This window comes from Molossus molossus, unplaced genomic scaffold (genome assembly GCF_014108415.1).
Source record: "Molossus molossus isolate mMolMol1 unplaced genomic scaffold, mMolMol1.p scaffold_m16_p_4, whole genome shotgun sequence".
In the NCBI taxonomy this organism is placed as follows: domain Eukaryota; kingdom Metazoa; phylum Chordata; class Mammalia; order Chiroptera; family Molossidae; genus Molossus; species Molossus molossus.
In genome coordinates, this window is record NW_023425377.1 from 4,748,605 (window position 1) to 5,033,333 (window position 284,729).

At 54.6% G+C, this 284,729-nt stretch overlaps 1 protein-coding gene across 1 annotated transcript; it reads right to left on the reverse strand.

Annotated features, from left to right (window-relative positions):
* Positions 1-66,573: 66,573 nt before the first annotated feature.
* MSX2 (msh homeobox 2) lies at positions 66,574-71,674 on the reverse strand. The gene is made up of 2 exons (XM_036241290.1): positions 71,241-71,674; positions 66,574-67,287 (listed from the first exon to the last, which is right to left on the reverse strand). The coding sequence occupies exons 1-2, from the start codon at positions 71,617-71,619 to the stop codon at positions 66,863-66,865; spliced, it is 804 nt and encodes a 267-aa protein (XP_036097183.1). The 5' UTR covers positions 71,620-71,674; the 3' UTR covers positions 66,574-66,862.
* Between the last annotated feature and the right edge of the window lie 213,055 nt (positions 71,675-284,729).

The window sequence follows — 284,729 nt, forward strand, 5'->3', positions numbered from 1 at the left end:
GCGGGTCTGCCCCCACCCTCCAGCTCTGCTCTGGGCTCCTGAGGGCTGGGCCTCTGGAAGCCTCTGGAAGTGCAGGAGAAACAGCCCTGTGGTTGTCCCAGGTGTAGATGATCAGTTCAACCCGGGTCCTGCTGATGCGAGAAAGGGGGAACAGGGCGTGAGACCGAGGGGGTGCGGGCCGGTGGGGAGTCCCCGTGAGACCGAGGGGGTGCAGGCCGGTGGGGAGTCCCCGTGAGACCGAGGGGGTGCAGGCCGGTGGGGAGTCCCCGTGAGACCGAGGGGGTGCAGGCCGGTGGGGAGTCCCCGTGAGACCGAGGGGGTGCAGGCCGGTGGGGAGTCCCCGTGAGACCGAGGGGGTGCAGGCCGGTGGGGAGTCCCCGTGAGACCGAGGGGGTGCGGGCCGGTGGGGAGTCCCCGTGAGACCGAGGGGGTGCGGGCCGGTGGGGAGTCCCCGTGAGACCGAGGGGGTGCGGGCCGGTGGGGAGTCCCTGTGAGACCGAGGGGGTGGGGGCCGGTGGGGAGTCCCCGTGAGACCGAGGGGGTGGGGGCAGGTGGGGAGTCCCCGTGAGACCGAGGGGGTGCGGGCCGGTGGGGAGTCCCCGTGAGACCGAGGGGGTGGGGGCCGGTGGGGAGTCCCCGTGAGACCGAGGGGGTGGGGGCAGGTGGGGAGTCCCCGCGGGACCGGGGGTGCGGGCAGGTGGGGAGTCCCCGCGGGACCGGGGGTGCGGGCAGGTGGGGAGTCCCCGCGGGACTGGGGGTGCGGGCAGGTGGGGAGTCCCCCCAGGACTGGGGGTGCGGGCAGGTGGGGAGTCCCCCCAGGACTGGGGGTGCGGGCAGGTGGGGAGTCCCGTGGGAGGCAGGCTGCACTTGAGGAGCATTGCAGTGGGCGGTGGCAGAGCCTCAGCCCTCCCAGGTGACAATGTGTCACTCCCGCCTCAGGTCCCGCGGACCCGTGAACCCTGACAGCCGGGCTTGCCCAGCCTCATCAGCCAAGTTACTTAGAAGCAAATTAGCTATTACTAAGCCTTGACACGGTGACAATGTTAAGTATTCATGAAGGAAGCGCTGTAAGCAAGTTTCCATTCTGTTTCAGAGCTTTTTTCCGGCAAACCAACCAACGTAGTGTTCAACGGCTGTAGGATTTATCGTTTTGAAGAGTTTCCTCCTGGCGCTTTGATGCCCCATAGAACACGCAGTGCAACTGCAAAACAAACACAGGCAGACTATTTAGCAGCACGGATCATCAGTGAGATAGGACTAAAAACATGGAGTTACCATCTTACTGCATTAAATTAACCCCAAAGCATTGATTGCTAAGTGGTGGCCCATGCTGGTGACTTTGAGGTGAAACCAGGAACTGGGACACTGTAACCGTGCAGATGCAGAGCAAACAATGTTTCTATCCTTGCACTGGGCGGGAAAAATCGAAGAGGGGAACAGGGTCTGAACAAAACAAAAAGCAAAAACAGATAAGTGCTACGCATTTAAGGATGCTGATGACAGTATAATAATAATAATAAAGACACACTTGAAACTAGTAGCAATAGCCAACTGTAGTGGCTTAGTGAAAAGTATCAGGTAAGAACAGTTTATATGTCGTCAATGGTAAACATGGTAACTGTGAAGGAGCTATAACAACAGGAAAGTCCACGTGTAACAAATGTTAGCGAACATGGGGCGCCACGTGGACCGTTCGCTACAAGCCCACGATGTGTACTTTCACCCAGAAGGGAGCCCCCAGTGAAGACAGTGGTGTCAGCACTGGGCGAGACTTTGAAGACAAATATCCAAATTGCCCTTCAAATGGTTATACTGTGTTTACAAGGAAAATAGAAGAAACTGTTGAACTTGTGCATAGTAACGCTGAGATGGTTTTCATTTTCGTCGTCCTGGTGAAGTGTCTTCTGTGGCTGGCATCCTCAGCCCCCACCCCCTCCGGGAGCAGTTAAATTAAGCCTTTCAGCCTGTGTTATTCTTCTGTCGACCTAAGTGTCCTGGGATAAAAACACCAGCCTTTCAACTCAGCGCCATGGGGGGCAGGGCTTGTACCAGTTAGTTTAGCAAAACTCGGTGGCATACTGACTCATCCTCGCCCTAAATCAAAGTGGTTTTTCTAAGTGAGGGATGTAAACCTAATCCCTGCCTTTTGATCCTAGCCAGGCTGGGGGCAGGAGAGACGGGCTTTAAGAAATAAAACGAATGATTCAGTAAGGATTATGCGCTTACTGTGCAGTCCTGGCTCTGTTAGACCATTTAGTGCAGGGACTAAACCTGAGTCCACGAACCTGGGTTTGACTTCAGGTCGGCCTGCCGCTCGCTGTGTGGCCGTGGATAAGTTACTCAAGCACTCTGGGCCTCAGTCTTCTGTGCATTCACTCAGTTCCTATTACTTATGAGGCCCTGTGGTGGGCGCTCAGGATGCTGTGGGGGAGGGGACAAGGCCCCTGCCCTCCGGAGCCTCCCGGTCACTTAGTGTACAGACACGAACGGCCGGTGATGAGCTCCACGGAGGACATCAGTGGGGCTGGATAGAAGGCGTTCTTGCTTTGGATAGGGTGTTCTGGAAGGTTCCCTTCAAGGAGGTGTCTTTTAAGTTAAGATCTGAAGAGGGGGAAGGATCAAGTCTTAGAATAGCCCGGGAAAGAAGGTTCTAGGCACGAGGAGAGAAGTTGGGATTATAAAGGCCCCTCTGGTGGGTGTGCGGGGACGGTCCCAGGGCTGAGGCGAGGTGCCTTGCGTAGGGCCCCTCAGAAACAGCAGCCACCCGCGGCCACCGCTGTGGCGACCTGTCTGTGATGTCAAGGGAGGGCCATGCCCGGAGCAGAAGAGCCGTCCGAGTCCTGCGTGTGCTGTTCACCGGCAGTTGCAGCAGACCACCCTCCTCTGAGCCTCGGTTTCCCTCCCCCAGAGGGGGCCACGTGTGCAGGGCGTGGCACGCGTGCTCCATACGTCCCGTTGTGATGGTAGTGACAGCGATGATTCCAGCTGCCTGGCCTTGACCACCTCCGAAGCCCCCGTTTCTATGGTCTGAAAATGCGGGCGATGGGTGGACCGAGTGCCCACTGAGCCCCCGGGCCAGCTCCGGCGGCACTGAGGCGGGGCCGTGGGCACAGGGCAGGGGCTGCTGGCGCCCAGCAGGGCCGATGCTGGAAGGCTGCAGTGTCCAGCCCAGAAGCGCGACCTGCCCTTAGGGCCACCGGGAGGGTCTCCCGACCGGGCGGTGTGATGGAGCTCGGGCTTCAGTGAGGTCCTCAGCACCAGGGTGGAGGAAGGATGGGGAGGCACGAAGCAAACTGAGACAGGATGGTGACAGGTCAGGGGCAGGACCAGAGTGAGGGGCTCTGTCTGGACTCCTGGGCCCTGCCTGAGGCCGGGCCCCCCCTCTCCCCACCCTTGGCCTGGCCCCAGTTAACTGTGGGGAGCAGCCTATAGCTGCTGATGCCCTGTTTTCCAAAGGTAAGAGCCTTGGGGGTAGCGTGCTGGTTAGTACTGATTTTTTCTCTCAAGTACTTAGGGTAAGGCGGGGACACGGGTTCAAATCCTGCCTCCCATTCTCCAGTCTTTCATAGCCTCTCTGTGGTGGCCTCGGATATAACAGACCAAAGGCCTCTGAGCCCAGGGGATACTCCAGTTAGAGGAGGCGGAAGGCAGGGCCTGGGCCGCAGGGAACACCCCTCAGCCACCCTCTGTCTTTGCCACTCGGTCTGTTTCTTTGGAAAGACCTCTGCAGGCCAGTGGCTTCTCTTTCTTGGTCCACGGAACTGATTTCATAGCCTGCAGCTCCTACTATCCCCGCCCCCCAGGGTTTGCTTCAGCTGTCTTATTAAATATGGAAAACATCTGTGCTCAGGTTTTTAGCAAAAATCCACACATCTGGAAAATATTGGTCAAGAGTCTAATTAAGAATGTCAATGACAAATTGTTCTCACAGGAAGTATTTAGGACGAGCAGATAATTGGGATTTAATGCCCTTGGCCTCTGTCCTCGCTTCCTGTTTACTTATCCCAGCAGAGGTGGGGGGCGGGCTTCCCCCCTCGCCCAGCCCCCCTGCTTCTGCCACAGGAGAGCCGGGCCCTCAGGTGGGGAGCCTGGCGGACACTGTATTTGAAGCTCCACCTTGGAAGCCACACGATGTCCCCCTCACTGGAATCGCTGTCCACTCCACTGGGGGCTGACGCTCTGTCAGGCCCACGTGCTGCTTGAAGATAAGGCTCAGAGGAGAATATTTCGTGTCTCTTTCTTGGGCTTTTCCCTTTCATCCTTCACAGAGGACACAGAGGCCGGACCCTCCCCCCGTGGGACTGTCCCAACTTCTGAGATGATGACACTGTGCCTTCAACACTGCCTCTCGTGGGAGGGAGCTTCTCACTCACGCAGGGCTTTGAGGAGGCCCGCCCCCCACCCGATCCTGCAGGAACGCCCCGCGTCCCCTCCCCCCACCTCCCTCGGCCCCCGAAGACATGCTGACCCAGGGTCCGCCACAGTGAGACATTCGTGTTTAAAGGCACATCTGGGCCAGGGGCACGAGAGAGCCTGCCTTCGGGCGCCTCTCCCCTCCACCAGCAGGTCCCCGCCGGCTGTCAGAACTGTCCCCACATCGCCCGCCCCCTCCCACCTCCACGTGCTCGACCTGGTCTTTGCTGTCCTCTCCTCCTGATGGCCTCCTGCGTGGTTCCCGCCCTGGGCCCCACTGTCCACTGCCCTCTAGTCCCCTGCTCAGCTGAGGGCCTGCCCCATCTGGAACGATGTCTTTGGACAAAAGCGTCCGTGGATCCCACACTCCACAGGGCCTCCCGGAGGGAAGGGCCCGAGGGCCATCTGACTCAAGCTGAAGCCTCCAATTAGACCTGTGACACTGTCACCCAGAGAGTTTCTCCACAGACTTGGGAAAACATGTGTGTGTTAAAAACATCGATGTGTTGCAGAAACAAACAAAAGCCCAGCTACGGGGATGGTACATGTGACTTGGGTTCTGAGTCAGTTGCATTCATTTCCACCAGCAGAGCGGGGGCTGCGCCTCTGCTCCCTCAGGCCCTACCGATGGCCCCCCAGGTTGCCCCATGCACGTGGGATTCCCTGGCAAAGCAGTGGTCCCCTGGCCCAGGGGTCTGCCCCCTGTCTGCAGCTCCCCATGCAAGACTCTGGTGCTGCTGGTGCCCTCTAGTGGGCAGTACCAGCACCAGTCTGGATTTCCCTAGTGACTCCCATTGGGCCAGGCTGAGAGCGGACCTCCTTGGTCCCTTCCTGTGGCGCCCCTGGCACGCAGGGAGCCTCGGGCGTGGCCATGCCGTGTCGCCGTTGGCGGTCGATGATCCCGTGGTCCTCTGTGGATGCTGCTGGCACTTTTCACCACGTGGCTTCACGTCCCGTGCGGCGGTCACAGCAGCAAAGACCCCCCAACCTTCTCCAGCGCCACAGACCCCACTGCTAATCTTAGGAACAAGGCGGGTGTTATCTGAGGGCCCATGACGTGCCACATGGTGGGATCATCACAACATCAGGGAGTTGTCACCCCCAGGGGGACAGAGGGGGACAAATCGACTATTGAGGTCACACAACGAGGACCTCAGGGTGGCGTGTTAGAGGAAAGAGAAGGAAAGCACTGGGCACCAGCACGGGCACCGGGCACTTGCACACGTGCCGGTGGGGATGAGGCCTGGGTGCCGCCCAGCCGCCGGCCTAAGGCAGAGGTGGAGGGTGTGGAGGAGGACCAGGGACGAGGTACCCATGCCAAGGGACTGCTCCTTGAGGCTGGTGGCTTGCCAAGCAGGATGCTCCGCGCGCTGCGTTATTTCATTTTCACAACCCCCTTGGGGAGGTACCGTGACGCTGCCTCGTGGCACAGAGGAGGAGCTGGAGGATGGAGGGGTAAAATGACGTTCCCAGGAACATACGGCTTGTTTGCAGAGAAGCCAAAATTCCAGTTCCAGTCTTACAGGCTGCAGAACCGCTGCTCTTCGCCCCGGGCTTGGGCCTCCACCAGTGGCCACGGGCGCTTCGACCTGGTTCTGACGATCTTTGCAGCGTCCAAGGACCTGGGGTCAAGAGAGGCGATCAGACTTGGTTTTGTGAGGATGGATTGGAGACACGAGCAGCAGGAAGCAGGTTGCAATGGTCCCGACCGAAGAGCAGGGGCGGGGACCACATGGGGCGTGCTGAGCCGGGAGGGCCGATGGGACCCAGGGGGCAGACGGGCCAGGCTGCTGGGCGTGGGCAGGGCGCAGGAAAGAGGCGAGGCCGGGAATAAAGATCCGGGAGTCGTCAGAATGCGAATTCAAGCTAAGAGGGTGGGTACGATGACTCCAGGAGATTGGGGATGAGGGCCGGGGAGGAAGACAGCGTTGATGGGGGCTCGCGGCCAGAGACGCAGGCGCTGCAGAGACTCGAGCTTCCAGAAGGAGGCAGTAGGGAGCGAACACACCAGGGGGGTCAGGACACACGGGGACCGGACATGCCCACGCTCCTCGCTGACCCTGCGTCTAAGGGAGAGGGGAGGTCAGGGCGCAGGGAACTTGTACTCGGTTCCCCGCGACTCACCCCCCATGAACTCCCCAGTCCTCTCCATCTGGAACGCAGAAAATGATTTGCGGTCCTCGGCCTGTTACAAAGGCCTCGGGTTTGCCCAGTCACATTATTTGACAGAAATGGGCCGTGAAATGCCTGCTAATTGCTACAAGGTTTAACGGGAGCGGAGGGCCTGAGAACGGGGCGCCCGGCAGACTTTCATGTGGGCGCCCCGGGAGCCCGCGATCACAGCCCATAATGGGCCGGCTCCTCCGGGCTCCAAATTGCCAGGATCGCTTCATCCCGGTGAAAGGAGGATGAAGCTCTTTAAAATGGGCAATTATGACATATTTATTTCATTGTTGTCAAGAAAGCTAAACCCCAATTATCCCGGCTATTTTGGAGGGGTTGTTAAAGGCGCTCATGCCGTGGCTGAGCTCCTCAGTCTGCCGGTCTCAGTGCGAAGTAATCCTGCTTGATCCCTTCCCTCGTCCCTGACAAGTCTTTGCAGAGTTCCTGCCACAGGTCCTGTCCCCGCCCTGGAGCGGGACAGGGCCCTCCGCCAATCACAGGAGGCCCCGTCCCAGTCACCACAGTGCCTCTGCTGGGTCCCCCCCCACCCGTGCTGGACCCAGGCGGTGCACCCTCCCTCCTCTGTCCCATCTGCAGCAAGACCTCGAATCGCATCACCCGCATCTCAAACCTTCCACCGTGCCCACCGCCAAGTAAAAGGCCATTTCCTGTAGAACGTGACCCTAGAACTTCTAATCCAGTCTCATCGTCCTCCCTTTCACTCAGCACGCAGATACTGAGGGAGTCGCAGGTGCGGGGCCAGCCCGGGCTGGAGGAGGGGAGCCAGGCGAGGATGGAGGACTTGGGGACACAGAGCGCGCACCTCGGCCTGGGCGGGCAGGGTGACAGCCAGGCTGTGCTGGGGGGGGGAAGGGCACACTACTAAAGGCACTGTAGGTGGCAGAGTCTACAGGATGAGTCCCGCGGGACAAGGGGTGAGGACGATGCCAGCCCTGTGGCGTGGGCACCAGGGTGGAGGTGCACCAGGGCCAGCAGGCGCCCCGAGGAGCCAGTGGGCAGCCAGCCAGGGGTGCCCAGCGGGCAGCTGTGTCTGGAAGTCCGGAGTCCAGGCTGGGAAGAAAGAGACATGGGGATGGTCACGTCAGAGGTGGACGCTGGAGCCCTGGGTTTGAATGGACCGCGTGGGGATGGGTCTGGACGAGGAACCTGGGCAGGCCAGCCGCTAAGGGGCCACGTGGAGGAAGACCTGACCGCAGAGGAAAAGTCAGCTCACGATGAGCCCTGGGCACCGAAGGCTCATGCCTGTGCCTTTCCCCTGGGGACAGACCGGTGACCCTGCTGACAGGTCGGCCTCGTAAAACGGGGTGTGACTTGAGCAACAGTAGCAGTCACTCCCGTGGTGCTACTTCGCCTGTCCTGGTTCCGAGTGTGGCTGCCCTGGTCCCGTCCCCGGGAGGCAGCCTCTAAATACCTGGGGTTTCCCGAGTGACAGGAGTCTCTGACCCACAGGGGCCCTCGGGCCACACCTGAGCTCCTGCTCACCAGGTGATTCACCCAGGGCCCTGAAGAGTTTCTGCGAGTCGGAGGAGTCCCGGGCGGGCTGACCTTGCCGGAGACCGGCCCTGGGATGCGAGAGGAGGGGCCTCGGGGTGGGTCCAGCGTGGCCTCGGGGAGACAGGGAAGGAGGCCAGTGAGTCGGGCGCTGTGCCCGTGTGATGAACCCCAAGGAAAACGTAGGTCCGGGGCTCCCCTGGCTGGCAGTCCCTGAGTACTGCCGCGTGCTGGCGCCCTGGGGGATAACGTGCCCCGACTCCCCTGGAGAGGACACGGGAGTGTCAGGTGTGAACCCTCCCGGACCTCGCCGTCCGTGTTCCTCCCTGTGACTGGTTCTGAGTCATAGCACTTGCAATTAAACTGTAACATCCATGTAGCACTCTTCTGTGAGTCACCTTCGTGAGCCATCAAACGGAGGGAGGAGTGGGAACCCCCAAATGTGTAGCCAGCTGGTCAGAGGTGCAGTGAAGGGCTGGGAACCCCCCGAAATTGGTGGCTGGTTCCCGAAGGGAGGACAGTGCCTTTGGCCTCGAAGTCTGACCCAGCCCAGGAGGTTGGGGTCCGCGGTCACGGTGTCCTCGCTCTCAGAGGTGGGAGGCAGCAAGGACAGACACCGCCTCGCCGGTCCTCCTCCTCCTCCTCTTCTTCGTTTTAAATATTTTTTCCTGAGTTGATTTTAGAGAGAGGGAGAAACATCATGAGAGAGAACATCGATGGGCCGCCTCCTGCATGCCCCCCACTGGGGATCGGGCCCACAACTCGGGCATGTGTCCTGACCGGGAATCGAACCGGCGGCCTCTTGGTGCAGGGGTCGACGCTCCACCACTGAGCCACACCGGCCGGGCCACCAGTCCTTCTTTTGCACTGGGCACCTCATGTGACGTGCTCAGCGTTACCGTCGCATGTTACAATGATGGAGCAGAGTCCCAAGGCTACGATCCTGCCCAGGTCATGTGCCAGGTAGTGGGGAAGCCAGAATCAAACCCAGGCCGACTGCCCGTGTGTGCCGGGCACGGTGAGATCACGGGTGAGTAGAACCGTGTTCTCTGCTTCATGGAGCGAAGAGTCCTGTGTGTGTGTGTGTGTGGTGTTTGTGTGTGGTGTGTGTGTGTGATGTGTGTGTGACGTGTGTGTGGTGTGTGTGTGATGTGTGTGGTGGTTGTACGTGTGATGTGTGTGTGATGTGTGTGGTGGTGTGTGTGTGGTGGCTGTGTGTATGGTGTGTGTGTGTGATGTGTGTGTGGTGTGTGTGGTGTGTGTGGTGTGTGTGTGGTGTGTGTGGTGTGTGTGATGTGTGTGTGGTGTATGTGTGGTGTGTGTGTGGTATGTGTGTGGTGTGTGTGTGTGTGGTGTGTGTGTGTGGTGTGTGTGTGTGGTGTGGTGGTGTGTGTGGGTTTGGTGTGTGGTGTGTGGTGTGTGTGTGTGTGTGTGTGTGTGGTGTGTGTGGTGTGTGTGTGTGGTGTGTGGGTGTGTGTGTGTGGTGTGTGTGTGGTGTGTGTGTGTGGTGTGGTGTGTGTGTGTGTGATGTGTGGTGTGTGTGGTTGTGTGTGGTGTGTGTGGTGTGTGTGTGTGTGATGTGTGGTGTGTGTGGTGTGTGTGGTGTGTGTGTGATGTGTGGTGTGTGTGATGTGTGTGGTGTGTGTGTGATGTGTGTGGTGTGTGTGTGGTGTGTGTGTGGTGTGTGTGTGATGTGTGGTGTGTGTGATGTGTGTGGTGTGTGTGTGTGATGTGTGTGGTGTGTGTGTGGTGTGTGTGTGGTGTGTGTGGTGTGTGTGGTGTGTGTGGTGTGTGTGTGTGGTGTGTGTGTGGTGTGTGTGTGTGTGTTGGGGGTGTGGTAAGGACTTCGCCGTATACCAGTAATGACATGGAAGCTACTGCATCGTTTTGTCTAACTTGTGTTGCGAAAGGTCCATTACCACTCTGGCTGCTGTGTTGAGCACAGGCTTGTGGGAGCAAAATCAAAGAAACTACAAGGTCATCCAGGTCAGAGATGGGGGTGACTCGGACAAGAGTGGGAAGAGTGGAAGGGGTCAAATTCTGGAAAACTGTCGAGGCAGAAGCAGATGAGCAGACAGACCGCACTGGGACAGGTCAGGAAGAAAGGGGTGGAGGATGACCTCATGATTTGGGGATGGGGCAGCCGGGAGGTTGAAGTTGCTGTCGACTGAGACGGGAGGGCTGATGGGGGGACAGTTTGGGGCAGAGTGGAGAGCAGATGTTCACTGTAGACGTTGAATTTGCGACGCTTCTCAGACACGCAAGAGGAGATGTCCCGCGAGTGGCGGACGTAGGTGGCTGGGGTCCGGGAGAGAAGTCTGAGTGGAGACAGAAAAGTGAGTCATCAGAAAGCAAATGAGAGAATCATCAAGGAAATAAAGACAGAAGAGAAACAGATCAAAGACACAGCCTGGAGCAGCTTGACCCCAGAGAGGTCGGGGAGGAGAGAAGGAGGGTAAGTGAGGCTGTGGAGGAGGACGGCCAGGGGCAGAGCCCGGCAGTCAGGGGGGGACCCCTGCTGGGGCACAGGAGCCTGCCCAGGCTGCTGAGAAGCCAGGACGGCTGAGCACTGAGCACTGACCATCGGCCCTCGCCGCCAGGAGGGCGTGGGCGCCCTTGGCAGGGGCAGTTCCGCGGCGCCAGAAGGCGGGCCTGGGGGAGCTGCGTCTGGGGCGCACGGGGGCACTCCGAGAGCCGGAACGACGTTTTCAGGGGTTCTGCTGCCAAGGGGCAAAGAAATGGGGCCACAGCCCTCAGGGAAAGCAGTGAGCGAAGTGGTCTTTGTGTTTATTTGCTTTTTAAAACGGCGAGATGGAGGAAGTAATGAAGGCCAGAGGCCGAATCGCTGGCTGGCTGGAAAGCCAGGACAGAGAAGGGTGATTCTCCACCAAACCACAGGTTGCGCCAGTCCGGGAGCTTATCACATACCCAAGCAGCCTCGGGGACTTGGGTCTAAATGACCGAGAGAGAATGTTATTCTAAGGTTCGTCTACGGTCCACAAGTTGAAACGCCTCCTTCGAGAAGCGTTGCTCCGTTCCAAGTCCATGACGGCGTGCCGAGTCGTGCCCACCTGGGGCAGAAAGGGCACGAGGGCCCGTGTCCTGGGGCCTGGGCCGGGGGCCCTCAGAGCAATGCGATGAGATTGGACGTGGGTCCGACAGTGGCGGGTGCCCTCCCATCCTCTGGTTCTCTCTCCGGCTTCAGGAGCAGCTCTGGCCGCTGGAGCTGAGAAGCCAGGGGCGTCTTGAATTCACCAGCACAATTGAGTCCCCAAATTCTAGGACCCCTTCAAAACTTCCAAAGAGTTCTGGAAACAACCCTTTAGCACCCACGTGTCCTCCTGAAGCTCCCAGTGCTGCCACCGCGCTCAGGGGGACCCTGCGCAGACCCCCGCCCCTTCTGATGTCCGTTTCCTTGTCAGCGTCGCAGCGGGACTGCGTGGGGATTTAGCGTGCGGGGGTGTCCGGTACAGAGTGTGCAAACAGTAGGTGCTCAAACAATGCTGCTCGCGTCGGAAACCAGGTGAGTTAGAACCTTGGGTTGTCAGGGATCCCTGCTGTGTGCTGGGCAGGGACCCGAAGCACAGAGAGCCAGCTGAGGTTCTGTGGAGGCTCAGAAGGTGGGCTGACTGTGCCTGAGCAGCCTGGGGGGCAGATGGGGGAGGAAGGCACGAGGAGGGGCCTCCAGCCAGAGGAAGTCTCCACTGGGGTCCGCGAGCTTAGGCAAGTCCACAGGGAATCGTTTTCCCTCCTCCTCCCAGCATGCTCCACTGTGGCTCTCCCGTGTCCTGCGGGGCAAGACGCTCGGTTTGACCATCACCTTTCTGGAGAGGTTCTCCCTCCATCACCCATGCCGATTCCACCCTCTGCTCCCCCCCCCCCACCATCAGCCTGCTTTCTTTCTCCACATCACTTAGCACAATTTGCCACTATACAGTCATCTGTTTGCTTGAGAGGGTCGACTGTGGTATGGAACCACGTGGAGAACATCCCAACTCTCCCTCCAAGTAGGTGCCATCTCAGGGACGTCAGTGTACCTCTCTGGGCATGAGCTTCCTCTTCTTCAAACTGGGGCAAAAATGACACCTGCTTCATCAGGTTCTTCTGAGACGAGCCGTCTTTGGACAGACTCCTCTAGTGGGCGTTGAGCTCCGTGAAGGCAGCGACCTTGTCTGACACGTAGGCACTTGACGTGGGCAGAAGGAACACATTTGTGCCCAAAGCTCGGCTGACCCAAACCAGTCCCCCAAAAAGACTTCTGCTTTGACATAAATGGGCTCGCCTTTGCCGTCTCCAAACTGTTCCTGTTTCGATCCACGGTCTCCTGTTTCTCCGGTCCTATCTCCTGGGCAAGCCAGGCCTCTTGACTCAACAGTGTGACATGGGACACCAGAGAGCACTTCCGCCGAGCCTCGGGCCGCTGACATCTGCCCTTATTTTTTGAGTGTCATTCTCGGTGACACATTAGAGCGGCGGAACAGCAGCCGCCGGAGCTTGGCCAAGCTCATCTTGAAGACATGGCCCCTGGAGTCAGTGACCCACATCTCGTGCGGAGTCTCGGCCAGATGAGCTTTTCTTCAGAAACAGCAGCATACTTTGGGCCCAAGGCACTGTCGCTGCAACACACTAGGGGCCAAGGGGTCTAACTGTCTCATTGAACTGATGAGACCAAGTCTGTGAGGGGAGAAGCACTTGTCCAAGGTCATGTCATGACTCCGGGCTCAGAAACGCACGGTGAAACAGCACAGGATCAGATGGACTCAAAGAAGGGAGACTTGTACCTGCTTCTCACGGCCAAGACGGGGGACAGGTCCTCCCGTGCCCCTACTTACTGTTCATTAATCTTACATTCTACAAGTCATACATGATGATTGCTTCCCTTGGAAAAATTTTAAATCACAGATAAAGCCAATGTCCCTTCTGACCACCAGGCTTAAACCATCCCCCCAAAAGTATCCGCTGCCATCAATGCCATGTGCCTGTTACCCCAAAACTCCTCTGTATCAGTTCACACGATGTGTGAGAACGCGTACAAATAACTTAGTGCCGTTGAGTGTGATGTTTCTGCCAAGTCGCCGGCTACTCCCTGTGTGATTCTGAAGGTTGGTTTTCTGCCTTTACAGCATGACTGTGAGCCCTTCATGAGACGGCATGTAGCCCCGCGTGGGTCTTTCCGTCCGCAGTGCGGACCCTGTGCTGTGATCCACGCCCCTGTCGGACGAGATTCGGGCCACTCCAAATTCTTTCTGTGACAAACAATGCCACCATCAAGATCCTCGGGTCTGCCACGGACAAGTGCTGGTCACGGGGTGGGCACGTTTTTGGCTTTACTGGGTGGCGCCCAGTTGTTCTCTAGAGAAGCTGTTTGGATACACACGTCCAAGCGTGTCTCAGGAGGACCCGTTTCTCCGCACTCACCGACCCTCGGAGGGCCGGGCGCCCACGCTGAGGACCGTCAAGGCCGCAGAGGCTGGGCGTCGGGTCACGAAGCTCAGGTGTATCTCCTCGTGTGTGAAGGGCTCGTTAATGCCCTTTGCACATTTTTCTGTAGAGCTATTTACCTTTTCTCCCAGCCCTGGTTAAAAAGAAACGAAGGCACGTCAGCCCTGCTGAGATGTGACATGAGTCAGAGCTTAGACATCCCAGGCTCCGTGGGAGAAGGGTTCGAAATGTTGTTTTTGAAGGGTGGGGCGAGGTGGGTGACAGGCAGGTCCCAGATGAAAAGAGGCCCCATGGAAACTGGGTGCAGGACGCGGAGGGTGTGGACGGCTGGAGTCAAATCCCTCCGCTGATAACCGAACGCAAGTGCTGGGCCGCAGGGCCGCAGGGCCGGGGCGTGCCGGCCTGGGGAGGCCCTCGTACGCAAAACCGATGGGGAATGATCCACTCAGAATTTTTACCTCCATGACAGCTGGGAATAATGATATGTTGGGTGTATTACGTTAAGTAAAATATATTACTAAAGGTTATTTTAACTGTTCTCCCACAGAGCATGGCCAGAACAGGGAGGGAGCAAACATGTGTTAACAGATGATACGACACAACACACAGCCCGAGACCCGCACACACACAGTGGGCGAGCCCATTCGGGTCACAGCAGAGCAAACTTTTGCTCTCCGGATCCCTAGATGTTCTTCAAAATGAAGACTCCAAGGAGATTCTGTTTGTGTGCGTTACATCCACCAATATTTAGAAATTAACACCAAGGCGTGTTTTAAATATGTATCGATTCACTTAGCAGTAACAATTGAAACCGATTATGTGCACACACGACATACTGTTATTAAAAATACCTGGTATTTTCCCAAAGCCAGCAAACATTTCGCAACAAGAGTGGCGTGGTTCTACAGTTCTGCAGATGTCTTTACACCAAAGGTTGGGTTCATGATAAAGCTGGGTTCTCGGACCCGCTCCTGCATTGGGTGTGCTCCGATGGATTGGGGGTGGGGGGGAGGAGATCCGGCCTACAGGGGTGTGCAGCTGGAAACAGGTGGAGTGGGGTGTCTTTCCACAGCCTTCTCGAACGATTCAGACACTCTGGACACTACATCAGAAGTGTACAAGTAACAGCGTCTTCAAGGTTACCTACAAAGTGGCTCGTGAAAGCATATCATTTCTTCTTCTTGCTCACGAGTCCACAGGTGGACGGGGGTCCTGCTCACCTCACCTGGACTCAAGGAACGTTTGGTCTGTTGTATGAGATCCATCGGCCCACCCAGCACTTCCAGTGGATCTTTTACGGATGCACGAGTCTGCGTTGGTTCACTGAGTCCTGCAGAACTTCCAGACCGTGGACACGGTTCATCCTGCGGTGTCAGGAGACGGCATTCTCGGACATGGCTGCCGGGCTGGCTCGTCGGGGCTTTAGTGCTGGATCGATGCCAAAGTCACAGTGACAGACGCACGCCAAGTTCCCAAGATTTTAATTTTTGTTTTAAAGCTTAAATGTCAGCGTTGGCCCCAAATACTGCCTGTTGTTTTCCTTGAAGGGACAGTCACTTGATTCATTTTTTGAGACACTGTTGGCCAAAGTCTAAGTCTGGAGGACCGTGGCTTGCCGGCCAGTCATTCTTTCAAATAATCGTGGCTCTATGAAAAAGATGTAGTTCGGGGCAAACATCGCACTCTGCACGCCGCAGAAATGCTTCGTGGCCACTCCCCATCGTCACAGAATGTTGACAAGATGTGGACACAGGGGTTGAGGTTTAATAAAATTGACCTTTTGCCTTGGCTGGTTTGGCTCAGTGATTAGAGCATCTGCCCATAGACCAGAGAGACCCCAGTTCGGTTCCTGTTGGGAGCACGTACCTCGGTTGCGGTTTGTCCCCAGCCCGGTTGGGGTCGTGTGGGTGGCAACCAGTTGATGTGTCTTTCTCCCATCGATGTTTCTCTCTCTTCCTCCCTCTCTCCCTCCCGCTCTATCTGAAGATAAATGAAAAAAAAAAAAAAGTCCTCGGGTGAGGATGATAGAAAAGAAATAAAAAATAAAAATAGCCCTGGCCGGTTTGGCTCAGCGGTTAGAGCGTCGGCCTGTGGTCCGGAGAGACCCGGGTTCGGTTCCCGCTAAGGGCACGTACCTCGGTTGCAGTTTGTCCCCAGCCCTGGTTGGTCGTGCGGGTGGCAGCCACTCGATGTGTCCCTTCACGTCGATGTTTCTCTCTCTCTCTCCCTTCCTCTCTCTCCCTCCCACTCTATCTGTACAAAAAATGGAAAAATGTCCTCGGGTGAGGATAAAAAAAAATAAAAAAATAAAAAATAAAAAATAAAAAATAAAAATAAAATTGACCTTTTTTCCCTGCTTCGTGAAGGACACTCTTCAGTGAAGCCGGCATGTTACTTTCACGTTGAGCGTTGGCGCAAACGACTCACGCTCCATCACGCGGTGTGTGCGGGGCCTGGATTTGCACAGGTGGTTGTACCCATGGACTGTCAGGGTTCTCCAGAAAAACAAAACCAACACGATCTGTATCTTGTAGAGAGATTGTCAACGAGGAGTCACAGAGGCTGGCAAGCCCGAACCGACAGGGCGGGTGGCAGGCGGGGGACCCGGATGAGCCAGTGTCCCGGTTCACATCTGAGGGCCATCTGCCGAAGAATTCTCCCTTGCTCTGGGCCCTTGGGCCCTTTCGGTCTAGTCGGGCCTTCACCTGATTAGGCGAGCCCCACCCATACATGGCCAGCAACCTGCTGTACTCAAAGTCCACCAATTTCAGAGTTCATCTAATCTAAAATACTCTCCCAGAAACATCCAGACTAACATTTGACCAAATACCTGGGCACCCCATGGCCCAGCCAAGAGGCCACATTGAAGTAACCATCACACTCCCATTCCGTCTGTACCGCGAGTGCAGGTACCAACAGGGAGAAAGGACAAATCATGTTCAGTATCACTGCGAAGACAGTCTCGACCCTGTGGGGCCCTGGCTGAGCCTCCATGACTCTCAGGGGTTCACAGTAGACACTTGGAGAAGCCTGCTCGACCGTCAAATCCACGTCAGCTCACACCAGAGCCTCCTCAGCCCCTCGGGGCAGCTCCCAGCCGAGTGACTGAGCGCCTGAGGGGTGAAAACTACTGGGCAGGAGAGCAAATCAAGAACAAGAAGGAAGGGAAGGGAGTGGACAGGGAAGAGGGAAAAGATGGAGGTGGAGGAGAGAGAAGAAGAAGACGCAGGAAGAGGAGGAAGGGAGAGAAGGGAGGAAAGAAAGAAGAAACAGAGAAGACAAGATTCAATGCCGGGGCGGGAAAATAAACGTTCAGCATTCTAGGATGGGAAAAGGTGTTGCATTTGTGAAATAAAATGGGGCGGCGTTCATTACAAAGATGGAAAATTGAGAGAAAACCCCTGTAATTAAAAATACGATAGAAGAAAAATTTAAATTCACTAGAATGGTTATAGGACACATTTGGGGGAGGAAAAAAACCCAGAAAATAGAATGGAAAGATAAATAGTTCAAAAATTGCAGGGAAATTATAGGAAAATTAGAGAATTAGTCCAAGAGGCCTAAAATCCAAATCATAGTAATTTTGCAAAAGGGGAATGAAAATGGGAGGGGAGCATATTATTAACAAAATTATTCAAACTTCTCACAGTGAAAGGAAATGTGTCCGTAGTCTATACTGAAAGTGTCCAGCAGTGTCCAGGAGATGTAATTGAGAAAGAACCACACCAAAGACACCTCATTGAGAGCTTGGAAAATCAGAGCCTAATAGTGCCCAGAGAGCCAGAAAGAGTGACGGCGAGACATCTCATCAGAATAATCCGGCTTGACAGTGACGTCAGCCTCCTCACCAGCACAGGAAACTACTCGTGAAACACGGGGGCCTTGAAGGCTTGAAGGAAAATGTGCTTTCTTTTCGATACAATTCAGACTGGTTAAGACGTAGCACTCGGTGCGAAGTATAATACAATGGACAATGCAGCACCTTCCAACTTCATAAAGAGCCTGTTGCGGAGACAGCTGAAACCCCCTGGCTGTCCTCCCCATCTCGCGTCATCTCCTGCCTCCCAGAGGCAAAGACTGTCATTGTCGTCATGGGTGGTGTCCGATGCCTCATTTTTATTCATACTTTGCTACGTACATGCCTACGTAGGAAAGTATGAAGAAATGGTAAGCAGTGTTATTATTTTGCATGTTAAAAATGCAGGTAGAATTATAATGCCTATGAGATATATAATCATATATGTGTAATATACATACGTTTCCCATGACGTTCTGTTTGTAAGACTCCTCCCTGGTAACGGGTATTGCCCTGGTTCATGGTCACTACTGCATGGGACTCGTGGAAATATCATACTTGGGTGGTTGCAGTGCACGGATATATTGTCACTTACCTAGTCTTTTATTTATAGATACTGCCGTTGTTTGCAATATTTTGCTACTAAAAAATAGAAATGAGCTGCTAACTTGGATGCTTCTTCTGAGGCAGCAGGAAACAAGGGTCATCAGGAGCCACATGAGCACAGAATTTACCAGAATTCATACGCAGAATTGACCACCCCCCCCAAAATCCCAAACCAGTCTCGTCACTCCTGAGTCCCTCGCCCACTCTGATAACATAAAAACGTTAGGAGAGTGGAGGTTGGGGAGAGAGCAGGACTTACTGAGGAGGTTTACTTTGAAGAGAGCTGCTGTGACCATGGAAGTCTTACCACCCCCTCGGGGGTAGGCGAAGGACCTCGGTGTCTCACCTCAAGCCTTGAGAGACATCTCAACAGGGGTGCTTGGGATCCTCAAAGTTTAGGGGCCACAGTGAACAGACTCTGGCCCCAGAAGCCCAGGAGCTGCCCGGACAGCACTGGTGTCAGTCAAGGAGGTGGACCGCTGCCCGGGACAGCCCCGCCTCCCTGGGCAGGGGCGGAGGACGCTGGATGTTTCTCATGAAACAAAGGTGGGCCCTTGGGACAGAGAGAGGTCTGCAATCACTTCGAATTTCGTCCAAGGAAACCTGTGGAAGAGGTGACCTCTCAGAGAAGCCAAAGGCACCCCGAGTCACCCCCTCCCCCATCTCTTCCACTGCAAGGCAAGCCCAGCCACCAGCCAGTCCTGGAGGGTGTGGATCGAAAAGTTGCTTTTGTTTTGGACTGAACATTTTAATGTCTTAATTATGACTTTATCCTATGATTTAAAGTAACTGTGGAACGCTCTGGTCTCTAACAGGGAGCAAAAAATGTTTGGGGCCTGCTCGCGTTTCGAGTCCAAGGCCCACTGGTGTTGACAGGACGGTGGCAGACAGAATGGGTGCCTGAGACGGGATCCCGCGCGTCATGCTGAGTCACTGCCCTGCTCTCCCGGGACGTTCTGCTCGCGCTTGTTTACGTGCGGTCGCCTGTATGTGCGAAGTCATCCCCGGGGCTCCGCTTGGGAGTGGAATTTCTGGAGAAAAGGAAATGCACTTTTTCACCTTACTGCACAGTGCCAAGCTCTTCCCCTAAGAAAAAGTACATTTCCAACCTGAGATTCTCTTTGCAGTCAGACTGTCTGTCAAGGATAAGGATGAAGATAAGGCAGCCGCTCGAAAAATAATCTTCCCATTGGCCCTTTAGCAAATGAGCAGAGCAAGGGAGTGAGCTGAAAGATGAAGGTGCAATCCGGGAAACAGGTGCTCCAGCAAAGGAGAGACAGGAAGGGGGTGTTCTGGATGGTGACGACCACGGAGCTACAGCATCCCCAGGGGCAGAGCCGGGAGCGCAGAGACATCTCCAGGAGAAACAGGGCAGAACGGGCCGTCCAATAGACACGTCGGACACTAGGAATAGGAGCTTATGGAAAATGTGGAAAGATCCCATCTGAGCCTCACGGAAAATTAAGCAAAATGTTTAAAAAGGGAGGCAAGTAGCCCTGGCTGGGTGACTTGGAGTGTCATTCCATGCTCCATCAGGTTACAGGTTCAATTCCAGATCAAGGCACATACCTAGGTTTCGGAGTCCATCCTCCGTCAGGTGTGTACAGGAGGCAACCCATCGATGTTTCTCTCTGTCTCTCTCTCCCTTCCTTTCTCTTTAAAAATCAATAAAAACATATCCTCAGGTGAGGATTAAAAAATAATTTTGTAAAAAGTGAGGCAAGTAATAACTCTAGGAAAAACGGAAGTGGGAATGTAATGATACTCAAAATTTGACTGAGCAGTATACAACTATAATCATTGAAACTGTATTTAACCAAAAATTACGATACGCAGTTTAGGATGATGGGGAAAGGGGGAAACTTGAGAGCAAATATCCTGCCATCTCATAATAGGAAGTCAATAAAAATGGCTAAAAACAGCAAATCAAGGGATAGCTGAATAAGCATGTTTTAGTAAATATCCTTTTATAATGAGAAGAAACAGCTTTAAAAGATTAAAGTACTTGCTTCTGGGGAGCAGATCATGTGGAGAAAGAAACCGCTGACTGTGGTCTGAGCAATATTTCTTTTTAAAATACAATGTGTGCCCTGGCCGGTTTGGCTCAGCAGTAGAGCGTTGGTGCAGAGAGACCCGGGTTCGGTTCCCGCTAAGGGCACGTACCTTGGTTGCAGTTTGTCCCCGGCCCTGGTTGGGTTGTGCGGGAGGCAGCCACTCGATGTGTCCCGTTCACATTGATGTTTCTCTCTCTCTCTCCCTCCCACTCTATCTGAACAAAAAATGGAAAAATGTCCTCGGGTGAGGATAAAATAAAATACAATGTGCATGTATTTCTGTGGAAAGTAATTAAAACTTAACTTAAAAAACAACACTCTAACAAGTGATTACAGCAAGATCACTGGATACAGGTTAATACACACAACTCAGTTGCTTTTCTATACATTTACAATGAACAAGTGGAATTCATTAAAAGTCTAATACCGTTTACATTAATACCCTAAAAAACTGAATGTTTAGGTATAAGTCAGACAGGATACATACTAGATTTAGACAAGGAAAACTGCAAACCTTTGATGAACAAAGTCAAAGGGGCACTAAATAAATGGAGAGACATCCCATGTTCATGGATAGGAAGGCCCAATATTGTCAAGATAGCAGCTCTTCCCAGATTGATCTGTAGATCCAGCATCATCCCAGTCAAAGTCCCAGCCAGACACCAGACCCCACACCAGCCAGCACCTTCATCTTGGACTTGTCAGTCTCCAGAACGTGACGCCTACCTTTCTGTGGTTGAAAAGCCACCCAGCTCTGAGTAGTTGGCTGACGGGTACTGGGTGACGTCAAGATGGCTCCCTCTGCCTTTGAGGATAACAAAGCCGGAGAAATCTCTTTCTCTTTGCTCTCAGGGGAAAGGTGATTTCAACCTGTTTCTGTGCCTGGAACAGAACGGCAGAGAGGGTGAGTTCCAACGCTGACGTCCCGGGAGGCGCTGGCTGGCGGCCCCGGATGCAAAGTGTCGTGGAGAGAAGGGGGGTGGGTATAAAATCAGCTAACGGCAGCTCACAGGGGCAAGGGTTCTGGTGAGCGTGTCGTGAGCTGGGGAGGAAATGACCGACGAGCTCGCCATGGCGACATGTGACGGGCCTGAGCCCATCTGTGTGGAGGGGGTTTAAACCCAGTCTGGGGGTCAGTGTCACGAAAGGGAGGTTGATGTGGCCCCTGCCACAGGCCGACCTGGGCTACCAAACAGCAAATGTCATGCTCGCGACAGTGTTCTGAGGAAGGTAACATCGCCAACTTCACTTTCCCGAAGAGTCTGTCTTCTGCCACTTGCCAGGTGGGCCACTCGGGAGTTTGAGATTTGGGGCCAAAATACATGTTTTAGGACTATGAATTATCTATTGGTGCGAATTGCCATGCATCAAGGAGCTCGAGAGGTCCTGTGTTTGTTATCTTACAGTGTCTGTAGGTCAGGGATCTGGGCACAACTCAGCTGGGCCCTCCGCCGTCTCTGGGTGTCACACTGGGCTGCATGATCGAGGTGACCAGGGCTGGGGACATCTCAAGGCTCAGCTGGGGTGGATTTGCTTTCAGGCTTTTGAGTGGCTGTTAGGCGGGGGGCTCCCCAGCGCTGGCCTCTGGGGCCCTGCACGTGACCGCCGGCTTCAACAGAGCACAGCGGGGCAGGCGGGAAGGGTGTCCGTGACACACGAGGCCCGCCTCTGATAACCGCTCTCGGAAGTGACGTCCTCGTCTTTGCTGCATTCTGTTGGCAAGAAGCAAGTCACTAAGGCCAGCTCGCACTCAGGGGACAGTCATTCACAGGCTGTAAGCACTCGGAGGCCGTCATCGCTGGGGGTCATCTGAGAAGGCTTCCGGCCACACTTGGGACAACTGAGAGGACCCTGACCTCAGCCACCAAGAGATCAGTCTGTCCTCTTCTTCAATTCACAAGGGGGAAAACGTGTGTATGCATATACACGTGTGTATACATGTGCATGCATGCACATGCATGTACTGTGTTCATGTGTGTAATGTGTGCATGTGGGTGTACATATATATATACACACCTGTGTGTACGTGTATATATACACCTGTAGACATATGTGTACATGTGTGGTATATGTGCGTGTGTGTGCATAATAATTTTCTACAGAATGTATTTGGAAGGAATACCAAGTTATAGCCTGGACCTGAAGGAAGGAAGTGTCAGTATAACGGGAGATGATCAGAACCATATTCTAGGACGTCGCACCCGAACAGTGCCCTGAACAGATTGCTTTCCTAGGTCAGTTTCCAGGGGGTGACGGGGAGGGAGGCGGGGAGGGCTGCAAGTTGAGCTGAGGGGAGTGGGCGGGAGAGGCGGGGGAGCAAGCTCGCGGTGCTGGAAATTCCTTCCAGACTTAATAATCCCGGGCATCATTAGTAAGCAAAGCAAGACTCCAGAACATATGTTTCGTGTTGACAGCGGACCCTTAATTAAAACAGCCCTGGTGAAGAACAGCCTGATTCAAAGAAAAGTGGTGCTTAGAGGACGATTTGACTGTCGACTGACGGCTTGGCAGAGGGCGGTGCGTTCCCTGCGGCCCAGCGGGCCGGCCCCTCCCGAGCCGGGCGGCCTGCGTCCCAGGCTCCTCGAATCGGACGTTTCCACCTTAGGACCAGAGAACAGCCCAGAGGAGCGGTGCTTGGGAGGCGCACGTCGGGGCTTCCGAGGCCTCGCTTTCGCGCGCGCTCCATCCTGGTCTTCTACTGAACCAGAAGGTCTTGTCACTTATGAAAACCACGTGCCTCCCCACGCGCGCCTCCTCGGACGGCCAGCGGTTGCATGAGCTCCGAGGTGCCCGCGGGCACAGTGGCCTAACGCCCCGTGTCACCCGTGGCCTGGGACACCCCCTTGCCGGCGTGTGTAGGAAGTGACAGCCGGGGTGTTGGGACAGAGAACAAGGAAGGGCTGTTCCGTGAGACAGCCGAAATCATTTTTGGATTTGATGAACCGTTTCCTGGGCAAATGAAGACCTTTTCTGTGGAAGTGAGGTTGTCTCAGGAAACAAATTCAGTCTAAATGCGTGTTGGGTGGAGGTTTCAGGCAGAGTGGAGAATCGGACCCCCCATGGGATGCTGCGGGGGCTTCACTTTTAGGGTCCCCCAGAAACACATGCATACTCAGGAGACCGGGACCCCAACTAGACACTCGACTCTCTTTTCCGTAACACTAGCACCCTCCGTTGATTGAGGGCTAACCCGTGGCAGGCACTTGGCCTCCCAGAATCCTGAGAGGACACCGTTATTAGCTTCACTTAAATGTTACCCTTTATTAGCCCTTTTATGAGAAAGATACATTTTAACTTCTGTGCAATAGGAATTTATTATCCTAAACGAACAACTTTCATAGGTGAAGTCAAAGCCACAGTTAGAATTTGAGAGCCCATCTGGCATCTGTGGATAGTTGGAGCTGTCTGCTCATCACTCTCTAGAAGAGTCCTCTCTGGTCTGGCCGGTGTGGCTCAGTGGTTGAGCATTAACCCCAGCACCAAGAGGTCACCGGTTCGAGTCCTGGTCAGGACACATGCCTGGTTTGTGGGCCAGATCCCCAGTGGGGAGCATGCAAGAGGCGGCCAATCGATGTTCTCTCTCATGGATGTTTTTATCTCTCGCTCTCACTTCCTCTCTCTCTGAAATCAATAAAGGAAGAAAAAAAAAAAGGAAAAGTTCTCTCTGCCATGGCAAATTTGACAGCCTTCTTGTGAATACCCTGTGACTTTCCACTTCTACCCTGCTTGTTCCTGATGGGTTCCAGCAGGGTCACCTGACCCAGCTGGGCCAATGAATGCCTGCCCTGGGATTTCAGCTTGGGATGAGAAAACATGCCACTTAGTATCTGGGGACCGAAATAGTGGCATTAAAAACTCAGACCTGCCCAGCTGGTGTGGCTCAGTGGATTGAGCATCCTCCAATGGATCGAGAGGTCTCAGTTCGATTCCCAGTTGGGGCACATACCAGGTTGCAGGCTTAATCCCAGTAGGGGGCGTGCAGGAGGAAGCTGATGGATGTTTCTCCCTATATCAATGTTTCTATCTCTCTAAAAATAAAAATCAATAAAAGCATATTAAAAACAAAAACAAAAAACTCAGACCATGTTACCATGCATTGTACCTCAGGAGAGATGACAGTCAGTCTATAGAGAAAAGCCAAGAAATGAGGGAGAAACATTCATGTTCTGGAACATTCCATGCCCTGATTCTGATTGTTCCTGGGTCCAAATGAGGAACTTCCCTTTCTGAGGCTCAGTCCTCTGGCCCTTCCTTAAAGTCGCGTGCCAGTAAAGTCCTCTTTCTACTTAATTGTTGTGTCTCTGACCTTGCAACCAAAAATTCTAACTGATACATCTTTAAGAGGGGTTTTCTTTGGGGGCGAAAGATTGGGTGCTCCTATGGGGAGAGAAAGAGTTTCTGTGGCTTCAGCAGCACCTCAGCATGTGTGTGACCATGTGGGGACCAACTCAGGGTTACGGACAGAGAGCAAGAACCATCAGACTGAGCTGACTTTGCAATGACCATGTGCCGGCCAGGAAGACGATGCTATGATCTAGTTCATTCAGGTGTGGTAGAGCACCCAAAATCCACGAAGTAGGTCAGTCTCTCAGGGAAAACCTGAGCTACTCAGTGACAAAGCCAAACCATTTTATCCCCTGATTTACTTACGAAGCCAAAGGGACTGATCCATTCGATTAATGAGGGAGATCCAGCCCAGCGGTGGGGTGCTGACAGCGAGGAACACAGGCGTTCAGCTGGTTGCGGGGAAGCCTGAGTCTGACTGTCCACCTATGAAGTGGAAGCAATAAGGACCCCTGTTTGGTGAGTGGATCCCATGAACAGATCTGCACTGCACATAGGACATTGCACAGATCTCAAATGTTTCTATGGAGCAGCCCTTGCAGATACTTCTAGAAACAAGCATGCCACCATCCATCATAGAGTGAGCTTATAAAGCGCTGCACACCTTGGCCCCCTTGGCAAGGTACATGCACATTAGCATATTAAAGGCTCTGAGAAGGCCTGCAGCCGAAACCTGTTTCATCTGTGTTTTAACTGGTGTTTCCCCAATTTATTTGACCACAAAACCTTTTTCTTCCCTTCTTTCCCCATACATTACACTTTAACAATGTCCTAAGGATACAATATCTCATCTGAACTCATTCTGTCCCAGGACAAAAACAGGTAATTTTACCAACAAGCCAGCTGTGCAAGTCCCTCCTTACTCTTAGATGCTGCACCAGCTTGGTTTCTTTTCTTTCTCGCTAGCTCCTGGGACATACTCAGCATACATATTTATAAAACAATTAGCAACGTATATATCTGCCATGATTTACTAAAAGGGAAAAATTAAGTTGCCTTGGTTTGGGGAAATTTCTACCCTAAGTCACCATGCTAGGAATCCAAACAGTTTTGTTGTTGTTGTTGTTTAAATCTGCACCAGTTACTAAGGAGCTGAATGTTTAGAAAAATTAACGTATAGTAAAATTACCCCAAAGTGATCTGCACTTGGTAGCACACTCAGGACAAATGCACAGCCTGGGGCAGGTAGGCAGGTGAGGCATGATTACAGAACAAAGAACAAGATTCTAGATTCCAGCTCTGGCTGTAGGGCTGTGACCTTGGGCCAATCCTATCACCTTTATTGGCCTTGGTTGTTTCTTCTGATCTTTGGGAATACTATCTCGCCTCTGCTGCGGCGCTGTGATGATCAGGTGAGACCGCGGCTGTGGCAACGTTTGGTCCGCAGACAACCCCTGTAACCTGCTGTCCCAATTATAATACATTTGATCTGTGCCATGTCAAAAATAGCACAGCCCAGTGGAAGTTTTGTGGGCTGTGTGTATGTAACAGGGATGGGTAACTTTTTCCCGTAAAGGCCTACAGAGTGAACATTTTAGGCTCTGCAGGCCATATGCTCTCTGTCACAACTACTCAGCTCTGCTGCTGTAGAGCAAAAACAGCCACAGACAGTTATGCTAATGAATGGCAGTGGCCGTGTGCCAATAAAACTTTATTTATAAAAACAGGCAGCTGGCCAGATTTGGCCCACGAGCCGCAGTTTGCCAACCCCCTGGAATGTAAGATCCACACGTAACCCATAAAACAATAAAAGCCGAAGTATGCGAGGAATATGAGATGTTTGTGGCACTTAAAAAATTAATTTTTCTTTCATATTATAATGCTCGTTTTACAATGAGGATAATGGGCATCTTTTATAAACGAACCATGTTCTAATGAGATTCTGAGAATCGTCATGGGACTTCGGCACGAAGCAGAACTGTGGATCCCGGGAACAGCTTTCCATTCCCACTTCCTTTGCTTCAAATTCCAGCCCCGTAGGGGTCCTGGGGACCTTTCCCACATCACAGCGGGCTGTTTCGTGGGAGGAGGGGCCTACATGCCAGCCCGGGACCTCCGATTACAGTTCTGCAGCCTGGACGCGCCCTTCTGTCTGCCCTAACTCGACGCTCTCACAGAAAAGCTCACTATCGCTGCTCCTGCAGGGGACGTTTGTCAATGTCACAGATGAGGTTTGCCCTGGCACCGAGTAGGCAGACAGCAGGGATGCTAATAAGCACCCTACCATGCCCCGGACAGTCTCCACCTCAACAAAGAACCATCTGGTCCAAAAGAGCGGTGGTGCTGAGGTGGGGAACCCCGCTCCACAGTAATAAACTCTATGGCTATTATAATCAATAAGATAATTATATAGTTATTACCGAATGCTGTGATTTCTAAAAATTACTATTATTTGTTAAATGTTCAGATCAAATAACCCTTTGTTTTTTTCCTTCACATTTTGTGTCCCTCTTTGTTATAAAAAGGAGTTTTTTTAATATTTTTTCTGGATGCTCTTTTTAAGTCTCGGGTGGGTTCGAGGCCGCCCTCAAGGAAGTGGCTTAGTCAGCGTTGATGCACTTTTTATATCATGAACTTAAATGTGAGTTACATGGCATAGGTACCTCCACTTCTCCTGGGTCCGGGTTAGGTTAGGGGCACATAAGTGCCCGAGGACCTGAAAATGATTTATTTGTAGGAATGTGTGATAATTTTTTTTTTTTCTCTCCTCTCTCCCTTACTGACTTTTACAGAAAATATTAAAGGTAATATTAGCAGTGAAGGATGGGAAGAGGGAACAGGGAGTGTGTCCTGGAGTCTTTCTGTAATATGAAGGCCACTGGTGACATGCATAGTAATTAATAAAATAATAATAAAACGAATGGCTAACACTTCGAGACATTCTGTGTTCCAAGACAACTGTGAATGTTGTCTCACGGAGCCTCGCAGCAGCCCGGAGGTCAACACTGCCGTCATTTAGAAAAGTTAATGACTTGCCCAAAGTCACGCAGTCCCCGAGCGGTGACAGGAGACGTAATTTAGACAGTCTGGCTCCGATCGTTAACTCTTAACCCCATCTTTGTAGTTATTATCTGTCTCCACGTGCCCCCAGCCCCGCCCCACGAGCCTGTAAGTTCTTGTTTATAGTCTCTGAAGGGCCCGGGACCGAGCCTCACTCCAGACAGACTCGCTAAGCCCCTGACTTAATCGAATGGAATCAAAACCAGATTTTGCCTCCGCTGAAGGTGAGCTTCTAGGCGGTGGCCGCGCGGGGGCGTGCTGGAGCCAGCCGCTGGGAACGCGAGAAGGAGGCTCCCAGAGCTGGGCCAGAAGGAACCCCGCAGCCCAGCTGAAAGGAAACCTCGCGAGGGGAGGGGTCCTCCCCACCGCCGCCTTACTCAACACATTATCGCATGTTTTTCTGCATTGCAAAAACACAAATATTATTCCGTCGGGGAGATGGCTTAATTAAGTAACCATTTAATTTAGTCAATCTTGTTGAAACAGAGTGGTGACTTCAGTAATTGGCCGTTTAAACAGCATGGAAGTCTGTGGTCCTCAGGCCCAGACACTGGCCTGGCTTCTGCCGTCTTTCCTGCTGTCTCCTGTGCTGGGAATGACACCAAGGGCTGGTCTGAATTTGGGGGTGGGGGGGAGGGGAGGTTCTGCATGCTCGCCTGTCCATTTCCTTCCAGAGAGGTCTTTCCCCTTCAGAAGGACCCTGCTCACAGGTTCCCATGCTGTCTGCGGACCAGTTCTCCCTGCCTGGGGCCGTGGGCACCCGCAAATCTTACATTGCGATCCGGACACTTTTGAGAGCGAGAGGGCCCCGTTGATAAGGAGGCCAGGATAGCATACGTGGACCGGCGGTCTGCGTGTTCCCTTCCTGTTTCCCTTTTCCAGTGACGCTCTCTCGGGTCTCGTCCCCATTCTGGGGATGGTCACCACTCAGCAGGGGCAAGGCTGAGGTGCTTGCTCTGTGCTCTTGACTCCTGTGTCCCCGACCTGGGCCCAGCAGGCCAGACCCCTCAGTGATTCACAGCTGAACGCAAGCTAGTTCGTGAACTTTATCCTTGACTTTGTTTTTGGTTTTTTTATTGGTTGTTAGCGAGAGAGAGAGAGGGAGAGAAACATCAATGTGAGAGCCAAACATTGATCAGTGGCCTCCTGCACGCCCTTTCCTGGGGACTGAGCACCCAACCATCCAGGTGGCCTGACTGGGAATTGAACCAGCAACCTTTCCGTGCCCCGGACGATGCCCAACCAACTGCGCCACACTCACCAGGGTGATCCTTGACTTTAAAAGAGTTCCAGTGCAGTTCTAAGATGTTCTAAGGGAGATACCTTTTGAATGAGTGTAAACATGTCCCAGGCTTTCCTTGCAGCCCCTCACTTCTATCTTTGCTTTTACTTTCCTCCAAGCCATCTGTCGTTATCTTACACACTGTACAGATGTTGGATGGGGTGATGTCCCAGTAAACCCATTCATCGTAAATTGAAAACACCATACGGCGAAAATGCGTTGAATACCCTAACCTACTGAACACCGTCGCTCAGCTTGGCCTGCCTTACACGTGCCCAGAACGCCCAATTAGCCGACATTAGGGCGATCACCATGTTTTGCCTCAGTCATTGTCTTCCTCCTCCTCTTCTTCTCACCAGAAGCAGGACCCAGGTGGGCGTGGTACAGACATGGTGGGATGTGAAGACACAGACGCAATGATTCAAAACACGCCGGCAGCACAGTGCACCATGGACCGGCATTTTTCAACCGGTGTGCTGCGAGAATGTATAAAGCAGGAAATACCTATTTCATCAGGGACACTGACCTCTTTTCCCTTAGATGGTCAAATAAAAAAACAGTCAACACAATAATAGCCACTGGTGTAAATGAATAAAATTATGCCTTTTTTTGGGGGGGGGTCAATTGGCATAAATAGGATGCATATATTGGTGTGCTGCAGAATTTTAATAGTTTATGGGTGCCAGGAGAGGAAAAAGGTGGACAGTCGCTGCTGTAGAGTGTCCGTTGTTTACCCCGTGATCACGTGGCTGACCCGGAATGCCAGCATCTGGAGAGAGCATCGCACGGTACATCACTGCGCACATCACGAGCCCAGGGAAAAGAGCCAAGTTCAGAATGCAAAGGACGGCTTCTGCTGAACGTGCATCGCTTTCGTGCTGTTGTGAAGTCGGAATGTTATAAGTTGAGCCACAGTAAGTCAGGAATCGGCTGTACTCATTTGTCTGTTTGCTGTCTGCTTGCTCGTGGCCATATCTCCAGCATCTAGAACTGTTCCCTAAACTGTGCTCCGTTGGTCCCTTCTCCATCCCTGTGGGCTCAGCATAAGTGAAGGCCTCACAGCACGCCCAGCGTTATCCTCCGGTACAGTCAGCCTGGCCTCTCCCTCACGCACGAGTCCCCGGGCCATCCTGGGACGCTCTGGCCCTGCAGGGTTCGAATGAGGGCTGTTTTCACAGCATCCCTGGACTTCTCCACCGCGAGCGTGGAAAACCCCGCCCTGGCCACAGCCTCAGTCCCGAGGTCCACCCCTCCAACCCCCTTCCCCTGCAAGCTGCCTCCAGCCAGTCACCTTCCAGCCCCTCCTCCAGGCCTCCTCCACTCAGGATGCCGTCACCATCTTCTCAAAGCAGAGTGCTGTCCCTGTCACCTTCCCGCGGAACCGCTCGGCAGCTCCTCCGCGGCTGGCCAAGCGAGGCTCTGAGGATGATGGTCGCGGGCATGACCGCTGAAGCCGGTCACGACCTGGGTGAAAGTGTCGAGCTCCGGGGCCTTGGGCAGCAAGCTACACTCTAAATCAGTAAACCAGTAGACTGTGGGTAAGAATAGCTCCTCCCAGGATTAGCTCAGGGCTTCTCAGCCTCAGCACTGTTGACACTGTGGGCAGTGTCCCCTGTGGGGCCTGTCCTCTGCTTTATGGATGGACCCCGGTTGTTACCCCGGATGCTGGTAGCATTCCCCTCCCCTGTCATGACAGCCAAACCCCTGGGGGCCAGCGCTGCCTCCCCGTCGAGGAGCCCTGGATTATCCGAAGGATTACATAAGGAAATGGTCAGAACGTCTTTAGCCGCTTTCTTGAACATCCCTCCAGTTCCCTGATGCATTGTGGGAATCACAGAGCGGGCACTCTGGCCGCCCAGGGCAGAAAGGGTCTCACTCTAGACACTGGGCTTTGGGGAAATTTCAGACAAAGAAGTTTTGATCATTATATATGGGCCCCGATAGAACAAAGTCAAGAGGCCAAAATGGTCGGTGGTAGAGGACCTACTTCCCAACAGACTGAAAATGCAGTCATGGGAACAGTCATTGATCACGGGACACGTCTGGGACGCTCTCCACCGTGTGCACGGAGGAGCTGCAGACCTTAGGATTGTGTCGCCCTGCAGGACGGAAGCCCATGTTGTCTTTAACTTAGCAAATTTTTCTCAGCGTGTCTGTCCCGGGGACTGTGTACATCCTGTCTCCACCACCTTGCTGGTTTCCTCGCGGAGGAGTTAAATAAAGCTTAGGCATGGGCTCGCTATAATATTTGAATGAGCGTCGTGATTTTAACTCTTTTCAAAGTACTTTTGGACAGTTACTCCCTGTTTCAAACCCCTAGTGGTCTGTGGGGTTCTCAGAATGACATCCAAAGCTCCAGCAGGAGCCTGGGAGGTCTGCCCCCCTACACCCCTTCCCCCTGGTCACTCACTCCGCCTGCACCACTTTACATTCCTGGGTGTGCTCTAGGCGGCCTGGGGCCTCCGCCAGGAAGCTCCTCTCCCGAGTTGTCCCAGACGCCCACCTTCTTATCACTCAGGTCTCAGCTCACAGTCACCTCCTCCGAGGGACAGTCTCCAGCCTGGAGACTGTATCTACCCCGCCGGCTCCCACCCCGGCCTGCCCCTGCCGGTCTCTGTCACCTCACCCTTCTCCTGCGGAGAGCTGAGTCATTTCTGATACAATCTTGTTCGTTTATTTGCCTATTTAAACTGTCAACTGTGGGAGCCCCAAAAAACTACCAGAAAAACCTGTCGAACGAGCAAAACTACGTTTATTAGAAGTTCTGCCATCGGGGAGGTTGCAGCCTCGGCAGAGGCTCAGGAGTATCTGGAAACGGGAATTCAGAGGAAGGTATTTAGGGTTTTAGGTCCTCGGTGGATGATTCGAAGGCCGGTCTCACCAGGTTGAGGACTGGTTGACCTGGGGCAGCGTCTGTGTCATGAGCCCTCCACTGGGGCCGGGACAGGCAGGGGTCCTGAAGCAACTCTTGAGTGACCTGTTCTTTTTGTTTTTTCAAATGGAGATAAAATTGACCCATAACATCATGTTTGCTTTGTGTGTGCAACACGATGTGATATATGTGTGAAGTGATCGCCACTGTGATAGGGTTTACCTAACATCCATCACCTCACGCAGTCTCAAAAAACTTTTCTTACCATGGGAACTTTTAAGATTTACTCTCTTAGCAACTTTCAAACATACAATGTAGCGTCATTAACCGTTGTCACCGGGCTGTACAAGTCACCGGGCTGTACAAGACATCCCCAGACTTACGTAGCTGGTAACTGGGAGTTTGTGCCTTTGAACCGCTTCACCCATCCCCTCCCCCACCCCCTCAGCAGCCAGCAATCTGTTCTCTGTCTCTGAGCTCGGGGCTTTGGGGTTGGTTTCCCTGCATGATCGAGATGTTATGGTATTTGTCTTTCTCTGCCTGGCTTAACTTCCTTACTGTAATGCCCCCCAGCTTCATCCGTCTTGTCCTAAAAGACAGAATTTCCTTCCTTTCATGGCTAATGCCCCATCGTATACACATAACACGTCTGCCTCCACTTACCCACCGACGGACATTGAGGTTGTGGCCCTATCTCGACTGGTGTCGATAACAGTGCCGTGAACACGGGTGCGGGGCTCTTCCTGAGACAGCGCTTTCTTGTCCTTCAGATAAGTAGTCGGGACCGGAATGGCTGGCTCTGTTAGTTGTCATCACAGGCGGATTCGTTCACTGTCTCCGCTTCTAGAACATTCTGGAGCGTGCCGCTGAGTGAGCCTTGCGGGGTCCCGGCATTGTTTAAGGAATTATGCTGTTTTGGAGTCTCTTCCCACACCTGGACTGCAAGCTTCTTGAGAGCAGAGACTCGATCCACCTTGTTTGTTCCCATGTGCTTTTGCACACCCAGACTTCACACAGGGCCTGCGTAGTAGGTGTTTAATAAATATTGATGGATTGAATTAGCAGATTATGACTTTGTCATTGAAAGCTGGTTGTATGCCCTGGCTGGTTTGACTCAGTAGTATTCGCCCATGGACTCAAGGGTCTTGGGTTTGATTCCTGGTTAAGGGCATGTACCTGGGTTGCAGGTTTGATCCCTGGCTCCGGCTGGGGTGCGTGCAAGAGGCAACCAATTGATGTGTCTCTCTCACACTGATGTTTCTCTCTCTCTCTCCCCCCCTCCCCACTCCCTTCCACTCTCTCTAAATATCAATGGAAAAAATATCTTCAGGGGAGGATTAACAACAATAAACAAATAAACAAATGCTGGTTGTGATCCTGAGCAAGACAGTACAGTTCTGCAAGATAAAGAGAGACAAAGATGAATAAATGTGTTGAGTAGCTGCCTTTTGCCAGACACCTTCCTAAGTGCCAGAGCCGGGTGACCACACCAGCTCGCCCTCGGGGGCAGAGAGTGTGAGGTCAGGCAGCACGCTAACGGAGGAGCAACGTCATCTCGGACTGCGAAAGCCCGCAAGTGTGCACTTTCTGGTTGAGAAGCCAGATACGTTGGTTCCTTTTCTTTCTTTCTTTTTTTTTTTTGAGAATGAGTCTGGAGAAAAGCTCAACAAAAGAGTTTTCTTAAATTATATGTCATTATTCTTATTACAAAAGCAGTAAGTGCTTGTTGCAACAGTGAATTAATTTTTTGAAGTATTCAAAGAAAAAGTTAATAAGCCTCCCTGGCCCATTTGTCTCAGTGGTTAGAGCGTCAGCCCTCGGACCAAAGTGTTGTGGGTTCGATCCCCAGCCCCAGTCGGGGTCATGCGGGAGACAATCAGTCAATGTGTCTCTCTCACATCGATGTTTCTCTCTCTCTCTCTCCCTCCCTCCCTTCTACTCTATCTAAAAAAAATCAATGGAAAAATATCTTTGGGTAAAGATTAACAGAAAGAAAGAAAGAAAGAAAGAAAGAAAGAAAGAAAGAAAGAAAGAAAGAAAGAAAGAAAGAAAGAAAGAAAGAAAAGAAAGAAAGGAAAGAAAGAAAGAAAGAAAGAAAGAAAGAAAGAAAGAAAGAAAGAAAGAAAGAAGAAAGAAAGAGAAAGGAGGGAGGGAGGGAAGGAAAGGAAGGAAGGAAGGAAGGAAGGAAGGAAGGAAGGAAGGGAGGAAGGAAGGAAGGAAGGAAGGAAATTAAGAAAAAATTAGTTAATCCCACTACCAACACCTCTGGGCATCTGCCAGGTAGGAGCCCTTCCACATATTTTTCCAGGATTATACGAATACATGTGTACATACCAACTTACAGCATCATGTAAAGTATGAGTGTGTCTGTGTGTGTGTGTATATATATATGTATACACACATATACAGTCCTCATACCCATGAGTTTGCACCCACCAATTCAACCAAGCACGGATGAAACATACTGTCTTTCAAGTTACACTGTTGCCGGCGTGTATTATGCGATTAGGCCCACGATGGCTGCATCTGTACTGAACATGTACAGATGTTTTCTTGTCATTATTCTCTAAACAATACAGCAGGACCACTGCTTACACAGCATTTACATTGCATTAGGTATAATAAATAATTTCAAAATTAAAGTGCACGGGAGGACTACGTGGGTCATATGCAGATACTGTGTTGTCTTATGTAAGGGACTTGAGCATTGGGGGTTTCAGTATCCGTGGGGCAGGGGCGGGGTGTCCTGGAGTCATTCCCCCTGCGATCCCAGAGCCGGTTACAGTCGGTGCCTGAGGCCATGGGTGGTCCCAAACCCTACAGATACTCTGTCATTTCCTACACTTACCTACCTGTGCTAAAGGCCACAGTTTCTCTTTGGCGTCTCTGAATTGCCGGCATCACCATTCCTGCATTTGAGGGACGTTATTAAGCAAAAGAAGGGTGACTTCAGCCCACCCTCAGCCACTGCAACAGTCACTCTGATGACCGACATGACGCTGCAGTCGTCTGCAGAGGGGACAGAGGGGTGACTCACGTTCCGGGCGGGACCGAGCGGGATGGTGCCAGAGTCCATCACGCTACTCAGGCGGACGTGCCATTTAAAACTTGCCAATTGTTTATTTCTTGAATTTTCCATTTACTGTTTCCGGACTGGGGTTGACCCCAGGCAGCTGAAATCCCAGAAAGCAACAGTGCAGATCTGGGGGACCACCGTACAGCCGGTCTTGTTCTGTTCTGGACTCGAGAAGTATGAGTTTATGTGTATAGACGGAGGCGTAGACATGGACGACTGGTCCTGCTGTGCTCTCGGTAACGCACACGGTACACGTGCCGCTAGACGGGGGAGTCATCCAGAAACGCCACGACGTCGCCCGGTCAGCAACCTCTCCCTCCCCTCTGACAGCCAGCTAGAGGATGGCCCGAAGGCTGTGAGCGGCCCACCCCCCCCACACCCCCCCGGTCCAGCCAGTCTCTGCCCAGTGGGGGATGTTCAAGGCACAGGAAGAATGCCCAGCGCCACACGTCTGCGTCCATGACAGTGTCTTGCCTGCTTTGAAACCAGAAAGACACATGTGCCTTCTCAGGTGTTAGCGACAAGCCCTCTGACAGGAAGAGAAAGCCCCGAGGCCAACCCGGGATCACAACCCTTCATCGTTTAAATTCTCTCTTCCTTTGCCTTCGGTTCGAGCTTTAAGGGGAAAGTCAGCACGAGCATGAGGCTCCTATGATCCTGTATGTACGTTTATGGTTGTGATCTGCGTCTGACACGTCCCTCGGAAATCTGGCCGTTTTCAATATCTGTAAGGGGTTCACCTTCCGTATTGAACGGGGAATCGGGGAAATACTTGCAAATGGATAGAAATAAAGGAGATTTTTGTTCTGGGCTTCTGAAATTCAGATAGCGGTGTGGGTGTGATCATGAAGAAGGGATGCTTTTGTTTGTTCTGTTTAAGAAGATTCTGACCAAACGCTCGTCTTTCTCAGTGACCTATAATACTCATTTTTTTTCCCGCTAGACCCTTGTTTAAATGTTTAATTTTTTTAAACTAAGGAAAAAAATGTACCCACTTCCCCAGCCTCTGGCAACCACGAGTTTGTCCTCAGTATCCAGGGCTTGTTTGTATTCGTTTTTGATTCTACACGTGAGATCAAATGGTATTTGTCTTTGTCCGACTCTTAGCATAACGTCCTCAAGGTCCATTCATGTTGTCACAAATATCATGATTTCCTTTTTTATGGCTGAATAATATTTCATCATATAGATACACCACATTTTTGTTATCCATTCATCTGTCAATGGACACTGTGTTTGTTTCCATGTCTTCACTACTGTCAACAATGCTGCAAATGCCCTGGCTGGGTAGTTAGTTGGTTAGAGCGCCATCTCCATACGCCAAGGTTGCGGGTGTGATCCCTGGTCAGGGCACACACCAGCATCAACCAGTGAATGCATAAAGAAGTGGAGCAACAAACTGATGTCTCTCTCTCTCCCTCCCTCCCTTTCAAAAATCAATCAATTAATCAATGTTTTTTAAAATAATGCTGCAATGAACATGAGGTTACCGATATCTTTTTGAAATTGATTTTATTTTCCTCTGATAAATACCCAGAAATGAAGTTGCTGGATCATTTGGTCATTTTATGTTTAATCAGTTGAGGGCTGGGCCCCTCTCTGCATGTCCTCAGAGCACAGCGCACCTGATTCCCGGGCCAGCGGCCCTGATGCTGGCTGAGGAGGGCCTGCCGTCCCGCCGGGGTCCTGGCGACGCCCCTCAGCGGCAAGCAGTGCAGGACACAGCGGTGTCGCGGCCCCTGAGCCGGCCTGAGATGAGCAGCTGTCCTTGCGCACAGAGCAGTGTGACCGCCAGAGCGCACATCCTTAGGGGAAAGATGTGCACGCACCAAAGAGAGCAGACGGTGGGCAGGAGCCCAGCAGGCCCTGGAAGCTCAGCACAGGCCGTGGAGGGAGCCACGTCAGCGGCCCGGGAGCTGGAGCAGGACTGCAGGACGGAGGCACTGGGGGGCAGGCACGGCGTCCCCCACTGCAGCCCGATGATGAGAAGATGTGGAGGGGGAGGACACAGAGCAGGGCAGGGAGGGGTCCTGAGAGCGAGGACCTGCCGGAAGGTGGTAGAAGGTGGTAGAAGGTGATGGAAGGTGATGGAAGGTGATGGAAGGTGATGGAAGGTGGTAGAAGGTGGGAGGGCCGCTTCCGTGAGGACCGGTTTTGTCTCCTTTCTAATCATGGGACAGAGCTGTCCCGTCTCCTAGCCACGCTGACCCCAGGGCTGAGCCATGATGCCGGACCCCAGAGAAACCCTGAAGGCAACCGTGAGGCCCCGTCCCAGCTTCGCAGCCCGCTGGGCAGGGTGCGGCCGGCTCCCCCCAGACCTTTGCTACGGTTCCCCCCACACCCCACGGCCAGGGCAGGTCCCCCCACACCCCATGGGCAGGGCAGGTCCCCCACACCCCACGGCCAGGGCAGGTCCCCCACACCCCACGGCCAGGGCAGGTCCCCCCACACCCCACGGCCAGGGCAGGTTCCCCCCCACCCCCCGGCCAGGGCAGGTCCCCCACACCCCATGGCCAGGGCAGGTCCCCCCACACCCCACGGCCAGGGCAGGTCCCCCACACCCCACGGCCAGGGCAGGTCCCCCCGCACCCCACGGCCAGGGCAGGTCCCCCCACACCCCACGGCCAGGGCAGGTCCCCCACACCCCACGGGCAGGCTGTTTCCACTCACACAGCTGAGGAGGGAATCAGGCTCTCTGCTCCGAGGCCGGGTGGGACGTAAGCGTGGTTTACACACCATAAACTTTTGTGGGTTTCATTCACCTCAGTGGTCTGATATTAAACAGGCCCACGGGGGAGCCGGGTGACTTCCCTGGGCAGCCAGCACGGGGTGTGCAAGGGGCCGGAGCAGAGGGAGCGGAGGGCTCCCAGCTCCCGGTGGTCCACCCTCCACCCCGAGCCTAACTGCTGGCCCCAGACCCGCTGCCCGCACTTCCGGGTGGGCCGACACCTTCCCAAGAGCAAAGTGAGCCCGGCCGGTGCGGCTCAGTGGCTGAGCGTCCACCCAGGCACCAAGAGGTCGCTGGTTCGATTCCTGATCAGGGCTCATGCCCAGGATGTGGGCCAAATACCCAGTGGGGGGCGTGCAGGAAGGGGCCATTCGACACTCTCTCTCATCAATGTTTCTATCTCTCCCTCTCCCTTCCTTTCTCTCTAAATCAATAAAGGAAAAAGGAATTAAAAAAAAAAAAAAAGAACAAAATGGGGGACCAACGCAGGAGGAGAGGGGCTGATGGGGATGCACACTCAGCGCGCATCCCTGGGGGGCTCCCGGAGAAAAGGGACTTGATGCTGCCTTGCTGTCCGTGGGCCCTTCCTGGCACAGAGCAGGCTGGGAACCCCCCAACCCCGAGACCCAGTGCACCAGCCTGCACCAGCCTCGGTCCAGATGCCTCCCCCAGGGCCCCGGCTCTCTGCCTGCCGTTCCGGGCCTTCCAGCGCTGCCCTGGCCGGTCCTCCATCAGCACAGAAACAGTTGCTTCTCTGGGACCCGTGACCATGCCACTGGACACAGCTGACTGAGCTCGGCAGCCTCCCCCAAATCCAGCTGTGCACCTCTCTCCGCCGCCGTGTTCCTCTCCCTCCCCACCAGCAGGGACTCCGCGGGCTCTCGGAGGTGTGGGGCCCCTGACCCCAAATCCGTGTGCCCAAAGCCAACCAAGTCCCGGTCTTACCCTCAGGCCCAACATGGAGGGTGACGTCCCGGATGCAAAGGTGGCTAGGAGTACACGCAAGAAGAAACGTCTCGTTGTTAAGGAGTCTGCGCCCAGCCCCGAGAGGGCAGAATCGCACGCAAAGGAGATAAAGCAGCCAAGCCCGTCCTGAGATTCACCCAGAGCAAGTCTCGTGTTTACTTGACAAGTCACTCAGACCCTCGGTGGCGTGAAGTCATAATCACGTTTCTCCTCGTTTCTATGGGCCAGAGTCGTGTGAGCAGCTCAGCTGGCAGCTGGGGCCTGGGGGCGGGGTGTCTCTCCCGAGAGTGCAGGCAGACGCCAGTCGGGGTGACCATCATCTGAAGGTTTGACCGGGGCCGGTGGATCCATCTGTGCTCGCGGCTGTGGGTCGGAGGCCTCAGCTGCCGTCCGTGCAGACAACTCCAAACAGCACGGCAGGGGGCTTCCTCCAGGGCAAGTGCCACGTCCTCGTGGGACCTCGCCTCACAGGTCACGCACCTCATTGCCACCATATTCTACCGGTCACACAGACCAACTCCAGTTTAACATCAGAGATGGCAGAAGGGTTGAGTGGCAGAGGACAGGGGTCCCTGGGGGAGCGGGACCGTCTCGGAAGCTGGTTTCCATGGCCTGCTTGCAACCTACCCCAGTCCCTTTCCTGCCTGTTGGTTCCCTGTCTGTCCCTGGCTTCCCCTCCACCCGTCCAGTTGTGTAGCTGCATCCACTTGTTCCTGGAGTTCTTGACAATTCCTCTCTTTTACTTTCGTGATTTAAGGTTCATCTCGTCCTTCCCCCGACAGTTAAAAATAAATTATACACTTGGTAACAGTAAAACGGGGACTTCACACCCACCTCCGGATAACCGTTGTGCAATAAATCTGTGCAGAACGCCGGGGGCAGCACCTGGCTCATATTAGGCATGTAATAAATGCTAATGGCTCCTCTTATTATTGTTATTATTATTAACTCCATCACTATCAATACAATCATGCCATTATAAACGGCCCGTGGAAAGTCTGGCCCGGAACCTCAGCCCGGTGCCGAGCACAGAGAGGCAGGGTGGGTGAAACCGGCGTTTCCTCTCTCCCCACCTGGGGCCTGTCCGCGCCGAGTCGCTGGATCTGTTACCGGGCTCCCCAGGCCTTGCAGAGTCACCCCCGCGCTCCCTGAGGCCGCGGAGAGGGAGCAGGGAGACCGGGCTTCCACGTGGGAGCCACGGCTTCTAAACCTCTTCGGACGACCCCTCCCCCGCCCCGCAGCTGCTCCCCAAACCCTCTCCTGTCTCCTGCCCAACCCCACCTTGCCTGAGAACCCAAGAGGAGTGTAAAAATACTTTCAGCCACTTACCACGTCTGTGGCATCCACGTGCACCGTGGGAATCACTTTCCTGGAAATTCATTCTGTGTTGCATCTTATAGACACATTGGTCCATGATCGATGATAGACGAGAAATGAAAAACCAAAAGCAGAGCAAGCCGATCCTTCATCACCAATGACTGGAGGCACCCTGGGGCTCCCCGGAAACACCTGAGCTCCACGTCAACCCATGTCTCTGCTCCCCTGGTGTCTGACTACCACACACCTGTTTCCAGGGGACAGGGGCAGAGCCCTGAACCTGGGTGTGAGCTCGGGCTCCACCGGACCAGCCGGGGGGCCTTTTCCAAAGCTGCCCTTGAGTCTTGATTTCCTTACCAACAAAGGGGTCACAGTGCCCACCTCCTGGTTAGCTGGGGATAGGGCAGAGGGCTGATGGGGCACCGCACGGGCCTGGCACTGGGAACTCAGCAAATAGCTCTTACTGTCTCCGGTTGTGTTTCATCGGCTCTCGGTGAGAAGTGACCGGACTGAGTGGCTTCGGTTCCTGAGCTGTATCCAGGGGAGCGGCCCCGTGTATAGAGAGAGCTCAGGGCGCATCTGAAGGAGAAAACATTCAGAGAGAAATAAAGAGGGGAGGTGACCTTGGGGGGTGGGTCTGGCTTCATGTCTTGGACAGTCACGTCCATTCCCAGCCTGTCAGTGTCTTAATCTGTCCCGAGGTGACCATAACAGCACCTGCCTTACAGAGGGGTGGAGGATTCAGTTGGCATCAGTTACTCTTGTTTATACCATCAAACTGCCGTCTTAGGGACAGAAACACAGACGCTCTCCCTCTGAACTCCCACAGAGCCCTGTAGCCACACGGGGTGGGAACCCCCGCGTTCCCAGTTTATTACCAGGGACCCTCTGCTGTGAGCTCCCAGAGGGAAGCGTGGCCCACGGGACACGGAAAGAGCCACCGTGAACTGGCTGCTCAGACGTGACTTCCCGTGGAACACAAGCTCCCTCGGTGGCCAGAGGGTGGTTTCTGCTCACTGTCCTCTGTGTGCACCCAGCCCCACAAAGCTAAGCAGACACAGGGCTGCAGGAGTTCAGCGAGGCCTGGGCTCCGCTTCCCACTCAGCACGGCTGTAACCAGCGGGTTGGCCGGGGTTTGAACAGCTTACAGTGGGCGGAAAGGTCTTTCTAAAGATCAATGCTTCAAAAGAGAATCACTGTGAATAGCAACCGATTGTCAGGGATGCTCAGGAAAACAGGTGGAATCCTCCAATATGTCTACGCAGAGGCTCCTGAGGACGCGCGGCGGAAGGCCTCGGGGGTGTCATAGCGTCACTCTTCGGGGCCGAGGCTGTGCTGAGCGGCAGTCCCGTCTGTACTTTGTTGAATGTAAGATTAAGATCCGCAGCCACTCTTTCATTTTGTTTTTCCAGATGACATCCCCGTCCCACTCTGTTTCACTAAATTTGCTGTAAAATTCCTACAAGGCCATCTTCGTAAGTGGACTTCTGCTGCATCTTGTCTGGAAAAACGAGCATCTCGTTTTCCTTATGCCGGCTTCTGACGTGCTGTTTCCTCTCCTGCCTTCGCCCCTCAGCCCCCAGCGCCCGTGTGGCTCACTTCTTTAGGTCTTTGTCAAAGTTCTGCTTCTCAGGGTCATCTTCCTGCCTGGACCTCCCGATCTAACCACAAACACGCCCCCACACATGCACACACATACACACCCCACACACTACCCTCTCCCATACACATAGTCCTCTCTAGCCTCTTACCCATCTTTATTTTTTTCTCTATAACATTGATCACACCGCGGCATGATAATACATTTATTTGCCTACTACCTGCCAAAACATCGGGGACTTGATGTATTTTGTTCACTGTTTTGTCTCCGGGGATGAGCACGGAAGAGGCCCTGCCTACTGGGGTGGGTGGGTGGGTGGGTGCCAGCAATGCAGGCATCTTGGTGAATGCAGCTCAATCCCCTGTCTTCCCTCCAGTCTGAGGATGCCCTGGGGCAGGGTCTCTGACTTCCTTGTCCTTGTTAACCAGTTTTCCCGGGAGTGGGCACTAAGGCTTCCCACACACTCCTCCTGGGCTGGGAGAATCCTCCGTGATCCCACCTTCCCAGTGTCTTCAAAGCCCCAGTCCTGTCCACAGAGGGTGCGGGCCCAGGACCCAGGGGCTTTGCCATGAGTTTCTCTGGTTTGTAAAAGCCAAACTGAGGAACACAAACACTACGGACACTGCAAAATGAACTTGCGGGGGCCATGCAGGCCAGAGGGTGTGGGCAGGAGTCAGCCCAGAGGCTGCAGGAGGGGCCCCCCAGCTGACCTGTGATGCCAGGAGCTGGGCCTGGAGCACAAAGTCCGCAGTGTTGGAGCTCGGCTTCGATTTATTAGAAATGCCACTCTCGTGAGCCTGCGGGGCCAGCCCACGAAGCCGTGTGCTGCGTGGAGCAGGCGTGCCTCCTTGCCGGGGCTCGGAATGGTCAGCCCATGCCCTCCCCACAGCTGCTCCTCCTTTGGGCCCATGTGCTCATCACCAGGACAGTGGCAATTTCTCCAAGTGGGCTGGTGACCCACCTGCTTACTTGGTCTGCACGCACAGATTGTTCTGACCCCCTCCCTCCCCACGAGGCCCAGGGAAGCTGGCCTGGCCTCCCCTCTGAACACAAGCCCTGCTCAGCTCAGAGGAGCACCTACTCCCGTAAGGTTCTTCCCAGGTGTCCTCAGGAGTCCCACAGCAAGCCCATTATTGTTGTGTCATCATCCCTGTCCCCGAGCAGAGGGAACGGAGCACAGAAAGCTGAAGGGTCTCGCCAACACCCATCCCTTCCACTTATTCCCACCATGACCCACACCAGAAGAATCAGGATCAAACTTGTGACTTGAGTAATAAGTAAGGGCCCTTTCTCTCCCTAGGGGTTACTAAGATAATAGCATGGACACCTGGAGCCATTGCTAGCCAGTTTATCACCACAGGCGTGCCTGACAAAGAGGACAAAGCAAAGGGAATCCAGGCTGAGCATTGAAAAAGTAACATCCTGATGGCAGGACATAAGCACCTAGATCAAGCCATGCCTGAAGCTGTCCACTGTAAATTTTTTATTTCTGTTCAACACATTTCTTTTCTGTTTAGTAGAAGTTGGGTTTCTACTATTTGCAAACAAAATAGTCTTAATAAAATCCCCTCCTGATGTTCTTGCCTCTGACCTCCCCAGCTTAGCCCTGCAGGGTCCACTTTGTCCCCAATGTTTACACGCCTGAGTCCACTGCAGTTCCTTCTGGAAGGGAAATGTCTCAAATCTCTCACCACTCATCCTCCACCATCACCACCCAGTGGAGCCACTTGCAAACCTGGGGTCCTGGAGAAGCCCCCAAGGCTGTCACTGTTCTTGAGTTCAATTCAGGCTCCTGGACGTGCTGTCTTATAGCCAGATGTCTAGTCTTGAGTCCAGTTCTGCACCCATGTTCGCAGTCCCTGGTACCAGGACTCCTCTCTGTTAGCCCAGGTCTGAGTGCACCCTGCAGGCTACTCCCCCAGCCAATCACTTCCTGGCTCTTTATCCCAGGGCGGAGCGTCCACATACTGGTGTCTTTCAGCTTAGTCATGGCCTGACTAGTATCACATTTTTTACACCGTTTCCATATCTGGCAAAGAAATGGCTTGGAAAGTCAGACTTGGGGTAGACTATTAAACTGAAAATAAATTCCTTATGGGGATCATTTAAACCTAAGCCATTACAAATCCCTGCTATACGAAGAAGGAGGGCTAAGACTTTCTAATGCCCTGACAGTTAAAGTCGTCATTAAAATCCAGCCTGATTCTCAAAGCCATGACTTTAGAGTTCTATCGGGAAAACTCACAAGGGAGGGAAAAATTGGGTTTAGGCAGTCGGGGGACAATCACAGGAGCCATGAGAGGAAAGAGAGGGAGTTTTCTGCTCCTCCCAGCTTCACGGAGGCCTGTTTGCTGCAGCCTACGAGGGCTGCAAGCCTGCAGCGGAGAGCTGACTGGTTCCAGGTGTGTGCACGCCTGGCTCAGAACAGCTGAGGGTGAAGAGAGAGAGGGGCAGAGCTCAGAGGCTAACGGCTACAACAGCGACGAGCCTGTCTCCCTGTGCACTGCCTTGGAGAAAGCCCACCTGATAAGGAAGGAACCAGCCCCCGAGAAACTCCCTGACTGGACATTCGAATGGGCGTAAATGGCAAGGGCCATCACCTGCGGAGTGCTTACCCGGTGCCGGGCACTGTTACTAACCCTCGCGACAACCCTATGCGGCCAGTCTTAGCCCGTCTCACACATGAGGCTTTGAAAGGTCCAATTCCTGGGCTCGTTATCTACCGTTGTGTTAAAAATGACCCCGCCCCCACCCCGACTTAGTGCCCTGGACCACTTGGGTTGATTATCTCCGGTTTCTGTGGGTCAGGGGTTTGGAAACAGCTCAGCTCGGTGGTTCTGGACTGGGATCTCTGCAAGGGTTGTAGTCGAGATTTTGTCCAGGGTGGAAAGACAATGACACCGCACTGCCCTTTATGGTCTGGTCCCCAGGGCTCAGCATCATCTGCACCTTCCGTAGTCATTGGAAACAACGCTGTTTGCAACACTGAGTCCAGCTGGCAAGCAAAGCAAGAGTCTGACTTCCCAGAGGCAGGATCCTGGGAGCCGTCTTGGAGGCTGGTTACCAGTATGTGCGTGTGTGTGTGCATGTGCGTGTGTGTGTGCGTGTGTGTGTGTGTGATATAGGCAAATCTGTAGATGCAAAATGCTGAAGTATATGAAAAAGTTGTATCTTCTTATCAAAAGTGCTCACTCTATTATGCTTAAAATCATTAGTTAGCTAATTTTGCTGTGTTACTGAGCTTGGCATCCAATTAGGGGGGAAATGCACGAAGCACTAATAACGTGACAAAAATCAAATGACTTAAATTGGCGAGGGGTGGGGGACGATCTAAACCCCCCACCCGGGTGGGATTGTTTACATAAGTTAAGCCTCGGTCCAATGGTAGACTACTGGACCGCCACTAAAATCGTCCTGTGGTCAAAGAATATATGGTACCCGGGAAAGATGCTCCTAATAAAGTCTTCAGTCAAAGACTGTGAGCCCATCATCAGAATTTATATAAGAAGGATGCTGTGTGGACACAAGTAACATTTCCTGAGCACTTACTCTGTACCAGGCCTCGCTGTGTAACCCTCGCGACTGCCCTCGCTTCCCGGTGAGGACATGGACGCGCAGCTAGGGTCAGAATCTGCCCAACAGTGGGAAGGATCTGTTCAAATCACATATCTGCTATGGGCCTAGTGTCCAGAATATATAGAGAACTCTTACCCTTAACAACACCACCAAACTCCCACGTTTTTTAAAGGGTAAAGAACTCGAGCAGACATTCCTCCGAAAAGGAGGTGCAGATGGCCAGAGAGCGCAGGGAAAGACGCCCACCGTCACCCATCATTAGGGGAGATGCAAACCAAAACCACTGTGAGACACCACTTGGCACTCACGAGGGTGGCGATCATAACCCATTTTTCACTTTTAAAAATTAATGAAAACCAGGAAATAACAAGTGTGGGTGAGAATGTGGAGACATGGGAACTCCCCAATATTGCTGGCGGGAACATGACGCGTGCAGCTGGTGCGGAGAACAGGTAGGCGTTCTCTCAAAGTTAAACACACAACTGCATATGACCCAGCAATTCCACTCCTAAGCAGAGACCCCAAAGAATGAAAGTCAGGTGTTCACATGAAAATGTATACAAGAACGTTCGTAGCAGCACTATACGCAATAGCCAATCAGTGGAAACCCAAATGTCCCTCAGGTGGTAAATGGATAAACTAAATGCATATCCATACCATGGAATATTATCCGGCCACAAAAAGCAATGACATTCTGACACGTTGTATACTATAGATGAACCCTGAAGGTATTATGCTGAGTGAAAGAAGCCAGGCGCAAAGATCACATATTATATGGCTCCGTTTATAGAAATATCCGGAATAGGTAAATCCACAGAGACGGCAGAGTAGTGGTTGCCAGGGGCTGTGGGGTGGGGGTGGGGATGGAGAGTGAAAGCTAAATGGGGACAGAGCTTCCTTCTCGCATGATAGAAACGCTTGGGAACTAGACAGTGGCAGTGGGTGCACAACGCCGTGGTTGTACGAAATGCCACTGAATTGGACACTTTAATATGGTCAGTTGTAGCCTTGTATCTTTTTGTGAATTTCACCTCCATTTTAAAAAGAAAAGGAAAAAGAACCTTCCCAAGGTCACACAGCTCATATGTATCAGGATTTGGACCCAAGTGTCTGGGCTCCAGAGCCCGCCCTCTCCCAGACCAGCAGGCAAACAGCGGACTGTTAACAGAAGCTTCCTGGTGATCGGAGGGAGACAGCACCTGCTTTTAAATCCGACTTTTCAGGAATGGGGCCGGGCTGCCATATCATAGAGAAGTTCCCTACATGTTTCTAATGAGCCCTCCTGCCTCCTCCATTTGCCACACACACGCACCCCAAAAAGCACAGGCTCTGGTCCTGCCACACCCGGGATACCCTTGAGCTGGGTAATTAACATCTGGGACCCTCGGTTTCTTAATCTGTTAAGTGGGGAGAAGAGGGATGAGGAAAAACATCCATCTGAGAGGATTTTGTGAGGGTCAGGTGACAGAAAGTGGGTGATAGTTTCAGCCCTGCTCGAGGTGGATCAAGAGGAGGCGGCGGCATGATGGGGAAGGACTTGGAAGTCATCCCATTGGGGTTCAAATCCACCCCCCGTTTATTGAATGTGGTTTTCAGCGAGATCCTGTACCTCCTTCAGCGGATAGTGCCTACGTCCTGGGGGGGTGTGAGAATGCAAAGACAGCCCATGCCAGGGGGTGCCCGTGCAAAGCTGGGAGGCGCTTGTCCCAAGGTCACCTTGACTCTTGAGATACTCTCCCCAAGTGAGGTTACGAGAAAGGACGTGTGGGGTTCCTCACCCAGTGTCAAACCTGGGTCCCATGGCTGAGCTGGCACCTGGGTGCACAATGAAACGTATATATTTTCCGCAACCCTGCAATCTTCTTGGAATTCCAACGCCTCGTGCTAGTATTTTTTAACAAAACACCACAAGTTACTTTTTCTAAAACAGGTTGTCGACGCCAATATTTTAAACGTAGTGGCGTAAATCAGACTTGGTCTTGACATTTCTTCTCCTGTTGTTTTCATTACTGGGGGAGCCCCCCAAGCTGGGTGTGGCCAGGCCCCTCCAGGTGCCCTGAGCCGCACAGCTGCACGCGCGGCCTGTGGTCCTGGGATTGGGCCGGGTCTCCTGGCGAGCAGCGGGGACGCCCGGCCTGGGCACCTGACAGGCCGGCACCGGCCGGGGGAGCGTAACGAAAGGCGCGGTGAAAGGCGGCGAGAGCAGGGGCGGCAGGAGCCCCCGGAGGATGGGAAACGCGCCCTCCAGGCAGCCGGGCCCGCCGCCCTTGTCCCCGGAGTGAACTCTCCCGCTCCGCGCCCAGCTCATGGCGGGGCGCGCGGCCGCGGCCCCTCTTCTCCGTCCCTTTAAAGAGAAGGGCGCGATTGTGTGGATTTCACAGTCTGAGCGCCGCTGAAAGGGAGAGAATTAAGTCTCCCTCACGCCTCTTTTCAAGGGGGCCGAGGCTGCGATTCGCCTTCATTCAGAATATATGAAGCCTTTGTGCGCGGGGCCCGGCGGGCGCGGCGCCCCGCTCCCGGCCGACTCTCTTTACAGTGGGAACGTACAGTAATTAACGCGGCCGCTCCCGCCCGCGCCTGGGAACCCGAGCCCCGACCCGCGTTTGTCCACCTGAGAAGCCGCGCGCATTTGTCACCGCGGCCTGCCGCCCGCCCGGGAGCCATCCATTTGGGCGGGGAGCTGCCGGGCTGCCGGGGTGCGCGGTGGCCTCCGCATGTGTTACCAATAAAAGCCCAGCCCGCGCCTCCGCCCCGCGAGCTCGCGGCAGGGGACACCGCCTGGGCGGGGGAGGAAGCCCAGGGGCCAGCGGTGACCCTCCTGGGCTTCTCCAGCCCTGATTGCGGGGAGCCTGTGGTTCCCAGGGGCCAGGAGGGGGGCAGGAAGGATGTAGACAAAATACTCCCGCCTTCCTCCCTCCATGGGAATTGTCACCGCGAGATGAAAATTTAATTTATTTTATTTGGGTCTGAAGGAGATGGAGTCTGCAATCCGGCCCCGCTGGCCGAGGCCTGCCGATATTTTGGCTGTGCCTAGTGTGTCCTTTAACCAGCAATGCAGCCCGGTACAACCCCCTTCAAACGTGTCCCTGGAAGAGCCAGGAGAACGTGTTCCTGCAGACTCCCATGTGTGTTCTCCGGGAGGCCGGCTGAAGAAATGGGGCTCTGGAAACAACACAAAGTGGAGGGAGGGGGCGTATCTGACAGCGGATGAACCCCCTCACTGCCCCCGGCCCCTTCCTTCCCTGTCTCTCCTCCTGGGGTTACAATTTGAGGCTTAACACCAAGTTTCGAATGCAAAGTTCATTCTTAAAAACCACCCTTCTGCCAGAGGGTTGGCCGGTTCTCATTCTGAGCCCTGTGAGGCCAGCCGCTGCTGCTGGCGCAGGGCGTGGGGAGCAAGGCCCCGAAGCTGGCAGGTGTCCAGAATGGAGGGAGCTCAGCGGGCTCCTCGGAGGTGGCTCCCCTGCGTCCCTGCACCTGCAGCAGGTACTTCGGTCTCTGGGCAGGTCTACCTTCCTTTCAGCAAGGTGGGAGCCACCGCCAGGCCCCAGGGCCGACACGGCAGGTCCCTGCCAGGCCCCGACCAGGCCCCAGGGCCGACACGGCAGGTCCCTGCCAGGCCCCGACCAGGCCCCAGGGCTGACACGGCAGGTCCCTGCCAGGCAACACTCCTCAAAGGCAGCTGAGCAGGTGCTTCACTCAGCCCAGGGGCTCTGTCCCGGTTCAGATGCTGGTGCTACTACTACTCTGCGGCCCAAGACGCAGGCCTTCACTTACTGTGTCTCGGTTTCCTCCTCTATAACATGGGGATACAGATACACAGACATTTCAACTTGTCACGACTATCAGGTGACAGATTAGCTATTGGTTCATTATTTTTAATAATACCTACAATTTACTGAGCGTGCACTCTGTGTTACATGCCTTATCTGTATCACCTCATTCCATCATCAGTGGATGTCATTATCCCCATTTCACCGATAAGGAAACTGAGGCTCAGAGAGAAACAAAGAGGTGCAGGAATTTGCCATGATGCAATTTCAAGACTTCCTGGGAGCAGGGAACAGGGAGCTACTGGCCAAGACTGAGGTGAGAGAGTAAGGGTAAGACTTGCAGCTGGTAGAGAAGGGATTTAACCCTTCTAAAAAGGGCCTTAAAACCTACATATGAAAACACTGGGTGGCAGAACACAGGGGAGCGGTTAGGAGGCTTAGCTCTGGCATCCGAAGTGCTGGGTTCAAATCCCATCGCCACTAATTACTAACTGGGTCACCTTGAGCAAGTTTCTTTATCTCACTTACGCCTCAGACTCTCCATCTCTTAAATGGGCATAACTCTAGTTCATGCTTCAGGTGGTGTTGTGAAGATTAAGTCAGACAATGTCTATCTGATTAGTGATTTCTGTTAGGGAACAAAGTCATTCCACCCTGATTTGAAAGGTGCCAAAGTTTGGCCCGCTCTTAAAGACCCTTCCCCGCAGGCGGGGTGTTTTGAATTCCACCGATAGAGATTTTTTTGTCTAGCTGTTACACCTTTCACTGCCTGCCTCCCCGAATCCTCCCTCCAAGGGCTCAGCCTCTAGTTACAGGCAAAGTAGGAAGCGTTTCTCCTCTGGTCCGGATCCTCTCTCCGGAAATCTCTCCTGAGTTCTCACCCCACCTGGGTCCTGCCATAGCTCTGACATGAGACCCTGACTGTGCCCCCCCTGCACTCACCACCACCCCCATTATGTCTTTTGAGTCTGATTAGGGAGCCATGGAGACAGGCACCCGCCCAATCTTGTTCATGTCCCCCTGAGCTCGGTGCTTAGCAATGAACTCCTCCAGGGCCCAGGCTGTCGCCTTGAAGTCCATTCCCCACTAAAAGAGACTGGCACTCTGGGAGAAATGGCGGATCCCATGTCTGAGGCAGGAAATGTACAAAATGAACCTGGATCATCTTTTATCAGAAGGTAAGAAGGCTCTCAAAGATCATTGAAGTGATACTGACAAAAAGACAGGAGACAACTTAAAAATCAAAAGCTCATGCTGGCCAGAGAGGGTCCACCATGTGCACCAAGAAGGTAACTGGGATGGATCGAAACACATACAATAGGTTCCAAGGCTGATCCCACTGACCTTTGGAGAAGGCGGGATGACCAACTCCTTCTTCTGAAAAGTGATAACTAAAGAGAAAGGCTCAAATGTGCCTCCTGCCTTTTACATACGGACTGCACCTCGGGGCGACCGCGGAGCTGATGGGAGAAGTCGCTCTTTATGGAGGTATTATGGCTAATAAACAAGTAGGGAATGATAGAATTAGGATGTCGCTATGTCACAACCCAAAATGAAGGAATGGGTCTAGGAGTTGACCATCAACTTGAAATATCAGCCAGGGACCAGCAGCTAGATAGGGCCCTGTGGACGCACAGCGTGCTGTCTGTAGCCCTGTCTTTCCAACAGCAGAACTTAATCAGATTAAGCCTCTAGATCTAACCAACAATTTGTAAGAATGACAGGGGACAGAGGACCCTGTTAAACGAGACTGGGGAGATGCAAACGGTGGGAAAACATACAGACAAAAGGCCTGATTTCCACCAAAAACATTGGAAGAAGAAAAGGAGAGGAGAAGAGAGGGAAACCGGTACATTAAAAGAAACTCGGAGAGACACAGCGACAGATTGCAATGGGCAGCCGTGTTTCCACATTAATTTCAATCCATGGTAATTTTTTTAAATGATGAGACAAAGAGGTAGAAACACTGCCAGGGTATTTATTGAGGAGTGATAGTCCATTTTTAGGTGGGAGCGTGACATTGTGCTTATGCTTTTTAAAAACAATAGTTTTTTATCCTTCCGAGAGACATGATAACATGTTTATAGGTTAGATACTACCATGTCTGAGATTTGCTTCAAAATAGTCCTGAGGAATAGGTGGGAAAGATTAGACATAACAAAATGGATAATTGCTGAGGCAATGATTCCAAGTGGAGTTCTTCAAACTACTCTCTTTTTGTACATGTTTGAGAATCTCTATAATAAAAAGAAAAAACGCCATTGCAGATGTTAGCCTGTCAGTGAGAACAGGTTTTGGGAGTCACGGGACTCTACCCACGGGGATGCCCACACTCCCCATGTCACCCACGGCTGTCTTCGCGGAATGAAAGGAAGTGTCTGTCTGTTTACCGCCCGTTGCGTCTGCGAGACCGGGAGCCCCACAGAGCGATCTCTGCTTTGCCCGCTGGTTGTCCTTCCTTGTGCCTGGCACCCGGTGAGGGATCTGTAATTCTCCTTCAATGAATGCCCCTCAGGCAGAAGGCCAGGACTAGCCCCATTTCACAGGCGAGAACACTGAGGCACACAGAGCTAATAGTCTTGCCCAGGGTCACATGGCTGGTGCGTGGCAGGGCAGGGCCCCCAGCTCCAGACTCTGTGAGGCTCCCCATTTTCTACCTTTTGGTCAGGGCAGCTCAGCCTGGTGCAGGACGCTGAAATGAGGTGCTTTTGTAAGTACGTAGGGGTTGCCTTCCGTAGCTCTTCTGTAGGGCAAAGCGTGGGGGAGGTGGGGACAGAAGTCACAGCTCACGTCTGTTAGGGCTGCACCCCGTGACGAGGACTTCACCACAGTGAGCTCATTCGATGCCTCCAACAGCCCCAGGTGATCTATTACCCCGAGCGTGCACACCTTCTGACCCCCAGAACCCAAACGCTCAATCCCGACGTCAGACCCATAACCCCTTTGTTAAAGCCCATGGAAAATAAAACCACACTGTCGAGCTTGACCAGGGGCTGGTGCTCCTGCTGAAGGCAGTAGCCAGTGGATGACGGGTTAACAGGTTAACATGTGCTGACTAACTAGGGCCGCACGGTGCTCGGTTATAGTTCTCTTAGTGCAGTAAGTCCCTCCTGGGCCATCAACTCCCTATAGGGCCCTTCCCTCTGCGGGCCTCAGTTTCCCCGTATTTCAAACCAGGAGAGTTGGACTAGACAGACGTTCCCAAGAGACACTGCACGCCTGGGCGCCCTTTCCATCGCTGAAACCCCGTGACCTTGCTGAGGGGGCTGTGGCCGGTCCGGGACGGCCCCCGTCAAGCAGGGAGGCTCATTTTGAACCCCTCCGAGAGGTCTCTTGCAAATTACCCAGGGTCATGGATTAGTTTAGATACAAACGAGTGATTTCCTCTGCTTGGCTACTGTCAGAAGGCATGATCAAGTCGAGGGGCACACACAGGTGGCCGGAGACAGAATGCTGGGATGAAGGGGGCCGCTCCCCAGCGGACCCCCAGTTTGGAAATCTCTGGGGCCTGTGGTTTACGGCCACCCGAGGCAGGCCGAGCCCTGGACGTTTTGAGCCCTGAAAGGCGGGGAGAAGAAAGGAGCCGGAGGCCAGGGAGGGTGAAGGCAGAGTGTGTCCTCGGCTAAATACACGTTTCCGTGGCAGCGTGGTGGGTCGAGGGGATGAATGGCCATGATCTAGTTCCCTTTTGGATGGATGGTTTTACGTGCACGTTGGAAACGCTTTCGTGAGGCTGACTTCTAAAGCTGAGGCACAGCCCTGGCCGGTTTGGCTCAGCGGTTAGAGCGTCGGCCTGCGGTCCAGAGAGACCCGGGTTCGATTCCCGCTAAGGGCATGTACCTCGGTTGTGTGGGTGGCAGCCACTTGATGTGTCCCTTTCACATCAATGTTTCTCTCTCTCTCCCTCCCACTCTATCTGAAAAAAATATCAAAAAATGTCCTTGGGTGAGGATAAAAAAAAAGAATAAATAAATAAATAAATAAATAAATAAATAAATAAATAAAGCCGAGGCAGAGTGGAAGGCTCTGGTCAGGGAGCCACGCCGGTCTTTCAGAGGCTTTTGTGTGTGTGTGGGGGGGGGGGGGGGGGGGGAGATACGTGTCCTAGTGGGAACCGAACCCGGGACTCTCTGGTCCGCAGGCCGACGCTCAACCGCTGAGCCAAAATGGCCAGGGCTTTCAGAGGCTCTTGAAGCCCAGGGCTGGAGATTCCTGGCGCAGGAATTTGTTCCCATGCTGTCTGCTGGCCCTGCCGCCACAGCACCTCCTGCTGGCAGCAGACACGCATCACGGGAGGAGAAAAGTGCAGGCCGATGCCGTGTCTAGGATTCCTCCATCCCCGCGACGGTGACTCGGGGTTTCTGTGTGTCCCGCACTATCTGGGCTGCAAGGGGGGAGGACGGTGCCAGATAACTTGTTAAAACTATCACCCTGGCCAGTGTGGCTCAGCAGTTAGAGGGTCGGCCTTCGGACCCGTGAGTCTTAGGTTCGATTCCAGCCAAGGGCACGCACCTCCATTGCGGTTCATCCCGGCCCTGATCGGGGCCGGTCAATGTGTCTCTCACCTCGATGTCTCGCCCCCTCTCCTCCTCCCACTCTATCTAAAAGATAAATGGAAAAAATATCCTCGGGTGAGGATAAAAAAACTATGACTCTGCCTGACTGCTTCTGCAAAGTGGTCGGCTTTGGAAGTCTTGCTGGGTCCCACCCGCGTGCCTGAGAGGCTGCATCCTCTCCCGTAGTATCCACAGTGGCTCCAGGGAAACAGGCTCGCCCTCTGTCTGCACCCCGGTCTCCTGCAGCGAGACCCCACCAGGCCCTGCCACCACCTGCTTGAAAACCTCTAGTGGTTACTTAGTGCCCGAGATAGGACCAGAAACCTTACCTGGAGGTAGGCACCAGGTTCTCCACCAACCCCTGAGGGCTTCCTCCAGGTCAGGCGGCACGAGGAGCATTTTGCATGTGTTATCTCATTTTATCCTCACGACACCGTCCAAGGTGAGGGCTGCGGTCATCCACCTGCTGCAGCGAAGAAATCAAGTTCCAGAGAGGTGCAGTGTCTCACCCGAGGCCAGTGCAGCAAGGATTTGCGCCCGGGAGCACTGACCTCGAGTCCACAGACTTCTACACGCCTCTCAGGGGCCCACGTGTTCCTCCCGGGCGTCTAACCACCTGCCCAGCTCTGTCCATCTGCTTCCATTTGTCTGGTGCCCTTCCTCCCCACCTCCCTGTACCTGGACAATAGTGCGACCCCTTCACGACATGGTTAGAAGCTCACCATCTGCAGCCCTGGCATCTTGGTTTCTCCTTTCTCCCACTCCTTGGAGCTTCCTGAGTGACCGCACCTCTGGGCAGTAATGGTGGGACTCCCTGGCTCGTTCCCCAACCAAACAGGAAGCTTCTTGAAGACAAGACCCCAAAGGGCTCGCACAGCCTGAAGGAGGACACAGACATGAATCTCCAAATTAACATACACTTAAAAAACAACCGAAAAGCAGAAGCTCAGGTATTTGCACACCAATGTTCATAACAGCATCAGTCCCAAGAGGCAGAAGGTGGAAGCGACCCAAATGTCCATCAGCAGGGGAATAGATAAACAAAATGTGCTCTATCCATACAACGGAATATTATTCAGCCATGAAAAAGAAGAAGGTTCTGACACCTGCTATAACATGGATGAACCTTGAGGACATTACACCAAGCGAATGAGCCAGTCACAAAAGGACAAAAAATGTACGGTTCCACTTACATGCGGTCCATAGAATAGTCAAAGCCATACAGACAGGGGTAGAACGGTGAGTGGGGGAGGGGAGAGGGAGTCCATGTTTAATGGGGACAGAGTCCAGCTGAGGATGCTGAGAGAAGTTCAGGGATGGACGAGGGAGCTGCTGCACAACATTATGAATGTGCCTAATGCCACTGAACTGGGCCCTTAAAGTGGCTGAATATGTGTATTTAACACAATCAAAACAAGAACAAAAGAGAGAGCTCATAAGGAAAAAAGCTGAGGTCGGTAAGAAAGACGAACAGTAGAAACACTCTTTTCTACCCATCCCTCTTGTCTTCATAGCGCGCAACAGAAAAGAAATCTCAGTGGAGCAACAGGCAGCCCCCAAGTGCGGGGGAGCGTGTCCCCACTTTATCGGACCTGCTGCTTTGCCGGGGGTGGACAAAGTCGGCGGGCACACAGGAAGCCGGTCTTGGCAGAGCAGCCATTACCGCCAGCGCCCAGCCCACCCACCTGCCAGCATCAGCCCCCAGAGGCTGCGCAGATGTCACCACCTTATCTGGGCCCTGCCCATCTCCTCCGAGAGTCTTGCTCAGCCTCTAACTCCTCTGAAAGAGGAATTGCGTGTCTTGTAGCTTTCATTCTCAGTTTGGGGCAAAATTCTCAACGCTCCTGAAATCTAGAGACCCTTTCTCCATCTGTGAGCCTGTCTCCCTTCTCCATGGAATGCTACCTGCCTGGGAGAAATAATGTAGGGAGGGGACAGACCTCTGCACAGTGAGGCGGTGCCTGAATGTCGCTCCTGGCTCGGGGGTGCTGGAGTGGGCTCCGGCCAGCTTTGCAGAAAGTACTGTCATGCCTGTCTCTGTTCAGAGTGGATGGGGTTACCTGGCTTCCTGAAATCCTCTAAATGCCCAAATAAATGAACCAACACAATCAGACTGAGCCCTCGATATCACAAAGTGCTCTTTGTCCACTTATTTTACGTGAGTCATTTCGTTTTAATTTATGATCATATTTCATAACCTACCAGCAAATGGGCTGCAGTGTATTTGTGAAAAGTGATGAGGTCCCAGTAACCTGAAACCTCATTCAGGCCCTGAGTTTAGAAATCTGGGCTCTGATAAGTGTGGGGAGACCGTCAGACTTCGGGGAAGAGTTTTACAGTCTATGAATTAGTAATGCGTGAAACGGTCGTGTTTCTGCATAGACCTCAAAATCAAGATCAATTTAACGAAGTCTGACTGCGCCCCAGCTTTGGGCCCTGCGACCTGCATTATTACATCCTCAAGAACGTCATGGGCTCCCCCGAGCCTTAAAGAGACTTTGAGTTGAGCAGTGCAGTCTGGTAGACATGACACTTTTTACTCTAAAATGACTACGTTTTAATTTCCCACCTGATTCCTAGGAGCGCTCTTTTGCTTTAAACTTGCACAGTGTTAATGATGCCTTAAGTATCCCTCTGAAAAATACATCTGAGGGCCACAGAAGCAGAGACCAAAAGTCCCATATCACAGAAGAGAAAACTGAGGCTCTAACTACAATAAAAGGCATTCTTCCGGGGCTTCTCTCCTTCCAAAGCAGCCTCGGGTCAGAGCCAGACTCCGCCCCTCGTACTCCTAGACCCCGCCCCTCCATTTCTAGACTCCGCCCCTCTCGCACTCCAGTTCTAATTAACCTCTGGACCACACTCCAGAGCAAACTCTAAAGAAAGTGTCCTGCGTCCACCTAGACAATTTTATAACTCAGGAGGGTTTCATTTAATGCAATGTTTTAAACGTTTTCTTGCCCGTGAAATATAAGGGCAAGTCGAACTGGCTCTGGGGAGTCTGGCTAATGTACCGGTCAGGGTCGTGAAAGCTTCTTTAATACCCAGCTGTGCCCAGTTATCAGAGACGTGAAGGAACCACGAATTTTTTATAACTGCCTTGATAGCACTACCTGGCCCATCTTGAAAAATGCAAATCGCTTTTATTATCTTGGGAACTGAACCAACTTTTTCAAAGTCTGAACTCATGGCAAACCCACACATTTGAGAAAAATGTTAAAATCAGCAAAACCCAGAGCTCCCAAATGTTCCCGGAACTGTTCTGTCATTTGGTGAAACCTTCGCCTTCATTCAGTCAATAAGCACTGTGCTTACTGAGCTGTGCTCGGGCCGGGCGCTGTCCTAAGCCATAGAGAAACAGTGGAGAACTGGACTGGAAAAAATTGCCCACGTGGCCTTCTCTCTCTCACCCCACTGCTAATTCCTGCCTCAGTTTGCCGGGAGTCACGGCGGCTAGTTTGGACTTGGACTGGGTAACTTGGGTATCTCACTTGCTGGTATGTGGAAGAAGCACAAAATATCAATGAAAGTGGGGGCATAAGCCCTGCCAGTGTGATTCAGTGGGTGGAGCTCCACCCACGCACCAAGAGGCGGCCGGTTCCATTCCCAGTCAGGGCACATGCCCTGGTTGTGGGCAGATCCCCAGTAGGGGGCGTGCAGGAGGCGGCCAATGGATGTTCTCTCTCGTGGATGTTTCTATCTCTCTCCCTCTTCCTTCCTCTCTCTCTAAAATCAATAAAAAAAATATTTTTTTAAAAAGGAGGGGCATAACCAGAGCGATTTGTTTGGAAGAGAGTACGATGGAGTTGGGGACGTGCCTGGGTACCCAGCAAGCCTACTATTTTTTCTAAGAGGGCATGTTACGAGATGAATAAAAATAGCCAAGTTTTCCAAAAAAACAAACAAACAAAATACCCCAACTTTTACTTCCACTTTCTCTAAGCCTGGGAAAATATTTGATCAGATCAAATACTTTGCACATATGTTTTAAATTTGGAGTGGCTGTGGGGGATGGAGATGGATGTATATCATTGGGGACCGGCACCCCTCCCCCATCCTCGTGTCCTTGACAACTACCTCTCTTGGTGAGTTACTAACATTTAAGGTATGGGTCACCTGGATTTCAGGTTGCTCAGATATCAAATTCCCAAGGCCTATTTGAGCTCAGATCAGCTACTCTTAACTAGAGATGTAACTTTAAAAAATATAATGTTCTACCCCTGTGTGACTTTGGGCAAGTCACCTCCACTCTGAACCTCTTGTATGATAGGTGTGAACACACCCTTTATCTTAAGATTCTATAGTGTGGTGGTTCATTATTATTCTAGCCCCAGCTCAAGATATTAGCCTGAAATGTCATTGTGTTTCAGGTGACAAATTCTTATTTTAAATCAGTTCAGAAACCTAGAACCATCTCTTCATCCTGGTCTCTACTTTTGGGACACAATCCTAAAATTCTTTCTGAAACAGCGAATGCTCCCTGGAGTCCATCTGTCCAAATCCCAGGTCTGCCATGCACCAGCTGTGAGACTAGAAAGTGACCCTCTCTCTCTCAGGGTCTGGGTTTCTTCATCTGTAAAATGCAGATGAAACATGACTGTTGCTACTCGGATTAAAACGAAATTAGGTCAAGGACTCGATCCACTGCCTGGAACATAGGAAGTGCTCATTTAATTCCGGTATTATGTAAAGAGATGGGCAGCAGCATTTTTTCTTCTGAGTTGCAGTGAATTTGAATACTTCTATTTGGAGAATTGCAGGGACATCCGGGGCCATGATAGGATCAATGTTCAGCATCGCTGCTGTATGCTGAGACCCAGCACAAAAATTCTGAACTAGCTGCCGATTTAAGGAGAAGGAAAGGTTAGTTTACATGTTGTCGATATTGTAATTTTGAACCAAAGAGTCATCACACATTCATTTCACTTACCTTGTTCTAAAAAGCACACGGTTTTTGCTTTCTAGCCCCAGACTTAGCAGGGATTGCCTGAGGAGGAAATTTGGGGCATTATTGCCCCTGAAGAGACATTTGAGTCCTGCTCAGCTTTCATCAGTCCCAGACTCAGGGAAATCTGCCTGCCCTCTAATTGCGTCTTTCCTTCTAAAACCTCACTTCCTCCCCCTCGCTTGTTTCTTGCAGGGGACAAATCAGTTTCTTCTCATCAAATTGGACTGTGGCTTAGTGGTATCACGGCAGGGCAGAGATATCCCTAACCCTAGGAATAATTTAGACCTGCACGTCTTTTCCCAAAGGTGGGACCACCTCCCACTGCCCTGTGCCAGCAGCCTTGGGGAAGGGGGGCATTGACGTGGCCACAAGATGCCCCGCCCCGAGCCCCCACCCACTGGGATGACTTCATCGCACAGTTGCATTCCGGGAATTTTCAAGTCCGAGATCATATTCCCCACACCCACCCCTGGGATTTTTTACGTTGTCTTTTTGGCTCCTCTCTGTTCCCATCGCAAAACAAAGGGAAATCCAACCGGAAAGACTAGACGGGGTGGGCGGCTGATGTGGTGGGAAGGAGGAGGAGGTGAACACTTTGCAGCCCTCAGACTTTCCCTAAATTGGCCAATTTCACATCAATAAGTGCCTCATCCATCACCACCACCTTTCAGGTGATTTTCTGTGATGGGATTTCGGGAGGCACTTAGCGTCTTATATACAATTTCTTTACAAAGTCAGTTTTTCCATCATCGGGCGTTCTCAGCACTGAAATAAAAATAGGCAGAGCTTTGCTGCTAAAATAGCTCTTTTTATATCAGGCCCCTCAATCCAGAAACCCCCTTTAGAGGCCTGTATGCTTTCTGAGTCCACCAGGAGAAGGAGAGAGAGAGAGAGCGAGAGAGAGAGAGAGAGAGAGAGCGAGCGCTAGACAGACAAATGTGTAATCCAGCGAGGACTTAACCTCACCCTGGCTTTGCTTCCTTGCTGTGTGGCCTTGGGGAAGTCACCTCACCTTTCTGAGCACCCCTTGTTTTCTTTTTATCCTCACACAAGGACATTTTTCCATTTTTTGTTCAGATAGAGTGGGAGGGAGAGAGAGGGAGAGAGAGAGAGAGAGAGAGAGAGAGAGAGAGAGAAACATCGATGTGAAAGGAACCCATCGAGTGGCTGCCTCCTGCAGGACCAACCAGGGCCGGGGACAAACTGCAACCGAGGTACGTGCCCTTAGCGGAAGCCAAACCCGGGTCTCTCTGGACCGCAAGCTGACGCTCTAACCGCCGAGCCAAACCAGCCAGGGCTCACCCTTTGTTTTCTATGACATGGGGACAATTATAATACCTACATATTGCCTGGGGGGGGGGGGGGCAAACGACGATGAAAGTATTTTGGACACTGGAATATATTTTATAAACAAAGATAAGGGATTAAGAGAGGGCATAGAATAAAGGCAGTCAAAGACCAACTTTAGATGACTCTCATCCCTTTCATCTTGTTTTTTTTTTTTTTTTTAATTTAGAAGAGCTCTTAATAATAAGAGCTGATAATAACTATAACAAAATTCTAGGGAAATAAGCATTACATCATAATTGGCAATGTTTTCTTTTTAGTGGAATATAAAATGCATATTATAATTGATGGTATCTGCAATGAGATGAAATACATTACATATATATATGTATGTATGTGTGTGTGTGTGTGTGTATATATATATATACATAAAATCACTGACTATTCTAGGTATGCATGTTGTATCCGGCTTTTTTTCACTTCACGTTTAATGTCAATATTATTGCAAACTGACTTAAGCCATTTGGCTTCATGCAGTAAGAAGTCAGTGTCACCCTCTTCATCGATGTTCAGATGTACAAGTATTACCTCCCCATGAATGGTAAACTACAAAAGGTATAGACAGGACGGGCTCTTTTTAAATTATTTTTTCCTTTACTGATTTTAGAGAGAGAGGAAGTGAGAAGGAGAGAGAGAGAGAAACATGAAGTGGCGCCCCTCTGCATGCCCTCACTGGGGATCGGGCCCACAACCTAGACACGTGCCCTGACCTGGAAGCAAACCGGCGACCTCCTGGTGCATGGGGTTGATGCTCAACCTCTGAGTCACACCGGCGGGACCAGAATGTGCTCTTTGTAAGGCAGAAGCTCTGGGTAAGAGCAGGCTAGTGTACTGGGCACGGCTGCAACTGACCGGGCTTCTGGGCGCTGAGCTCACCAGTTGCGGTGTCCCTCTCTGGGCGGTGTGCTCTGAGGGTTACTCTCCTGAGGTGTAAGAGGGAACCCCCAGTTCCTGACTCTCAGGGCTGCCCTGAAGGCAAAGAGTGAGAATGGGGGTGAAGGCCGGCTCTCCGGGGGAGACAGGCCAGGGCCTCAGTGAAGAGCAGCTGCCGCTAACTCACATCAGGGCTTCGGCCCCAGTGTCCTCGTCTGGAAAACGGGGATGAAACGGGGATACTTGGCAGACTTGGCGCCGGGAATCAGTAATCCCATGAGAAGTCCGTGGCTGAAGGTGCTGGCCGCACACCTTGGAGCCGGGCCCCAGGTCCGTGTGCAGCCTCTGGGAGGCACTATTGCCCTGTGCTCTCACCCTTGGCCTGTGGGATTACCGGGTCGCAAGGTCACTTCCCAGCTGGGCCACTGCCTACATTTGCCACCTCGGACAAATCTTGGAGAAACCGCCATCGGTTCCCTTAACTCCAATGGAGCCGGTGACACCATCTCCGACTGGTGGTGAGACTCCCAGGAGCTGAGGAGTGTAAATCGCCGAGCGCCAGGCTGGCATGAGGGAAGCGCCCTGGAAAAGGGGACTGTTATTATCTGCTGGGCTTGCTCCTCCGGGCGGCAAGGTGTAAGTTTAACGACGGGGGGCGGGGCGGGGGGGCCGCGGGCGCCTGGCCGGCGGAGCTCCCTGGGCCCGCGGAGCGGCCGGTGTCAGCGCGCACTTATTGACGGCTGGTATTTGGGGAGTAATTGAGCGCGGCGGCCGGCCCGGGGCGAGAGTGGGCCTCCACGAGCAATTAAATGTGATTAGGCCGAGACCTTCGAGATCCAGCTGCGTGATTGATAACCCGGCCGCATTCCTGCCGGGCCCGCGACATCAAACGGGCTGCCGGCGGCGGGCGGGGCCAGAGGCCGCGCGGGGACTCGGCCCTGCCCGGCCTGGGGCTGCCCTTCTCGCCCGCGACGCCCACGGCTCCAGGGAGGGACCCGGGGACGGCCGCTTCCTGCTCGGGGGTCTCTCCCGGGCTCGCCCGCCAGGTGCAGAGGGGCGGGCAGGGCGGCGAAGCGACGTGGCGGCGACGGGCCCCTGCGCCCGGGCGCGGCGCGCGGGGCTCCCGGAACCCGGCGCGAAATCGCTGGAACCGGGCAGAGGGTGGGATCGGAGACGGGACGGGGGACGGTGACAGCGCCCACGAGAAGGAACGGAAAGCCGAACAGGATGAGGAGACGCACAGGGGGAGCAGAGCGACAGGAGAGGAGAGAGGAGAGAGGAGGAGGGGACCGGCCTGGACCGTCAGAGGCTGGAAAAGAAGAAGGTTAAAAAGATATAAAGAGGGATAGACGTGGGAAAGAATGAAAGGAGGGAAGAAGGAAATCACGGAGAAAAGGAAAAAGGAATAAGAACGAGGAGGCAAGAGAGTAGGAAACTAAAGATGAGAGCGGGAAACGGGACAAAAGAATGTGGAAATAGAGGAGAAAGAAGGAAGAAAACAGAGCAGACAGAGCTGGCCTGGGTCCCGGGGTCACTTTTCCAGCCCGCCCCCACCCCCCGCCCCCTGCCAGTCCCTGCTTGTCTCCAGCAATGTCGTGCCCTGAGCCTGGTGCCCGGGACCGCTGGCGTTTGCCCCCCAAAGCCTGACTCCAGCCCAACCTCAGCCCCAGGCCAGCTCCTTCCCCTCCAGGCTGCAAGAGGGGCATCCCTCCCCGGAGCCCTGAGTGAGCGGTGGGCTCCCTGCATCTCAAGCCTGGGTCCCCCAAGCTTTAAATCACAAGTTGGAGGTACTGGGGGTTCCCGGGCCTGTGCCGGGGGTTCCCTGGAGTCTCTGGAGCCAGGGAACAGTTTCTGTCTGTGCTGACTCCACAGACAGGATCAAAACAGCATGAAAGAAATCAGGGAGACCGTCGGCAGGAGCCGGACTTCTAAACCCCTTCCGCCCCCATAGGCTTCAATATTAAAACCCCTAGGAGCCTCAGACACTGTATTAATTAGTGCAACCACCCATGAAAAGTTGGGTTTGGAGCGGCATTCTTTGCCCTGTGTGAAAAACCAAGTCTAATAAACAATTGTTAAGTTGGCCTGTTGCCGCTGGTAAATTACATAGCATTAAAAAAATAATGCTTTTCATATTAGGCACTAATTAAAGGTTGGGACAGCTTTAAAACAAGAGAGGGAGGGGGGAAATCAAAGAAAATATAAAAATGTTCTTTCAAGAGTTATGGGAGGTTAATAAAGTATGTCTGTTAGAGTGAGTCTACTTTGCCCCTAGCTACAGCCAGGCTGGAGCCGCCACAATTGGGTCTCAATAAGATAATGATATTCCTTTCTCTGCTATTAAAAGCCTCCCAGTGCAAACTTAAAATGATTTATTTAATTTAGGAAATTATGAGGTGTAACTTCAAAGCCCGAGCCGTTAGTAATGGAAAATACCAGGTTGTTTAAAATTATAATAATAATTGTTTGGGACATCAAAGTGTTTTCATCAACAAATGCAGAGGGGTCCGGAGGAGGTTGGACAGAGTCAGAGGAGGTAGATGGGGTTTGGATTTGATTATTATGAACCTTATCAGGGCAGGGTTCAGGGTTCCCGCAGCCTGGTCCCCTGTTCTGCTTTGAAGCAGGGCTATTTTGGAAAGTAATTTTCCTGCTTTTTATTTAGTTCCTAGCAGGGAGGAGGTGAGAGGGGTTTGGGGGTGGGAGAGGGGTAGCGGCATCCAGGACTTGACAGCCAGGCGACTTTTCCCCACTGATCCCCGACCAACTTCATTAAAGATGCCTGCAGCATCACCAACCTGGAAAAATGGTTTTACTTAACATTGACGGGGGGACTGGCGCACTCAGCCTGTGATTTCGGGGAGGGTGTATGTGACATGGCTTCTTTTATACATGAGGTTTATGTTTATTCCGCACCCAGCGGAGAAGAGGGAGTGGGGGTGGGGGGATGGCCTCTCCAACCCGTGGCAAATGCGCGGCTTTTATAGTAAAGAATGGCCGTGGGAGTTTTCATCGGACAGACAAGGTTCTGCTCAAAGGCAGGCTCCTCTTTTCAGCGGGCGCAGGCAGCCGGTCCGCTGCGCTCTGAGCTGGGCCTCTGCCTACCTGCGGCCCTGCCCGCGTCGCCTCCCGGGGCTCCCACCCTGAGGCAGATGGTTAGGCTGAGCCCCAGGTCCCAGGAGAGACAGAAGTTGGGTCCTGGGTGGGAAGCCCTCCCCCCACAGCAATACGGGGTGGCAAAAGGGATCCAGAGAGAGGCCCTAGACCTGGGCTCTCGTGGTTTCAGGGTCTGGACAGCTCTGCAGGCCCTGCATCAGGTCTGAGAAGGCCCCTGCATTGCCGCCTCTTGGCCAGTCCTCATGCCCACCACGGGCTGAATTCAGGGGCTGCCACACACCAAGCCCTGTGCCCTCAGTGAGCCTCGGTTTCCTGAGCTATAAAATGTCAGGGATAACACCTCCCGCCGGGGATGCAATAACTACATGAGATGGATGAGAAAATGTCTAGTTCCACACTTAGCAGGAGCTCAGAAAATACGCTTTCTGCCCCCTTCCCTCCCCTTTTCTGAAGGCGAGCTGAGCTTCTGGAAGGGTTGGAGGAAAGCGGTGCGAGTCCGCGGGCGAGCGGCTGTGCGCCAGGCCCCTGGTCGCCCGGGCAGGAGGGCCAAAGCCCGGGCAGGAGGGCCAAAGCCCGCACGCGGGCAGCTTGAACTCCCCAGGCCCGGCTCCTGGTCCCGGTGAGGCAGGGTCCTCCTGCCGCCGCAGGCTGTTAGTCTGGTCTCTGAAGGCACACCAGGCCTCCCCTAAGCGGGACCGCGGTGACAGCGGGCGAACCCAGCTCTCGGCAGGAGGTGGAGGGGATACCGAGCCAGGAGCACCGCCAGGCCGGCGGATCTCTCCCCACGGCTGGTGCACCGCAACCGGCTCGGCCCTCAGCTCGGGAACCCCGTCCCCCTGGTAGCGCTGCGTATGTTTGAACCTGAGCAACTCTTCCCTTCTCCAGACTTGTTTTCCTTTGGGGTTGGGGGCTTTGGGGTAATGCGCAGTTGCTCAGGCGGCTCCCAGTTCACCCCCCTGGCCACGCGGGACGCAGCCGCGTTTCTCCGAATGGCACTCTGGTTAAGGACCCCTTCTTCCCGGGGGCAAGCCCAGTCTTAGCCCGAGCACCGGACATCTCCAGATCCCCGACCTGCACTCAGCTCGCCAGGGGCGTTGGGGTCCCAGCGGCACCGGGAAGCTTGGTGGACGGGCTAATTGGGGATCCAACTTTTGGCCTTTGACAAACGCATCCCTTAAATGAGGAAGGCTGGATTCGGATCTGGGGCTTGAAGGCCCATCCAGATGGCAAAGGCACACACTTGGGGAGGCTTGGGACACAGTGGGCTTAGCTTGGGAATGGAGCTGCCCAGCGGGAAGAAATCGCCCCCCTCAGCAGTTCTCGGGTTTGGATCACTCATCGCTGGGGCCCGGAGACCTGAGACTCATGGCCCGACCCCTGGGAGCCACTGCCAGGCCTCCACACTGGGTGTCCTCAAAATAAAAAGCGTGACAAAAATGCTAGTTGTTGTTTGTGCCAGGGGTCCACCTCCCCACAAGCTCTTGGTTCCCTTTGGCCCCCATTTCCAGGGTTAATGATGCCTCTCCTACTGGTGCAACAGAAAACAGAATTAAGATGCTTCTCGGCCTCCCCTACCCATTACCAATTTACTTTAATAGTGGTGCCTCCAAGCCCAGGCCCGGCCTCTTCTGTATCCCGTGGAAAGGGGCTGGAAAGCAAAAGGGACTTGAGCCACTGTCCCCCTTCAAACCACCCAAAATAGTATGTGTTCAGGGGCCCCCTCAGGAAGAAGCTGGGAGGGTAAAGGGGGCCAATGTGACGCCCGGGAAAGAGCATCTAGTTACCATCCACATTTGCAAAGAGCCCTAGGTTCCTTTTCATCAGTTCGGAGTTTGTTGTTTAAATAGATGGGCAATTTCAAGTTCAAGATTTTCCCTTGATCATCCACAAAGCACTGGGACGCCGCCGGCCCTCCCTCCGCCCCAGGCCTCCCCAGCTCCTCTTTCTCGGGGGTTTAAAAACCTCCACTTCTTTTCCAAGAGTAACCCAAGCTGCAGAGGAAGTATTTCCAAGTATTTTGCTATTTTCAATGGACTACCCCCCACCCCAGGCTGAATCTGGCTGTAACTCTTGATGGATTCACATTAAAATAATAATAAAAATCACCAGCCCCCCGCCGCATTTGGGTGGCATTTATAAGCTAAGCCCAACTAAGAACAGAGTAAGAACGCCTCTTAAAAAAAAAAAATTTGAATTTGGACAAACTTTACTGCAATAAAACAAATGTTTAATTTAATTCAGAATAAGAGATAAGAAATAACTCTTCAATAAAATATATAAAATTATACAAGTCACCCTTTCAAAGGGATAAAGTAGACTGGTTGGGAGGGTGGGGTAGGGAGAGGCGGGTAGGAAGACGAAATACGGGAGCTGAAAGGGCTGTGTGACACCATTTTTAGCAAGTCAAAACATGGCTTTACCCTCTGCCCCCAGCATGTTAAAAAGTATATAAATTTCCCTAATACGTTTAGCACATACAATAGGTACACACACAGAGAAAGCATGATTTTTTTTTCCCCTTTCTGGATCTATTAATTGTTCAAGAATATTTAGCATATAGGTAATGGTTACAAGACTTTTTTTTTTTTTTAAGCAGAGAATTAACTACACCCCCTCCCCCTAAATCACTTTTGCAGTGTGAGGATCGACGTACCTAGTATTTCACAGAAACCATCAATTCCTCCCGACATGCTTTTGCTTTTTACTCTCCAATGATCTGAACTGGAGTTCAGCAAGTCTTGAGAGGAATTAGGAAGTACTTCCTTTTTCCACCTTACCCCAGCTAGTCTTCTCATGCCCCTTTTACTGATCTTCCAAAAAAAAAAAAAAAAAGTAAAACTTTAACTGGGTAATAATCTGCGTAACAATGTAGCAATGTGGATGGGGGGAAATGGGGCCCAATAGGGTAGCATCTAATTAGTTTGTAGGTAGCATCTAATTAGTTTGTAAGGCACGAAGACTGCAAACGGGGGTGTCCCTGGCAGGCAGGAACCTCTCCATACCCACTGTCTAGGCACCGTGTCCAATTCTAATCATTGTTCTCCTGAAGCCAAAGCCAATCATCCCCCCAAAATACCACATTTAGAAAATAATTTGTCTCCCCCTCTAAGATAAAAACAAATGAACGTAAGCAGTCTCTCTTAGGTGATATATATAAAAAAGTATATATGCATATAAATTTTGCCTTTCGAAGTAATTTGAATTTTTATGTCTGCTGTATAAAAATGTATCCTATTTTCCTATATATATTTATATATAAAACCGTCAGAGCCAATCTTTGTGAGAAGGGGCGCCTGGAAGATAACACCAAGAAAACGGGGCTTGGTGTCTCCAGCCTAAAGAACCAATGTGCACAGTGTCTGTGGCCCTGTCAGCCTGGCTGCTTAGGATGGCGCAGGCCGGGTCTGCAGAGCAGGGCTGCTGGCTTGGCGTGGCTTCCTGGAGAGGGAGGGGAGCCCACTGAAACAAGCATCCCTCTTGGAGTCTGTTGAGCAGTCTTCCTTAGGATAGATGGTACATGCCATATCCGACTGGAGTCGCATAGAGTCCGACGGGCGGGATGGGGAGCACAGGTCTATGGAAAGGGTAGGACGCTCCGTATATGGATGCTGCTTGCAGGGGCGAGTTGATGGGGAAAGGGAGGCTGAAGCCGGAGGGCAGCATAGGTTTGGCAGCCATTTTCAGCTTTTCCAGTTCTGCCTCCTGCAGTCTTTTCGCCTTGGCCCTGCGGTTCTGGAACCAGATTTTGACCTGGGTCTCTGTGAGGTTCAGAGAGCTGGAGAACTCGGCGCGCTCTGCGATGGAGAGGTACTGTTTCTGCCGGAACTTGCGCTCCAGAGCCAGGAGCTGGGACGTGGTGAAGGGCGTGCGTGGTTTCCGGTTGGTCTTGTGCTTCCGCAGGGTGCAGGTGGTGGGGCTCATGTGTCCTGCAGGGCAGAGAGGGAGGGAGTTAGCACCGCAAGTGGCCTTGCCTCCAGGTGTGTGCGTGCCAGGGCCTCCCTCCTCATCGTTCAGAAATACCTCTGTCAAAACCAGGTGTGGGGTTCTGGGGGGTGAGCAGTAGGATGGAGAAGGACCATATTTAAATGGATAAATTGCTTTATTTAAAAAAAAAATTGAGGCTTTTAACAAAATGCTTGGGGATTTCATGGTGTAATAGAACTTTCTATATGGGAAACCAACAGCCTTAAAGTAATGGAAATAGAACACCTAGGAACAGATGCTGGGTAAGTCAAGGGAGCTGAGTGGTCTCTGAGAGCAAAACCCCATCGCTTCTGGGCTTAATTTCTCTGGTCTTTAAAATGGGGGGGCCTGAGGCCCTGGCCGGGTAGCTCAGCTGGTTACTGTGTTGTCCAAAAAGCCAAGGTTGCAGGTTCAATCCCTGGTCAGGGCACATACAAGATCAATCAATGAATGCATAAATAAGTGGAACGACAAATCGATGTTTCTCTCTCTAAAAAGAAAAAAGTAATCAGTAAAATGGGGGGTTTGGAATAATCCTTACTTCCCTCGGATGCTGACATAATCACACATGAGAAAGAAAATGAAAAGGGTCTTATAAAAAACAGGGGTGGGTCCCCTCTCTGCATCAGGACCAGTTGGCCTGCACCAGTGGTGCATCCATGAAGGATAATCGCGCAAACAAGGCCTGTGGTGAATGAACAGCATCTTGGGATGGAGAGGCCCCACACAGTAAACCACCACAGCTGTCATTCCATCCAGACTACAGATTATAAAACCTGAACATCATTTTACAGATGTGGGATCAGCTTTTTTGGCCGGGTGCTTCTGTAATATAAACTTTACTAAGAAGGAGAGAAAAATTAGCTCGCCCATAAATGTAAATGTCAGGGGGATCACGCTGCCTCTGAGTTGAGAGCATGTGATGACATCTTAGTCATCTCTACCCATCTATGGTTTAGAGCCAATGTGTAAATCATTAGTTTGCGACCAGGATTTAGAAAGAGGGAATAACAAAATAAAGGTACGCCAACAGCATCCAGACTCCATATTTAAACTGGATTCAATTATAGGAAGTCACAGGACAGGGCGCCCTTGTGGGTCCATAGCCATCTGCTCACTTGGGGCTTCTTTTCCTCAAGGGGAGGGGTGTGGAGCTGGAGGACAGATTGCTAAACAATTAATTTGCTGTATTTGGCTTTTATGAGCTATGCTAATTTTCCAAATGTAGCCACAAGGACTCAAGGGGAGAATGTCACATTTCTTGTTTTGTTACTTTGGTGGCCCAAGAAAGAGTTTACACTTCTTACTTGAGGGTGACACAGCACAAGTCCCAACCCAGCCTCCATCTCCAACAAGAAACGTATCCGTCCTCGTGTGATAGGACTAACCATCACTAAGTGACTAAAAAGAAAGAGACAGTGGGTTCTGCCATCAATCAGAAAACCAGCAATCTGGGAGATGGGTGGGTAAGAAACCACCACAGAAGGGTACCTTTTGCATATGCTAATCCCTAAGTAAACCAGGGCACCTGCTCTTTAATTTACAAATAAACTAACCACACCATCTGAGACTCCAGGACCTGGGAAATCCGCAGCCCTCCCAACCTGGCCTGGCTCTGGAGGACCAAGCTGTGTGGGCTCAGATACCAAGCTCTCGGCGTCTGCTTGTTCCTGTTCTGAGGCTGGGAGCAACTCCGGCTCCCGCCTGGTCCTTCTGGCCGCTCCCGGGGGCTGCGTTGGAATTATGAAATCCAGAAGACGGGGATCGCACACGTGCATCAAAGCCATCAAGTTAGGAGGCTTCCTCCAGGCCCACCACTCCTCCCCCCACCCCCCATTTTAAACCAGCCAGAGGAAGGATGCGATTATACAAAGCAAAACAGCATTTATCCTACTTCCTCTGAATAACAAAACCAGGCCCAGGCGGGTGGCTCCCTCCCGCCGCAGGCTCCCTAGCCAGGAGCTCCCAGGTCGGCTCCTGCCTCAGTGTTCCCTGGGCCATCTCCAGGCCCCAGGCACCGATAACCCACTATTTGTTTTAAAATTAAATCCTTTCTCAGAATCTCCAGTTTTTCTCCTGGGAAGGTCACATCCAGGGCCCAAGACTGATTTATTCAGTAGGGAAGCTGGATTACACTTTGTGGTGGGGATGTTTACAGAGTCAACGGGGAATTGCTATCCCCAAACCCAGAGGCCTAAGGAAGTGGGATTTCTGACCTCTGGACACCACCCCCTGGAAGGCCTGAACCCTTAATGTGCTGCAGGGCATTGACCCGGGCCTCGGAATACGTGGGCACTCATTATTTGTCGACATACGAACTCCTTTCAAGTTCCTGAGCCTCTATTTCCCCACCAATAAAATGGGTAAATAGTACTGATCACGTTGTGAGGTTCGGAGTTAAGAGATTTTAGAGTGTCCAGAGCCCTGTCGCTCAACGTTTGCCAATTTCTTTTGGTCAAGCCCAAACTCGGTGTGTGAGATTCCTCTGAAATCTGCTGAAACGTCCTCCTGTTACTAGGAGGCCAGCGGCCGCCACAGATCAGATAAGATAATACGGTTTAAAGTGCTGTAAAGCACTGAGCAAACTTGTGTTTAAATTCTTTGAGTCCTTAATCTCCACACCCTTTGAATCTTTTAGAGTTTTGATCAGGGTGGAGATGCCAGAGGGGACAGCCACCGGCGCCTGGGTATATGGCCTTGTTTTATTCCCAAATGCTGTGGGCTGACGATGGAAATGGGGAAGAGGTGGTTCTCCTCGCTCTGGGAAAAGTCCCTCCACAAGCCCCCTCTCGCCCACCTTTCCTAGAGGAACAGTGCGGGTGGAGAACTCTTAAAGACCAGGACACAGAAGTAAAAGGAGCTCCGGGGAATGACTTCTCCAAATGACAAAGGATCCAGAGCCCCAAAATGGATGCTAAAGTTGGAGGAGACATTAGCTCTCCCGGGCCTGACTCTCCGTCCTGCCTCATCGGCAGGAAGCGGGGTGCAGATGTGCAGACCTCTGCTGGGTCTCTCTGGGGAGAAGGGTCCAAGGAGGCTGGGGGCAGCTACAGAGCTGCAGGGCTAGGTCACCGGGGCCCCAGCCCAATTCAGCCATTGTTGGTGACCGGCAAGTCAGTCCCCTTAAAATCCAGTCTGGGTGTCTGCGGAAGGGGATCACCATAGGTCCCTCGCCTCTGCCTGCACTTCGGGGTCCCAGTAATGACTGGGATCTGGGGAACTAATGAGCATCACTGTGAACTCTCACGCGCGGCTGGAATGCTGTTAATTATTACTCTGAGCCAAGCGGCGCTCTCTGCGTTTCAAGCCCCAGCCCGCTCCCAGCGAAGCTCAGGACCTCACCAGTGAGGTGCTGGCTGCGGGGACGGTCTTTCCACCCCGCATCGGTCTCTGCCACCTTCCCTTCGCGGGATCCTGCTTCGACGCCCGCAGGACCCGTGGAAGATAATGATTTCCAGCCAATATCGGGTTAGATTTCAGTTAGCTCATCTTTAAACTCCAGGAGGGCACACCTCGCAGGGCTGTGAACTTTACACCCAACTTCACTCCCCAGGCAAGAGACCCCGGTGGGCAGTGGGGGGAAAAAAAGGCCAAGTGGCCGAAGTGCAGGGCTGGGGGCTAGAGAAACCGGTAAGCGAGTGACCCCGCAAACCCAGCGAGGGTCCGTGCCCTCCACAGGCCAGCGAGTCCGCAACTGTGTGCGACACTTTGCACGGCGAGGGGACCCGGATCACGCGCTGTGCCCACGGGGTGTCCTGGATGCAGCCGGCGCGCGGAACTCTGGGGTAACAAGGGGCCCCAAACAGCTGTGCCTGCTCTCCGGGGAGCACAGTGCAGAGGGGTCTCCGCACCCCGGGCCTGGAATCCAGCCCGGCTCCCTCCAGTCCCCCTCGTCCCCGCCCGCGCGCGCACTCACTCGGCGGCGGCGAGTATCTGCCGGGCTCCTGCATCCACGCCGCTCCGTCTTCCGAGTTTTCCGACTTGACCGAGGCGGTCTCGAAGGGCTTGACCAGCGACCCGGGGCTTTGCGCTTCCCGGGCGCCGTGTCCCGGCAGCAGCAGCGGCCGCAGGGGGGCTCCGGCGGAGGCGCTCTCGGCTGGCCGTGGGGACGCCTCCTTGGGCGGCTTCTTGTCCGACATGAGCGCCTCCACGCTGAAGGGCAGGCTGGAGACCTTGACGCGGCGCTCCTCCGCAGCCCCCTCGGCGCTCCCGGGCCCGGGGCCCGGCCCGGCCACCATCGCCGGGCCCTCCTCATCAGACGAAAACAGGTCATTGCCTTTGGACGGAGAAGCCATGACTTCTCTGCCCCACGTAGCTCCCGGTGCGCGACTCGGCTGGCAGCCCGGCAGCGGCGACTCAAACTTTTTGGGGGGGAGACGGGAGGGGCGCGCCGGCAGCCGAGCCTTTCCTTGGAGGGGAAGTGGGAGACTCGGATCAGCCAATCCGTGCCGACCCTGACGCTGACGTCACGAACGCTCGCCTACCATTGGCTCTTCCGGCTGAGGCTGGGGCCTTCCCCCCCTCCCCCCTGTTTGAAATAAATTAGGAGTTAATTACAGGAGCAGTCAGCAGAGTTGTTATTAGGCGATCCCTCAAGGGTTATAATCACGCCAAAACTGAAAAGTCCAAGGCGTAATTAAGGCCGATTATTTAAAGAGGAAGTTCTCCGAGTCCCATTTCTTCTCTGTTTTGACCCCTCTTTTGAAAAGGTACCCCGCGTCAGTATCATCCCTCCCCGCCGCCAGAATGCGTTTTAAGTCTGCAGCCGACATTGCAAAAGCATGTAGGAAGCGCCTACTGTGCGCCGAAGCTGGGCTGACTTTCCAACTAGGGGAGTCAGCACTGAACCGAGCCAGCCTCCCTTGCTAAAGGGAATAACACACGCAGGGCACTTAGACCAGCATTTCGCTCTTAGGAAGAAGGGCTCAAGGGCGTCCGCTATTACCCTAAGTCCCCTGGAAGAGGAGAGGCCGTGTCCAGCCCGAGAAGGGGTCAGGGGTTGCCCTCTCCCTAACAGTTCCGACTGGACAAATTAAACCAGGGGTCCCCATGTCTTCCAGGCGAAAAGAAAACCAGTGTCCTGAGAAACTTGGAGCCTGCGTGTTCTCTTTTCCCCGAACCTCCTTTCTGGCGGAATCCTAGCCGACCTTTTTCGCCAGCCGGCATGCATTGTGGGTTTGTCTGAGCCTATGTTTGTTATGTGTGTATGGGTGCCAGGGTTTGCCCTCGAGGGGAAGGAGAAGGGAAGAAAAGGCACGATCCTATCTAATGCCTCCCTCCCTCTTGCAAATCTCAGAAATACAGGGTTCTAAGTTTGCACACCCCAGGCCTGTGAACCTTTTGGGGAAGCACAATTTTATTCATTTATTCATTGCACCTAGTTTTAAAAAGAAAGAAAGAGAGAAAGAAAAAGAAAGAAATCTCTACTCCGCTCCAAATTATACCCTGGTAATTACACCTCAAACCTTATTGATGACTGTCTCAGTCCCCGGACGGGGAAAGCGAGCTTCAAGGGCACAGAGGCCTGGGACCTCTGCAGGCCGCTGGCCCAAGACCCATGGACTCAGAGGACTCTTCCCAGGCTGCAGCTGCTTTTCCCTATATCGGAACCATTTTGCTGTGAGTGAGGAGGTAAATAGAAGTCTCCCAGCTCGGGGCCTTGCATGCAGCCGGTGCTTGCTCAACAGTTCCCAGAGCCTTGGAAGGAAGGGACATGTCCACACTGAAATGAGGAAGGCTTGGGGGCTCCCTCTCACTTTGAGTCTTAGAAACTTGACCCCAGACCCACTTGCCAGAGCACCTCTCTGGTGCCCCGTTTCCTTCACTCCAAACCTCTGCCTGGAGTGAAACTATACTGGGTCAGGATAACCAAACAGGCATTATCTGAATCTTGGAGGATGAAAACAGTCTGCACCGGTCACCTAATTCAGTATGATTAGAAATGGTCCAGAAAAGGTAAAAAGTAAAGAAGTCCTAACCATGGCCTTCTAAACCCTCTGGGTCCCTCGCCCACCACTAGAAACAAGCACTTTTTTTCCTTCTTCTACAAAGTAGAAAATCGGAGAAAGTTCAACAACAACAGCTATGAAAGCTATCTGGAGATGTGTGCACTGTACTTTTGAGTCATACCTGATGATGACTGGCTTGATATCCATCTCCAATGCAGTACAGGTAAATCCAGATTACTTCCCATGCCTTCTAGAGGTACCCAGCAAGGTGCAGGCTCTATATTTTGGAAGCAGAGTTGGAATTCGTTTCGCCCTCAGGTGCCACAGTGTACAAAAGAGTTCAGCGGTCAGTTGGGCTGTCCCCAGCCACCATTTTATAACTGTTCCTGCAAACTCCTTGTTAATAGCTGTCAATTTAGGGGCGCGCAGGCTCGTTCCTGGGGAATTAGAATAAAAATCAACGCTGCTAGAGAACCTTTATTTTGATGAACTTTTCAGGAAAAGAAGCCAGGTTCTCACTACTCTAGGATCCTGATGTCCAGACAGAGAAAGAAATTTATGAAGCCAGAAATAGGAAAATGGTAGAGATGAAAACAAAACAAACAAACAAACAACAAACACCCAGTGCTCAAAGCCAGGGTGCCAAGCTCTAGCTGTGAGGAGGATTGATGCCCAAGGGGCAACTAGCCTGTACAACTCCTCTGCTCCCCAGCTCCCTGCTGGGGTGGAGACAATTCAAGAAAGGGACTCACTTCTGCTGAGAAGGTGGGACCCCAACCCTTTCTGGAGGTCCCCATCTGTGCATTCGCTCCTGCGATGGCAGCGTTTTCAGAACATTTTATTCACTGCCTCCTGGCCCCGGACCTCGGGCACCTTACCTTGCTTTTCTCCACCTGCTTTTTAATCCCTAAAGTGAGAGAAAATAACCCCTACCTGAGACGGTTCTCATGGTGATTAAATTCAATAGGCTACATGAAGTAACTAGAAGGTGCAGGGGAATTAATAAAAAAATATATTATGTATCAAAAAACTAACAATTTATCCATTGCTTTCTCTCTGCCGACATCCAAAATGAGGCGCACCGCCAGCCTTGGCGGAGTTCACGGTGGGTTCTTTGTAAAGTCTCCGGGGCTGAGAATTTGGCCTGTGTGGTCCCTTAACGGAGTAGGTGTAGCCCCTTAGCGGAGGGCTGGCTTTGGCGCTTAGGGGGGCATTCAATAAAGCTAGTTCCCGGTGACATATTTGTGGGCAGAAAAGTGGGGTTCCAGTGGGAACTCAGTCACTACTAACGTCAACTGTTCAGGACGCTTTGGTGCCTGGACCCGTCCTGCAGGGTTTCATTTGTTCTTCTAACACGCCAATCTGGGCGGAGATTATTGTCTCCATTTCACAGATGAAAAGCCCGAGGCTAAGATGCGTTCAGTCTGCTGCCCCGGGTCATGCAGGTAAGCAGTGGGGGAGCCCGGGATCGCCCGGCGCGGCCCCGGCCCCTGCGCGCCGCCCCGCAGCCTTCCACGTTCCCGCGCTCCCCGGGCAGTGCGCACACGCTGCGGCCCCGCGTGGAGCAGCGGCGCGCTCGCACCCAAGTCCCGGGCGGAAACCCTCCCTGCCGGCCCTGGAGGACGGCACGCGGTCCGCAGCGCTAGCGATCCCCAGGACCGAGCGCTGGATCCCGGCGGCCAGGAGGAGGCGGGGGAGGGGCGGAGGAGGGGGCTCTAGACGGGCCAGGGCTGCGGGCAGGCGCCAGGCGCGGGGAGATGAAAGGCGGGCTCCGGGGGAAGGGGCTGCGCCGGGTGACCGGCTCCAGCCGCGCCGGGCGCCCCGCCCCCGCCCCGCCCCGCTCCGGCTGCCCCGGGCAGAGGCGGCTGCCCGCGCCGGAGCCGCGTTAATTGCTCTCGGCCCGGCACTCAGCCTGCACGGAGCCGGGACAACCTCGCTCCAGGAGGAATGACAATTCGCCCTAATGGGACAACCTCGGTCCCAGAGGAGTGACAATTCCTCCTAATGGGCCGCTCGTTAGCGGCCTATCCTCTCGAACCCGGGTATCAGAAGCGGGCAGACAAGCGGGCGCCAAGGTCCGCCTGGAATTCCACAACACCGCTACCCCTGCCCCCAAACCCATCCATTCGCTGTGTGACCTCGGGCTAAAGGCTGCCCCTCTCTGAGCTCATTTTTCTTACCTGTGCAGTGAGGACGCGGACTGGGGAAGACCAGACCTCGCGGCACGGGCCTAGTTCCAGGCATTAGATGGCTTTCCGAGTTACACAGCAGGAAGGGGGAGTCAACGGGCATTCAGGGTCACTGCTTGGGGTTCTTTGGGGGAAGAGTCCCTTGCTCGTGGAGTTCTGGACGATCAAACTGACTTTCTAGGGCCCCCGCTGGCCCACAGAGGTCAGGACGGGCCGCAGCCAGGACTGGAGAGGGCCTTTGTCAAAGCGCACAGGTTAGTTACATGGGCTGCCCAAAGCCTGGGCTCTCATTGGCTCCCATTTTACAGATGAACTAATCTAGGCACAGGCCCTAGAGAGGCTGGCCTGCGAGCTTCTGTGGTGCCCGGGGAGAAGCCTGGACAAGGACATCCTGGAGCAGTGGGGAGAGGAGATGGCGCAAACACAGTGCCTTGCTGCCAGCCTGAAGCTTGGCGAGAAGAGGGACGACAGGGACCGGTCTGGGAGGCTTCCCTAGTTCTGGCCCTGCAGGGCCGCGGGAGGGAGAGTGCCTAGCGATGCTCCTTCTGTAGCTCTGTATTCAAATCCAGCCCGCTTCTTTCCCTTTGCTACCATCCAGCACTGGGGCTGGCAGTAACTAACCCTTTCCAGGAAATGGGCACACGCATGCCCAGTTGTGCCATGTGGCTGCAGCGGGTGCCCACCCTCAGAAGTGGCTGTCACAGTTCTGCAGGCTTGAGACAGGATTCCAGACAAGTCACTCCACCCATCTGCACCCCGGTTTCCTTATCGGGAATGTTGGGGTGTCTAGCAGTCAGTAAATGTTGCATAGTATTATCATTTCTTAAATCATTATTGATATTACTTTTACCTCTCTTTTCAGTAGATCTGCCTGGCATCATGCATGTCTGGGGCCCAGTGACCCAATGTTCTGTGATTTGTGGCAACAGACTGTAACTTCTCTAAGCCTTTTTTTTTTTTTTTTTTAAATTCTGTGAAGTGGGAATAACTACCTACCTCGTGAGAAGGAGCAGATTGGCAGCTCTGTGCAGTGAGGGGTGGGGACTCAGGAAGAAAACATGGTTTAGAGGTAGACAAACAGCACGAAGTATCTGCTGTCTCCCAGCCCCCCCCGCACAGCTAGCTGGCACCTCCACAGCCCTGCCCGCACTGGAGGCAAGTTCCCTGGAGCAGGGCCCAGGCTCTGATTTGTCTAGCTGGGTGGCTGCAGTCCTGCTGAAGCAGGGCAGCACCTAGGAGATCTTGCCCTGCCCATCACAGGTCTCTGCCCCACGCCCCTCCCCCCACCCCTCCTCAGGTTGCCCACCTGTAGAACCAGGAAAACCGCCACACTGAGCTCGGCTGACAGGAGGTGGGAATCAGGGCCAGCTCCCACTTATTCCTCAAGCAGCCCTGTGCTGCAGGGGCCCCGATTTCTCCTTGAGGAGGAGAAAAAGAGAAGCTTTGGACTTGCTAAGAGTTTCTCACAACTAGTAAATACCCAGCAGAAATTCCAATCAAGGTTTGACTGATTCTAAAATGTATGTATTTTGCCTGAGGCTGCAGTTGTAAAGGTGGGAGGGAAGGCATCTGGAACCGCTCACGGCGGCGGAGGCTCTCCTGCTTCCCTGTTCTCCCACTTGACAGATGGGACTGTCCAGTCTGGGATGGGCTCGGCGGCCAGCGAGGGCCCCCAGGGATCGGGCCCTGGGACAGGAATCTGAAATCTCTCTCATTCAGTGGCCTCCAAATTGTTTCCTCTTCAAAACACAGCCCACTGGGCATGAGGGAGGAGGAAGAAAGGACTTTTGGGGAGCTACTTAATAGACATGATTATATTTTTTAATTAAGGAAAACAGAATCTCTTCCAACTGCCCCACCCCCCGCTGCCTGGTGAGGAATGAGCCAGGTTCACTTTACCTGGAGGATGAAGACAATTAGAAGCAATTATTCTGAATTTTGTTAGTCGTTTCTGGGGGAGAGGTTGGGGCCCTGGAGCTGGGGCCAGGCGCCTGCCAGCCTTGGGAGGGAGCCTGGGGTCCCCACGGGCATGAAGACCCCTCCCCGCGGTGACATGCACCCTGGGGCTCTCGGGCTGGATCTCGCTGGGGGTGGAGATTCCTGTTCTCTCCCACTCCCTTCCTCTGCCCCTTCTTGGCCATCACCCCGTTTCACCGAAGAGGTGCCTTCTGCTCCGAAAGGCAGGGCCCGATGTCACAAAGGGAGTCAGCCGGGGTGAGCGAGGTGGTTCTGCCCAGCCTGGGCGACCCTCTGATACAGAGACCTGGCCTTCCAGGGCCTGGACCCAGGGAGGGCTGATTTCGGGGGTCCCTGAGATTTGTCATGTGCCCACAGAACCGTGTCTGGTGCCCATAAGGGCCCGGCACAGTGAGGGCTCAGTAAATATTGGCTGAGTAAAGGAATACACCCCGAATGGGGGCAGTGTGGAGACTATGGGGCCGCCCACGGGGCTCCGAAGGTCACCTTCCCCAGGGACTTGGAATGAACCTTGACTTGGGAGGGGGTGGTCTCTGGGTCTTAACAATCATGCTGGATTCTTTTTTTTTTTCTTTCTTTTTTTCCTTTTATCCTCACCCAAGGACATTTTTCCATTTTTTGTTCAGACAGAGCAGGAGGGAGAGAGAGAGAGAGAAACATCGACGTGAAAGGGACACATCGAGTGGTTGCCACCCGCATGACCCAACCAGGGCCGGGGACAAACTGCAACCGAGGCACGTGCCCTTAGCAGGAACCAAACCCCGGTCTCTCTGGACCGCAGGCTGACGCTCTAACTGCTGAGTCAAACCAGCCAGGGCCATGCTGGATTCCTGAGGGGAGGGGACACATTTTAAAATTGTCCACAAGGAAAAACAGCACTCATTTTGCCCCAAACTCTTACCTCACTGGACTTTCGATTAAACGTCACACTCCCCCATAAATAATGACTCATTTCACAGATAGAGATAGAGTCGGGGACGTTGTCATCTGCCCCAGGTCATGCAGCAACTAAGTGACCCAGTTAGCATTTGACCCCAGCTGGTTTGCCTGGTCTCCCCACATCTCCACAGGGCTTTCTCCTGTCTGGCTCCAGCCCACCGGAGGAGCTCAGAGAAGCTGTTCTCTTCACCCTCTCGCCTCAGCACTTATGTGATATCTTGGTTTTGCTGCATTTCTGAGATTTCTGTGTTCACGCAATAGAAAAAAAAATGACCTAAATGTATTTAGAAAATATAAACAGATTGTTTGAGGTTCTCCTCTCCTTCGTAATAGTCATTGATGCTGTTGAGCACTTGTCTGCCCTTGTCCTCAGTCCATGGCAGATGCTGACTCATTCAGTCCTGGTGACACCTCTGCTTGGTAGGGACCACTGTCACCCTCATGTTACTGAAGGGGAATCTGATTCTCAGACATGGAAAATCTAGAGAAATATTGTTTCTCTTTTTTTCTTTTCTTTATTGATGTTGAGGAAGAGGAAGGAGGAAGGAGAAACAGAAACATCAATGAGAGAGAACATTGACTGGCCGCCTCCTGCATGCCGCCCCCTGGGGATTTGGCCCAGAACCTGGGCATGTGGTCTGACCGGGAATCGAACCGGTGACCTCTGAGCCGTACCGGCTGGGCTACTGTTCCTCTTTTAAATTGTGTATGTTCTCCTCGAAGCCTCTACCCACCCTCCAACCCTAGAAAATAGGAGTCACCTGGAACAGGAGGACGAATTCGACTAGACCCACAAGTGAGGCCTTCCTTCCTCACGATGACAGTACTGGTCGACTTTGTAGCCCACCGAATTATGGCTTTGGGGTCTTTGGGGGGAGTGAAGAGAAAGGACCTGGGCCGCAGCTGAGAAGCAAGTGTCTGATCCCACATGTCACTCGCTTGCTGGGTGATTCTAAGTGGGCCCTTCCCCTCTCGGGGTCCCTTCTTTCCCTCACTGGCAAGATTGGGGGTGGGGGTCCTCGCATTTCATGTCTCTCCTGGTTCTGTGGTTCCCTGACAAAGGAGTGAGTGACAAATCCAGTCTGTTCCTGATCCTGTCCACACCAGGCCGACCGAGGTGTCCCGGAAGGCAGAGCGTGGGAAGATCGCAGGAGATGGGGTGGGGGATCAGAACCCCAGTCTGATCCTATACCAGGTGTGCATCCTGGGGCCAGGGATCCCGCTTCTCCCCACCTGAAAATGGGATTAACTGAGATTGTGGCTATAAAATGTGATGGGTCATTAGTCCCCGCCTGTCCCCTGGTGCTGGGTCACAGAGGAAAGTCTGACTCAGCAGATGCAAGGCCTGGGAGGCAGCCTTGTGGATAATTGTTAATGGGGCAATTAGAGCTAACACGTCCGGGTGGACCACTGCAAAGAGGCTTAGGGACATTGTGCTTGCTGAGAATCCTGGGGCCTTTGGGCAGCAGGGAAGTTGCCCAGGTGGCAGCACACGCCTGCTCTGAGAAGCCACGGTGGAGTCCTGGACTGGGCACGAGGTAACAGCGAGGCACGTGACCAGAAAGCCATTCCATTCTCAGCGATCGGTTAATCCTCCCATTATACTCAGGAGTCTGTCTTGGTACAACTTTAACGCCTGGACAATGATGGCTAAAGTCCCAGGGACAAAGCACCCGGCAGGCTTCGGAGGCAGCCGCATGGAGCCCGCAGACCACAGCCCGACGGATCCTGCCTCCCTCCGCTTCCTCTCCGGGTTCACCCGTCTATGCTCGACAAATAATACTCTGACGGGAGCGTTTGTTTTAAAACGAGAGAGAGTCTCTTTGAAGTTAAACATTAGTTATTAATACCGCTGATGTTACTTGGATAAGGCCCACAATCGGCAGGATTGTTCTTCCACGAGGGAACAATCGTGTGGGCGGATGCTGGGATTCGGTGAGCACTGATTTACCCGGGAGAACAGTGCGCTCCCAGCAGCCCGGATTCGGGTCGGAAGCCTGCGCCACCGCCTCCTGGCTGGTCCTCTGAGCAAAGTTACTTCCCCTCTCTGGACCTTGGACTCCTTATCGGTAAAGCTGGGGCATAGTGATCATTCCAGACTTCCAGGTTCGCAAGAATGTGCTATAATAGATGGAGGATGCACCACGTTGGATGGGTGGGTTGTTATTATTATTAGTAAACAGTGAGTGGGAGAATTTAGTCAAAACGCCGGCTTGTTTACCCCAGACCTGGCTCCCTGCTAGCTGAGTAGCCATCGCAGAAGAGGGGAAAAACTCTGCAAGCTGAGTTCTGTTTAAGCCACTAATCTGGGTTTACCCAGCTCATCTTCAGTCTGATATGCACGTGGTCCTTTCCCCGGAAGACACGGTCAGGATGTTCGCAGACCATCACTGGACTCTGTCAGCAAGGTTGAGATGCCCGGACGTTGCAAATAAGGCAGAAAGTGTTTTCCTTTGTGCTCTTCAGAAGTGATCACACGCATTGCGCGATCTGTCCTGTCTTCCTTTCACCTTCCCGCTTGGCCTCCCTCCGTTCCTGCCTCTTCGCCCCGCCGCTGCGTGCTGGCTGGTGGTCCTGCCTCAGACTCTAGTGGGAAGACACCTCTCAGTACCCGGTGACCCCAACAGGTGTCCAAAGCTCTGGCCCAAAGTCAGGTTCATCTTGCAGAATCCTGTTCTTTCAGACCCACAGTGTTGGCCGGAAGACAGTTTATCACACATCTGAATAAGTTGCCCACATTTAAAAAAATCAGGAGACTTTCGAAAGCTGGCTTCTGGCTTCTTCAGGGCAGCCGGCAGGTGAGCGGCCCTCCGTGTCTTCTCTTCCATCCTCCTTGGGACTTTCAGAAGCAGTGGGCGTTCACCATCGCCAGTGAGCCAAAGCAAAGGCGAGCCTCATCTTCCTCGTTCTGGTTCTGTTTGCATCGACAGAACCGGGATTCACAAACATAACTGGGGTCCACAACCTCTTGTGTGTCCTTGGGCACTCCTAATTATGCAGACGCAGAGCAGCCTATATAAATGTAGCAAAGCGGACATCGATGGTGTCTGAGTGTGTGTGCGTGACTCTATGTATCTGTCTGTCTATATAACTTGCCCCCTTGTCTAGTTCACATTGTAGATACGGCATCATGTCACTGGATATAAATCTAATCCACTCTTCTTATTTTCCACAGTTGGGATATATTACAATTCATTGAACCCTTTCCTTATTGCCTGACATCATCCGCCCCTCCACCCCCCATTTTACTACCACCGACGATTCTTGAAAACAAAATCCTTGTGCACTTTCATGCTCACCCTCTACGTTTATTTTTATCCTCACCCGAGGACATTTTTCCATTTTTTTGTTCAGATAGAGTGGGAGGGATAGAGAGAGAGAGAGAGAGAAACATCGACGTGAAAGGGACACATCGAGTGGCTGCCACCCACACGACCCAACCAGGGCCGGGGACAAACTGCAACCGAGGTACGTGCCCTCAGCGGAAACTGAACCCGGGTCTCTCTGGACCGCAGGCCGACGCTCTAACCACTGAACCAAACCGGCCAGGGCTCACCCTCTACTTTTTAAGGTTTCATTCATGAAACAGATTTTTGGAAATAAGCCTGGGTCTTTCGTGTGACTGGCGCTGCTGGGACTGCAGAACCCTGTCCCGGGGAGCCCTCCGACCAGCTCGGCACTCCCCGCCCCAGCTCTGCCGGCCTGGAAAGCCGGGGAGGAGCAGAGCTCCGTGCCCACTGGGGAACTCCCTGGGGCCGTGTGATGGCGCGTGGGGAGGGGACAAAATTCTGGAGGCAACAGAACAGGGAGGAAGCTGTTCTGAGGAGCAGCACTGGGAATGGAGGGGCGGGGAGGGAGTGGGCGGTGGGCCTGGGGGTAGTAGAGGGGCTGGGAACACACCCTGGGGCTCCAGGGGAGCCCTGCTGGCCTCTCAGGTCTGTCTGCACCCCAAGAAGATGGAGAATGGCCTAGCCTCATGCCACTTCCTGCTGTGTACCCTGCTCCTAGTGACGAGATGCCCCCGACCTCCTGTTCCCCAAGCTCTGTTTCAACAGCTGGGCATGTCAGAACCCTGGGCCAAGGCAGCAGGCTGCTTAGAAGAGAGGGGCCATCTGCCTGCATCTGCTGGGGCCTGGGTGAGGGGTAGGCAGGACAGGGAGGGGACAGACACCTTCCACCTAGGGCAAGGCTTGGAGCCAGCCTCGTGGATGAAATCACTGGCGACTTCACAATGTAACTTGATAATTAGTAGCACTGTCCCATCTAATCCTCACTGATTTGCATTTTCACCTGTGCAGCATCTGGCGGCAGGTGTGCTCAGAGGCTCGGCTGTCTAGAGAAGGGCCAGGCAGGCCCAGGCTGCTGGGGCTGGGTGGGGTTGTTGCTAGTGCTCCTGGGATGCCCTGGGGAGTTTTTGTCCAGCCCCCTCTGCTCCCCTCTCTGCTGCGCTGTTCTCTCTGTCGCTCGTTGTTTCTCTGACTGAACAGGGCACCTCTTCTCTTGCGGGCCCCGTGGTGGTGCCTGTGAGACCTGGGAAGCCCCAGAGTCCAGGGATGGGCCACCTTGTCCTAAAGGGTTTCCCCAAGCCTGCGGCGGCAGGGGCAGCACTCCAGGGCCCGGGAGAACCGGAGATTGTCATCAGTACAGGACGGCCCAGCCTGTTTGCTCAGCCCTTACATGGTCCAAGAGTGTGGTCAGTTTCCCTTCACAATGGGTCCATCTGACTTTATAATCAGCCCCATTCTCCACGGAGGAGAATGTGGGCCAGCTCGGCCTGGTCGCTGAGATTTTGACCCTTACCTGACCTCCTCAGCGATTTCTGAGCAGTCACGTGGATGTCCAAGCTCAAGGGCATCAAATAGAAGTGCTTAGCAATCCTGGGTGTGGATTCAAATGTGGGGGGTGGGGTGGAAACTGGCTACCCATTCTGGCTTGGACAGCAGTTCCTCAAACCTACACCCAGTTTCTCTTGACAGAAGCAGGTCTCGCCTTCCAGGTCCTCAGCCCCGAGCAGGACACCGTTGCACGGTGTGGGGGTCGAGTATGGGCTTTAGGGTCACTCAGACGGAAACGTGGGGCTCTGTGACCTTGGGCAAGTCATTCAACCTCTGTGCACCTCAGTTTCCTCATCTGTAGAATGGGGTGGTAAGCACACCGACCTCAGAGAGTGGTTGGGAGCATTCGTGATGGAGAGCAAGCCGGTCACAGTTCTCGGCACAGAATAATACACGGAGGTGACAGTTTTTGCAAACCTTTGACTGAGTGACTGACAGAGACCAGCTGACTCTTTGAGGAGGAGGAGGAGTGCTGGGCATTGTTTTCCAGCACCCACCCCACTCCGCCTCTGTGGCTGGCTAGTGGTTGCCTAGGCGATGCCACGCCGGAGGGGGTGGGGTTCTAGCGCAGGGCTAGAACACGCGCAGCGGCAGAGGCTCGGGCGCATGCGCGACGCAGAAAGGGCCAAACTTGGCAGGTTGCTGAGGTCCCCGTGTCAGCCCCGGCAACTGTCAGAGGCTGCTGGGACAAGGGGCTTAACTTCCATGGTGCAAGGGAGCTCAAAACCAACGGATGTCACTTTCAAACAGAAATTAAAATGTAAAATAAAGTTAAAAACAACAACAAGGAGAACCCCAAACCAGTCGGCGTCAAGGGGAAGGGAGGGCCTCCGTGGTGTGTAAGCGGTAAAAGGAGTGTGTGAACGCAGGGGACAGCTCTGAGGGGTTGGGGCTGACCTCCCGTTTTCCCTGGAGCACGGTTCCCATTACCGGGGCAATGCAGGCCACACATGGGCAGGAAGAAAATATGCAGACGGGAGAATAATTAGGGGTGTCGGGGTCGTGGGATATTCTGTGAGTTTGTTTTCCAAGTCTTCTTGAATGTCCCTTTACTTTTACAATTTCAAAAAACGTTGCAAAAATCAACTCAGCGTTGGATTTAGCTGGAAGTAACTTATTCTGTGGTGTGAATTTCCCTAGACACATAGTTTCATTTGCTCTCGGAAAGGACCCTAGCGGTTTTTATTTTTATCCCTCTGTTTCCCTGACATCCATTTCCTATCTGTTTTGCAGGATCAGGCCTGGTTAGAATCCGGGTACCCACCTCAGAGCTATCGGCTTCCTGCCAGCCAGTTGATGGTAAGGCTCCGAGGTCAGGAGGTCACATGCCACTGTCTCACCACCTTGACTTTATCCTCCCCATTTACAGGTGGGGAAACTGAGACTAAGAGGGAGCACCCCATGTGCCCCAGCTTAATCAGCTGTTATCAGGATAAAGTAGAATTTCAGTCTCCTGAGTTTAAGGCATGTTCTCTCGTAGCCCAAATAATTCCCTTTCCTAGAAGGTGTTTCCTTGCAGAGTCTCCCTGGCAATATGAGGTTGAGGACAGTGGTGTTCACGCCCCCGTCTCTTCTGGGAGTCTGCGGGGCCCCCCAGCAGCTGGCGAAGGGGGTAACGTAGAGGAATCTCTGCCTCTCCATCTCACCCTCTTAGTCAGCCATTTCATTGTTGAGAAAATGATTTGAATAGAAAACAAATAAAGATCTGGTTTGGGAAGGAAAGCCAAAATTCCTGATTATCAACAACACTGCTTCTTTAGATAAATATTTACCTAATCCGGTTCTTCTCCCTTTTTTCTTTCTTCCTCGGACAAGAATGTTCCCCACGCCGACAGCCGCAGTGGCCCCCTGGAACAGACAGCGTGCAGTTTCGGTCATGAGGCGTGTTTTTCTGGGGTTTATTACTCAGTTGTAAAAATGTGCTCCGGGCTAAAACTTGGCATATTAAGTCTCATCTCAGAGGTAATTGGGAGGGGATTTTTTTTTTTTTTAAACCTTTTTTCTTTTTACAATCTTGGAAAGGGAAACAGAAAGGTCAAGAATTTACTGTTGGAAACTGTGGGTTTCGCCCCCACGGGTTTTCCTCTTCGGTTTGTTCTGTATTATTTTTGATCTCTTCTAACCAGATATTTGGGGGCAAAGTTATAGCGGCTGTAATCTCAGGCCTGTATTTATTCTTCCTTCAACAAGTATTTACCGAGAGCCCGTCCTGGGCTCTGGAGAGCCGGCGGCAGGCAGAGGATCCGCGTGGCCGAGGTTCCCCACGCTCGCTCAGCCCCGCGTGGGCCGGACCGAGACCCCCGTCTGAGCAGGGGTGCGGCCTCTGCTCTCACTTCACATCGCTGGCCCGGGAGGGCCCCCGGGAGCCCCCCTTGGCTCCGGGACTCGGAGGCTAACAGAGCCTGGAGTCCGGAGGAAGGGAAGCGAGGAAGAGGAGAGCCAGCCGAGGGCTGGAGGGAGCATGGCTGCGACTCCAGACTGCACCCAAGGGGGTGTGCTGGGAGGTATCTGGCACCCACTGGGGGCACAGGCAGGTCCTGAAGAGGGACTCGCTGCTATCCTGAGGGCCAGGGGGAGCCGTGGGGATGTCGGCGGGGCAGGAAGTGATGTGACCATTTCTGGGAGATCCTCTGGCCTGGGCGAGGAGGGCGGGCAGGAAGGGGCACCCTGGACGCAAGAACCACGCGGGGGGGCTGCAGCTGCCCAGAAGTGACTCTCGGTGGGCTGGTCAGAGATGGAGGGAAGGGTGTAGATTTGAGGGTGTCTGAGGGAGAACCGGACAGGGCCTGCGGTGGGTGGGGCCAGGGAAGCAGGGTGAGCCGGGGTGGGGTGCCATGGCCCGAGGGGAGGAGGGACAGGAGAGAAGGCAGGGAGCGGGCTGAGAAGGTGACCTGGCCGCTGTGGTCACCAGCCTGGGTCCCGCCCCAGCTTGGCCACCCAGGGCGAGTTCCTCACTGTGCCTCAGTTTCCTCCTCTCAGAAATAATAGCACCTGCTTGTGGGGTTGCCGTGAGGGTCCCCTGAGCTGTCTGTGTTTAGAGCAGCACTGTCCCTGCTGTTGGGGTGGTGGGCACCCCATTCAGCAAGCCCTCTGGCCGCCTGCCCTCAGGGGACCCGTTCCGCAGACAGATGCGCGACGACATCCTTGGCAAGTGCTTCTGGGGAAAGGGGCAGGGATGACAGGACAGTCAGGGAAAGGAACTCGAGGGCAGTCGCGGCCAGAGGGCACCCCTGGTGCGGTCAGGCAGCTCGGCAGACTTCGGCCAGGAGAACCGTTGTGATGGCGAACCGTGGAGAACCGTGGTCACTGTGGCTCTCGGGACCGTAGGAGGCCCTGAAGCGGAACAGGCTAGTTCTCCACAAGGTGACGGGGGCTGGAATGAGGGTGGTGACCGTGAGGTGGACAGAAGTGGACGTGCCTGAGGAAAAGTTTGAAGGCAAACCTGGCCGGTGTGGCTCAGGGGGTGAGCGTCGACCCATGTACGGAGAGGTCACTGGTTTGATTACCGATCAGGGCACATGCCCAGGATGTGGGCCAGATCCCCAGTGGGGGGCACGCAGGAGGCGGCCAGTCAATGTTCTCTCTCACCGATGTTTCTCTCTCTCTCTCCCTCTCCCTTCCTCTGTCTCTAAAATCAATAAAGAAAAAAAAAATTTTAAAAAGAGAAAAGTTTGAAGGCGAACCAATTTCTTCTCCACAAGGTGACTGCCGGAATTCACTGAAAATGCAAGTTGGATTAGTTGCTCCCCTGCTCAAATCCGGCACTGGCTCCAAAGTGTCGCAGCATGATGCCCAGCTGCCTGGCCAGCCCTGTCTCCCTGTAATGCCCGGCACTCCTCGGCCCTTGCATCTGTGCCCAGGACTTCCCTCGGCTCTCAGAATGCCTGGTCCTTCCTCTCTGGGCCCCGCCCCAGCTCATCCCTCCTCCCACCCCCCCGGAAACTCAGCTCTGCCCCACCTCTTTCAGCTGTCAGTCTAGTCCCCTCCCTGTGGCTGGGTGTCTGGATGTGCCCGCTGCAGTTATAACAGCACAACTGTGCATCGGGCCTTCAGGTGCCCAGCTGCTGGGTCAGGAAACTCCTGTTCATACACCAGCCGGGAAACCCGCCAGCCCTCTGCGGTCAGTTCCCCTTCTCCCAGCTTCTGCTGCGGGTCATTCTCTCTGGGCTGGGAGCGAGGGGCACTGGCATTTGATCGAGGACACACTCAAGGATCCTGTGCTTCAGCCACTGAATCTTGTCTCATTGTCACAACAGCCTTCAAGGGAGACATGGCAGATGAGGACGCTGGAGCTCTGCGAGGTGAAACTGAGTCACCCGAGTCGCTCAGTGCCCCTGAACCTCAGCCCCAAACTCGGGCTGCCACCGGCCCCTGTCTCTCCAGCCCTCCGGATCCACCCTCAGCTTGGACGCAAGCCCTGGCTGAGTCCCTCTGACCCTGTAGCTCGCGGCCTTTGAGAGGCTTGGCCCTCCCCCCGCCCCAGCTCGGCGGGGACCTGGGCCTGGCCTTGTGTCCCTGAGGGCACAGCGCTGTGCAGGGGCGTGACTGGTCCCCTCACCTGGAGGGACAGCCCATCCCCAACCTGAGTGGTAGACTTTACAAGTCTGTCTTTTTGAGAGCTTCCTGAGAAGTGCCTTTTAAAATCTGTTTAAAACCACCCAGCTGGTGTGGCTCAGTGGATTGAGCATCATCCCATGGACTGAGAGGTCCTGGTTCGATTCCCGGTCAGGGCACACGCCTGGGCTTCGGGCTGGATCCCCAGTTGAGGGTGTGCAGGAGGCAGCCGATCGATATATCTCTTTCACATCAATGTTTCTATCTCTCGCTCTCTCTAAAAAAAATAAATAAAATCTGTCCAAAACCAGAGGCCATCATGGAAAGATTGAGAACCTAGTTATATCTAAATGGAAAATCACGTAAAAGAAGAAAAAAGTCAAAACACCAACCACCACACTGCAAAGACCATTGGCAACGTAACTGCCACAAGGACATTTGCATTTGCTTAGAGAGCCTGAACGAAATAAAAGCAGGAAACAGGAAAAGGACAGGATCAGCAATTGACAGAAATGGAAACATAGTCAAAACCTCTGAACGAATGTTCATTTCTTTTCTGATTAAAGAAATGTGACAGGTGTTTGAGGCCCAAGCTGGGCATTTCCACTGGGAGGCTGCGGCCATCAAATCCTTGTTCTGTCCCTGCACGGAACCGCGGGGTTTACAAAGCAGTACCCGGGCTTCATCTCATCTGTCCCCGCGATGACCTGCTGGGCAGGAGTGCGGAGGGAGCTGACCCCATTCTACAGAAGAAGTAGAGGCTTAGAGAGGAGGGAGGAAGTAGCCCATATTCTTCAAAAGCAAGAGTAATAGCATCTATCTAACGACATATGGCTTAGACAATGCTGTCTGACGTTGGATGACCCCAGCTCTGGGAGGTAAGCAGGCCTGGTGTTATTACTGTTATTAATAGTGGTAGCAAACTGAGGTTCAGAGAAGTTAAGAAAGAAGATGAAAAATGAACGTTTATATGTCAGACGCAGAGCGAGTACCATAGCTGTGTATCTCGCTGGGTCCTTCTCATAGGCCTCTGGAAAATCTTTGCAAAGGCTTTTCATTCATCCATCCATCCATCCATCCATTCAACAAATGCTCACAGAGCCTGCTGTGGGCCTGGTACATTTTTGGGCACAGGGAACACAGCAATGAACAAAAGACAATCCTTGCCTTCACAGAGCATATATTCTTTTGGGGGCGGTTGGAACAGAGTATAGATAAACAAGTAAACATACACTATACCAGGTGGTACTCGGTGCAGAAAAGGAAAATAGAGCAGTATAAGGCAGCAGAGAGGTGGGTGGTGGGAGCTGGCATCCGTGCTCAGGGGTGACGGTCTGACATGGTGACAGTGGGTAGAGATCCGCACAAAGCGAGTGGCCAGAGGTTTCCGGTGGGTCTGGACGGGTAAGAGCCGCAGTGCTTTCGTGGGACGCAGAGGAGCAAGCCCGGTGCCCTAACAGCCCCAGAGGGAGCCGCTTCTATATCTCAAGGGTTTAGCATCTGCCCAGAAATTTCAAATGTTCCTTCAGCAAATCCTTATTACCAGAGCAAGTGGGTGTTGGGGAAATGGAGGCTGAAAGGTTGAGTGGCCAGTTGGCAGACTCGTTGCTAATAAGCTGCAGATGAAAGACTAGAACCTGCCCTGGCCTGGCAGCGGGCTGGCACTCCTGACCATCCCCTGTCCTTGGTGCGAAGGTGGGGGAGGAGCACTCCGAGACAGCCCTGCAGCCAGGCTGAGGTGGCAAGGGAGGGGTGACAAGTGCAGTTGGCCCGGTGGAGAGGACCCGACCCTTCAGGGCCTTGAAGGCCAGGCTAAGAACGAGGGCTTCCAGCACTAGGTGTGGGGAACCCACAGGGGCTTTTAAGTAAGAGCAAGACAGCAACAGGCTTGTGTTTCATTTCCAGCAAGCTCAGCCTGGAGAGGGGGAGGGGGAAGATCTGGGGGACGCCGCAAAGCTGGAGGGATGGGGGTGCCATTTACTGAGATGGGGGGGCAGGGGAGCTTCCTCTCTGCCACACCGCCTGTTAAAGAAACCCCATCTAACATTAAAGTTCTCAAACTGGGGTTCATGGACCACTTGGGGGCAAGGAGGGGAAGAATGTCTGTGAACCTGGATGAGAAAACACTGCATCTTTATTTTTGCTGGCTCCTAACCGAAATGTATCATTTCCTTTCCTTATAAATGTAGCCAACAACTCAGAACAGAGCTCTGCCAGTAACCGATTCTGTAACCAGCAGACATGCACGTGCCCTTGCACAGATATCCTGAAACTTTGCTGCCGCCGCTCACTGCTTCTCCCGCGGCATTAACAAAGAAGCAGCTGTGTGAGCACACGGCAACATTTCGATAACTGTATTTCAATAAAATTGGGTGCTTTTGTGATTTGATTTCATGCATTTAAAAACATTATTCCGAGAAGTCCACAGGCTTCGGCAGCTGCCTGCGGGGTCCAGGGGCGCAGAAAAGGCTTCGCGCTGCGGAAGGGCCAGCTGTGCCCTCCTTCCTCTCTACCTTTCCTGGTCTACTTGGCTCCCTTCTCCAGGAGCAGCAGGGACTGGCTGGGGGGCTCTGGTCTTGTGCATCTCTTTAGGCTCCAGGCTCATGGATAGAGCTCGGGAAATGTTATTTTAATTTGGATTTGATGTTGGCATTTAAAAACCAAGGGTTTTCGCACACATCTGGCCTCCTGGCTTCCCTTACAGAATCAGAAGGTCAGGCCTCCTGGGCCGTCCCTCTTCCCGGGTACAATGGCTCGAGTTAAGTAGCAGCCACCCCTGCGGACAGAGTGCCACCCTCCAGCTTGCCACAGCTCCCGGGCACCCTGCTGATGGTGTACATTCCCCAGGGACTCCCAAGGCATTTGGGGTTTTGATGCCCAGGTGGGGGACCTGTTTGGGGGGCACAAACGTAACAGAGAGTGGCGGTTCCCTCTCGTCCCAGCTGAACCACTTAAGAAGCAAACATCTGGACATGGAAGCTTAGACCGAGCCCCAGGGCGAGGTGAGAAGGCAGGTGAATTCGAGGCCACCCACAGCTCCAGGTCTCCCTGGCCCCACTCCCGCGTCTCCACTGCACCCCTACTGAGAACCGAGCAGTGGCTTCTCGTTGCTTCCAGAAGGAAATCCAGGCATGGAGAGTGTGCTGAGCTCCCGGCCCCTCGGCCCCTGCCAGCTCCCCCATGCTCCCCTCCTCGGCATCCAGGAGAAATGTCACCTCCCGGGAGGGGGAACCAAAGCTGTGTTCCTTCCCCTACCCGAACACTTTCTTTCTTGCTATCCTGCTGTCTTTTTATCAAAGCTCTTACCTCCATCCAGAAATCATGTCCCTGACTGACTTGTTTGCTGTCGGCCTCCCTACCGGGACGTAGACACGATGGCAGAGCCCCCCCTTCCGGCCCGAGTGCTGCGGGCCCATCGCCAGGTTGCGGTAAACACCACGGGATGAACACGGGGCGGGTGGCCTATTGTCCTGCACCTGTCTGTCTCCTCTCTCCATCCCTCCCCCAGGGGTCAGTCAGGAATAAGGACCCATGAAGATGACCACTTGGCAACTTTTAAAAAGCTGCCTTTTAAACCTTTGTCAAAATATTCTGGCAGCAAAAGGTTGTGGGTCCTGGAGAAAACCCCGTAACTGTCCCTGGTACAAGTGCCAGGGGTCGGTAGCCTGGCGCATAGTAGGTGCTTGACTAGCCGGCTGAGCGCCTCACCCTGCCCCCCCCCCCTCAGTCCGAGCTGGAAGAAAGCGCGTCAATCACCCGGTAATTTATGCAGCATGATATGCCTTTATTATTCCACGCTGAGTCGGGCCCCTACTGTCCAATGAAGGTCAAAAGGAGATATGGCTTTTATCTCTCCAGCAGCTCTGGAAACACAAGGGGGAGGGCGCAGGCTCCCAGAGGCTTCCTCCTGAAAACAAACAGACCCTCTCCCCTGCCCTGAATAGCCTTCCTCAATCAAAGCTGCAACCCCCGGCGAGCAGCGGGGCTCCGCCCTGGGACTGGCCGGAGCTAATAAAGCGTTGAATGGAGAGAGTGACCCCGAACTGGCCGAGGGGGTCCCCGCTGCGCCCGGGCCCGCGCCTGCTGCCTCGTGGAGAATCCAGAGGTCACGTGTCATTAGTCAGTGTCTGATGGCCACCTTTTCAAAATCATCGATAAAGGGGAAGGAGACCCTTTCTGTTTCCAATCCCAAACCGATTTTCTCTCGCTCTTCTCTGTTTCCAGCGGAGAAGCGGCGCAGTGTAACGTCCTCTCCGGCTTCTCTTTCAGAGGCCAGGGAGCCGGGCTGAAATCAGGAGTTTCATGCTCTGGGAGAAATAAAGGTCAGGACCGGATTCTTTTCTTTTTGAGGCCGTTTCTCCGGGAAGCCCCGGCGCTGAGAAGTCACGGGAGTCGGGTTCCCATGAAGATTTGTCTGTCTTAATACCCTTCTCCGGAGCTCGAAGGGTTCCCGAGACCTGGCCTCCCTTCTGACCCAGTTTGGCCAAAGGCCTGGGACCTCTGTGAAGATGCCGGGAGGGAGTGTGGGGCTCGGCAGCTGCGGGCCTCCAGCAAGCTTCCTTCCCCTGTGACTCAGTTTCCTCGCAGGTACAGGACGGGCAGCGCCCTGGCCTTGAGGGAGGTGACGCGAGTGACCTCATTAGGGTCCGAGGAGCACTTTGAAGAGATCATCGGCCCTTCCTCCGATGGGAAGAATCACCTTATTTCCTTTATTATTTGCTCAGCCCCCGCATTTTACAGCTGAGGCCAACATGTGGTTGCGGACGTGTTAATCTTTACTCCATTAACCGGGGATCGATTCGATGACATTCCTGGGTTTATAGGGAGTTGTTACATTGCCTTTTATTTGTTGCACATTTTGTGAAGTAATTAAGGACCACATCATACCTCATCTGAAAATGCCAATCACAAAGGCAGATCTGGATGCCCGTGTGTGTGCGCGCGCGTGAGTTTGTGCACGCGCGAGTGTGTGCATGTGTATGCACACGTGTGTGCATGTGCCTGTGTGTGCACATGTGTCTGTGTATGATCACGCATATGTGTGTGTGTGCGCACGTGTAAGTGTGCGTGTTGGTGCGTGTGCCTGTGCGTACACAAGTGTCTGTGAGTGCTTACACGTGTGTGTGTGTGCGCTCACACATGCGTGAGGAGTGTGTGTGTTCCATTCTGCATTTAGCAGAGAAAGTCAGAATCTCCTGGTGTCAAAATGACTCTGGACTATTCCTGAATTCATGCACGAAGCACTGTGTATGTGGTTATGTGTGTTTATGGTAATAAACACGCACGGGCTTAATGAAAACATAATGCCCAGCATAGGATCAAATTCCTATTGCTTTGGACATCGGGGAAGCACTTGGCTGGTGTTTAGGACCAGGTTATGCAAGTATTTGAGATCTTCAAACACTGGAATCTTGCTCCTGGGGCAAGATGTTCAGAGGTACTCCACCCTGTTTATTTCATGTATTTATTTTTGAGCCAAGTGGAGCGATTTTATTGGGATCCGGTTTGATTCATCATATGTCAGAGAATCTCTGTGATGCGTTTGCAGTTCTTTAAACAAATGTTCTTGAATTTATGGGGATGACATGGGTTAACAAAATTATATATGTTTCAAGTGTACAAGTCTATAATACATCATCTGTATATTGTACTGTGTGTTCACCATCCCGAGTCAAGTCTCCTTCCATCACCATTTACCCGCCCCCACCGTACCCTCTTCTCCCTCCCCCCACCGCCCTTTCCCTCTGGCAATCACCATGCTGTTGTCTGACTGGGAGGGTTTTTAAAAATATTTTTATTGATTTTTAGATAGAGAGGAAGGGAGAGAGACAGAAACATAGATGAGAGACATCTCATATTGGCTGCCTCCTGAACGCCCCCTACTGGGGATTGAGCCCCAAACCTGGGCATGTGCCCTGACCAGGAATTGAACTGGGACCTCTCAGTCCATAGGACAACGCTCAGTCCACTGAGCCACACTGGCCAGGCTGAGTTTTTTTTCCTTTGCTCAATCCCTTCACCCTTTTTGCTCAGCACCTCCAAGCCCCCTCTGACAGCTGTCTGTCTGTTCTCTGAATCTGTGAGTCTGTTTCTATTTTGTTCGTTAGCTTATTTTGTTTGAGCCCACATATAAGTGAAATTATATGGTACTTCTACTTCTGAGAATATATCCAAAGAAACCCAAAACACCAATTTGAAAGAATATATGTACCCCTATGTTCATAGCAGCACTGTTTACAATAGCCAAGATTTGGAAGCAGCCTAAGTGCCCATCATTAAATGAGTCGATAAAAAAGCCACGGTAGACCTGGCCAGTGTGGCTCAGTGGTTGAGCGTTGACCCATGCACCAAGAGGTCGCCAGTTCGATTCCCTCCTGGTCAGGACACATGCCCAGGTTGTGGGCCAAATCCCCAGTGAGGGGCATGCAGGAGGCAGCCAATCAATGCTCCCTCTCATCGATGTTTCTCTCTCTCTCCCTCTCCCTTCCTCTCTCTCTAAAATCAATAGAGAAAATAAATAAATAAATAGCCATGGTACATTTACAGAGTGAAATACTACTCGGCTGTAAAAAATAGCAGGAAATCTGCCCTGGCCGGTTTGGCTCAGCAGTTAGACGTCGGCCCTTGGACCAGAGAGTCCCAAGTTTGGTTCCCCCAAAGGGCACGTACCTCGGTTGCAGTTTGTCCCCGGCCCCAGTTGGGGTCGTGTGGGTGGCAGCCAGTCGATGTGTCTCTCTCACATCGATGTTTCTCTCTCTCTCTTTCCCCCTCTCTCCCTCCCGCTCTAGCTGAAGATAAATGCAAAAAATGTCCTCGGATGAGGATACAAATAGACAAAGAAGGAAATCTTGCCTTTTTTGACAGCATGGATGGACCTGGAGAGCAGTATGCTGAGTGTAATAATCTAGTTCGAGAGAGACTCCGGCTCATTTAAGCCTCTCCTGTTCAAAGCAAATCTGAGTGAGTGACATGCCTTTGCCGCGTGACCACCACACTCACTGTTCTCCCACACGCTGTCACGAAGCATCTTGTTTTAGCTCCATGTGCAGGGCATCCCCACATCTCGTTTGTCTCACTGGAGGGGACAGCTAGGCCGTGGGTTTACATAGCAGGGAGGGTGACACTGACCAGCGCCAGCGGGTGGGAGGGGAGTCCTAGCCTGGTAGAAGGTCAAGGCAGGACCTGCAGGGCCACGCCCTCCCTCCGGTGGGAGAATTCCTGGAGCGGGGACAGGGCTGCACCATTGCTGTGCCCGGGCCACCTCGGGCCAGCATCTAGCACAGAGCAGGAGAGTATGAGAAGGAGCCTGGCCAGAAGTTTAGAAACAGAGGGGAGGGGCTTGGGGGGCAAGCGGGGGATAAGGAGGGGGGATGAGCAGGAAGACAAGGAAGAGATGGGACTGTGAAGGGCCAGGCAGTTCTGCTACCGAGACAGCTGAGGTCAGAATGTGTGTGCCCCCGGGGTTCCTGACCTGAGACTGTCCTCTGGCTCCTTCCCTGCACTTGGCTTCCTCCCCTGCTCTTCACCCCTGCTGGAGGCTGCAGCCTCCCAGCCGCTGCCTGGTCTGCACAGGAGGCCGCAGGCTCCTCCGGGGGAGGGGAAGGACAGCCCTGGACCCCAGTTTCTCCAGCCGGCCAGGGCCTGGCCAGAGCAGCAGCCAGCCTCTCCGTGCTTGGTAGGCACCGTCTCAGTCCCACGGGGCAGTGACTGGACTTCCCGCTCCCAGGCATTGAAGAGCCCAGCCGAGGTGCTGGCTGGCCCGAGTCAGGGCCCTCCCGTGTTCTCGGTCCCCCCGGAGAATGCCCACACCAGGGTCCCCGCCGAGCGCAGGGACTCGGTCTCCGTCCTGCCCTTCCAAGACTCCTCCCAGCCTGAGCAGTGGGTTTGTCCTGCTGACAAACAAGACCCTGGCTTCTTGATGCCTCAGCCTCCCCATCTGTGAAATGGGGCTTTGCGAGACTCCCTGCCTCCCCGAGCGGTTTTCAGAAGTACACGGAGGAGCGCGAGGGAAGCGCGTGGACGGGGGGCTGGCCCGGAATCCACCGCGTGTTACCGCGGATTGTAGGCTATTTTTAATTATTGTTTTGTTTTTCCTCAGTACAGCTCGTTATTTTTATTTTAGTCATGTTTATCGTTTCATTTCTTATAATAATGTATATGCTGTAGGTATTGGTGTTGATGCTGTGTCTTATCTTTATTACTGATAATTAGGTATTGTGAGGATTTCATCGTCACCTGGATCACTTACTGCCACACAAGGGTAGGGTATGCAGCCCTGGTCGATGGGGCTCAGTGGCTGAGTGTGAACCCATGCACTGGAAGTCACTGGTTCCTGTCCCCTCAGGGCACAGGCCGGGGGGGCGGGTTCCATCCCCTGGTTGGGGTGTGTATGGGAGGCAACGGATCAATGTGTCTCTCTCACAAAGATCCTTCCTCTCTCTCTAAAATCAATAAAAACATATTTTTAAAGAAGAGTATGATACCCAGGAGTATGGCTATTTGCTGACCCTGACAATGTAGGTGTCAACCTCAGATGATCCCAATGTACACGGAACTTAAATCTCTTCTCTCTCTCCTTAGGCGTCTGTGCTGGAGAAGTTACACATTCATTCATTCCTTGATCTGAACATGTTTAAAATCACAAAAAAAAGGCCGTCAAAATCGTCTCCTCTGGCTCCCCTTAGACGTGTTAAGAGGGCACAGGGGGATGGCGTGCGTCACCTGCCCTGCGCCCGGCTTCGCCCCTGGGGAACGTGGATCGTGACAGCACTTCCTTCAGGGGCCTGTTATGAGGCATAGACAGGACACTGTAGCTCTGAGTACAAAGTAGTTCACTAATGTCAGTCATCATGAGATAAGGAGACCAGTCTTGGGGCCTCAGTTTCTTCCTTAATGAAATGGGGGTGCAGACATGCTCTGCCTGGATCCTGTGAGGATTTGGGGCTCCCCAGTGGTGGGGAGAGTGTCCTCAGTGCTGCATCTCTCCCGAGGCCGCTCGCCTTCCCACTGGTCACCCTGGACTCCCAGGAGGCCCTGTCAAAGGGGAAATCCAGTCTGGCCTTGCCCAAGGCAGAGGCTCTTCCCGAGGGAGCCCGTAGGGCCTGGGCGGCAGAGCAGTGAAGTGGGGAGCCAGGGGGGTGCCGTCCTCTGCGGGCAGAGGCGGGCAGAGGCAGGCGGCAGACGCAGGGCCCTTTTAAGTTTCCCCTTGGGGATTGATGTTTTATTAGCACAGAGATAAGTAATGCCAGATAAGAGGCCTCTGGTTTTACATCTGGGCCGGAGGACGTTGCCTGGGAGAGACGTTTCTTGCTGGGCGAATCCCAGGGAGGAGGGAGGCAGGGACCAGCGGGTGTGCCCTGGGGCGGCTTCCCTGCTCGGTGGGAAGCAAGTTTTGACAACAGCAATGCTAATTGATTAAATGTTCTCCTCAGAGATTACAGTGCAGAGGGTGATCACATTTTCTGACAGGAGGGGAGGGCCTCTCCTTCCTTTCATGGCTCCGTTGATCCCCTTTTACACCCCAAAGCACGGAGGCCCGGTGAGGCGTTCCTGGATGCTGAGGCCCAGTCGCTCTTTGTTCATCTTAAATAACATGTTTGCTACAAACTGTCTTGGGCAGTTGCCTTTGCTTCTCTGGGTTTGATTAGAATTTGAATCTGCAGCGGAACCGAGCACTGGACTTCGGAGCTGTTTGAATCCAAGACACACGATTCTTTTTGGGTCACAGATACATGTTAGATGTATGGGTTTGCTAAGCAGGACAGAGAACAGTGCTTTGCTGGATATAAGACAAGCAAAGCTAAGCCTAACAGTCACTTCTTGACTATGGAGACATGTAGAGAGGCATGTGCCTGACTCTTCCTGGAAGGCTCAAAACAGGTGTCACAGAGGAGGGCCCAGGGGAGTTGGGTCTTGAAGGATGAATAGGAGTTTTCTAGCCAGAGACTAGAGGAAGGGCATTTCAAATAGATGGAATGCCTGAGTAATGGTGAGTCAACGGGCACGGCTGAAATCGAGAGAAGTGACTAAACCAGGCTGGAAGGACAGGCTGGGCCAGGTTGTGAAAGTGCTCAGATGTTAAGGAGATCTGGGTTTTAGATTTGGGTTTTACCCTGAGGGCAACAAGGAGCCATGGAAGGTTTCAGGAGGGAAAGTGACACAGTCAGATTTGCACTGTAGCGATGATCATATGGACAGCCAGTTGCCTGGACAGAGGAAGTTGGGAAGCAAGAAGGCAGATTACGCCGAGGCAAAGAACACTGGGAATTTGGTTTCCTTTGTTGCTTGGTTCTCCGGGTCCTTGCTATGGGAGCTGGGACCCCACCAATGACCGACTCGGAGCCATTTCTTTCACAACCAAGTTCCCGTGTGAGATACGGGCCCCCGTGTGCCGTGCGGTGTTGCCTATATTTGATGGAACCACACGAAATAGAGTGTTTTGGGGTTTTGTTGCAGGTTAAAAATGGTCAAATATTGATGATTTTGTTTGGTTCAATGTAACACTAACCAAAGATTGACCACGACCTCGATGCCGGCCACCAGGAAGGTGTGGCGGCCCGAACATGGATGCGATGCTTCCCTGCCGTGTGGGCTGCAGGGTTCTCTGCAAGGCACAGCGAGGGCTTGTTGTTTCTTTCTTTTTTTTGGTACCTGCCCCTAGCAGGAACCGAACCCGGGACTCTCTGGTCCGCAGGCCGACGCTCCAACCGCTGAGCCAAACCGGCCAGGGCTGCTTGTTGTTTCTTAAGGGTGTGATCATTGTATTGTGTGTGTACTTTAAAAAGAATGTGTATCTCCGAGATATACAACTTGAACTGTTAACTGTTAAAATATGTTTGATGTTTGCTTCAAAACAGGCGGGACAGGGCGGGGTAGGTGGGAGGTGAGTGGAGGGTTCGAATAAACAAGACCAGCCCAGGGAGATGTTCAGAACGGACTGATGGACGCAGAGGGGGGGTCTCAGTCCTAGTCTGTCTACCTTTATCTGGGTTTGGCAAGTTCCTATAATAACGTGCTTTTGAAAATGTGAGAGACAGAAGAGTGGGCCGTTGAGAGCAAGGTGGGGGCAGGTGTGTGCACGTACACACCACTGTATGCTGGGGTAGGAATACGATGTTTCTGGAAGGAAGGTCTGGAACCAGAGGGAGCTGTGCTGTTTTATGCTTTTAAAAACGCCCCTGTCCAGCCCGGCCGGTGTGGCTCAGTGGTTGAGCGTCGACCCATGCACCAAGAGGTCACTGGTTTGAGCCCTGGCCAGTTTGGCTCAGCGGTTAGAGCGTCGACCTGCGGTCCTGAGAGACCCGGGTTCGGTTCCCGCTAAGGGCGCGTACCTCGGTTGCAGTTTGTCCCCGGCCCTGGTCGGTTGTGCGGGTGGCAGCCACTCGATGTGTTCCTTTCACATCGATGTTTCTCTCTCTCTCTCTGTTCCTCTCTCTCCCTCCCACTCTACCTGAACAAAAAAATGGGAAAATGTCCTCAGGTGAGGATAAAAAAAAAAAAAAAAAAAGTCACTGGTTTGATTCCTGGTCAGGGCACATGCCCAGGTTGTGGGCCTGATCCCTAATAGGGGATGTGCAGGAAGCAGCCAGTTGATGGTCTCTCTCATCGATGTTTCTCTCTCTCTCTCCCTCTCCTTTCTTTTCTCTCTAAAATCAATAGCGGGAGGGAGCCCTTGTCCACGTATGATTTTCAAAGAGTTTTTTAAAACAGCACGCAGTGTAAAAACACCAAAACGTAGACCTGCATTCTTTCAGCAGTGTGTTGGCCTCGGTTTCCCGCCCCTCCTGGCCCGCGTGGCTGGATGGGGCTGGGACCAGCGCGTGCGCCGTGCCTGGCGTGGGGCCCGGGACAGGGACGGCTGCCGGTAATAGTGGGAGCCCTGGTGAGTGTACACCGTGAAACTGGACACGGGAAAGAGTCCTACGGGGACCTGGGACCCAACACCTCGGGCGACGTCCAGGTGTGACGTCCGGCGCAGACTCCCGCGTCCCCGCTGCCGGATTCCTGCCCCGCTGTCCACATTAATCAGACTCACCAGATAATTGCCCCGTTCCAACCATCGCTTCCTGTGTGTGCACTGCCCTCAAATCCCCGGCCCCTTCCTCCAGGGATGGCCCCGAAAGCTGACTCCGTCGCTTTCAGTGAGTTAATTTCTGGGGTGAGCTGGAGGCAGACCTCGGCGAGGGCAAGAGCGCACTGCGCGGGCTCACGTTTCATACAACTTCCCGGCGCCATTTGGGCCGCCCGGGCAGCCCGCCCCGCGTGACGTGGGCCTGGAGGCTGCGTTACCCCGGCTCGCTCTGGGCGGTCCTGGCTGGGACATGCGCACCCCACCTTCCCTCCTCAGCTCCCGAGGTGTGTGCGGGCCCAGGGGTGCGGGACCACGTGCTCCCACTCGGAGCTGCGCCTCGGGAGGCCACAGCCAGGGTACCCCAGGCAGCCCTAGTGACAGACGATTGCCCCATTTTATTTATTTTTTATGAGACAGCGTTTTCTTTCCCTCCATCACTAACCACATGGATTTTACTGGGGACCCCCCCTCCCGGGTGAAAAGGGGAATTTGGAAGGCGTGCCTGCAGGGGAGTCTCACCAGGGAAAGGAAATGGTCTTGGGGGCTCGCCGGGAGCAGAACTTTCCAAGGCAGCCAAGGTGAGGACGGTGACGGGCACCTGAGTCCCGCAGCTCAGTGGGAGGAACATACGCGAGGAGCTGCTGGGTTCGGGGCACTCAAGAAGGTGGGAGCTGGCTCACTCCACCGGCCTTGACCCAACACCACTGTGACCTGTTAGGAAGAACAGCTTTGGGGCGCAGGGCTTGGATTCTGGCCCCTGATCATTATATACCGATAATATATCAATACCTTATATATTATATAGACTTATAATGAGTGCCGACATATGCCGAGTGTTTACAGTGTGATAGACGCGTTTTCTGTGTGTTTATGCACTTGACCCTCACAACAACCTTTGAAGGAGGCGCTATTTTATTCTCATTTTACTGCTGGAATGGGGTACGTGGACCAAGAGGTTGTCGCGCAGGGTTATGCTGCTGATGAGTAAAGGTTCTGAAGCAGGGCAAGGTGGTCCCCAGGAGGGCAGTGGATGGGAAGGAGAGAGACTGGAGGCCAAGCCGAGGGAAGCTAAGGCAGCTGCAGGAGTGGGGAAGAGGAGGGGTCTCTTCGGGACCTTTCCCAGGCCCCCAGGCACCCAGGGACCACTGGGGCGGGGGAGGGAGAGAAGGAGGCAGGCAACAGAGATCTGAGAGATCCCTAAGCCACACCAGAAAATACCTCCCAAGTGGGGAGCTCACCCGCTGCCTAGACCTTGGAGGCAGCGTGGCCGGATTCTGGGCCTCTGCGCCCAAATCCGATCCCAAGCAGGCGGGGAGGGTGCGGTGGGTTTTCCTCTGTGGTTCCCTCTCGGGGAGGAGCCCCCCAGGACACCCTGGACTAGCGTTCCTGGCTCCATTCAATGGAACACTTCACTTCCAGCCCCCTCCGCCAAGTCCGTTTATTTTGATCACTCTCATACCCTTGTCAAAAATGGTGCCAAGGTGTATAAACAGACCAATTTCTGGGATTGTTTCAATCTAATCATATTAAATTATTTGCTCTCTTGGCCTTGAGGGGATTCCAAGGGAAAACGATTGAAGTCAGGTCCAAAAACAGCTACCTTTGATTTCCAGTCCTGGTGCTAACATGGGTGAACTTCTCAGAGCTTCTGCTGCTGACGTCAGCGCCCGGATGGTCTGAGTCAGGGGCTGGGAGGGGTGAGAGGTGCAGCCTCTGCTTCGTTTCTCCCAAAGCCCAGGCGAGGAGACGCATGTCAGGGACGGCTTTTAGCAGCGATGGCTCCCAGTGTCCGCTGCCCCCCGGAGGGAGCATAAACCACCGGCACGATCACGTGTTGATCGGGAAGAGGCTGCGACGGAGTCTAGTAGGGGAGGGAGGCCAGAGAGGAGAAATAATGTCTGAAAGCTGACATGCTTTGATCACAGACCCCAGAGGCGAAGAAACCTCGGACAGAAGAAAGCCGGTGGGAAGAAGGGTCGGGGGGCAGAATGCCCGGGCTTCGGAGAAAGGCCCACGTGGATTCCAACCCTGGCAGCTTCCTATCTGTGTGACCTTCAGTGCGTTTCTGAACCTTCCCAAGGCTCAGCGTGTCTGGAGCACGTGGACGACGGGAATTGTGCAGGGTCCGTAGAGCGCCTAGCTCTGGGGACAGCGTGCAGAAGGCCGGCGTCGCGAACGTGTCCCCACTCTGGGTTCGCGAGTCACACGTGGTAGGTGTTCATCGAAGGTTTGCAGACTGATCAGAGGGCAGTCCCCAGCTCCTCCTATGTTGACACCGTTCTGGTTGGCGGAATGTCAATCAAGGGCAGACATGGTCCCCTCAACATTGGTTCTGTAAGGAGTCGCGAGAGCTGCACTGAGTTAAGTACACTGCAGTAGAGGAGATACTCGTTGGTGGGGTCCGGTGGACGTCGCCACGCGGATACCCGAGCCTGGAAGCGCCATCCTGGTGGTCCAGTGTTCGGCCTGTCCCCCCCAGCTCGGGAAGAAGAGGGAGTGTCAGTCATACTCCTACCTGGCCGCCCTCGGGTTCCAGAGAGACGAGAAAGAAAGACCGTGTCACCCACCACCGTGGATTCAAAGGCACGTGTGTTCAGTTCCGATCTCTCTTCTAACTCCTCCAGCTGCTCCCTGGTCATCTCCAGCTGGTGAGCTCGTCGTCCTCTGGCTCTGGTACCCCATCTCCACAACTGCCACCACCATCCCCGTGGTCACCCGGGACGGAATCGTTCGTGAAACCGACAGGTGCCTGCTTCTGGGTGTTGGGGCTATGGCAGAGCGAGGACTGGGCCTCCTGGGACTCACATTCCAGGAGGAGGGACACGGAGAGTCTCCCCACTTCTCCTCTTTATTCTGCCTCCTAAAGAGCTTTGTAATCATTCCCTTCTCTCCATGTCTAGTGCTGCAGCCGAGTTCTGCTTTCATTATCTGGTCTGCTGTAGTAGCTTTTTATCTGGCCTTCAGACTCCTCTTCAACCCACCCTTTCTGTCTCTCCTGCACTTTGCTTTAGAGTGATCTTCCTGGTCCCCAAATCCGATCACGTCACTGCCCTGTTTGAATGGCGGAGGGCCTCAGGGCCCCGCCACGAGGCCTCTACGTGAACAGAGAGGTTGCACACGGGTGGCGTCAGGCTGTGCCTTCCATCAGACAGATTTTGTCCGACACGCACAATGGTGACCTACAAGGTGTTTGAGATGTGAATCGGTTACCACTACTTACCTATCGGGAGGTGTCAAAGTTCAGATGTCTAGCTTCTCTTGGAAAATTCTAGGATCTGGCAACGTTGGGCCAGCATTTCTGCAGGGTAGCAACTCACTGGAGCCGGTCGGTCACTACATTCTTTGAATGGTCCATGCTCTCTCCTCGTCCCCAAAGCTCCCCACTATTCACTGACATTGAGAGGGAGGAGGTGCTATTTATCACTCGACACCTGGTCCCCTTTATTCATGTATGTTACCCATCTGGGTCCTGGTCAGCATTGGCATTTCTGACCCTCCACTAACCCAATTTCAACTTGTCTTCGCAGCATCGTCTCACTCAGTTCATTGTCTACATCCTAGTCTCACTGAACCACTAAATGCCTGTTCTCACGCTGCTCCCTCTGCCCCTCCTTCCCCAGCCCCAGGCTCGCCTCGCTCCTGGAAGGTTACCCACACCCCTCCTCTGTACACCTGTCTCCCACACCACTTACTCCCTCCCACTACAGTATAAGAATTTGTTTGACTTTTCTCCTAGACCATGAACCCTTTGGGGGCAGGAATTATGCTTTTCATTCATTCCACAAATATGTACCTATGACGTGTAAGTCCAAGGATGTGTCTACATTTTTCTTGATGCCATGGAAGTATCAAAAGATCAGAGTGTACAGTCAAACAGAAAGGTCTTTGAAAAGATTAAGCATGTGACTAATGGATCCCCTCGACCATCGCAGCAGAAGCCAGGAATAAAGATGGAATTATCCCGAAGAGTCTTTGGTGAGGCCTCTTGTCTAATGGAGTGAATTCCCATCACATACATAGGAGACCCACAATGTTCTTGAACTTTTTATATCAGCAGAAACACTGTTAGCTTAGACTGGCAGTCCCCGGTTAAAATGAAAGAAGACAATTAGACTCCCAACAGTCTACAGGTAAACAACAAACAAACAAGAACAGTCTAACATAACTAGTCATAAATATTTGCTCCCCTTCAAGGAAAAGGAAGAATAATTCTGAAAGCATTAACTGCAAGTACAGAGGGCAGAACCGTGAACCATGGTGATTATTCCCAGGCCTTGAAACCTAACAGATCACTAGCTGGATTTAAAAATTGCTTGTTGCCCTGGCCGGTTTGGCTCAGCAGTTAGAGCATCCGCCTGCGGTCCGGAGACACCCGGGTTCGGTTCCCGCTAAGGGCATGTGCCTCAGTTGCAGTTTGTCCCCGGCCCTGGTTGGTCGTGCGGGTGGCAGCCACTCGATGTGTCCCTTTCACATCGATGTTTCCCTCTCTCTCTCCCTTCCTCTCTCTCCCTCCCACTCTGTCTGTACAAAAAATGGAAAAATGTCCTTGGGTGAGGATAAAAAAAAAAAAATTGCTTGGGACTGGGGACTCCTCTTTCTCTTCCATCTCTCCCATTGAGAACAGGAGTGTCTGTAGTGGTACCCTAGGCCGGTCCCATCACTGCGTTTTGAGAACAGATAACTTGTTTTCTAGTTTCACAGTCCCAGAAATGGAGAGAAATTTTTGTCCCAGGATAGATCACATCCAGAGTCTTACCCACACCGGATTTAGATGATAACATTTGATACTTTTGAGTTGATAGAATTTAGATAAGATTTTGAATGTTGAGTTGGTTCCACAATGAGCTGAGCCACTTGGGGATGTTGGGATGGGTTGAATGAATGCATTAGTGGTGGAGATGAATCTCAGGGGTCCAGAGGATGGAAATAAAGTGCAGGTACTGCTAGTACATCTATAGACTGTTGCATATATTCATCATTGAAGAGAGTAAATTTTCAGTTAAAGGTTTATGAAAATAATGATGTAATTTTTTCCAAACCACTTCATAAACCATCATTTTAAGAATCCCTGTCTAGGGGGAGGTGGTCCCTCAGAGACACCAAGTTCTTTATGTTACCCCATCCTCAGTGAATAGGCCAAGTTTTCCCTCATGCTACAATATGGCTGCTGCAACTCCAAGCATCACATTATTATCCCCCAGCCTCTCAAACTGCAAAGAAAGAAGGAAAGAGGGAGGGGAATAGGGTGTAAAGGACTTTTCCCCATGGGCTGCTTTTATCTGCTGTCCGGAGTGAGGTGAAATTTTACCTGGAAGTACCCAGCTGACCTCCTCTCCCATCTCTTGGTCAAGGGCCACCCTGGTCTATGACCACTGGCAAAAGAGAATGAAGTTACTGATTGGCTTAGAGCAGAGGTCGGAAAAGCTCTTGGTAAAGGGCTGGATAGTAAATAGCTTAGGCTCTGTGGGCCACGTGTCTGTGTGGAGACTGCGCAAGTCCACTGTCGTAGCAGGGAAGCAGCCACAGACAATACACAGAAAACAGGTGTGGTGGAGACACAGGTTCGCAAACAGACAGAGGCTGCTCCACTCAATTTTAACTTCACACGAACAACACATGCTTTTCAGTCTAAGTATGTCCGATGCTATAGCTGAGACGTATTTATATGAAAAGAAGTGTCGGTGTATATCTGAGATTCAGATGTTATACACCCTGTATTTTACTGGCAGCCAGAGGGTGGCTGTCGTGGTGAGCAGCTCATGTTGGCTATCAGGAAGCTTCCCTGTTTTGAGCACCATGTGTCCAGATCTCAGGGAACGCTCCTAGTCCCTGGCAAACAGGGACAGCTGGTCACCCGACTTTTGCCATTTGAATCTTGTCTAATTTTCACCTTTTCTTCCAAGCATTTCAAAATATTAAAGAAGAACAGTTTCCGTTCACAGGCTATAGAAATACCGGCCGTGGGCCAGACTGGCCTGTGGTCAGTAGTTTGCTGAGCCCTGGCTTAGATCGTTTGTGATGCTTCCCCTGGAGACTGACGTACTGCTCTTCAAACAGAACAAGGGTTCTGATCACAAGGAAGGCAGAGGATGGCCGTTGGGCGGGGGAGTAACTAAGGGTGTCTGCCCGTGGCCAGACGTCCGTCCCCTTTCCGAAGACCTGTGGATTTTTCCTGCCACCTCTCCAGTGCGTGTGTCTTCTTTAGGGACTTTTCCAACAAACTAGGGCTGTTCTAGGCCCGGAGAAGAAGGATCCTGCCCCTTTCCTTCTGTGTGAATTGTGATCTTGAGTGAGCCCTTTCCCTCTCTGGGTTTGTAGTTCTCTGAGCTCCCGTGGCGCAACCTGACCCAGTGAGACAGGATAAGACCTCCCTGGTCTCGAAGGGTTTTCACAGGTCAGATGGCACACGTTTATGGAGAGGATCTCACTGACTCGCCGGAGGACCGTGTCGCCGAGGAATATCTCCGCCCCTGGAGGAGACCACTGAGACTCCAGCGGTTTCTTTCTTTGTCCCCTGACTCCCGTCTGCCCCACTTCACTTCTGATCACCCCCCGGGAGGACCCAGGGAGAAGAAAGTGACGCGTTCCAAAGCAGTGTGGATCCCACTGACCCTGCTCATCAACTCCCCAAAGAGCAGGGCTCCAGATGGTGCCTGTTTATCTGTGGTTCTAACCCAATTAGGACAAATTATCATTTCTTTGGTTGGATGTGTCTCCTGGGCATCCTTAAACAGTTAACAAAAACCACACGGAGTTTGTATTGTCTCGGCTTTTCCATCAGCCACTTTTATGATCAGAGTTAGAAATGGGTTGTGAAAAACTGGCTTCAGACCCCAGCTTGGCAATACCAGAGAATTTAGTTCTTTCCTGTCCAGAATTTAGAAGAATTCCCCCCCAGGCGGTCTAACGAGAGAAAGAGAGTGAGCGGGATGCTGACTGGCTTGGCCTTGAAAAGGCCCCTTTTCTTCTCAACGAGGATGCGGTCATGCCGGGTGCCGAGAGGGGCCAACACACGGCAGGAGGAAAAGCGAAGGCAGTCCTCAGCGGCTGCCCTTCCCGTCTCTCTGCGTGTTCCGACCAACGGTCCCACATTTGCAGAGTTGAAATCCTGAGAAGAAAGGCGTGTATGGTTATGTCGAGCAAGGTCGAGCGTGTCTTATCCTTTTCGGGAGCAACTACAGGCGGGCTTTATTATTATTATTATTTTCTTTATTGACTTTAGGGAGAGAGGAAGGGAGAGAGAGAAATATTGATGAGAGAACATCGATTGGCCACTTCCTGCATGCCCCCCACTGGGGTCAGGCCCACAACCTGGGCATGTGCCCTGACCGGGAGGGAATCGAACCGGCGACCTCCTGGCGCATGGGTGGCCGCTCGACCACTGGGCCACACCGGCCGGGCTGCAGGTGGGCTTTGAGAAAATGCCATCACGTGGAAACTCGTGATGCCTGCCCACCGGTGGCTGCCTACGTCTCTCCTGCTCACTCATTTCCAGTCATCTTGTCGGTTGTTTTGTGTCTTTCGCTGGGTCTTGGTGAGGGGAGCAGTCTGGGTGACCGTGAGGGACACGTCCCCATTCACGCTTCCGGAGCCTCTGAGCATTGGCGGTGACGGGGGTTCATTCCTGCTGACGCATCCCTCCTCCCCAGGGCGTACTTCCAGGGAAACAAAAGGAGGGTCCTGGGAGGTGTCAGGTTACGACTTGTTGGGTGCCCAAAGAGATCTGACTTCGCCGACAATTACCGCATCATCATAAACACTCAGGAGAGACATGATGTAAAAATGAAATTACCGAAAACATTTTTGGATTACCACTTGGCTTTATATAAACTCACAGACAATCCTATAAGGCACTCAAGCAGATTATGGGTTTGAGCAAAGCTGGAAAATTGCTGCCATTATATTGTTATTATTAACACCTTGTAATTAGCCCTAAGGAATCCCAAAGTTCTCTTTCTCGATTTGGCTTTAATGAAGGAAAATTGCTACCTTTGCAAGTTGGATGGCGCCCGTTCTGATTAACCTTAAGTATATAGGACTATTATTTTGAAAATGTTTGCTGTCATGTGAATATTAGCATTACATACAACCGGGAAGGGCTGGGGGCAGGGGAGGTGGTGAGGAGGAGGTCCTTTCTTCTCTTCCCCTCCACCCAAGGCAGGGGGATCAGGGGCTTTCTTCAGCTGCGGCCCTTGCTTGGGAGATCAAACCTGGGAGCCCTGTGAAGGCCATGACCGCAGTCCCTTGGCCTCTGCCAAGCTCTACTGGCAAGACTGTTGACTGTCCCTTTTCAACCTGTTGATGGCGCAGGCTGGTGGGGTGATCACACGGGTGGCTTTACTGTTACCTCGAGAGTGACCCTATGGGGTGCGAGCCCACGGGGGTGGAGCACCTTGCACAGGAAAGCAGGTTCTCTGCGACGCCCTGCACGCTCCCCAGTTCTCTTCCAGCTCCGCGTCTCCAAGGACGCGCCGCCCACGTTCATAAAAGCTCCTGTAGCCTCCCTGGGCTCCCGCCCACAGGCTGTGCCCGGCTCCCAGGGCCTCCTCTGGGAAAACCATACATTAGAGAGAACGCGTTTGATCTTATCTATAATTAATTTGTATTTTGATAATATAGAGGAGGAATTTTTACCTGTGATGACTTACCTGTTCATTATTTTTCTCTTTTGAACTCCTGTGACCGCTTAATAACTCAAACTGAAGCAGGGTGGATTATGACATGTTCCCCGCCCACCTTTCAGGAAGGGCGAGGTGTTGCCTCTCATGCGGAGACAAATTGCTTTAAATAACGACTTTGTGCGAAATTAGTCATACATAATTGAAAAATTCTATAGATGAATACCGAAGGAAGTTGAGACGATCGGTTTATATAGGCGCTGGAGGCAGGTCTTCCCGCCGGGAGCTGCTCACACGCACCCAGGGGATCGGCAGGCCCCGTCCCCTTCCCCCGTGAGAAGGTGGGAACGCTCACTTGCAGGGAGAAGGTGGGAACGCTTACTTGCAGGGAGAAGGTGGGAACGCTCACTTGCAGGGAGAAGGTGGGAACGCTTACTTGCAGGGAGGCGAGGCGCGAAGATCGTCCTGCAGAAGCACAGTCGTCGTCATCACAACGTTGCAGTCATAGCAGCAGCAGCAGCAGCGCGTTGACCCTCACGGAAGGGTCGCCATTTCTGCAGCGTGCTGGGAAGGCAGGGTGTCCCCAAGCCAGCACCCTCCTTCCGCTGAGCCTCCTCCAGCTCACCGAGAGCCATGACACATTCCGTTTGCTTCCAAGGACCAGGGTCCAGCAGCCGCCTTGCCGAGTGGGCATCTCGTGCACCTCCCCAGGCGGGCGTGCCCCACGTGAAACACATCGCGGTCCGTGTCACCTCTTTGGGGGAGACAGAGTTGGCTCCTGTGTGCTCGACACACCAGCTTGAGAGTGAGCTGCCTGGCACCTGGGGACAGACCGGGGGGTCGCGTCCCGATGTTGTGTCTCTCCGGGTGGGCCATTTGGGGCACATTGCTGACGTAGCTCCCGGGTTTTTGTGAATCTAAAATGGGATGTGAAAACGATGAAACGTTAAGCCATGTGAGCCAGCGCCTGGCACAGAGTGGGTGCCTCACCCCCCTCCCGCCCCCCAGGGTCACCGAGCCGGACAAAGTCAGGGACACCTTAGGTGCTGCCTCTCACTCCCTCGGGCCCTTCATGACGGATCTCAGTTTCTCTGGGTCTAATGGGATAATTCGTCCTCGGGCAAGCAGAAGATTTACGAGCCGGTGTTTACAAAGGGCTTCGCCATCGCCTTCTGAAGTCTCTCAGAGGCGTTTCATTGGCCCGTTAAGACTTCTATCATCTGTGGGGAAAACTCCAAACAGGACAACACAGTCATAACTCCAAGGGCTAATGAGGATATTATGAGTGTCAATTCGCGCCCGGATTGCTTGTTTCCGGAGCAGTTTCGGAGGCGGAGGGCGCGCCGGATGTGTGCCGTGCTGCCGGCGGGGCTGTCTGCGTGGAGCTGGCCCGGAGGACGTGCTCAGGGAAAGGCTAGACGGTCACGTCTCACGTGGCCTCGCTCCATCGTCCGCGGTTAAGTGATGACGAAGGTACACACTGCTTCCCCGAGTCAGGAGCGCGCCCCTCCGACAGCGTGCGAGGCCGGGGTAGGCCTGGTGGGGTCGAAGGTTCATACCGCCGGAGCGCAGTGTTGCTTAACCTTCGATGCTTTATTGTCCCCTGAGGAGACGTTTAGATATTTTTTCCTAATGTCCAGTCCTCCCCTCCACCCTCATGCAACTCGAATGGCACAGACCTACTCTGCATCTGTTTCATGTACTGGAAGTCTATTTGTGTTTATACATTCAAAGAATAAGAGTTTTTCACTCCCCTTGACTCCCAGAGTCAACGTTCGCCCCCCTGGAGGCGACGTCAGCCCCCTGAGAAGGTGCGCTTTAGCCTGAAATGGGATGACAGGAGTCTCCTTTGCCAACAGGAGCCAAAGCCCTAGCGCCTCCACCTTTTTGGCATGCTCGCCTCCCCAAATCGGTGCCGTGCATCCTGAGCAAAGCTGGGAAGAGCCTGACAATCCAGTCAGGGGTCAGTTCAATAACTTACGGTGTGTGCATAAAGTGAGACACCTTAGGGCCAGCACACGAGTGTGACAGACGTGCCAGGGTGCACAGAGACCGGTTCAGAGGGTGGCTGTGGGGGGAGCCAGCAGCCCAGCCTGTGTGCAATGTGTGGACACGCTGAGGAAGGCCTGCGGCGCACCTGCTGTCGTTGCTGGGGTGGGGGATTCGAAGAGTCTTCTTTCCTTCCTCCCTCCCTCCCTCTCTTTCTTTCTTTTTCTTTCAGTTGAACCTGTGCTTTCATGTTTTCCTATTTCAAATATACCTAATTGCCTATTTAAAATAGGAAAATTAGCCCAGCCAGTGTGGCTCAGTGTTTGAGCGTCGACCCATGCACCAAGATGTCGCCGGTTCGATTCCCGGTCAGGGCACATGCCCAGGTTGTGGGCCCGATCCCCAGGGGGGGGCATGTAGGAGGAGGCCAGCCGATGTTCTCTCTCATCGATGTTTCTGTCTCTCTCTCACTCTCTCTAAAATCAATTTAAAAAATTAGGCCCTGGCTGGTTTGGCTCAGCGGTTGGAACATTGGCCTGCGGACCAGAGAGTCCTGGATTCATTTCCTGCTAGGGGCATGTACCCCCCCCCAAAATTAAATAGGGCCAGGCCCTCCTTCCAGGGAGGGCCTCAGGAGCCCCCAAGTCCCCCCGAGGTTGACAGCCCTGGGCCCACTCTCCCAGCTGTTCAATCATTGGGATCCCCGTGAGAAAATAGCTCAGGATCCCCCAACCCAGCCCTTGGTCCAAGAAGAGCAATCTCAGACCAGCTGCTGGCCGGGTTCTCTGAAAGGTCTGCAAAAGCAAAGCCCAAGGTCAGCCAGAGGGTTTGGGTCCACCCCTGGACTCTCTGGGGTCTCTGTTTGGACTGAGCGAGGCCACTGGAGGCCAAGGCCTGGGCACAGCTCGGCTTGGCCCTGAAGAGCTGGGGTTCTTGTTTCTCCTCGACCCCGAGTCTGGACTCCGTCGATGTCGAATAGCTGCTGCCTGGGTCTTGTCGTATCTGCTGAGCGCTCGGGGCAGCGCTGGGCGCGTAGGAAACGTGGCTGTTTTCTAACTGAAGACACAGGGCCTCGGGTTGGTCAGAAACTGCAGGAGGCTCAGCGGGCCCAGCCCAGCGTGGCCCCAGCGTTCGTCCTGAATACAAACACGCTTCTTGGAGAATTAACAGTGAAAAATGTTTTGCTCAAATGTTATCCTTCTGACTACCAGAGAGGGAGAATGATGAGCCCATCCCCCATTCCCTCTTCCTGTTCAGAGCTTTCGTGCTGGGGATTCGTTTCTGGGAACCCCCTCCTGAGCCTCCCCACAGGTCAGGCCCCTGTCACCTCTTTTCAGAACTCACCGTGTCCCTCTGCCACCCCTCCCATGGCACTTACCACAGCTGAAATGATATAGTTAGATACGCAATTACCTAATGCTATTAATAGCCAGCATTTAATGAGTACTTACCCGGCAGTTGGCACTGTGCTAAATGCTTGCCTCCTGAGTTGATCATTTAATCCTCACGACAGCACGGTGAAGTACTGTTATTATTGTCTTTTACAGAAGAGAAAACTGAGTCTCAGAGCTGTTGCCCAGTTAGCCCAAAGTTGCACAGCCTTCGTCACAAGGACCCCACAGAGTGGTGGAGGGGACTGTGTGATGATGGTCAGGCAGCTCTGGCTGCAGAAGCCAACCTTAGCAGGGGGCTGATGGGAAATGATATGCACAAGAGGCCTGCGTAAAGATTCACATGCACCCACACGCACACCCACATGCACACACAGCAACAAACATACACAGACACGCACACATACACACATGCACACAAATGAACACGCACACACATGCACACCCACATGTGCACACAGCAACAAACAGACACAGACACGCACACATACACACATGTACACAAACGAACACGCACACACATGCACACACATGCATGAACACACGGGCAAACACACATACACATACATGCACATGCATACAGTATGCATGTACACACATGCAGACACACAAAGTTCAGGCACACACATGTATATTCGCATGCCCGCGCACACATGCATGCACACATGCACACATATGCATACCCCTTCCTCCTGCCACCCTGACAAGTCAGTGGTGGAAGTAGGGTTCAGGTGGACTGGCGTGAAGCCTTCCTCCTCCAACTTGCCCTGTGACTGGTCGAGCCCCTTCAGCAGCTCAGAGGCTCAGTCCTCACCCACAGCCGGAAGCCAGGAGCCCCACCGCGCACCTGCGGAGCAGCTTGGACAAGCAAACATTTAAACGGCAGCTCGTACAACTCCCCGGGGCTGGCGGGCGCAGACTTGTTGGTTCCCCTCCTTCTCCCACCTCAGCTTAACAAAAACAACACCATTGGCTCCTCAGGGAGATGAAGCTTCGGGTGCAGCCTCCATCAGTGAGTGACCGGGGCCCGGAAGACACGGGCTGGTTAGTTCCACATTGACTTTCACCTGACGGCTGGCGGTCAGGTGGTTCACCTCGAAGGATGTTGACTGTCCTGGGCCGGGCCGCGCCTGAGAATGCTCGGCAGAGGCTCCAGTGAACGTCTGGCTACCTTGGGAATTTGAAAACCGGTCACATAGCTGTCTTATTTCCGCAAGGAAGGACATGGACGTCCCTTGTCACTGAAGGGAGAGAACTCCCCACCCCCGGGCGGTACCAGCCCCTGCGGAAGGAGCCATCCTGAAGGCAGAGGTCCACGCGCCCTGGTGGAGAGCCCCAAGGTTACCTGGACTAAGTGTGGACGCGCGGGCAGGGCGTGGGGTGACCTTGGGGTGGAGGCACTACCTTGCTTTGGGCTCACTGAGCTGGGGAGCCAGTTACAGGAGGCGGCTGAGTGACTGTCACCTGTTGGTGGCGGGTAGAACTACTCAGCGAGGACAGCTGTTCCCTCAAAGACGCTGTTGAGACTGCTGGGCCAGAGGGTCTGCCCTGGCACGCCCGAGACCCTGTCTCCTCGGAGCCCTCTCCCTGGGACCACGTGGCCCAGCTCTCTCCTGCGGATGCCCCTTCTGCAGAGAAAGAGACTTTGTGTCAGGAAGATGGCCAGCCGGGGAAGGAGGCCACATTTTCAGAGGTCTGCGGAAAGCGCAGGCTGTGGGCTCTTCTCCCTTGGGTCACCTGTCCCTCAGCCCTTCCCCATTCACGCTTCAAGCTCCATGACCTGGAGTCCCCGCCTGCTCCTTCACATGTGCCACATGGATCGACCTGTCTGCACACCTCTTGTCTTCTGTTCCCCTCGAGCTCTGCGCCCCAGGGCTCTAGCCGGCACCTCCCCCGTGGGGGCCCTGCCTGCCTCCCTGCCTCCAGGTCCCTGCCTGACCTCCCTGCCTCCAGCGCCCTGCCTGGCCCCCTGTCTCCAGCGCCCTGCCTGGCCCCCTGTCTCCAGGTCCCTGCCTGGCCCCCTGCCTCCAGCGCCCTGCCTGGCCCCCTGCCTCCAGCGCCCTGCCTGACCCCCTGTCTCCAGGTCCCTGCCTGGCCCCCTGTCTCCAGCGCCCTGCCTGGCCCCCTGCCTCCAGCACCCTGCCTGGCCCCCTGCCTCCAGCGCCCTGCCTGGCCCCCTGCCTCCAGCGCCCTGCCTGGCCCCCTCTCTCCAGCGCCCTGCCTGGCCCCCCGCCTCCAGCGCCCTGCCTGGCCCCCCGCCTCCAGCGCCCTGCCTGGCCCCCCGTCTCCAGCGCCCTGCCTGGCCCCCCGCCTCCAGCGCCCTGCCTGGCCCCCCGTCTCCAGCGCCCTGCCTGGCCCCCCGTCTCCAGCGCCCTGCCTGGCCCCCCGCCTCCAGCGCCCTGCCTGGCCCCCTGCCTCCAGCCTCAGCTACGTGGGCACATCTCTGAAGAGCTTCCAGAAACTGCTAACTCATGGCCCTTTGCTTTTATACCATGTATTTTTAAAGCTGTCTGCTCTCTTTTGGCTTCTGTGAAGTACAGAACAAACGAGATGCTGGCTATGGGCTCCTTATAGAAGAAGGTCAGAAAGTCCCGTCGTAATTAGGGTGAAACGGTTTCATTGTTTCGTTTCCTCCACGGGAGCCTCTCTCCTAGTCCACTGTCTTTGGTGTTGGGTATTCTCAACCACATTTTCTCTCTGCCTGTACGTCCACACAAACACCTGTCATTTGGGGGTCCTAGAAACAGAAGTGGGATCATAGCTTGCTGTTTCCCGCGAACCATATCCTTTGGGTCTTCCCATGTCCGCACACAGGCTTCCCCCGTGCTTTCCACAGCCCCTCGTACCCCGCAGTGTTGCACAGGGAGATTTATTGGCAGTGCCGGAGGGGACCCTCAGGTTGTTGATGAATGTTGGCGGTTTCCCCGGTGAGCATCCTGCGCGTATCTCTGCGCATACGTCCTTGCTGGGGTGACTCGGTGAGTGGCACGCTGGGCTCGGCACAGCTCTCTGATGGGGTCCGGCTTCCTCACTCAGTCTGACCCAGCCTGTCCTGCAGACAGCGCCCGGGCCCCGGCCGAGCCAGACTGGTCTACGTTATCTCAGCCCTCTGAGTTCTTCCAGGCTACACAGAAGTGTCCTCCTGCTCCTCCTGGCCTGCCTGGCTCCCACGTATAATTAAGACCAGAGTCACATGTCATTGTCTTGGAATCGTCTTAAAACATCCAGCCTGCGTGCTCCCAGCACTCTGCCCACAAGCCTTCACCGTGGCGTGGGGCATGGTGTGTCCCCGCTGTTTCCCGAGGATGTCCCCTCAGCCCCGAGCAACTCAAGGGCAAGGCCTCGTCTCATTCCCATCTGCGTCCGGAGCCGACCCTGAGCCTGGCTAAGTGAGTGCCGAGCAGAGGATCGCTGAGACGGGTGGGCCACAGGTGCTCTGTGCTCCTGGAGTCCCGGGCACGAGGGATGCCTGCTCCTGGCTCGGTTCCCAGGGCAGCAGTGGGCATTGGTGTGCTCTGTTTCCACGGCGTGTGGCGAGGTGGAATGAACAATACCTCCGGCCCCGCCTCCGGACACCCACCTCCCAGTCCCTGGAAGCTCTGCCTGTGCCGAGGTATAGGTTTTCGGTGTGGTTTTTCTGTTTAAGTTTTTATTGCAGTAAAGTCGGAACACGCACCGCCCGTGGGGTGCTACCGTCTGAACGAATGCAGTAAGCCATCTCTGAGGCTGCGGTGACCTGAGGTTCAGTCTGTCCCTTCACCAGGTGAAATCCATTCTTACATGATCGCGGAGCCCTGGCTATGAACTGGAAATGTCGCGCTCTGATGAAGCTCGCTCCGGGGTCATCACGGGACGCACAGGTCGCTGACTGTGCCCGTAACACAAAGGTACCCACGTGTTGAAGGGTTGCCATGCCTCACACATTCACACACACACACACACACACATACACCTGAACAAAACTCACACAGCCGACACAGAGAATCTGGATTCCCGTCACTGTTTTGAAGCGTCTCCTTGATGTCTTAAGACGACTCTCTCCAAACCTGGGCATGATGTCATTTCAAGTCACCAATTTTGTTTTTATTTACATCAGAAAGTTATGGCTAGAGTGCCAATGCCGGGTCTGCCTGCCACGGCCAAAGGGACCTCACCGATGTGATTATATTGCACATCTCACGACGGGAGATCACCCTGGATCATCTGGATGGGCCCTACGTGCCGTCACAGATGTCCTTTCGAGATTGAGGCAGGGGAGACTGGACACAGAGGAGAAGGTGGCGGGACCCCGTGGGCAGAGATGGGAGACGGGCCAAGGCATGCCGGCAGCCGCAGAAGCAGGAAGAGGCTCGGGGGAGGCTCCGAATCAGCCTAGCGGAACCGATTCCCGACTTCTGGCCCCCAGAACCACGAGAGGGTACGTTGCTGATGTGTTAAGCCACCAACTCGGCTCATTTGTTCCGGTGGCCACAGGACGCGAATGCCTGTAGCCAGTGTTTCTAGTGGCTGAGATGACGCCAGATTCTGTGGGGACGCGTCACAGATTAGGGACATGGCTCGTCCTTCCAAGGTTTCTGTGTCCCCCTAGGGAGACAAGTTCAACCAGAGTGAGACATTGTGAGAACAGTGCAGATGAATGTTTAGGGTTCGCTCAGGAACTTAAGCTGTAGCCGTGAGACCGGGCGGTACCCCCACACGGAGGGCAAGTGGGCTGTGGGAAACCCAGTGAGAATTAGGGGTGCGGCGAGGTGACCTGTACGTGGTGGTCTCTGGTTGTCCACCCTTGGCTGGGGGATCATGTCACGCTCGACTCTTCCATATTTGGGCTTGTTGGACTGGGTTGTCTTAATGCCTAAGCTATGTCTTGGCAGTGAACTTGGTAAATTTGGGAGCAGCATTGACTTACTGGCCTTTTTTTTTTTTTTTTTGCTGCTATTATTATTATTCTAACATTCACTGGTCCCACAGTGGTAATTTCAAGAGTTAATGTAGCTTTTCCAGAAGTTCTTAACCTATTTTTAGCCCTAGAGGAATTTGGCCCAATGCAATCACAGGGCTGTCATTTCTGAGTGTGACCTGCTCTTCTTGCACAACTGTTGCATCCACAGTAACATCGGAAATGAGCCACATTTCCACCACCCACAGCCCGTACCCCCGTCCTGTCTGTCCATGTGGAGGGAGATTCTCTTACTGTCTTGATCGTAGCTTAGATGCCATTTTTTTCCATTGGGCATTCTAGCAAAAGCATTTCCTACGATGCCGCATAGAAGAGTTTTTTGTTTTTTAAGACGGTGTCGAAGTCTTCTGAATGAATGCCCTGCAACTCACACCACAATGACTCCATTGTCGAGTGTTTTGATGGCCTCCGATTTTTTTCATGGCTGTAGCTACGCAGCATAGCCTGGTCCTCATTTTAGATTATTTACTTAGAAAAGTTTCCAAGCCTGGCATTATGAGGTCAAACCCCATGAAAATGTGTGTGATGTTTGAAATGCGTTGCCAAATTGTTTTTCAACAAGGCCGAACCAATCAAATCCGCCCAACTGCTATGCCGACGAGTTGAGCTTCCCCCACACCGGCGTGAGATGCTACCAGGGTTCGCCGCTGGATGTATTTTTTGACGTTAAACAGCAAATTCCTGATGTTTCCACTTGCATTTCTTCGTGTCGGCTCAAAGGTCGACTAGCTTTTCATGTGTGTCCTTAAGTAGTATGCATCATCTTGTCCTTAGCTCACTCATATCTTAGGGTCTGGGTTTCTTTTTCTTCTTCTCATCGTGTTGAATGCACTTTCTATGTCCAAATAGGTATTCATTTTGTCTGACCTATTTATTACAATTTTAAAAACTTTTCAAATCCCTTCTTTCTCATGTTGTTCCAGATGCGGGGTAGCCTAGGGAGCGGTCGCTCGTGGACTGAAGTGAAACAGACACAGACTCAAGTCCTAACCAACCAGCCCTCGGGCTCGGGCAAGTTACTTAATGTTCCCGAGCCTCAGTTTTCCAACCTGCAAAATGGAGACAACAGTGTCTTCTGCGCTCGGGGCTGGTGTTCTTTTCCAGTCTCCCTTCTGCTTTTCACGTCAGTTGGATCCCCCCCCTCGTTTTACATGTTTACATAGTTGACGCTGTCTGTCTTTCCTGGTGTTTCTTTAAAGTTCCCAGTGAACTGTCTCTGGTGCGTGTTCTCAGGATCACAGACGATTACGGCCCTTTGGTGCCCAAATGCGTTCCAGATGGGGGACACTCGCCTGGTGGCTTCGGCGTGGGGCCGCCTCTCAGCACGTGGGGTGCCCGGGCTCGGAAGCAGAGACTTTCCAGTGCAGAGGAGAAATGGAGGGGTTACTGGAACCCTGGTGGAATTGCCCAGCGACGCCCCCCCACGAAAGTTAATATTGTTCCAGCCACGGGCAAGAATGCCAAGAATGCTTTGTAAAGGTTTATCTCTTTGCAACTCTCCGTTCTAATTATTGTCAGGAGGTGACCTACATGCTCGCCAGGGAACTTTCACCCCTCCATGTGGGCGAGTGCCCCAAGCCCCGGGGACGCCCCTCCTCTGCGCCTCTGCCGTCCCTCTGCCGGCTGCCCGGTGGCCCGAGAGCTGGCTGTCCGCGCAGCCGCGCCGGAGTCCCCACCACCCTGGAGTGACGGCCAAGTCGCTCGGCCCTCGGGGCCTCAGTTTGCTCACCTATAAAATGGGGATGATGGGCCCTGGCCGGTTTGGCTCAGCGGTTAGAGCATCGGCCTGCGGTCCGGAGAGACCCGGGTTCGGTTCCCGCTAAGGGCATGTACCTCGGTTGCAGTTTGTCCCCGGCCCTGGTTGGTCGTGCGGGTGGCAGCCACTCAATGTGTCCCTTTCACATCGATGTTTCTCTCTCGCTGTCTCTTCCTCTCTCTCCCTCCCACTCTATCTGTACAAAAAATGGAAAAATGTCCTCGGGTGAGGATAAAAAAAAAACAAATAAATAAAATGGGAATGATGGTACCGACCGCAGCGGGCTGGTCAACGTGTTTACATGAGATTGTGGACGAGGCTAAGGGCCGAGATGTTCAGTTCATGTACATTTGATCGTGACCCGCACTCCAATGGCTCCATCCAGGGTGCCCTGCAGACATGCCCTGGGTGGCAGAGTCCCTCGGCCACAAGCTCTGCGAGACAAAGCATTTAGGGCCAGCGTGGCTGGCGGAGGTGGCGGGCGCTGTGAACCTCGGGACGGCCCGCCCAGCGACGCAACGCCATTAGCCGGTCGCTTTCCGCCTCGTCCTGCAGGGCACAGACATGGGCAGGAAAGCTGCGGACAGACGGGGGTGGCAGGGCCATCGGCGGCACCTCTTCCCCTGGAGGAGCCCGAGGCCTGGCCTCTTGTCCTGACCCCTCCCCGGGTGGCCCTCTGTGGCACCATGCCCCACAGGCCAAAGCTGAGCCAACCCCGGAGGGGCATTTCCGAGTGGCTGGTTTCTAATCTACTAGTTCGGACATTGCGACTCAAAGGAAAATCCCTGAGATGTAGGAAAAGGAGGGCGAGCTGGCACTTAAGGAGCACCAACTGTGTGCCGGCGCCATCACCCTGGTCGTCCCCATCCTCCTTCAAGTGTCCGCCATCCTCCGCCTGGGGCCACCTGCCCTGGGGAGGTCAGAACCAGGTCGATTTTCCTCCCCAGAGGAAGCACCACCAGAGACAGAGACACGGACTCGGGGGACCCCTGGCTCTCGGCCCCTCATCTAGTTCAGATGATGAATTCGAGGTGCACACAGGCCCCAGGTGGCCCCACACCCGCTCAGGCCCAGCCGCTGTTGAAGGGGCTCCTGAGCTGTCCCATCACCTCACGAGCTCTGCTCGCCGTGGGGAGATGCTCCCCAGCGCTGGGCTGCTCTGTCCCCAACCTGCTGGGACTGTCATCTCTCACTGGTGAGCTTCCCCAAAGAGAAGAGTTTCTTTTCTCTGCGACAGTTAAAATACTGTTTGTGTTATCATCGAGAGGAAAATGGTGACATGCTCCTTGCACCGGTAACCCCAGGAACGAACACCAGCCGCAGTCGGCTTGGTGCCCTGCAGCCCAGCTGCAGATTCTCTCCATTCTGCACCGTCCGCCCCTGGGGACCGGCGAGTGGGGTGCACCTGCGTCCCGGACCCCGTGGTCAGCATGGCACCAGACCCAGGGGCTGTGCGATGCACACTGTGCAAGAGACCGAGAGACAGGACAGTGAGGGAGGGACCAGATAGAGTCCCCGGGGAATGACTTCCATGACAGCTGGTGCCCAGGCGTCCTGTCCTGACTCCTGGCCCAGCCTGTGTCACACCCCACAGCCCTGCCTGGCCCTGGGGGGCCCCCTTTCTATAGGCACATCCTATTAGGCCATTGAGTCCCCCCAGATTCCCGTGCACCTCTGAGCTGATTTCCCAGTGGGGTAAGGGATGGTTCTGGCCCAACCAAACTAGCCCCCTGAGAAGTCTTCCTTCTTTCTCTCTTCTCCTTTCATTTAGTTGTAACATTCTCCATGACAGCTCACATGGACAAACTAAGATGAAATGGGTATAAATGAAAACACTCTGCGTAGCTTCGCGTGTGACCGTCAAGACCTCCTAATGCAGACAAATCAATCGCTAGATTCAGAAACTGAAGCTACACCCTGGAAACGCCTGTTGTATTGGAAGAAGAAAAGGCTTTAGCGTGAGCAAAGATTTTACTATACACCTAGTATCAGCTCTCCCCTCTTAGCAGGTCATGTTCTCAGGGAGGGAGAGGCTTGGGAACACCCCGTGTTCTCTGAGACCTACTGTGTGTCGGGCTGACTGCGCGTCTCCTCGAGTGGCGGCCACAAAGGCCCAGATGCAGGAAACCAGGCGGCTCTGAGCTCAAATTCAGCCTCTGCCACTTCCCAGCCTGGCAGCCTGGGCTGATGACCTCATCCCCCCGAACCTCAGAGCGCATTTCCGTCGATGGGGACGACCATCCTGACCGGGTCCGGCGGCTGTCGGGAAGATGAATTACAATCAGGTCTGTCATGGGGCCAGTGCACACATATTCAAAGCAAAATAAACAGTGGCCATTCCTAAGGAATAGTAGTATAAATCCTCGGCTGATGCGGCTGAAAAACTATCTGGCCACAGTACCTTTGAACGAATGAGCAAGGGGGGCAGGACAATTCGGGAGAAAGCGGAGCGGCTCACAGGACAACCCGGTCGGAACAAAAGCTTCGGTTGGAAGCCATCCTCTCCGCTCGTTAGCATCTGCGACAGGGGTTGCGGACGCCGCGTCCCCGTGCTGCAGGCCTGCACGCAGGGCCTCGGACCTCCTGTTTTCCTTCTCCTTTGTGCCAGTCACTTCGCTCTTCGTGGTAAGGGGGAAAGTTGGGACACCATAAATATTCATTACGGGAGAACAACCTAAGTGGCCAGGAAAAGAGGAAATAGTTAAGATGACCTCTTCCATGAAGGTGATTTAAATGAATTATGGAATGTTGCAGAAGGGTACGTATGGCATGAGCTCATTTTTGCAGAAAAATACTGTGTCTGTGTAAAAGGCCACGGCTGCGCCTGAACCAGGGGCGGGAGGAGGTGGGGAGGGGGCGGACATTGGGGCGCCTTCTGCTTTGATTTTGCCCATATACGTATATATTACTTATTTTACGATTTCTGAGATGAGAATCGATTACATTTATACGAAGAAAGAAACCAAAGGAAGAAGCTCAAAACATTTTCCGGTCTTTTAATACAAAATTGTAAGGTGTTATCTCATTTGCTTCAGGCCAGTTCCGCCAGGAGGACGCATTGGCACCGACGCAGGGGTGAGAAGGATCAGGGGAGATGCTCTGTGTGAGCCTCTTGCCCGGTCCTGGCACGTAGTAGGTCCTCAGGAAGCAGTGATGAGCGGTGTCTTCCTGTGGACTTCAGGCGTGTTCTCCCATCTCCGTCGCTGCACATTTGGTTCTGCTGGTCCCTTCTGCCTAGAGAGTGCCCGGCGGACTCCTCTCGGCGGACAGGGAGGGTGTTCGACCGTCACCCGTACTTGCAAGACTGTGCTATGGTTCTAGCTGGCCTCTGCCCTCCACCCCAGGCGACCTCGAGTCGCTGAGAGGGAGCCCGGCCCCGTGCTTTCCATCACTTCCCAAACAGCCTGCTCTTCCTGCCTCCGATCTTTGCTCCACAGTCCTTTGTCCTGTGGGACTTCAATGGAACACCCCCTCCATGAAGCCCCCCCTGATCGTCACAGACCAGTCAGCCCCTCTCCCCCGGGACCCTGCAGGGCATGGGCACACCTCCCTGGGAGCACTTCCATCCTTGGATTGGATGCTTGTCTGTCGCCTCCACTCTCGCCCCAGCAGGCTTGGGGGGTCCCTGAACACAGGGACCTGGCTTCTCTGATTCTGTACACCCAGAGCCCAGCACGGGGCCTAAGTGTGCAGAATAAATAAACGCCGCCGAGTGGGGCCGAGCCCAGCAGACCCGGGGGCCAGCCCTGTGCTGTCGTGGACTGACCGGTCATCCCCTCGGCCCCTTGGGCCTCATGTCAGCGCCCGGAGGAGGAGAGGGGAGGACACAGCAGCAATGCCGGCCCACACAGGCCCTCCGCGAATGCCGTTGCTTATGGGCATATCACTTAAATAAAACACGTTTTTTCCTCTCTCTCAAATCCAGTCCTCAGCAAAGAGAGAGCCGGCTTTGTGCTGAGCTCTTACAAAGTGTCTCATTTGATGGGGAACCTCTCTTAGTGGCTTTCTTTTCAACAACAAAGACATGTTTGGGGACGTCCATTAGCCTAAAACCACCTCAAACAACAGGGCTTTAGAATTCTTAAAGCGCTAATCTGACAGAATCCGCAAGAAAAGGAGGCAGAGACGGGTTACACAGATTTAGCGACTCTTCCCCGGGGGTGACCTCCAGCTACAAGCGCTGGATGTCAAGGCGAATAAGCCTCGTCCCGGGCGGTTCTGGGCGGAGGGCACACACAGACACCCCCGCGGGCGCCAAACCGGCCAGTGCGCCTGTCGCCAGTGGGGACCGCCGGCCTGCACGCGGGACCAGGAGGCCCCGCATCTCAGGGCCGCGAGGCCCAAGGGAGGAGAAGGTTCTGGAACACGGGCTGGAGGCAGACGCCGGCGGCGGAGGGGCCAGCAGCGGGGTCGAGCGGGTCCCCGTGGATGAGGAAAACGTTTCTAGAAAACCCTTACTATGAAACGATCATTCATTTCCTGTTTATTTTTAAATGGCGTGACTGAAGAAGTCGAAATAAGTGGACGTTTGCCTATTTTATCTCCATCCCTAAAGGTGGATGTGCTGGGCGGGGTCCAACCAGAGTTTCTGGAAGGAAGGCGGGAGGGGCTGCGTGGCTCCCTGCGCAGAGGGGACAGCGGGGGCTTTTCAACCCAGAGAGAATTTCCAGGAGGCAAGGTGCTTAGGGACCCGGCTTTAAGATTTGTTCTTTCTCTCTCCTGGGATTTGTCTTTATATTTGAGAAAGGTACGGAAGGACCCCGAGAAACTGCCCTCCCGAGGGAGGAAGAGGAGAGGGGATCCCCAGTGGACTATATGAAGGACACTCAGGGAACAGACCCCCCTCTTACTTCCCGTGAGAAGCGTCGTCATGGCTGCCGGTTTGGGGATACTCACCATGAGACAGCGTCATCCCAACCACGTTACCTAAATTACTGTGCTTTCCCCTCCTCCTCCTCCTTGCAGAAAGTAGGTGTTATCATTTCCCCCGCTTCTCAGATGAGGACACTGTTGGAGAACTTGCCCCGAGTCCCACAGTGAGGCCTGGGAGCTGGGCTGGAAATCTAGACGTGACCTCTTCACCACGGCCCTGTCCCAGCCCTTATAAACACTTCCTGCTGCCGCACGGAGCGATCGTATCGGAACGGCAGGTCGGTGTTTCAGCGAGACCCTGAAACTTAATTCCCCTGGTCGCTGCTCGCTCCGCAGGCTTCCTGCGCTCCCTGCGTGGTCCCTGAATGCAGAGCTCAGCCTGGAGAGGCCGCGACTGTCCCAGGGAAGACGGGGCCCGGGCCGCCCTCCGGGAGGGGCGGGGGTCGTGAAAAAGCAGAGATCCTACGCTTGTCCCAAGGGGGCGGAACAAAGACCACTAAAACCACGGCCCCGCGGTGACCAGATCTTCAGATACTTGCAGAAGCCGGAGAACCAGATTTTGGGGGCAGTCTATCTTTAAGAGCTGATCACCAGCTCCAGCGAGGTTTCCAAAAGCTCTGCAGTGACGAACAAAGCACACCTGGGAGCTAGGGCGGCTGCTGGGCCGCTGCACTGACACCTGGCCGGTTTGGCTCAGCGGTTGGAGCGTCAGCCCCGGGACCCAAGAGACCCGGGTTCGGTTCCCACTAAGGGCACGTACCTCGGTTGCGGTTCGTCCCTGGCTCCGGTTGTGTTGTGTGGGAGGCAACCAATCGATGTGTTTCTCTTACATTGATGTTTATCTCCCTCTCTCCCTCCCACTCTACCTGAAGATAAATGGGAGAATATCCTCAGGTGAGGATTGAAAAAAAAAAAAAGAAACCTCTGCCTGGGAACCCGAGGCCGCCCGGCAAGCCCGGCAGGCGTTGGCTTTGGCATCCTACACACACCTTCGCACCCCAGCACTGCCCCTTCCTAGCTGGGCAGCTTCCCCAGGCCTCAGTGTTCCTGTCTGCCAAATGGGAAACACGCATCACCCTCCCCTGACGGGTTTGTTGAGAAGAACACGGACCCACTGCGATGTCCGACTTCACAAATCAAATGCACCCAACACCCAGCTCCTGCGGCCTGTGCTGGTCCCGCTGCCCCGTCAGGACGCAGTACCCTGCTGCTCCCTCTGAAATCTCTCTCTTCTGGCCCCGTTGTAAACAAAGGCCCTGCTGCCAGAACCTTCCACTGGCCGGCTCCCTCTTGTCATTCAGGCCCCAGATCACATGTCACCTCCTCAGAGACACCTTCCCTATCCAGCCTCCGTGTCAGGCCCCCATCACTGTGCTCTCAGCAATCTCGTTGCGACCCCCCGGATGCAGCCGCTTCAGAGTTTCCGCCCGGCGGCCCCCGGAGCAGGACCTCACTGTCTGCGTCGCGGGCACCTCGAACGGGCTCGGGGAGCAGGACCTCACTGTCTGCGTCGCGGGCACCTCGAACGGGCTCGGCGCGCAGTGGGCTCCCAACCGCACGTCAGTCGAACGAAAGAATGCGTGAACACGGCACGCTGCAGGGGACCGCGAGCCGCAGGTTCGGGGGAGCTGGTCGCCCCGAGAGCAAGAGTGGGCAGAGGGAGGCTGATATCTGCACCTGGAAAGGGCTCAGGTCGGCTCTCGGTCCTGCTGTGAATCGCCCCAGGTCCGGCCCATTCCTGCTCTTTCACCCAGTGAACGTTATTGTTTGAGAAGCTATTAGTGAGATAGAGACAGAGGCTCCGGGAGCGCAGATGGAGTCAGATACGGGAATTCCCTCTCCTCACAGAAGCAGGCAGGCTGGTCGGGGAGGGGCGAGAGGTGGGGTGCAGGAAGGTGGAGGGGAGAAGGGCGCCCTCAAGATGGCCAGGGCCCCAATGTAGTCAGAAGGGGTCAGACCCCCCCCCCCATTCCCCTCCTTCTCCTCCTTCTCAGCGAGTCCCCGTGCTTCCGACGGTGGCCTGCTGGGTGTGGGGAGCCCCTTCTCGGGGTCCTGTTGCTGCTTGCTGCCGGGGAGTCTCGGGTGTTGCTGGCACAGTGCGCAGCCTCTGAAATTTGCTGACGTAGCTCCTGGGCTCGGAGTCCGCTGGGCCGGAGCACCCAGTGAGGCTTAAACACCCACTGGCCCGTGACCACAGGCAGATTCCACCTCCGCTAGTAGTAAACAGTTTCCTTTTGGAATACGTGCCCTTTCGTTTTAGGTAGTGGTTGTTGTTTTTTTAAGGAAGGGGTTTTTCCTACAGAAAAATATGTAGTGAATACTCGTGCAAATGGTATGTGGGTGTGACAACCTGATGTCGGTGACGGCGCGTGAATGACCGTGAGTGGCCTGGGCAGGCAGTTCCCGAGAAGTGGACAGCCACGCCGGGTCTGGGCCCATCGCCCCCGCCCTGTGCCCTGGGCAAGCCTCCCCACCCCCTGCGTCCTCATCTGGGAAACAGGGCTCCCGGAGCTTAAGCGAGATAAAGAAAATGCAGTGTTACCACCGGGCTTGGCGCACAGTAGGTCCTCTCATCCCCGCCCTCGGCTTGCATCATGCCCTCGTGCAAGGACTGTTTGGTTTATCACCGGCCCACCAGCGGGCCGTCCTTGGGCAATTTACTCCTGAAACCTCAGTTTCCTAATCTGTGAAACGGGGCTGATAATCTGCGAACCCCCAAGGCTTGTTTTGAGGGTTAAGGGGATAGTGGGCCACTCTGAGAAACTAAGTTCCTGGCATAAAACATGCAGACTTAGGAGAGGGGCCTCTGTGTGGCCCCCGCCAACTCCGCCCCATCCAGCCTCTCGGTCCCCTGGCGGTTCCCCCTTCCTGTTTGCAGCCAAACAGACGCTTCGGATCCCACAGTCACACCAGGTAGGACGCGGCGGGGCTAGAGAGAGATTATGCGGCACGCACCACACTTAGTGCTGCTGAGTTCTGAGCCTGGGACAAAGACGTGGAAAATGTGAGTTACATGTAGAATCCAGCTGAAGATCTCTTCAAAGTCTTTTTTAAAAAAAGTTTTCTCTAAATGTTATCAAGATAACCAGCTGCTCCTCAGCTGGGGAGAGTCCAGGGGGAGCGAAGGGAGGCGTGTTCGGTTCGAGCCCCCCCACACCCTTTCGGCACCCCCAGGGCCGCGGACCCCAGGGTGCAGGAGGGTCTCCGCTGGCCCCAGTCTCAGCGGAGAGGACCCCGGGGAGGCAGGCACGGAGGCCGCAGGTGGTGGACACGCGTGGGAGGAGGGGTGTGATGGAGAGACAGGAAGGGGACAGGTCCGGGCAGTTCCAGAAAAGGCACAGCCAAGGCCCCCGAGGAAGAAAGCGGGCGCTCCTGGTCCGGTCCCCAGAGGCTGGCAGAGGGGCGTCATCGGGCGCTTGTTCTCGGCAGAGAAGGGATATGTTAGGAGGAGGTGGAGCAGCTCACAGAGGGACAGGAAGCGCGACTTGGAAAATGACAGAAACTGTGTTTGCGTTGGGGTCCTTGCAGCCAGAGCTCGTGGACAGTCTCGCCTCACCCGCAGTGCCTCCCAAACTGTTCCTTTCTCTGTGTCACTTGGCCAGAGAGAACTTGGCTGTCCTAGCTGAGATCTCGTGCGTGCCTGGCCTATGAGGCGAGGGGCCCTGTGGGGACAGCCACACCACGGCCACACCCAGAGGGGGACGGGGCTTCCCCAAGTCGAAATGAAAGTGAATCCGTGTCATCATCCACACTGTGAGCGGCAGAAGGTTACGGGGAATGACGCCCCAATCCCTCGCAGTCACGGGCATGGAGTCCGCGCCGGGCCCTGCGTTAGGCTCTAGGAGAAGCGGACAGACGGGTTCGGAGGGCCCTGGACCTGTGTTGCTGTGAACGTAGGTTCATTGCCTCCAAATTCCTGCCTCTAGGAGTGAATGGTCTGGGGGGGGGGGCAGGAGAGCAGGGACAGCTGGATGGACAGGGGGACCCTCGGGTGCGCCGAGGGGGCACAGGGAATGCGTCCTCCCTGTGTTGGCTGAAGGCCTGGAGGTCAGAGCTGCGGGACCAGGAAAGCCTCGCTCAGCACCTGAAACCGCCTCTCCTCCCCAAGCCGTGCTCCCCGCGCCCCGCCTCTCAAGCTTGCTCAGCCAAGACCTCTCCGGAGCCAGAACATCCAAGCGCAGAGCACTGGGCCTGGGCTTGGACAAACCAGGCACAGGAGGCACGACCCAGAGCCCCTCCTGCGGTTGGTCACAGGGCAGGTGGTCTCTCTCTCCTTTCCTGGAAGCCTCCTGTCCGGAGCCACCTGTCCCGGGGGTGGGTAGCCTGGCACACGGTCGGTGTTCAGTAAATGGTTATGGAAGGGCGGAGGAGACAAGAGGTCAGAAAGAATGCGCAAAACAGGGACAACGAACCTACAAGTGAACCAGCAATGCCCTGGCTGGGTGGTTCAGTGGGTTGGGTATTGTCCCGGGCCTCAGGAGGTTGCTGGTTTGATTCCTAGTCGGGGCACATGCCCAGGTTTCAGGCTCGATCCTGGGTGGAGGGCGTGCAGGGGGTAGCGATTGGTGTTCTCTCTTTCTCTGATGTCTCTCTCGCTCCCTCTCTCCCTTCCCCTCTCTCTAAAAATCAATTTGAAAAAATCAGTCATGGAAAAATTGAAAACTGAATAAGTAAATTAATGAATTCTACAGGGACGGGGAGAATGGAAGCGTGAATTCAGACTCTCCCCTTTACTAGCTGGGGGAGCTCAGGCCAGTTCCTCCACCGCTCGGGGTGTCAGTTTCCTCGTGTGTAAAAAGGGGCGATTTGGGTACCTCTCCCAGAGAGGCGCTGGGCTGAGCCTGGCGGCTGTTGGAACCCACGGGGAGGGCGGGAGGGGATGCATGAAGGGAGGGAACGAAGAACAGGAGGGGGCGAGGAGGAGAAGGCGGCGGAGGGGCTTCTTGTGTCTTCTCCCCGTCCTCTGGTGGTCAGCGAGGGCTGGGGACTGTCTGCCTCGCAGACACAGTGACTCTCTCCCTCCCCGTGCAGGCTCAGCCTGTTTGATTTCGGGAGGAAGATAAGATGCCTAAGCTGCTTTTTCATCTGCGTGTCTCCAGGCCCTCCCCCAGCTCGCTGCCCCCTTGGCGATTGGGGCCCTTCAAAGTCCCTGCTGGCTTCAGATCTGCAGATAATCCTTTACTGTAACCCTACCCAGGAAAGGCGCTGATAAAGTCCAGATGGAGCAGGTCTTCAAACTCACTTTCTCTGCCCAGATAAGAGGGGGCCTCTCGGGAGAACCCTTTCTCTTGGGGAGAGTCGAAGAGGCCCGAGTTCACCGCGCGCACAGACCCAGGGACGGACCCTCGGTGACTAGGGAAGCTCCTGGCTTTCTGGGGGCGGGGAGCACTGGATTGGGAGTCAGCCTGGAGTCCAGTTCTAGCCCTACACTTCGCTACAATGGTGGCAGGCGTCCCGTGTTCAGGGTGCCGTGAGTGGTCAGGGATCTACTGGGTGTGGAAAGACCTGGCCCGGGGGACGGTCAGGCCCCACCCGGGCGAGACGACCCCACATGGCCCAGGAAGCCTCCCCCAGTATGTTAGCCCCACGCTGCAGACCAGCTGGGTCCTGGACCTGCCCTCAGGACGGGGCCCTAGGGCCGTGCCAGGGAGGCAGACAGGCCTGGGTTTGAATCCAGGCCTCCTGTCACTGCTGTGTGACCTGTGGCAGGTTACCGAACTTCTCTGGGCTTCAGCTTCCTCCTCTGGAGGTGCCGTGATACCTCCCCCCATCCCTGGTTGCAAAGGGTCGGGTGAAACGGCACACGAGAACGCGCATGGTGATGAGAGAGGTCTGGAGAAGCCAGAGGTGGACTCCTGCACTTGTCCACCGGGGCCTGTGCTCCCTCCCACAGGAGGGGACCCTGGGGAGGTGTACCCTACCACCGCATTCAGGGGGCTTGATGCGGGACCCTGTGACCCATTTACTCAGCACAAAGTGTTCTGGCCACACAGCACCCGTCGACCAACCTGCTCTCTGACCTCTGGGGCCTAAGGAGGCCCGAGGCCTGGCTGCCCAGGCCAGGGTGTGCCAGGGCCGTGGGGTGGATGCACAAGGCAGCTCCGGATACTCCTTGCAGAGGACAAGGGGTGGGCTGGCCCACAGGAGAGGCCCTGACCTAGCAAGCCGTGACTTACTTCCATCCACCTGTCGCGTGAAGCCGTCCAGATTTAAGATCCAACTCTACCTGCTTCTAAGAGGATTTGGGGTATTTTAAGATTAAAACCCAGAGTGCAAAAAAAATTTTTTTAAAGGATTGTCTGCTGCCCCATCTCAAAATAATAATAATAAAAAAATGCAATAGAAACTCCCAGAGATGCCCTTTGCCCCTGTCGGACTGGCAGAGCCAGGAAGCTGGGCACACCTGTGCAGGTGAGTTGACAGGGACACAGGCACGCTCACCACTGTGCGAGGAAGGCAAACAGGTGTGTCGCCTCTGAGGAAGGCCACTGGTTAGTTGTTAAAACGTGCTGCCCTTTGACCCGGTGACCCTGGGAATATACTCCCCATGTATACTTGCAACCAAGGCATCGGTCTAAGAATATGGGTTCTAGGGTTTTATGTTGAGAAAACTGTGGAAGCTACCTCAGTGCCCAAACACAGAGAACAGGTTAAATACATTGTGCTGTAGCTACTGGAGCACAGAGACCAGCCTCTGGGGGCACGGCGTGGAGAGTTTGCTCCCCTGCGTGTGTGCGTGAGGACAGACACAGATTCGTGTGTGCACACCAGCGTGGAACTGGTCACAAGCGTTGCCCCTGGGGAGGGTCACTGAAATCTGGGGCTCCGGTGAAAGAAAGATTTACCCATCACTCTACTTGAATGCTAATATTTTTACTACATGCATTGTAAAAAAAAAAAAAAAATCTAAATATCTAAGGACCCCAGTCAAATAAAAAATAAATAAGACAACATCAACAACCATTAAAAAACAACAACCCACAGAGCTCATCTGCAATTCGTCACAGGACTAGCGCCGGGACTTGCCTAGCCAGACCCTCCATAGACATGCACATCAAACAAATAAATCAAACTCATCGCGGGAAAACAGCCGCGGGAATGCTTGCTGGCACTTGAGCTGGAAGTCTTACGGTCCCTGTGCCGTGTATTTCACTGTCAGCTCGCTGATGCAAAGGCTAAACGGCAAACAGGTCCTGCTGCATTTTCTGACACCAGAAAGGCCTCCCATCAGTCTGCAGAAAGAACATTTCTCCTGAACCAACAAGCAATTAGCAGATTCCCCTTGCTCTCCAGGACCCTCCCCGAGAACCTGAAATGCATGAACCTAGCACAGCGTGTTCACTCAGCTCCAGGTGGAGACGTGGCCCGTCGGGGCGGATCTGATGGCCGGGCGACCTCCACCTTTCAGGAGGGAGAAAGGGACCGTTTGGTGGTGAAATGAGCACTGGAGTAAGAGACCAGAGGGTTTGATTCCACCCTGGATGAACCTGCCTCTAGAGCTGAGTGAGTGGTTTTGTTTTTTGAATTTTTTTTTTCGTTATTGATTTTAGAGAGAGGAAGGGAGAGGGAGAGAGAGATGGAAACATCGATGAGAGAGAACATCGACTGGCCGCCTCCTGCATGCCCCATACTGGGGATCAGGCCCACACCTGGGCATGCGCCCTGATCAGGAATCGAACTGGTGACCTTCTGGTGGATGGGTCGATGCTCAACCACTGAGCCACACTGGCCAGGCTAGAGCTGGGTGGTTTTGAACAAGTGACATAACATTGCTGAGCCTCAATTATCCAGTCTGTGAAATGACAGTTGAGGGAATAAGGCTCCTGGACGTGATCTGAGAACACTAATGGCCTTTAAATGCTGGATAAGAAGACTCGGGCTCCTTTGGCCTTTGGTGGGGAAGAACACTCTCCCTCCACCCCAGGTCTTGGTGTTGCTAATGAAAGCAAACTCTTCTGGGTTAATCAGGTCCCAAAGCACTGTCTACAAGGAACCCAGAAGGTGCTGGGTGACAGCGTTCACTGATGTGGGTGTCACGCTCTGAGCCTCAGTTTCCTCATCAGAAGAACAGGCAAAGTAACCTCCGGGGCGTGTTGCAAGGACTCACTGGAAGCCTACCTCAGGGTCCCAGCGCACGAGGCGCTTTGAAAGCATTCAGTCGTGTTCCTTTCTCTCTCTTTTTCTTAAGCATCAGAAAAAGATGAGTTGTTCTGGGCCGATGACATGAACCTTCAAGTCCCACTCCAGATAGTGGATTTCCAGTGCGGTTGCAGTGATTGTCCTGCCTCGGGATTAATGAACAGTAACCAGCCCCGCTCAGACACGATGGTGCTGTCACCCTGGAAGCTGCTAGTCCAGCCCGATTACATGTGCATCTATCACACACTGCAGAGTACTGGCATTGTTTTCCAATTCCTGCCCATAAAACATCCGTTCAACACTCAGCCAGGTTAAGCAGTCTCTCACTGTGGCTCCCCCCATTGTTTTGTCCCAGGACTCACACTGTTAATTTTTCTTTCTTTCTTTCTTTCTTTTTGGGTAGGTGCCCCTAGTGGGAACCGAACCTGGGACTCTCTGGTCTGCAGGCCAATGCTCCAACCACTGAGCCAAACCGGCCAGGGCCACATTGTTAATTTTTAAGATGCATTTGGCTGCAAATAACAGCAAACCCAAGTCAAGGTTTAACAGATAGAGAGCAAGCTATAGGGATGGTTGATGTGGCCGCCAAATGACCACATCAGAGTCCCAGGTTCCTTCCATCTTTGCAGCCTGCCATCCTCAGACCTAGCCTCATCCTCAGGCTGGTAGCAAGACGGCTGCTTCAGATCCAGGCTCCGCCTCCGGGCGGAAACATCCCGGGGAAGAAAAGAGAGACCATCACTTTCCCCAGCTGCATCTCAGGAGTAAGGAGATTCTCTGCAGAAGTTGCTCATGTCCCAGTAACCAGAGTTGGGTCACATGCTCTCTCCCAAACCAATCAGGGCAAAGGGTTATCTTTGGACCAATCAGGCTTCTCCCCGGGAGCCAGGGCGGGGAGAGGGGCTGGGGAACAACCAATGGCATCTGGTCCATTGTCATGGGCAGACAGACCTTGGGGTGGCTCCCTGGTGTGGTTGGAAGCTGCTAAGCATGTGATGATTTGTTATGTAACAAGGGAAGACTAATATGATCAGTATCTTTCTTGTTTTAATGAAATTGAATACAATGTAATTTTCCTAATAGTTTGTGCCAATTAGGGAAAGACTAGCTTTGCTTGGAAAGAAATGATTGAAAGAGCTTGGGCCCTGGCTGGGTAGCTTGGTTTGGAGCGTTGTCCCCAGGTGCCAAGGTTGCGGGTTCGATCCTGGTCAGGGCACATGCGAGAATAAACCAACGAATGCAGAAAGAAATGAAACAACAAATCTGTTTCTCTCTCCCTCTCCCCCTTTTCTTTTCTCTCTAAAATCAATCAGTAAAAGTTGAGAGTGTGAGATGAGGGGGGGCGGTTCCCGAGGACCGGGCGGCATGGATACCCAGTCCTTAGAGGGTGTGGGAAGGAATCTGAGCTTCCAGGCCACTCTGGCAGATGAAGCAGGAGGGTGCCTGAGGCAGGAGTCCTGCAGAACAAGAGGTCCCCTTCACCCCAGCCCCTGTAGGCTTGGAGTGGGGTGCAGTTGTTTGCTGGGGCCGCCACACAACGTACAACACACTGAGTGTTTCAGCCACAGAAATGTGTTTTCCCACAGCTCTGGAGGACACCTGAGATCGAGGTGTCCCAGGGTGGGGTCCCCGTGAGGACTGGGAGGGAGAAGCTGCTCCAGGCCCCTCCCTCGGTTCCGGTGGTTTGCGGGCAGTCTTTGATGTTCCTCAGCTTGGAGAGGTATCACCCAGCCTCTGCGGCCACCTTCCCGTGGCACCTGCCCTGTGTGTGTGTGTGTGTGTGTGTGTTCCTGAATTTCCCCTTTTAGTAAGAACACCTGTCATGTTGAACTATCACATTGGATTCAAGGGTCTGCCTTTACAAACCCCTATTTCCAAATAAGGTCTCACTCAAAAATACTGAGGACTAGGATTTTAACCTATGAATTGGTGGGGCACACGCGTCACGGGGGTTAGCAGAAACCTGGGCTAGAACTGGATTTTCATCAGCGGGGAGACTGAGGTGTACGAGGTCACTTCAGCTTCATTTGAAGGGTTGGCCAGCTCCCCAGGGACACACTGTGAGAAGCAACCCCCCGGGGTCTGCCCACGACGGTGCCAGGCTGTGTTCCTAGGACAGCCTGCTCCTCCCAAACATGCTGCAAAATGCCCGCTACTTGTTTCCTCCAGGAGCGTCCCTGTGGTCCACGGCCATGATTTAACCACGACTGTCTCGCCTGCCCGGTGGCAAGGAGACAATCAGTCGAACTTTGCTGCGTTTCGTGGGGACGGAATCGTGCAGATTAGGTCTGGGCTGAGTGTGCTGGCGGCCCTGGAGGGAGAGCTGGGTGCTGCGAGTCTCCCGGGGTGTCCCCGGGTGTCCCTGGCCGAGGAGTTTCTTCTCCGCAGTGAGGAGCCTGCGGCCCTTCCCCATTTTCCCCCCATCTGCAAATACAGCCACCAAGCCAACGGGGCTGACTGACTGCAATGAACAGCCTGCGTGCTCTCCTGACAGGCAGCGTGTTAAGGTCCTCTAACTGACCGATTCTGCGGCAACACGGGCTGAAAAGTGGCATTTAAATGGGAGAGAGAGGGAGGCAGGGCTTATTCAACGATCAGCAAGTTAATTCCGAGCATGGACTGACTGGAGACAGCAGGGTCCTTGGAGGGAGAGGGGAATGGTGGAAAATGCACTCCTTGTCTCCAGGAAAATGCCCTCGTTGCACATAGAGGGACCGATTCCCTGCCTCCCTCCCTTGCTGCCGCTGTTTGCCAGGTGGGTGCTGCAGTTACAGCCTGTTGGAGTTAGAATGGTCTTCGAGATGCTCTACCGAGGTTCCCACACAGGGAAACGGAGGCTCAGAGAAGGGAAGCAACCCATCCCGAGAAGCACAGCTTGGAGGACGACAAAGCTGACTCAATCCCAGGCCTTGGGATTACTTCACGACGGCACTGTCGCCCTGTGTATTAGGGATGGGGCACGCCTCTGGGTTTCGGCTGTGAAGAAAAGCCACGGAAGCTGCTAGCTGCTCCCTCCCCTCCCCACTGTCCCCCCAAACGACTGTCTATAGATTGGCCCCTGGCTCCGCTTTCAAAGACTCTAGCTCTGTTTTTCTGTTTCTTGTCTGTTTGTCTCTTTGGAATCAAGAGGCTTTTCTAAGGGGCAACAACTCTTGTGGTCCATGTGGCGTGGACCTGGAGTAAAGGCCACCAAAGGGCCAGTGGCACTGAGAGTCATCACAACCGCCAAAGGAAGTGACTGCAGTGGCGACAAAACCCGTGAGTTCGGTGGCAAAAGCTGATCCGTCTGGGTTTCTGACCTCAGATTCTCAGGAACATGGTGCAGCCTCTGAGCACCTGGACAGAAGCCACTCACAGACACCCAGGGCCCGCGGGGAGGGCTCAGCCACCGCAACTGCACTACAAATCGCTTTGTCAAATCTTCCTGCCGCATGGTGCTGGACAGCAGTCCCTGGCGCGCGTCCTGGCGTGCTACAGGAGGGGCTCGGTGGAGACGATTCTGGAACACGGTGTATCCTAGGCCCCCCACTTCATCCTGCCATTGGGTTGTCCAGGTTTCCCTATTCCACGCCAGTGCCGGTGTGGCTGCCTCCCGTGGCCGGCTGTCAATCATTTCCAGCTGGGTCAGCTGGAAAGGGGAGGCAGGAGCAGCTGTATTCTCACGCGAGCAGGCTGGAGTCGGCCCAGGTGGGACGTGCAGCTCCCACACTCGCTGGCTGATCCAACACGCGTTTCCTGACCGACCTCCTTGGGCTTCGCTTCTCCACCTGCTAGATGACGTAATAACAGTACCCAGTTGTGCAGATGACACGGAGCGATGGGGGGCAAGGGCTCAGCAGGGTGCCCGGAAGGTGGAGGCTGGGGGTGCCGCCCCTAAAGGGTTCTCTTTCTGACGCCCAGTGAGCATCGGATTGGTGGCCTCAGCTGCCATCCCCAGGGGGCATCCTGACCACCAGTGCCCCAAAAGCTTTACTGCAGCCCAAAGGTCCCCCCTGGGGAGTTTGCTAACAATGGAAATTTCTGGATTCCATCCCAGACAGTCCGATTGAGCAGATTTGGGTCGGGACCCAGGCGTTTCTGCATATCAACCAGCGTCCCCACGTGGTTCTGTTACCAGGCACCCAGGAAACTCGCTTGGAGAAACCTCTAGGGACAGTGACTGCGAACAGGCCACGTCCTGCCTGGCGGCTGCCCTGGCTTCCCCCGGAGCCTGCGGCGTGTGCCCAGGGCTCTGGTGGCACATCTCCCGAAGCAAGACGAAACGCGTTATCTAGTCCAGGGGCCCCAGATTCCCACGGTCACACGGCACAAAGACAGCAGGTGGGTGGCACCGGCAACAACGGGCGCCTCGGCTTCTTGCAGAGGCGACAGCTGTCATTCATCTCTGCCAACGTCGGCCCCCGCGGGCAGCGGGCCCAGCCACGCCTTCCATTTTCTACAAAGAATTCTGAAAACGTAGACATTGTCATCATATTGCCTCATTAAAAAAGAAAGAAGGGGGGTGCCGGTGTGGCTCAGTGGTCGAACGCTGACCCATGCACCAAGAGGTCGTTGGTTCGATTCCCGGTCAGGGCACATGCCCAGGTTGTGGGCCTGATCCCCAGTGGGGGGCGTGCAGGAGGCGGCCAGTCGATGTTTTTATCTCTCTCCCTCTCCCTAAAAAAAAAAAAATCAATAAAACAGATTTTTAAAAATGGAAATAATTTACAACTAATTTTCTTTTTTTTTTTACATTCACGTTGGCCAAACCAAACGTGTCTGTGGGCCTGAAGTGGCCCTTGGGCTGCCCATTGTCATCTTGGGGCTGAGCTCACCTTCTCTTTGACAGATGCAGACACTGGGGCCTGGAAAGGGGAGGGCAGGTGCCGAAGGCCACGCCTCCTGCGGGGGACTGGACTGTGCCTTTGCGAGTGCTCAGCATCCTCTGGGGTGCAGAGAGGCAGGGCGACGCCCAGGGAACACCCACGGGCTCCCTCCCCGCAGGTCGGCAGGTCCTGCGCACTGAGCTCCCCGGTCCGGCTCCACGCCCCGAGGTCAGGAGAAGGCCCTGGACGGGAGCTGACTCACCCCCCAGCCGCCTTCCCCTTTGATGTCTGGCAGTTCCAGTTCTGGTACCCGAGAGGCAACGGCACCAGCTGCCGCCCCAGCAGCTCCCCGCACCAGGCCGGCTCTTGGCAGGGCTTTCCTGGGACTTCAAAGGTGGAAAATTGCCCTGGGATAGCTTCTCGAAGGCGCCTTCCCGGTGCGAACAGTGCAGGAGAGAATGGAGATCAAAGCGGGGCCACCCTCTGGTTACGGGGAGAATCGAGGGCAGGGCCTGCTCCGTGCTGAATGGAGGGCGTGGAGGGCCCGGGGCTGTCCTGGTCCCTGCCCTCAGACTCCCAGCAGGGCTGTCTCTTCTCACCTGTCTGCCTCTCCCTGTAGCCGGACGGCTTACCGCAGGGACGGTGCTGAGTAAGGCTTCTCCTGTGTCTCCAGAGCTCGTGGCCCTGGCTTGGTTTTCTCGTGCCCCCCCCAGGCCCGGCCCTGCGTGTGAGGAGGAGGAACCGCCAGGTTCGACCTGCTGGGAACCGCGATTGCGCGAGGGCAGGGCCGCTGGCCAAGCGCTGATAAATCTCTTTCTCTTGGAAAGCACCCGGCAGCTCCCCGAAAGGGGAAGCGATCTGTGGGCTGATCTGCTAATGATTTATTGCCCGGTCCTGAGGCCCGGCACCCCTGGCACCAGCCTCAGCCGGGCTGTCTGGGGAATCTTCCCAGAAGGCATCAAGGAGCTCGAGGTAGAGAATCAAGCTGCCAGCTGCCAGCTACTGCCACCTGGGCTGCCCTCCCGCCCAGAAAGGGCCACTTTGTGGCTTGTATTCTCTCAGAGCAGGCAGGGGCCGTGGTGCCGTGGTGGCTAGAGGCAGGGGGACGGGCCAGGACTGCCAAGTGTGTTGAGTGATGAGAGGGCTGAGCCTCTAGACACAGAGGAGCCCTGCTCACCGACTGCTCGCCACGGTTCAGTGCGCAAGAATGATGTATTTATTTATTCATTCATTTATTTTTATTTATTCTTTATCTTCACCCAAGGACATTTTTCCATTTTTTGTTCAGATGGAGTGGGAGAGAGAGAGAGAGGAAGAGAGAGAGAGAGAGAGAGAGAGAGAGAGAGAGAAACATCGACGTGAAAGGGACACATCGAGTGGCTGCCACCCGCACAACCAACCAGGGCAGGGGACAAACTGTAACCAAGGTACGTGCTTTTAGCGGGAACTGAACCCGGGCCTCTCTGGATCGCAGGCCGACGCTCTAACCACTGAGCAAAACCGGCCAGGGCAGAATGACGTATTTATAAAAGTAGGCCGTGCCCATAGTAAAAATGTCAAACAGGCTTAAAAACAAAACAGCAAGTCCCTCCCTGTTTCCAATCTCATTCTAAGATTTATGTGGAAACACAAAGGATATAGAATAACAAAAGTAATATAAAAATGTTTTGAAAAGTTGGGTAACTTACCCTCTCTCTTCTAAGACTTACTATTAAGTTACAGCAGTCGAGACCTTTGGCGTTGGTTAAAATAGAGGCGTGTAGGCAACGGGCGGACGCGCGAGGCGGCCAGTAGACCCGCACGGACTTGGTCCGTTGTTTCGGTACCGATGCCCGGGCGATTTCGTGAGGGAAGAAGGGTCTTTCCAACGAACGGTGCTGGACGTCCGTGTGGGAAACCAGTGAACACTGACCACACCATTCATACAAAGAGGGCTCAGAACAGATTATGGACTCAAGTATAAAACTGGAAAACGACACAACTTCGAAAAAAAACCACAGGAGAACATTTTTGCAACCCCGGGGTAGGCAGAGTCTTCTTAGAACACAGAAAGCACAAACCACCATAAAAGCAAATAAATAAATGAATGAATGAATGAATAAATACATCAGACTTCCATTAAAATAAGAGCCTTTTTGTTCTTTGAAGGACATCATTAAGAAAGTGCCAAGGCGAGCCGCAGATGGGCAAATGTTTACCGACGAGCTCTGGGTGGGTGAGGGTAGAGGAAGCTTGATCAGTGATGTTTGCTGATTCCGATGGTGTCAATACTCCCGCCACGGTCAGTTTCAATCTACCCACAACGTGACAGCACCGAACCCAGAGTTGGGAAGGGATGCATACAGTTTGCTCCCAGAAACTGGTGCCGTTGCTTTGGGCACGTAAGGTGGTACAACCACTTAGCTAAAGTGGTTTTTCAGTATTGAAAAGGCTAAACATCACCTGGGATCAAACATCGTGGTCATTCAACATCTAAGCATAACCGTGTGTGCAGCAGCTGTATTTGTAAGAACCCCACGCTGGAAACAACCCAGGTGTCCACCAGCGGACGACACGCTGTGGCGTCCACGGGACAGTCAGCGGTGGAAAGGAATGGGCTGTTGACACATGAACTGGAGGGCGGACCTCGAAATGGTCATACTGAGTGAAAGGAGCCAGATGAGAAAAGGAGTCCGTGCCGTATGATTTGATGCGGGCAGTGCTGGTTTTTTTGCAAAATGAAACTAATCTGTCAGTAGATTGGTACAAGGTCATCTTGGATGGTCAAGGAAATGTTTGTCATCCTGATTATGACATTCATGGGTACATGCAAATGTCAGAAATGATCAAACTGTACATTTTAAATATGTGCCGTTTTGTGTACTTCAATTATATCTCAATAAAGTTAAAAAAATTTTTTTCTCTATTGATTTTAGAAAGGAAGGGAGAGGGAGAGAGAGAGAAATACTGACAAGAGAGAACATCGACTGGTCACCCCATGCATGTCCCCCACTGGGGATTGACCCACAACCTGGGCATGTGCCCTGCCCGGGAATCAAACCGGTGACCTCTTGGTGCCTGGGTCGACGCTCAACCCCTGAGCCACACCAGCTGGGCTCAATAAAGTTGGAAAACTATTATAAAAATGCAAACTCCAGGGCTCAGGCCCGAAGCTCAGAGATGGCGGTGCCATTGAATGAGTTCCTCAATGGTTCCTAACAAGTGTGAGACCTGCTGAAGCAGAACCCCCACCTCTAATCAGGCGAGGGGAGTCTAGTTTCCAAGGGGGTGGAGGAAGGGGTGTTCGCACTTGAAGAGGGGCCTGAGACCTGATGCTGCCTCCGTGGTGCGCGGCACGGTCCTCGTGCGCCGGAGCGGCCGGGCACCGCCTCGCGGGGGGTGCCAGAGGTAGTGTGAGCACTCTCCGGGCAGCTGCAAACAGGGCCAGGTTCAAATCTCCTCTCCACCACCTCCTTGCTGGGTGACTCCTGCATGTGTCTATCCATTGTCTATGGCTACGTATGTGAGACATTGTAGCTTAAAACAAAGGCGATGATTTATTTTGCTGATGATTCTGCAATTTGGGCAGCCAGTTTCTGCTCCATGTGGGGTCAGTGGGAACACTCCTCTGGTGTCCACTGAGGCTTCGGACCCACGGCCAAGCCACCTGGGTGCCGGCCGTCCCCTGGAGCTGGCCTGGTGGTGGGCTGAGGCCTTTGTCCCCCTTCCCAGGGGTCTGCCCTCGGGCTGCCGGTTCGGGCTCCCAGCACGATGCCTGGGTCCCAACAGCACATCCACAGGACTTTCTGCCGTGGTGATATTCAGTACGGTAGCCACTGTCCCCAAGATTAGGGAGCACTTGCAATGTGGCAAGTGTGACCACAGACTGGATTGTAACTTTTATTTCGTATTAATCAACTTAAAAAGTACATTTAAATGGCTGTGCATGGTTTAGTTGCTCCCTTTTCTTCCTAGCAGTTATCACTATCCAAAATAATTTCTTTTGTGTTTTTAGCTTTTTCTTAGGACAAATTCAACCGTATCGAAAATTGCAATAGTGGGATAACCCCTTTACCTAGACCCATTCATTGTTAGTATCTTGCCCAAGGCGCTTTGTCTTCTACGTGGATGCACGTGATTTGGGGGGGAGGTGGCTGAACTATGTGAGGGTTAGTTGCAGACATCACAACACTTCACCCCTAAACACACCAGGTTGCATCTCCTAAGACCAAGCTCATTGGCCCACACACCCACACCACCACCCCACACTCAAGAACGTTAGCATCGACACAGCATCATTATCTGACATTGACATCAGACCATTGCCTGACATCGAGTCTGAATCCGGTTTCACACACGTTCTTCTGCGGCAAGTTTTCTGCCGAGCTGGAGCGCAGTCCGGAATCACGTGTGGTGTCTGTCTCATCTCCCGATTCTCAGCCTCCTCGTCAGCCCCCAGCCCGTCACCGCCAGGGCAGGAGAGACCCGCCTCGCCTGTGGGGAGCCAGGCTCTTGTCTTTTGCACGATTCTTGCACGCTCCGAGGAAATTGCCAAGAATTCATTGGGGAGGCAAGCTGAGCCCATGAAATTAAATGACATTAACAACAACAACAAAAGACTCGATTTCAAAAGTGTTTGTAAACTTGTTTCCAAAGACGATAGAGCTTTTGAAATATATTTCCTGGGCAATAAACATCCGGAAGTGATCAGGCTCAAACAAGATGATGATGATGACACCTCTTGTGGGTGCCGGGTACCCAGTGAATGTCACCCAGTGAATGTTGGGGGAAGGGGTTTCACTCATGAAACGGTTGTCCTCAGCGGTGCCCGGTCTACATGCTGAAATAGATCAGGTCAGATGGAAAGGAAGGGTTTCAGTGATTCTCAAGACCAGAGCATCTTGCACTGGAAGAGATGATGCAGCCCCAAACATCATGCAGGGACGAGTAAATCAACTGCGCATCGCCAGTTCGTGACTGAGCGCCAGCACAGTGGATGTGGAAGAACCAGACTTGGGAACGGCATCGCTAATTTTGTCTGGCAGAATCTGCCAAGCATCATAGATTAGGAGCCCTTATGAGTGTACCCAAGTAATTGCATTTAATTGTGCAAATTGGACGATCTATCAGCAACAAGCCCAATTAATTAAATGCAGACGCCCAGGTCAGATTGGGAAGGCAGGAGGAGGGCTGGGCTCATTTCAAAATTAAGCCTGTGTTATTTTACTTTATTTTGAAAAGCCACAGAGAGAACACACCTAATAACAGTAGCTTGTGTGGAACATTCTATCAGGATGTGGTCGGGGCCATTTACTGGGACCCCGTCAGAGCCCTGAGCCCCACAGCCCTGGAGAGGGAGGGAGAAGGGACAGGTGTCATCTTGGCAGGAGCAGCCCAGCCAGGGAGGGCAGGCCGAGGGGGTTTGTAAATCAAGTGAAAATCAAGTTCAAGGCATCTCTCAAACGGAAGCCCTGATAGTGTGTGATGTTTATCTGAGAACTCATCTCCTCCTAGGCAGGATGGGTGGGGGGACAGATGGTTTCTAAAGACAACATTTCCAACGTTTCTGCCACAATTTCTGCAAAATTCCAGTGGCGCGTGTCCTACTGTTCACTTTATATTTTTATTTTCAATGGATAAGGTGGTTTCCGAAAGGCAGCCCACCCAGCGGGGGCCCGGGTGGACCCTGTTCCCATAACAAACCACAGAAAGAGGCAAAGTCCCGGTGTTTCATCTGCCAGTCTTCAAAGACCCTTCCCTTTTCAGCCCATGCATTCTGATTTCCTCAATGCCACCCGAGATTATCCCCACAGCCACTCATTCCGCAGACGCTGTCTCCGCTGCGGTCCTCGTTCTTGCGGCTGGAACTCGGCCTGGCTCTCACGGGGGCAGCGGGGAGGGCGCACACTTCAGGGCGCACGCACGTTGGACGCCCCGGCAGGTTTGCAGGTAGGTTTGCAACAGGCAGCCCGATCGGAGCAGGAAGAGGCGTGGGGACCAAGGACCCCTCTTGACACCCTTCCACCTGCTCTATCCACCCCAACCTTACTTCTTCCCAGTCCCAGAAGGAGTCTGGGCCTAGAGCCCACCTCCACTGCAGGGACAAAGGAGGAAGGGCCGGCGGAAGGAGCAGGACTCACCACGTCGCAGCGCTGGACAGAGAGCAGCTTCATGACTCAGGCCCGAATGAGGACACAACAGAATGGGAGAGTCCTTGACACCTGGACTGGCTGCTTATTTGTCTCAGCGAGAGTCCCTTTCTGTACCCCGTGTGTCTTGTTCATCCCAGCTGGCACCTCCGGAGGCAGGCAGCGGCCGCCCCGCCCCGTCCCTGGCGCCCAGGCATCGAGAGGCCGGGGTGGGCCGGCCGGGTGCCCGCCGCGCACTCGGATGGGTCCGCATTTCACCAGGCCCAGAGCTTCCGGGCGCTGGTCCTCCCCCCAGCGTCTTCTACCCGATGGAGACCTGAGGGTGATCGGGCCTCTTTTATTTCATTTATTTTTAGTAACGTCGATCCTTTCAGGGTCTAGAGGTCGGGCCTACCTGCCCACCTGCAGAAGGTCATCCAGCAGCTGTGTGCCGCTTCCAACCACAGGGCCCCCCGGGACAAACCACCCTGAGAAGAAGTCCGCGGCTAGTCGGGTCCATGGGCTCCCACGTGCCCAGTGAACAAGCCAGGTGAATGGGAGCTTTGCGGGAAGTTCTCGTTCTGAAATTCCACCTCCGCCACCAGCTGGGTTATGACTCGGGACGACTAAGAACTATTAAATGTCCTGCGCACGAGATGCTTTCCGGGGGTGCCGCAGTGTACCTCACGAGACTGCTGGAAGCAGGAATTACTGTGAGCCCCCATTTACATGCGAGGACACAGACAGGAGCCCAGGGCGCCAGCTCTCGGCAGTGGAGCCCACCATTCCTTTGAAGAGGGTCAGTTATTTTTAGGAGGATCCACCTCCTGGTTTTCCTGGGACACGGACTTCCGGTGCTGAAGCCAGGAATGTCCCCAGCAAACCGGAACAATTAGCCACCTCAGTTCTTTTCTCCGTTTATTTTACCACAAACACTTGGTTCCTCTAGAGTGTTCCGTGTACACCTCTTATGACCTACAGCTTTGCGTTTTCTCCACCGAACACAGCTTTCTTCTCCAGACTTTGCAAGTCTCCCTCTGCTGGGTGCTAAGCTTAATGTGTCTAGGGCTTCTTCTACTGGTTTTCTACAAATCATGAATTGGATTAAAAACGAGAAGGTTGGCAGTTCTTTCTTGGTGAATGCATGATAAAGATACGCAGTGCTTGTCGGCGGCCCCGGTGTTGCTGTTGATCCCGTCACCGGCCTGACGGTTCCATACCCTCGTCAAGACCCTGGCTACCAACCGGCCGTGGCTGCGCCGGTGCCAAGAGCCAATGGCACAGTCAACACCGTCGAGGTCAACGCACCGGCGGTCAGAACAGTGACTCCCGGTGGTGGGGAGAGAGTCTGGCTTGGTAAAGAGGGAGACTCCCCACGTTCAAAATGGTTTATTCTCCGGACAGTCAACCAATAACATGAATTTCCTACCTTGGGCCTGGTACTCGACGAGATGCGAGGATCCAGCGGTGAACACGGCGTGGCCCTTTGACTCATTGTCCAGAAGGGTCCGTCCTAACGATGAGTCACGTGGGACGGGGATGACCAGGGCGTGTGGATGGAGCAGGTGGCATGGACAGGTGACCTCTCCAGGGAGCTGCACAGGTGAAGTCAGAACTCGGTTATGACTTTGAACAAACGGATCATAACTGTGAAATGCGACCTCCGTGCCTGAGTCAGGGATGGGGTCTTCCCCTACAACATTCTGGGGAGCCACTGCCCTTGGCCACGGTGAGGACAGAAGGGGGCACCTCCCCTGGGATGAGGGGGCAGGTAAATCTGGAGCTGGCCAGAGGGATTTATAGAGCTGGGGAGGACTGGGGTGCTGCCCGAGGCATGGCCGAGACCCCCTGCGCCTCCTGACATTATCAGTCGTTGGAAAAGTGTGGCTGCCCTGAAATTCCCCCAGGAAATGACCCTTGTGCTATTATTTCCGGGGCAGTGAGCTCCCACCCATGTGAAGACATGCACTTGTGTATATGTGCTTATGTATTTGTACGAGGCATTTTTATGTTACCCTCATCACAATCCTTGTAGTTGGCACAGTTACCACAAGACACCGAGGTTCAGAGAGGAAATACAAAAAAGTCACCTGCTGGGAAGTAATAAAACCACACACTAGGAAAGCACGGGCCATTCATCCTGCGCACCCTCGAAACATTGTGAGCTCCAGTTCTCCTACAGTGGGAACAGCAATCCCTTTATACTGGGGTCGTTCCGTGGGAATAAAAACAAGGTCACCGGTGGTCACCACCTAGCAGGTCGCTTCGTGTGGAGTTTCGTGTTTGCTGTCACGTTTCTTCTATACAGAAGTTGCCTCACTAGTATTGTCTTAACGTTGCCAGTGGTTTTTCTTGGAGCTGTGGGTGCATAAAAATAGAAGGGAGCCTGGGAAGCGTGGTCTTTGGAGCGAATGAGCTGCGGCGGGTGGGGGGCCCGGGAGGCGAGCGCCTCTCCGAACCCCGGGCTCTGTGCTCACGCCTGGACCGAAAGGACTCGGGAGGGAGCACCCGCAGGGGCTGGGGCTGGGTGCTCAGGAAAGGCTTCCCTGGGAGGGGAGGAGACTGCGGCCGGTCATGTCATTTCCTGACCAACCTGCCCCAACAGGAGCTGACCTGGGATTTCCAAGGCACGCCAGAAGAAGTTGACGACTTGCATGGGGGAAAAGTTGGAATGTCTTTCCCTGGTCAAGTGTTTCAGTGCTTATCAGTAACAATATGAGAAAATAGTTCTTTATATTAAAGCAGTGTAAACACACACACACAAACACACACACACACACAGCCATAGTTCTCAAACCAAACCAAAAACTGGCCTTTGAAGCCAGAACAGCTTGGAGGTGGGGCCCGGCGTGCTCACCTCCGAGCTGTGGGGCCTGAGGCGAGCCCCCCTTCTTCCTGCCTCCGTTTCCTTCTTCCCGGGCTAGGAACACGCGTACCCACCTCGCGGGGCTGGAGGACTCGGCGAGCTAACACATAAAACACGGGGCTCGGAATGTGGCACGTGGTAAACATTCATTATCTGACGTTTGATACTTTGAGCTTTAACCTGGTGGGGAGCCTGAGTTCAGCATTCTCTGGCTAAGAGAACTTCCTAAGGTCATAAGTTATCTGTTTACTTTTTTCTTATGGACAATTTCAGACACAGAAACAAGGAGAGAGAAGAGTGTAATGACCCCTCCCTGTCCACCGCCCAGCTCCAGCATGCATCAGCTCATCGGCCAACCTGGCTTCGTTTTTACCCTTTCCCCACTCCCCGACCTTGGGTATGTGTTTTCAAATTAATTTCTACTGAGATACAATCGACATAGTACATTCGTTTTAGGTGTACAACTTAATGATCTGATGTACGTGCATATTGCAAAATGCTCATCACATTCAATCTAGTGAATGTTCACAGTGAACTTGGTATATTTTGAAGCACATTTCAGACATTTTAGCCATAGATATCGGAAGTTATTATTTTTTTCTTTATTGATTTTAAGAGAGGAAGGGAGAGGGAGAGATAGAAACTTCGACGAGAGAACACCGATTGGCTGCCTCCTGCAGGCCCCCCACTGGGGATGGGGCCCACAACCTGGGCACGTGTCCTGACCGGGAATCAAACCAGTGACCTCTTGGTGCGTGGGTCGATGCTCAGACACTGAGCCACAGCAGCCGGGCCGGAAGTTATTTTTAAGTCAACTCCTCGGTTCTCTCTTTGTCAGGGGCAGTCATCCCAATTCTCCTTTGTGGATGAGGTTTATTAAGGTAAAGTTTGCACGCAGTAAAATGAACCCTTTTGAGGGTATAGTTCTGAGTTTTGACAAGCCCCAATTCTTTTGACAAGCCTTCAGCATTCCTTTCTCAACTTCGGAAAAAAAAAATTTCCGCACTTAATAGATGAATGAATATGCAAAACGTTTTGCTGTCCATCTTGACCTCAACGTAGAAGGAGAGGAAGTAGCTTCTCTCAGTGGTCTCCTTAACCACAGCTTATTATGACTTGGAAACCCAGCTGGATTGGCTAGAACACAAGCCATCCAGGAATAGATTTATTAGCATCAAGTATTGTTTAGAGCAACTGAGTTTATATTGATGCCTTCATTCCAAACGGCTCTAATAAAAGGTTTCTAAGAAGCTTGATTAATCATGGGTTCATTAATAACAAACTCTGAGTATGTTCCTATTGAGCCCGTGATCAATCCAAGTAAAAATAACTTTGTTAATTAAAAAGGGATGTTTGTCTAGTAACTCCTACATGCTCAACAACACAGAAACAAAGACTCAAACAACAAGCAAGTGCAGATGCCAGGAATAATACTACCTCCTCCTGGGATCCTGACAGTCTGGGAAACGTACCAGCAAGAGCGCCCTCTACTGTCCCCAGGTTCCTTAGTCATCGCTTGTCTCCAGTTGTGAAGGATCATGCAGAACCCAGTGGGCCTTTTCATACCTTGGATGTGTAAGGAGTGTGGGTCAGAGTCCTTCCTTTGTGTAAAGGGACAATCTTTTGTAGCACTTGCCAGGGGCTATCACGACGGGATGTTATATTCCACCCACAGGCTCTCAGCCAGTGGGGCTGCTTAGGGACCATGAGCTCCAGTAACCCAGTACCCAGACCTTCCAGGACCTGACCAATAACCAGCTGGACTTCTCTAGCCAAGTGTGTCCAGACCCACGAGCTCAGTCCCTTCTGTCTGGAGGGCCAGTGTTTAATGCTGAGTTAGCACCGAACCACGACATCCTCCCCCCCCCCTTTCAGAACCGAAAGATCCCTGACTTTCTCCTCCTTGGAGGGCTACTCAGGAAGTATTTTCAGAGCCCTGGGCTCCCTGGTTCACTGTGTGAGTAGATTCCCTCTTGCTTGTTTGTTTCTAATTGTTTTTGTTTTGTTTTGTGGTAGTTTTTAGCTCCGGCGGTCTTGTTGGATGCTTGGGCACAGCAAAGGACATTCACGGAGGAAGCCTCACTCACAGACACCCCCGATTTCTGCACTAGGCCACAGGAGCCCTCTTCTGCTCGGGCCGGGCTTTCTGTGCTGGGGGGGGGGTGCTGCAGTAGCGCCCCTGTGTCTGCTGCATCGTCGCCAGCTGGGCTGTGGAACCGAGGTGTCCCAGTTACCACTCTCTTGACTTGCTTCGTCCCTCGGGGCAGCCTTGGTTTTCACTCTAGAATTTTGTCAGCGGTACTTGCAGTCTTGGTGTGTTGCGTGTTTACTTGTCTATGATTCGTCTGGAGAAGAGAAGCAAATACTGTCTCTCCTCGAGCTTATTTAAGTCTGTCTTTTGGCTAAGGAAGGGTTGGTTCCCTTCAAATGTCTGTTTTTTGTTAAACATAGGGACCGCCAAGTTCAAGACAGTGAATACATCGCCCCCCACCCGACATAAATGACCTCAGTTCTACCGTGGTCAGTCTTCCAGGTGACTGTGGACTCCGTGCAGGTCCCACTCTGTGTAAGTGGTCCGCATGCAATGAATCAGGTCCGACGTTCTCAAATCTACGGGCGTCCTTCATCCATCGGTTTAGAGAGTGAAAAGCACGATACATTTAAAATAAGAGAGCTCCAGGATTTCCAAAGCGAAACAGCGTAACTGCTGACGCTGGGAACATTTCAGCTCTTGTAAGTATTTCCCTGTCGGACTCCGGCCGGGAGAGGTGTGGCTGGGAGCTCATGGTGTGTTTTCGTGGTTACAGCTCCACCGGCGCTTTGAAACAGTTCAAAGTGTTAATTGTTACATCGTGTGAAGCCGGGGAACCATTTATAATCATGGAGAGTCTTTGCGAATCAGCCCATTTTGACGAGGACTTCTCTGATTTTACCACAGTATAAAAACGTCAGTATAATATTCTAGTTGCTGCCAGAAAGCTTGTTTAATCTGAATTGTCTAAATTCCCTATACCTGTCTTAAGCTAATAATGCTTTCATAAATGTTTAAAATGACCAATATGTAAGTAGGTATGTTCAATTCATTTTATTGACTTATAATAACCAATGTCCTCATAAAAGGGTTGAGTTTGGTAACTGCAGTCATTCCCTTAATTACACGAGCTACAGAATTACTTGACGACTGAGGTGAAGTCTAAAATGGGTTTTTTTCTGATATCTTTCATGTCATTAATGGCCGTGTTATTTTTGAAGGACGATTCGAATTTAATTTCTGAGATCTCGACTGGACTTTGAAATCTTGAGGGTCAGCAATGAGTGACTCTGACTTCCCGTCCCTAAGGCACAGAGCAAAACAAACAAGAGTCACAACACCGGCACCAAATGGAATCAGTCAGCAGGTGTCCGTCCGCTGGTCGAGCTGAACGGTGAAAGCCCTACTCACTGTCTCCGCGACAGGGACCTGGACAATCGGATCACCCTGGGTTATTTACTGACCAAACAGGGTAGTGCCTGTGCACTGGCTCACACCTCCAGTGACATTTGCATAAACGGTTCAGGTTAGGTCAAGAAGTTCCTATTTAAAATGTATGAACAAGGAATTCCTTGTCCGAGGTGGGACGGACTGACCGTGACTTGTCCATGGAAGGGTCTGATGAAGGGCACTTTCGTGTTGGTGCATCAGGCCCAGGGGTAGCTGTGGGCGCGCATGTTGTTAATAAGGCTGTTACACAGACGCCCTCTTGTTGGTTCGTACATCAGACGGATCCGTGTTTCGGCTTCTGAAATGCCAGCCCTTTTGGGGAGAATATCGTAGAATTCCAGCCTCGGCACTCAGGGCGACTCCCTCTCTTCGCCTCAGCTTCCTCACCTGTTACAATGGGACAGCTCATGAGGTTTGGGGGAAATAGGCAAAGCAACAGCCATCCGAGGGAAGAGAAACACAGGCTCTAGGGCGGTGGAAATCTGAGCTCAGATCCTGACGCAAATGCAAAGGAGCCTGCGTTTGTGTGATTTATTACACTTCAGTTTCTTATCTGGGAAGCGGGGATAATAACAATATTCACATCTGGTAATTAACCTCGCACATAGTAATTGCGCAGTAATGGTCGCCATCCGAGGAAAAGAGGCCATAGATGTGACAATCCATGAGGTGACTGTTATCACTCGCTCCTGCTGTTGGGGGGAGAAGCACCGCTCCGCCCACACATAATTAGGACAGGGATGAGACATTCCGGCTGTAAAAGCCTGAAGCCCGCTTTTCCCACGGAGGAAGGGAGCCGCCGGGATGGACGGCGGCGCTGGGCCGGCTCCGGGATCCGCAAGGCTCTGCCGCCGCGGCCCGCGTCTCCCCTGGAGCCCGAAGGTTCCGGCACGCCTTTGATAAAAGTCGGCCCTGCTTGCCTCCTGCTTCAAATTACACACACGTTTCTGCTCCCCGCAACCAGCCGCCTCCCCCAGCCTCCCCCCACTAATGAGAACGAGTAGCCTTATAATGAAGGTCATATTTTATCTGCCGGGAAAGGCGGTGGCCGGCGTGGCCGAGGTGTGACAGCTCGGCTCAGTGTTCCGAGGTCACCCGAGCGCTGATGGCCGTCCCTCGCTGTCTCGGGCTAGAGCTAGAAGAAGGGTTTGGATGGCTTGAAATGAACAACCAGATTTATCGCTTGTAAAGAGTCCTTGTGGCGGGATTTCCCTTCTCTGTTCAATCCCCTCTTCCAGTTCCAACCTCACTTATGAACCTTTGCCAGGAGTATTGTTCTCAGAATGGAAAAACAAGAATCTTTCTAGCGTCGAAAGCTGCTTCCGCTGAGAAGTCCGTAAGTGGCCCCCGTGGGGCCTTGATGGGTACCAGTTCCACCCTCTGGGATGGCGCCAGCCCATCGGCCCATCGCAGCCTGGCTCCCCGGGTCTGCGTCACTCACCTCTCACTTTTTCTTTTCTTGGCTCAGAGCAAGAAAGTTTCTGACCCCTTCCTATTATTTTTAATCTATCTCTTAACATAATCACCCCATGCAAAAAGACAGGCAGTTTTCCCAGCCACCCTGGCTGTTATGGTGATGGAGGAGCTGGTTTGGAAAAATGTGCGCTCCCTCCAAACCGCCGAAGTCAATCTAGGCTGTTGGAGGCACACGGGGAAGCCTGGCGGACGTGGCCTGTTTGCAAGTTGCACTTGCTTCTCTGGCTCAGACAACTCTGCAGAGAGACACGAGCAGAAGTTGCCGGAGAGATCCCCTCTGGGAGAGGAAGTTTCTCATTAGAAGCAGAAGAAAGCAATCCCTGTCCAAACAGCTTTCTGGCCCATGGGCTGTGAGGCTGGCGGATAGGCCAGGGCTCACCCGTGAACTGGACCATCGTGGCGGGGTGGGATCCTGCGTTGGCTCTGTCCAATTCCCACAGCTCCTGGACAGTTGGCGGAATGACTCACCCCTAAACCAGTGCCCCACGGGTCGAGCACGAGGGGCCTTCGGTCCCCGCCTACTTGTTATGGACAGGAACACGCGCCCCTCACCTTCTGCCCTCCCCCTTCCCCCAATGTCAAACCAAAATGTTTTAGATTAACATCAGGGTTTTAAATGTGAACGGCATGTCAGCAAGCCCCCCAGACAACATTATTTAGTCTCCTAACGTCGGACGTTTGTAGTGACTGTACATTGTACCAGCACCTTCCTCCAAGTGACACCGACGTCGCTCTGCCGGAGGAAGTTAATTTTCCCATCACGGGCTGATTCATTGGGGGAGAAACCACAGGCTCACGTGCCCAGGCGTGGGCTGACCCCGCTGACCCCTCCTGCGGAAGGCGGCCCAGCTCTGTTTTCTTGCAAACGGCACTGGGAGGGAGTTAGCTTTCATTGACTGAGACTTTCACTTTTCCCCTTCGTGGTGACCTGACGTTCGGTGACACTGGGCTACAGTCCACTCATTTTCTAGCATTCTCATGTCGGAATTTGCCCACTGCAACCAATATGGATTGAGCTCATTACGGTGATGGACTGTGCTGGACAATTTCATAGGCTATTGCATTTCACTGTAGAACAACTCATTGCAATAGGTGGTACGGTCCTCATCGAACCAAAGAGGACATCGGATTGCAGAGAGATTAGGTCACTGTCTAACTCGTCGAGAGGCTCAAAATATATTGGCTATAAAAGGTGACTTTGAACAAATCAGACGTGGGCAGATCAGATGTGATTTCTGTTCTTCTTTCCGACACCAGGATCCCTCTTCATCTCCTTTCTGGAAAAGTCTCTGAGCAGGTCCCTCAGGAGAGAGAGCCCGGAGGCGTGAGCCGTCTGGGGAGAATAGAGGTCCCGCTGATTCTTCAGGGTTGGTTCTGCCAGCCGAGACTCAGACTTCAGCTCAGCAGGCTGGTGACTTGCCTTTTATCATCTGCCCGAGTTCAAAAGAAAGCGATGGCCAAGCGTGCCCAATACCAGGGGGAAATGAATGGGCTTTGACAACGTGAACCCACCCACCAGGCCTTCCACTGATTATTGGAGCCCAGCCCCAACCAAATGCTGCTCTTTGAAGCCTGCAAACTTTTCCTCATTACTCACCCCTTCTGATTTCCAGCCAACTTTCCACCATGGAAGAGCCTGAGGCTCAGAAGAGAAGAGCCTTCTCATTCTGCAGGAGGAAGTGTCCTGGAGGGCGGTGAAAACGCCTCTCGGGAGATCCCCCTGCTGGCTTTTCAGATCCACCAGCTTGACTCCTTGGGGAGACATCCAAAAATTCTAGGCTCTCCTCCAGATGGAAACCGAACCCCGAGCCTCTGCCGCTGTGTCTACACGCATTTCAGACCACTCGCTGTGCATTCGGTTGCACTGTGCTGTGAGGTTTTGGACTCATGGTCCATCATAATACTTTGGTAGAATATGAGATTTCACGCTTTCAGATTACGATTTCCAGATAACTTCTACCTCCCCGGCGCCCATCTTTCGAAAAGTCTTTGTAAAAACTCTTCCGCAGAATCAGCAACATTAGATCACTGGTTCAGCTCCTTGAATCAATCACTTTATGTCCGAAACCCAACTCAAAATGGCTTTAAAAACAAAAAGGAGTTAGCGGCTCAGAAGCTGAAGGGTCCAGATGTAGTTGGCATCAGGTGTGGCTTGATCCAGGTGCTCACAGAGTATCACCTAGGCTCAGTTTAGCTGCAGTTTTGGGCTCTGCCTTTCGAGATGTCAGCTCCATCTTTACGTCCTAAATGCTGGCCTGCAGCAGTTGCAGACTCCTCCCTGGCTATAATTCCTGATGCTACAATTTCTACACCATCCAGTAGAAAAAGGAGAGATTCTTCTAGTAGTTGCCATGGAAGAGAGAGCTTCACATCTTGGAAGCCCAAAGGCAGTGTCTCTTCTCGCCTCCTTTGTGTTGACTGAATTTTGTGACCATCATTAAACCAACTCCTATGGTCCACAGAAGGATGTATATTCACTGGCTTAGGGGTGGGGCCAAGCCCGCTCAGGCCGCATGGCTGAGGAAGGCGGGAGTCAGTTGCCAAGGGCAGTTCAGGGCACTGTTCCCAGAGGAAGAGAGCGGGGAGGGCTGGAAAGACAGAGACAATGCACAGGGCCGGCTCCCTGTCCCTGTCTGGATGGCAAAGCAGAGGAGGAAGAGAATTGCCCAAGGTGTTTGAGGTCATTCAAAGACTTCCCACTGCTCCGGGACAGACAGAAGTCTTGACCACAAGCTACAAGGAAGGTCCTGTGTGATCTGCCCCTCCGGCCCCCCTGAATCCCTCCCTCGCACCCTCAGTGCCCCAGCCACACTGACCTTCTCAGTTCCCCGACTTGCCGTCCCCTGCCTGCCATTGGGCCTTCCTGCGGGCTGTGTCCTTGTCTTCCCTCTTCGTCTCAGTAACTCTTAACTCAGGTCTCACCCCGAAGGCCCCAAGGCCTCCTCACCAACCCAGGCAGCCTCCCCAGTACCGGAGTTCTGGGCCCTCCCGTGTTCCTTTTACTGCACCAATCAAGTCTGGGCCCCCCACTGCACAAGTCCATTCATTCATTCCTTTGAGTAAATGCTCAGTGAGCACCTCCGGTGCATCAGGCGCCATTCTGGGAACAGAGCCACGAACATGAAAGGCTTCTTGTTGCTTAGAAGCCACATCCCACATGACGTGGCTCCAGTGGCAAAGGGGGATGACGGGGGCCACGTCTGTCACAGACACCCCCGTGCAGAAGCAGTCACGGATGGAAGGCTGCCTCTGAGATCCAGCCCTCTGAGAGGGATCTGGGTGCTGTTACCACAACCGGAAGCTGTGTTGTTCCGGGTTTGTATTAAAGATGCATGATCTGGGAGGCAGGCCCCCTGTGTATGGGGGTCCCGCTCGGGTGCAGCACCAGCAGAAGCCGCCTGGCCCTCTCCTGGGCATCGGGGCGTTCTGTGAACTCCTGGGGAGCAGGAACTCCATCCCGCTCATCTCTGAACTCCCAGCCCTCTGGCGGGGGGCGGGGGTTGATGGAGCTGCTGCCCCGGAAACATGACTTTGATGAATCAGCAGTTTCCCTGCCTCCCTCTGCTTCCCACGGGTCCATTCTCCACCCTGACGCGGGGTGGTCACGTCCTAAAGGTAGGGCCGCCGGGTGCAGAAGGTGTTAGTGTCCATGCTGAGGCCTGACCTCGCAGATGTGGGGTCACACCATGGAAAAGCGGGGACATGATGGGTCTCGTCATCCCAACAGTCTCCTCAGGTGTCTTTTGTCCTGTAGCAGAACCCCCGAACCCGGGCGGGGGCTCCATGCTGAGCGTCAGAAGCCCGGCGGGCACGCGGGTGCCAACCAGAGCATGGGTCTGCGCGCAGAGATCATAGCTTTCATCAGCGTGTTCAAAGCTCCCGGGACCAAAAACCATTAAGAGTAACTGGCCTGGGGATATTTTCTTTCTTTCTCTTTCTTTTGACTGACGTAAATGCTGACACACCACTGCCCGCACCAAATCATCTCAGCGGGTTTCCCGCGGCGCAGGGGCCTCGTCTCCCTGGGGCACACCCGGCCGCCCGCCCCGGGCATCCCCTGCCAGCCCAAACAGCTCCGTCACATTCCTGACGCATCTGCACCTTTAAGGAGTGGAGGACACAATGAGGTACATTTCCAGACAAGATAAATACAGACAGTCATATAATCCTTACGCGAAGAATGAGGCTACTGTTGGAATCTCCACGCTAAAAAAAAAAAAAAAAAGTGCCGACTTACAGGGGCACGCCCAGTTGGAATTCTGGTTTTCACAGTCTCTTTGCTTGTCAAACTTAATATCAAGGAAAATAAGCTAATTTGATTTGGCAAAGGCTCATGCAATATGGAACTGATATCTGTGGCAGCGACCTTTGATGTTCTGTATAAACAGTGTTTCCCCGCTGTGGAAGCGAGAGTCGAATAATAAACAGCCTCCCTTCCTTCTTCACTCACCACCTCCCCCATCACCAGCACCAAAAAAAAAAAAAAGTAAGAAAATAAGTCTTTTCTGTGGCTCACAAAACGCGTGGAGGCAACATTTGCTGGCTGATCTCTCGGCCTTGGCCTGACTTGGGCTGGATGGTCCTTAGCTGGGGAGGGGCTGACCTGGGCTGTGCAGGCTGTTGAGCAGTACCCCAGGAGATGCGGGTCTCGTCACCGCCCCCCGCACTGCAGTTCTGACAACCAGAAATATCTGCAGACGTTGCCAAGGTCCCCTGGGGGTAGGGTCGCCCCTGTGAGAACCACTGTCACACAGATAGGATGAAAGAATATTCAGGGGAATTATTTTCCTTCCTCTCAGTCTCAAGCACCAGTTGCCTGGATCAGGGCTCCGACTCCTCAGCCCAACAGTCTCCTCAGGAGGAAGGGGAAGAACCTTTGGGGTATCACCTCTCGCACCCCGCTTTGCCCCCAGGGGCCCAGGCCTGTCTGCCCACCTCGGCCTGGAAAGGGGACGCTCCCAACGGTCTCCGACGTGCCTCTGAGCTCACGGTGGTCTCCCTGCTTCGATGTGTTTCCCAAGTTCAAGAATGTGGGGTCCCTCCTCCCTGTGCCAGGGCGTTTGCAAGTCTCGTGGCAAAGAGCATTTACCTGGCGTCCAGCAGGCTCAAGTCCACGGCGGTCTGCGGTTGGCTGCAGCTTGGGGAGCTTACCGCGACAGCTGGAGGCGTCCTGGGGGCTCCCCGCGGTCTCGCTGGTAGCTCGGTGTTACCACGGTGGGAGTATGTCCCCCATGGAGGCTGAAGAATGCCACAGATCGGAGCCCTCCTGTCCCTCACCTGCAGGCACCCCCCCGGGCAGGTCACTGTTTACCAGGTACCGCGCGACCAAGTCCAAGTTTAAAAGTAGGAGGGCAGACACCGCTCACCCAATATTCCTTTTCCCCTTTGTTTCTTCCTCAAGGAATTCCAGTTGTGTTCGGCCTGGCGATGAGTCCCCCCTGCACGATGGAGTTCCTGCCTCTCCCGTAGGTCAGAGGGCTCCGGAGCCAGGGCCTGGCCAGGGCGTGTCGAGGGACTGCAGATGGCCTGGCCTGTGACCCTTCCTCTATGCGCCTCCCCTACTCCCTGTCTGGGCCACAGATGTGATCCAACATCTCCGCCACGAGGTGACAGGCGACCGGTCACTCACGGAGAAGGGCTGAGTGGAGAGAGAGGAAGCCCCTGGTCTCTGGTGGCATCACAGAGCCAATGTGCCAACCTTGGACCTCTGCCCCGGGCTGCCTGGTGGTGGGTGCAATACTGCAGCACTGAATGCCATCGCTAACTGGGCCCTGGGCAAGTCAGCTCCGGCTCTGTTAGCTCCAGTTCCCTTACCTCTGAATGAGGAACAAGGAGAATCTAACTCGTGGCCTTGCTCTGAGGGCTGGGTGAGGTGATGCACGCGGAGAGCCCCGCGTGACCCGGGAGCATGGGCAGCCTCTGAGTGCAGGCTGCTGCTGTGATTACTACATGGCTGCATTCTCACCCGGGCAGTCCGGTGGGCTTGCTGTTTGCCCCTCCCCCTCCCCGGCCTCTTCAAGCACAAGGGTTGTGACTCTCCATCCTCAGCTTTGCTCTGTGGTCCAGGAGCAGGCGTTGAATGTGGTTGGTGCTAAAGGGCAGGACAGAGATACGGGTTACACACAAACAAAGAAGAATTGCTTTATTTTTTATTGTTTGAGTATAACCCAGTGTCCTGCCCTTCAGCACCAACTGAGTTCAACGCATGCTCAGGGAACACAATGTTGTATGATTCACACAAAGAACAACACAGAAAGGAGTAAGACCTATATGTGTTTGCCCTGCTCTAAGGAACTGGTACTCAGGTTAGGGCCCTGGGAACCGTCCTTACGCCGCGGTGATGCAAGGAGCCGGGCCCGAGGGGTCTCAGACAGGATGAACCAAAGTGCTGCAGGTGGACGATGGGAGCAAAGGGACGATGGAAGCAAGGGGAGGTAGAGAGAAGGCTTCATGGGCAAGGAGGCATTTAGCAGAGGCTTTGGGGGTGGTGGGTTGGGGTTTCCATTACGAAGACATGGGAGGCATCACAGATCATCACAGATAAGGGCAGAGTGGGGGAGCTGGAGGGAATGGGGCCGGGTGGGAGGTGGGAAAGCTGGGCTGGAGGCATCTCGTGGAAGCTTTGGCTGCCAGACGGAGGCATTTATGTCTCCTTCTCTGGCCAGTGGGAGTCGCTGAAGGATTAAGTGCTGGGAGTGACATCAGAATCGAGATTTAGGGTGGTTAATTCAGCAGCCACGTGGAGACTGGTGGGAAGGGGACACAGGGAGGTAGAGAACAGTAAGCAGGCTTTTAAATAGACTCTAGAGGCCTATAGTCTTCTAATGCTGTGAGCTCTTCCTTCACAGCTCATGAAACTGCTGTAAATGTGTATTTCTTAGGCTATCATTTCATGAAGGTCCAACTTCCTTTCTAGACCAGAGTGTCCACGAGACCTGCTCTGCGGGTGTTCGCACCTCGATGGCAGGGGCTCCAGGAACAGCTGTTGGGTGACCAGTCAGAAGGTAGGGCATCAGACTGTGTCGGCGGAGCACTGGGTGTGGTCTGTCAGCCTTGGGGAAGTAGCCAGATGCCAAGCAGGCTAGCTGGTGCCTGGTCTTGGGAAGAATGGTGAGGACTTCCGGCTGGAACCCAAGTGCCAACTCCACTGCAACTTGTCGTGATGTCTTGAGAAGTCATGTGAGCAGCTCCGTGCCCCTCTCGAAGCGGAGGACGTCGAGGGACATGACTCTGAAGGTCTCCCTTTGCATCTCGGTGGGAAGGGAGGAGAGAATTTATCGGGCACGTGCTACGTGCCAAGACACCAGGCCAAGGGCTTTCCCTGCATTAGCTCATTTAATCCTCAGAAGAAGCCCGAGATTGGTAAGCATATCCCAGTAACTCAGAAGGCAGCTAGGTTGGCCTGCCCCTATGTTCTGAGTCACTCAGGCCTGGGGAACAACCCAGGCTCCACGTTTTCATATCCAGGTGTCTTTGGACAACTGCCTGCTTTTCTGCCTCAGTTTCCTAATTTATAAAAAGCCCCTCCCCCCAAGATAAGTATTACTTATCTTGCAAAGGAATTGGAAGAACTAAATGAAGTACTGCGTTTAACTACTGTATAGTCCCTCTGCTAGGTCCTTGGAGGTCAACGTCAGCTCTTAATACAATGACACACCCATGGGAATCCAAAGTCGTTTCCAAGAATTCTATGAATTTGCCTCAGAGTCTCACGACCACCGCCCTGTAACTATGTGCTACTATTTCCTGAATATGACTTTTTTAGGCAACTCACTTTAAAAAACTTAAATCTATTTCAAAAGCATTTTGGATGGCTACTGCGTTGGAAACATCCTACCGTTGGAAACATCGTACCGCCCAGGATATGAAGAAGGTACAGAACCAAAGTCTGTCCTTCCACCAAGTCTGGCTGCCTGCCCAAGGCTGCGCCTGCGTCCCCCGCTTGTTACGGGGGAGGGGGTGGTTGCAGTGCCGGGGAGGTATCAACAGGAAGGGGCACCCCGTTGAAATAGAATTGAGAAGGGGGTAACTTCCTGGTGTTGTTACCTGGTGTCATTTGATGCTATGCTAGGCCCCACCTGGCATCAGCCGCCCCCTCCCCGCCCCTGCCGGCGAACACTGCCCGCACCTCTCCCTGCTCTGGCAGCCTCCCGGGCGGAGGGCCACCCCAGGCCCCGGGGGCGTGCACCACCAGGCGAAGGCAGCCCCTCCTCCTCTCCGGCCCCCCGGAGCTGTGCACTAATGACTGTGGGAGCCGAGAAGCAGCCTGTCCCTTTCGTCCGCTGCGCCGTGGAAGAATATATTTTAGAGCCTGTAGTTTTCTTTTCCTCTCTGTTACCCGTTTTAACAACTGCATCTGCCGAGTCCCTGCGAGCTGCCTATTGATAACTGATAGATTGTTCCTTCCTTTGCCATTTCCTCTATCGGTTACCCCAGGACGTTCGTTTGCGATCAGCATGTAAGCCCACAGGCCGCAGAGCGCAGCGCGTGTGCAGGCCTGTGTAGATGCATGCAGGCCTGTGTAGATGCGTGCAGGCCTGTGTAGATGCATCCCGTCCAGGGTGCAGCCACCAGGCCAGCAGGCCCTCTGACCCGGAAGTGCTCGGCTGCACCCTGGCAGGCTCCTCTCCTTGACACACCTGAAGGGGCCTGGAGCAGAGGGCCAGGACTTCCCCTGGCTCCTCCCTCTGGGTCCTAACTGCACCCTCATAACTGGGGCTCTCACAAGGTGGGGGCAGGGGTGTCTTGCTGAGAACATCTGATTTTTTTTTCCTATCCTCACCAGAGGACATTTTTTCCATTTTTTGTTCAGATAGAGAGGGAGGAAGAGAGAGAGAGAAAGAAACATTGATGTAAAAGGGACACATCGAGTGGCTGCCACCCGCACGACCCAACCAGGGCCGGGGACAAACTGCAACCGAGGTACGTGCCCTTAGCAGGAACCGAACCCGGGTCTCTCTGGACCGCAGGCCGACACTCCAACCGCTGAGTCAAACCGGCCAGGGCAGAACATCTGATTTAAGAGAACTCAGCCTTCTCCAGTTCTTCTTGTGTTGTTTGTTCGTTTGCTTTGTTTGCTTTTTCTTTCCCCCTCCTGGGTTTGCTGAGACAAGAGGCATCTGGAGGCAGATTTGGACCTGGGACTGGATCGGCACCAGGCCTGGCGGGGAATTACCTGCAGACTGTTTTCGTCTGTCTAGCAGTTTTAAAACAACTGAATTCGTGAAAATCAGGAGATTGGATTTGGAGCCAAAAACGTGGAACGTTTTTGAAAATTGGGAGCCAGATTTCAGATTCTGGGCTTCTGTTGGAAAAGCTGTCGTCCACATTCCCACAGTGGGTGGGATTGGGGCAGCCTCTGAGGCAGCTCTGGTCGGCCATGGGGCAGCGGTGGGCACGGCCACTGGGGGCCACCGCAGGACCTGCGGCACTGCTGTTGGCAATCAACTCCAGCTCAGCTTCAAATCCCAGCTCCTCTGCCTGTGGCCAGGTGACCTTAGGCAAGTCGTTGCCCCTCACAGAGCCTCGATGGCCTCTTCTGTGAAATGGGGATGATATTAGTTTGTACCTTCTAGGATTGCCGTAAGGACCGAGCGAGGCAGTGCCCAGGGCTCAGCGTGGTGCCTGGTCCTGAGGAAGTTCTCACACTGGCTGTCAGTGAAGCCACCCAGGTTCTGCCCGCCTGGTGCCCCGGTCCGTGGGGAGGGCCGCTTGTCCGTCCGCAGCACAGCGGGATGCTCCGCGCAGGGCAACACGGAGAAACACGGCCTGCACGTGGAGTGTGGGTCTTTTTAAAAGGAGCCCAGTTACAAAGCCGATTGGCATCAGACAGGCCGAGCCTCATCCTCGGGGTCCCGGGCTCCTCAGAACTGATCGCACAGGAATGAGTCGGAGCAGCCTCACCGGGGAAACGTCAGCAGCCAACACCTGCTTCCCGCGTGAGCGTCCTGCAGACACGCGGCCGTGAACCGCCTGCACGCTGGCTGCCGGCTGCGGGACAATCGCGGGGTCAGCCTCCCTCCGAAACTCTTAGGGAACTTTCAGAGTGAGATGTGGCGGTCATTATTATTAAATTTAAAAGTATTAACTTACAAAAGGGAAGGCCCCTTCAAGAGGGATCTAGTCCACCTCATCTTGATGGGTTCTTCTTCCAAGCAGGGTGTCGGCGTCCGTTCCTTCAGACCAAACCCAGGAGCTGGAAAACGGCCCAAGTCAGAACCTTCTAAGTGCTGTTGGGCAAAGGGGAGTTTATGAAGCCCCCTGTGGGCCTTAACTTCTCAGGTGCCCATTTTCAAAGGGAGTATTTGCTCCAAGAACCCGGCACAGCTCCCTTGGCTGGCCCTGGCCCCCCACAGTGCCCTGAGGGCCTCAGCCCCGCGGGGAGGAGCCCCCGGGTGACCTCTGCGCTGCCCAAGGAGGGGACTCCAGGCTGACAAGGGTTTCAGCTCTGCTGCATGCTGACGTGTTCTTGGCAATTGAGAAAATAAGTTCTAACTTCTAACTCGAAGAATAGAAATTGCTATTTTACTTTATTTATTTATTTTTAAAATATGTTTCATTGACCTTTTAGAGAGAGAGGAAGGGAGAGGGAGAGAGAGAGACAGAAACATCGTTGGTTGAGAAATCGATCGGCTGCCTCCTGCACACCCCCTCCTGGGGGATCGAGCCCACAGCCCGGCCACGTGCCCTGACCTGGAATCAAACTGGGACCTCTTGGCCGCTGAGCCACACTGTCTGGGCGAATTGCAATTAAAAAAAAAAAAAATGCAAGCTACTCTGTGGTGGCAGAAAGTGGCTGAGTGATTGCACGTGGGCCGCGGAAGGGAAGGAAGAGATGATTCCGGGAGATGAGGAAGCTTTCAGGGCTGGTGAGTGTCTCGATGCCACAGGCTCCAGAGCCGGACGCAGAGGCCGAGGCATCTTCAGACCCCGGCCGTCCTCCCGCCGCCAGCGTGCCACCATTCCTCCCTCCTGGCCTGTCCCCTTTCTGACTCTAGGCCACAAACACACAGTGACACACACACACAGTGAGTTCTCATTAAAAGCAGGATCTTGCGTCCACCCGCCCACCTGTCCGAGAACTCTGCTGAGCGCCTGTTCCGGCTGCCGCCCGGGGAGCTGGCTGGGTGATGAAGGCAGACCCAGCGCCTGCCCGCAGGGACCTTCCATTCCGGAGGCGGAGACAGTGACCACATGACCCCGAACTGGCCACAAACCCCAACTGCTCCAACGCAGAGACAAATGGCCACAGGAGCAAATCACAGGAAACGTTAGCCTCTTGGAGAAGATGGAAGGAGGGCTTCCCGGGAGAGGTGACGAGGAGGCCATTGGAAATCAGTGTTGGGGTTAACCAGGTGACGAAGGTCAGCAGGAGTCCTGACCTTCCTCCAGGCCGGAGGACTAGTGTGCACAGGCCTGTGGTGGGGGGAAGCGAGGTGTGACCCACGGTGGAAGGGCTGACCGAGGGCCTTCTGCTGGAGCTCCGAGAGCACGGGCCTTCGATTCCCCCGAACCCCGACAAAACAACACACGCTGAGCTACCACAGCTGAGCCGACCAGTTGGACTGCAGTAGAGGAGACACAGCCTGGCAGGGTTGGCACGGTCTCCACAGGGCGAGGTCGGGGAGGCGCCTGCAGGGGGCGCTGGGCTGGGGGGTCCTGAGGCTGGTTTTCCCAGGCAGAGAACTCGCCGGGGTTGGGCGGAGTTTATGATGTGGTCTGTGTACGTCCCAGATTTGTGGACACAGCGAAGAGAGGGTCTCACCGTGAGCCCCGCCGTTAACCTTCGAGCACAAGCTATTTCAGTGGGTTCGCAGGCTTCTCTTCCAGTCTCAGGTCTTGTTTAGGGTACACAGTGATCTCCCCGATTGTCCGGGCAGGAAAGTGTGCCCAGACTCAGTGCCATTTAACACAGGGCGAGAAGGGTGTCGCTGTTGGTTCTAGGTCGGCTTCATCCTAAGTGCAATGGGAAACCACGGATGGGTCGTCCCTCCCCTCTGACCTGCTGAGCTGGCTGTGGGGTGACGGGTCCCCATCACTCTGTCACTTGCCAAGGCGCTTTCTCGTGGCGCGCAGGGTCTCACCTGTGCGGGGGGGTAGGGGGCGCACAGGAAAGATGAGTCCGAAGGCTGTGTCCGACACCCAGCCCCTGCCCTGCGTCAGCAATGGCAAAAGGAGCTTCGGAGGAAAACGCATCGTCCGCGTTCCCCACACTGCTCGGCCGCTTGCCCTGCGGAGCCTCTGCCCATATGTGGCTTCCCGGCCGTTTCTCATCTGCAGAGGGAGGACAGTGATGGCGTGGGCCGTGTTAGGCTAGTCCCGAGGGTGGGGCAGTGTGCTTAGTGCTCAAATAGTATCTCCTGTGGTTGCTTTTGCGTTGAACCCCTGAGCTGAGATGGTCTCCAGGAGCCCCTGTGTTCATTCCACGACTCTCGTGTGCGACAGCCAGTCTCACTGGGGACGGCTGTCATCCAGGTCACAGCCGTCTTTCTGCTCAGGGATCACTAGTCTTGTTGGCCGGTGGCACCGCCTCCTGTTCCCCACACCCAGGACCTGGATTGTCCTCGGGTTCCTTGTGGGGGGGGTGTCCCAACTGCCCCCTCCGCCAGGTTTCCGGGTCCTGGCTGCGAGCACCCCGAGGGCAGAGGATGCGTCTCCCACGTCCTTTCTCCACCCGCAGGAGCTCCAGGGCTCAGTTCACCCCAGGGCGGGCCTGTGGGCCTGGGCTGGCTGCCGGGCACATGGGAACCAGGCAGACGCACAGGTGAGGGAAGGAGCCCAGGCATTAGCCTTGTGGGGTAGAGCACTTCCCGGCAGGTGGATGTTTCCGGTTCAGACGAGGGAGTGGCTAGTTCTGCTCGGGACCTGGGGGTGCGGCTGTGCAGGGAGAATATCCAGTGTCCGGGAGCGGGGAGAGGCCAGGAGGCGCCGGGGCTGGGCTGCTGCACTGATCACCGCCACACTCCTGGGTTCCTCGGAAGTCCCTTCCCTCGGCCAAAGGCAGGAGAGCAATCAAGTAACTCCCGGGAGCCTTCCAAAGCTCCGCAGTCTTAGGACATGGTCTGAAGTGTTCTGGGGTCATGAGGAGATGCACGTCGGCCTCCGAGACGCCTCGTGGCAGAGGGTTAGACAGGGAAGCGATTGCAGGCTCAGGGAACCCAGGCCCGGGGGGCTGGGGTGACGCAGCGGGAGGAGAGTGGGGGGCCCTGTCCAGGGGCTGAGCTAAGAGTTTCCGAGCCAGGTGAAGCTCTCATTGATCCGATCTGAAACATGCGGCAACAACAGACTGTCTGGGAAAAACTATCCACCGCCAGAGGATCCAAGCAACGGTCTGCTTCAGAAAGTGCTGTCCTAAGCCCGGCCAGTGCGGCTCAGCGGCTGAGCGTCAACCCATGCACTGGGAGGTCGCTGGTTCGATTCCCGGGCAGGGCACATGCCCAGGTGGTGAGCCCGATTCCCAGTGGGGGACTTGCAGGAGGCGGCCAATCGATGTTCTCGCTCATCGATGTTTCTCTCTCTCTCTCTCTCTCTCCCCCTTCCTCTCTCTCTCAAATCAATAAAGAAAAAATACGTTTAAAAAAGAAAAGACAAAAGTAAGTGCCATCCTACAAGCTGGTCTTCAGAACATGCGGGGCCCCGAGGGCCGTGCTGAGTGTGAGGTTGAGTGGTATCAGAGTACTTATGCACGGCAGATACTCAACACTGATTCTCCGACGTCAATGTCGGCGGATGTCCAAAGTAGCGAGCACAAGAATGCCCTGGGATACAGTGCGGAGACATGTAAAGAAAAATGTCGGGTTTGAGCCGGTGCCCACGAACCTGTCTTTTAGACGAGCAGCTGGGTACGTCGGATGCAGGTAAGGGGAGGCCCCCCTTGGAGGAGCGTGGCTCCGTGTTCGAACGTCCTGTACTTGGAGCTCCGCTCATTCTAATCGAATTACCAGGTGGGAGCATCCCTGTAGCCGAGGCGGGAGAACCTAGCCAGAAGGGGGCTGGGACTGTGTGGCACCTTCTGAGAGTCCAACTGTCCACTGATGACTTAGACATGGGCGGGCTTTGCCTCGGTCTCTGAGGACACTGTGACACTAACCGCGCGCGCCAGACCCCAGTTTCAGCCTTAGACTGTGCTCTGTTCCTCGCGACAGCGTCGTCGCTTTGATTCCAGTGGTCCCCGGGATGAAACGGAGGTTCTGTGCGGCGTGAACCAGCGTGGACGAGGACGGGGAAGTAGCGGCTTCCCAGACGCTTGAGTCGTCCGTCGGGCGGGACCCAACAGGCGCGTCCCGGTCATAAGTAATTTTGGTTGTTTGAGAACGAAACCGAAAGACGCTGTTTTTCTTCCCGTCTGTGCGTACTGTTTGTTCCCAAACGCCGACAAAGTCGTTAGGACGCAGATACCGATTCCATGTGCCGTTTGGAGCTACCTGGGTGATGCATGAGGTGGTAGGTGTTTTCTTTTGCCCGGGGCACCACACACAAGTGACTAAGCAGCTCAGGACACGGGGCAGGGAGAACCTTGGCGAATTTCTGGATGACTCTGCTCTTTGCGACCTTTAGTTCGTTTCCATTTGATTCTCGCAGCGGCCCTCTGAGCCAGGGACTCGTCGGAGCTGGAGGAGGGAGCGGTTGAGCCAGTGTGATGGAGGGTCTGGTCCTGTCCACTACGCTGAGCTCTCGGGTCCGTGGGGCGGCCAGCGCGCCAGCGCGTCCTGAGCGTGAGGAAAGCTCAGTTTTATTGTATCCCCGACAAGGCTGCATTCTTCCTTCACCCGTCACATCTCTCACCCTCTCGTTTGCAATCCCTTGACGTCTAGGCAGTGCCCCCCGAGTCAGATCACGGGCCCTCTGCTGTGATGGGGACAGGAAGGGGCCCCGGGGACCCGCGGCGCCATGCGTTCTCTAACGATGGCCCTGGCCAGGCCCCTTCCCAGGAACCAGGGGGTGTTCTTCCCGAGGGAAACTTGGGGAGGGTTCAGGAGGCAGGGTGTGATCACGGGGTGGGAACCCAGGGATATTTCAAGGCGGGAAGGACGCCCTTCACGGCCCCGAGGAGAAAACAGGCCCAGGGGAGTTCAGACGCTTGTCTCAGGACATCCAGTGAGTTGGTGGCAGAGCAGCGGTGAGACACAGTGCTCTTGACATGGGCCACTGGGCAAACATCAGAGTCCGGAAGAAGACGACAGAAGCCTCCGTCGACCCCGGAGACGTTCTGTGCCCCTCAGCCACCTTCCCCGATGGCCCCACCGGTCCCTTTCAGGAGCTGACGTGAACCGTGCCCGCTGCCCTGTGCCCCGTGTGGTGTCCGTTACCCTGCACGGCCTGACTTCGTAGCCACACTTTAAAGACTGGGCAACTGAGATGCAAAACGAAGTACGTCTGCAAGCTAGGAGGGGGACTCACATCAGGTCGCACCGACTTGCCGTGACGTTGTGAGGCGTCTCACTCCGCTTTCTCGGGGTGCCAGGCGCAGGGGAGAGTGTTCCGGAAAGCCGCCAGCTGCGTCACGAACATCATCGTAGCTGGGAGATGTCCGGTTCTCACTGGACCGCAGCTCTGCCCACACAGCCCTTCCCACCGCCAGGCGGCGACGGCATGGCGCCGGGGTCCCCTCGCCCGTCTCGCTGGCTGTGGCTTGGGAGCGGGCACGCTTTTTCTGCAAAGAGACTGAGAGCGTGTTTTCGGCCCTGCAGGTCCCCGTTCTCATCGCCGCACAACTCTTCAGTTGTGGCCCCAGGCAGCCAGTGGGGACAGTGGGCAGGGCTCCGACACCAGGCAGAGACAGGGGCACGCCGGAGTCCGCTGCCCCTCTCTGGGGAGGTGGTCCTGTGTGCGGCAAGCGGCCCTGCCCTGTTTCAGCTCCAACGTATTCCTCGCATTGGTCGGAAACACCTCTCAACACTGCGGGTCTATACTAATGGTTCTTACACTTGGGTGGGGGGTGGGGCACGGAGAGGGGCCCCTGTGGCCCAGCCCATCGAAGACTGCACGAGCCCTCCCCTAAAGAAAACGCAGACGGGTGTGTAATTTGCACACAGTCCTGGGGGGTCTGTGGGCACACTTGCTCTTCATCCGTAAGAGCCCCGTTTGTGTTACCGCAGAGATGGGGTCCGCTGATTGGCTTGTCCCATTGGACTGAGAAGGTCAGAGCTCGAGGACTCTTTGGTCGTGTGCCAAGGCGCTAGTTATCGTAGAGTTTTATCTCGGCACCCCCCCAACCCAGCCCCTGGGGTCAGGTCTAGCCCTGTGATCTTGCTCCGACCATAGAGATGACAGTGGGGATGCTAAGTACCGCTTGGCCCCGCCTTCAGCACGGTGTGTGCTCCCCTGGCTTCTTTCCCCTCCCGCCGACCACAGGGTAGTCCGGACGCTCAGTCCGCCCTGGACGCAGAGGTGGAAGCCACACGTCGAAGATGGAGAAGCCATTCTACTGCCCGAACGGCCTGCCTCTGGGCTGCTACACGAGAGAGAAATAAACCTCAGTGTTGCGTCCCTGTATTTCTGGATCTATCTGTTATAGCAGCACATCTAATCCTAGCACTGGCTACACAATCCTAGGGCCCAGCACAAAATGAAAATGTAGGGTTTTGGTTCAAACATCATTAAGACTTTTAAGACAGTGACAGCAGAATGTCACATCAGGTACGGAACCTTCTGAGCCCCGGAACTGGGTGAATGCACAGGTGCGGAGCCTTCTGAGCCCCGGAACTGGGTGAATGCACAGGTGCGGAGCCTTTTGAGCCCCAGACGTGGGCGAATGCACAGGTGCAGAGACTTCTGAGCACCGGGATCTGGGTGAATGCACAGGTGCAGAGACTTCTGAGCCCCGGAACTGGGTGAATGCACAGGTGCGGAGCCTTCTGAGTCCAGGGACTGGGCGAATGCACAGGTGCAGAGACTTCTGAGCCCCGGAACTGGGTGAATGCACAGGTGCGGAGCCTTCTGAGCCCAGGGACTGGGCGAATGCACAGGTGCGGAGCCTTCTGAGCCCCAGACGTGGGCGAATGCACAGGTGCAGAGACTTCTGAGCCCAGGGACCTGGGTGAATGCACAGGTGCAGAGACTTCTGAGCCCAGGGACCTGGGTGAATGCACAGGTGCAGAGACTTCTGAGCCCAGGGACCTGGGTGAATGCACAGGTGCGGAGCCTTCTGAGCCCAGGGACCTGGGTGAATGCACAGGTGTGGAGCCTTCTGAGCCCCCAGACGTGGGCGAATGCACAGGTGCGGAGCCTTCTGAGCCCCAGACGTGGGCGAATGCACAGGTGCAGAGACTTCTGAAGTGCCAGGGACCTGGGGTGGAATGCCAGGTGCAGAGACTTCTGAGCCCAGGGACCTGGGTGAATGCACAGGTGCGGAGCCTTCTGAGTCCAGGGACCTGGGTGAATGCACAGGTGCGGAGCCTTCTGAGCCCCCAGACGTGGGCGAATGCACAGGTGCAGAGACTTCTGAGCCCAGGGACCTGGGTGAATGCACAGGTGCAGAGACTTCTGAGCCCAGGGACCTGGGTGAATGCACAGGTGCGGAGCCTTCTGAGCCCAGGGACCAGGGTGAATGCACAGGTGTGGAGCCTTCTGAGTCCAGGGACCTGGGCGAATGCACAGGTGCGGAGCCTTCTGAGCCCCCAGACGTGGGCGAATGCACAGGTGCAGAGACTTCTGAGCCCCGGACGTGGGTGAATGCACAGGTGCAGAGACTTCTGAGCCCGGGGACCTGGGTGAATGCACAGGTGCAGAGACTTCTGAGCCCGGGGACCTGGGTGAATGCACAGGTGCGGAGCCTTCTGAGCCCCGGGACTGGACGAATGCACAGGTGTGGAGCCTTCTGAGCCCCGGGACTGGGCAAATGCACAGGTGCGGAGCCTTCTGAGCCCCGGGACTGGGCGAATGCACAGGTGCCAGGCCGTGACTGGCCCTGCCTGTGCCCACATGCAAGACGGAACTCAGCTGAGGCCCAGAGATTGACCATCAAGACCGGTCATGGCTGGTGGTGGAAGGAACCGTGGTTCTGATGGTTTCGTGGCGCACCACACACCGTGGTCAGGAAGGGAGCAGGCTGGGGGCCTGGACTGAGCCTCCTCTCATGGGAGGGCCCTGGGGCCCTGCCCTCTTGGGAAATCGAAGGCGACGAACGCCGCGGACCTCGGGGTGGTGCTTCGTCAGATGTGGCTGCAGCAGGAGCAGACAGGCCCTGGCTCGCGGCCCCAAGAGAGCTTCGCGACCCGGCGGCTACGTTTCCTTCGGAGCCGTCCGGAGGAAGGTACTGTCGCGACGGCATCTTGCAGACTAGGAAACTGGGGCCCGGCCGCTTTCCTCCGATTTCAGTCTCTTTCTTTTAAATCCTCACCCGAGGATATTTTTTCATTTACCTTCAGATAGGGTGTGAGGGGGAGAGGAGAGAGAGAGAGAGAAACATCGATGTGAGCAAGACACATCGATTGGTTGCCCCTCGCACGACCCCGACCAGGGCCGGGGACTGAACTACCACCAAGGTACGTGCCCTTGACCAGAATCGAACCTGTGACCCTGGTCCCCGGGCCGATACTCTAAACACTGAGTCACACCAGCCAGGGCCGGATTTCAGGCCCTTAATCACCATCCGAAGCTTGACCTTGAACAAACCACACTTTGCAGGGGTGACGGCCCATCCTCCACTCTTCCAGGGAGCGAGCCCCACCTCCCGACACCTAGAATGTGAGGGCCTCAGAGCGAAGGGGTTGCGAGGGCAGGTCCTGGCTGCTGAAGTTTGGCTTCCGGCTCGCTCCGTACCGGCGGTGGGAGCTTGGGCAGGCCTCAGTTTCCTCACCTGTAAAATGGCAACGGTAACAAAGACTCCGCCGCAGCATTTGATAAGAGGAGGAGATGAGACGGTGCCGGCAGACGTTGAGTGAGCCCTTCATAAACGTCTGCTCTCGTTACCGACGCAAAAGACTGAATTAGCTGGACTTTGCAAACTCCTTCAAACATTCCCTTGTGCTCTCTGGTCCCCACGCCCTCCCCGCTTCTGCCTGGCCTCGGGGTCCTCCCCGCCACACCCTTCTGTTCCTGGCGCAACGTTAGGCCGGGCGGGTGTCGTTTTGTTTTAAAATCAGGGCGAAATGGTCATGATTAACGGAGTGCAATGTATTCAAACCATCGTCTTCGTGAATACTCATTAAGGAGCGCTCACCTGCGCCCCCCTCCGCCGGTGCATGGACCGCGTCTTAGTCATCACGAAACAAGACGGGCGGCGCACTGTAATTACGGACAAAGCATTCAAGGCACAAACCAATAAAAATCAAAGGTAGGAGAAAAATGCTTTGAAGGGAGCTGGGGACTAGTCCAGCCTCCCTGTGTCCTGCCAGGCCCCTGGGGCGGGAGGTGGGGGGCCGGGGGTACAGTGAGGAACACACAGTGCTGCCTCCACTTGAGGAGGGCGCAGCCAACGCAGAAACACAAGTTAGTAAGCGGGTAACGATGGGCGAAGGCCCAGAGAGACACACAGCCCGGAGTCAGGGGATCACGGACTCCTGGTGGGCAGAGCTGAAGGGGTTTCCTCTGCAAGAAGCGTCGCTGGCTTCTGGGAAGTTCCCAGGCAGAGCCACTTTGCGATGGGGACTCTGCGGACGGAGGAGCAGCACGGCCAGACCACGCGGGGGAGCGTGGCCGTCGACAGGCTGCGTGAAGAGGGAGGCCTTCGAGGCTGGAAACGACGGGTTAAGTCCTGTCTCTGTCGCCTCTCAGCTGCGTGTCTGGAGCCAGTCATTCCCCCGTGGAGCCTCAGTTTCCCCATCTGTACAGTGGGGGGAGTCAGAAGAGCAGGGTTCAGGTCCCAGTTCTGCTAGGTACAAAGACTGAGACTTTGGACCAATGGCTTGTCTGGGCCTCAGAAGGTTTCTGCGTCTAGTCACTCACTCAAATAAGAAAAATAGATGTATGATTCAAAGTCTCAGCCAACACACTCAGTCAGGCAAGAAAAACTGATCCTGAAAACAGGCTCGATCAATCACGTTTCACTGGGGTGCTGTCAAGGTCGCGTGCACCCGCACACGGCACTGTCGTTCAACGCGGGCTCGGACGGCCGTCGCGTATTCTCGAGAGGAGAAGCGTCCTTCCTCCGAACCTCCTGCTTTCTCCAAGTCTCCCTTCTTCACATGTTCCAGTTTGGCTTCCGGCCCCTCAGGCAGCCGACCTCCAGGGTCTAAGTCAGTCAGACCTGAACCCGGGGACAAGTGGCTGTGGGCCGGGGAGAGGCGGTACAGTGACATTGTCCACACCAGGAGCGCGGAGCGGTGACCCCGTCCTCACGGGCTGGCTTTCCCTGGTGCGTCCGGCCTGCCCAGTGCTCAGAGCCACGCTCCTGTAGCCACGGAGCCTCGGCAGGGGGGTCCCCTCGCTCGCAGAATTGGTCTGGATGCTGAGTACTGAGGGCCTTGCGAGGGGCACTGGTTTGCAATGAGATCTACACGCTTGGACCCGTGACCTGATTTTGTCCCTTCCTCGCAAGGCCGTCCCTTCAAATGCCCCAGTCCTCAGCGGGCCCCTCTGTAAAGTCTTTTCCTGCCCCCCCCAAAGCGCTATGATTTCGTTCCCTCGGCGAAGACGGATGACTTGGGATCACCCAGGGCGTCCCTTGTCAGAACTCGGTTTCTAGGGTTTCTGTGTAGATGACTTCCTTCCACACCAGTCCCTGGAGCAGGTTCGGGGGATCGGGTTGCTACTTTGCAGCTGATCTACGCGTGTCTAACCGCAAGTATGATGCACACTTTGCTCGATCGTGGCGTGTTTATAACATCCGATACCGTGATTACTTTGTTCAAAGTGAGCTCATTCGTTTCCGAGTGTTTGTGAAGTCCTGTCTCCTTGAAGTCTCTCTTCTCCTGTCCTCTGGACGACGCACTCTGCAGAATGAAGCCCTCTGTAGCCGAGGTAACCCAGGGCCTACACAGCGCTACCAGTGGGTCACTGGCTTGTCCTTCTTAAGAAAATCAGTCACAGAAAGAAACAAAAAGCGGCCGAGTTTTGGCCAGTTTTGTTAGTAGTTACTGAACGGATTTTGGTGTGAGAGGCCCCCTGTTACCACCTGCATCTTCCTTGCCTGGCTGTCGTCTCTTGTCCCTCCACACACTCTTCCAGGGCCAGGCAGCTGCCTCCTAAATGTTCCATGGATGCGAATACGTGTAGGGCGGGGCTGGGGGGCGGTGCAGGGAGAGTCCATAGTCACACACGTTTGTTTGAGGCAGGCTGGAATGGGCGAAGTCAAGTGGTGTCTTTGCTGCGGGACTTCTCAGTGCCTTGAATATTCTAATGTGCACTGTAACTCTGAGTGGGGATAAAAATGAGCAGGCTCGCCTGGCCGGTGTGGCTCAGTGGTTGACCCCTGCACCAAGAGGTCACTTGTTCGATTCCTGGTCAGGGCACGTGCCCGGGTTGTGGGCCTGATGCCCAGTGGGGGGCATGCAGGAGGCAGCCAATCGGTGTTTTCTCTCTCATTGATGTTTCTATCTCTCTCTCCCTCTCTCTCTAAAAATAAAAAATGAAAAAAAAAAAAACACAAAAACCAGCGGGCTTTCTCAAACTCCTGTGACCACAGAACACTTTCTGTTAGCCCGGAAATGCTGTCCTGGATAATGCCTTCGCCATGGAGCTGGACAAGTCATGCTTCGGAAGGTCAGCAGCCTGCAGGGCTCCCTGGGCACCGGCCGCGACACAGCCACGTGAACCCCTTGCCCCGCCACGTACTGAGAGTCTGCCACGTGCTGCCTGCTTCACCAGGGGAAAACAGAGTGCCAGGGCACCCCCATGGGGGCTGGGCAGGGCTCGCACCCCAAACCCGCCCTCGGCACCAGAACCAGCTACGTAATTAACGTGCAAGATGAGATGACCGAGAATTTCCAGGTGATAGCAGGGCGTTCAGCCAAGCGTGGGGCCTTCTGACCCACACCGGGTCGGTTGTGCCGTTTGCCACGAGAGCAGAGGCCCCTCCTGCAGCCAATGCAGTCCTGCCTGTGCCTCCTCCCTCGGCCCAGGGCGCTGCTCGGAGACAGGCTTTCTCCCACCCGCCCAGCAGGACCGGCTCTGCCCCGTGAGCCGGCAGCCGATGAAGCAATCGGCTGAGATTACTCAGAGGCAGCAGGGAACGGCGGGTGGAGATCAGGGTTCGAGTGCCAGCTGTTGCCCCTTACCTCTCAGTGCCGCTCACGTCCCCTCTGTGCCTTAGAAAGCTCCTAGGAAAGGGACTGAATGAATCCTGTCCCGAGAAGGGCGGTGGGAAGGGGAAGCCACACACAGACCCTTGGCAGTGCGCCAGCGTCTGGGTTCACGCTTCTCTTCTCGGACACCCCGAGCCACTCCGTTTCGTGCTTCTCCACGCAGGCGGCATCTGGAGGGCGGTCAGGGAGGGACCCAGCGTGGACCGTACCCCTGGCTGGGGGAGTATGCACACGGGAGGAGTAGCTGGGAGCCCACCCAGGCAGCTTCCCGCCGCACCGGTCGCCCGGGTCTGCAGAAACGTGGCTGACTGAGAAGGCAGAAGCCGACGGTACACAGGGGCCACTGGGTTGTCTGTGGATTTTCAACACCCATCTGTCCCCAGCACACGGGAGCCCCAGTAATTAACGGTTGGCCACCAACCAGTCTCAGGAGGCTCCAGCCTCCCGGGCCGTCGACCATCTCCAGCAATTAGGCTCAGCGTGACAGTTGTTTCTGAACCGAGGAGCCGAATGAATGGACTTAATCCCTTCTGACTGAAATCCATTAGCCCCCGCGATATCCTGGGCGAGGCAGTGAGGAGCCACCTCGCCTCACCCGGTCATGCCCGAAGGGTCACCGGCTGACTCACGGTGAAGAGTGGGGGAGACTTTAATGGAGGGGCGCCTTTGAAGAAGGCAGGGTGTGTCCCGAGCTGGAAGGTTGAATGCATTTTTAATTAAATGTGCTTTCATACGATTCAGTGCCAACCAGCGTGTCACTGCAGATAGATTCTTCTATTTGTGCAGTTCCTGACGCGTGTGTGACTGCCCACGGGTAAACTTGGATGACCTGGAAGGACGCTTGACTTCCAGGCCACCCAAGTCTTCTGCGGGCCCTCTGGGGGGAGATCAACTGTCCCCCACCCTTCAGTCCTTACATCTACTTGCTCTTCTGCCCCTGTGCCCACACCCACACAGGAGGGCACGTGCGTGGACACACTTGAGGACGCTGGGACATGTGTGTGCAGTCTCCCCCCACCCCCTTCCGAAGAGGAAGGGTAAAAGGAGATACTGAAGTTGGGAACCCGGGTCTCCGGTTGTCAGCGGCACTGTCCCCACGAGGCACTGGGTGTTTCTGAGCTCAGGGTTCCTCTGTGAGTGACAGCGACAGCAGCCGTAGTAACAGCGGCGCCCCCAGCGTTGCTGGGGGCTCCCAGGAGGTAACGCAAGTGCTTGGGGCAACGCGAGAGCCCTGCACACGCTGCTTGCGGCGGAGGTTGTAACCAGTCCCACAGGAAGGCACCGGGTTGGGGCTCCCCGCCCCCGAGTGTTTGCATGCCGAGGCGTGACCTTGCCTACTCACTCGGTGCATGCACTGAACACGCCCCGCCAGGGCTCCCCGAGTTCCTGCGAGGCGCCCTGCTCAGCCCCAGGTGTGCCCGAGTCTCACCCGCGTGGCTCCTCCTCCGACAACCAGATGCGTATCTGCACCGTGCGGATGCGACACCGAGACTTAGACGACGCCTTTATTCAGTGTGTTTATCCGATCGTGTCACGGGCCAGACACATCCCCCAGGGTTGGGGATGAAAATGAAAATGAAACAGGCGTCGGTCTTGCCTTTCACGCCCTGGTCTTCTCCCAGGAAGTTTTCAGGGGCTCACAGAAAAGTGCTCGTGTTCCGGGACCGTAGGTTTCCTCTCGGCTCAGATGCGAGGTGTCGGGCTGTGTGACACAGGGTGATGGGCGGAGCATCTCACGGCCTCCGTCCCCAGGACCCCACGACGCCGGTTCCTGGGAATCTTGTGAAGAGCAGGTGCCGATGTAGGAGGGCTGGGGGTGTGAAGTGTGATGGTTAATTTTCGGTGGCAGCTCGGCGAGGCCGGGCGCCCAGTTGCTTGGCCAAACAGCGGTCTAGCTGGCACTGTGACGGTCGGTGTTGGTCAGATGGATTACGCCGAAGCCAGCGGACCTCGAGCGAAGCAGGTCGCCCTCCGTAGTGTGGGTGGGCCTCGCCCAATCAGTTGACGGTCTTAAGAGGAAAGACTGGCTCCCCGAGGAAGATGAGCTTTGGCTCCAGACTATCTCTGGGCTCGAGTTGCAAGTCAGCTCTTCCCTGGGTCTCCAGCCAACCCGCCAGCCCTCAAACCTGGACGAGGAAATTCTTTAAAATCTCTTGACGTCGATGTCGATAACATGAATGTGAACGCTAATAGTATATTTTGATTTCAATTAATTTGTCATTTTAATCATCTAGAAGGCACAGGTAAATTAATTTTAAGGGTATATTTTATTGAATCAAAAACAGTCCCATTATTTCAACATGTCAACACACACACCTATGGATGAGCTCGAGATGGAGACGGAGGCATGGGGAGACACCGCGAATGCGTAGAGAGTGGTTCTGTGTTTCGGGGGAGCCCCGGCTAACAGAGGTGGCAGGTGCTGTGTTTCCTACACGCTCTGGAGAGATGCCAAGCCTGCTGGCCTGTGACCCGGTCTGAGCCGAGTCACAGACAGCGCCGACGTCCGCAGACAGGACCCGCACGCCCGAGAAGCCGAGGCAACGCTTCAGGGCGTCCGCAGACCTCCGGAGGCCAGCTCGGGCTGGGGCCGTTCGGCTGTGTTCTCGCCAGGGGTTCGCTTCTGCCGGGACAGGGGACCCAGCCGTGTGTCCGCACGGGCGCGCCGCCGGGGTCTCCGGAGCGTGTCCTGGCTCCTCTCGGGCCTGGGGTGTGCCCGTGTGGACAGTTTGCCCTCACACCCCTTCGTCGCAGAGGCAGCAGCCCAGACAGCTGGGTGGCAGCTGAACAGGGGGGGTCAGGGGGATCAGGGCGGGTGCGAACGTTCCGAGCAGCCCAGATGTCTGGCATCCCGCACACACCCGCTCGGCCCGGGCGGCCCCTCTGCCGACACCTCCCGAGTGCCGGACAGACGGCCGAGCAGGAACTCGCTGCCACGCGGAAGGAGAACAGTCGGCTGGCGTGTGCCCCGAGGTCTGCCCAGGAGGCGCGGCACGGCGAACCCAAACGGGAAAGGCGGGGCGTGGGGGGGGGGAGCATCTCAGGAGCCAGGGTCTCCCTCTCCCTTCCGGAGGTCTGCCTGCCTGCAGGCGGCGGCGGCCGCGGTCAAGGGGAAGGTCTGCACCACACGCAGGGCTGAGCGCGATGACGGATGCCCGGAGGCCGGTCCCTCGCCGCCAAGCCACACATGTCCCCTTCAATGTTCCAGTAGTTTCATAAGGAAACCACGCGGGACAGAGAAATGCAATTGAACAGTACCTCCTACTTCACAGGAAGTATGCACACAGGACTCTTTCGTGGACATACACCGTATGAATGAGTCTGCCAGCAGCCTGTCCTGCCTGAAGTCTTCGAGATCGGGGTGTTCACATCGGGGTGTCCCATTCGGACAAGCCCATCAGCCGCTCCTCCGCCACACGTGCCCGGGGCCACCGGACGGCCGCACAGCTCTGGATCTTCAGTGACCAACGCCCTCAAGTTGGAGCAGACCCTCTACTTGGTGCCCGCCGCCTGCCCGCCCCCTCCCCCCAAACAGGAGAATGAAGACAGAATGAGAAGAGGGGTCTCTGGGTGGCTAGCGGCCCAGGCCGATCACGTCAGGGTAGCGCTCACAGCGGAGTGAAGAACAGTGATTCCACTCAAGCGCCGAGTAAGCAAACATTCTTTAAATAAACAGAAATGGAGTATATTTCAGGAACGCTTTTACTCTGTGGGTCACAGAGGAGGTTAAACAAAAATTTGTTTTAAAAACGTGCCCCCAAGGGCATTGTCTGCGGCGCTCTCGCCTGCCTCTTTGGGGAAGGCCAGGTGGTCCGTGGGTGCCAGCCGGCTAGTGGGCTGAGCAGGTGGACACCGGGGCCTCCCACACCGCCTCCTCCACGGCCAGGGCCAGCCTCGCGTGCAGCTCGGACGCGGGGGGACGTCAGGCAGACCCTGCAAACCTGTGGGGCACCGATCGGGGGGGCTGTGTCCCACACGTCTGAGTGCGCTCATTCAGTCAGCTGCTTACGCCCTTACTCGTTCGTTCTTTCGCTCACCTGTTCATCCTCTCATTGTCTTGCTTGGGTTCTGTGGGAAGCAGACAGGGTTATTGGGGAAGGTCCTCCGTCACCCCCATGGAGGGGAGGGCTGAAGGGACCTCAGTGGAGCCTTTCGTAGCCCTCCGGGGGGCGCTCTGAAGATGGGATGAGCCTTCAGAGGTCTTTCTGAGCCGGGTTAAGGGGACCGGGCTACTGTACCCACCGTGCTGAGCAAGCACCAGGTGTGGGCTGCCCTGGGAAGGGGGCATGATGGAGGGCACCGTAGCTTCCTTCCCCTGAGAGCTGAGGGCAGTCCAGAGCCAGCAGGGCGTGTCTGGCTGGGGTGAGGGGCCCTTTATTCCTAAGGGACATGTGGCTGGCACATGGCAGCACCCGCCACACGTGTCCTTTAGCTCAGTGATAGAAAGTGAAGAGCCCTTGGCAAAGGCCACTTTGTCCCGACTCCACGGCAGCGCCACAAGGAACAAGCCAATGGGTCCCCGAGAAGGGTGAAAGCAAGTTTGGTACAAAGGTGGGTACAGGTGACCGCACCTGCATCAGATGCACCTGCTTTGGCGTGAAGACCGGGAGGCGCGCGGCCGTGAGCACTGGTCTCAGATGGTGAGACGGGGTCGTTCCCTTGAGCCTTTGCTGCTGTGTCCCATGTCTCAGTATGCGCCTGAGGTTGCAGAACTGTGCGGCCCGAGGGCAGGACACGGTGCACAGTCCTGAGAGCTGGTAACAAGTGTTTATGAAGCTCTCACTGCATGTCTAGTGCCCGACATATATTTGTTTCATTTAACACTGAGAACAACCCTATAAGGAAGTAATTTATTTCCTTTCCATTCCCCGTTCCCCTTTCCCTTCCCTTTTCCTTCCTTATTTCCTCCTCCCTCCCTCCCGCCTGCCTCCCTCCCTCCCTCCTTCCCTCCTTCCTTCCTCCCTCCCTCCCTCCCTTCCCTCCCTTCCTCCCTCCTCCCTCCTTCCTTCCTCCCTCCCTCCCTCCCTTCCTCCCTCCCTCCTTCCTCCTCCTTCCTCCTCCTCCCTCCCTCCCTCCCTTCCTTCCTTCCTTCCCTCCTTCCTTCCTCCTTCCTTCCCTCCCTTCCTCCTCCCTTCCTCCCTTCCTCCTCCTTCCTCCCTTCCTTCCTTCCTCCTTCCTCCTTCCTTCCTTCCTCCCTTCCTTCCTTCCTTCCTTCCTTCCTTCCTTCCTTCCTTCCTTCCTCCTCCCTTCCTTCCTCCCTCCCTCCCTCCCGCCTGCCTTCCTTCCTTCCTTCCTTCCTTCCTTCCTTCCTTCCTTCCTTTCTCCTTCCTCCCTCCCTCCCTCCCTCCCTCCCTCCCTCCCTTCCTCCTTCCCTCCTCCCTCCCTCCCTCCTTCCTTCCTCCCTCCCTCCCTCCCTCCTTCCCTCCTTCCTTCCTCCTTCCTTCCTTCCTCCCTCCCTCCCTCCCTCCCTCCCTTCCTTCCTTCCTTCCCTCCTTCCTTCCTTCCTTTCTTCCTTCCTCCTTCCTCCCTCCCTCCCTTCCTTCCTCCTTCCTCCCTTCCCTTCCTCCTTCCTTCCTTCCTCCTTCCTCCCTCCCTCCCCCCTCCTTCCTTCCTTCCTTCCTTCCTTCCTTCCTTCCTTCCTTCCTTCCTTCCTCCTCCCTTCCCTCCTCCTCCTCCCGCCCCCTCCCGCCTTCCTTCCTTCCTTCCTTCCTTCCTTCCTTCCTTCCTTCCTTCCTCCCTCCCTCCCTCCCTCCCTTCCTCCCTCCCTCCCTCCTCCCTCCTCCCTCCTTCCTTCCTTCCTTCCTTCCTTCCTTCCTTCCTTCCTTCCTTCCTTCCTTCCTTCCTTCCTTCCTCCTTCCTTTATGGACGTGATGGGCAGAACAGTGGCCCCAGAAGCAGAGAACGCGTTACCTCACAAGGCAAAGGGACTGTGTCGATATGATTATCTGTAGGCTCTTGAGCTGGGCTGACTGCCCTGGAAGACCCGGCAGGTCCAATGGAATCACAAAGGCCTGTGCGGGGAGGCGGGAGGGTCAATCAGCGATGTGACGGCAGAAGCAGGTTGGAGAGCTGCAGGGCTGCAAGCCGAGGGATGCGGGCAGCCGCTGGACACGGAGAAGGAATTCTGCCTGAGCCTGCAGGGGGGACTCTGCCCTCCAGAACTGTCACCGAGTAAGGGACACGGAGAAGGAGAGGAGGAATTCTGCCTGAGCCTGCAGGAGGGACTCTGCCCTCCAGAACTGTCACCGAGTAAGGGACACGGAGAAGGAATTCTGCCCTGAGCCTGCAGGAGGGACTCTGCCCTCCAGAACTGTCACCGAGCAAGGGACACGGAGAAGGAATTCTGCCCTGAGCCTGCAGGGGGGACTCTGCCCTCCAGAACTGTCACCGAGCAAGGGTGTGTTGTTTTAAGCCTCGAAGTTTGGGGTTGTTTTTGTCAAGTGGTAAGAGACAATACAGTGAAAGAAAAGAAAACAAAAAACAAAACAAAAAGAGACAATACAGTGGATAAACAGAAGCTAGAAGGATGAACTAGCGTGTCCGAGGTCAGTGGCCCGGTTCAGAGACCACGGAATTGTAATGTGTCTCGCATCTGTGGCCACTCTCTAGGGGGCAATTGCAGCTGCGATTCTTTGCTACAACTTATCCACAATGTTCTAGATTTCTGCAGGTACCTGGTTGCTGCCTTAATTGTTAAGAGTTTCATTCCAAGGCTTGGACACCCACACATCAATTTCCCTTCCTTTGTCCGTCTTGCCTCTCTCCTTCTTCCCTCCCTCCCTGTATATTTCTCCCCTCTATTTATTGAACACCTGCTATGCACCCAACTCACCCCCAGATTCTGAGAATACACTGGAAATGAAATGGACCAGGTGCCTGTCTTTGGGGACCTTATGCTGAAATTTTGCCCAGATTCAGCAAGCATCTAGAACTTTGTGGATGATTTGCGTTCCAGGGGTCCAGCTTCCCTGTAGTCCCTCACAGCAGTGAGGAGCCGTTAAAGAGTCGAAACTGTGGTCTTTTTTCTAACTGGATCTTATGCCTCCAGGGGGACCCTGGGGGATAATGAGGCTGCTCAAATGCACGGAAGGGGTAGACCTGGGTTTCCCCTCTGAGCCCCGCTGGCTCCCAGTCTCTCCAGGGGAGTGTCTGTCTCCTGGGGTTAGAGGAGGACCCCGGGCTGTGTGCTCAGAATGCCCAATGGGACCAAACCCAGGGGGAGCACAGGCAGACCCCGCATTGCCAGGGGGAAACACAAACACAGAGTAGCCCAGGGGCGCCAGTGCTGGGGCGGGAGTCTGGAGTTTGAGTTCCATCTCTGCCAGTGTGGCCTTAGGCCGGTCAGTGGACCACTCGGGACCTCAGTCTCTTTATCTGCTCGATGTCCCCTCTGTCCAGGGCTAGAGCTACAGACGAGACAGTAATGCAAAAGCCCCCGAGGCAGTGACAGGTAGTGGGGACTGGAGCAACGTGGGGTGAAGAGTGAGCAAAGGCAGAACGTGTGCCGCCCAGCGCAGCCGGGCCGATTATGCGGCCAAAGATGCTGTCCGCCATGAATAGCTGTAAATATCGGTACGTAGAGCTCTGGTTCCTTATCAGAGCATGCATGCCCGTGTACACACATGCACACACGCGCATGCACACACGTGCACGCACACACACACATGCACACGCGTGCACGAACGCACACGCGTGCGCGATGCCCTGGGGAAGTGAAACAGCACAGAGGAGTGTAACCCCAGGGCCAGCTCCTCTCTGGACCCATGTTCCCGTGGATGAAACCATCAGTGGCCACACACTGAGGGCCCCGGGCCATCCTGCCTGCAGATGTGGTGTTTGGACCAGAGCGCTGGAGAAAAAGTGTCAAAACATTGCCTACATTTTTTAGAAGTGGAGACTTTGCCTACACGAAAATAATCTGGTTCCCTGGATTCTCCCGAAACTCTCAGCTCTGGCAGCCCTGGTCCCTGCGCTCCTGGAGGCCACGCCCGTCCGCTGTGGGGGACAGGTGCTGCAGGCCAGCCGGCTGTCCTTGCTGTGAGCTGCAGTCCTCACCATGCCCTGCGCCCCCCGCAGCCGCTCTGCTCCCCAGGGCGCACCACCTGCCCAGCCCGGCCTGCATGATTCTCCGCAGGCCGCTGGGGCACAGGCCCCACCCCGAAGGCGGAGACCCGCAGCACAGAGACACGCCCGGAACTCCAGGACTTCGAGAGTGGCGAGTGAGTGACACTTTCTTCTGGGACTAGGGCACAGGTCTCCCAGGGGCCAGATCTCGAGGAGTCCTTTCCTTGGTTTGAGCCTCGGTTTCCCCGTCTTGTACAATCAGGTGCTGGCTCCAGATGGTCTCCCAGGCTTTTCCGGTTCCCGGGTTCTCTGGTTCGTCTCCTTCTCTTACGTGTGTACATACGGGAGCACACAGTAAGCTGTATTCTTACACCCAGGCGCATTTACACTCTTACTGAAAGTGTTTCTCTACCCAGGGGAAGCCCGCTATCACCGCCAACCTCCCGCACTCCGAGGGCCCTCCCCCTGCAGGGCTCCTTTATGGCAAATCCACCCATTAAGCTTCAGAGGCGGTACCTGCTGGCACGGGGCAAGGGCAGCGAGCAGAATCGGTCCACTCGCCTCCTCTCTGTGGGCAGCAGGTACCAGCTCAGCCAGAGAGGGCTGCGATCCGCCCACCGATGGCGGCACAGGGCTAGCGCCCAAGCTTTGATCTCAGCTCTGGCCGGGCTCCTGGAACTGTAGGAGAGAGGGCTCGGGGGTCCTGATGGTTAGAGCGAGGCCAGGCTGTAATCGGGCCCTTCCGGGAGCTAGGCTAAGTCCCCCCAGGGGCTCACGGCTGCTCCGCACCGTGCACGCTCCTCTCCAACCCAAATGCCGCCGGATTCTGCTCAGTGAAGTCAGCATCCCCAACAATTTCACATCCTGCTGTGGTTTTCTTTGGGGGCCTCCTGGAAACAGAGTGATTTGGGCGGTGGTGGGGGAAGTATGGGCATATTTAAAAAATGTAGAAATGCCAAATCGGTGTTACAAATAGCGTGACATTAAGTTACTTTGAACAATTCATGCTATTAGCCAAGACTGTTACAATGTAATGTAATTGTTTCACTCCCTGGACCTGGGAAGAGATGTGAGAAAACTCCCGGGAACTGGCTTCCCGGTGACCTTGACCTTCACTTTGAAGTTGCTTCTTTCGGAACCAGACTTACAGCAGCTGGGTCAGGCTAGGACCCACCTGGTTGTGCTGAGGTCACCTGCTGCTCTCTCAAATCCACGTCCTTCTGGGAAGTACTGCAGAAAGTGGCCACCAGCCAGTCACCTTTTAGTATGAATTAGTTCTTCAGCCTGTGGCAGTGTGGTGCCCACTGAGAGAGGCTCTTTGTGAAACAAGCCCAGGGTACAAGACACTGGGGGGAGGCTGGATCGGTTGGTGGGCAAAGCCATGGGCAAAGGGGCTGGAGGGTCAGGGATCGCAAGTTCCTCCTGTGCCAACCGTGAGCCCCGGGGCTGCAGCGACTGCTCCACTGTGCAAGCACGAAACTCACATGCCCCTCGGAGGAAGGCAGTCCAGTGACTGTTCTCGGGTCTCCACTCTCACAGTTAGGCTGCGGGCAGACCATGGAGAAGCCACCGAAAGGTGGCGGCGGCGGAGATAATAAACACAAGTATTTGGACAGTAACAAGCAGCGGAGAGCCACCTTCATTCAGCGCAGGGAAACGTCCCCGAAGAAAGGGTGTCTGAGCCAAAGGACAGAGAGGGGCCCTCCTGCAAATGTACACGGAACAGGCGCCCCGGGCAGAAGGTGCGGCGCGGCACCCGGCTGAGCGGTAGTGGGTGGTGTGATCACCAGGGGGCGCCAGGGAGGGAAGTGTGTGCACCAGGCAGGTGGGGCTGGAAGGTGGGCGGAGCCTGCGGCCCCAGGGCCGCCTCCCTGTGTGATGGAATTTGCATTTTATTACCGATGACTAGGAAGCTGCTGGGGTGTTTTTATTTTATTTTTTTAAATTTTTACTTTTTAGCCACACCCGAGGACCCTTTTCCATTTTTTGTTCAGATAGAGTGGGAGGGACAGAGAGAGAGAGAAACATCGATGTGAAAGGGACACGTCGAGTGGTTGTCACCCGCACGACCCAACCAGCGCTGGGGACAAACCGCAACCGAGGTACGTGCCCTTAGCGGGAACCGAACCCGGGTCTCTCTGGTCTGCGGGCCGGTGCTCTAACTGCTGAGCCCAACCGGCCAGGGCTGGAGTGTTTTTAATGTAGGGGAAAGTGTTTGGTAAACTTGAAAGCACAAAGACAAAGTACTATTATGATCCTATGTGTGAATAACAACATTCATTGTAGTTCAGACAGAAATGGCAGCTTGGTCCTTATTTCCTCGCTGAGAACAGGCTGTGACAGGGTCCCAGCCACCTCTTGATGGGGCCACCTCTCAGGACACAGGGCTGCTTAGCGTGGAGTGTCCAGAGCCCAGGCCGCCCTGCTGGGCCTGCTCGCCTTCGCACTCAGCCGGGTGGGCTGCGGATGACGCATGTCGAACACGGACCAACGAAGGTGCCTCCCCAAGGGGCCTCCAGTTCCTCCATCCACCTGCCTGTGCTTCTGAAGGACCAAATGCATTCGGTCTGATGCCGAAGGAACTCGGGGGTCCCCTTGAAAAGCCTCCAACACATCGGCTGAGGTTCCACTCAGGGCCTCTCCTCCTCCTAGACACAGGCGTACAATCGGGAAGGGGGTTCTGGAGACAGAGGAGAAGGAAGCTTCTGATCACGTTAGCCTCGGTCTCCCCTTCGGTGAAATGGGATCGTCAGCTCCTTGCAGGGCACCACCTGGGTCGTAGCTGCTCGTGCCAGGGGTGGTCACCGCACAGGACCTCTGCAGAACTGTGCCGCCCCCGTAACAATGCGCCGACTCCTCCGCGGGCTCGGGCGACGCCCAGGGACGCAGTGCTTCTGCTGCTCCTCAAACCGGGGGAGGCGGAGCGAAATGCAGGTTCCAGAGGCCACCCCCGCGGCTGAGGCCTGGGGCGAGGGCCCTCTAGAGATGCAGAAGGACCTGCCACCTTCATTTGGGAGGGCTCGACCCCTGCTGCCTCTGCCATCTCCTCCTCGTCTGGCCGACCTTCCGAATTACTTGGGAAGACGGGCCTCCTGAGTCAGCACTCCGGGGGAGGGGCAGGAATGGGAGACCTCAGAGCTTCTGGGGCTGGGCTCCCTGGGTGAGAAAACCCCCAAAGCTGAGGAAACACCGCATCAGGAAGCAGCAAACCTGGCTTCTAGTCCCTTCTCTGCCACCGTGTGACCTTGGTGGGGTCATTTCGCCTCTCCGGGCTTCAGTCTCCCCAGCTGCACAAAGGAAGGTGGTGAAGAGGTGTGTGTCCCCCTCCGTCCTGCCCTCCTGTTCTGCGACTCCGTGAGCCCCAGCTCTCCCAGCCTGTTCCCCCTCTCCAATCGGCCGGGCTCCTGTGGCTCAGGGGGCAGGGCCGGTGCCATGGAGCCGGCGCCCAGCGCGGCCATTGTCCTCATGGGAGGTCTCAGCGGCGGGGCCGCCAGCCCGACGGCTCAGGAACCAGGGCTGTTTCATCATTTCATCAAAGTCCATTATGCCGGGGAGGAGCCCGGTAATCAAACATGATTACAAGCGTCTCCAACGAGCACGTAGAGACATAATTCAGGTGCGCGTTCTGCTGCGTGCCCGTCTGTGGTCACAGGCGCGCAGATTGCGCCCCTGATACACGCCAGCCTTCGCGTTAATTGAGGTGAAAACAACGCCCCGAGAACTTGATTCCATTTGTCTCGGGACCGAGGCGGTGGCTTCATGCGGGGGCTGGATTTGCCACTTTTGAAAACACACAGTCAATGATGTGTGGAAAAGGCTGGTACGGTGACAGAGGCCACGCGGAGGGGCCGCGCAGCAGCCAAGCGTATCGGATGTCACTGGCAGTGTTTGGGGAGAAGTGGGTTTTCTTTCTTTCTTTCTTTCCTCCCCGTCACTGCCCCCGCCCCCATCCCGCTGTGAAATAGCAGCTGGTGACGGACGCCGGAAAGGTAATAGATGATACTTTACATGGCAGAACTAACACAAAAGGATCCTGTGCCTTGTCCCCTGACATCTGGGTCAGTGTTGTCATCTGAGAATAACGTCTTGATTGACAGTGACCAGTCGGTTTGAGCCCGGTTGTTCGGGCTGTGGGCTGGACACCAGGAAGGCAGGACGGCGCGGGGAGCCCTCGTGCATGTTGGGTAGCCCTCGCCTGGGCCGCGGCCGCATGGGCCCAGACCGGTCACCGCTCCCCTGGGTCTCGGTGTCAGCCTCTGAGGCCATGTCCAGGCCCTGTCCCTGGGCGGCACTGGGTGTGAGGCCAGCTCTGCCTGCCTGTGCCTGGGGGCCATGCCCTTCGTGTGAGCCGCGGGTTCTAGTCCTTGTCAAGGGGGAGGGTGGGCCAGGCAGTGTCTCACCTGAAGAATCATCCGTTACAAACAGACCTCAGCCCTACCCCGAGGATGTCAGAGCAGTTTCCCCGGAGAGGCCTGGGAATCACTATTCTGTACAACGTCCCGGTGACCCGTGCCATTTCTAGGTTAAATTTTTGGACAGTTAGGACATTCACGTCGGTGATGATTGGCATGGCGTAAATGGGGAATAAGGCATCTCCATCCATTCTGTCCCCGGCCACCCGTTCCTGCTTCCAATTTCAACCAAAGTCAAAGTGTGTGTGTGTGTGTGTGTGTGTGTGTGTGTGTGTGTTCATGCTCGTGTGTTCTTCTGGAGAAATCTGGGATGTACCAGTGTGTATACACATCTATATGTTGTGTTTCTGATCCTCTCTTTTTTTTTTTATCCTCACCCGAGGACATTTTTGCATTTATCTTCAGATAGAGCGGGAGGAAGAGAAAGAGAGAGAGAAAAACATCGATGTGAGAGAGACACATCGACTGGTTGCCACCCACATGACCCCAACCAGGGCCGGGAACAAACTGCAACTGAGGTACGTGCCCCTAGTGGGAACCGAACCCAGGATTCTCTGGTCTGTGGGCTGACACTCTAACCGCTGAGCCAAACTGGCCAGGGCTCATTTTTTTAACATAAATGATAGCGCGCGCGCACACTGTTCCGTATCTTCCTTTTTTCATTTAATATGTCTCAGAGATCTTTTTATATTGGTTAATAAAGGCAGCGATGTGCGAGGGCCAGTGGCCACGTATCTCTTCGAGTCGGAGTTTAGTGAGCGCCTGTGGGTAGCTCGAACGTGGCCCTGGTAGGGCATTCCCACCACGGGCGAGTGCCGTGACCTCGCCCAGCGGCGTGGTCATCCATGGTGGAGACGAACCAGATTTTATTGAGCCAACCCCCTGCTGATGAACATCTAGGTTGTTTCCAATCCTCTGCCGGGGCAAACAGGGCTGAGATGAGCCACTGGGCCTGCACATCACTTCCCACGTGGACACGATTCAGAAACAGTCCCACGAGCGGCCTGTCTGGCCAGATGCCTACGCACGTGCCAGTTTGCGGGCACTGCCCTGCGAGGCTGGAGAACGAGGCTCTCCTGTATCCTCCACGCCATCAGCTCCAGCCGCCCCCTCTCGGGCGAATGAACGTTTCCCAGGGGGGCCGGGGCTGCCTCCTCCCCATCGGGAAAGTTTGGAGAGACCAGCCTAGTCTAATCTCTCCTCGCACAGGGGGGCGTGAGGCCCCCCAAGGCGTAAGGAGTTGACCAGACCCCACAGTGAGTATTGGTAACAGGGGGACTAAAATGAAGCGCTGTGGCCCCCTAAAACCAGTGGGGGCTCACAGTGAGCACGTCAGCATTCCAATGACCGCGAAGCTACAGACTGTGTCACGTGTCACCACATGAGCCAGGGGCTGCGCAAGGCTCACAGCTGCAGCTGGGCCTCGTCGACCAGCCCGGGCAGCGTGTGCGTTGTTGTTTTTCTCTGTTGAACGTAGTTGCCAAATTTTAAAACGAGACCATTAGACACACAAACTCTGATTTCTCTGGGGGTCGGGGACACCCCACCAGAAGCTCCCTCGCCACCAGACTGAACAGAAGGGCAGCAACAGAAGGTGGGCAGCGGCTACCTCCCTGAGCTGGGCACACAGTCCATCTCGGCCTCACCGCCCTCAGCGCTGCCCCGTGCTGCCCGCACGGGTCCCCCGTCACGTAGCATCTCGCCCGTGCTGGCCTTTTCGTATAGTGACGAGGGGAGCAAAATATGTCCTCTGCCTGTTTCCCTGTCAACGTAGGATGGTGAGAACTAGACTAGAGGGATGCAAATGTAAAGACAAGTTTCAGTAGCATCTTCTAAAGCAAAGAATCTGTCTACGTGTTTAACACATGGAATGAATGAATGAATGAAGCATCTCTATGGACTGCGATGTCAGAGAATGTGAAAGAAATGATGGGAAGAGCCCATCAGCTTCCTCTGTTAATATCCTCTGTCTGACCTGGCAAGTATTTGGTTTGGGGGGTTCCATTCCCCTGGTCTCAAAACCCAGCAAGGGCCTGTCGGAGGTGGCTCTGGGCTGTCTCCGTAGGTGAGGTTCACAGGTGCCCAGCTGATGGGAAGGGGGGCTGGGGAAGGGTCTCACACTTGTTATACAAGCACGTTGATTTTTGTCTCGATTTTCTTTGCATTAAGGAGGCTCCGGGACAACGTCAGAGGTGGCGAGGGGGGATAACTTAAGCCCCCTGTGGCACCCCAGAGAGTTCCGTGGTGTTTCCAACCCCAATACCTGTGGACCTCGGTGGTCAACCAGGTCTTGCAGGGGGAGACCGTCCACGAAATCTCGAGGATGCTGACTCCTTTGTCACTGGTATCCTGTGTCCCTGGGGCACAGGTGGCCCTGGAAGGGGGTGTGCTCCGCGGGCGCTCGGGGGGGGGGGGGCGAGGAGACGAGGTGCATTGTGGGGCAGCCTATGACGCGGTTCGGTTCAACTCAACCTGTTACAACTTTCTTGAGTTGAGCCCAGACTTGGGTGCTGTTTCTCCTACTGTTTGCCACCAATCCAGACGGATGGGCTCCAAACGTTTCTGACTCATTTACAGCCGGGTCAGCAAAACCCGCATCGGTGGGAGGAGACCTCCCAGGACGTTACATAAGCACCTCAAGGAACTGAGAGTCCCTGTTCCAGCCAAGCTGCAGGAAATCAGCTGGGGCCGCACTGTGATCCCACAGATAGAGCCGCGGCGGGGGTGGGGGCGGGGGTCCCCTTCCCGCCCCCGCCGTCCCTCCTGGTCTTCATTACACAAATCCCACCCCCCGGAAACAGAAATCCTAATGGATAGTAACCGAAGGAGGCCCGCGATCTGTACACCAATGTGCCTTATCTCGGTAATTTCAGGAGAGATGTGAAAAAAAAAAAGATGAACCCTGAACAACTATTTGCCGAATCAACAGCCCTGCCCCACCCCCTTCATTTCCTGCAAAGAAATCTCCGTGCGGCTAATCCAGGCTGGCTCCACTCGGAGCACATTATCATTTTTATCGGCCTCATAAATCGCCTTTCCAGATTACACAAAAATATACATCGCCCACTGTAATTATGCCAGCCCCCCCTTCATTTTGATCCCAGGTAAACCCCGTCATTACCCGCCTCGGTGTGGCTTCCCAAAACATCAAGATTAAAACGGCCCTTGGAGACTTAGGAAAGACTGAGTCAGCCGAGCAATTTGAACCAATAAATATCAAAGTCCTGTCTAAGCAGAGAACAATTCATTTGATACCACATCTGTCAACGGGCCCGTGGAGGCTTTTCCTTCCTGGGGCTCCGCCCTGGCGGCCCCGCCGGCTGTCTTCCTGGCTCTGGAGAAGCAGGCTCGGCCGCCCAAGAGGAGGGCGCCCGGCACCCAGGAGGGCCCGGCCGGGGCGGGGGTCGGCGCGGAGCGCCCTGCCCCGCGCTATCGGTCCAGCCTACTCTCCTGCCTCGGCGGGGCCTGCACGCTCTGCAATTAGCAATTCTCTTTTATTGGTTGATGTGGGCCTCTGGCCAAGAGGAGCTGGGATTGAATCAATATTCCTTTTATTATGTCATCGTAGGCAAATGAATTATGAAAACAAAAGCTCAATATGAAGCTGCCAATGCTAATTACTGGGTAGGATGCGGAGGCACAATAAACAAAGGGCGCTCTGTCCAGGCGGGAGCTGGAGAAGCACCCTCTCCCTGGGCACGGGCGTGCAGGGCCCACCTTCCCCTCTCCCTGCGACCCCGAGGGCCCAGAGGGACGTGGCAGACCTCTAGCCCGGTCCCCCTGCCACCAGCAATCTCAGATGCCAACTGTAAACCAACTGAATGCAACCGGACTCGAAGCATTTCCCGAGCACCCACTGGGCCCAGGCACTGGCACCAGGCACTGTGCTCTGCACAAGGCCGACCGCACCGTGCTGCCGTCTAGAGCCTGGCGGAGAAGAGGGTGTGTCTTTGGGATCAGATGCTCCTGCTTCAGATCTCAGCTCAGGTGCTGTTCACCGTGGCTGCGGGCTTCTCTGGCCCTCGGTTCCTTCATCCGGACAAAGACAAGGATAAGCAAGTAACAGAGTTTGAGGAGGGTCAACGGGGACAATATGCCAAGTGGTTGGCATGAAGGAGGCTCTGAACAAGTGTGAGCTGTTCTCCTCCCCCTCCTCGTCCACCTCCTCCCCTTCCTTCCTTCTTCATCTTATCACCATCACCTCCATCACCATCACCATCACTATCCCGCGAGCGTCCGCGTGCCCAGGGCAGGGCCCGCTTACCCTGGGAGCCAACTGCATGAGGAATGAATGGGAGGCCAGAAGGAAGGAAATCGGTCTTGGCAATGTCAAAGGTGATAAAGAATGATTCACATCAAGGTCTTCAACCCCAGAGCCGACACACAGGAAGTGAAGTATAACAGGAAGTGGGGGGAGGGGCAAGCTCACCTCCACCACTCCTGTGCTGCCTCCAGAGAAAGTCCTCCCTTCCCCCGGGGACACGGGGACACGCGGCCTCGGCAGGCCCCGCCCCAGCTTTCCGTCGTTGGGCACGGGGCAGTGTCTGGGAACGAACACACAGCCCATCCTGCGCAGGGAGCGCTGCCCACACCCTTCCCGGGACCTTCTCAGGCCCCTGTGCACCCCGCACGACAGAGAGAGAAAGTGACTCTCCCAGGAACCAGGACAGGCCCTGGGGGCTGAGTGCTCACTTGGCCCGTGATATCCAGAAAGTCAGGTTCCTTCCTCAGCTGGACAGTGGGATGGTGGCCGTGCAGGACATATGTCCCCGTGAATTCCACGCTGAGCTGGGCTCTGCCTCTCCAGCGCGTCCCCAAGGCCTCTGGGGCCTCGGCGAGTAGTGGGGCGAGGCCACATCAGATTCACAGGTTTTCTGCGTCGTGACCCCCGGCCTGGCACTGGGCTGGGCCAGCCATGAAGGCCGGTCAGTGTTGATTAAAGACAGCGGCGTAATCCTAACCACCAACTTACCAACTTTTCGGTCATGAAATGATCATCCTTTCCCACGGTCACAGGTACCCTCCGTGGTGGGTGGGGGTCATCAGCCCATTTTGGAAGGAAAAACCGAGGCTCCAGTGTCTACAGTTAGCCGGGCTTTCACCATGGGCCCAGCCCCTGGTGCCCCTGGGAGACGAGGACGTCAGCCCTCCAGCTCCGGCCACGGGCTGGGGCCAGATGGCCGGGGGTCCCAGCCCCTGCTGGTTCGGGGAGAAGACTGGTCTCTCCACAGGCAGAGCCGTCAGGGTGTCAGTGGTAAGGTCACTGGGGGATAATGGCTTTGCCGCTCCACTGACAACCATGCGCTGTGTGGCTGTGGACACTGAATTAGGGAAGTTCCTCTGAACCCCAGATTGGAAGTACCCCAAGGCGAGGGGCACCGAGAGGTGGCGGCGTCCCGGGCTGGGAGGACCAGCTCCCCGCACCTTGGAAGCAAGAATTTCCCAGTTTCCACAAGAGAACAGCCTAGAGCTTCGGGGACTTGGGGTGGGCCTCACGGGAGGAACCAGCACAGACGACAGGCCCCGTGCTTAAGGTTCCACGCCCTGTGGCCACCGTCTTGCGACTCTTAATAATTTTATCTCTGAATCTGTTTTGTGGCAAAGTCTGAGAAGACAATGGAGTATGTGCTGGAGACTTGGAGTCCGAGCTCGTACTGGGTCCTGCCTCTCGCTGCCTCCCAGGGATGGGTTCTCAGCTGCCCACTTCTCCACCCTGTGCACCTGGCAGGCCTGGGCACAGGTGTAGGAAAGGTGAGGTTTGGGTGCATGGGCCCCAGTGGATGAGTTGTGGCTCTGGCATCTCTCAGGGTCTGGTCTGCGTTCACCCACAAGTACCCCTCTGCCCAAGGGCACACGGCACCAAGGAGCAGCGACAACACCGTGCTGATCTGAGAGCGGGCATGACACAAGGAGCCCTTCCCTGCTCTGAGCAGCGGCCCCGCCTGCGTGTGCTGCCCCACGTCCTGGCAATGCCGGGCTGGCTGCTGTGGGTCCTCTGTGAGCCTGGGGCACAGCGGGAGCCATCCCTGTTCTGATCTGTCCCCACTGCACAGCCCAGCGGTGGCTGGTAAGGGGGAGGTCTAGTCCAAGTCAGGACAGCCCATGGATACCCCCTTGGGCTTTGCCATCAGCCTCTGCTCCTACTGCTGTGTGACTTCGGACAAGTTACTTTGCCTCTCTGAGACTTTGCTTTCTGATCTGTAGAACGAACATAATAATAGGGTTGTCAGGAACATTCGACGAGAACCTGCAAGTGAGAGCTCTTGGCAATGTGCCGGGGACAGAGCAAGTGCTACCTAGAGGTTCGTTTTATTGTTTCATCGCTGTCCCTGTCATCTGTGTTCTGGTTCTACCACCTGTTTGACCTTGGACACATTATCACCATGTGAAAACACCTAGCCCCACACATATGCTATGAGGCTGTACTGTCTCAAACATCAGTAAAACACTCACGTGACGGTAAGTTATTTTGACAAGGGTGCCGGAGCCACACAACGGGGAAAGGACAGTGTATCCTCAACCACGGGGGCTGGGAAAACTGGACATCCACACGCAGAGTGAAGCCGGACCCTTACCTCACACCACGTGCAAGATGTAAGTCACAGCGGATGGAAGACCTAGCACGGGAGCTGACACTCTCGGGAGAAAACACAGCGGGAACCCTCATGACAACAGACTTGGCAGCCATTCCCTGGATACAACACCAATACAGACAACAGCATCGAAGGACACTCTCACAACATGAAAGGACAGCTCAGAGCAGGAAGAAATACGCGCCAGTCTTATCTGCTAACCGATTAAGATCCAGAATACGTCGAGAACTCCTACAGCTCGACAACCACCACCACCACCAAACTCGAAAGTGGGCAAAGGCCTTGAATAGACATTTCTCCAAAGGAGACATACACATGGCCAGTTAGCACATGAAAAGATGACCAACATCACTGATCGACAGGGAAATGCAAATCCAGACCACAGTGACACCACCTCACACCCATTCAGATGGCTGCAATTTAAAAACAATTTAAAAACAAACAGAATATAAGAAGTATTTGGAACCCTTGTGCATTGCTGGTGGAAAGGTAAAATGGTGTGGCCAGTTTAGAAGTTCCTCTGAAAATTAACCCCCTGACCCAGCAATAATTATATACATACCCTAGGTATTATTACCATAGGAGGAAGCCCATGATCATTTTACGTTGACAGAGGGTAACTGTACAAATAGATACATTTAAAACACAAATTGCTGTTACATTCCAGGTTGATACTGTTGCCTGCCAGACTTCCGTTACAAAGAGGGTGAACAGTTGCTCAGAGGGGCGTTGACAGACCAGCACCTCACAGACCCTGACTTCTTGGTATAATCAGAAGAATCTGAAGAAAATGGAAAGGGAGATAGCTTTCCCTTGGGTGAGCCGATGCTCTTTAATGTCACATGCATGCACCACAGCACCCACAAAGTCACCTCTTCTACCTCAGGGTGAGGCCACTGCCTCCACAACCCTAGGGGGGCTCTCTGGGGGGCGCAAGACCGCACCCCCCTGTGCGTGGCGAAGAGAGGCAAGCTCTTTCTCATGGGACACAATAGTACGACCATGGTCGTTACAAAGCAGCCGGCTCCTGGCTGCATATGTTAACTCCTCCCAACAGGTCCGCAGTGTCCCCCAACACTGCAAAGGTTCAGACTAGAAGGCAAATTTAAAACTCAAACCAGAAAACAAACAACAGCAACAACAAAGGAACGAATCCCTCCGGACCCCGCCTCTGTATTTGCTGCTCCAGCAGAGCTAGTCCTGGAAGCCGGCGGAGCTGGGGCGGCGGCCTCGCGTGAAGACAGCCGTGGACCCCACGGATCCGCACCCTGTGGTTCTCGCATCGCTCTCCTCCCTCGCCGTGAACTTTCCGTCCTACCCAGTAATTAGCATTGGCAGCCTCAGATTGGCTCTTTTGTTTTCATAATTCATTTACTTTTGATGATATCATAAAGAGTGTATACATTTCAGCCCTCCCCTTCACGCCCTGGCCCCACGCCCACATCCACTGATACAAAGACACTAATTGCCCCGCACTCCTGTGCAGGCGCTTTGAAAACATCTTCGGCTAATGGATGGAATTAACCTTGTTTATTGTACAAATCAGCAGCCTAATTTGCCCTGAATCCCGACTCTGCGGCTCCATGTGCCACGGCTGGGAGGAAATGACGGGGTCCCCCTCTGCCCTAGCCACCCCGGGAGAGGAACCCCCATGCCAGCCTCGGACACGCCTCCGGGCTGCCCCTCCTCCTCCTGTGCTGGGAGGTGATGTCTGAGCTGAGACCTTCCCATGGGGAACCCCCTTGATGCAGTGGTCGCCCCCAGGTATGCAGGCTCTCCCAGAGGCTACCAAACAGAAAGGCGGTGGACCAAATGCAGAGGCTCGAATTGCACGGTGTATCACATGCACGGACAACAGTGAGAAGCAGGGGAAAGAGGCAGTTAGGTTAGCGCGCCTGGTGCCGGTCAGGGATGGCAGTCCCCACGCCCCGTCCAGGGCGCAGTGTTCCTGTGCCCATCTCTCTCCCCGCTCTGTCAGTCCCTGACATCCTTCCCTGCTCACGGACCTCAGGGTGCAGGTAGCAGGGGGGCTTCTCCGTTAGCTGTAAGTAAAGGGGCTCATTCTCTTCCTGCTCCTCTGAGGTGACCCCTGTCCCCTCATTCCCACCTGTTACTTGGACAACTTCTGTGACCGGGATGTGGAAGGGTCGTTCCTCAAATGTATGACTGTTCTGGGCACCTCCATCTAGAACGTTTGGCTTTGGGTCCTGGCTCAGTGTGACTCTGAGTAAATCATCTAATTCATTCATTCATTTGCTGAACAAAGGCTTACTGACTCTACCAGGTGCCGGGCACCATGCCAGGCACCGAGTCCTGGGGGTGAAGGCAGGTGACAATCCACTGAACAGGTAACTTTATAGTATGTCACATGGTGGCAAGGTAAGAGAGACGGGAGACCACAGCAGGGGAATGGGGTTGCAGTTTCATCCAGACCCTCAGGGTACTGAGGGAGGGACCCAGGGCCTGTCTTGGGAAGGAGGATTTCAGGCAGAGGGGGAAGCATGTGCAAAGGCCCTAAGCAAGTGGGGAACGCTCGGTGGGGTTTGAGTATCGGTAGGGGAGCTGGAGTGGCTGGGGCAGACGGAGGGGTGGACCCAGAGGGCCTGGTGATGGGAAGGTCACGGAGGGTTGTGACCTGACGGGCAGTTTAGAAGGGCCCTCCGGCCGCTGTGGGAGAATGGACGGGGCAGGGAGGGCGGTGGGCGTCTGCAGAGAGCCCAGGCAGGGGCAGCTCTGGTCGGAGGGCAGCAGCGAGCCGAGCTCATAGTTATCCCTCTGGGTCTTTGAGAAGATGAAGGGGGACATGTGTGTAAGGGGAGTGATCCTGGGCCAGCACCAAACGTCATGGACACTGAATACAGCCACACCTGTGCTGTCTGGATGCAAAGCAGGACTATCACTCAGCACATCAGAGGCAGGTCTCCTGACTGCCCGTCACATCCTCTCTTCCCGAAGAGTCTCTCCTATGCGTGTCCTGCTGCTTGAAGGTCAAGGTGGCCTTACGTTTTTATTGTGGTCCTTCACTGTCATGGGTTGAGTAGATTTGCAGGTGCCAAGTCCTCAGCAGATAGCCATTCAGTGCCACCTTTCTCTTGTGTAGGACCCCCAGGCTGGTCCCAGTGTAAGGGAAGACCCCCCCACCCTCCCGGGACCAGGACACCCTGAGCTCACCAGCGCTGAGGTCCCCTCCTCATGAGACCCGTCCTGCACCCTTACTCCGGCCTTGTTGCCCCCAGTCCCTCTTCGTTACCTCTTGCTCTACATGGAGGCAGAAATGAGGCACGTGTGTCAGGAGCCTATCATTTAGGGCCTCACACACGCCAGAGGCATGCACCTCCTGTCTGCTGCTTCTAGTCCCACAGCGAAATGAATGAAGGGACACGGACAGGGGTGCGCGGTGCTGCCCAGGGAGTGGTCCCGCCGGACAGACGGGATCCGGTGCTCACTGAAGCCACTGTGCCCTAGAGACCCATGCGGGCTTTGACTATGACATCCTCCAGAGTTAGAGACGGAGGAGGATGGGGTCATGTGCCGAATGGTTTGGAACGTTCCAGAAAGACCTTTGCAACTAGATGGCCTTCCTGCTGTGCTCCAGTTTGAGCCACGTGTCCTCTGAGCCCCCCCCTCTGGGGGGGCACCCCCTCCTGGCAATAACTCCTCCGAAGCTCAGGGAGAGTGTTCACAGCCAGGGACCAGGGTAGTGGGACCGTGGCCCCAAGGGACAGGGCCTTTGCTGAGTCCCGAGCTAGAATCACTCACTTGTCACTTAACCCAGGACTGTGGCCTGCCCACGCCCCTCCCTCAGGCCTGTAGAGACCCCGTTTACACGCCCGGCCACCCCTGCTCTCCTGTGGCTACGAGGGGAGCCAGGCAGGTCCCGGTGCGTGGGCGGCGCTCGGGCGCTGCTCGCGGACACGGGAGTAAACGCCCTCGACGCGCTGTGGACGCGCGAGCTTGGCTTACGGACGCGGACAGGGAAGCACGCGCGTGCGGACCCCTCCCGTCCACCGCGTCTTCAGGAAGGACTGCCACATGCGCCACGGTGGCACGTCCACCCCGCCAGGAGCTCGGCAGGGCCCCGTGTTGGCAGGGTTTGCAGGGACAGGCTTTTCCCAGCCACCACTGCGCTCCCGACAGCCCACGTGCGCGCCCTGCCCCCGGCCCCTCGCACCGCTGCAGGCTGGAAGCAGGCAGAGGGCGGCGAGGCCGGGCGCAGAGGGCGGCGAGGCTGGAAGCTGGCAGAGGGCGGCCAGGCCGGGCGCAGAGGGCGGCGAGGCTGGAAGCTGGCAGAGGGCGGCGAAGCCGGGCGCAGAGGGCGGCGAGGCTGGAAGCAGGCAGAGGGCGGCCAGGCCGGGCGCAGAGGGCGGCGAGGCTGGAAGCTGGCAGAGGGCGGCGAAGCCGGGCGCAGAGGGCGGCGAGGCTGGAAGCAGGCAGAGGGCGGCCAGGCCGGGCGCAGAGGGCGGCGAGGCTGGAAGCTGGCAGAGGGCGGCGAAGCCGGGCGCAGAGGGCGACGAGGCCGGGCGCAGAGAGCGGCGAGGCTGGAAGCAGGCAGAGGGCGGCCAGGCCGGGCGCAGAGGGCGGTGAGGCTGGAAGCAGGCAGAGGGCGGCCAGGCCGGGCGCAGAGGGTGGCCAGGCTGGAAGCTGGCAGAGGGCGGCAAGGCCGGGCGCAGAGGGTGGCGAGGCCGGGCGCAGAGGGCGGCGAGGCCGGGCGCAGAGGGCGGCGAGGCCGGGCGCAGAGGCCTTTGTAGCACACTCGGGAGCCCGGCGGCTGGCCGGGAAATGGCAGCCCCCTGCCCGTGGGCAAGGAGGCGTGTCCCAGGAGGGGGAGGGCAGCCAGTGCACATCCTGCGGGCTGTGAGTGGCCAGGCCTTAGGACCCGTGGCTGTCCTGTTTGGCTTCCCTCCCGGAGCTGCCTCTAGGAGTCGTGTGGCCTCAGGGAATCTGTGGCCTCTCTGGCCTCTGTTTTCTCATCTGCGTCCTGGGGTTCAAGTCTCTACCTTGGGATAACGGAGGCGATGTGTCTGTCTGCGACTCTGGCTCCGGGGGCCGCCTTCCAGCGTCTGAAGTCGCAACTAGCTTTATTATTTTTTTGAAACTCGGTTAACAAAAAATAATTTTAAAGAGTAGATTTAGATTTACAGAAAAGCTGCAAAAGCAGCACAGAAGATTCTCATACACCCCATGCTCAGTTCCTGCTATGATTAGCATCCTAGGTTGGTGTGGTCCATGCCTCAAGCCAGAGAACCGATAACCATGCGTCCCTGTGAAGTACCACCACCCTGTGCTTGGAGGTGCTGAGTTTTTGCCCGAGCCCCGTTTTCTGTTCCAGGATCCCACCCAGGTTGCCCCATTATGTTAGTCATCGTGTCTCCCGAGGCTCCTCTTGGTTCCTCTTGGCTGTGGCAATTACTCGGATGTTCCTTCTTTATGATGAGCGTGAAGGTTTGGAGGACAGCTGGTCAACCTCTATCTGATGTTTTCCTCGGGATTACACTGGGGGATGGGAGCTGGGGAGAAAGACCTCCGTCAACATGACTCGTGGCTGTTGCTTTGACCCTGTCACGGGGCTGGGCTGCTATCTGCCTGGTTTCTCTACTCTGTTCCCCTCTCCCTGTTTCTAGAATGTCCTCTTGGGAAGGATGTGACTATGAACAGCTCGCCTGTGATCCTTTTGCATGGAGTTGTGTCTCTTCTCCCTATATACTCATGCATTTATTCCATAATTTGTATCAGTCTTACTCCATGGATATGTATTTTATACTTTGGACGATAGGCCGATGCTACACTACTTTATTCTTCAACTTCTTCCAGCCTTGGCCACTGGGAGCTCTTTTAGTTGACTCCTTTAACATAACTTTTTTTATTTTTATTTTTTTTGCAGCTTCTTAATTTGGGGCACAAAATGCTGCAGGGTCATTTTGTGTATTTCCTGCCCCAGTCCCAGACCAGCCATTTCTCCAAAGAGCCCTTGTTCTTTTTACTGAGGGATGGTGTTAGAAACCAAGATCCAGGTGTGAAGTGTGCTCATTGCCACTGGGTATCATTGTGTCTAGGCTCTTTCAGCGGACACAGGAAGGGAATATATGTGTGTACTCACACGTGTATATTCACACATCTGTAAATACATCTCTTTATCAATCTGCATCTCTATGAAGCTGGCCTGGCGTGCACACTGACGTCACTGGGTGCAGTGGGAAGCTGGGGGAGGATTTTAAGCTGGGGGGTCAGAACGGCAGGTTCAAAACATGAACAGAAATGCCTGGTGAGGGTCTGGTCCTCAGAGAAAAAGTTAAGGCCCGGATGTGAGGGCTGGGGTCTAAAATCGAGAGAAAGGAGAAGAAGTCAGGCTGCCCCAACATTTTACGACATCTCCTCATGTACCCTTCTGGGATGAAACCACAGCGATGCCCCAGGCAGGCAGAGCCCTGGCCCAGGAGGCAGGAACCGGGGATACAGCAGGGCCCCCAGACACGTTTGGTCCCAAGAGGCTCCCTCCCAGCTCTTTCGGTGGGAGAGGGGCAGGAAAGGAGTCAGGCAGGACCCTGGTAAACCTAGGCTTATGCAGAGAACTAGAACAGCCCCTGTAAGACTGAGAGTGCAGCACTGGAGGAGCCTCTCCTTCGATTCTGGCGGCAACAAGTTAGGCGGGCTCTGAGCTTGTGCAGCTCCTTTATCATGATTCATCTTTCGGCAAATAATCACTCTCCCTCCGGCACCCTCCCCTGAACCTTCTAATTATACTATTGTTGGGTTTTATGTCAACTGCCCCATAAATCAGAGCAGCAGAGCGTCTGATGGGAAGTGTGCTGGGGAGCAAGCGTGGGAAGTGCCCGGTGCCGGGGGACAGTGATGGGACAGGGGCTTTGTCTCTCCTTCCATAGGCTTCCCTTTTCTCTGTTAACTCTGTCAACTCTGGGACTCGAGATCTGGGCCCCAAGTGACCCAAATCCTCCTGCGTTTGTTATCATTTTCCCCCATGGCGCCTTACGAGGGCTCAGCTAATAAATGGCTATAAAATACTGACAAACATGTAACAAGAAGTGTCCAGAAACTTCTCCTCGGTGGCAGTTGGCTTCCTTCTCTGAGGCACTTTTTGCTACCATCAAAAGACAAGTGCCCTGTTAGGGAAAGAAAGAGGACAGTGTTTGTTTTAATATTTTGTTTCGTTTAATTTTTTTTCTTATTTTTTATCTTATTTCATTTTCTTTCCTCCAATTACTTTCATTTAGTGTTTATGTTAGTGAGGGAGGAGGTGTGGGTGATTCTGGAAGGAGAAGGGACTGAACTCACAGGGCACAGAGGCCGAATGCTCATTTCTATGTATCTGCTGCACTGGTTTTCATACCCAGCCATCTTGGCCATGGTGCTCATCTCCTAATTGGGTTGGGGTTGGGGTGGGGGTAAAGGTGCTCATTCTGATCTGTCACAGCACAGGGGGCCATGACAGAACCCTTGGAAGGTGCAGACAGTAGGCAGAGGAAAGAATGACCAGTTCTGAATGCCTTCCTGTGATTTCTCTGATTAATTTTTTCTAAACCCCAGACTATACCCTGGGCCAAAATTCAGTCTGAAACAGTTCATTCAATCATTCAGTATTTTCAGTTTAGCTTATATATATGCCCTGGCACCTGCTGGGCACTCACTCTGTGCCAGGTGCTGGGGTGGACATATGTGGAAATAGAACCCTAGCCTCAAGGAGCTTCCCCAAAGTAGGGGAGATCGATATGAAAACGGGTCATCATGACGAGAGCTGGAGAGTGCCCTGTCTGAGTGGTAACTGAGTGGGAAGCAGGCATGGGCACCACGTTGACCCCGTGGCCTTTAGCCTCAGGAAGCAAGGTGACTCAACATGCCAGGTTAGTAATAGTACTTTCCTTTTTAACCCTACAGTTTACTGAATGAGGCTAATCACCTTTCTATTTGCTCATTTTGTTGTTGCAGAAACTCCATGGGGTATTAAAAAAACAATTGGAAAATGACTGAACATTAAATGTCCCTAGGGAACAACAATGAGAGACAACTGCATACTTGTTGTGTGGTCACAATTCAGGACCCTGACACACTAAATGCTAACGGCGGCGGAGCAACAGGAACCCCCATTCACTGCCGGTGGGACCGCGACATGGTGCAGCCACGCTGGAAGGCAGGTGGGCTGCTTCTAACAAAACTAAACATACTCTTACCATGCGATCCGGTGATTGCCCTCCTTGGTATTTACCCAAAAGAGTCAAAAATGCATGTCCACACAGAAATCTACACGTGATTGTGTGGGCAGCATTATTCACTCTTGTCCAAATCTGGAAGCAACCAAAATGTCCTTCAGAAAATAAATGGATGAATTAACTGCCCATCCAGACACTGGAATATTATTCAGCCCTGAAAAAGAAAAGCACGCTCCAACTATGCAAATACATGGAGTAAACGTAAATCCATATTACTAAGTGAAAGAAGCTAGTCTGAAAAGGCTCCCTATTGTATGATTCCATCGACAGGATGTTCTGGATGAGGCGAAACTACGGCGACACTCCAAGATGTGTGGTTCCGAGGGGCGAGGGGTGACCAGAAGGCACTGAGAATGGGTAGGCCAGTAAAACTACTCTGAATGATACCATAAGGGTGGGAACATTATTTGCCCAAACCCATAGACGGTACTGCACGCACTGAGTGGCCCTAATGACTGGCTCTGGTGACAGTACTGTGTCGGCGAAGTTCACTGATGTAATGAATGTCCCGCTCCTGTGAGAACGTGGGCAAGCTCCCCCCTCGTCCTCGGGGATGTCAATAGCTGGGGAGGCTGGGCACGTACAGAGGCGAGGAGCATAAGCGTGAAAACCTCTGTACGTTCTGCTGAATTTTGCTGTGAGCCTAAAACTACTCCATCAGTTAAAGTGTATGAAACAATAGGAAAATGACAACGTAACTGCTGTTCGCGTGCACCGAGGCTGACGTGAGCCCGGCCGCGTGTTACCGGCTTTGGGCTTGATTTAGACTCTGGACTTGGTGTGGTAGGCACTGTGGGCACCACCTCCGTACACATGATGCACACGAGGCTGTCGAGGACGAGGGGGGAGCTTGCCCACGTTCTCACAGGAGCCGGATCCAGTCTCCTCACTCAGGCTGGTGTGATGTCAGAGACCAGGCATTTAGCCACCCACAGTGCTCCAGTCTTGCTCTGAAGTCCAGACATGGCCACAAGCTCATTTTTGGTACAGCCCGTGGCTGGTCCCTACGACACGGGCAAACCACATATTTTGTCCATTCATTCATTCATTCATCGACAGGTGTTCAGCTCCCCTCTGCAGTGGGCCCATCGCTATGTGTTAATAAGATCATTTCACTGCCATGAGCAGCAGGACCCTTAAAATGCCTGTCGTGCCCCCCATGGCCACGTGGAGGCGATCAGATGTGACATACTCTGATTCTAACCAGTCAGCGCATGACCGCCCCCTTGCACATACCTTACTGGATCATTTGAATGTGTGGCGAAGTCCCCTTAATGACACGGCCAGGTGGCAGAGATTACCAGGACATTATATCGACATAACATAGGAAGCAGTACCTGGCACAGTTGCAAATCAATGAACCATCAAATCTAAATGAAGCTGCACTTTTGCCCCGAAGGCCTAGTCCCCGGACAGGCGAGCCAGGGCCTCTTCTGGGGTGGGGTGGGGAGAGCAAGCAGCCCTGTGTGTGTGTCGTCTGTGCAGACAGTCAAATACATGAACAAGGCTTGGGAGGCAACTCTGAAGTCCATATTGGGTCCAGTATGCCTTGGATAGTTTCTCACAGTTACTCGGAGTGTGGTCCCCTCTTCCGTTTTCCATATCGTGTAGGGTTTGCTTCCCAGACAGCCTAAGTTCAAATTGACTCCATTACGTCCTCGCTGTGTGACCTGGGGAAAATGACTTAATCTCTCCGGGCCTTCATTTTCTCCTGTAAAACTGGGAAAGTAATGACTCATTTAGGGAGATGGTAAGGATTAAGTCATTTATAAAGTGCCTAGAGTGTTAGCATCTCTATTTTACTGGGATGAAGCAGATAAAGAGTCTACATTTTTGCCCCAGAGGACCCAGAAGAGAATGGAGGAAGTCAGACCGGAGTAGCTCTGCAGGAGGTATGATGCGACCTGCTGCCCTGGTTGTGCAGCGTGGCAAACGGGGAGCGGGCAGAAAGGATTCTGGTCATTCCAGTGCTTTGCTGGCCACTCTAATGAGTTTCGGAAGGAGAGACCACAGTTGTTCATCTTCCTTCCCCAAATTCTCGTGCAGGTTTCCATGGAGAGTCGATGCTCAGTAGACACGTGAAATGAACGAAGTTCGATTCTAGACGTGGGTTTCCTTGTGGCGTGGACCATGTCGCGTCTATCTTTATGGATTTTCAGGGCTTTGCACCCAGTGGGAGACCAGCTGGTGCTTGCTGGATGGATGGATGGATGGACGGACGGATGGACGGAGGGACGGACGGAGGGACGGACGAATGAACAAACAAATGAATGAATGAATGAACATTTCTCTCCTTCTGTGAGACAGGTGGCGTGGCCTTCAGGAACACCCAAGTATAAGAACACAAGGCAATAGCACGTTACACTCGAGGGCAAATCGTTTACGTCGTAATTTAACTGGCTGAGCCGAGCGTGTGCTTCCCAGTCCGGAGGTGCTGTCTGATGGCAGAGAGGGGGAGTGGAGCTGAGACGGTGGACACCCCGGGTCTGTATCCCAGCCCTTCCCTCACGGACCCCTACCTCCAAGGGGACTTGGTTTCCTCACCTGCAAAGCGGGGACACTAGGTATTTCACGGAGTTAGCCAAGGATTAAATAAGACCCCTTTTTTAGTGGACAGAAAAGCGTTTTTAGCTGCCAAGTGCCTTCATAGCCCTGAAGAGGCCTTGGGCGGGGCTGGGACACAAAGGTGGCCAAATGCCGCCCGGGGACGGGGAGCCAGGTGCACGAGGGGCTGGGTCTCCCACCGCCCTGTGGAGGGCCGCCGGTGTCAGCGCTATGACCCTTCAGCTGTAAGAGCTGTTGATGGAAGCGACATTTCTTGGAAGATATGTTCCTATATTACGTATACATATTCCCGATATCGCAGAAGATAAAATGGGGGGACATGTTTCTCTTAGCAATGAAACAAAGCAATACACCTTGCAATAGATACAGGGCTCAGGAAACAGAAAACGCTAGGGACCTTGAGACGGGGGCATCCAAGAAGAGGACATGTGCCCCTGACTGTGCAGGGTGGCTGAGAAATCAGTAGGTAGGGAAGGGGGCAGCGGGCAGGGAAGGGACTGCAGGAACCCAGACGTGGAAGGGGAACTGTGCTCACACCACTGCCGGGCCCTCTGGAAGAAGCCAGAGCTCCCCAGGTGCCAGTCGGGCTGCTCCTCACTGGCAAGGTGGGGTGAGCCCTGTCAGGCCCCCGAGCCCCCGCCTTCCTGAGTACCGTGGCGTGGGGGTTACACCAGAGGAGCACGCGACACTGCACTGGACAGGTCAGACGCGCAGGAGGCAGGAGCTCTGTGTGAGGTCCCTCCCCACGTCTGCCTCCATCTGCCCCACGCTCCCCGAGAAGCAGGGACCTTCAGCCCCCCAGAGTGGGGGGCTGAGCTGTAGGAGGTGCAGCAGCCACCCCAGCAGGAGGGGGGAAGGGCATTTTATGGTTCTTCCTGGGGCCCTGAAATGAGGCTCACGCATAGGAGTGCCAAGGAGTGCCGGGGGCTCACCCTCCTCGGGGCGTGGCCGCAGTGCACCCCAGCTCACGGTGGGGTTGTCTCCAATCCACAGAATGAAGGAACGCCACAGGTGCCGACCGATACTCCTGTGCCCCCCATTGTCGCCTTCATTTTCACGACTCTCATGGTGCCCCCACCCCCACTTTTTGTCCCCTGGATCCCAGGCCCCTTGCCTTGCCCAGACCATCAGATACTGCTGTCTCGTGAGCCAGGCAGGCCGCCAGCCAGGCAGCCCTTACGCAATTCCCGGCGCCTGCTTAAATGTCTGAGATTCGCCACTCGTCAGGACGGGGGCAGAGGGTAATTATCGCTCGCGCTCTCTCTCTCTCTCTCTCTCTCTTTCTTTCTTTCTTCTCCTTCTCCATCCCCCACCCTTTTATTTTTTTCGTCTTGTAAAGATACAGAATGAATTGGCATTTTCCCCAGGGTCCCCTTCTCCTCATCCCACAGAGGATCCCTGCTGTGACCACGTGTTGCTGGAAAGGACCCGTCCGAGGGGGCTGTCGAGCTGGGGAGGGGCGGGGTCGTGTGGGAAGCCGGACCCACTCAAATGTCCCCAGGATATGAACATGGGTCAATCCGGGGGCGGGGCAAAGGACTCCTCACCACACAGTTTGTGGGTTACAACACAGCGTCATTTCACCACGTCTTTTTAAATGATGGCGACACCCCCGGGAAGGCAACATAACATCACATTTTAAAATAAATCGCCATCGTCAACTTCCTATGGAACGGGGACACACTTGAGGGTGCAAGTGGGTAATGTTAATGATTCTGTCGGGCTAACGTGTGACCTGGGCTGTGTCAGGCTGACGAGGACATAGAGCCCCCGTCCAGCTGGTGGGGGCGGGAGCCTCGTGGGAGCTGCACCCGCTGTCCGAGCTCATCCCAGAGCCCGCGTGGTGCTCGGAGCTGAGCCTCTTCCCTCCTCACTCAGAACCCCACTGTTGTTCGGTTTCTCCAGTACCCCGCCAGAAAGGCCAGGAGAAGCCCGGGGCGGGGCCAGCTGCCACCTACCCCGTCTAAGGCTGCGTTGTCCCAAGAGGCAAAGTCGAGAGAATTTTTAGTGCGTAAGGGAAAACTCCATTCGGCTCAATAGCCCCTTGTATTTAACATAACTTTGTGTCTGCAAGAGAACCAGGTTATTCAACTGCCAAGCATTGACCACCTGGATTGGACTGGACACTGGGGAGTCAAGATGGGTGAGGCCTGGGTGGGGCTTCAGGAGCCTGGAGCAGGAGCCAGAGCCCCGGGCAGGAGTCAGAGCCCCGGGCAGGAGTCAGAGCCCCGGGCAGGAGTCAGAGCCCCGAGCAGGAGTCAGAGCCCCGGGCAGGAGTCGGAGCCCCGGGCAGGAGCCGGAGCCCCGGGCAGGAGTCAGAGCCCCGGGCAGGAGTCGGAGCCCCGGGCAGGAGTCGGAGCCCCGGGCAGGAGTCGGAGCCCCGGGCAGGAGTCAGAGCCCCGGGCAGGAGCCGGAGCCCCGGGCAGGAGCCGGAGCCCCGGGCAGGAGTCGGAGCCCCGGGCAGGTGTCGGAGCCCCGAGCAGGAGCCAGAGCCCCGGAGCAGGGGTCAGAGCCCGGAGCAGGTGTCGGAGCCCCGAGCAGGAGTCAGAGCCCCGGGCAGGAGTCGGAGCCCCGGGCAGGAGCCGGAGCCCCGGGCAGGAGCCGGAGCCCCGGGCAGGAGTCGGAGCCCCGAGCAGGAGTCGGAGCCCCGGGCAGGAGCCAGAGCCCCGGGCAGGAGTCGGAGCCCCGGGCAGGAGCCGGAGCCCCGAGCAGGAGTCGGAGCCCCGAGCAGGAGTCGGAGCCCCGGGCAGGAGCCGGAGCCCCGGGCAGGAGTCGGAGCCCCGAGCAGGAGTCGGAGCCCCGGGCAGGAGCCAGAGCCCCGGGCAGGAGTCGGAGCCCCGGGCAGGAGCCGGAGCCCCGGGCAGGAGCCGGAGCCCCGGGCAGGAGTCGGAGCCCCGGGCAGGTGTTGGAGCCCCGAGCAGGAGTCAGAACCCCGGAGCAGGGGTCAGAGCCCGGAGCAGGTGTCAGAGCCCCGAGCAGGAGTCAGAGCCCGGAGCAGGTGTCAGAGCCCCGAGCAGGAGTCAGAGCCCGGAGCAGGTGTCAGAGCCCCGAGCAGGAGTCAGAGCCCCAGGCAGGAGTCAGAGCCCCGAGCAGGTATCAGTTTGCTGGCTGTCAGGCTGGAAGGGAGTGGAGGCACTACCCAGCCTCGTGACTGACAGTCAAACTTACTTGGCAGTGGACCTGCCTTCGGGAAGACTTTGGATGTCTGATCTATGATGCAGGTAGAAACAGAAACTCTGTAGCTGAACAAGAGTCAGGGACCAGAGACCTATGTTCCCAGAGGGCCTATGACCGTCCTCACCTCCCACTGGGGCCCTGAGCCAGCTCTGCAGAGGCCACGTTTGTGAAAAAGAAGCACTTAAAGGACATTCTGTGTGTCAGGCTCTGGGGGGCCCTGGAGTCATGGCGACAGACATGACCGCATGGTGGCCGCAGCCTGGGCCTTGAAGGAGCAGCCAGCCCAGGGCAAAGACCATCTCCCACCTTCCCTGCGTGACCTGCGAGGGAGGGGCTCACAGAACCCCGAAAGGTCCTGGGGCGGTTCTGCGTACCTTGTGAAGAAAGCCACAGGACTCCTAAGGACAGCGCCATTCCCTGGGTGTGAGGGAAACATTTCAGGGGCGGTTCTGGTCACAGTGCCGAGACGGGGAGGTTTGGTTAGGAGGCTGTGGTCACCTAAGAAGTCTTACATGCAGCCCTGGCTGGTTTGGCTCAGTGGTTAGAGCATCAGCCTGCGGTCCAGAGAGACCCGGGTTCAGTTCCCACCAAGGGCATGTACCTCGGTTGTAGTTTGTCCCCGGCCCTGGTTGGTCATGCGGGTGGCAGCCGCTCGATGTGTCCCTTTCACGTCGATGTTTCTCTCTCTCTCTCTCTCCCTCCCGCTCTATCTGTACAAAATATGGAAACGGGCTCTGTCTGGAGGGATGGGAAAGTGACGATGAACTTATAATCAGTGCTTTGAAAGGTGAACCAGAGAGACAGACAGACGGGTGGGGAGGAGGGGAAATGCCGAAGAAGATACTGTTCGTGTCCAGGTGTGGAGATGCGGAACTTCTGCCGCCCCCCTGGTTCCTTCCAGGCACAGGTCCGCCGCTGAGCTCTGGCCCCCAGTCCTCTGTTTTCCCAAGAGTCTCGGTCTTCTGTGCCCTAGTCTTGCTAATTAGGAAGAACCTGGAGGTCAATTACCTGGCGATGCCTTAGATACCGCCCCCAGGGCTGGCCACTTACAAGCTTCCTAAAGGGCAACTTGGGTCAGAGTGTACTGACCCTGCACTGGACGGGAGGAGGTGGGGAGGAAGGGGAGGGGTGTCAGAGGGTCATGCATGTGACCCATACTGGAGCACGCCAGAGGGGACTTAGCTCAGGCCTGGGTGTGAGGCAATTAAGTCCACGGGCCTGAGGGCAAACTGACCAGGCTCACTGCCTCACGTCCCATGTTATCCTGGGCGAACCTCTCACCTGGCTGAGTCTCAGACTTGCTCCCTGCCCACCCCCCGTCCCGCCCCCACCGTCTCTTTCCCCATGTCTTCTGGGAGCTTTCTTTTTTAAAGCCATGAGTTTACAATGGAATGATTAATTCCCCCTTTCACATCACAGATTTGTATGCCTGGTGGTCAGATTGAATAAAGTGACCACCTGACGTATGTCCAGCTCGTAGTGACAACTCTTGAGGATTCCGTGGCCATGAGGACATGTATGTTGCCTTTGAACTACACAACTGGGCCTTCCATCGATACCTGAGACCCGTAGGTCTTAGGGATGTGGGGGACTCCCAGGTAAAAAGGCAAAGGTAATCCTAACCCTCGTTTTATGGAAGGAGGAGCAGAGGCCCAGAGAGCTCGGCGCAAAGCCAGGGCTTGGGTGCCAGTCCCCCCCCCAGCCCAGTGACCTTTGCCGAGTGCTCGGTCCCCACCCCCCACTCTCCAACCCGTGTGCCGAACCGTCAGCCAGAGCAGGTCTGTTGAGGGGCAGCCAGAATCTACTGGACTGTCCACTTGGATGCTGCGTTTCCAAGATGCTCGGGACTGTAAAAGCTTCAGTGTCTCTGGACATTTCCTGCAAATAATTTCGTCCGCCTGGGAAGGATGGCGGTTCATGAAGCGGTATCTGTATTCTGTGTCCCTCACACTGTCTGAGGTGAGGGGGTGCGCATCCGCCACTTGATCAGCCCCCCTTTTCCTCTCTCCTGGGGCTGGCGAGCGGTCCATGGCTCGTGAAGTCCCAGAACAACTCTGCTCACCGCCCGGCACAAGGGGACCAGACCCAAGCCCGACAATCAGAATCCCTCCTGGGAGACCCCCCCATCCCAATTCCAGAAATCAGGACGTCGACTCTCAGTCTCAGGAAAGCATACCCTTTGTGCAGCGCTGTACACAGAGCTCATCCCCCTTCGAACCTCAGTGACAGTTTTCCACGCTTTTTACTTGAGGGTCTTTGTATCACGAGACCCTAGTCCCAGTAACTGTAGTTTCTCCAGTTTGGGACTTATTTCTTTTTTTTTTCTGGGTAGTTAGCTGTTTTATATACAATTAGAGTGCTTTGATTTAGTGTGGATTCAATTTCAGGACGGTTTGGATTTAATTTTGTTTTTGTGAAGAAGAAGACATTGCCATGGTTTATTAAAAGGCGCAGTGAGCCCTGGCCGGTTTGGCTCAGCGGTTAGAGAGTCAGCCTGTGGTCCTGAGAGGCCCGGGTTCGGTTCCTGCTAAGGGCGCGTACCTCGGTTGCAGTTTGTCCCCGGCCCTGGTCGGTCGTGTGGGTGGCAGCCACTCGATGTGTTCCTTTCACGTCGATGTTTCTCTCTCTCTCTCTCTGTTCCTCTCTCTCCCTCCCACTCTATCTGAACAAAAAATGGAAAAATGTCCTCGGGTGAGGATAAAAAAAAAAAAAAAAAAGGCGCAGTGACACCGGTCTCGGTCCCTCCCCTACGCCTTCGGCTGCACTGTTCACCCCGCCTCGCACAGTGAAGGACAGCTATTCCTCAGCTGCACCCCAGTAAACCCAGCAAAAGCTGAAACTGTGGGAAGTCGAAAATGCAATTAATACATGTAACCAGCCGAACAGCCTGCCTTGCGTGTGCCCAGAACATTTGCATTAGCCCACAGTTGGGTGAAATCATCTAACACGAAGCCTGTTTTGTAATGAAGTGTTGACTATCTCCTGTCGTGTATCCTGAGTATCACTTTCTCACCATTGTAAAGTCAGAAAATCGTTAAGGACGACCATCGTTAAGTCGGGGACCATCTGTCGTTTCCGGCTCAACTTCCTGTGTCTTTTTTTTTCTTTCCCAAAATTGAGCATAGGAGATTTTTGTTTCACAATATATGCCACAAATCACTAGCTATCGGGTCTCAGAGGTTTTGCGGGTTAGTCTGCAGCTCTGCCGTACTGCTCCGTGCGCACAGAGCATGCCTGCTTAGCCAGCGTCTCTGGCTGGGTCTGTAGGCTGCTTCCATGGTTTCTTATTGTAATACGGCAACGAATAACCCTGTGTGTTTGCTTTTTTGTACTGTTGCACACTCCTGGGGAATTCGGAGTGAGCACCAAGTGGGGGAGGGCAGCGACGCTTTCAGAAAGATGTGAGCCTGAAGCTGCAGGCAACTCTGAGGCCTCACTTGGTTGAGAAAGTCGATTTGTCGCGAGAAATAATGCCATCTGCCCTGGCATCCAGAGAGAGTTCTGGATGTATCAGAGTCTCTGGTTTTATTTCAATTTACCTTTTAAAGGTTTTGTTGTTTTGTAGAATGATTTTAGACTCACAGCAAAATTCAGAGGGAGGAACAGATTTCCCACTTGCCCCTGGCCCCTCACAAGCATAGCCCCCTCTTTATCGACGTCCCCCACCAGAATGGTGCATATGTTGCCCATGGGGAACCTACATGGATACATCATAATCACTCAAAGTCCATAGTTTACATCCCTGTTCTTGGTGTTGCACACTCTGTGGGTTTGGACAAAGTATAACGTGTCCACTGTTATAGTATCAAAGAGAAATGTTTCACTGCCCTCAAATCCCTCCATGCCCTTTCTGGAAAGTCATTTAGTTGGAATTAAACACTATGTAGCCTTTTCAGATTGTATCTTTCATTCAGTCATGTACATTTGAGATCCCTCCATGTCTTTTCCTGGTATAACCATTTGTTTCTTTTTAACTCTGAATAATATTCCGCTCTTTGTTGTACCACAGTTTGTGTTTCCATCCTCCTACTGAAGGACATCTCGGTCCCTGTAGGACATCTCGGTCGCTTCCAAATTTTAGCGATGATGGACGGAGGTACTATAAACATTTATGTGCAGGTTTTTATGTGGACATAAGATTTCACCTCATTTGAGCAAATACCAAGGAGCGTGATTGTTGGATCAATGGTAAGAATATGTTTAGTTTTGTAAGAAACTGACAATCTGTCTTCCAGAGTGGTGGCACCATCTTTCACTCTCACCGGTGACTGGGAGTTCCTGCTGCTCCATATTCTCGTCAACATTTGGTTAGGTCAGTTCTGAATTTGGGCCATGTTCATAAGAAGCACGTATTGGTATCTCATCATCGTTTTAGTTTGCATTTCCCTGATGACATATGGCATGGAGCAACTTTTTATATGTTTACTTGCCACCTGTATATCTTTGGTGAGGTGCCTGTGAAGGTCCTTGAACCATTCTTTAATGGGGTTGTTTTCTGACTGTTGAGTTTTAGTGTGTGTGTGTTTTGCTATATTTTGAATAATGGTCCTTTATCAGAGGTGTCTTTTGCAAATTCTTTCTCTCAGTCTGTGGGATGTCTTCTCATTCTCTTAACATGGTCTTTTGCAGAGCAGAAGTTTTTAATTTTAATGAAATATAGCTTATAAATTATTTCTTTCATGAATTGTGCCTTTGGTTGTTGTATCTAAAAAGTCATTGCCATACCCAAGATCATCCATGTTTTTCTCCTATGTTCTCTTCTAGGAGTTTTATACTTTCGCACTTTACATTTAGGTCCATGATCCATTTTGAGTTAATTTTTGTGAAGGGTGTAATTTCTGGGTCTACATTCAATTTTGTGTGTGTGTGTGTGTGTGTGTGTGTGCATGTGGATGCCCAGTGGTTCCAGCACCTTTTGTTGAAAAGACCATCTTAGCTACATTGCATTATTTTTGCTCCTTTGTCAAAGAGCAATTGACTATATTTATGTGGATCTGTTCCTGGGCTTCCTATTCTGTCCCATTGATCTATTTTTTTATATTTTATTAATTTTTGATAGAGAGGGGAAGGGAGAGGGAGAGAGAGAAGCATCGATGAGAGAGAAACATTGATTGGCTGCCTCCTGCACACCCCCTACTGGGGATTGAGCCTGCAACCCGGGCATGTGCCCTGACCGGGAATCAAACAGGTGACCTCTTGATCCATGGGATGACACTCAACCACTGAGCCACACTGTCTGGGCTGTTCCATTGATCTATTTGTGTATTCTTTCACCAAGACCACACGGGTTGGTTTACTGTAGCTCTGTAGTAAGTCTTAAAGTTGGGTAGTGTCTGTCCTTCATCATTGCTCTTCTCCTTCAATATCGCATTGGCTATTTTGGGTCTTTTGTCTCTATAAACTTTAGAATCAGTTTGGCAATGCTTATAAAAGACTTGTTGAGATTTTGATGGGAACTGCACTGAATCTACAGAGAAAGTTAGGAAGAACTGCCATCTTGACAATATTTGGCCTTCCTATCCATGAATATGAACTGTCTTTCCATTTATTTTCTTCTTCTTTGGTTTCATTCAACAGAGTTTTGTAGTTTTCCTTATATGGATCTTGGATGTATTTTGTTAGATTTATACCTAAGTATTTCATTTGGGTGGGGTGGGGGTGCGCTAATATAAATGGTGTTTGTTTTTATTTCAAATTGCACTTGTTTCTAGCTGGTCTATAGGAAAGTAGTTGACTTGTATATTAAGCTTGTATCCTGCAACCTTGCTATAACTGTTTACTAGTCCCTGGAGTCTTCTTGTCGGTTCTTTCAGATATTCTACATAGATGAATGTCATCTGCAAAGACAGTTTTATTTCCTCCTTCCTACTTCGTATCTCTTTTATTTCCTTTTCTTTTCTTACTGTATCAGCCAGAACTTTCAGTCTAATGTTGAAAAGGAGTGGTGAGGGGAAGGATCTTTGCCTTGTTTCTGATCTTAGTGGGAAATCTTCTGGTTTCTCACCATTAAGAGAAATAATATTAACTATAGGGTTTTCATGGATATTCTTGATCGAGTTGAGGAAGTTCTCCCTCTCTTCCCAGGTTATTGATTCTGTTTTTTTCTGGGACTCAGTTGTACAGCTGATCTTCTGCAGTTACAGAAACCTTTGAATAAACTCTCAACCAAAGCTAAGCTAGTCCATTTTGTGGCTCTGTCCCTTGCAAGCGAAGCACCCGATGAGGATACATTCCCGTAAATGCGAGTGCTACTTCTTTCTCTTTTCAGCCACAGGCGCTGAGCACCTACAAAGCACCGGGAACAGCACTGGGCATTTTCATCTGTAAAATTTTCTCTTAGAAATGGCTTCTTCGCTAGGTTGGAATTATTCACTTGTCATCCCCAGGGAGGAAACAGAGGGTCCACGTGGCTGGGTACCTCTCACGCCCCCTGCATTAGTTTCCTGTGGCCACTATAATCCAGCACCACAACATGGTGACTGTAAGTCAGCAGGGACGTGTTCTCCCACAGTCCCCGAGGGCAGAAGCCTGAAATCAAGGTGTTGGCAGGGCCAGGCTCCCTCTGAGACTCTAGGAGAGATCCTGTCCCTGGCGTCTTCCAGCCTCTGGTGGCCACCTGCATTCCTTGGCTGGAGGCCATATCACTCCAATCTCTGCCTCCTCCTCTCTGCCTCTGTCAACTCTCTCTCTCTCTCTGTCTCTTATAAAGATATTTGTCATTGGGTTTAGTGTTCACCCAGATCATCTGGGATGATCTCCTTATCTCAACATTCTTAATTGCATCAGCACATACCCATTTCACTAGTAAGTCAGATTCCCGGGTTCCAGGATTAGGGTATAGACACGCCGTCTGGGGCTCCACCCTTCAATCCACTGCACTCACACCTGTAGGGGTTAGCAGAGCAGGCAGAGCCCAGGCTGCCCACCTCCATGACAGGGCCCTTCCAGCTGACCACCACAGATTTCACAGGAAGAGGGGCTTGAGTCACAGACTCAGCGGTGACCCAGGCCGCCCTTCAGAACCTCTTCTTCTGTGTTTTATAGTCAGTAAAACCGAGGCCCAGACACAGCCAGTGATTTGTACTAAATCTCCTGGCCCGTTGTTTGCCAGAACGCTCCACAGTGTCAGTGTGCCATCTGCAAGAAATCAGCGTAACTCCCAGAGGTTCCCGAACCCCCTTCCCTCAAGGGGGTGACCCAGAGCCCGCTCGTTAGCTCATTCCAGGGGCTCCCCGGGTCTCATCGTCATGACTGGTTTTCAGCGGAGGGAGAAGAGTCTCCTTGCAGAAGATCGCGGCGGTTCACCTCGTAAAGCAGCGAGCCCTGTGCCTGATGGATTGCCGGCTACACTTTATTAAAGGCCATTACAATTTCCAGCATTTGTCATCTGAAAATATCTTCTAACAAATTCCAGCTTGTTAGAGACGGGCTGTTAGGAGCCGGATCGGGCTCGTGCGGCCCCTACCTCGTCAACTCCAGCCCTCGCACCCAATCAAACTTTGACAATCAAAACCCTGTACAAGCTTCCTAATAGATTTGAAACAGGTGGGGACAGCATGGTCCACTGCAGTAGCACCCAGAGAACACAAAATACATCAAACCCACTCCTGTCGTGCTTCCCCGCTCAGAAAACGGGACAAGGAGCGGAGCGAAATGAGCCATCTCTTCTCGTGCGAGCCATGACCGGCTAAATGATTAAAAAAAAAAAAAAAAAGTCTCGAACAGCCCATGTTGAGCTCACAAAATAATGAAAAGCAGTCTGGGTGAAGTGTCAGTGGTTATGCAGGGCCTGGTGCAGAAATCTTGATCAAAGCCTGCTGGCATCTGAAGTCATCAGTAATTCGACAGTCTATTTGGGTGAAAAGAGCTCCTTTCTGGCTGTTTCGCGGCCGGCCCACCCCGGAGAGGGGCACAACTCAAGCAAACAAGGCCTCTGGCAAATCAAGACACCTCCGCTGACGATGTGATACGAAACACGAGTTGGTGGTGGCAGCCGGCGCGATCAGGTTTCACGGGGGGAGCCCGTGTGTACATTACACATGCTATTTATTTGCATGTATGTCATCTGTTCTGGCCGGGCCAGCACATCCTTCACAGAGCCCTGAGCCATGGCCTTTGACCTGGATGGGACTGGGAAGCCACTGTCCCCAGGGAGCCGTTGCCCATGCGGGAAAGGAGAGGCGAGAGCTTGAGCACGGAGTCCAGTGCTGAGGGTCCACCTGGCTACCTATGAGTCCTGGAAGTATTTCCCAATGCCCACTGGTGCCAGGCCTAGGCTGGTTCTGGGGCCACAGAGAGGAATATGACGACGATGGCCCTTTAAGAGTTCACTATCTAGTTGAAAAGATGGAATATCAGCGTCCGATTGCAATTCACTGTGGTGGGCAGGGTGCAAGGGAAGGCCTGGAGCTGGGGGGACAGGAGAAGGGGGCAGGGCTGACTCATGTGGGGACAAGGGAGAGAACTGCTCAGAGGAAGTGACAGCATCCAAGCAGGGGCACAGCCGGGGTGGCAGGGAAGGGGAGGTCGAAGCGTCCACCTTTCCCAAGCGTGTTCTCCAACGTGGTCTCTTTTATAATGTTTAAAGATAATACTTACTGATAAAATATCATGAACACGATAAAGGAAAGATATTAGTAGAAGAAGTGTATAATATGTGATTGGGATGTTTACTTTATCACCAGTCAATGAGTTAGCCATATGACCTCCAGCCCCAGCCCCAGTGATGCCCCCTCTGAATTTAGAATCTCATTATACTTTTGTTTCCCAAGTGAAGAGGCCAGCAGGTGAAGAGGGGTGGAGGCAGGGAGTAAGAAAGGAGGGTAAAGCACGTGCAAAGGCACTGGGGTGAAAAGGCACGGATAGGCTTGGGGAATTCTTAACGTGTCAGTGTGACAAGAATAAAAATTTTGTTTAAGGGAATGCCCCCCCCCCAAATGTTTGAATGAGACATTGGAGCCAGTTGTAGAGGTCCTTCAATATCCAGCCAAAGAATTTGGGGTGGGTTTTCTTCAGTAAAAAATAGGCAATATTACTTCCGAGCAAGGGAGTTATGGACTTCCAGTTGTACTTCATGAACTTGACAGCTGCTTCAGCTGTCTGGGAGGGGCACACAGTTTAAACACACGGTCATATCCCTAGAGGAAATAACAATTTCAGTTGGGAGAGACAAGACATACACAGAGCATCAACTAGAAAGTGATTTTTAATACAAGTTTGTATTAAAACGAACTGGCCTGTCCAGTACTAGAAGTTGGTTCCAAGGCACCAAGTCGCTGTCTCTTCCTGAACTTCAGTTTCCAGCTCCTTGAAATGGGCATTATGCTCCCTGCTTCATGGAGTCACCGTAAGGAATGAGGAAGAAACCATGTAACTGTGCCAAATTATAGATTCAGTGGTCATGGAGCTTCCGCTGTGGAAGGAAAGTACCATTTTTGGTGGGTCAAGGAATGATCTTCCAGGCATAGGATAGATCTCAACTTATATAGAGTTTTATATAAGGCTCTATACAGCTTTTTCCCCTTCAAATGTATAATTTTGGGGGGTGAAAAAGGAGATAAAATACTATGGAAAATGGAAGAATTTTGGAGGAGGGTTGGGAGTGTGTGGTTCCCTTTGACCCAGAGAAAAGGGCTGTAATTAAACTCATAACTTATGCCTTCTGCAGCTAGAAAATGACCCTTTAGCTATAACTCCATTTCAAGTTCTGGTTACATGCAGGAGACCCAGTGGGCAGAGAGAGAGAAGCTGGAGACCCCTCCGCCCATCAGGGGCGATTCCCGGTGCAGACCATCTGGGAAGACAGCCCGGCGTGGAATTCTCAAACCCGTGGTCTTCACTGGGTTCCGATCTTTGTTCCATGATCGCACCAGAAAGGAACCAGTTTCTGAGATGGAAAAAACACTTGTCCAGCTCATTGTTGACACGTTCTACGTAACTTCATACATGTTAATAATGGCAGTGTCGTTCACGGGGACCCACCTGAGAAGTTTGGTGAACACCCTGAGGACCCAGGACGTCACAGTCAGTGAAATAGGGAGGCGTTTTTATCGCAGGCCAACGGGTCTTCGGCACCATGCTGGGGGCCGGGGACGTGGAAACGAGGGTCCAAAATCGAGTCGTTTTGTCTTTGCTATAAAGAAATTGACAGCCCAATGGATGATGAGGGTGGAAATACAGAAGTAAAGAAGTAATCATAACACAAGGCAGAATGTTGAGAAAAGAGCTAAAATCTCACAAATCTTACTTTATTTTGTTTTATTGGTATGATATGTGCACTAAGTATAGTTGTGGGACCCAATCAAAGCGCACAAATGATAGCTAGACTCGCTTTGGTTGGGAGAGGCCGTTTGGACACCAAAGTGTTGTTGGAATTTCTAAGGACATGTATACCTTAAGTTGATGGGCACAACTGGGCCAACTAGTTTACATTTTGAGACAGCCCCATAGATTTATTATACATGACATGGAGACATGTTAGTCAGATGGAGAAAAGTTTATTCAACGACATTTTTCTCTTGGAGAGCACTGCATTCATTTGGAAGAAATGCCTTGGTATCTTGTTTGGGTTAGAAAGTGAGACTCTAGCCCGGCTGGTGTGGCTCAGTGGTTGAGCGTCAACTCATGCACCAAGAGGTCACTGGTTTGATTCCCGGTCAGGGCACATGCCCAGGTTATGGGCCAGATCCCCAGTGTGGGGCATGCAGGAGGCGGCCAATCAATGTTCTCTCTCATTGATGTTTCTATCTCTCTCTCCCTCTCCCTTCCTCTCTCTCTCTAAAATCAATAAAGAAAAAAAAAATTAAAAAAAAAAAAAGAAAGTGAGACTCTAGGGGAATGTTCAGGAACAGTATTTGGGGGGAACATAAGCAGGAGAGGTTGGGGACAGCAAATTAGGTGTCGTGCGTGGTATACAGCAGAGACAGACACCTCGCCACAGCAGCAGAACTTTGCCGACGAGGGTCTCTGGAGGTGTGGAGGTGACTCATGGTGGTGGGGATGAACATTATTCCTTGCGAGACCCCCAGAAACTCCCGCGGAGATGGAGGAAATGCTTGATTTGCAATGCTTTTCTGTGGAGACGGGCCAAGACATGCCCAGAGTGACCCAGGGGTGGGACGCAATGCCTGGGAATCGTCTCGGAAAGACATGGTGATGGGGGGCCGTTGCATTTGGATGCAGAGCTGGATCGAGCCTGGCTGACCTGTGAGCTCGGAGGGTGAACATGAACGGTGGGAACATCGGGACAAGGAAGAGACTGCGCCCAACTGGTAGCAGCATTCCCTCTTCAGGGGGTGAGATAGATGCTGATGATTGCGGTTCCCCGTGGCCGCAGGAGGCAGTTGGCGAACCGATCCCGCCGCACGTGGGCGCTTCCTGCCTTTGGAAGTCCCAGGGGCAGGTTCTCATCCCAGCCCCTGACTCTGTGAAGCGCCCACGCCTTGAAGTGCAGTGTTGCTGGTCCTTAGGATTTACTTTCAGCGATAAATAAGAACGCTCAAAACTTGGCCATATGGCTCTTCGTCGGGGCACTGTTTGTAAAAAGAAAAAGTTAGAAACAATCTGAATGACCAAAAATGGGAGAATGGTTAAACAAATTATGACACGTGCAGAAAATGAAATATTGTGTGGTCACTGAAAACCATACCGTGGGGCTGTATTTATTGACATGGGAAAATGCCCACAATATAATATTACAGAAAAAATAACTATTCAAAAAACTGCAAATATGGTCCCATTTGTAAAAAAAAAAAAACACAAAAAAAACCCTGTAGTGTATACACATTATCTTGCTTAGAAGAAGGCTGAGAAAGCGTATTTCACCAAGTGAACCAGGATCGCTGCAGACTGGAGGGGTTGTGGCTGGGGGTGGGGTGGGGGGTCCCTTTATTTTTTATCATTTCCTGCATCCGCTACAAGGTTTTTATAATGTAGATCTGAGATCACATAAATTCACGAAGCTATTTCCACCTCAGGACCAAAAATCAAAACAAAAGCTTATGTATCAACTTAACACTATTTTTCGTTAGATATTTAAAAGTCCGTATTTATATACATACAAAGATGTCTGGAGGGAAGCTCACGGGGAGTTAAGAGTCGTTACCTTGGAGTGGGTGGGATTAAACATGGTTTGTAATTTCTTAGTTTGGCTTAACTCTATTTTGAAAATGTTCTGCAGTGGGAACGTGTTGCTTATATAACGGGGGGCGGGTGACAGCTGAGCGGTGCTCCTCTCTGTTCCGACCCGTGGATGGGCCCGACATCGCTCAGGCCGCCTGCCTCTAAGCTTCTCCGAGGCAGAGGGACAACACGGGAAAGTCACCGCATCCAGATTCAACCACAGGAGGGAAGGGGAAGAAAGGGATTGTTTGGAGGCAGAGGGCCTGGGTTTGAATCCTGACTCTGGTATTTCCTACTTCTATGACTTAGGGTAAGTTCTTTAACCTTCCCGTGCCTCCGTTTTCTCCTCTGTAAAACGGGCATGAAAATAGTTTCCACCGCAGAGCCCTGAGAAGCTCAGGGGAGATTTAACCAACTCTGGTCTGTCTCCTCCCATTGCACAGAGGAGGCTGCAAGAGGTCAGTGCGGTTACGACACTTGCCCAAGGTCGCTCAGCCTCAGATAACAGGGCTGGATTCCACGTGACTCCAAGGTCAGCACCTCTCACCCTCCTCACAGCCGAGGAGACCACCAGTCATTCTTGGCCATGTTTTTATTATGAAAACCAGCTTCTACTGAGGCCAGCAGAATGGGGAGCCCTCTCTCCCACAGGGTGTATATTTGGTCCCCAGGACTTCCGTGTGCCTCCAGCCCCCGTCTCTTCTCATTCTCTCCCAGTCTGGGTTCCTTGGGGAGTCTGGAGAACCTTACTTAAACTGGCACGAACGTGGTGGACATGATTCCGTCTGGGACCCAAAGACCTTCGACCCACTGGGTTCCTGGCTTCACACAGGAAAGAATTCAAACGCTAGCCGGCACAGAGTTTTAACTAAAAATGAGTTGATTAGTGAAGCAGAGAGTGGGCTACTCCACACACAGAGCCGTCCCCCTTTGGTGGAATTTGCTTCCTTTATTGAGGTTCATTTAATTGGAGGGTGGGGTATTAATAAGGTGGAGGAATATTCAGGATCTTCCCGGGAACGGGGTGGAGATTTCTTGGAGGAGCTCTGTGAGCCATTGTGTGTCCTTATATGGGCTTTCCCTTCAGATCATGTCACCAGGGTGTGTCGTTGAGCTGCTAATGTGTTACGATGAGGGTATAATGAGGTTAGGGTTACCACTGGGTGAAATTAGTTGCCACGTTGGATCGAGTTGATCTCTGTTGGTTTTAAGCCATAAATCTGGTGGAGGGAGGTCTTATTTCCGTGTTGACCGTTTTTGTAGCTTTTTTTTTTAAGTCCTCACCCAAGGATATTTTTCATTGACCTTTAGATAGAGTGGAAGGGAGGGAGGGGGAGAGAGAGAGAGAAATATTGGTGTGAGAGAGACACATCAGTTAGTTGCCTCCCGCATGACCCCTACTGGGGCCAGGGATTGAACCCGCAACCCAGGTACATGCCCTTGATCAGAATCGAACCTGAGACCCTTTGGTCCACGGGCCGACGCTCTAACTGATGAGCCAAACCAGGCCAGGGCGGTTGCTGTAGCTTTGATCGATTGCAGCTGTTTCGCCACATAGCCTATCTCAAAGAGAAAAGAACTTGAGATGCTGCTGGGAGGACACACAGGTGCGGAAGGGCCGGCCCAGGTGTGCACCAGCAGCTGCAGTGAGAGCCAGCAAAGCTGGAGGTCCCGCGAGGTGCCGTCACCCCCGGCCGGCCGGTCACCCAGAGGTAGAGCAAAACCCTCCAGTGTGCTGTGTCCACAGCCCTCCCTGGACACACAATTCCTCACTCACCCGGGGATGTCTCCCTGGGGGCGGGGAAGGAACCTGAGAGAGGGCAGAGGATGGGTTTTGTTTCCCCAGTGTTCCCCCCTGCCAGCTAGAAATGAGTGGGACTGGTCAAGGGGGACTCAGGAACGGCGGGTGAGCCCACACAGCGCTCACACTGGAGGTGAGTCAGCCCCGGGTCACGTTCTTCCGCCTGGGGGGGAGTCTCCACGCTAGGTGAGAGGAGATGGTGGTGGTGATGGTGGGGTGAGGGTGTGGCAAGAACACAGCCCTCAGAGACACACCCGCTGCTTGCAAAGCCGACGCACCTCCTGGCCCTGGCGCCCCGCCAGCGGCGGTTGGGCGCTGGGAGCCTGGACTGGAACCAGGGCTGGAAGGGGTCCCGTCGCTGCGCAGCTGGGATCTGTCTATGCTTCAGTCTTCGCCTGGGAAGTGAGGGTGATGACAGCAGCACCCCGACGCCCATTCCGGAGGGTGGAAGGGGTTAATGTGTGTACACGTCTTCCAAGCCCCAGACACTCCGCAGTAACCACGGATCTGTGAGTCACTTCCCTCCCCTGCCCCCCATTTCCTTATCCCCGAAACCAAGCCAGCCCCTCCGGCTCGTCCCGGCGCCACGAGACAGTAACCGTGCGATTCCTCCCCGTGGACCAGGTTTATCTCCAGAGATCTTCCCCCGCTGTGGGTGGTCGTCTGGGACTAACCCGAGCAAGCCCCCGCCCAGCACACAGTAGGTATTTAATTAAAAAAGCAACAGCAGGTTCTTGGCCAGATAAATGGTGGAGCTCAGAAGAGCGTTCTGTAAACAGGCGGACTGGTTACTTCACGCAGAACAGACGGACAAATGTCTCTTTCCTTGGCAACAGCATTCAGGATCCACAGTTCTCCAGAGAATCGCCCGCGTCTCCATGGCTTCGGCGGTGTCCACCGAGGTTGGCCCGAAGATGCAGCCCGGGAGACACGGACCCACTGCTGGGTGCCTGACTGCCACGTATGTGGCTTGAGGGGACACCACCTGGTGGCTTAGACTTTCAAAAGGACTCCAAGAGAGTCCCCCATGGTGCTGACCCTTTGTGCCCTCCAGCTCTTGACCCTGGAAAGGCCCTGCTAGCTGAACCTGGGCTGCTTTGGCTTCCGGCGGCTTTCCCAGCCCTCCCAGGGGGCCGTCCGGTGCACCGGGCAGGGGGCCGTCCGGTGCACCGGGCAGGGGGCGGGGGCGGGATGGCTGGCGGTGTACCTGCCTGAAGCTCACAGACCTCCCGTCACCCCCGGCACCCGGCAGGCCCTGGCAGTAACAAAGGCAGCGATGAGGAACAAGTTCTCAGCGTTTGCACTGAGCACTTACAAAGTGGGGCCCTTTCATCGCCATGATCATCCTGAGTGATGGGTAGAGGGAGCTCTCCTTTAAAGATGGGGAAACAAGCATCTACGGACCTGCTCCGGAGCTTAGGGACCAAGCCCCAGCGACCCGGTGGAGTTCCTGAGTCTGACTGACACTCAAGGCCCCACATTTGCATCTTCATGGATGTTGTGCCTTCGGAATGGTGGGTGTTTCCTACGAGCCCCCGGCTCCCCACTCTGCCTTTGCTCCCTAGCTCTCTCTGTCTAGAATGTTCCTATGGGTTCCCACCTGTCTTTCAATAAGAGTTGGTGTGTGAGGGCACCTCCTAGAGGCCAGACACTTCACCTACAAACCAGCCTGTGGTGGAGGTATTACCATACACACCCGTGGTAAGAAACAGGGAACCGAAGGGTAGAATTGGAGACGCAACTGGCAACACGGTCACAGAGCCAGGAAGAGGCAGACCTGGGATTTGAAACCATAAAGTTGGACTTAGGAGCCCATTATCTTCTCTCCACCAGGATGCTTCTCCTGGGCTCAGGAGTCTCCTCCTCCGAGAAGCCTTCCTTGACCTCCCCTGCTGGGTTCGGCACAGGAATGTGCTGGGGCCTGCCCTTACCAGCCTGCGAGCGCCCATTATTAAATTGTCAGGAATTTTGCAAGCTGGTTGTTAAACACTGCAATTATTAAAGATTAAATTATACACACATAATTAAATAAATTATATGAAAAACAAAGGTCGTAAATACTCAAAACTCATCACTTCCTAATTATTTTATTACATTTACTATTATCTATGCTGTTATGATTATTTACACAGCTTGCATCTGTCGGGTGGAAATCCTATACACGGGTGTGCTGCTTCGTGTGGCCCAGGGATAGCACCTTGGGAACTTTGAGATCCACCACGGCTGGAGTATTTACACCATGGACATGGGTGAACAGTACCAATCAGGGCTTCATGTGTTGTTGTGTTGGTTGCCTAGCCGTAAGAAAGCCAGGGGAAAATGTCAACAACGCAGTGTGAAGGTGCAAGTGTCTTGCCTGTAGCCGTCACATTGCTCTCTCCCAATACTGAAGAAATGTCCTTCCAGTATTTGAATGCTAGCATCCTTGATAAACAAGGGGGGTGTCCAACGTCATTCTCGTTTTAACTTTTTTTTTTTTTTTATCCTCACCCGAGGACATTTTTCCCTTTTTTGTTCAGACAGAGTGGGAGGGGGAGAGAGGAAAAGAGAGAGAGAGAAACATCGACGTGAAAGGGACACATCGAGGGGCTGCCTCCCACACGACCCAACCAGGGCCGGGGACAAACTGCAACTGAGGTACGTGCCCTTAGTGGGAACCTAACTCGGGTCTCTCTGGACCGCAGGCCGACGCTCTAAACCTGAGCCAAACCGGCCAGGGCTCGTTTTCATTTTTATCTTACTTGTTAATGTCACTGATGAGACCGTGTCAGAACTACACCCAGGGGCCCGGTCGTGAACACGCAACACCCCCAGGGGAGGCGCCCCCTCTGTGCCACCTGAGCCTCTGCGTTTCTCTCTATAGCAGCCCTGAGACTTTCCGCCTACGTCTACCTCTTCCGGACCAGTTCTTGAGAGCAGGGTTTGAGCCTTTTTCTTTTTTTTAATCTCCTGTTTCTGAAGTGGGCGTTCAATACCTTGAAAAATTGAAGGCATGCATGCGTGACTGGATGAATCAAGAACTAGCCTCGCCCTGGCCGGTTTGGCTCAGCGTTTCGAGCATCGGCCCACAGCCCAAAGGCTCGCGGGTTTGATTCCTGGTCAAGGGCACGTACCTGGGCTGCAGGTTTGATCCCTGGCCCCAGCTGGGGTCATGCGGGAGGCAACCAATTGATGTGTCTCTCTCACATTGATGTTTCTCTCTCCCTCCCTCCCATTCACTCTATCTAAAAATCAGTGGAAAAATATCCTCGGGTGAGGATTAACCAAAAAAAAAAAAAAAAAAAAAAAGCACTGACCTTCCCCACCCCCCCCCCCTGCCACTACTCCGAAGGAAGCACTTCCTTAAGACACTCACACATGCACATTTCGTTCCTTACTTCTCACACACCACGGGGCGCCTGCTGTGCCCAGCTGTGTTCACTCCGGCTCGGGGCTGGGCTCCTGGTGATGGAGAAGGGCTAGAACAGAAAGGACACAAAACTGGAGGCTCAGGCCTTCCCTGTCTCGCAGTCAAAGCAAACCCAAGTTCACATATTACGTCAAGAAAAGCAAAGCTATCAACCTCAGCGTCTTCCCTCCCCGCCGCAGGAGTCTCGGGAAGAGCCCACGGTGACTGTGGTGCCCACGGCGGAGGGAACAGAGGCCACTGAGAACCACGGTGAGGCTTCGGCTCCCCAGATGTCTGCGGACACGGTCACCTTGGTGACAAGGGCAGGTGATTTCCCTACGAGTGAAATCACTGCGGAGCTGGGGGTGCTGCTTGTGTCTGCTGCGGCTGGAAGAAGAAAGAAAGGCTGAAAAAACTAACAACACAGGCTTCGAGGATCCAGAGGCGCCGCAGTGTTCCTCGGACAGAGGCCCCGCGACCCTCCCGGCTTGCTTCCCTGGTGAGCGTCCTGTGACTCAAACTTCAAGGCCTTCTGAGCAGATAAACAACAGAGCATGTACCCCATTATAGAATTAATACAAAGATAGGTGGTCTTACACGTACTAAGCAAATAATTAGTCCCCAAGTGAACCAGCGTAAAGAACAGTCATTAGCACATTAAGTCACCTGTCAAAGGGGGTTGTGTTTATATTCGGGGGGTGCCCCCCCCCCGTCCAAGCAGCCATGATATTGGCTGCAGCAGCCTCCAGACCTCCCCCAATCTCTGTCTCTTTTCCTTAAAAAGAAGGTGGGGGAGGGGTGCAGTTGCTTCAAGTTGAACGTCGGCGCTGAAGTCGGCATTAGGAAGACTCGTGGCTCGGAGCCTGGTTACCACAGTTAAGCCCAGGTGTGGTGCGTTCGCCCGGCGTGCTCCGACACATGACAGAACGATCGGGCGAGGAAAATAATTACATGTTAATTTGTGTTTGGCAACCGTGTTTTATTCCCTTGGCCCACGGAGTGCAGATAAAAGGTGATATTGTCGAAATGTTTTATCTGCCTTCCGTGGGGTTGGCATGGGCTGCCTTTAGAGACCGGACTCTTCGCTCGGGCATTCTGCTGGCACCGTGGGGCTGCCCTTTGGGAGCCAGGGGAGGCCGGGAACGGTACGCTCTGGGCTGTGTTTGTGGGTTTCCCAGGGGCTTGGCCAAGTGGCCGGGGAGAGTGACCCTCTCCAGGCCCCATCCTGGGCTCGCTCATTCCCTATCGAGATGTCGCATTTTGCTGTGGAATAAAGAGGCAGGCGAGGAAGGACCACAGACTGGGCACTCGCTGGAGACGGGCAGCGTGTCTGTGACCACGGCGCACGGCCGAGAGCCGAGGCAGCAGAAAGACCTTCCTCGCGTGGCCGAGTCTCCCAGCCCTTCCGAAGAAACGTCAGGACATCGGGATTGCTTTAAAACGAAGATCTCTCAGGTTCTGCATGTTGGCTGAACTGAAAATAAAACAGAGCACGTGTGTGGGCTCATGTGCCCCACTGGCGGCCAGTGTGAGCTCTGGCTCCGGAGTCAGGAAGGTCCCTGTCCTGAGCCCAGTGCCGTCTCTTACCAGCTGGGTGACTGTGGGCAAGTTAGTTCATCCCTGAGCCTCCATTTCCTGTTTGTGAAGCGGAGACAAGAACAATTACACCTCCCGTGAAAGTTCCTCTCGGGGAGGAAACGAGATGATGCAGGGAGAGCGCCGTCCCAGGCAGATAGCACGATAGATGTGAGTGAGTGTAACTATTGATGATGGAACCGGGAAGGGGGAAGTGTCACGGCCCCTTTCTGTCCAGGAGGCCAGCTGGGACTCCAGCTGCTCCACAGACAATTAGATAATGGCTGAATGAATGAATGGAGACGCCAGCCAGCTAGAGCCAAACAATTAAGGTGCAATCTTCTCTGTGTGGCGATGTCCCTTGCAGAGTTTGTGCCAATGGCCTCGGCTCCTTGGACCTTCACTTTTCCATCTGTAAAAGGGACTGGATGTCCCTCTCTAGCTGGTTCTGAGAGGTGCTGTCCTGCCTACTGACAAGATGAGAAATCTTTCCAGAAGTCTGGTTAGGGCAGCCAGCAGGGCCCCCCGCCACCTCCACCCCTGGCTCTGGGAGCGGAGGCTGTCTCACCACTGAGATTGTTCATAATTGAAGGAAGACTGGTCGGTCCGCTGGCCCACCCACATCCCTCTCCTCTCGTCCGCTCTGCCCTGGGATGCTGACCTGGGAGACGGGCTCCCTACCCTCTGCTTTTCAGTCTGACTTGGTGCTGGGAGCCCAGTGGAGATCCATCAAAGGGGGGGGGTCTATATTCTCCACCCCCACCCCACCCTTTTACTGAAGAGGCCCTATTGGTGTGAGGATGCTCTTCCCAGGTTCCAGGAACCGCTGCCCCCCTCGTCCCTTTGGGTCCAGGGACAGCAGCTGGCCCAGACACCGCACCTTGCCCACTACTTGGGCTCGCATTGATCCTCAGGGTCTCAGGTAAGGGCGCCTGCTGTTTCCCCACTGGGACCCTGCCGATGTCACAGGGTCTGCTCTTCACCATCCAATCCGTGAAACACGCACTCTGGCGAAGAAGCCTTCAAGGACCCGATTAAGGAATACGAGCTTGGGATCAGGCCACTCGCTGACTGTGAGCTTGGACAAGTCCCGCCACGGCTCCAGCCTGCCTCCCGACCTGTGCGGGCAGGCCTGCCCCCTGTCTTGCACACGGCCCCGTACAGCCTGTTAAGGACTGTCCGTGGGAAATACCAGTGCACAGTGTTTTCACTACGGAAAGATGGGGGGCGTGTGGAGCTGACTTGGTAGGGAGGCCCCCAGATACAGCCGTACTGATTTCACAGATGACGGCACTGGGGCTCAGAGAGGCCAGGTGATTTATCCAAGGGCACACAGCTAAACAGGGACAGAGTCAAGACTCCGATTCAGGTGTATCTGACTCCAGAAATCTATGTTTTTCCCTACGTGCATCACCAAGGTGACCTTCAGAATTGTTACCTAGGAAATGACTTCAGATCCTGGGCCTGCCTTTTTCACTTCCGGTCTTGGTTGTGTGAGGCCCCAGCCCCCCTGAGTGGGGAGACTCAGGACCCTGCACCCAGCCCGGGGCTGTAGGGTGCCGACTCCGCCCCACCCGCCCCGAGAGGCGGCACAGGACGGGGCCTCCACGGCTTGGCACGCAGGGTGGAGATTTTTTTGTTGGCCACTGCTGAATGGTGATAATTGTTGGGAGACTAATGTGCGATTCTCCGATGACAGATACTCCCAGCGTGCCAGGCACAGACACAGGGGGGACGAGAGCGCGCCGGTGCGTGGGGCCTTCTCCCCGAGACGTCAGTGCTTTTACTTCCCTTTATGTCGAGTTCCCTCATCTGTGAAATCAGCCTAATGACGGCTCCTCTTCCAAACCACTTTGATTCTCAGATGAAAGCATCCATAAAAGTGCACAGGATTGCTATTAATTGAGCCATTATTATTTTTATTATTAACTAGATTACGTCCTCTAAACTGTAACTATGTTTTGACTTCTCCCTGACGGGCAGGACGAGCAGTTACCTATCAGATGACCGGCCTCTCTGGAGCCGCCCTTTACGGGGGGGCCGGCCGGCGGGCACTTCGTTGGTGGGGCCGTCGTCCCGGGGCAGGCTCGGTCAGCTTGGCCACTTCGGTTCCCCGCCTCAGATGGCAACATATTTGACCAACCCTCAGAAACGTTCTCAGCACCGAAAAAGCACAAGAGACACCAGCACCTGGGTTCTCGGCCTCGGGGGGAGGGTTTTATGGGGGAACCACGGAGCCTCTTCGCGCACCAGCTTCTGTGGTTGGATCGTGGAAGCCAAGCTCAGCCCACCCACCTCCAGGCCAGGCTCGGAGGACACACCAGGTCAAGCGTGGTCAACACTCCATCTCTAAAGTATCACCTGCTGCTCCGAGACAAGACGTCCGTGCAGGAGCCGTTCTTGAGCTCAGATCCCAACTCAACCTCTTCCGGGTGCTGCTGGGAGACCCAGATGATCATATGCACCTTCCAAGCTCACCACGCTCACCCCAGTGCCCAGCACAAAGCGCAGCCTCCACCAGCTGCCCAGTGTTATTATCGGAGAGGAAGCACTCAGCAAATTGCTAATAAATGAACTTCCCCCTTAATTTAGGTATAATGTGTATCTCTCTGGATTTATGAGGCATGCATATTATAAAAATATAAAATAACTTTACCATCCTTTTCACACGGCAACCAAAATTATGTAAGTAAGGTGCACCGGGCAAGGAAATAGCCATAGGCACAAAGAAAGATCTAAATCGATCGTTGCCCAACCCCCCATGTACCTGCGGAAGCCTTCCAGGGGCGTGTGTACCTGCCAGTATCCAACACCGTGTCCCCCACAGCTCTGGGGAGCTAACACTGCGGGTCTGAGTGTCGAAAAGGGGATGTTTGGTGGCAAAGAGCCCCAGATGGTGAGGGAGGAAACTCGGTCTGGGATCTGCAGCCTCTGGACCCGTGCATCCGGTTCTGTGTTTGGTGCTGAGTTTTCCCCTGCAGGCTGTGACGGCGTTGGCTGGACCATTTTCCAGAGGGGTGGAACACGGACACATTTTAATTTTCTAATCACTGCCTATTTATTAGAAATGCATGAATGGGAACAGATGCATAGAGTAGAAAGGTCTGCACCCAGCAAATCCAAGCCAGGTTCCATTTAAATTCAAAAGTGGGCTGATGGCAGGTTAACTGTGAGGACACAGCAGAGTAGGTGGCATTCACACCCGCAGGCTGCCTCGGTGGCCAGCAATGACGGAAAATGCTGGCCCAGACCACCTGTAGATCATTTCCAGCTTCCAGGTCCTCTGAAGGGCTCAGGGGCGCGGTCACCTGGCCCCTTCCAGGCCTGTCCGCCGGGCTCTGACCATGTGCAGTTTTCACGCTCTGTGTGCACAGAACGTTCTCTGCACCGCAGCCGAGAGCTGCCCTCATCAGACAGTGGGTGTGGTCGGAAAAGCTTTCCAAAGCCCTGCAGATCCTGACAGCATGTACAGAGCACCTGCTGTGTGCCGAGCGACCTGCCCAGAACTCAGGCTGCCCTCTGAAATGTTACCTGCGTTCTTGTCACCAGTGGGGCCCTGGCCAGTCATTTAGCTACTAGGAGCCATTTTATCTTCAGTAGCATGAGACTAATGAACTCTGCCCTGGGCCCCTCACCGGATTAGTATCAGGATCAAAAGTGTCTTGGAAAATATAAAATCCTGCCCAGAGACAGAGAGAGAGAGAGAGGGAGAGAGAGAGAGAAACATCGATGAGTGAGAACATCGATTGGCTGCCTCCTGCATGCCCCCACTGGGGATCGGTCCCACAACCTGGGCATGTGTCCTGACTGGGAATGGAACCGGCGACCTCTTGGTTCATGGGTTGACGCTCAACCAGTGAGCCACACGAGCCGGACGGGAGACGTTCTTTTGATCCAGATCACATACATAATCATCTTCCCCTGTATGGAGCTTCTTCATGATTTCAATCGCCTTTTCACTCACTAGCTCATAAAATGGGGTTGATGTGGTCACGGTTGAGCCTGGATTATACTTGAGGCTCCTGTCTCTAGTCTCAATCCTGCCCAAAGTTTCATAATTCCGTTCGTTTCATAATTCGAAGACTGAGAATCGGGATGTGTCATTGGACCCAGCATTTCTGCATCACCCGGCAGCAGATACGACAGAGTGTCTGCCATCAGCCTGTCCCAGAAAACTCGTACTTGGTTTCCACACAGAAAAGCGTAGCTGCTTGTGAATCACGCTCACTCCCAACAGTAGGTCGCCTGCGGCTGGGCACAGCTGGGAGCTGGACTGCCCAGGACAGAGAGTGAGACCCGAGGCAGGAAGCCTGTGGGCACATGGGTTCAAAGCACGTGCCTTGGCACTTTCACAAGACCTGGGTTCGAATCCTGCATCACCTCTCACCAGCTCATCTCGCCCCACTGAGCTTTTCTGAACCAGTACAACCTCTAGGGGTAAAGCCATCTTTATCTCTGAGGGTTTTGGTGAAGAGGAAGTGGTGTAGCTCACTTAGCTCATGGTAGCAGCGAGCGCTCAGTAAGGGGTAACAGTTACCTCGGAGCTGCCTCTCGACTGGGGGGTCCGACTGTTTCCTGGACGCTCAGCCTGAAATCCAGTCAAATCCTGTCTGCGGCTGTTCCCTGGGCGCCTGGAATGTGCCCGATGGGCACGTGAGCCCTGCAGGGGCGGCACCTGCCCACGGGCCTCTTCACAGACCCTGCAGGATTTGCCCCGAGCTTCGCACCTCATTTTCTTAGATTTGAGGGGCACATTTATTTTTTTTCAATTTTTGAACTTACTTGAAATCATAATCTATGGGTAAATTTTGCAGGGTGGTAAACTGTTTTCATTTCCTTTCCTCCAGAAAGGCTGTTGCACCCTCAGTGGCAACGGCGTGAGCCCAAACACGCGGGTCCCGTGCTCTGGGCTCCCCGCCGGCCGAGGAGGTGGGCAGCAGAGCCGGTTGCAGAGCCGGTTGCACGGGGCCAGACAGACGGAGCCTTCGGGAATGAGCTGGTGCCGCAGCGCCCCCTAGTGGCCAGGGGGCTGCCGCCAGAATGTGCAAGGGGCGCGCGAAGGCAGCGAGGACTCCAGAACCATCTACCCCCCAACCCGTTCCGCTGAGTGGAGGGCACTGCAGGTCCGGTGGGAGGTCTCTGCCCACCTCATACGAAACAGCGGGGGAATCAGATAGACGTTCCGGGAGCCGATAACGGCAGCAACAGCAATCCCGACATGGGGTGCAGCTCTTCCGAAGAGTCCTGGGAACCCCAGGTTTTTTTTTTTAGCTCTTTCTGTGCTGAAGCCAAACCTGGCTCTGCCTTCTGGAGACACCGGAGCCCCGCGGTCTCTGCTCTGCCTGTGGGGGACAGGGAAGGCGGGATGTCTGGAGAAGGGCCCCCTGGAGAGAAGAGGGGGAGGGGGCTGGGCTATATTCCCAGAACCCCGGGAAGCCCTGTGCCCACTTCTGCATGTGGATCTCTTGGGGCTCGGGCCCACCCTTCGTCATCACCAGCTCTTTGACCGCGGCTGACCCCTCACGAGACTTGCTGTTACTCCAAGGGCCAGGGGTCCGGCGTCCAGCCCCCAGCGCTGGGCGGACTCCAGGTCTCCTGACAGGTCGCTAAAAGGAAACAGCATCCCTGACCACCTGCCCTGCCCAGGATGGAATCCAGGGGTCAGAGGACATGGGTCGGGGCCCCAGCCTCAGCCGCTCCAGTAGAAGCAACCCCAGACAGTGCCTGGGCAAACCTTGCCCCCAAGTTCGTGGACAGTGAACACTTAGGATATGACACTGTGTGTACTGGTGGTTCACCTTCTGCCTCCTTGGGTTTACTGTACACGAAAGACTCCCTGAACCCGAACAGCATCTCTAGAGTATTATTCATGTTTTAAGGCAACAATTTTCAACTGTAGTCCCCTGCCTAACAGCTTTAGCATCAGCTGGGAGCTTTGTAGAACTTTCTAAAACTCTGTCCTGCTTTCTTCTGACTGAATCAAGAACTCTGGGGATGGAGCCCAGCCACCCCCGTTTTGTCAAGCCTCCCAGGAAAGGCTGAGGCGCGCTGGGGTCCGAGAGCCCGTGACCGTGTACATTGTCTTTCTCGTGTGTGTTTACGCCGGTTGGCGGGGTTGGGTGGTTGGTTGGAATGATTTGAAAGCATGCTGACCCTGCAAGCGGAAGATTTACTGACCTTTCGAAGTGTTCTTGGGAGATTCAAATGACTTCCCAGAACCTGTGACACACGTAATATTTAAGCATCAGGACATGCTCCCGAGTCCGATGCAATGGGGCGCGTAGGTTGCTGCCGTGCGGATGACATGCACTTGCTTCTGTCCGTATCTGTGCCATGGGAACCTGGCCACACCTGTTTGGAGAACAGTGTTCTGAGTTTGCATCACTTTTGTCCTCATTGCCCTTTGCCACCCACTTTGCGTCAGAGGATCGCCTCTGTATGATTTTGCCACAATAGGAGTGGCAATGCCCCCGGCTGTGCCGCCGAAAGGGAAGACTCTGGCCCCTCGCTGGGAGGACAGGCCCACAGGACAGGCCCACAGGCCAAGGTCCGGCTTCCAAGGTCCACACAGACTGCCCCGACCTGCCGTCCTAGGCCTGGTTCCTCACTCTCCCTCACAGATGTCTCTGTTCAGTGCCAGCCAAACCACCCCCCCCAAACACTCAACCCGGGTTCCGTGCCCTTTTTCCACTCTGCCTCAGCTCCGGCTTCCTCCCCAACCTGGCAGCTTCTCTGTGCCCTTCGAGGGCCCCACTCCCCAACCTGGCAGCTTCTCTGTGCCCCCCGAGGACCCCGCTCCCCAACCTGGCAGCTTCTCTGTGCCCCCCGAGGACCCCGCTCCCCAACCTGGCAGCTTCTCTGTGCCCCCCGAGGGCCCCACTCCCCAACCTGGCAGCTTCTCTGTGCCCCCCGAGGGCCCCACTCCCCAACCTGGCAGCTTCTCTGTGCCCCCCGAGGGCCCCGCTCCCCAACCTGGCAGCTTCTCTGTGCCCCCCGAGGACCCCGCTCCCCAACCTGGCAGCTTCTCTGTGCCCCCCGAGGGCCCCACTCCCCAACCTGGCAGCTTCTCTGTGCCCCCCGAGGACCCCGCTCCCCAACCTGGCAGCTTCTCTGTGCCCCCCGAGGGCCCCACTCCCCAACCTGGCAGCTTCTCTGTGCCCCCCGAGGACCCCGCTCCCCAACCTGGCAGCTTCTCTGTGCCCCCCGAGGACCCCGCTCCCCAACCTGGCAGCTTCTCTGTGCCCCCCGAGGGCCCCACTCCCCAACCTGGCAGCTTCTCTGTGCCCCCCCGAGGGCCCCACTCCCCAACCTGGCAGCTTCTCTGTGCCCCCCGAGGACCCCGCTCCCCAACCTGGCAGCTTCTCTGTGCCCCCCGAGGGCCCCACTCCCCAACCTGGCAGCTTCTCTGTGCCCCCCCCGAGGGCCCCACTCCCCAACCTGGCAGCTTCTCTGTGCCCCCTGAGGGCCCCACTCCCCAACCTGGCAGCTTCTCTGTGCCCCCCCGAGGGCCCCACTCCCCAACCTGGCAGCTTCTCTGTGCCCCCCGAGGGCCCCGCTCAGAGGCCACGTCTCTGATCTACACTCACGTCGTGTGACACTCACTTGGCAGTCTCATCACTGAAAGGTCTCCTCCAACAAAACGGAATTAGCCCAAGTGTGAAGGACACATTAGCCCAATGGAAAGAAAACGTTCATCTTTAGGAAGTTGTATCCCTTTGGGGTTTGTTCCGTGTTTTCTTTCTTTCTCCCTCCCTTCTCTCTCCCTCCCTCCCTCCCTCCCTTCTTTTCTTTCTGGCAAGATATATAATTTCTCCTTTCTGTTTCCATCTTGCTTACCTCCGTGCTCGGTGGCATCCCCGGAAGGTTGACAATGGGTGGGACTCACCCACAGCTGTAGCCGGGATTCCATACAATGAACGGCTGACCCGCTTGCATCTGTAAAATACAGAACAGAAGGCTTCACTGGGCCGTGAAGGCTCCAGGGCCAGCGACTTCTTATCTTTCCCAGGAATGAATGAAAATCCAGAGAGGGTTCAGAGACAGTTCAGATCAGCAAGGCATAAACCGGCACCTGCTACTAACTACTCACTTGGTGCCAAGAACTTTCAAAACGTGATCTTGTTTAGTCCTCACAGCAACCCCGTGCAATGGGTATTTTTAATCCTCACTTTATAGACATGGAACTTGAAGCTCAGAGAGGTTGAGTAACTTCCCTAAGATCACACAGCCACTAGGTTGCTTGGAGTCATTGGTCCCAAAACCCTGTTTCTTGATCACTGGGAAGCTGTTCAGGCACAGCCACGCCCCAGCTCCAGACAGTCACGGCCACATCTCCTCGTTCTGCCACTGAAACTGAGAAGCCTGACTTTTACGGAAAGACACTACCAGCATGTTGGCAATGAATCGAAACAATGTAAACTGCACGCAGGCAGGTCCGACACGTCTGCCTGTGGGCTCCCAGTGGATCAGCTGAGGTCTTCATTGGGACCCTTTCTCAGTTCAACCTCTTTCTACACAATTCTGCTTCTTCCCCTGCCCGACGGTGTGGACTTTGAGAGCACGTTCCACTAAGTGTCTGTACTTGACTCTCTGACTCTGAGACTGTCTCTGGAACTTAAACTGTTACTCACAGGAAGGGGGGACAATCTGAATATCTGAGTGTTTTACCCCAAAGAGACAGAAATAGCTAAAGAGCTAAATGATTGGGTCAGCCAGAGTTTACCGGATGAAACTGAGTCTACTGCTCATCTCTCCCTCCTCTCGTCCCCATCGATTACTCCGTGAGGGAGATTCAGTCCCGGATAAAGAAGGTAAGTACAGCCCGGCCGGGGTGGCTCAGTGGTTGAGCACCGCCCAGGTGCCAAGAGGTCGCCGGCTCGATTCCCGGTGAGGACACCTGCGCAGGTTGTGAGCCCAGTCCCCGGTGGGGAGCGTGCAGGAGGCGGCCAGTCGAGGTTCTCTCTCATCGACGTTTCTCTCTCTCTCCCTCTCTCTTCCTCTCTCCCTTGAATCAATAAAGAAAAAATATTTTTTAAAAAAGAAGGTAAGTACACACCTGCCCACATGCATGTGTAAATCAGCAACTTGGCTCTCCCTGCTTCTACAACCATCTTAGCGGCAGTGGTGCGCAGGTAATGGGCAACCTCGGGGGGGGGGGGGAGGGGGAAACCCTGATTTATGAATGGCCACTATTTATGGTGCAAATGCCCCCGCCGCGGCTGGTTTCAGGCTACCGTGTAAGGTCGCCGACTGGGGGGAGAGGTGTGCCCACTGCGTGGGAACGGCCCACAAGTCTGGCAGCTCCAGCGTGGGCTGCAGCACACACTCCACCCTGCCGGCCTGCCCGGGCACCTGCTGTGTTCGCGTGGCTCGTGCCCGGGAGATGCCCTGAGAAGAGATGACTCGGACCCATGGCCGCCTGGACACGTCACAGCAGCCCTGTGAAGGAAGTGCCCACCCTGGGGGACCATCGGCTTTTATCTCCTTTTCTCCTGGGACCCCCATTCCAGAGGCCATCACCTGTGTGGCTCCTGGTCCTCTGGTCCCCACTGTACCCCTTTGTTCCCTCCACTCAGAATAGCCCGATCTGGGTGCTGTGGGCGCCGATGCTTGTGGGACACGGATACAGCACTTGAGCCTCTCCGATGACACCTCCCTCCAGAGACGCTCTGGGAGGCCGTCACGGGGCGAGTCCCTCCTTTCTTGCAGGGACTTGGCTTTTCTGCGGCTGGGAATCATCTCTGAGGGGCCAGTCTCTTTCTGCTGGCAGACACTCCTAGGCTATCACCCTTCGGGGTCCCAGCGGAAAGTCCTGGGTGTTCCCCAAGGCCCCTCCCACTTGAGGGGTCCTGCTAGAAGCTCTGCTCAGGTCCCCCATACAGGAAGGGACGTCCCCCAATGCTGGGCTTGCTTCTCTGTACTTCCCGTGGCCGCTGAAGTCCAAGCTGCCTTCACAGCCCTGAACCCCACCTCTGGGTTCTCCGGCCCGGAGGCTGCGGAGGCTCTGCCCAGCCTGTCCCCACGGCGCCTCGGCCTCCAGGCTGCACGGCTTGGGAAGGGCTTCAGGTTTCCTCTCTCCGAGACTGCGGCCATGACGGTCCCGTTTGCTGCCCAAGATCATTGTGTTTAACTCCAGCTTTCTAGTCGGAGACACCCTGGTCCGTCATCACTAGAAGTAGAAGATGTGACCCTTGATTTTTAAGTGTTGGCAACGGATCTCATTTTTAAAATACACTGTGTGATCCAACTCTTAAGAGTCAAACAAAAGATGTCTTTCAGCCCGTTCGGCCCACAGGCTGCCAACGTGTGAGTTCTGGCTGCACCTGCACCCGAGCCGGGCTGCATAAGGTCCGACCCCGACCCGGTTCTGACTCGGGTTTATGAATAGAGGTCAGGGAAATGAACAAGATGGACAGCCTTGGTCAGCCACCGGGGGCAGACATCTGAATCCGCCCTTTCTTCCTCTCCCCGCCCAACTGGTTTCCCATTCCTGACTTTCCACGACGGGACAGGTGGTTATGTCAGGTCCCTGGAGAGAGCTCGGGGCCTGGAATCAGAGGGACCTGGGCTCAAACCCCGACTCCACCCCTGGTTTGCGCTGTGACTCTGTGTAAGTCACCTCCCCTGCTCTGAGTCTGTTTGTTTGAATGTTATCAATATCCCCCTCTCAGGATTTAGATTGCGGGGATTCAATGCAATGGCGACGTTGACTAGGCCGGGGAGGTGGTAGATTTTCAATGCGTGTCACGTTCGAGCCCGGCCCTACCTCCCGTGGGATCCGTTCTCTTAGGCCTCTCCGCTCTGCCCCTGTTCAGACCTGCAGACCCTTTGATCTACAGTTTTCCACCCCTGGTCCTTTGGTCTTTCCCAAAGGAGACAGAGAGACAGCCCGTGTCTACGCCCCACACGTATTCCCTGTAATCTCCCCACCACAGGAGCCAGTGAGCTCCAGCCCACAGCCCTTCAGAGCGGCGGACCCCACCCTGCCCTGGGGCGAGTCATTCCTGGGAAGACGAGGGCTTGGGGAGAGGGGAGGTTAAAGAATGCATCCCCCATAAAACTTCTAAAGGGACGAGGAAAGGGTCAAGTCCCCCGGCATCCTCGAGGTTCATCAGTTTTCCAACTTCCCCCAACTTCGGGAGAAAGCGGACACCCTGACTGTTCACGAAGGAAGACTTCGGGGTGCCACGCGGCGGGAAAGCCTGGGCCTGGCTGGTGAGGTGACGCGGGCAGGGGTTCCCGCTGCCCTTACGGTGGACGCAGGGCCCAGGCTGCGGTCACCCCGAGCTCCAGGCTTCGGTTCGCGCTGGTGCTCCAGGCCAGAAGGCAAGAGCCAGGAACAGCGGCGGCAGATTCTTTCCAAAGGCGTTTCGCCTGTACGAACCCCGGAGGACAGGCTGTACGGTTGGTGGACGGCGAGCCCGCTCTCCGCCGGGTCCCGCTGACGCCTCGCCCAGCGCTCGCCGAAGCCGGCGAGGTCAGTGCTGCCATCTCGCTGGTGGCGGCCAGGCCAGGGTTCGAGCCCCGCCCCCGCCTTCACCGGCACACGGGCCTTGCTTGGCTGGGAGCAACGCTCCTTCCCGAGGCCAGTCCGCGTGAGTGTGTCCGGACCAGAAGTCCGCCCGTAGCCCCGTGTGCACACTCCCCTCCAGCGTTCAGCGGGGAGAATTATATAATAATATCATCGCATTTTGCAAGAAGTTCAGCAGGGCTGTTTCAGGGGCCGTCAGCCAAGACACTGTTCAGACAGGGAGGCGTCAGAGCTGCGACTACAAAGTGGATGTTAATTACCTAAAACAATGTGTGTAATAGGCGGAGAGAAAACAGGACCTGCTCGCTCAGCCCCAACCACTCATCTAGCACAGCGCCAACTGCACAGTTATTTAGCCCGGAGGAGTCGTAATTAGCCGGTTTGCAAATTAATAAGACCTTAAAAAAAAATAAAAAAGAAAGAAAAAGGCTAGGAGGGGTGAAGAATGGTGGGAAACTTTCTATCTCTGATTCTCGAGGAATAGATTGTGCCGACAATCACCTTTTGAAGTGTCCAGAATTCACTGCACGTGTTTGCGTGCATTCTGCCCTATTGGGGGGCAGAGCCCAGACCCGGGGGGACAGGCAGCTGGAGGGGGGTGGGGCAGAGCCGGCAGTATATTGGCCTGTTTCTATCTTCAACCTGAATTGCTTGTCTGGTTTGAGTTGGCAAAGGCTACTCACCGCGCATAATTGCGCCTGAGAAATGAAAATATACCCAGGTGAACCAAATGCTACACCAGGCTGGTTCTTAAAAAGCCAGGGAGCGGGCGTGACTCAGTCCCGGCAACAATGGATAATGCCAAGCCTGGGACACTGTAATTAGCTCTTTAATTCGATTGGCCTTTAATAACAAAATGGACTTAATGAATGGTTACTTTTGTTTGGTGGAGGGTGCTTTTTCTCTCCATCATGAAAAACTTTTTTTTTTCTTTCTGTTTTTCCTGTTGGCCAAGGAGGTTCCAGGATGAAAGAAGGCCGAGCTGGCCAGAGGACTTGTGTTGTAGCACGCTCACCCAGGGGTGAAGTCACTCCGCACCCTCGCCGGCCCGGCGGGGCCTGCGCCCGGCGCACAGCTACCCGCGGTCAGACACGCACCGCGGCGGCCATGCGTCGAGGGCTCACTGTTTCAGCCACACTGCCCGCTTGGATCCTCCCGCCGGCTTTGCGAAGGGGCTCAGTGTGCGCAGTCCTCGGTTACGGTGATAACGTGGAGGCTCATCGAGGTTAGCAGTTTGCTCAGGCTCACAGGCGAGAGAGAGGATGTGAATTGAGGCCACCTGTCCTTAGAGTCTTTGCATCCTGTCCCCTGGCTGCAGGGGTCTCTCCTGAGGACTGAGGTCAGGTCTGAACATGGATCCGAGCCAACAGGATTTCCTGGGAAGCCGGATGGGGAGCGAGCCGGGAAAATCCACGTCTAGGGTGCCCACGGGGCGTGACCGCCCGAGGCCCAGGAGCCCTGGAGAAACGGGCAAGGCCGTGAGCGGTTGTGGAGGACGAGGATCGTCCGTGCAGGGCAGGCTGTCTGAAGTGTGTCCTAGACATCAAGCCCAGGGCCAAGAGGCAGCCAGACAGAGGAAGTAGGATGTTCAGGAAAAAGCGTGGGGCAGGCTCGGCGTAGAGGGTCGTCAGCTCGGGCTGCCATGACAAAACGTCACAGGCTGGGTGGCTGAAACGACAGAAATACAGGTGCCCGGGAGGCCGGCAGTCTGAGCTGGGCGTGCCCCATGGCCGGTTTCTGCGAGAGTGCTCTCCCTGGCTTGTGGGCGGCCGCCTTCGACATTAAAGTATTTTGGGGACAAATTCAGTCCACAGCAACGTACACGTGGTATCAAAACCCACGCGGCGGGACGAGGTGACCCTGGCCATGAGAATAGACGAGCAAAGAAACAGCCAAGGCACCGCCCGGAGCTCCTCACACGCCAGGAGAAATCGTGCAGGGACCAAGGGTTCACACACTCGCTACACGCAGGATGGTTTTCAACCAGCGAGGCGCTGCCAGGGACAGCCGGGCGAAGGACAGGACAGACCACGAAACATCCCCTGCCCTGTTTCATCTCGCCCGTCATTACACAGCCACAAACCGATGGCGCGTGAGGGCTTGTTGTCATCGATCAGATGGGTCCAGGTTGAAGGAGGATGATGCTGACCTGGTGTGGGCTTCACCAGGCGGCAGCGGGGCCTTGGATGCAAAGCTTCAAAAATATGCTCATTGCAGGACAGATGGGCGATGTCAGAGTCCGTGGCTACCCTGGGGGAAGGGAGGTGCTGGCGACGGTGATGGGGGTGAGGGCGTCTAGGGTGCCGGTAACCTTCTCTTTCTTGGTCTGAGTGGTGGTACCTGGGGGGTGAAAATTCATCGCAGAGCCGGGCTTTCTCCAGGAGAGTCTGTGAACCGTGAGCACACTTTTATGAGAAATGGGCTTAGCGATCGGAAAGTCAGTTCTATGGTTAAGCCAAAAAAGAAGTTGCTGATAAAGATTGCTGAGCTTTCTTTTCTTCTCTTTTTTCTTTTCTTTTCTTTTCTTTTCTTTTCTTTTTTTCTCTTCTCTTCTCTCTTCTTTTCTTTGCTTTTCTTTCCTTCCTTCCCTCCCTCCCTCCCTCCCTCCCTCCCTCCCTCCCTCCCTCCTTCCCTCTTTCCTTCCCACCCTCCTTCCCTCCCTCCCTCCCTCCCTCCTTCCTTCTTCCCTCCCCTCCCCCTTCCTTCCTTCTTTCCCTTCTCTTTGTTATCCTTCAGGCCCTGTGTACAATGTTGCTCCCCACCCACCCAGATAATTTTCACCGACACCTCGCTCTGTCCATTCTTCTCATTCAGAGCACCTGCTCCCCCCTCGGCCCTGACCGTGGTGCGGGTGACTGTCCTGTGATGGATTCATGTCCCAAGGCCTGAGGACCATTCTCGCCAGTGCTTGGAGAAGCCCCTGCACTGCGGGGTAGGTGCTTACTGACACACACGGCGTAAACAAAGGACCATTTCTCTCTCCTTAGAAGAAATGAGAGAGACATTGTGTTTTTAAATTGTTTAAGAAGAATGTAATAATTCTGAATGCCCTTGAAAATGAACTTTTGGAGCTGGCTCTGGGGTTGGCAGAGGATCCCGGGCAGAGAGCAGGGGCTTTGGTATTTAAGAATCCCGGGCTAAGTCTTTAAAAAATCCCAGTTTTACCTTTTTTTTTTTTTTTTACTGATTTGAGAGAGAGAGGAAGGGAGAGGGAGAGAGGTACAGACATCGATGAGAGAGAACATCAACTGGCCGCTTCCTGCATGTCCCCCACTGGGGATCGGGCCCACAACCTGGGCATGTGCCCTGACCGGGAATCAAACCGGTGACCTCTTGGTGCGTGGGTCAACACTCAACCACTGAGCCACACCGGCCAGACCCAGTTTTACCCCTTAATAGGGGTGTGACCGTGGATAAGTTTCCAAATCTCTCCCAGGTTGAGCATCCTTCTATTTAGAAGGGAGAATGATAGTATCTTGACACTATCCGCCTCCCAGACAGGGTCATGTCATTTATAACTACCCTGGGACATCTCTGAGAGTGAACAGGAGCTCGGTCACTGATGCTCCTGGGATGAGGCAAGCAGGGGTGAGGCAGTGAGTGTCTCCGACAGGGGTCCCTTCCTTCCCAGGGACCCTCTGTTGACTGTACTTCAGGTGACAAGCTCCCTACAGGGGTCCCTTCTTCCCAGGGATCCTCTGTTGACTGTACTTCAGGTGACAAGCTCCCGACAGGGGTCCCTTCTTCCCAGGGATCCTCTGTTGACTGTACTTCAGGTGACAAGCTCCCGACAGAGGTCCCTTCTTCCCAGGAACCCTCTGTTGACTGTACTTCAGGTGACAAGCTTCCGACAGGGGTCCCTTCCTTCCCAGGGACCCTCTGTTGACTGTACTTCAGGTGACAAGCTCCCGACAGGGGTCCCTTCTTCCCAGGAACCCTCTGTTGACTGTACTTCAGGTGACAAGCTCCCGACAGGGGTCCCTTCATTCCCAGGGACCCTCTGTTGACTGTACTTCAGATGACAAGCTCCCAACAGGGGTCCCTTCTTCCCAGGAACCCTCTGTTGACTGTACTTCAGGTGACAAGCTCCCGACAGGGGTCCCTTCTTCCCAGGAACCCTCTGTTGACTGTACTTCAGGTGACAAGCTCCCCACAGGGGTCCCTTCTTCCCAGGGACCCTCTGTTGACTGTACTTCAGGTGACAAGCTCCGGAGCAGTGGTTCTCAACCTGGCTGCCCTTGGGAACCACCCAGGAGCTTAGAAACCCCCCCAGATGCTGGTGTAATTGGTCTCAGGTGCAGCCTGGGCACCAGGATTTCTCAGACCCCCGGGTGATTGCAGCCACGCACAGGTGTCGCCGTGGTCCTGGCTCTCCTGCCCTCCTCAGCCACACTTCTCCCTCTCTCGTCATTGTGATAAAATAGACACAACATAAAAGTTGCCATTTTACGCATTTTTAAGTGCACAGTCCAGTGGCATCCAGTACTTCACACTGTTGTGCAATCGTGACCTCCATCCAGCTCCAGAACGTTCTCATCTCCCACAGACTCTGTCCCATGAGACAGGAAGTCCCGTCCCTCAGCGCCTGGCACCCAGCCTTCTACCTCTGTCTCTACACGTCTGGCTGCTCTGGAAGTCTCACGTAAGTGGAATCAGCCAATATCTGTCCATCTCACTTTGCACCATGTCTTTGGGGCACGTCCATGCTGTAGTGTGTGGCGAATCCTTCCTCTTGACCACCGAATCCTATTCTATCCTATGGCTACGGCATAGGTGTTGCCCATTCATCCGTCCGCGGACAGGTGGGTCGTTTCCACCTTTTGCTTCTTGTGAATAATGCTGCTGGACCCCTGCTTTCAGACTTTCTGGTGCAGACTTGCTGGCTCACCGTCTTTCTCTTTTTATTTATTTATTTTGTTAATTCTTACCAGAGGATATTTTTTAGATAGAGTAGAAGTGTGTGTGTGTGGAGAGAGAGAGAGAGAGAGAGAGAGAGAGAGAGAGAGAGAGAGAGAGAGAAATATTGATGTGAGAGAGACACATCAGTTAGTTGCCTCTTGCCTGACCCCTACTGGGGCCGGGAATTGAACCTGCAACCCAGGTACATGCCCTTAACCGGGAATCAAACCCAAGACCCTCTGGTCTTTGGGCTGACACTAACCACTGACCTACACCAGCCAGAACACCGTCTTTCTTTTTTAATCATAACCCCTCCCACCGCTCCACCTAGTTTGTTTAACCCAAGTCATCTACGCCTAACCTGAACCATCGCAATGCGACGTCAAGACGGGGCCGAGAACGTGCACGAGAGCAGGGAGTACTATTCGGGTCACCGGGCCCTGAGCAGAGCGAAAATCGGCCACCGACCTGCAGGGTCGCTGGGCCGGGCGCCCCGCCTGTCGTGAAGGCTTTGGTTGATAGAACACAGGTGTCGCGCTGGCGAACAGTGGGAGCTCACTCCAGACTGATTCCGACACGCGGTGCCGGTTTCCTGCCTGAGCTCAGGGCTGGGATGTCTCCAAGCCGTTGTCCCGCTGGAGCCCAGCCCGCGGACACCAGGAAGCTGCGACAGGACGGGGCGGAAACAGCTTTGACGGGGCCGTCTCCCTGACAGAAGCAATAAGCGGCGGACTTTGCAGGGGACCTCCTGGGACCCTCTCTACCTCCTGATGAGTCTTGGCTCTCCAGACTTAGGCGGGCCTTCTGCCTTGTTTATAGGAGGGGCCGGGGGAGGGACAGCACCGCAGCTCAGAGCTGTTTGCTCCCGAGACGGATACATTCCCTGAGCACAGGGATGGGGGTTATTACTGTGCTAGGCAAAGGTGGGCTCCAAAGATGGTCAAGATCAGCCAACTGTGACATTGGAAGCCACCATTGAACTGATTCCAAACTCTCTGAGACAGAACCAGCCATTCTTGCAATGCGCGAGGAGAGTGCTGGGAAGGGAAACCAGGCTGGAGAGGGTGGCTCAGGGCCTCTCCACCGCCCCCCTCTGTCGCCCCCCTCCGCCACCCCCCTCCATCGCCCCCCTCCGCCACCCCCCTCTGCCACCCCTCTCCGCCATCCCTCTCCACCATCCCTCTCCACCATCATCCCTGGACGCTCGGTCCCCTTGCAAGGAACAGTCACACCTTCAAGGACGGCGTCCTGAGCGCCAGCCAGGGGCAGACTCTGCCCTGAGGACAGTGCCGACGTCCAGAGCACGGGCTTCGGTGGCATTGACTGCACAGCAGACACCTCGGTCCTGGACGCCTCGGTGGGTGACGGTGGGCTGGAAGGGAGGGGGGACTCCGTGTTCCCTGCAATGCCGTCGATACCAATGGCCACACGAGCATGCGCGCCGAGCCTCCCGACCACGTGCACGTCCTCGGAACCGCCCCATCGCGAGGAGCAAACGGGACTCGGGAGTGAAGTGACTTGCTCTGATATTTTCACCGCTGCTCTAAACGAGCACAAACTTAGGGGCATAAAACAATGCATGTGTTTCCTTCCTCTTCCAGCTCTGCAGGCCAGGAGTCCAGGGAGGGTTTCACTTGGCCACATGAGCCCCTGGGAGGGTCTAGAGGATTCATGGTCTTGCACTTTCCGGCTCCTGGATGGCACACACCTGTGTGGACATATAAGCACCATTAATGCGCACAGTTGAAGGGTGAGCTTGGTGCAGGAATCATATCTCAGCATAGCGACCACACCGCCCCTGCGGTTTCTCAGGGAGGCAGGCCACTGCACGCCAGGTGTCTCTGCCGCCAGTCCCGACTACCCCAGGAGAGGTGACAAGCAGGTGCAGATTTGCTCCCGTTTGGAAGCTTACTCCTGGCCGTGGGAGAGACCCTCAGGGTCCGCCGTCTTCCCCCAAAGTAGAAGGGGCTCCGCGAAGTTTAGAAATCGGAAAAAGAACTCTCAAAGGCAGAGACATAAAATGAGAGTCACCCTCTGTCCTATTTACTTAGCTTGACATGATTTCTGTCACTTACACCCAACCAGAGAGCCCGGGGGGCTGGCCCTCGATGGCCCTTGGAAGGCGGGGGAGAGGAGATGGCGGCCTCGGTTGTGCTGGGGCTGCGTCCCCGGCCACCAGGCTGCAGCGGGCTTCTTCTCGGGGGGAACGGGAACTGCACCTGAGGAGAGCAGTCATTGGGGTCCTGCCTGCTGACTAAATTGGGCTGCTCCAGAACAAATCAGGAGAGGGGACCCCCGGACAGGCTGCGGTGTCACCACACAACACCAGGAGCATCGAAGGCCTTGGCCGCGGCGGCTTACGGGTAAGACGGCTGTGCGGGCTGGGCTGTCACAAGTTCATTGACAGAGTCATGTCCCCTCACTGCCCCGAGTCACAGCTTCCGTTTCTGGGAGGCCACATCAAGAGCCCCGCAAGGATTTTAAAGCACCGTCAACTTTGAACCCAAAGCGATGGGATTTCCCGCGAGTTCGAAGCCAGCATCTCTGGCTCTGCCCAGGACCAGCCGTGCGGGGCCGAGTCCCCCGGGCCACGGAGGCCATGCCACCAGACCTGCGTGCCCACCAGGCGAAAACCCAGTTGGAATCGGAGACTTCCAGACTCTTGACAACGAAACTTGTACGCGTCAGCCTAAAACACCGAAGGGAAAAGCAGAGAAAAATACCAGATGCCTTTCTTGAAAGAGAGCGAGAGAGAAAGGGGGAGGCAGGCAAAAAAGGAAAACCCACACACACCACTCTAACCTCCACTTTATTTGCATTTCATACATTTTACATATTTCATTTCATAAAAAATAGTGCAGCCCCGACCGCAAGATTTCACAGATAAGAGGAAAAAGCCGGACGGAGCTTAATCCAATATTTGCGAGCAATGCTCCCAGGGCCGGTGAGCGGGCGGCACCCCGGCCAGACCGAGACTGCTGACGACTCTGAAAAATGCGGCCCGACGCGAACAGGACCTGGCTGCTCACAGCACACCCGTGTGTGACGGCTGGAATGACGGCGTGTTTGCACTCGGCGGCGGGGTGCCGAAACACAGATGTTCCTCCCTGACACTAATTGGAGCTGACGCGGCTTTGGCCTGCCTCGTACCCCTCTCGGGACGCGCCGTGCGGGGCCTCTGCAGGCCGCTGCTTCCTCTCGCCTCCGCGGGGGGGCACCTGGGTGCAGCGGCCCGTCCGTTCGTCCCAGAGCTTGGTGAGAAACGCTTTGAGGGGCACCCTTCCCGGGGGCCAACCCTGCACTTTTCTTTCATCTCTTCCTCTTATTTCAAAGGACAGTTTTGCCCTGGCCATTTGGCTCAGCGGTTAGAGCGTCGGCCCGCAGACCAGAGAGACCCGGGTTCAGTTCCCGCTAAGGGCATGTACCTCGGTTGCAGTTTGTCCCCGGCCCTGGTTGGGGTCATGTGGGTGGTGGCCAGTCAATGTGTCTTTCTCACATCGATGTTTCTCTCTCTCTCTCTTCCCCCCTCTCTCCCTCATGCTCTATCTGAAGATAAATGCAAAAATATTCTTAAAAAAAAAAAGCAATATCCTCCCTAATACCTCCTCCTCCCCCCACAATAAAGACTGAGCGAAGGTGTTAGTGTCCTCACGTCCCTTCTAAGGTGCGCTGTCTCTAGAAAAACATCACAAAGGAAGCCTGTCTCAGAAGCTCTGGGCTCTCTCCACCACGGACGGCCCCTGTGCCGCAAACGCTCAGAGTCCCCAGGTGCAGAAGGCCACCTCTCCGGAAGCGTTAATAATCCACGCGTGTGCTGTGCACTGACTGTGTGCAAAAGCTGGGGATGGAGACTCCAATAGACACACGCAGACCTGCGGTAGCTGAGGTGGCCGCAGCTGGTGTCCTGAGATCGGGAGATGGGGGCAGGCGGTGTTTGGCCACAAAGGCCCGTGCTGGTTCAAGCCCACCACTCGGACAATGGCACACCGGAAGAACAGCCTGTGGAATGCGTTCTTTTGAAAATGCAATTTGTCACACCTTCTTATTTTTGGAAGGACCTTAAAAAAAAAAATTTCAATCCCTAAACTGTCGGCCTGAAGCTGCGTGCATTTACAGGTGACTTCTATTTTGTTTTCTTGTCCATAAGCTGGGATCGGAAATCCTTGCCCTCAAGGGGCCTGTCTGGCGAGAGAAGCAGATGAGAAAGCAGATGGCAAGAACACGGGGGAGCAAGTGCTTCCTTGGGGGGAATCAGAGGGGACCCTAGGCCCAGCTGGGGCGCCAGGGAGTCTCTGAGCTGAGGACGCGACCTCAAGAATGGGGAACCGCAATGGTTAATTGCACCGGTCAGCGTGGCTAAGTCCGCGGCACCTGGATATTAGGTCGAACACCAGTCTAGATGTTGCCGAGAAGGTCTTCTTTAGATGAGATTAATGTGCATCGGTAGACTTCGAGCAAAGTGATCTCATTAGATCCTGCCAGATAGAGTTCTGCCCACAACGCACAGAGAAACCGAGAAACTGTCCTGAGGTCACACATCTAAGAAATGACAGCACCAAGGTTCCCAACCAGGTTTGTTTGGTGTCAGAGGCCAATGTCATGAACTCCAAGTCAGGCAGGTTCCTGCCTCCACTGTCATCTTTCGGGTTCTTTGCAGCCGAAGAACCACCACCAGGTACGTGAAGACAGGTGAGCACCCGTGCCTCTGTCCCCCCCATTTCTACCTGCCGCTCCTCCTGGTAGATGAGGACACCAGGCTCTCGAGGCAGATGCTTCGCTCCTTAGGGAAAAGCGCGTTTGCTGGTGAGACTCTGTCCAAACAAATGCAAAGAGACTGGACAGTGCAGGGATGACCTGAATGATCATCGTTACTGTTATTTAGGGGAAGGTGGGCAAAGCCCTTTGCCCAGAATTATAGTCAGAGGACTTTTTGACTGGGTGAACTGGAAAATTGACTCAATTCTCCATTTTGTTAGAGCTGAAGACTATTTCTACACCCACACAGGCAGTGGAAGATTCCGAAACAAAAAGTTGTATCCACGAATGTATACATTTGACAAACATTTACTAAATAGCCAATGTGTGTTAGGCCCTGTGCTAGCTGCTGAAGATGCACCAGTAGAAAATGCACAGCCCCTTCTTCTACGGTCCCGGTCTCCTGAGGATGATTGTGGGGGAGACTGGGCATCTGTTCACTGGCATGCTGGGTGTCCCTCCTGGTGCACAGCTAAGTGAAGCCACGTGGCCAATGGGACAGTTAGGGACATGCTGCGATAGTGGATACATGCAAGGTTTTGTAGAACATAGAGGAGTGGAATTACCTCCTTTGGAGACCAGCAGATACTAACAATTTCCCATCTAACTTGATGCGTCTCCTTGAAGAGGAAACGGGATCATTCCAGACAGTGGGCCAGGGAAGGGCACTGTAAACAAAGAGAACAGCCTATGCACAGTCTTTGGGACTGACGGCGCACGGCACGCCCGGAGATGGTAAGCTTTGCTGTAGGGCTAGAGCTAACCCTGCCCAGGTGCCCAGGTGCCCAGGTGAGATGGGGGAAAGGTTAGGAAAGCAGGTTGAAACCATGGCATGCAGGGTGGTGGATGCCATGGTAGGGTCTACCTGAAGACAATAAAATGATAGTGAAAAGTAAAAATAACAAAGGGCTGGTACATGAGATGGCCCTGCGGTTCGAGCCGGATCCGGGCAGGGTGGATGGAAGCGGGAAGAAGCTGGAGACCGGGAGTCAGAAACCCAGTGGGGTTCAAATAAATAGAATTGTCTTAATTCAGCCCTTTCCTTTTCCCGTGTCTACACATCCACAAGACAGAAAATGATTTTGCAGCTCAGTTAAATCGAGGAGCGGGTGGGAACGGTCAATTCAGAATTTTAAACCAACAACAGAGAAAGCATTTGGCATGAAGTTAGCAAGTCATTTGGATTTGCGGGTGGTTAAACTTAACCCTCGTTGAGTCAGTATTTTATTGACTCTTTGGCAAAGCACGATTTTATGTTTTTAAGAAGAATCGGCCTCGCAACGTCCACATGAAATCGGAGGGTGTGTCGGCCGTTCAATGGTTCTTGCTCACTTGGGTTTCAATACTTTCATGCAAAGGAATCGAAAACATTTCAATCAAATTTCCTTTCCAGGAGACATCAACTTGAAAACGACGGGGAAAGTGGATTGGTAAAATGTGTTAAGGGACTCGGAGGACTGAAATTATTTGGGGGAAAATAGATATTTTAAAAGGTGCACAGTAAAAGCAAAACATAACAGAGTCACCTAAGTCCCGATCCAACTGCCGAGAGATCCAGCCCCTGAGACCAACACCTCTTCTTGAATTCCAACATCATTTAAATCTCAAAGGTGAGTAGCATGCTCGTGTCCAGTTGGAATGGATTTTTCTCACCCACTGTGGTGAAGGTTAGCAGTCATGCAAAGATCCCATTTTGTAAGACTCCCTGTGGTAGGCAGCATCCAAGGTGGTCCCCAATGGTCCCTCTCCCCTGGTTCACACCCTGTGTAGCCCCCCTTCCCTTAGAGCAGGGTGAGTTCATGTGACCAATGGCAGATGGTGACAGCGTGTCACTTCAAAGATTAGGTCACAAACTATGTTGTCACTCAGACTTAGGAAAAGCCAGGGGCCGTGTTGTAAGTATGGCTGTGGGGAGACCCACATGGCAAGGAATCACACAGCCTGCAGTAAGTCCTGGGAGTGGACATGGAAAGAGACCCTGCAGGCCTGGTCCAGTCTTCAGATGGCTGCAGCCCCAGCAGACGGCTTCACTGCAGCCTCTTGAGAGACCTCGAACCAGAACCATCGGCAAAGGCACTTGAGATGCCTGACTCTCAGACACTGTGATACAATAAGTGTTTGCTGTTTCAAGCTGCTAAGCTTTGAGCTCATTTGTTACACAGTGACTGCTAACTGATACATCCTTCCGACCCAGCCTTCCTTCCTTTGTATAAGTTTACTAATCATGGGACTGACTACCAGTAAGTTTTGTGTGTTTTTTTTAATCCTCACCTGAGGATGTTTATTGATTTTTAGAGAGAGAGAGAGGGAGAGAAACATGGATGTGAGAAAGAGAGAGAAACATGGATGTGAGAAAGAAACATCTGTTTTTCTAACTTTTCTTTCTATCTTCTAATATCTGTGTTTACGGCTATCAATTTCCCTCTAAATGCTGCTTTAGCTACAGACCACACACTTCAGTAATATTTTCATTATCTGTTGTAAGTATTTAATAATGTCCATTATAATTTCTTTGACAAATTGTGTATTAGGGTTTTTGTTGTTGTGTTAAAATGTGCATTGTTTATATCTGTCACTATCAACCATCTGTCTTTTGGCTTTGAATTTCATTGCATTGTGGTTAGAGGGTTATTCTTGTGACATTGATTCTTTAGTGTCTATTGAGGCTTCCTTTGGGGTTAATAGCTGCTAGATATTTGCAAATATTTCATGTGAACATGAAATAGACACATATGTTTGTGGGATGCAAAGTTCTATATATGTCCATCAAGTGAAGTTTGTGTGTGTCCACGCTGGTCAAATATTATATGCAGTTCTCATTGTTGACTTTCCTGATCTTTCCATTTCTGAGATGTATGTTTAAATCTCTATAATGATTATGAACTTGTCAATTCCCAACTGAATTTCTAAAGTTTTTTTTCCTGATGGAGCAGCAATAGATTCATCCATTTAAATTTGACTGTGAAAATTCATTACTGAAGGACACATACTTAAACATTCTATTAAACAGAAGCCTAGACAAGACTGAAATTGAATACAGGGGTAAAAAAAACTCGATACCAAAACCTTCCGGGACGAGTCCATTCCACTTCAAACCCCTAGAACTCTTTATCCGTAGAGATCAATTTCTTCTGCTGCTTCTTACCCACTTCCCACTGTGGTGAGGGTCAGCAGCCCCGACCTCTTAGAAGTAAATGTTAATTGACTTAAATTGAATAATCGTTAATACTTGGAACAATAATCTGGAGGCCTAGAAAAATGATGAATCATTATTGTATTAACAGTAGTAATTTTTACACCAAACAAGAAGAAAATCTAGTTCATGGAAACCCCCACTCCCCTGGCACTGGGGTTTCCTGAGACTCCCACACACCACAGAGAATAGATTTCTCTAACCAAAGCAGTACTCGGTCTAGATGTTGGTCACTTACTTTTAGCAAGATTCTACATAATAACGATCAACTCTCAGGGTTTTGTTTTCTGGACACACTTTTTTTTATTGCCAGCATTATTTTCATTTCTGGGTGAGTCAAGCCCCTAGCGTCCTTCCTCTGTGTCCCCGACAACCTGTGCTCCCCGAAGTGGGGGCCAGTCTTGTTTCCCGTGGCTGTGTCCTCAGCACCTGCAGTTCCCTGTGTAAGAGTCTGAACCCGTGTCTGTTAAAGGTGTGAATGAATGAAGGTTTGCCTGCCTTCTCCCCTAGACCCTTCGTGTCAGATTTTAAGGGCTGTGCCCATGGCGGTCATTCTGACAGCGCTGGGTAAAGGACGGTGACCCAGAACGCGTTTCCTGATGTCACATGTCTCCCTGCAGCTCGGGGCTGGCAGGGCGGGGACGAGGGAAAACAGAAAAGGTTGTTTCAAGTAAGGAAAGTGAAGCTCTAATTATCCTGAAAGAAGTCATCAGAGAACCCATGGTGATTATCCCCAAATAAGAGGCCTCTGCGGGCCTCTAATTTTCGGGACCCATAACAGAATCTGGTTTCTGCAGGGCCCCTGAAAAGAGGCTTTTGTTCACCTGGGTGACATAACCCAGGGGAAGGGCTCAGAGGAATGAGCTAAGCCATTCGGAATCAAAGAGCCAGCAGAGGAGAGAGGCCGAGGGACTGGAATGAACCTCAGCCGTCTCTCTCCCTGCAGCAGGAGGGTCCTCAGAGCCCGGCTGTCGGCCTGGGGAATGGCCTCCTCTTCCCCGGAGCCCTCCGGGTGTGCTGGCCTCGGTCACCTGATGTACCCACCCGCCCTGCACCTGGCCTGGAGCTGGCCCCCCAGGCTAGCTCCCAGTCTGGTGAGAAAATAGACACTGAGCCTGGTTTTAAAAAGCCATTTCAACGCCTCAGGCAACAGGCGCTTCTTGAGTGTAGAGAGTAGTTATTAGGGGCCTGGCTTCCAAACTCAGACAGAACCAGCCCCTCTAATGTCGCCACTGCTGGCCCGTGACGTAGGAAAGCAATTCAGCTCTCGGCTTCTCACGGTAACACAGGCAGGACAATGAGCCCATCTCAGGGCGGTGGTGTGAGGATTGAGTTGGTGCTTGGAAGACCCTCAGCACGGACACCAGCTCAGTACATCCCTGGCTTTTTCAGGGGTCCACGTGGGAGGACAGGAGAGGAAAGCAGACTTTCCTGCAGAATTGTCGTGGGACGGGGGGACTCCTTGAACGCACTCAATAAAGAGTTTCAGGGCTCCCGCCAATCAAAGGCCAGGTGACAGCCTAACCTGAGGATGTCAAGGTTCACCGGCCAGAGACGAAGGCTCTGAAGAGAGGTAGATGCCGGTTCAGGTCTCAGCTCCGCACGCCATCGTTGTGCTTGGGCAAGGTGAGGTGCCTCTCTGAGCCTCAGCTTTCTCGTCTGTAGAATGGGGGTGCCGATGTGCATCTCTTGGTAAGAACGGAACAAGCTGACGGTTGCAAAAGGCCCAGGATAGTTCCTGACACGGAATAAGTGGTCAGTTACTGGGTTTCTTATCTTAAGACACAAAGGGATACAATCCTACGTCCCGATCGAGGCTTGTTTAACGAGAAGTAGGAGTGTGAAGGATTCCCAGCCGGTAAGACAATATTTTACTCGTCACTTGTATCCCAGGCACACAGTAGGGGCTTAGTGAAGATTTGTCCAGTCGACAGTGGGTCTCCCGGTAACTTGGGCCTGTCTGTCTCATTCCTGGGCCTCGGTTTCCCTGTCTTGCAGCAAGGTGGTGATCTCTACAAGGACCCTCCAGTTTCGAGTGACTTTGATCCAGTGATCTGACCCATCGGTAAGACGTATGGGTACATGTAACCATGGGGTGACTGTCACACACTGCACCCTGGGGTCCTCCCCCACAGTTCTGAACTACAGAGCAATTCACCGTCTCCAGAAACACAGATCTAAACGTTGATGACTAGATTCTACATGGAGCCTTCCGGACCGGAATTCCTCGTGGAGCGCCTGGGGGGAGCGGATGTGATGGGCCCGAGTGGGGGGCCTGTGAGGGTCTGTCAGAACCGTGCAAATGTCATCCAGACCGTCAGTGTCTGAGCCCCCACGTCCAGCCGCAACAGCTTTGACATTCCTCTTCCAGCCCTGCGTCCTGGCTGCCCCACCACAGCTGTCACATGACAGTCCTGGGACACGTGCCACCAGACTTATTGGAAAACAGCTGTGGAGAGGCTGTCCCGGGGCAGGTGACACTGGCCTCTCTCTCCTGCTTCTTGGGGCACACGCAGAGCCGTGTACCCGCAGGCCCTCAGAGCCTGCCGTCTGGCCCCCTTGCCCCCCCAGGAAGATCGACTCCCAGGCCACGAAGCACCTGTGGACTGCTTGACACCGCGGGGGACATGAAGGGTGGGAAATGAGCCTAACTCCGGAATTCTGCAAGGTGGTGACTGTGGAAGGTGAGGATCCGTGGGGGCCAGCTCGGGGGCTGCACACAGTACCTTCGACTGGGTGGCTGGAACAGCAGAGTTCACTTCTGGCCGTCCGGAGGCTGCGAGTCCAAGGTCAAGGAGCTGTGGCTCCCGGGGAGGCCCCCCTCCAGGCGGCAGGCGGCTGCCTTCTTGTGTCCTCATGGAAGAGGGGGAAAGAAGGAAAGTGTGTGGGCAGTTTCTCAAGGGGCACTAATCCCATCACGGGGACCCCACCCTCGTGACCTAGTTACCTCCCAAAGGCTCCGCGTTCAAACACCGTCACATTGGAGTGAGGCCACCATTCAGTCCAGAGGAGCTCCTACTGACCCTCTTCCCAAAGCCTCTCCTCTTTCAGTCATTCCCCTGCGGCTCCCTGAAACCCTTCCGGGGTGCCCTTAGGAACAAGCACAGATCCCTCAGCCTGGCCCATGAGGCCATCCTGTTTCCGGGCGGTGGCATTTCACGTCCCCACCCACGCACACATCAGACTCGCCAACAATCGCTGTTTTCTAGTTTAAATTGTTTTTTATTTTTAAATAATGACCATCCAGACGGCTTTTCCAGAGTGTTAAGCACCGCGAGCAGCCCTCACGCCCACTTCCATTCACGCGGCTGGTACAATCAGCCCTCCCCGCGCACGGCACGGTGGTCGCGGTGGGGACAGAGCAACGAGCGACACAAAGGCGCTCCGCTGGGGGGCTGGCCTTGCAGCTGGGACACGAGCAAATCGAAACAATGCTGTGTCAGAGGGTCTGTGTTCTGTGGGAAACCATGAGCCCAGGTGAGGGACCGTGCACTGAGGGCGGGGAGCCGGCCAGGGGACCAAACGGGAGACGGGGTCGTCCCTCCCTGAGAATGAAGGTCGCCGCGGCCCGGGATGGCGCGTGACTGGCAGGTCCGGGCATCAGCCATGCCTCGGACAGCTCAGGGTCTGCACACTAAGCTCTGCCCTTCTCTGCTCGTGTGTTCTCTTCAGTGACACGTCCGGAAGCTACCGTGCCCTGGACTTAGAACGTGTCCCCTTGGAAGGACACCATGTGTCCCCTTGGAAGGTCTACCTTCCGTGCTGGGAGAGCTGAGGAAGGGAAGGTGGGGTCAGCAGACAGGGAAGGCAGCTGGTGGAGAGTGTGGGCTTAGCTCCTCCGTCCGCTGGCCCGTGGGGCTGTGGCCGGGGGCCAGCTCCGCGCTGTCCTCTCGTAGCCGCCGAGTCCGGTGGGAGGAATCACCCGACCACGCAGGGCACTGCCCGTGGCAAAGGGCTTTTCCTTCCCTCCCAGCCCATGCCAGCTGGTGAGCCTGCCCGGTACCACAGCCTAGCCCAGGGAGACAGGTTTCCTGAAGAGATGAATCATCGTAAGTGCTGCGGGGTGAAGCCCGGGGTCAGGGCAGTCGCTCGAAGTTGCAATAAAGTTTGGAATCTGAACTAGGGCCTCCTCGCGCGCAGGAAATGGAGCAGCTGCCACAGAGGTGTCTGCAGACACGCTCTCCGTGGGTCACCAGCACCAGGGATGGCCACGTGACGCCTGCTCTACGGAGCCTTCTGGCTGCTGCGAATGATTTGCCAGCGGGTCCCCGAGGCTCGTGTCACGCTGAGAGATTGACACAGCGACAGGAGCAGACTTCCAGATAAGATCTCGTGGTTGCGGTTGGCGCAGGGGTGGGGACAAAATATTTCAGAGCATTTTTTCATCATTAAGCCAACTGGAGTGTCAGACTCTAGCTTCATCTGTTCATTCGTTCATTCATTCATTCATGGACTGACTATGCCAGACGGAATGTAATGTTGCAGATGACACTATTCTGCCCTCGGGGACCCACAGTTTCCAGGTGGGGAGGCCCCTGTAACAGCAGGACACATGTCACAGGGACAGGAAGCATTTGGGGCCGGGGACACTAAACAGAGGCTTGGACACATGGAGGGTTGCAAGGGAGGTGTCCCAGCAGAGGTGACGGCTGGGTACGTTTGGAGGGAATGTCATGGACAAAGGCACCGTGCCCGAGGGTGGAGGATGGCGGAAGGGTGGAGAGGACCAGGGCCCAGAACATGGAGACCCGAAGCCAAGCTGAGGATAAGACAGGAAAGCAAGAGGTCAGTGTTCCAGGGTGATTGGTGGTGGGACAGGTGTTGAGGAGGATTGGTGGTGGGACAGGTGTTGAGGGGGATTGGTGGTGAGACAGGTGTTGAGGAGGATTGGTGGTGGGACAGGTGTTGAGGGGGATTGGTGGTGGGACAGGTGTTCAGGGTGATTGGTGGTGAGACAGGTGTTCAGGGGGATTGGTGGTGGGACAGGTGTTCAGGGTGATTGGTGGTGAGACAGGTGTTTCAGGGGGATTGGTGGTGAGACAGGTGTTCAGGGGGATTGGTGGTGAGACAGGTGTTTCAGGGGGATTGGTGGAGAGACAGGTGTTTCAGGGGATTGGTGGTGGGACAGGTGTTCAGGGGGATTGGTGGTGAGACAGGTGTTCAGGGGGATTGGTGGTGAGACAGGTGTTTCAGGGGGATTTGTGATGAGACAGGTGTTCAGGTGGATTGGTGGTGGGACAGGTGTTTTAGGGGGACTGGTGGTGGGACAGGTGTTCAGGGGGATTGGCGTGAAGAGTGGCGAAGGGGAGAGATGGAGGTGGGAGGACCCGTGAGGAGGCTGGTCCAGGAGGGGCTGGGGGCCTGACGGTGGGAACAGAGATGGAGGGAAGAGATGGTGTTTTCGCAGAGCTATGTGCTGTTCCCTGACAACGCCCGAGAGGAGCCCAGGGTGCCGGGGAGCTGGCAATGCCACCTCTGGGGCCAGGAGGATGAACCCAGTGCAGACCCCTGGATGGCAGGGGGTGATCCTGCGCATGGTGGAGCTGGGTCCGGGGCCCAGCACTGCACGCCTTCTATGTAGCACGCGAGGACTCAGCACGCATGGGCCGCACAACCAGATCATGCTGCACCGCTGCGGACAAGTCGCACACGCATGGGGCGAACAGGAGTCTGTGTGTGACTTTCCTCCTGTGCCCTGGAGAGGCGAGCCCCTCCTGGGGGTGCAGACCCCTGCTTCCCGATGCCCTCTGTGGCGGTCAGGGTGTGTCTGGTCCACACTGCATCCGGAACACGCGGCGCCATACCTACAGGCGGTAGGCATGCCATGCCCGCCCGCTGAGGGGGCAGAAGGACGCGGGTAGACCGTCTGGAAGGGGGTAGGGCCGACGCCCAGCCTCAGGAGAGCAGCCTGGAGAGGGTTACGGAGGCGGAGCACCCCACAAGTGCGTGTACACCCAACCTCTCAGGTTCTCCCTGCAGACTCCTGGCCATGGGGCGTCTGTCTGTCTGTCTGCCCTGAGAGGCCAGCCGGTCTCTGTGGAGTCTGCCACCGTGGACTTGACCGAAAGACGAAATCATCCGCACGCCCTTGGGGCCGCAGGCGAGTTGTGATGGCTCTTGTTTCTCCCCGGAGAGGCACGCGAGGTGTTGAAAGGACCCAGACTTTAGATGTGGGCAGATTGGGGCTGGAATCTGGCGCCACCCCCACCGGCTAAGTCTTTGAGTTTATTCACCTCTCTGAGCCTTGGTCCTTCTAGAACGGGGACATGGACGGTCGCCAGGCAGCCGCGTGGGGCAGCGCCCAGGGCCTGGAGCGGGCGGGCTCACCCTGACTCTCGGAAGCCAGAGCCCCGAGACACGTGCCTCCCAGCTGCGTGCCGGCTTCCGCGGGGGTCGATAGTGCCGACCCCACCGGTCAATCTGAGGTTTGGGTGGGTCGGTGCCCGGCTCCTAGTGGCCACCCCTGCGTGTTTTCGGGAGGGTTCTATCTGTAATTCCACGGCATGTAGTATGTGCGCAGCAAATGACAAAACTCCGCCCTCGTTATTAACGTTGAGTGGTCTTTCCTTAAACACCTGACTGTCCCCTCCCCGTCCACCGACACCCCTACTCCTACAAGAGTTCATCTGTGCCTGGCCAGGATCTGGGACGCTGTAGAGGCAAGATCACCGCGGGACGGAAGGCCGCGCGGACGGCGGACTAGGCACGTTCAAACCCCGGCTCTACGCCTTTCTCCCTCCAAGAGCGCGTCTCCTCCACACCTCAGGCTCCTCGTCTGTTAAATGGGGATAACAATTCCTACCTCATATGACGGCCGTGAAGGTTGCGGACTGTTGGGATGTGTCGGCCTGGTTCCCCAGAAACAAAGACAGAGACGAGGCAGAGGCGGGTCGGGGAACAACATGCTTCTTGGGGGTCCGCAGCTCTGCAAGGAAGGGCAGTGGCAGGGCCTGGGTCCCCAGCATGGGGCGTGGGCTGAGGATGGCCCGTCAGTGTCCCGAGTTGTCCAGGTCCAGTCTTCACAACCCTGCCTTGCTCAGTCACCCTCTGTGGCAGGGGGAGGGGGACCTTGGGTGGCCGGCTCCCTGCAGCTGGCTGCAGGACACCGTCTGTGACCACAGTCCTCACTGCGGGGCAGCACGTCCGGCCTCAGAGGGGCATCTGGGTGGTGCCTGTCCTTGTCCAGCACCCAGGGGAGCCCGGGCACAGGACGGGTATCAGTTTAGGTCCGTGCCTCTTACCTTGCATCTGCCTGTGTTCAGGGAATATTAGTAGCTGTTGTCTCAGGTTGCTCCTCAGTGACCTGAGGTACTGCCCTCTCCTTGTTCCCCGCTGAGTCTCAGCAGCCAGCCGATGAGTGGTCTTCACCCCAGAGCCAAGCCCACCCTCCCCCAGGCTCACATACCCGGAGGCCAGGTTCTGCCCCATCCAGTCTCCGCTGTGCCCCATCCCCCGTCCCCAGTCTCCGCTGTGCCCCATCCCCCCGTCCCGGTCTCCGCTGTGCCCCATCCCCCGTCCTAGTCTCTGTTGGGCTCTGATGGTCTCAGTGGGCAAACCCTTCTTGGTAACAAGCAACCTGGAAGAAACCATGGCCGAGAGCAGCGTGGGGTGTTCCTCACCGTCATCTGTACCACCAGCACCACCACACACAGCTCACCACAGACCCAACAACAGCCAACCCCTACGAACCAGTGCCCCGAGTCAGAAACACACCGCGCCCAGCTCCTGCCCCCAAACCCCCAGACAGACCTCGCTTGGGGTTCCTCAGAAATGCCAACATGGTTTTTCCTAATGGTTTGGGTTTGAGAAAACCCCAAGTGAATTTTGCCAAAGTGTCCGCATCACTTCGTTCATGCGTAATTGAAGGGCAATTCCATCCACGTGTGTCCGATGTGCTGCCAACAGCTCCGCACAGCAGTGCGTCCCGCCTCCGGGGCGGGGTCCCTCGTGGTGACTTCTGCATGGCACGGGGTGGCGGCTCTGATGTTCTGGAGGGGATGGTCGAACTGGGGTTATCCCTGTAGAAAAATCACATGATGCCCTGGCCAGTTTGGCTCAGCGGTTAGAGCAGCGTGGGCTTGCGGTCCAGAGAGACCCAGGTTCGGTTCCCGCTAAGGGCGTGTACCTCGGTTGCAGTTTGTCCCCGGCCCTGGTTGGTCATGCGGGTGGCAGCCACTGGATGTGTCCCTTTCACATCGATGTTTCTCTCTCTCTCTCTCTTCCTCCCACTCTACCTGAACAAAAAATGGAAAAATGTCCTCGGGTGAGGACAAAAAAAAAAAAAAGAAAGAAAAGAAAAATCACATGACTACCAAACTCTGGATCTAACTCCAGAAGGTTTGCGGGCGTTCGGGAAGGGGAGGAGGATCCAAGCTGGAGAAGCCATTGTCTTAGTGCTCCAAGGGGGAGATCGAGGGGAACCCAGGTCTGAGTCTTCATCCCACTCAGACCAGGTGGGCCACCCCAGTCATTAGACACCTGTTCACGCACCTGCGCCTCCAGGTCTCTGAGACTCAGTTTCCCTGTTTCTAAAGTATGGCAGTAATGCCCGGCACAGCTGTCATGAGGATTAAACACACAGTAACTTCAAAGTGGCGTCTGTAGGAGACTCAGGCAGGATCGGGCGCTTCCAACTCGAGTCAGGGCACTGACACCTTCTCAGTCCTGGGACGTCACCCGGCCACCTCGAACGGCCCTGAGCCCCTTCCAGACTCCAACCCCACCTTTGGAAGTCAGTTTCCAGAGTCACTCCGGAACATCTCTGACCTCATCAACCATCATGTATTTTTAAAAGGATATAATTTGGCTTGTTGTTGTAAAAGTAACATCTGCTCGTTTTAGGAACAAAAGCATTACAAAATGTCAAGACGACCCGGCAGAAAATGAAAATCTCCTACTGTTCCACCACCCGAAGGAACTGTCACTATTCTGACGGACATGTCACGGGTGATGGAAGTGGAAACGTGTCCCCCAAGTTTGCCCACCAGCCTGTGTATACAGATAAGGTCACATCCACAGTAGCTGTCTGTGCCTCCATCTGCCAATGTCCCCGCGCTACCTCAGGGAGCCCTGAGGGCCCATGGGCACTTACATGTGCCCAGTACTCTGCACCCTAATTAGGAAACATCTCCAGGGCAGTGCCCCCGAGACAGTGGTGACATTGGGGCCAAAAACCTGTCTCCTGATGTGCCCAAGCGATTCCACAAGACCTGGGCCAGCTCTGTGCAAAGAAGGCAGAAGGCCCCTGTCTCCTCCCACATCCCAGTGTCCCCTGGGCCTGCCGCTGCTTGGACCGGGTCACACAGACCCCTCTGCACGGCTCCCTCCGCCGCTGCCCAGGCCCCCTCTCACGAAAGCCCACGAGGCGGGCAGGGGGCTGCAGGTAACCTGCCCCCTCCCCAGCGCCCCTCCCCATTTCTTTCCCAAGCCCGCTCTTTGATGTTTTCTTTACTCTGCGAGATAAACCCGTGTGATCAATTAGCACTGCTTTAGTGAGCTCCTCAGTGCAGGGACACCTGTCTAGCTCCCGGCCAGCTGCACCAGGACCCAGGTGATCTTGACGACACCGGAGTCGTGTTCTATATACCATGTAGCATCATGTGTGTTTCTGCCTCGCATCAAAGATTTCTTCCAAAACATGATTTTTTCATTTGCCGCGTGGTATTATTACATCTCATTCTTGGACCATGTTTGATTTAAGCCACATCGGGGGCTCTCCGGGTTTTATTTATGAGGCTTGTAAAATGCATTTCAATAGTGTTTCTGTGTCTCTGTTTTCACGAGGCCATCAAGGGCGCCAGCTGTCCCCAGCCTTCTCCGCGGTGGGCAAGCCCCGTTCCCGCCCCAAGGGCCGGCTTTCTTGGTCGTAAGTGATTTTCTCCAAGGCTCCTGCCGACCCTTAAACTGAAAATCAGGCATCTTTCAAACTCCCGAAACAGAAAGTCTCATCTAAGACGCAAAGGCGCGCCCTCGAAGAACCGGCAAGGTCAAGCCCTTGTAACAAGGAGGGCGAGCCGGGGGCCCCCGGGCTGCAGCTGCTCATCGGCCGGCTCTCCGGGGCCGGCACTGCCCTCGGGAACGGAATTGGGGCCCTTCGGCCGCGCGCTCTGCAGTTTGGCCACCACCCCGCGTCCCTGTGGTTGCCAGGCAGCCTTCCACTGTACCCCATCACCTGGCCCCCAAAGCCCCCCTCTGCAGCTCGGCCCATTTGACTCCCAGTGAACTCATCAGTTGCCCAAGGCGGCCGAGGGCTCACTGGGCGCCCCAGTTGGGTGCTGACTTCTGTGGAGCCGGCTGCGCCCAGCAGGGCTCAGAGTTTACTACACAGACACACGGAAGGAGATGGTTACTGCACAGACACAGGGCTCAACCAGCAAGACATGACCGGGTACCGAGAGGGCCCAGGTGAGGGTACAGCAGCTGGGGAGGCCTCTCCGGCTGGGTCCTAAGTGACAGCCAGGAAGCCGCGTGCTGTGGTCTGTGTCTGTGAGTGGGTGTTTCTCGTTGTTGTTGTTTGGGGCTAATCCCTTCCCCTTTCCCACCCAGCCCTCCCCCCCCTCCCCCCGGCAGCTGTCCGTCTGTTCTCTGTATCCACGAGCCTGTTCCTACTTTCCGTTCGTTTATTTTGCTCGTTAGATTCCACGTCTAAGTGAAATCATACAAGATTCGTCTTTCTCTGACTTGTGCACTTGAAACCTATACACTTTTATGAACCAATGTCACCCAATAAATTCAATAAAAAGAAAGAAACCCAAAGGTTCCACCCTGGTGGGATGTTGGGGGGGGGGGAGCATGTGTGGGCCTGTGGGGATCTCCATGCCTTCTGCTCAATGTCACTGCGAACCTTAAACTGCTCTACGAAATAAAGTCTGTTGAAACGGTAAGTGAAAGACAGAAGGAGCTTCAGAAACCTACAGTGGTGATTCTCCTGCTTTGGAGTCCGGAAGGCTCATCAAGACAGCGTCCTGTGCCCCGGCTGCTGTGGCTCAGCGGTTAGAGCGTCGACCCGTGGACCTAAGGGTCTCAGGTTTGATTCCCAGTCAAGGGCATGCACCTTGGTCTCGGGTTCAATCCCTGACCCTACGGGAGGCAACCAGTCGATGTGTCTCTCTCACATTGATGTCTCTCTCTCTCTCTCTCTCCCCCCCTCCCCCCCCTTCCACTCTGTCTAAAAACCAATGGAGAAATATCCTCAGGGAAGGATTAACAAACAAACAAAAAAATCCAACCCAGGAGGCCACTCACATTTTGAGCTAAAATTTTATTGGATTGTATAAACAAAAGAGATGAAAACAAAAACTTTTTGCCGTACCCCGTCCGCCGAACCCCACGTGTGTGAGACATCTCCAGCCGTCGGTGGGTTAGACAGATTGGCGTTAGGGACCCCGCACCCCGACCTGAGGAGCTTGCTGTGACCTGGAGCGGGGTACTGGTTTCTCTGGGCTCCCTTCCTTCACTGACACATTCATTAGTACGTTTTGGCTCCAAACGAGCAATTCAAACAGTTATTTTGAGAGGTTGGCAGCGACGCGAGGGGCAGCTGGGGACCAGGCGCGAACCCCAGCAGGCTCCTGGCTCTCAGTTCAGAGGCTGAAAAGCAGGCTCTCGGGTGAGTTCTGTGCAGGGAAGACCCTCGGTCCCAGCGCCCCCATTTCTCCATCGACGATCTCACTTCCTGGGACTGAGGGTCACCTGGCTACTTGGGACTTGTCCTCGCCCCTCAGCTGGGCAGGCTGGGGACCTCAAGTAGCCCCGAGCTGTGTCTAATCAGGGAGATGAAGTTTCTCGAGGAGCTGAAGGGGAAGGGGACACAGAGAAAATGATTGCCCACTGCGGCCGCACCCATCGGCACCTTCGACATCCCTGACACCTAACAGTGGGTGATTCTCTAATTCCAGGGGGAGCACCTTTCTCACCCGAGAAAAGCCAGTGTTGGAGTGGACCGTCTCCAATTTGCCGACCTTGCCGACCTCCACGGCCTCACTCCCGTCAGTGAGGGTTAGAAGTGGCATCTGCTTCCCTTCTCTCGGGCCAGCACATCTGGAGCAGCTGGTAGGTGTCAGACACCGGCTTAGCCCTGCTATACCCGTTTTCTCATCGAATCTCCCCAAGTGACCTTCCCCAGTGGGTGTCGCGCCCATTTTGCAGGTGAGAAGCCTGAGGTCTGAAGCGTGAAGAAACGCGCAGAGCCGGCAGGTGCTGAGCCCTGGGACCTGTCTGACTTCCAGCGAGGGCTGGTGTCGTGCCCTCACCGGCTCCCCACGCGCCAGGAACCCTCCCCAGGTCCACGTGGCCTGTTTGATCGGCTCTCCTGCCTCGTGGGCTCTCACAGCCTTGCTCTCTGCCTTCGGACCGCGTGGCCCCCTCCGGGTTGATTGGACGTGGCCTGCTGCCTCCCACGACAAGGCTTCTGCTTACACTGTTCTCTCTGCTGGGGACACGCTTCTCCGGCTCTTCCCCGGGTCCACCTCGAGCCTCCTTCACCGCTCAGCCTGGTTGCTTTCCTTCCCTGACTCCCCAGCTCCAGGGCCCATCCGGTGAGACGTTCGCATCATCCTCTTTGAAGGGTGTGGTGAGGATGTGTTTGGCACAATCTTCTCCACTGGTCCGTAAGCTCCAGGAGGGTGCTGTTGTGTTCACGCTCAAGCTGTCACTCCTGCTCACCAAGTGCCCCAGTCCCAGGAGGCACCCACGAAAGAGACATGAAACAGAGGGGCCGTACTGCGGTCCGTGTTGCAAAGCCGGCTGAGCTCTCGAGAACAGCGTAACCCAGAGGACGTTTTCCGCCGACCCCACCTCCGCGTTCAGCCCAAGCGCGCGTGGAGACGGTGCCTCTAGATCATCCGTTTTCAACGGGGGTGGCACGGCACCCTGGAGTGCCCAGGGATGTTTAAAACATGTCACCCCTGACTACTGCGTCAGGGGCCCTGACCTCTTTTCCCTTAGGTGGTCAGATTTTTAAAAAACGACCACCTCTAACATGACGATAGCTGTCTGGTGTGCAGGAGTCAAAATTATACCTCTTTTTTGGTCAGATCGGCAAAGAATGTAACACATTTTTCGGCGTGGCGCAGAATTTTAGTAACTCGTTTGTGTGTGCCCTGAGGCGGAAAAGTTGAAAATCTCTGCTTTGGGGCCACAGATGCACCATTTTTCCCTTTAAACTTGGCTGACACTCCAGCCCCACTCCAAGCGAGAGAAGGTGTCATACTAGCCCAGCTTAGTTAGTTAAAAATCAGGCACATGATGGTGATTAATTCCCCTTGTTCTGCCCTCTCTTCCTCTTCCCACTCCCATAAACATCTGCAGAATCTATAAACTGTTAATGAAGAACAAATAAAGTCAGTCACTGCAAAAGCCCAGCCGCAGAGACCCTCCGGCCCGGCCCCGAGGCTCTGCTAACTAAGCGCCCAGGTTCCCGGGAAGCTGGGGTCCCCGTGAAAAATCCTTAGATCGGATGGGACGTTTTGATCAGGGACAGTCCCTGGCCACCCATCGCTCATGACACCGTTTGGGGAACACTTTGCCCTTCTTTGCCATCCGTATTTCTTCAAAACGCTCGCTCCCGAAACTCGATTCGAGGAGCGACCGGAACCCACGCCAGCTACCGTTCACACACGCACAACCCGGGACTCACCCCAGCCGCCTCCGCCCCAGCGCCTCTCTCTGTTTCGTGGTCCTACCAAGGAGCCAACGATTGAATCAGAGCGTTCTTCAAGCAAATTAAATTTTCACGACACCAAGATGCGCCCCGGATCAGACTAATAGGCTGGAGTGTTGACAGACACAAGCTTCTTGAAACAGACGACTTCAAAGAGAACCACGTCCGTGTAAATTGAACCCCATTAAACCGGTGCCGCGGCCCGCTGCTGCTCTGGTCGGGCTGGGCCACTGGGATTGGCGACGGAGTCTGTTTTGGCTAATTAACTAAACGTCAGCCGCTTTTGCATGGCAGTGACTAATTTCTTCGGTGACCAATGTTATAGGGAAAAACACTCACAAAGTTTATTCGCTCGGGTCAAATTTGCACAGACTGTTAACCACGGGCCAAGGCACGAACACCGAGGGCCAGATCCCTTTAGAAATCGGCACAGTTCTCTCGGGGGTGGGGGGTACATTACGCAGGGTCCCGGAGTATTGTTTTCTCTGACAGCGATACAATCACCCTTGGTTCTTTCCATAAAGACCCCCCGTGGACCTCGTGTTGCAGAACGGCCTTTTAAAGTGAGAAGGAAGAAGCCCTGGCCGGTTTGGCTCAGCGGTTAGAGTGTCGGCCTGCGGTCCGGAGAGACCCGGGTTCGGTTCCCGCTAAGGGCACGTACCTCGGTTGCAGTTTGTCTCCGGCCCTGGTTGGTCGTGCGGGTGGCAGCCACTCGATGTGTCCCTTTCACATCGATGTTTCTCTCTCTTCCTCTCTTTCTCTCTCTCCCTCCCACTCTACCTGAACAAAAAATGGAAAAATGTCCTCGGGTGATGATAAAAAAAAAAAAAAAATTAAAGTGAGAAGGAAGCTGAGACCGCCCGTTCCAGACGCCCCGCACCCCACTGTTGCGCACTGGCTCCCTCAAATGCCCCCGTGTGCAGGGAACCCAGCTGTGCGACAGGCGGAGGCTTCTGGCATGACTGGGATGCGCCCCGCTGGGTCGTGCTCACCGCCTTGTGGGGAAAGAGGCATGAGAACAGAAAATCTCGCTGTCCTGTGATGGGACAAGCAACGAGTGCCCTGGGACCCAGATAAGGGACACAGCGACTCCCGCCGGGTTGGGGCCGTGCAGAGGTTGTAGATCGGGAAGGGGCGACGCTGAAACTGGATCTCGAGAGCGAAGGGCAGTGGGCGAGGCCCGGGGTGGGGGGGGTACGGGAGCGAGGGCACGGAGGCACACGTTGCTGTCATGCCTGCAGCCGTGCCAGCTGGAGGGGGGAGGGGAGGGCGAGGAGACGAGAGTCAAGGGCTCGGGTGGGCAGACGAAGGAGCTGTGACTTGGCCCTGGAAGCGGAGGGGATGGGGTCAGGGGAGCGTGTGAGCAGGGACAGAGCGGGGCGGCCGGAGCAGGAGATGGGTGCCGACGGAGAGCCAACGGTGCCCCCGAGATGCCAGCTCCCCCGCCAGCTGGTCCAGGCAGCAGGCTCCTTCCTGTCCTGTGGCCGTGAACGGGAACGCCACGGCGCTTGTCTCTTCGAGAGCATCCTAGAAGCAGACCGAGGGGACACGGCAGCCTCGCCACCGAGCCTCCGACGCTCTGCGGGCAGCTCCTCTCTGCCGGGCTGGGCCAGGGAGCTGCCAGCGGTCCCTGGAAACATCTGAAAATATCAAGGCTTCTCCCAGAACAGGGGCGTGTTTCCAAAACCCAAGAGCCCCGTCCTCGGGATCCAAGCCACCCGGAGTGGTTCCTTCTTCAGGGTCGAAGCTGCAGGCCAAGGTCAAGGGTTGAGGATCGACTTCTGAGTCCACAGAACGAACAGGGGAAGGTGACCACTGTCGGGGGTGCCGCCCAAGGTCAGGGCCAGGGAAGCCTGGAGCAGCATTCCCTGGTCAGCTCAAACGAGCTGTTGTCCTTGGAACCCAGGGAGGCCGGAAAACCTCTGGGTCCTGCAGGAGGTGAATTCAGGGGGCTCGGGGCTGCCCCGTGCTGGGACCCCCTTGGAGCCCCTGCCAGGCTCTTCCACCTGCTGTGGGGATTTCTGCCCTGGGCCGCGGTTCCTTCCCGGGGGTCCCTGATCAGCTTGGGCTTCAGGGATGTCGGGTTGAGGTGGGGAGCTGGCCCGGCGGAGTTGCCCTCCCCGCTCCGACCTCCGCGCCTTCTTGTGCTGCTGTGAAACCAGGCGGGTCACCCCTGTCCCCGAACCTCTCCCCTCCTCCGCGGCCCTGAGAGAACGCGTTGCCTCGTCAGACGGGCGCTGTGAGGACAACGTGAGAGTCTGTCTGTGGAGCCCCCAGCCCGATGCCGCGCATGGCAGGAAGGCCTGTCTTCCTTTGGGGGTGCAGGTGCGTCTGGGCCTTCTGCTCGGCGGTGACTAGACTCTTTACCAGCACAGCCTGTCGGGTCCAGGGTCCACGCTGCGTCGGAGAACATCCTCACCCGCGTGGAGCTCACGCAGCCCCAGACGTGGGCAGGGAGGGTGCGGTCTTTGCTGACGTCCTCCCGGGCGGCCGCCGGGCCTGCCTGGGGGAGGGGTTGGGCCAGGCTGCCCGGATCACTGGCTTCCTTCCCCGCTACTGGCGGTGGGTCCCGCAGGGCTGTGCAGCAGGGGTGTCCCCCCTGAGCAGTGCTGAGCGCTGCACCCCAGGGCGCTCTCATCCAGGGCATCTGGGAAGACTGGACCCACCACCCCCGTTCCGTCCTCACACCCTTCTCCATCCTGGCCCTGTCCCAGGTCTCAGCGAGGCTCTTACCTCTCCCGTGTGTCTAGAAGGAAGAAAGAGCCTTCCCATCTGTCCCCACAGACGGAAGCCAAGGCCAAGTAACTACTCACACATATCCCTGCGCGTGGAAGCTTCGGGGCACAGAAGTGGACGTTTTTGTTGGGGGACGGCCCAGGGGAGGAGAACGGACGTGCCTAAGGCAGTGTCTGCCTGGCCCGGGGTGTTTCTGGGCTGGCTTGCAGACTTTGGGAGCAAGAAATAAATAGCAAAAGAAATCAATAGCAAGAGTGAGTCCAGAAACACCGTGCGGCTCGGGCGGAGCTGCTTTGGAGGTCCGCAGACCGAATGTGCCGGGAAAGGGCGCCCCCACCTCTGCACAGCACCCCGAGGACTGGGCGCTCCGGCAGCTTCCAGAGAGGACATCCTGGGCCTGGGCGTGCCCCTCGTCCCAATGCGCAGGCCGTGAGGAGACCCCAGCAGGCAGTTCCGAGGGGGCGCATGGGAACTGCGGGGAGCAGAGCAAAGACAGGAGGGAGGAAGGTCCTGTTATTCGGTGACTGCAGCTGACACCGAGTCACCCCTGTGGTCCTCCCAGAAATAACATCGGGACACTTGGACCGGGCACGATTCCCAAGACACCCTGCTAGCATTCGAGGAGGCATGACCTCTGTTGGTAGACCGAGGTCGGTGATGGGTGGGACATTAAAATTAATTCCACCTGTTTCTTCTTTCTTAGTTTAGGGTGACGGGTAGGACATCTAAAACCACGTGTGGGACCGCCGTATTTACGTTGGACGCTGCTACCGCATGCTCCTCTACAGCCATTCAGCGAGTGAGGTCCGTCTGTGGCGCCATCAAGGGTGATCTCTAATGAAACGTACCACTAAGTAAGAAAAGCACAGGGTGTAGCCAAGTGCACCACTCAGCTGTTAAAAAAAAAAAAAAAAGATAATAACTATATCACATTACAAAGAGAAAGATGGGGAGAAGTCCCTGAAGGGGTCCCAGGAGGGTGGGACCAGATGGTTTCCCAAAAGTCCCAACTGAGCAGCGGTTACAGACCCTCGAAGGGTACGAGCAGGGTTCGGGGAAGCTGATGGCCCATCCTGCGCAGGGATGTGGACTTAGGGAGGAGGGATGTGGGACCTGACCTCGCACTGGGCTGTTTCTGTCCACGTGAAGGTAACGAGCGGGAGGCACGCCGTGGCCCTTCCGTGGAAATGGATCGCGGGGTGGGGGGCATCACTGCGGATGGTCTGGAAATCACGTCAGGACCGTTGCCAACGGCTGGCCCCTCTCAGGCGGCTCCCCGCACTGTCTTCTGCAGAGCGGTGCTCCGCGGAGACGGCTTCACACCCCCCTTGATAAATGCGTTGTCAATGGCTCCAGCCAACGGAAATAACAGCGGCGGGAACCCGGCTTCGCCGAGAGCCGGACCGGCGCTGCGGCTGCTTCCTGAAGCCCAAGGCAGGTTTCCTACAATTAGGGGCAATTTGCAGGAAACGTTACCAGGCTCTTCGGAAACATACGATCCGGCCCGTCGCGAACGGTTTCTTTATTTTTCCTTTCCTCCTCGTGACGCGTTGCAGATGGAGAAGGCGAAGACGCCCCTTCCCTGGGCTGGGGCTGTTATTTCACGGGGCCGTGTCTCTGTGTCGGCGGAGTGGGAGGCGAAAGCCAGCTTTTGGCATCGCGGTGGGAACGAGCGAATTCAGAACCTCACTCTAAACGCCTGAAGCTCGAGACCTTCCCCCCTGTTTCCACCGAGAGGCCGAGGCGGCAGCCAAGCAGGGTCTGGGGAGTGAAACACACACGGAGCGGACTCTCGGGTTTCCGCCCAGCGTGGGGGACGGCGGGCGGGGGGCTCGGCGCGAGCTCACACGTTCCCGGTCCTGTGTCTGTGCTCCCGAAGGCGGCTCGCGGCCTGGAGGTGCGGGGGTGGGTAGATGTCTCTGTTGGGCACCTCGGATCCCCAGCTCCGCGCCAGGCACCCTGCCCACTCTCTGCAGTGCAGCCCCCAGACACCCCACCCCAAGCCCGACAGCCCTGTCGTAGGCACTATAACTATTCTCAATTAATAGAGGAAACCGAGACCCAGCGAGGCTAAGAAATGTTCCCGGGATCAACACAGGTCCGTCTGACCCTTAGACCTGTGACCTTTCCACTGCGCCCGCTGCCCGGCTGCCGGAGCCAGTGTCGAACTGGGGGAAGGCCGGCTCTCCACGCAGGACACGGGGTCGCAGGTCCTCTCGGCTTGGCCCCCTCCTGAGCCCAGGAGCTGCGTCTCTACAGCATGTGGAACAACCCCCTCCCCAGGGGGTCCTCGTCCGGCCTCAGCGGCCCACCTCTCCGGGACGTAAGCAGTGCGCCCGAGCGGGCCTGGGCGGCCCTGACCAGCCAGCGCTGTCCTCAGCCCTGCTCTGACCCAGGCTCTCTGCCCCCAGAGCCCTGGGCGGGGCCTGCGGGGCCTGCTCTCCTGTCAGTCTGGGGGGCGGGATGGAAGGTGGGTGCGGGGACCTGCAGTGTGTGTGGAGTACGGCTTGAATGAGAAGTGGGTTAGACCAGGAGAAGTCCTGGATTTAAAGGAAAAAAAACTAATTATTTAATTAGCCTATACATCTATCCATCAACCATCCATCCATCTATCCATCCGTCCATCATCCATCCACCTATCCATTCACCCATGACTCATCCATCCATCCATCTACCCACCCATTCGTCTAACTACTCAATAAGTGCTATATCTGAGGCAGAACAGGCAATAATTGTCATAGCCTCACATGAAATCAGATCGCATCAGGACGATGGGATAATAGGACGTTTTTTCCAATGACTTTTAAGAACCTGGCTGGCACCTTCCAGAACTGAGGAAGATGGGTAGAAGAGCATGGGTTTCGGCGCAGAAAGACACATACTGCCTGATCTCATGTGTCTGTGGAATCTAACACCGTCGAATTCACAGAAGCAGAGTAGAAGGTCGGTCCCGGAGGCTGGGCGGGGACGGGAGAGGATGTGGGCATCTGTAAGAGGCGTCCGTCCCTCTGCAGGCCTGAGGCACAACTTGGCGACCGCAGCTCGTCGTACTGCGTCCCCCCCTCGAAATTTGCGAAGAGAATAGAGCTCAATGTGCTCACCACACACACACACACACACACACAGGGCAACTCCGTGAGGGGAGGGAAAGGTTAATTAGCTGGATTAGGGGCACTGTTTCACAACGATAGATCGTGAGTACTTGTCAATCTGGAAAGGAAGATCAGTCCAAGCGTGGGCTTTGGTGAGGGAGAGAGGCCTGAAGGCACGTTCTGGCTGCGCCCTGCCCGCCGGGCGAGCCTCGGGCTCCCTCGCAGCCTCTCTCTGCCCCGCGAGGGGAGGAATCTTTGTTTCCTTGGTGGCGGTGGCTGATGAATGAGATTTCTGGACTAGAAAGTGCTGAGCTGGGGCTCCCAGTGGGAGGATTTCAGAAGGATTTGTTAAATGGATGAAGAAGGAGGTGTCTGTGGGGTGGATTATGGGGCCGTTACCCTGAACGATGGATTCCTATGGACTCAGTAACCCAACACCCCATTGTTTTCGTGATTAGATAACAAGTGGGTTATCCACAGGGTGGAGCTCTGAAGCTTGCCTGGGGGGGGGGTTCCCACCTCCTCCCCTTAAACCTCTTTGTCGGACTGGGCACACTTGCAGCCCGACTTGCCTTGGAGACTGAGCGAGTTCACTTGGCCGAGGGGTCAAGTGCTGCTGGGCCCGGCTGGACGCTCCGCCGGGATGGAGAAGCTGAGCTGGCTGCCTCCCTCCCTGCCAGGGCTCAGTCTGCTCAGATCTCCGGCCTGCGACCGGCTGTGGGGCCTGCCCGGGTGCCCGGCGGAGGCTCCTCTCCAGGCGCCGCTGAGCTTCTTGGCTGGAAGCGCGTGTCTCACACCGTGGCGGCTCTTGGCAGAACCGAGTCAGCAGATGTGGAAGTGACAAAGATCAGGAGAGGGTGGTGGTGGGGACGTCCCACGGGCATTCGGTCCCCAGCTGTCCTGGGTGCCACCACTTCCGATCTTGGGTAGACTCCCAGGAGCCTTCAGGAAGCTAGCTGCACCCTGTTCATCTAGAATCCGACAAACCGGACTCCCCAAATTGCTTTCTTCAGCAGCAAGGGGCCTTGGGGTTCCCGCAGGCCTGCGTGGGGGGTCAGGGGCGGGTCATGCATCTGGCAGGAGGGAGGCTCCCAGGGAAACACAGCCACCTGCAGGTATGTCCTTGTCATGGTGACGTCAGAGACAGAAGAGGGGTCACCCCGTTGTGTCCCCGCCTTCTTGCGGAAGGGCATACGGCCGTTAAAATGAATGCGGGCCAGCCCTGGCCAGTTTGGCTCAGCGGTTGGAGCGTCGGCCTGCGGTACAGAGAGACCCGGGTTCGGTTCCCGCTAAGGGCACGTACTTGGGTTGCAGTTTATCCCCGGCTCTGGTTGGTCGTGTGGGTGGCAGCCACTCGATGTGTCCCTTCATATCGATGTTTCTCTCTCTCTCTCTCTTCCTCTCTCTCCCTCCTGCTCTATCTGAACAAAAAATGGAAAAATGTCCTCAGGGGAGGATAAAAAAAAAAAAAATGAATGGGGGCCATCTCCATGTTCTAAGGATGGCATGTGTCCCAGATATATTAGTAAGCAAACAAGAGAAGCTGTATCGCAAGAAAAATGTCGAGAGCCAACACATGCGTGCGATCCTGTTTAATGCAAAAAGTAAAATCCGTACCCCAAATTATACACGTGCACAGGTTCATGAACGTGAATGGAAATGCATACAAAAAGATCTGTACCGACATGGCCCACCCCGTGTACAATGGTTCCTCTGAGGATCGGAGCAGGGTCGGGGGGTGGGAGAAGGAAGGGAGGGTCCACTTTCACTGTATAGATGTAAAACAGCTCACTGAGACACAATTTACGTACCGTAACACTTTCCCATTTAAAGTATATCATTCAACACTTTCGGTATTTAGAGTTGTGCAACCCCAACCCTAATCTAATTTCAGGACACTTCCTGGTCCCAACAAGAAACCTCGTCCCTACCCCATGGCCGGCACACCCCATTCTCCCTGCCCAGCACCAGGCAACCACAATCCACTCTGTCTATCAACTTCCCTTTTCTAGACATTTGTCATAAATATACATTTAGATTGTGAGTTTTTTCTTTTACAGGTGTGTATTCTTGCATAATTAAGTAAAAGTTAAACACATTTTGTGAGGAGGGGGGAGACAATGAGCCCTGGCTGGTTTGGCTCAGCGGTTAGAGCATCGGCCCGTGAACCACGAAGCTGCAGGTCCAGCTCCGGCCAAGGGCACCTGCCTCGGTCGCGGTTCATCCCCGGCCCTGGTCGGGGTCATTTGGGAGACAGCCCGTCGATGTGTCTCTCTCACATCGATGTTTCTCTCCCCCTCTCTCTCCCTCCCACTCTGTCTGAAGATAAATGGAAAAATATCCCCAGGTGAGGATTAAAAAAAAGATGACGACAGAATGAGACACAGACGTTCCTGGGGAGATGGTCCGCTTCATTTCTCTGCCTGCCCCCCCTTTCTGAGCTCCATTCCCTCACCTATAAAAGAGGGTGGATCAGAAGGCCCCCCCTCCCTGGGCCGTTGTAAACAAGGGATGAAAGCCTCTTGTAAACTGTAAAGCACTGGCCACATCGATCAGAACTGCCTTGAAAAGAAACTTCTAGAAGCACAGAAATCATTTGATTTTCCGGCCAGAGGGGATTGGGGCGTCCGCCGCCCTCCCCAGCTCCAAGGAGCTGGAGGCCAAGGGACGGAGTGCCTTCCTGGCACGAAAAGAACAAAGCCCCGAAGGATGAGGACAGACGATCCTGCGGCACCGTTCCCAGACCATCGTACCAAGCGAGAAACGCTTCCGCGGCCGCTGTCCGAGGACATTCCCGGCAGTCGGAGCACGAGGACATCGAGCTGGGAATGCATTTATAGAAGCAGTTATATGTCAGACTCGGCTCCTGCTCTGTATATTTTTCTGGCTTTTAGACATAAGATATTCTACCAGATTCTCCTTCCCTCAGGAGGCAGTTGTACAGGTTAGGAAAAGGCCCCAGACAAATTTCCAAGCGGAATATAAATTCTTATGTAAGACAAAATTTTTAAAGACTCTCGAGTGTGAGGTACATATTCAAGGACATAATTCTTGAAGTTGAACTGGAAAATATTTGAATGCTAGAATGTTCTTCTCTCTCTACTTGGTAAACTCCTACACATACGTCAAAGCCCAGATCAAAGTTGCTCTGCTCTGGGAACCCTCCTGGCCTGCTGCTAATGCTAGTAGACCCCTCCTCAGTGCTTGGACCACCCTCATAGATCTCTCTGTCACAGAACATGACACCCTGTATACGTCCTTGTCTGTCTGTCACCAAAGGTTTTGACCTCCTGAGGGCAGGAGCCACTTCTGATCTCTGTGGCTGCCATGGAGCCCAGCACAGGGCCGCCCATGGTGCAGCTGCTTAGCTGATAGTTTAATGAGTGATGGACCTGCGCTCAGGTTAACATACAGGTGAACGAAAGGTTATGGAGGAACACCGCACAGGAAATTGTTCTGACGGAGGGACCACGGGCCTGGGGTGGGTCGGAACCTTTTGTGAAAAGCCACCAGCAATTGGTTTTACCGGACACACGACAACATTAAGAAACAACCTATTCATGCTGTGGAAGTTGATCTTCTTGGGTGTCAAGTCAGCACGTAAGACAAGAGTGGGAACAGCCGCCACCTGGAAAAGCCCTTAAATGCCCATAAATAACAACAAAAAATGGCTCTGCGCATCCAACCTCGCCAACGACGTTCTCAATGCCTCCGATTTTGCGCTGGTGGCGTTGGTGTCCCTGTGCAGAAGCAGATTTCCTCACTCCCCAAGAGCCTCTTGCTTTAGACACTGGCTTTCAGCATGGTGGAGGGGAGACAACCTTGAGCCTCCCCACGCCCCCCAGTTCTGGGCACACACATGGACCGTGTCAGGTGAGGGCACCTCCTTGCCCAGGGGCACGTGTTCCCGGGGGGAAGGCATGAGCTAAGCGCTATATGACATTAAGCCACTGCATCAATATGAGCCGTATTTCCATATGTATTTATCTGTTCATATAAAAGTACTATGAAACGCGATGGTTCATTAAAATGCGTCCACACATCGTCACGCATGGACGCGCCCACCCCTTCCGGAAGACAGCCCTCCACCTGTGCCGGGAACATGGTACTGCCAGCCACAGATCCACCTTTTCCACACAAAGACAATTCCCAGAGGACTCTGACTGCTTCGGCGCGGATGACACGCCACCGCGATGTAGGAAGGGGGCAGCGTGTCCTGGGCAGACAGTCAACCGTGCCTGTGTGATCCTGGAATCTATCCCTTCTTCTTGTTGTTAACCCTGCCCGAGGACATTTTTCCACTGACTTTTAGAGAGAGTGAAAGGGAGAGAGGGAGAGAGAGAGAAACATCACTACGAGAGGCACATCAATTGGTTGCCTCCTACACAACCCCGACCAGGGCTCAGGATCGAACCTGCAACCCAGGTGCATGCTCTTGACCAGGAATCGAACCCCTGATCCTTTGGTCCACAGGCCAACGCTCTCACCGCTGAGCCAAACCGACCAGGGCAGAATCTACACTTTAAAAAATTCCATTCTCAAGTGAAAATCACAAATCTGTATGTATTAAATATGTTAAAGGGATACACTACACTAGGTAGTACATTCACAGATGCCAAGGCGGCTGGAGGAGCCAGTCTCTCACCCCGTCACTACTAGGTGTCTCTTCTGTGCCGGGGTTAAGGATATGCGCACAGTAAGGTTGGACCCCGTCACTGAGGAGCTACTGTTTATGAGAGAGACACAGACAAAAAGGGATCCTTGAGGATATAGTCTTGGTCTTGGAATAATTAAGGAAATCTTCGCTGAGGAGGGAGCATTTGAACTGGGTCTTGAAGGATGAATAGAAGCTCCCCACTTCAGTCAGGCAAAGGAAAGGGGAATTTTGCTTTGAGGGAACTGATGTTTGAGAATCCGGTAGGGCCCTAGAGCCTCGCCCTTGAGTGTGTCTCTTAAGTCAGGCATCGCGAGTTCAAACCCCCCTTTTCCCACTTAGCAGGCACGTGACCTCAGGAGAGCGACTCCCGTTAACATGCCATTGGTGTGCATCCACCTCCTCATTTACAAAACAGGATGAGCAGCCTCGACCCCATGGGTTGTTAGGAAGGTCCCATTTGTTGATAACAATAAAATCAGTCTGTGTACTAGGATTCACATATACCCAGGTGTGCATACCTGGACCACCGCTTAGTAATTGGGGTCCTGGGAAAGTTATTATTCTCACCTCTGTTTCCTGACGTTAAGGTTTATGGAGACCTGGCCGGTGTGGCTTGGCTGGAGCATCGTCCCACAAACCAGAAGTTTGCGGGTAGTTCCCCAGCCGGGGCATGTACGGAAAGCAACCCATCAGTGTTCTCTCTCTCTCTCAAACCAATGAGCACATTCTTGGGTGAGGGTTTTTTTAGAATGTGGATAATAACAGTACAGATCTCAAGGGTATTTCCAAAGCTCGAGTGAGAACGTGTGGAACGCTTCGCCTCGAGCGGGTGTGCGATGAGCACCGAGTCCACACTGCGTGGCATCTTGCAGCAACTCCTCTTGCCTGGCACACAGTAGGTGCTCGGTGTCTTCGTCCCAGTGAGACTGGCTCATGGGGAGGAAGCGCCCTTAAAAATCTAAGGAGTCTTTTCCAGGTGCGGAGAGACGCTGGGGAAGGGGCCCTGAACCCCCGGTCAGGGGTGCGGGTCAGGCGGGCAGGGTGTCTGGCTCAGTCCCACCCAGCCGTCTCAGGCAGAAGCCCAGTGGCTAATGAATGGGGAGCTGACATGCCAGGGAGCTGGAATTTCTGGAAGAGAATGAAAGCCCATTCCAAGACAGGGCTGCGGTGGGCTTGCCCGGTCCACAGGGAATGATGTCCTGGCGTCCGCACCGGAATGACTAACCGTCGGCACGGCCTTCCTCTCCCCGGGCTGTTTGGGAACTTGAAGGAATGCTCCCCGGCCCAGTCCAAGAGGCAGCTGTGCGATGCTAATGAGCCGCCGAGCCTGCTGGGAGTGACAGGCAGGAAGTCCAGAAGGGCCAGCCCTGGGCATCTCCGCCCGCGGGCCTCGGGGCTGCACTTTGCCGGGCTCTTGATTCCTGCGGCCCCTCCTAGCCTGAGATGAGCAGGAACGTGACCTGCCTGAGGTCAGACTCGGTTTCCAACCAGGACCGGCGGGGGTCTGTCACTGCAAGCCGTCGAGAAGCTGGCTGGGTGGCCGACTTGTCTTAGAATCATCAGTGGGCGCTGCAACTAGTTGGTGATTTTGAGAGCCCTGGTTGTCCCTGTCTGTGCCATGGGGACAGTCATGCCTATTCCAAAGGCTCATGGTGGGGACTCGATTGCATTGAAGGCGATGGAAACCAGACAGTTCGTACGCTGAGACGACTTCGTTCCGAATTCCCAGAGGGACTGGGAAACCAACAGGGTGGAGAATGAACCTTTACGGGTGACAGGTCGAAACCCCCCAGGAGCAGCTGGTCCCCATCAGGCCCTTCTGGAGGGCTCAGTGAAATCTTGGCTCTGGGTCCGACAGGCAGATGAGACAGGAGACTTCTAATCTGCATGTGAGCCTTCGTCCCCGCACCCAGGGACCAGGACTTCTCTGTACCCCCAGGTCCTGGACCAGCTTGGGGATGCCCTTACATGTCAGTGACCTTGAGAATGAAAAATGGGGCTCAAGTTTCCAGCCTGGGCCACCACCTGCGGTGCGGGGTGGCTCAGTGTATTGTTTGTTTATTTCTTTCATTCAACGTGGAGCATTGGGCTCTTCTTTCCTGCTACTTCCTAAGCATCCCCATGTTATTTGTTATATCATCTCTTGTTTTTCTGTTTTTTGTTTGTTTTACTTTTTTACTGAACTTATTGGGATGATTGGTTAATGAAATTATAGAGGTTTCCAGTGCACAGTTCTATAACACACCATCTGCATAATGTGGTGGTTGTTTTAAACACATTATTCTCTTACGGTTGCTTTCCCTCTGCCGGGCATTTGATTCTCCTAGGCACCTCTTCTGAGCTTAAAGCCAGGTGAGAAGGTGTGAGGGTGGGCGTGTCTCTTTTACTGGAAGTGTGGGGTGGCGGTGGGGGGGGGGGGCAGAGAGATCCCGGAGTCCTGGGCAGCGTCGCCCAGGGCAACCTCTGCGCTGGGCTCCAGAACAGAGAGGAGGGCCGGGGGGCCTGGGCCGCGGGCTGGACCCGCCAGGACATGATCACCCATCGGCGGGGGGAGGGAGCGTTTAATCTTCTTCAGGAAATCCTCGGGGTGTAAAAAGTCAGGCCCAATATTATAAAAACCCTGCTGCGAGGTTTTAATGGGAGCGGACATCCATCGGGAACGCTTTCTAGCTCCAATGTTCTCATTATAAAAGTGACCGAAGTCTAAAACACACCCCAACGCACGTTTACTGTCTCTGCTCTGCGGCCGCCTTGTAGCCTCCGGAGAAGGACAGGTATTCATTTTCATAAATTACTTTTTAAGTATTTTTTTTCAAAGGGGGGTGGTGACAGAAAACAGAGACAAAACAGACGCGCTCGGCCTTTGATCGGCCTCGCTGCAGACAAGCAGGCTGCCCCCAGCGCCTGGGCCACCGCGGGCTCGGCTGCGGAGCCGAGTGAACGGGCTCAGCCCCGCAACCACAGTGCTGTCATCGCACCGGGCGGTCCCGCGCTCGGCCCCAGAATTACAACCAGCGGGGCAGAGAGTTAAATACCCGCTGTGGCCGGCGGCTACCAGGGCCCCGAAGCTCGCGGCCCGCCACCGGGGTCCCCCACCCCTGTCGTTACAATTACGAGAAGCGAAGACCCTGTGGGCCGGCAGCGGGAGGCTTAGCTCAGGCCAGGAGTCCGGGAAAGTGGCTGCAGGGGTGCGGAGCAAGTGGAGATGCTGAAGGTCGGGTTTCTCTGGATTGTCCTGTGCAGAGAGGATGGGCCTCCCCTTCCCACCTCCCCAGAGAGCACACAGGCTGGCCCCCGGGGCGTTAGCATCAGACGTATTGACTCTCCTCAAAGGGCAGAGAGAAGATGCAGTTCTGCCCTAAGAAAAATCAGTTAGATAAATGAGGGACTGTCAAATTGTTAGAGAAAATTGAAATTCAGAGTTCAGGGACCTGCCCAAAGTCTCCCGGGTTGGGGTGTTAGCGGGGGGTGGGACCCAGGTGGGCCTGCCCCCGCTGGCCGGCAGTTCTGCCCCGATGTGTGCCACCGTCTGAGAGAGGGCCGTGCACTTCCCGATCCGGGAATAGGGGTTCAAGCCCTGGCTCTCGGGGCAGCACCGGGAGCGGAATTTAAAGGGGCGTCAAAAGAAAACAGAGAAATCGAGAGGAATAATATTTCAATTGAGTATTTTCCAACATCAAAGTTAATGCAAAAAATCCACAGTGAACAAAATACCAAGTTTGACCGTAGAAACAGGGTCAGTTTCACTGATCTGACCTTTTGCCTCGGGCTCTAACCGGACGTGTGGATGCAGAACTTGAATTGCTGTGTGACCTGAGGCATCCGGTTTCCCTCTCTGAGCCAAAGGAGCAGACCTTCGGCCCACCAGCTCGGCCAGGCCGGATTCCGGGTGGGTGTGGGCCTGTGGCGCCTGCAGGGCTGCAGCGTGAGGCCAGGAAGGCCAGGGAATGAGCCCTCCCTCCCAGCCGCGCCCTCCCTCCTGCCCTCTCCAAGCATCTGGGTTGAGTTTCGCCTCCCCCAGAATGCACTGGGGGCCGAGGTCAACTGCAGATGTGAGGTTGGTACACTGTGGCCTGGGGGCAGGGATGGCTCCAGGGGAGCGCTGCTGGCTGCTCCTAGTGGTATCGAGGACGACAACCCACAGGGAAGTCACCGATGGCTCCAGCCTGTCCCCCGGGGATGCCAACCCTCGGGGTCACTAGTCTTCATTCATGTGGCTTTCTCATGTATACACCCTCCCCCATTAGCAGACGTTCTTCGATTTAAGAACAATGAAAGGGACATTGGGGAACCACTGCAGTTATTTGCAAAAATTCCTCTGCCGTCTGCTCCTTGTTCTGTCGTTACATTTGTGACTCGGTCTCCTCCCACACAGGTCAGCTCCAGCCACGTGTGCGTCCGTTCACTTGCCGACAGTTCCTAATACCTCCCGAGGGACTGCCGTTCGCTGCGTGCCTTTGGGCGCAATACGCCATGCCAGGCGACCAGCCCCTGATCCGCACCCGACCCATCCAGTCCCCACACATCACACGCTACCAGGTGCCAGGAGCACATTCCTTCCGGATTCACACTATGGAGCGAGCCAGCCATGTCGCTGAGGACAGGCGAGGGGACCCTGACGCGAACCCAATAGTAATAAGCAAACTGTAGCTCCCTCTGCGGTCGTTAATGGAAACTTTCGATTTGACCTGACCGCGGGGAGCCCAGATACGTGGTTAAACATTACTTCTAGGCGCGTCTGTGAAGGTGCTGGTGGACGGGACTAGCATATGAATGGGTGGGCTGAGTAAAGCAGATTGCCCTCCCCAGTGTGGGTGGGCCTCACCCAATCAGTTGAAGGCCCGAATGAAATGGCAGAGGAAGGGAGACTTTTTCTGCCTGACTGCTGAGCTAAGACATCAGTCTTCTCTTGCCCTCAGCTGGGACTTACGCCATCGGGTCTCTGGTTCCCAGGCCTTCCGACTCCGACTGATGCCACTGGCTTTCCTGGGTCTCCAAATGGCAGACGACAGGTCATGGGACGTGTCCATAGTCCTGTGAGCCAATTCCTTACAATAAATCTCTTTGTATATGTATAAATGAGACGTGTGTGTGTCTATTCTGTTTCTGCTGGGTCTGCTTTCCAGAGAACCCTGAAATACCACCTCAGAGAAGAAAAGACACAGCGCCCAGGAAGCATTTGGTGGGAGGACCCAGCTGGGTCCAGGGGGTCCAGGGGGTCCAGGGGGTCCAGGGAGACTTCTCCTGGGATGTGCTAATGGAGCTGGGATGTTAGGGATGGTCAGCAGTTAAGTGGGTGTAGAGGGGGAGGGAAGTGCACATGGCACAGAGAATAGCATGTGCAAAGGCCCTGAGGTAAAGAGACAAGTGAGTTTGAGATACTGGATACTCAGGTGGCTGGCGTGCAGAGAGCCATGGGCCTCGGTGTGGAGTGAATGGAGGTGCACAGAGAGGTACATGGAGGCCCGATCACGCAGGACCTCATAGGCTATCCCAAGGAGTTGGGTCTTGACATCATCACGACTGCATGGGTTGTTACTTTACTGATGTTACCACAGTTTTCCAGATGAAGCAAATAAGGCTCAGAGAGGTGAATTCATTCATCCTTTAAACACTATTGAGCACCTACTATGTGCCAGGTGCTGTCCAGGGTGCTGGGGAGACAGCTGTGAGCGAGACAGGCTGGGCCTCGCTGCTGGGAACTTTATTTTTTATTTTTTTGTTATGTGCCCTTAGCGGGAACAGAACCCGGGACTCTCTGGTCCACAGGCCGACACTCCATCCGCTGAGCCAAACCAGCCAGGACTTGCTGCTGGGAACTTTAGCCACAGGAGTGCCAGAGGCAGGATGGGGACCTGGTTTGGCCTGTCCCCAAGGCTTTGCTGCTCACTCACGTCACAGCTTCCTGGGCCCAACCCTGGGATGAAGGATGTCCAGTGTCCCCCTCATCAAGTACCAGAGTGTGGCAGTAAACCGGGGAACCAGCCCCCAGCCCACAAGAGGCGTCACAGCCAAACCCCAAAGCTCCAACGGAGGAGGCTGAGGCTGAGGAGCGGAGCTGTGGCCCCGACCAGGGAAGTGACCGGGGAAAGCTCCTTAGACCTTCAGCTGTTGGGCCAAATCTTGACCACCCCTCCCATCTCCTTTCCATTTCTGTGGATTAAAAATGGTCACCAATTACTGGCTGCTCTTCCAGAAGAGAAGGTGATTTCCCTCCCCCTGCTGGTCGGGGGACACTGATTCCTTCTACGGTCAGATATTCCGCCGGCCCGTCGTGACAAGGGGACCAGAGCCAAAGAGCAGCTTATTGTGCCAGAGGGAAGAGCCAACGCAGAGGGTGGTTTGCGGGCCACGTGTGGAAACCAGATAGTCTAGGGACATGCTGGCCGGTCCTGCGTTTGTAAAGGAACAGTGGCCGCGGTGAAACTGTGCCCATTACTTCTCGAATGCCCATTGGATGGGTGCTAATGGCTGCAGGGACTGTGTGTGGGCTGAGCAAAGGGCACGGGCATTTGACCGTCAGCATGACCAGAGTAACTGCACGGGGCAGCGGGTTATTCTGAATGAAGAAGAGCGGGGGGAGGAAAAGAAAACGCTTCAGAGGGAGGGGAAGAGAGGGAAGAAAGAAAATTTGGGTGGGTACCACGTACTGGGTACCACGTGCTGGGCCAGGTGCATCACTAAGCAGCCCAGGGGCCTAGGAGTCAAGTGTCTGCACCTGCCTCTCGCCGGCAAGGGAAGCGGCCACTCAGACAGGTGAGACCACCTTGTTCGTAAAGATGGAGCCAAGCTCTGACTTCAGAACCTGAGACCCCAAATAGCACATTCTACACAAAGACACTCAAACAGTTAGTGGCGCGTTACTGTCGCTAAAGACCGGGCCGGAATATCACCTCAGCTTTCTGAATTTACTCCGGGAAATGACAAACCAGCCCATGGCTGCAGCCCTTCGAAGTTGACACTCAGACTCCCCGAGGCCTGACTGTGACAGTGACTGCAGCTTAGCTGTCATGCCTCTGCGGCGTAGGCACAATTCTGAGAGCCCGCGGGGCCCCGCAGGTCCTCGCGTCTGCTCCAGGACCCTCCGCACTTAGGACAGTGCTCTGGTCCCGCTCAGGCGCCCCTGGATGGAGCAGTCCCTCCGCTCCACCACCGCCCACCCCCGGCACAGGGCGCAGGCGGGGTGCCTGAGCCGAGCGAGCAGGACAATGAGCAGGACAATATGCAGGACAGGCCCCGGGATCCCTCCTGCCTTCCGCAGCCTGGGCGTGCAGAACCGCTTCCTTACGCTCTTACAGTCACAAGCAACCAACCAAAACCTCACCAGGCTGACTCCCGGGGGCCCGCCGGGCCTTCCCAGACAGGCCCAGGCTCGCCGGGATCCCAGGGTGGGCTCCGCGAGCCCCCTCGCCCTCCGTTCGCCTTAGGGAACCATTTCCTACCTGCTCTCACGTGAGCGTCAGGATGATCCCGCAAGGCCGGCAGGAAGCATCGCTCCTCCTCCTTTGATGGGGAGGCCACGCTGGGGGTCAGGTTGGGGGTGGGAGGGGGGCCCAGGACCCCCCGGTGGGAGAGCTGGGCTCACTTCGGCACAGCCCTGGTCCCCTGTGTTCCAACCTGTTCCAACCCTGACTCCTTAGCAAGAACCTCGGCTTCCCCAGCCTCAGTCTCCACCTGTAAGTCGTGTGGAAAGCCTGCCCCTCGGCGTGGCTGTGAGGACTTCGGGGGACGGGAACTGTGCCAGGAACCAGCCCTGCTCCTGGCCCCCTCGGTCCACCCGATGAGCGGAAACAACCCCCCGACTGAACACCGAGCTGGGAGGGGCCAGCCTTCATCCGAGGCGGCGCTCCCTGACCCAGCGGGACACTCCTGCTGTAAAGATGGGTGTAGAAATGTGTCTTATCCCACGGGGTTCTCGTAGGATTAAGCAGCGATGGATTCTATGGCTTCCTGGGAATGAGGACAAGCTAATCAATCATCTCTGTCTTCGCCAGCCTAGTGCCTTCCTGGCATGGCTCTTAGGAAAGGGTCTGCCAGCTGCGGAGAACAAACAGCCCGAGCCCCCCGGGGGGAGCTCCTCCAGGCCCCACGTGAACCCTTCCCTCTTTACAGCTGAGGAGGCGGAGGCTCAGGGGCGGGACCCAACACGCCCAGGGTCACATGGCACGCTCGTTGGGAGCAGATCAACAGCATTTCGGATCTTTCTCCGTGGGGTTTTTATTTAAAGCGAAGGTATGGGTTAGCAAGAAGCCAAAGCACCGGCCCTGGCTGGTGTGGCTCAGTGGTTGAGCATCGTCCTCTGCACCAAAAGGTTGCCGGTTCTATTCCTGGTCAGGGCGCGTGCCGGGGTTGTGGGCTTGATCCCCGGTAGGGGGCGTGCAGGAGGCAGCTGATCAATGTTTCTCTCTCATCAAAGTTTCTCTCCCTCCCTTCTCCCTTCCTCTCTCTCTCAAAATCAATAAACTATTTTTAAAAAAGGTCAAAGAAATAAATGGTCCAGAGGTGGCCCTGTTTGAAAAAGTCCCCAAATGGGAGGCCAGGAGGAGGCTCCTCGGATGGGACTGTACTGGTAAGGACGGCAGAGCCCCATCTGAACCCTTAAACCCGAGTTACAACCTGGGTCCCAGAGGTGTGCCATCGCGGGCAGAGAAACCCATCCCAGCTTTACTAATGGGGTGCCAGCCTGTCTGGCTGCCTCTTTGTCGGACAATGGCGCCCTCTGTCGGCAGCTCGACGCAACAACAGCCAGTCACAATTAACAAAGCAGGGCAACCTGGAAGTACCAAGTGTAATTACAGCAACAGGCTGAAAACTTGGGTCTCATCCCTGAAAATGTTCTTGTTGTTTGTTTTTCAAGTATTTTGTTTGTTACCTGTTAGTTCTTGTTCATGTACAGCTGTAATTATTATTGTTGTTTATGTGCATTCAAAGGATCCATATTTGCTGGATTAGAAATTAAAATGGACAAATGTAGGAAACACTTATTCTAACCCATGTTTAAGCCCATTACCTTTAACAGAACATATTTTTATGAAAAGTGTATTTTTTGAGAAACAAAAGCTATTTAGTGGGAGAGTGGGATCGTTCTATTTGGGCAAATTTCTTTCATGTCTGGCTTAATGGAAGACAGCTGAGTTCTCATAGTCAGGCTGTGGGGGTGGCTGGTGGAAGAATAGACGACAAGCAGGTACCTCCCAAGGGTGCAGTTGGAAGAGGGAGGAGTACTCTTGTAGCCTTTTTCAGATCATTGGGAACATCCGTCTTTGGCATGATGCTCTGAATTGACAAAGGTACTTTCCCGAAGGTTAGCTGCTGTCTGGAATCTGAAAACACATCACGGCATCTTCTTCCTCTTCTGTCACATGAAATCCATCGTTCTTTCTCGGTTGGACCTTGGCTCAGGCCGACTGTGTCCCATCCCGCACCTCCGGCGAGCCTTGGTTCACGGCGCTTCAAACCTGGCGCGGTTCCATTCTTGAAAATTACAGTCACATTTGCGAACGTGACCAGATGTCTTAATCAGAAGAATGTTAAGTCATCGGAAAACTGTCGACCTCATGGTGGTGGAGATAAATTTTCCTCGATTCTAATTTCACTTGCAAGATCATATTTCATCATTGGTGACCACTATTGTCATTTTTCCCCCCTTCAAGGGGAAAATCTCGCACCATTTACTTTCAAGAAAACGTCTACGAAACACTGAAGTCTGAAGCTGGGCTTTCAAATGAAGTGGTTGTCAACGAAAAAGTGGCTGGTTCAGCTAAAAAAAAAAATCGCCTAAGTGATGTTCCTCAAGCCGTCCCCTTGGGCGGAGGATGGCTGTCCCAAGCCTACTTCCCACGCTGTCGCACAGAACATGAAAACCTCGTATTTACAAGAGTTGAGACTTAATAAAATTTATAACTTTACAGCGTCACCCAGGACATTCTGAAGTGAAACTGTTTGGGGGCTATTTTTTATTATTTTGCCTTTTTTACTGTGGGCACACGCGGGGAGGGGGGGTCCCCTGGCGAGCGGGGCCACGTGGGCCTCTCCCTGGGTCCTGAGGAATCTCCGGCGGTTTCAGGCTGTCCTTCGACCCTTCGCACGGACATCAACACAGGGAAACAGGCGAGTGATGTCCAGGTATCATCGTGCAAGGAGTTTGAACTTTCAGCCCCTTGAAAGGAAGCTGGGGCGCCCCGGGGGCTGCACACCCCATTCACAGAACCAGTCTGTGGTACCAACTCAGGGAGTGGAGAAGTCGGGCTCGTGGGGGTGGGGGCGGGGGCTGCCTTGGCCTTCCCTTCAGCATGGAGGTGCGAGAGATCCTGGAAAATATATACCGGTCTCTGCCTCCCCTTCCTGACACCACCCCCCAAACCCTTGTTGTTTCCTGGGTGATTGGAGTGTCTCGTGCTAATGAGCTGACTCTGGCTGGCTCCGAGTCAGTAGGAAGACCCGGCCATGATAAGAAGCTTGGAATTTTCGGCCCACCCCCTCTCTTGAGAAGGGAAAGGAGTTAATCATCTCTCATGACTACGGGATGAAGCCTCCATGAAACCCCAAATGTACAGGCTACAGAGAGCTTCTGGGGTGGCTAACATGGGGGGGCTGAGCCCCAGCGCAGGGCGCGGAAGCTCCGCCCCTTCCACACCCTGGCCCTGGGCATCCCTGCCATCTGCATCCCGCAGCATGACCTGGTCAGCGGCTTTCCTCGAGCTGGTGAGATGCTCTCGCAGAGGAACTGACCCCACAGCGGGGTCGCTGGCACCTCTGATTTACAGCGACCACCAGGCCTGTGACGGGCTTCAGAAGAGGGGGCGGTCTGGAAGAGAACACACACCGGGCTCTACAACCACACAGCTTGTCTTTAAGGGTTCGCAGAGGATGGAGAATCTACCAGTAGAAACAGAAGGAAGATGACAGGAGATATTTCAGGAAAACGACTCCGGGTGGAGACGAGCTTAAGTCAGGAGACCCGGCGCCTCAAACGCAGGAGCAGCCGGACCAGCACTGCGCTCGCGTGTTTGTGGAGGGAAAGGCGCCCCGTGCGAAGCCAAAGGCTCAGGGTCGCGCTCACGGGACAGAGACCCCCCCCCCCGAGTCCGCGACCCCCCTGGACGTGGTAAACACACGGCGAACAGTGCACTCTGAGGTGAGCCGGGGATGTGAAAGGCGAGTCCATCTCTAGCCAACAGGCAAAGGCAAAGTAAAAATAAAATGTTACCCATTCTCTTAACCCATTGTAATATTGTTCTTACCCATGACATGTGCGATGCTCAAAAACCAGCGGTCAGTGCCATCCCGAGTTGGGAGACATTGGTGTCCCCCACTGAGGGTACAAGGAGAAGCCTGAGACATGGAAGGGGCCTCAGGGACCCCGGACGTGCTGGCCCTGACCTCGGACCTCCGGCCCCCAGAACTGAGAACAAATGTGCGCCGTTGATAAGCCCCCAGCAGGTGCTTCTGCTACAGCAGCACGAACGGACCAGGTCAGCGCAGGGAACTTTTTAGGAGACAAAACCCCAAGCCCGCTCAGACCTGCAGACTCCGTGCACGAGGGTCTCCTCCAGAGCTTCCCACTCAGGGTGGCGGTGCTGGTCACATCTACACCGTGGAAATTGGCGAATGGTGCACATCATGGTTTGCCCCTGGAGGCCCGTTGTTAAACCTTTACAAGCATGTCACTGCCACGGGGGCTGAAAAGGGGTCCAGCCACCGTCTCCCCGAGTCCCCACTCAAACACCTGCTCACTCCCGCCGGGAAATGCATGGACACTGATTAATTTTCCAGCGCACAGGAGACCTTTCAACTCCAATGATCTGGGACCT

Excerpts from the sequence above, each read along its gene's own strand:
- MSX2 (XM_036241290.1), bottom strand. The coding sequence starts at position 71,619 with ATGGCTTCTCCGTCCAAAGGCAATGACCTGTTTTCGTCTGATGAGGAG. Across the intron at positions 67,288-71,240 it reads CAGATACTCGCCGCCGCCGA|GACACATGAGCCCCACCACC; the intron begins GTGAGTGCGCGC and ends TCTGCCCTGCAG.